Below are 288358 nucleotides of genomic sequence, written 5' to 3'. Positions count from 1 at the left end.
GTTCTTTGAAAAATCGTTACCTGCAACTGTTTTCTCATATGTGGAGTGACGCTATGTACCTTGTTGTCCTGAAAGAAACGATTTTTAAACTGCGGTCTGTCAATTCAGGGTACTTGTTGGTCCCTGCCTGGCGCTCGGCATTAATGGGTACAACAAGGACTGGTCGGCTCAGAGTCAGTATAATGTGTCTGAGTGGGGTATTCATGCTTCACTGCGGCATGGTATCTCAGTGGGCTAGCACTATAAAACCAGCTTAAGTCTGGGCTAGTACAAGCAGCCACACATACACATACACACACATGCACGTCGTCATATGAGCGAATATTCTCAAGCACGACGTTAAACCCACTTTCACCTCACCTCACCTCACCAATTCAGGGCTCGACCGCCTCCGTGAACGAGGCCCTCTGGTCAGAGAGTTTGTTTGTTTGTTTGTTTGTTGTTTAACGCCGCATTCAGCAAAATCCAAGTTTATATCGATTGTCTCGAAACAATTGATTTGGACCAGATAATCCGGTGATCACCAGCATGAGCACCGATCTATGCAATTCGAATACGATGACAGCAAACCTGATCACCTGATCCCATTAATCGCCTCTCACGGGTTGCTGAAGACCAATTCGAACCCGGATCTTCACGGGTGGCGCCCGCTGAGCTGGTCGCTGAGACCTGTTTAGATTGATAGTGGCATAATATTTTCTCACTTTAACGTTGTATATATGCGGTTTCCTATTTCTCTTCCCTTGTGAAATACAGTGTTTCCACCCTGTGCCATTGATAAATTCCGCTGTAAGAATGGAAAATGCATCCCCGCAAAATACGTGTGTGATCTCTTTAACGACTGCCAGGACTGGTCAGATGAAAAAAACTGTGAAGGTGAGTTAGTTGACGCCTGAAGCTCTTGTCAATTAGCCTAAAATTCTTACAATCATGGTATAATGCACGATACAACAGTAGGCTCACCTGTTGTGAGATGCACTTTTGGAGTCGTATAATAGAGAAGGTAGAATTATTTAAGACATTCTCAATACTGTCTCATGTTTAAAAAAACGGTAGTAATGCATAAAGGACTTAACTAACATCTAAAATTCTGAATTAGATTCTTTGACACGGCAACAAGTCTCCTCATACCAATCGTGATTGAACCATTTATAATTTGCCAGATTCCCTCCACTAAGTGATACTCGCAACATCAGTTTAACCCGGGCATGATCAAAGTGCATACAATGTTCATGTATTCATATGTAGATAACGTTTGAACTTTTTCAAATGTTAATATATTAAACAATGTTTTATATAAAACAGTGGTTTCATGACTCAAACACTATGTAGCTCGCAAATGGTACGCTTTTTGCCAGTACACCAGTATCGCATATATACTGAGGAAAAAAATAAGGGATCACATGAAAGCACAAATGTTCCTAAGACCTTTATTTTTTTTCAGGTTTCTTCACAAGTTTTGTATCGTATAGCTTGTGAAGAAACCTGGAAACAAATAAAGGAACACTTGTGCTTTCGTTTCATCCCTTATTTTTTTCCCTCAGTATATGTTAATGTTTATGAACTGATAACCGGCCACAATAAACTCTTCAACAGGGTTGTGCCAGCAGTTTCAGTGCTATGATGGCACCTGTCTGCCCAAGCACTGGGTGAAGGACGGAGTGGTGGATTGTCCTGGGGTCTATAAGGAAGATGAGCTGGTAGAGAAGAGGAAAGCTGTCTGTTCTTTTAAGAAATCGAGCCCAATATACTGGTGGTGTATGTTGTCTTATAACCAATCCCAAGCTTGTCTGTTATACAGTTTCTTTGATGATGTTATCAGAAAATGACTTTGGTATATGTGTTTATGTAGTGATGACATCCATCGAGTAGTTTCTGATAAACATTGTCCTGAACAGAGCTATGGCCATTTGGGGTATCTTGCTCTATAGTTTTTGTTTGTTTGTTTTTTTACGCCGCACTCAGCAATATTCCAGCTATATGGCGGCGGTCTGTAAATATTCGAGTCTGGACCAGACAATCCAGTGATTATTACCATGAGTATCGATCTTGGTAAATGCGATAGGATGACATGTGTAACCAAGTCAGCGAGCCTGACCACCTGATCCCGCTAGTTGCGTCATACGACAAGCATAGTTTGCCGAAGATCAGTTCTAACTCAGATCTTCACGGACTCTTGCTCTATATAATAGGTTTCTAATGATTTAACATTTGTAAACCGAACACTTATACCATTATATCATGCTCTTAGTCACTGCTGATGATTCTGGGAAACACTGCAAGAGAGTTCCTGACGGTTTCGGCAAATACCTCCCAACCTCAACTAGCTCAGTGTCATGTCGTAAGTATGTATAATGTCTGTACCGTTAAGGGCGGTGGGATAGCCTTGTGGTTAAAGCTTTCGCTCGTCACGCCGAACACACGGATTTGATTCCCCAAATTAGTACAATGTATGAAGCCCATTTTCTGGTGTCCCCCGCTGATATTGCTGGAATATTGGTAAAACCTTAAAAGTAGACTTAACTCACTCACTGTAACATAAACATATATGACATATTACGTAACTATACCATTCGAAAAAAGTAGGGGATATTCCATTGTGCGAGCATACCACTAGCCACTGCCAATGCATATGAGAAAAAGTAAATATATATGAATACAGATGAAACATTTCCAAAGGAATGGAATAAATTGTCACATTTTCCCTTACTTTCTCTTCATCATCTGTTTCCTCCATGGCTTCATCATTTGCATTTTATCAATCTTGTAACTCCAATATCCCCTACCCTAGGAGTGCATTTTCTATGCATGCAACATGCATGATGTCTACGTTAAGCCCTATTAATCAATCTAGATTCACATTGATTGTGGCTCTACAGGCATGGTACCGTTCTTGTGGGTGTTCGCCATTGTGTCTCCACACTCCGTACGCTCTTATTTCTGGGTGCCGTTGTACAAAGCGATCTTAGCACTAAGGTGACCGTAACTCCCATACCTCCACATAGGCTTAAGGTAGCCTTAGCGCTAAGGTTGTTTAATACAACGGCACCCTGGTGTCCCCAGCTGTGATATTGTTGGAATAATTGCCAAAGGCGGCTTAAAACCAAACTCACCCACTCACCGTTCTTTCAAATGTCTGGCATCAAAATAACAACGTGATGTAAACATACAATTCAGTTGCACTCCTTAACAGAACAGGCGAAATCTTCGTTGCGGTATTAGTGTTTCTTACACGTGGCAGCCTGGACTGTCGTATTAAGGACATGTCTCTTGAACATTGTTTTGGGTGAAAATATTGCAAATCTTATCAAAGCGTTCCTACGTTGCCGAAACACTGCTAACTTAGAGTGATACTCGTATCAAATATATCACTATCGAATAACGATTTCTTGTTCGTTATATTTCTGGCCATCATCAAACTGAGGTGTATACTTTCTTTAGTTCGCCAGTTTATGATAACCTTCTACAATTCATGCCTGCTTCAGTCGGGGTAGTGTGATGTTCTAACCATACATAATGTATACTTGTCCCCGAATCATATACAGTCAACTTCGCTTACACCGAACACGCTTTTAACAAACTGATGGATATAGCAAACTGATTTTTGTCTCGGCAACATGCTGCATGTTTTATTCGAAATACCTACAACAAACTTACATTAGTACTCCCCTTGAGTTCGTTATAACCGTAGTTTACTGTCTGCAACATTTTGTAAATTTTATCTTATTTCATTGTTCACAATTCATGTAGAAATATACTGAGAGGCAAAAAACAACAACAAAAAACAACCACCAAAAAAACCCGCATAACAGGAATAAATGTTTCTCATTTGTCCAACAATTACATATGACGGTACAGGAAATTGCATTATGATGACATGTTAACAGTACTGCAGTGTTTACAGAGGATTACGTATGCAACGTCCTTCTTGGGCAGCCATACAAGCCCGGAGTCTGCCAGGCATTGATAAGCACAATCTCCGAATCAAAGTTTGTAGAACGGCTCTCCAGTGAAACTGCAAAGCTTGTGACAACGCAGCTTCAGTTTGGGCAGGATTCAACTGACGTCTCAAACGGCGCCCAAGTTCATCCCACAAATGTTCTGATGCAAAAAGTCCTGTGTTATCCTAGCCGTATGTGGTCTTGCATTGTCGTGTTGGAACACGAGACGAGGTCGTCCATGTGTTCCCATCAATGGCAGAAACACTGGTTACAACACGTTGTCAATGTAACGTCGGGCGTTGAGATTCCCTTGAAGAACAACCAAGTCAGAGCGGAAGTTGACATTAATTGCTCAACATACCATAACTCCACCTCCACCAAAGCGATCACGCTCGATGACTGAGCAAAACGTTACGGCGATAGACACGTAGCCGACCATCAGGGAAACTGACGTTGAAACGTGATTCATCTGTAAGGATGACATCTCAACACTGTCTGGCACGAAGATAGCCTCCAACAGCTGCCCAACGTTGACGATTTCGTCGATGTGCATGGGTGAGGATCTGTCCACTATTGGGTCGACGACATCGGATGTGACGTGCAGCAAGGCGGCGGCGTACTGTCCGGTCTCTGATGGGCCTCGTCTCGTTCCTATCGTGGCATTTGCATTCTCTCGTGCAGATCTGAAGCAATTCTTGCCTTTGTGACCGCACACGAGGCGCTCCCGGACTTGGATGGTCTTGGACACTTCCTGTTGCCCTATGACGTTGCTGCAGCCTCGAAACGGTCGTCTGGTGGACGTGGAAGTGATTAGCAATATCTCTCTGTGTTTGACAAGCATGCAGCATTCCAATCGTTTGGTTCCTTTGGGCGTTGGTCAACCGTGCCATCGTGAATGTGAATGATAGCCATTTCTCAACCTGTGCTTTTATGGGAGCTGAGTGTGCACATTGCACGTGCACCATGGTTTTCTGTTCATCCAACTGCATGGTCATCACACATGCTCTTGGGTGCGTTTGAGATGTCACGTGCCTGTGATTTGAAAACGTGAGATTCGAACCTAAACATCAGAGCTATGTATTTCTTAACCATATGTTTTCACCATATTGTAGTTTTGCAAGCCGCAACATCTCTAAAACGGACTTAGTGAAAAAAGCCCAATGTGCATTTTTAACACGTCAGTGTATATATGTAAGCAACTCTATGCAACTTATCACTGTTCTTGTCTCATAAGAACTATATATCTCATATTCACGTTCCGTTGTTTGTTTTAAATTTGGTTTCAGATCAACATAAGTGCCAAGTAGATGAGTTTCAATGTGGTGATGGCGCATGCATATTTGCAGAGAACGTTTGTGATGGGACAAGGGATTGTAAAGAGGGCGAAGATGAACATCACTGTGGTATATGTTTGTTTGTTGTTTACCGACGCACTCAGCAATATTCCAGCTATATATATCCGAGTTTGGACCAGACAATCATGTGATAAACAACGTGTGGTATATGTAAAACATCTTCTAAGACTGACATGTCACCTTTTGTTATTCGTTGGCCACAAATTAAACGTTTGATAAAAATGAAGTAAAACTAATATATTTCGATCTATTGAATCTTTATCCATGTTACTATGTCATAACTGACATTGTCTAGTTGCTATTTATCGGAGAAGGCTGGATGGTAAGTATACCAAACAGAACAAGTTAAGGCACATCTACTATTGGAAGGTTACGTGTGGAAATAACAATCATCCAGGACAGATTAGCAGTAGCCATATCAAGACTTAGCTTCGTTTAGAAGGATAATGTCTTATGTACCATTTATTTCTTTTTCAGATGCATATTCCTGCCCATTCTTCTTCAGATGTAGTCAGTCCAAAGTCTGTCTCAGTCCAGAGAGAATTTGTGATGGTCACTCACAATGTCCGTTCGGTGATGATGAACGTGACTGTCACATGACATGTCCATCCACTGCAGAGTGTAGCGGAACATCCGTGAAGATGAATGACTTTGACATGACTTTGGTTCATTACCACACCAGGGAATTAGATGTATCTGGAGTATTCCTACCACAACTAACTGCTTTTCCAACAATGCCCTTTCTAATGAGGCTTAGCTTATCACAGTGTGGCGTGACAGATATTCCGGACGTATTCAGTACATTAACTAATCTTTTATACCTTGATATCAGTCAAAATTTATTAGCATCATTACCTGGGATGGTGTTTCGGTCGCTTGACCATCTGAAAGAACTGAATCTATCCGGCAACGCTTTTGATATGATTAATCAGGACAGTTTCAAAGGACTGGGCGGTCTGATTTCTCTTGATATTTCGGAATGTAGAATAGCCAAATTGACTCACAAGACATTTCTGTACACCAAAGCGTTACAGAAATTATATTTGCATGATAATGTCATTGACGTTATTGAAAACGGTGCATTTTATGGCTTGACTGATTTGATGCATCTGGATATTTCTAGTAATCCTGTAGTGCAATTTAGAGAGCAAGTGTTCAAAGGATTGAACTCATTAACTTACCTTTCTACAGATAATTACCTACTTTGCTGCTCAAAAGTTCGACCTTCAACAATAGAGGACAAGAAATGTGAAGCACCTGTTAATTCTCTGTCATCATGCAGCGACCTTATGCATCGAGACATTCTTCGAATCTTTCTTTGGATTCTTGGAAGTGTTGCTTTATTGGGAAATGTTTGTGTCGTCGGTTATAGAATTGTTGTAGACAGAAAATCAAGGACCAATGGGTGTGACTTCTTTGTTGCTAATCTTGGTGTCTCCGATCTGCTGATGGGCATGTACATGATGATCATGGCATGTGTCGATGTTCGATATAGAGGTGTATACATATGGCATGATTATGAATGGCGTAACTCGACACTTTGTAGTGTAGCCGGTGTGCTGGCTACACTGTCGTCAGAAGCGTCTGTAATATTTGTCTGTCTGATAACGCTCGATCGGTTCTTGGTCATTAAGTTCCCCTTTCGACAGGTTCATTTGAATAGAACTTGTATCTGGATTCTTTCAGTCTGTACCTGGGTCTTAGCACTGTCTTTGTCTGTTATCCCATTGTTGAAAGGCTGGAACTTCTATGGGAGGAACGGGGCGTGTCTTGCTTTGCCTCTGAGTGAAGAAAAACTTCCTGGGTGGGAATATTCTGTATGTATCTTCATTGGGGTCAACTTTGTCACGTTTGTATTGATCGTTGTCGGTCAGTGGATTATCTACAATTCTGTCAAAGAAGGATCTTTCCTAAAGGGAAAGGAAAGGCGGCAGCAAGATTTGACTATTGCAAAAAAGCTCTTCTTCGTTGCAATGACGGACTTCCTGTGTTGGTTTCCCGTATGCATTATGGGTAAGTAAATCAAAGAAACTGCCGTTATTTATGGTCACCACACATACCAATCTTTAAGACATGATATTGATTTCAGATGTAAAGGAACCTCAGTTTCAAGTACTACGCATGTCAAACTGTCTAATAAGGAAAACATTATTGTTGCATAAAACATCGTTTACACTTCAAGACTACATTGAAGATAAACAGTCCACATGTAATGAACAGGATAGCTTAGTTCGCTCGCCACACCGAAGACCCGGGTTCGATTCCCACCATGGGTACAATGTGTGAAGCACATTTGTGGTGTCCCCTGCTAAAAGCGGCGTAAAACTGAACTCACTCACTCACATGTAATGAACATTATTTGCACTGTGACTCTATGTAAAGTACTCTATTCTTACATGAACGTACAATGCTACCAGGATTAAGATCGCTTCCAGAAAGTGGGTCCAAATTAAAGGATTTTAACCATAATCCTTTAGAAGGTTTTCCAGGGGCTTTTATTTCTATATTTAAGATAGCCTTAGATAATTTCTCACTGATTGGTTGGTTTCGTTGCACATACACCGCATATTGCATGTTGTGTTCGGGAGTACACGTGTGGGTGCGCTCTTCACAGTACAGGGAACCTTTCTCCCCTAGTGAAGAACGGTATAGAGCGGTCACGTGTTCAACAGTAACCAATGCGTGTTGTTAAACGCGACTAATGGGATCGGTGATCATGCTCTCGGACTTGTTTGATACATGTATCCCAGTTATAGATCGATGCCCATTACGTCAATGAATGAATTGTTTATAGCAGAAATAGTCCGGCTCAAGCAACAAACGGGAAACGGATTTTCTGCCCCCGCTATGTAAATATAAAAAATCTGTCCCTAAGTACGTTTTAAGTGGAACGAACCCTGTGACATATGTACTTCGAAGCGTTTAAATTACATTTGTGACGGCCGCCATTTAGCTGCAACATTGCTGGGTGCGGCGTTAAACAACAAACAAAACAACAAAACAACAAGCACTCACTTATTGAATGGGGAGTTACTGCAGTAGTTGTAGTTGTAGTTGTGGTAGCTGTTTCAGTGCACATACAATATGTTTTGTACACGTTAAGCAGGTACAAACAAGAACGTGATTCGCCTTATGAGGGGCTGCTTCGCCTTAAACCTTTATTATTTTTAAATGACGGGGCTGCGATTCTAAACCATTATTATTTTTAAATGTATACGTTTTCGCGATCTCCTTGTATGTAGTACTAAGACCCCGTCAGTGACAGTATATGCCTTGATGGCAGTTTTTAGCGTTACAAGCCCCTGTGTGTATGACGACACGTTATAGGAAGTAACATCAAATATAATTTAAGTGGGGGAATATCCTCGTAACTCTCCCATCCTTAACATTAAATTAATGGACGTGCCCTCTACATACAGGAATAGTGGCACAGAGTGGAACCGATATACAGGGGGAGGTGTATGCATGGACGGCAGTGTTCATTCTCCCCATCAACTCGGCACTCAACCCGATACTCTACACATTACCGTCCATCACGAGAAAGGTATGTAGAACATTCAGTAAATGGGGGCGGTGGGGTAGCCTAGCAGTTAAAGCGTTCGCTCGTCACGCCGAAGATCCGATTTCGATTCCCCACATGGGAACAATGTGTGAAGCCTATTTACGGTGTCCCCCGTCGTGATATTGCTGGAATATTGCTAAAACGGCGTAAACCAAACTCACTCATTCATTGAATGATTTAGTGAGCATACCTTTACTATTTTCCGTGTACTCAAGGCGATGGAGGGGCGGTGGGGTAGCCTAGTGGTTAAAGCGTTAACTCGTCATGCCGAAGGCCCGGGTTCGATTCCCCACATGGGTACAATGTGTGAAGCCCATTTCTTGTGTCCCTCGCCGTGATATTTCTGGAATATTGCTAAAAGCGGCGTAAAACTAAACTTACTCACTCAAGGCGATGGACGCCACATACGGGCTTCACGCGTTGTATCCCTTAGTTTCAATTAGTGTCACTATGAATGAACCAATTAGATTGGGTTACAATTGATCTTCAGCAACCCTTGCTTGTCGGATGAGGCGACTAACGGGATCAGGTGGTAAGGCTCGCTGACGCAGTCGACACATTTCAACGTATCCCAATTGCGTGGATCGATGCATAGGGGCGTGTCTCGCTTAACAGCATTAAAAGACATATATCCTTTTATATAGTAATAGGGTAGGGTCTATACACCTATATGTCTTTCTAACGCTGTTTCTAAGCGAGACACGTCCCTATGGATCGATGCTCATGCGGTTGATCACTGAATTGCCTGGTCCAGACTCAATTATTGACAAACTGTCGCCACAGAGCTGGAATATTATAGAGTGCAGCGTTGAACAACAACCAAACACTATGAATGATTATTTTATTGGCTCTCACGCCTATTGTTTCTCTGTTTGAATAATTGCATAATAGTATTTATAATCCTTGCAAAGCCACAAAAAGTGTTCAAAACTAAGTTCTTCATCATCATGAAGTTAAAGAGCATTTAAGGTGAGGTGAGGTGAAATTGGGTTTAACGTTGTGCTTGAGAATATTTCGCTCATATGACGACGTGCATGCGTGTGTATGTGTATATGTGCGGCTGCTTGTACTAGCCCAGACTGAAGCTGGTTTTATAGTGCTAGCCCACTGAGTTACCATGCCGCAGTGAAGCATGAATACCCCACTCAGACACATTATACTGACTCTGAGCCGACCAGTCCTTGTTGTACCCATTAATGCCGAGCGCCAGGCAGGGACCAACAAGTACCATATTTTAACGTCTTTTGGTATGACGCGGTCGGGGATCGAACCCGCGACCTTCCGCTCTGCGGGCGGACGCTCTGTCCACTACACCACGGAGGCGGCCCAAAGAGCATTTAAGCGAGATGATTACCGTGCTAATGTAAATCTCACGCTTCCCTTAAAGTGATTTCTGTGACAGGCATTATGTATACATGAGCAAAATCAGCAGTTTTAACGCAAAGTGCTGTTCTTGTAACATAAGCGCTTATACGCATTAACGTCCTTGCAAATGATAGAATATATCGATATTTCCCCAGTGATAAGTACTGTTAATAATGAGGAATTCCTAATGATTTACATCATTTGCAAATATGATTTTGTTGAGTGATCTGGTATATTTGACCTTTCAGCGAGCTGCGGGAACAATGAAGACTGGAAGTAGACCTCGGACTGTTGTTTATGGTAAAGGGTTTAAATGGCACTAGTAATAGCAATGGCAACGTCATTACTAATGCTCGTCTTGTAGAATCCCCGCGGGTCAAAATTCTAGCTGCGACAAATGTTTCCTTTTACAAAATAATTAGTTTGTAATGTAGTCCATTATTGATCAAACCGTTGTTGAAAGAATCCCTGGTACACGTGTATTGGTCTGTTGGATATATTTGCCAAGCAGTTAGATTATATTTTTGTAGCACACCGTAAAGAGCCTGGTTAGAATTGGTCCTTCAGCAACCCATGCTTCTAAGAGTCGACTAACGGGATCGGGCGGTCAGGCTCGCTGACTTGATTGACACATGACGGACTGAGTTTGGTTTTACGCCGCGCTTTTAGCAATATTCGAGCAACATCACGGCGGGGGACACCAGAAATGGGCTTCACACATTGTACCCATGTGGGGTTGACACATGAAATCGTATCCCCACTGCGTAGATCGAAGCTCATGATGTTGATCATTCTGGTCCAGACTCCATTATGTACCGATCACGCCATATAGCTGGAATATTGCTGAGCGAAACGTTAAACAAATAATATATTTGTAGCGCTCTTTAGCCTAGGTGGCGCAGTTATATGAGGCTCTGCAATTCCTCGCAATGAATTTCATTCCTTTGTCATGCAAGTTGAATCTTATGGTCATGGGTTCGAATCCCACTTGCCTCTGATACTGGTTGTTTGTCTGGGTTAACGTCAAGGAACTACTGCAGTCAGCTTTCGAGTGATTCTGTGGCATGTGTTTGGGTAAATGCTTCCAGAAACCGAACCGACAAAGGCCACACCTTTTGTGTTCCGATTGGTCTGATAATAGAATGGGCGGGACTTGTCTTACATTGTGGTGCTGAATGCTGTCGCTGATTGGACGTGCCCTCGACAGTTTCACTGTTGGTGGTGTGTTAATAACTAATTAAATAAACAGTTTGTAAAGTTGTTAATGTTGATAAAGAGTGTCATCTAGTTTCTGAAAACAACTCATATTTTACACACACACAAAAAACCCCCAAACAACGGCAACAAAAAACCTGGTTTCTAAATAATATAATATTAAGTGGTAATCTAGACTTGCCACATATTCTAGACTTGCATGGGCTTACTTGGCTATAGTTGCTTCAGGATCTGTATGAGAGACTATTGCATATATATTTTACTTCAACGTGCTTTTGGTTTTGCATCCTGGGTAAATTTACATTTAATGAGCACATCGTTTTTATGTATATATTGCCATGAGGCAAAGAAGAGAAGTGAACACATAATTACCTTATGCACTTGGGCACCTCGTTTGTTTCAGATGTCAGCACCAGAACGTCAATCCCCGACGTCACAGAAATGAGAACAGCATCTAAAAATCTGTGAATACAGAAACTCGTTGAAATAATGATTACGGTGACGTGTAACTGTCACAATATTATTATATATTATCGACTATGTTATGTTTTTCAAGCAAGGCTCTAAAAATCTTTGTTGTTGATCAAAATACAAATGAAGCAGACTATGCCTATTTCAAGATATGTTCATTCTTGGGCACTTGTTTTATTGATGTTTTCTAACGATCTATCAGTATGAAATATTAATCTTGAAGAATAATGTACATAAGAAAACAAAAAGGGTTTACGGCTGCGTCGAGAAGAACTGTTTTCTTAAGATTCTCCTTCCACACTTATACATATTTAAAATCATCTGTGTAATATCAGCAATATGGAATAAAGCATGCTGAATAGCTGGTTCATTTCAACATCAATACCTCACGCGACCACAGTAGGGTGTGTTTGTACATTAGTACCCTGAGTGCTGTCAGTATAGGTCTCCAAACAAATAATATTGAGATTAAGTGCAAATGAGATCCATATTTGCTTACATTGTCTTGTCACGTGTTTTCTTGTGGGAAACAATTGTTATGTGAATAAAGCTCAAGGCAACAGATAGTGCGTTGTTATTGTCACCGTCGATATTATTACAAAACTTTATATGAGTAGTATTCATGTGGTGGTGGATGGACGTTTTGTTTGAGAAAGAATTGTTTTCAGTTGGTGTTTTAAATCAGCATGAAAAATGCCGGACTCTCTTCACGGATTTACACAGTTTACAGTTTACACAATTTGCAGCTTACACATTTTAAACACATGCTATTTTAAAATACAAATTTGTGATCCTGTCAATTATCGTCAGTTTTTATAATCTAAATTGATATTGCATAATGTATGCATTTTCCCGTCACAATATGACTTAAATATTTCCGATATGACGTTAAATGTTAACTCAATCACCGTGTATACATCCATAACCAAAATATTGAAATTAAATTTTAATGGTAATAATATCTTAATAGTACTACCCTTCTCGCGAATCTTGATGTAATCGTTCAGACAGCCGTAGCTGCCGTTACATGTTTAACAGTTTTATTTTTCCCCGAGTTATCGCTGCACTTTAGGTCTACTCGTCACAATAAGAAGTACTCAAACGAATTTACTTGATAATCTACTTCTTTGCAGTGAACACAAGGCCCACCCTCTGCCAACAGCAACCACCCCCTCCGTGGTGTAGTGGCTAGAGCGTCCGCCCGCAGAGCGGAAGGTAGCGGGTTCGATGCCCGTCATACCAAAAGACGTTAAAATATTGTACATGTTGGTCCCTGCCTGGCGCTCGGCATTAATGGGTAGAACAAGGACTGGTTGGCTCGGAGTCAGTATAATGTGTCTGATTGGTGTATTCATGCTTCACTGCGGCCTGGTATCTCAGTGGGCTAGCACTATAAAACCAGCTTAAGTCTGGGCTAGTACAAGCAGCCGCACATACACACACACACGCATGCACGTCGTCATATGAGCGAAATATTCTCAAGCACGACGTTAAACCCAATTTCACCTCACCTCACCCCAACAGCAACCACACATACATGAATTCAATAACCCGTTTTGGAAACTCACATATTCAATTAAAAACTAAAACACAATTACGTTTGAAATTTACAAACTGTTACTTAAGACAGCATTTGTTACGGGATGTTTTCATTTTCAGAACTTGAGTGTCGTTTTACGACATAACAACAAACAAAAAATTGCAGTTCTTACAAATGACCGACACACACAATGAGCCGTGTGGGCATCTGCATATGAACCAGCCGTTACACTTGAGTGCACACCCACCCGCTCTGACTGGGTTCGGTATCCCGGCTGCTTCGTTTCTTGGGAAGTAAACCCAAATACAAAATATTGCACTTTTGATTTGCGATTGTACGCTTATAATTTTGTTTTTATGTTTTTTCATAACCAGCAATGTATATTATATGTCATGAATAAGTGGTAATTGTGTTTTAATTATGTTTGATTTTTTGGTTGCATGTGACCTTTAAATGAGAGTTATCTATAGTACAATATTGCAATGGGCGACCTACGCTGGGTGGATGGTGGGTCATTATTAATTGATAGACTGAGGAACAAAGGAAACTACATGTATATCTCTCAGTTGATTAAGGATGTTTGGTTTTCGCTTATTACCACCATATAGCTGGAATATTGATGAGTGTGGCGTTAAACAACAAATACTTACGAGACACTGTTAATATACACTTCGTACTACGTGTCGATTACGCACACACAGACATTATTTTCAATAAAGAATAGAAAACACTCAGTCGGTTAGAAGCTGTTGATGCAGTGATGGATCGATGAGGGTTTAGCTAGTGGTTAAATGGCCTGACACGGCGAGTTGCCATATGTTTACCCGCTTAACGATACGATGCACTGATCTGACTTAGAAGTTTCGTATATTTTACAGGCGCTTTAAAGTAGTGAAAGGAAACCCACACGTTCTGCCCGTATGTTTGAATGTGAATTGAAGAAATTACCGTATTATATCCGAACAACAGTTCTTTATCAAACGATGATCTAAAATCCATAATTATATTTTTTATTCACATGAATTTTTACAATTTGGGTCATAATTTTGAAGTTTTAAGAAGATTGTCTTCTAATTGATTGCTTTGCACCAGATGATGACTGTTTTCAAAATAATATAAGCGAGAAGCAAAAAAAACGTACCGGTAATCAGATATCATCTTATGTATCTGGTTCTGGATATGGAAGAATGACTGGAAGTACTCTGCCACAAAAATATTGTATCAACACTGAGTCTCGAACCGGCAACATGACTCCTAGAAGTATAATCCCTGACAAACCTAACAGTTACCTCCCTTGGATTATCTGCGCAACAACTTCCGTGTTTACATGGAACACATGTAACCAGCTAATTGGATTTTTCAACGTGTCCGTGCAACATGTTCTGGAACATTCAGCGCCATACGTGGCCTGGAACACAGCATGTGAGTTATTACTCTTAGCACAGATGAAAACGAAGACCCGCGAATTACGCGCAACACGGAGTACCGAACAGTGAAGGAACGCGACTAACTAGTCAAAATGGGTCAGTGTCTACGTCACACAGATTACCTTGCGCGAAATGAGGTCACACTATACAATCTCAGGACTTTGACACATATTATACACGAAGGAGATGTTGACACCATCATATCCTATATCAAGGAGAACCGCATTTCAGAGAAGTCTTATAAACAACTACCTATGTATCGAATAGGACCTCTGGAGACGGCCTGCAGTAAAGGCTGTGTGGATTTAATAAATGCATTGATAGAGGAGGGATTTTCTCCCCGGGGTATGCTGAGTGTATCCCCCATGAACATCGCATGTCAATACAATAACTTAGATGTGGTGAGAACTCTTGCAGACAAGTATCGTGTAAGTTTAAAGAAACCTGACAGAAACGGAAACACTCCATTAAAGAGAGCAATACAGTTTAATTCTGTGTGTGTCTTTAAGTATTTAAGGCAGAAGGGCATATCCTTGTCAGTGTTGAATCGAGGAAGTGAAGTCTTCTTCCCTCTTCATGATGCAGCAAACAAAGGACATTCTGACATGTGCCGGCTTCTTATAGATGAAGGTTGTGATGTCAAAGAGATCTGTACTGATGGAACCACTCCTTTACATCTTGCTGCGATGAATCTCCGAGCAGATACTTGCCGTGTGTTGTTGGAAGCCGGAGCAGACATTAATACCATATCCATTTGTGATGTAACAAAAACATTCATCGAAGGCAATTTAAAAGGTATTTTGAAAAATAGAGCCTATCTGGATACAGTGAGGCTCCTTGTGTCCTATGGGGCTGACCCCGAGGTTCAAGATAACAGTGGCAATACTCCAGTCCATCTGGTTTTAGGGAACACTTCGGCCCTCCGGTGTTTGACCTTTGGTTTAAATGTAGCATTAGATAAGGTCAACAATAACAACCAAACTCCGTATTCTTTGGCCCTTCAAAGTGAAGATCTGGCAGCTGCTGCAGGTAATCTGTTAAGGGCTGGGTACTTCCCTGTCTTGAAGGAAAGTTTGGTGAAAGTGGCGGAGGACCATCCGTATCTGAAGACAAGGCATGGTCAATACATGCTGGGTAATCTCAGAACAATCACATCCAATCCCAGGAGTCTTCAGGACATGTCTTGTTTCGTGCTTCGACGGCTGTTAGGTGTTAGACTTCATCATGTTGTCCATCTTTTACCTCTTCCAGAGAAGCTCAAGGACATCCTGCAGCTGAAACATCTACTTCCACCAGCGGTAAGCCTGTGTTTACATTGGGCTCTTTGTCTATATGAGGATGGACTATATTATTTTAAGGAGATTGGTGTATTTTAACAAGATGACACGAATAGCCTGGTTGGGTTATTTGTGTCAGTTTTCTGTTGAAACGATTTCTCTTTACTTTGGGGCACCACCATTGGTGATTTCTGGTTTGAGTCCCAGATGCGCCCTGAGATGAACCCAGGGTTGTCAGCTCCATAACCTTGTCTTCAACTTGTTTTCTTTATAACAACTGACTTTAAACAACTTCCTCTCTCTCTCACACACGTCTCTCTTACATGTCTCTCTTACATGTCTCACTGTACTGATGTCTCATACCATCATGTGTTTCAGGTGGTGCGGTCGTATGTCTACATAAACCAGCCTGATATTAGAAGCCCATTAACTGTACATGGAAAAGAACCAATTTGTTCGTGATTTACTGTATGTTTGCCTTGTATTTCCATGCTGAGAATGTATGTTTGTGAGAATGTAAGTGTATTGCTGAGAATGTAAATGTAATGCTGAGAATGTAATGAGAATGTAAATGTAATGCTGAGAATGTGTCATGCTGAGAATGTAAGTGTAATGCTGAGAATGTAAATGTAATGCTGAGAACGTAAGTGTAATGCTCAGAATGTAAATGTAATGCTGAGAAAGTGTCATGCTGAGAATGTAAGGCTAATGCTGAGAATGATAATGTAATGCTGAGAATGTAAATGTAATGCTGAGAATGTCTCATGCTGAGAATGTAAGTGTAATGCTGAAAATGTAAGTGTAATGCTGAGAATGTAAATGTAATGCTGAGAATGTGTCATGCTGAGAATGTAAGTGTAATGCTGAGAACGTAAGTGTAATACTGAGAATGTGTCATGCTGAGAATGTAAGTGTAATGCTGAGAATATGTGTGTATTACTGAGAATGTACATGTATTGCTGCGAATGTAAGTGTAATGCTGAGAATGTAAGTGTAATACTGAGAATGTGTCATGCTGAGAATGTAAGTGTAATACTGACAATGTATGTGTAATGCTGCGAATGTAAGTGTAATGCTGAGAATGTAAGTGTAATGCTGAGAATGTAAGTGTAATGCTGAGAATGTGTCAAAATGTAATGCTGAGAATGTAAGTGTAATGCTGAGAATGTGTCATGCTGAGAATACTGAGAATGTGTCATGCTTGAGGAATGTAATACTGTATGTGTATTGCTGTGAATGTAAGTGTGAAGTAAATTACACTGAATGAATGTAATGTGTTAAATGCTATTAATACTGAGAATGTCATCATGCTGATAATGTAAGTATAAGTGCTGAGAATGTAAATGTGAGAATGTGTCATGCTGAGAATGTAATGCTGAAGAGCATATGTAAATGATCATGCTGAGAATGTAATTGTGTTGGTGAGAGCATACATGCTGAGAATGTGTCATGCTGAGAATGTAAGTGTGAGAATGTAAATGTAATGCTGAGAATGTGTCTTGGCTGAGAATGTAATGTAATACATGTGCTGAGAATGTAAGTGTCATGCTGAGAATGTAAATGTCATGCTGAGAATGTAATTGTAATGCTGAGAAATGTAATGTAATGCTGAGAATGTAAGTGTAATGCTGAGAATGTAAGTGTAATGCTGAGAATGTAAGTGTAATGCTGAGAATGTAAATGTAATGCTGAGAATATAAATGTAATGCTGAGAATGTGTCATGCTGAGAATGTAAGTGTCATGCTGAGAATGTGTGTGTATTGCTGTGAATGTAAGTGTAAGTTTACGCTGTGAAAGTAAGTGTTAAATCTGAGCTTGTAGGTCATCATGCTGATAATGAAAATATAAGTGTTGACACTGAAGGTGAAGGTGATCATGTTCATTATGTAAGTGTTGGCACAGAGCATATGGGTGATCATGCTGAGAATGTAAGTGTTGGTAAGAGCATATTGGTGACCATGCTGAGAATGTAAGTGTTGGCACATAGCATATTGGTGATCATGCTGAGAATGTAAGTATTGGCACAGAGCATATGGGTGATCATGCTGAGAATGTAGTTGTTGGCACAGAGCATATGGGTGATCATGCTGAGAATGTAGGTGTTGGCACAGAGCATATGGGTGATCATGCTGAGAATGTAGTTGTTGGCACAGAGCATATGGGTGATCATGCTGAGAATGTAGTTGTTGGCACAGAGCATATGGGTGATCATGCTGAGAATGTAAGTGTTGGCACAGAGCATATGGGTGATCATGCTGAGAATGTAAATGTTGACACAGAGCATATGAATGTACATGTTCATTATGTAAGTGTAACACCAATCATGTGGGTGATCATACTGAATATGTAGTTGTTAACACTGAACATGGAGGTGATCAGGCTTAGAATGTAAGTGTTGATGCTGAACATTTAGGTGATCATACTGATAATGTAAGTGTTGACACTGAGGTGAGGTGAAATGGAGTTTAACGTCTTACTTGAGAATATTTCGCTCACATGCATGTGTATGTGTGGCTGCTTGTACTAGCCCAGATTTAAGCTGGTTTTGTAGTGCTAGCCCATATATAGTGCTGAGATACCATGCCGCAGTTAAGCATAAATACCCCACTCAGACACAGTATACTGCCTCCGAGCCGACCAGTCCTTGCACCCATTAATGCCAAGCGCCAGGCAGAGACCAACAAGTGCCACATTTTAACGGCTTTTGGTATAACGCGGCTGGGGATCAAACCCTGTGACCTTCCGCTCTCCTGGCGGATGCTCAAACCACTACACCACAGAGACGGTCTTGACACTGAAGGTGAAGGTGATCATGTTGATAATGTAAGTGTTCACACTGAACTTGCAGGTGATCATTCTGAGTATGTAAGTGTTATGTGATCATGCTGAGAATGAGAATTTTTATTTTGTAAGTAGTGACACTGAAGCTGTAGGTGATCGTGCTCAGAATGTCAGTGTTGACACTGACAGGTAGGTTTTCATGCTGAGAATGTAAGTGTTGGTACTGAACATGTGAGTGATCATGCTGAGAATGTAAGTGTTGACTCTGAATGTGTAGGTGATCATGTTGAGAATGTAAGTGTTGACACTGAACATGTGGCTGATCATGCTGAGAATGTAAGTGTTGACTCTGAATGTGTAGGTGATCATTCTGAGAATGTAAGTGTTGACTCTGAATGTGTAGGTGATCATGCTGAGAATGTAAGTGTTGACTCTGAATGTGTAGGTGATCATGCTGAGAATGTAAGTGTTGACTCTGAATGTGTAGATGATCATGTTGAGAATGTAAGTGTTGACACTGAACATGTGGGTGATCATGCTGAGAATGTAAGTGTTGACTCTGAATGTGTAGGTGATCATGTTGAGAATGTAAGTGTTGACACTGAACATGTGGCTGATCATGCTGAGAATGTAAGTGTTAACTCTGAATGTGTAGGTGATCATTCTGAGAATGTAAGTGTTGACTCTGAATGTGTAGATGATCATGCTGAGAATGTAAGTGTTGACTCTGAATGTGTAGATGATCATGCTGAGAATGTAAGTGTTGACTCTGAATGTGTAGGTGATCATGCTGAAAATGTAAGTGTTGACACCGAACATGTGGGTGATCATGCTGAGAATGTAAGTGTTGACTCTGAATGTGCAGGTGATCATGTATAGAATGTAAGTGTTGACTCTGAATGTGTAGGTGATCATGCTGAGAATGTAAGTGTTGACTCTGAATGTGTAGGTGATCATTCTGAGAATGTAAGTGTTGACTCTGAATGTGTAGGTGATCATGCTGAGAATGTAAGTGTTGACTCTGAACATGTGGGTGATCATGCTGAGAATGTAAGTGCTGACTCTGAATGTGTAGGTGATCATGCTGAGAATGTAAGTGTTGACTCTGAACATGTGGGTGATCATGCTGAGAATGTAAGTGTTGACTCTGAACATGGGGGTGATCATACTGAGAATGTAAGTGTTGACTCTGAATGTGTAGGTGATCATGCTGAGAATGTAAGTGCTGACTCTGAATGTGTAGGTGATCATACTTAGAATGTAAGTGTTGACTCTGAATGTGTAGGTGATCATACTTAGAATGTAAGTGTTGACTCTGAATGTGTAGGTGATCATACTGAGAATGTAAGTGCTGACTCTGAATGTGTAGGTGATCATGCTGAGAATGTAAGTGTTGACACTGACGGGTAGGTTATGCTGAGAATGTAAGTGTTGACTCTGAACGTGTAGGTGATTATACTGAGAATGTAAGTGTTGACTCTGAATGTGTAGGTGATCATGCTGAGAATGTAAGTGTTGACCTCTGAGAAGTGTTCACACATGCATGTAGGTGTTCATGCTGACAATGCAATAAAGTTGTATAAGTGAACACATTATGCCTTGAATCTTTTTTGATAAAAACGCTTTACTTTTAAAAGAATGTCTCACAGGTTTTAAACAGATGTCTATTTAAAGTTTAACTGACATATTTAGGGGAAAAGGAAAATCGTACTTGTCAGAATGTTGGGTGAAGAAACCTATTACAGAACACAATGATGACAGATAACTTAGCTGCCGAGGGAAACATTCAAATAAAGAGATGAGTGAAACGTCTCATGACTTCATTACGGCTGGCAACCCGCTGAGTTCCCGGATGTAGTTCGAGTTGTGTGCAGAACGAAATGACACTTTAGAGTTGTGTGCATTACTTTTCTGTGGTGAGTATTTAACACTCTGGTGGTGACATTTGATAGTCTTTTGTCGATTTCTCATCACATCCGATTTAGACACATCAATAATGAAATTATGCGTTTATCGTTTGTGGTAGAACCACATTGCTCACAGCTACTCACTGATAAATGGGACAAGCCCACGTGTGATGATGCGAACACGAAATAGCAATCGTGTATTTTACGGACGCTTCACGGAGAAAGGTGAAGTTTCTTATATCATCACAACAACCCACTGTTACATGTATTCGTAAGAAATGCCAGGGATGATATTAACATTTTTTAAAATAAAATAAATATAGAGATCACAGATGACAAACGTAACTTTCTTTATTTGCCCTCTGTTGTAATAGAAACGATTGCCTAAGTGAGGTGAGGCGAAATTGGGTTTAACGTCGTGCTTGAGAATATTTCGCTCATATGACGACGTGCATGCGTGTGTATGTGTATGTGTATGTAAATTCCACGCCGCAGTGAAGCATGAATACCCCACTCAGACACATTATACTGACTCCGAGCCGACCAGTCCTTGTTCCCATTAATGCCGAGCGCCAGGCAGGGACCGCTCTCCGGGCGGACGCTCTAACCACTACACCACGGAGGCGGTACGATTGCCTAAGTGTATAGTGCTTTAATTGTTATGTAAATCCAGATTCAGGCTGTATTACCTCCCTTTTATTTGGTCTCTTTTTGTTGTGGGTATTTTGGTGCTTGGGTGGGTGGTGGAGGAATGGGCCTCGTAGTAGAGATAGGAAAGTAGTAGTGATGGTAGCCGTAGTAGTCGTCGAAGAAGCAATAGCAACAGGAGTGGAAGCAGAAATAGCAGGAAAAGTAGAAGCTGTAACTGGAATAGGAGTATTAGCAATAGCAGCGGTAATATTGTAAATTTTACTTAATATTTAGCACCCTTTCCAAACACAAAACTTTTACTTTGGACAGATTGGTGTTTTACTTTCAAAATACAATACACAAGAGTTATTTCCCTTTCTACACACCAGACCGAAGCTCCATTTAAGTGTTTTGTTATTCTCCATGCACCATAGTGGTAATATCAATTACAGGCCATCATTTCTCTCAAGCTGCAACCTGGCAAAACATTTGCCGCCTTCTCTGAAATCGATTGTAAGAAAAGATACGTAGCTGCTGCATTTCCTGCAAGATTTTCGTAACAGCAAACAGACAATCGTCATCGATTCATGAAATCATGTCATGTGTGGATTCATTAAAGTCAGCAGACTGCTTATCTGTTACGAGCTGGATTGTGTTTAACATTAGGAAACACCCTTTGGGCTATTGCAAGGCATCAAAGATTCACGACGCGAGACTGTATCAGTTCACACGATTTCTAAAACTTCTAACGACTCACCACAAGGTGAGCCCTACCCTTATCTGCAACACAAAGTTCAAGGTCCTCTGTAGAAGGGTTGGTTGGTTTGTTGTTTAACGCCGCACACAACGATATTCCAGCTATATGGCGGCGGTCTGTAAATAATCAACCAAGTCAGCGAGTCTGACCACCCGATCCCGTTAGTCGCTCTTACGACAAGCGTGGGTTGCTGAAGACCAATTCTAACCCGGATCTTCACGGGTCCGTATGTAGAAGGGAATTTGGGCGCGGTGGGCGAGCTTGCTAAGGCGCCAGGCTAATGATCCAGAGGGCATGAGCTGCCGGGATCGAGCCCACCTGTGACCGGGTGTAAAAACTTTGGAGTCAACTTTGTGTGCAGACTCTTTCAGTGTTGTTACAACCCCTAGTGTACAGTACACTTGGTGGCCACATGAATACGTACAAACACCTAGTTGTGGGTACCGCAACGTGCTGCAAACTTGGACAAAGTACTGTGACAATGTGTCCCAGTCCACCCAGCTGGTACCTCGTAAGGATGGGAAAACCGCCTTGTGGCAGCAAGATTTGTATCATCCCCAGGTAGTTGAGATTGATAATAAGATGTGCCGTTGAGATTGATATCCAATGATCGAGGAAAAAAATGCCAGTGCCTTGAGCATGCACTAGTGCATGGATATGTGCGCTATATAAATATCCAATAATAAATTAAAATAATAATAAATAATGATGCTTTAAATCCCGCGAAGATACAGGTTAGAACAATAGGGCGACAGAAACCCCTGCTTGTCGCATCAGGCTACAAACGGAACCAAACAGTCAGGCTCGCAGACTTGGATGATCCATGTCATGGTATCAAGATTCCTTAGATCAATGCTCATGATGTAAATCACGGACTATTTTCAGACCACCGTCAAGTGGCTGATGTTTTGTATAGCAATCAGCGGTGTCCGTTAATAATGCTCTCAGCCTATATAATGGAGCTATGCTTGCATTACATAAATACAAAAGTGAGGTGAGGTGAGGTGAAATTGAGACGTCGTGCTTGAGAATATTTCGCTCATATGACGACGTGCATGCGTGTGTATGTGTATGTGCGGCTGCTTGTACTAGCCCAGACTTAAGCTGGTTTTATAGTGCTAGCCCACTGAGATACCATGCCGCAGTGAAGCATGAATACCCCACTCAGACACATTATACTGACTCCGAGCCGACCAGTCCTTGTTGTACCCATTAATGCCGAGCGCCAGGCAGGGACCAACAAGTACCATATTTTAACGTCTTGTGGTATGACGCAAATACAAAAGTGAGCTCAATATAGACCAGTGATCAATATAGTCATCTGCAAATATCTCATCCATGATTAAACTGCATGCACACTGTGTTCAATGCATCTATGGTGTTTCATGAAAAATCTGTCTATCGTGAGAGATTATCCGTTTTGGATTAGTAGCATTATTTTACTCACTGCATCAACACCGACGTCCTAAAATGAATGACCAGTAAAATGCTTCTGTGTTTTATGAAACAATGATATCCCCTCAGCATAATGACATGTTGGGCGGTGGGGTAGCCTGGTGGTTAAAGCGTTCGCTCGTCACGCCGAAGACCCGAGTTCGATTCCCCACATGAGACAATGCTTGAAGCCCATTAGTTGTGTCCCCCGCCATGATAGTGCTGGAATATTGCCAAAAGCGGCGTAAAACTAAATTCACTCACTCATTCAATATGGAGTCAAACCCGGTCGGTCGGAGAGACAAACCGATTCCTCAACCACAAGGCTACCCAGCTGCGCTCTGACTGATCAGACTGGTTTTGATTGTGCGCATATGTTTTCAAACTGGAAGCTTTATTCAGCCTTGGTACGCATATGCATAAGCGTTCCCTCACTGACAGCAGACTATCGTAATTACATGTAAAACATGACTAATATTTGATCAGGAGACAATGTAACATGAACGTTAATATGTGCTGAAATATTTTTGAGTGGTTACAAAAGTTGTTAAGTAGTGCATTTTGATTATTTGGTATAATGAAATTTTCTTTGGCGAAATGGTTATCGCGTTATATAAATGTGATACTTGATTAATATTAATCAAAAGACCTTTAGTTTTTCCTTTCTGACAACCCGGATGCTTATGACGTTTTCCATCATATTTCAGTATTGCAACATATTGCTGACACAGTTTCAATTCAATTTCTTTTATTCAGGGTACTGAAGAGGCCACAGGCCTATAGTACAATACAAGTGTGTACAGTCACATGGTATTTAAAACAAAGTTTCTATTGTTGAACCCATGATAGATGTGCATTGATAGATATTTTACAATTTGTAGATTTGTTGCTTTCAACAATAACCTTAATATTTATTCACAGCGATTGATGCGGTAAAATGGGGTGGGGGTAGGGGTGGGTATATAACATTCTTAAATTGTGAAAATACGGACAGACTAATATAAAATGATACTCATCTTTTATAGAAGACACAGTTTCCATTTTACAATGTCGGTAACATTTTGTGCCTTCATATTTGCTAACGTCGGTTACAAATGGAATTTCGGAGAATCGGAATCTCAACGGAAATCCCTAATCAGAAAACGCAGACCGTTTATCCCAATACACTTAGACACTGACATGTCCTAGATGAACTACATGCGAAGACAGTGACCAATAACACAGGTCAATTGCAATGTTGGGATGATGGTGTGTATTATGTTGGCATTGATCTGTATGCCTCCACAAGGAATGGGAACAATAAAATAGTTAACAAAAAGAGTTCATATAACGGTAATGCTATTTTTGAGGGCATTATGATTTGCAGAAGCCCTAGGTCTTCCATTAACAGCCCGACGAAGGAGGACAGTTGAAAATGACCGAGGGCTTCTGCAAATGATAATGCCCTCAAAAATAGCATTACCGTTATTATTGCTAAAATACATGGAATTTGTGTTGAAAAGAAAAAGAAAACAATGAAGGAATTTGACTGTAAGTTTACTCAAAACCAACTTCTGACGGGGTTGACTGCCCGAATGCAATTTCATCGAACAATTCAAGTAACGTCACAACAGAACGTGACGATATTCGACCTTGGCCTTTGACAAAACCATAGCCTGCAACCTGTCAAACTATGTCAGACACAACGTCAGTTTTCAGTGTTTGGTTTTGGTCCAACAACAACGTTAATAGTGCAATTGTTAAGGTCAGCACCTGCAAGAAAGCCCATATTACCGCTATTTAAAGCGGGAATTCGGGTTGCTTTGACTTGTTTGCCCCAGAATATCTGCCAGTCCAAAGCCAATGTCGAATGAACCGTAAGCCCACGCACCCACTATGACGTCACGTGACAACAGAACTGATAGTGGCCCGTCGGTAAGGTTGAGCGGTCCAATATCATTTGCAGCGGCCCACAAATTTCTGAAAATAGGAGGGCCGTTTCATGATAATTCCATGTATTGTAGCGATAACATGACCAAGATACAATGGATATATTGATATAGGTGGTCATGTTTGAAAAAGTAAGTCATTGAGATTTACAGTACACATCCCAACCCGAGACCTTGACTTGTCAATATTATGTAACTGTAACAAGCCTTCTCCATTCCAATGTGCCCACACAGAGTTAGAATAGTAACGAATCCTCGATAAGCGCGATGGTACTGTTACCATTGAAATCAGGTAAGAGGTGACACCCTTTTAAAAGCATATAGAGTTCAAGTCTTTAATTGGGGTTTCTAGGTTAACGGGTTTCAAGATTAACGGAGTTTGGAATAACAAGATGTCTATTGAGATATCGATTAGTGTCGTTCCAACCGTATACAGAAATATTGTCTCTCTCAGAAACTAGGTTAACAATGGGCCGCATTATCAATAATTTATAGAATTTATATGAATTATTAATGTTTTTATTTTGGTATGATTGAACTGCTGAAATAAATTTTTTGGTATGATTGCAAAACGGTAACAATTTTGCCATTACTGTCATTTGAATTAAGGACTTGTGAAACATTCAATAATAACATCGAGTACAATGTGTTGTTAAATTCATACATATCTATTTAATGACTAAACTACCTTCTTTAAAACTGGTTACTCTCATGAATGAGGGAGATATAACATTATGACATGAACAGCCATTTAATGTCAACGAATGTCCATTCGGTTGTCTAATTATCTATCAGTCTCGCTGCTGCAGTATATATCTATTTATTACTCACCCGTTGATGATATCACTGTTTAATAATTTTACAATGTTATTACACGTTGTGTAATAAAATCACGTGGTGCCGTACGTATGACGTAAAACTGGTTTACAGTTAAGACGTCACAATGCTAATACCTCTGTCACAATAGTATTAGACCTTGCTTGACTCGCGGAAACCTGAGAGTCATCACACTCATTGAATTCTTAGGAAAGAAGTACTTTGGTCGATATTATTTTGCTAATGTTGGGTGAGTTATAAATACAATACTAAACTATGTCCCGTGTAATACCATATTTATGAAACCCGTGAAAGGTATACCAAACCATTCACTCGTTTCATAAATATGGTATTACCCGGGACATCGTTTAGTCCCGTCTATGTCCCGTGTAATACCATATTTATGAAACCCGTGAATGGTATACCAAACCATTCACTCGTTTCATAAATATGGTATTACCCGGGACATCGTTTAGTATTCTCTATATTCAAACACAAACAGAATCAGCATTAACCTTTTTTCTGCCGCAAATGGAATGTCATTACATGGAATGACAAGTGATTCAAGGTATGGAAATGGTCAATAGTCTATAAGAATAGGACGTTGGCGTATGCACATGAAATAGAATACAAGAGGGGGTTCTCAAACAAGATTGTGCATTGATGCAGGCCTGACGCATTCATTTCATTGAATCCATTAAATGTCGATGAATGTCCTGTAGGAGATCATTCCATATCAGAGGAAAGATTGGACGGAGCTCCTGAAGTGTTATTGGAGGATTCGGATGACGTCGTAAACGTCTCTCCCATTTTATCCCAGACATATTCAGTCCGTGACACATCTAGGGGTCGTGCGGGCCAGGGTAACATAGTAACATAGTATATATTTATAGTGCAAATGTAGGCAGCATGTGTTTCTATAAAGAGTATTAATGAATAATAATAATTAATAAGATATTATATAAGTAATAACATCCTTATCGGCGTCATCGAAAATCACATAGGAACCATCATAATTTAGACATAACAGTAGCACCAAATCGACCATGAATCGTTTAAACATAAGCGACCAAATCCTCTTCCAAGCCACTAGAAATCTCTGCTTACAGCAAGGCCAGTTGTATGATTCCGACTACATAATGTACCTGTTTCCACAAATCAGTTCAGCACAGCGAAGACACCAGCAAAAAGATGAACGTATCCTGTTCACAGCTGGTATCCGTCACAAACACACGCAAAGACACGTCAACCGTTACTTTGAAAAAAAAAAATCACAAAAAACGGCACTCATTGTACAAGTCAAAATAGGAAATAGTATCGACTTCTTTTTCCCGCTACACGTCAAATCTGGAAACGTCCTTGACATGCCTACCATAAAACGTTTTGAAAGCTGAGACATTCAGTGTTGTAACCTTATTCAAACAACCTTTGTGCAAGAGTCGGGTGACGCTCTGGCAGAATCTGTCAGAAACACCGCGATCGATTGTGCATACAAAATGTGAACTGTTGGCAGTTAAGACTGAAACCGCTGGAAGATTCTACAAAAGAAAGGGAACGATGACTATTTGGAAAATGGCATTGAAGTCAGTCCATATCGTAGCGATCTAAAGTCACACAGTGAGTGAGTTTAGTTTTACGCCGCTTTTAGCAAAATTCAAGCACGGCGAGGGACACCAGAAGTGGGCTTCACACATTGTACCTAAATTCCTCAGTAATGATATGACTAAATTGTATTTATAAAATTGGCCTCTTACTGCCTGTCAATAAAACCTCATGACTGACCAATCGGGAAATTCGAAGTGATGCAGACTTCAAACCTGTTTGACAACATGATACTTGATGGTCACTCATGTAGTGCAAACACCAATCCTTCCGTTCACTATGCCATAGAACATAATGTCACTAGTTCTACACAGAGCCGAGGCGTGGGGGTTGAGGAGATCTTGTTGCTATATATCTGGGTATAGCAGGGGGAGTGAGTTTAGTTTTACGCTGCTTTTAGCAATATTCCAGCAATACCACGGCGGGAGACACCAGAAATAGGCTTCGCATATTGTACCAATAGATGGCCATGGTCACATCATAATTATCTCTAGAAAAACACCTTAGGGACATTCCAGATTGTATATATTCGGTATCAAACTAAGGCTGCAGATCCACCTCTACATTAAACAAGACAGAGGTTTGGCAAACGAATAGACTGACAAATGTTTTGTATCTCAAAATATTTATTTTGCATCGAACGAGAGATTTTGTTTCGAATATACAACAATACATTTTATGAGCTCAAATTCGTTCTTCCTAAAAGTTATTTTTTTCGTGATGGTCACATGCAGTAGTAACTTTGGGTGTTCAGTCAAATAATTAGCCATGAACTTCACATCATACAAGTTTTGGACGCCGGAGAATATTCAATCTCGATCATTTAACAAAACCCATGCTTTAGAAAAAGCTTTAAAAGTATGTGATGACACCGGGTGTTTGCGAAAAGGGTATTGGTAGGCTTGTAGCACATCAAAGTAGAATATATTTATCATGTCACTGTGACCAAAGAGGCAGTCATCATTATCAGTCATATCACTCTTATCATACCTAACAAAACAACAAACTAAGGATGGGAAACCGCCCCTTGAGAAGTCATTTAATAGTGTCCAGTAGCTGGACATTACTGTAACGGTCAATTGTTAACACCATGACCTATTGTTAGTAGTTTCATTTTGGACCCATTATCCTCGAGTTAAATCAATTTTCAGGTGATCTTTGGGCCCTGGTGTACGTCATTGGTAGATTGGGGCATCGGTGACGACAGTGACGATCCTGGATGTTCAGGACAATTTTCATGGTGACGATGTACAGGGCTACCGGTGTCAGATGATACGTGGGACTGGTATTCCATCACCTAGAAGCCAAAACCGCACCACTATAACCCTGCAAGAACAGAGAAAACCAATCGGCACTCTAGTTACCTTTATTCAAGGGGAACATGGATGATTCTAATGACAACAAATGTTTGTTCTGTTGAAAGTATATTCCATAGTTTGTTTCAAGTTCATTTGTAAGATGATAAATGCTACTATCCCTTTATCTGCCCTGTTTTGTGTCCTGAATACTCATTTTATTAGTAAACTGACCAACATTCTTGCTAAACATATGAGGTGTGGTGGGGTAGACAAGTGGTTAAAGCATTCGCTCGTCAAGCCGAAGACCTGGATTGGATTTCCGTATGGGTATAATGTGTAAAGGCCATTTCTGATGTCCCCAGCTTTGATGTTACTAAAATAGTTCTAAAAGCGACCAAAACACATACTCACTCACAGCTCAAAAGTGAAGAGAAATTGTTCGTTCTTCCATGGTAATGGTTTCCAAACAACCATCACAATGATAACACCACGAGAGATAGGATTCCCACAGAAATAGGACGGAAATTCACGACAAATAATAGCAAACATATAGAAAATTATTATTATAATATATTATTATTTCCTGCTTTGGTGTGGGGCGGTGGGGTAGCCTTGTGGTTAAAGCGTTCGCTCGTCACCCCGAAGACCTGGATTCGATTCCCCATGGGTACAATGTGTGAAACTCTTTCTGGTGCCCCCCGCCGTGATATTGCTGGAATATTGCTAAAAGCAGCGTAAAACTAAATTCACTCACTCACTCCTGCTTTGGTGACACTGTCACGACTATATATTGGTTTTCTGATGAGGCACAGAACGAGAAACGTCCATAAAGGTTATCCATATTTTCATTCTATCATTGTTTCCCACTATGCACCTCCATACTGTTGCTCCCACTATTAATCTTATTGCATCTCGGCGATACACGGGTCTGGTCCTGCGCATTACGAATAAGCAAAATAAAAAAACCCCAGCATATTTGAAGAAGGTTGCTTGGGAGAAATAACTCCTGATAAAGATTACACCATGCTTTAGTTTGTCGAATAATCCCACCTGCTCGAGTCGTATGCTTGCATTGTACATATCATAATTCAAATTAACGTCGAACCTTTGCAGTGAAGAACTTTCACTGGGTAAGAATTCTGGGAATTCAGATGGGCTGCTTCTAAGGAATGTGTCATTATTAATCTAAAGTGTTTCTCGTGCGCCTCGTGATCTGTTTTAGAAGGCGATGTTCCTGCTTGCGGCCAATAGCAATATCTCAGCATTGCCTTGGTCATAGGCTTGGATCTTTAGATCTCCAATTACATTTGGTAAACTGTCCCAATCCATTTGTGTTATGAAGAAATACAACCGTAGGATTTTCTACTACATGTAATTGAGCACTAGGACCCAGCAAGGGGGTAATGAATTCTCACCACAAAGCTTGCCGGAAGAAAGCTTTATTTCAATAAACGCAGATGTCCCCTAAAATTGCAAGGCTTCGTCAATGTTTGCCATTTTATATCTGCCCCAACATGGTGAGCAAAGGCTTTTAGGGGTCGTTACCGGGGACACAATTAGATGTTTCAGCCGACACGATGTACAGCTATGTTAGTACGAGATTTCACCTAGTCTGATGTACAACTGATGTACAAGTCCAGGATGTTCACATACAGATGGCGCTAACGACAAACACAGATCGAGGCGATTGTAAATTTGGTTGGCAGTGTATGTTTGTACACAAGACAAACTCAGTTTCAGTTAACAATTCCCTGTAAATCACAGGTACCATATAAATCTACCACGATCAGTGCATGTGGAAGCGACAATCGGATATGTCTGACAAATATAAAAATCAGTAGAAAATATATTTCATGCGGGCCAATATTAAGGTTTCTGTTATCAAACATTTAAGCCAGTAGTCAAAGATAAGATACATAACATTTTGAAATATGATGGGAATAGTCAGGATGAGGTTATCAGATTCGCAATGCATCACTACGAAAGTAATAATATATATTCAAGCATTCTGTCTAAATGTTGAATATATTTCGGTATCAAGATCAAGTAGCGGTATCAGCAAAATGCCATCTGGGGGTGATGAGCTTTTGTTTCTAAATTATTCAAATAAAGCGACTAAATAGAGATATTCCTTGTACACATCCGGCTATATCTTAAACACATGTCCATGAATAACATCTAATAGTACTGATATCAGCACTTAGTTCCTCAATCTCTTCCCTTGCTGTATACACTGTATACTACATCGACCTTCTTTGTTCCTCACCCTCTTCCCTTGCAACACTGTATACTACATCGACCCTCTTTGTTCTCCAATCTCTTCCCTTGCAACACTGTATACTACATCGACCCTCTTTGTTCTCAATCTCTTCCCTTGCAACACTGTATACTACGTCGACCCTCTTTGTTCCCCAATCTCTTCCCTTGCAACACTGTATACTACGTCGACCCTCTTTGTTCCTCAATCTCTTCCCTTGCAACACTGTATACAACATCGACCCTCTTTGTTCCCCAATCTCTTCCCTTTGCAACACTGTATACAACATCGACCCTCTTTGTTCCTCAATCTCTTCCCTTGCAACACTGTATACTACATCGACCCTCTTTGTTCCTCAATCTCTTCCCTTGCAACACGTCGACCCTTTGTTCCTCAATCTCTTCCCTTGCAACACTGTATACAACATCGACCCTCTTTTGTTCCCCAATCTCTTCCCTTGCAACACTGTATACAACATCGACCCTCTTTTGTTCCCCAATCTCTTCCCTTGCAACACTGTATATACAACATCGATCGACCCTCTTTCTTCCCTTGCAACACTGTATACTACATCGACCCTCTTTGTTCCCCAATCTCTTCCCTTGCAACACTGTATACAACATCGACCCTCTTTGTTCCCCAATCTCTTCCCTTGCAACACTGTATACTACATCGACCCTCTTTGTTCCCCAATCTCTTCCCTTGCAACACTGTATACTACATCGACCCTCTTTGTTCCTCAATCTCTTCCCTTGCAACACTGTATACTACGTCGACCCTCTTTGTTCCTCAATCTCTTCCCTTGCAACACTGTATACTACGTCGACCCTCTTTGTTCCCCAATCTCTTCCCTTGCAACACTGTATACAACATCGACCTCTTTGTTCTTCCTTGCAATGTATACAACATTCCCTTGCAACACTGCAATACATACATCGACCCTCTTTGTTCCTCAATCTCTTCCCTTGCAACACTGTATACAACATCGACCCTCTTTGTTCCCCAATCTCTTCCCTTGCAACACTGTATACTACATCGACCCTCTTTGTTCCTCAATCTCTTCCCTTGCAACACTGTATACAACATCGACCCTCTTTGTTCCTCAATCTCTTCCCTTGCAACACTGTATACTACATCGACCCTCTTTGTTCCTCAATCTCTTCCCTTGCAACACTGTATACAACATCGACCCTCTTTGTTCCCCAATCTCTTCCCTTGCAACACTGTATACAACATCGACCCTCTTTGTTCCTCAATCTCTTCCCTTGCAACACTGTATACAACATCGACCCTCTTTGTTCCCCAATCTCTTCCCAATCATCGACCCTCTTTGTTCCCCCCTTTTGCAACACTGTATACAACATCGACCCTCTTTGTTCCCAATCTCTTCCCTTGCAACACTGTATACAACATCGACCCTCTTTGCAACCCCAATCTCTTCCCAATCTCTTGCAACACTGTATACTACATCGACCCTCTTTGTTCCCCAATCTCTTCCCTTGCAACACTGTATACAACATCGACCCTCTTTGTTCCTCAATCTCTTCCCTTGCAACACTGTATACAACATCGACCCTCTTTGTTTCCCAATCTCTTCCCTTGCAACACTGTATACAACATCGACCCTCTTTGTTCCCCAATCTCTTCCCCTTGCAACACCTTGCAATACAACATCGACCCTCTTTTGTTCCCCAATCTCTTCCCTTGCAACACTGTATACTACATCGACCCTCTTTGTCCTCAATCTCTTCCCTTGCAACACTGTATACAACATCGACCCTCTTTTTGTTCCCAATCTCTTCCCTTGCAACACTGTATACAACATCGACCCTCTTTGTTCCCAATCTCTTCCCTTGCAACACTGTATACAACATCGACCCCCTCTTTGTTCCCCAATCTCTTCCCTTGCAACACTGTATACTAACATCGACCCTCTTTGTTCCCAATCTCTTCCCTTGCAACACTGTATACAACATCGACCCTCTTTTTGTTCCTCAATCTCTTCCCTTTGCAACACTGTATACAACATCGACCCTCTTTGTTCCCCAATCTCTTGTATACAACATCGACCCCTTGCAACACTGTATACAACATCGACCCTCTTTGTTCCCCAATCTCTTCCCTTGCAACACTGTATACAACATCGACCTCTTTGTTCCCCAATCTCTTCCCTTGCAACACTGTATACTACATCGACCCTCTTTGTTCCCCAATCTCTTCCCCTTGCAACACTGTATACAACATCGACCCTCTTTTGTCCCCCAATCTCTTCCCTTGCAACACTGTATACACGTCGACATCGACCCTCTTGTTGTATACCATCAATCTTTTGTTTCTTCCCTTGCAACACTGTATACAACATCGACCCTCTTTGTTCTCCAATCTCTTCCCTTGCAACACTGTATACAACATCGACCCTCTTTGTTCCTCAATCTCTTCCCTTGCAACACTGTATACAACATCGACCCTCTTTGTTCCCCAATCTCTTCCCTTGCAACACTGTATACAACATCGACCCTCTTTGTTCCTCAATCTCTTCCCTTGCAACACTGTATACAACATCGACCCTCTTTGTTCCCCAATCTCTTCCCTTGCAACACTGTATACAACATCGACCCTCTTTGTTCCCCAATCTCTTCCCTTGCAACACTGTATACAACATCGACCCTCTTTTGTTCCCCAATCTCTTCCCTTGCAACACTGTATACAACATCGACCCCTCTTTGTTCCTCAATCTCTTCCCTTGCAACACTGTATACAACATCGACCCTCTTTGTTTCTCTTTCAATCTCTTTCCCTTGCAACACTGTATACTACATCGACCCTCTTTGTTCCCCAATCTCTTCCCTTGCAACACTGTATACAACATCGACCTCTTTGTTCCCTCCCTTGCAATCTCTTCCCTTGCAACACTGTATACAACATCGACCCCTCTTTGTTCCCCAATCTCTTCCCTTGCAACACTGTATACAACATCGACCCTCTTTTCCCCAATCTCTTCCCTTGCAACACTGTATACTACGTCGACCCTCTTTGTTCCCTCAATCTCTTCCCTTGCAACACTGTATACAACATCGACCCTCGACCCTTCTGTTTACAACATTCCTCAGTCTTTATGATCTACTTCCCTAAAGGATGCAACACAAGATTTGAGATATGTGACGTACGGAGTGGAGATGATCATTTTCTAAGCTCCATATGTTACTAAATGCACATTTAGAACAGTGTGAAAGTGGACATGCAAGGCAGAATCCAGAATTGCACTTTAAACCGAGTGTGTGCTCTCATTTCATACACAGCCAGTTCAGTGAGTTCAATATCCTCACGGCGTGGCAGAGCATGGCGATAAAGATAATATGCTTTTATATTTATTCATTTGAATAAATACAGCAAGACCAATATTACAATCATAGCATTCCTCACACACCTCGTTACTTTGATAAGAATATTTTTCATTTCCCTAAATTTGAAATATCTGGGAGTCTTTTCAGGTACGAAATATAAACACTTGCGGTGTATTACACGTTAATGTTGATACAAATGAAAACATATTGTCCCAATGCATCACAAATGGGGACATTTTATAGTCTGAAACGAGTCGTGCATGTTTTAAAAGAAACCAAAGATCGATTTCTGCTGTTAATTCGAATTTGTTTCCATGGCAATATACAATCGAAATATCCGGTCTGTTCATGTTTGAATGGTTGCAAATCCTGAAACATACGGGAGGAAAGAAGTGAAAGTAGAACCCCATACTACGAAGGAAATGAATTCTGTATTTAAATACAAGTTACGATGAGTGAACGAACGAATGGACGAACGAATAATAGATGAATACATGTATTTTGCTTGTATGTAATGATAATTTCGTATTCAAAGACTAGTGCTTTCACGTTTTGCTCTAAACTGACGACCGCCCCCGTGGTGTAGTGGTTAGAGCGTCCGCCCGGAGAGCGGAAGGTCGCGGGTTCGATCCCCGACCGCGTCAAACCAAAAGACGTTAAAATATGGTACGTGTTGGTCTCTTGCCTGGCGCTCGGCATTAATGGGTACAACAAGGACTGGGCGGCTCGGAGTCAGTATAATGTGTCTGAGTGGGGTATTCATGCTTCACTGCGGCATGGTATCTCAGTGGGCTAGCACTATAAAACCAGCTTAAGTCTGGGCTAGTACAAGCAGCCGCACATACACACGCATGCACGTCGTCATATGAGCGAAACATTCTCAAGCACGACGTAAAACCCAGTTTCACCTCACCTCACCTCACCTCTGACTTTAATTCACACAGTTGTTCCTGGAGAAAACACGAATAAATACACTGCAGTTCCCAAGAGTTTCAAACTAATTGCAAAACCTTCAACTTGTAAACAGTTTTCCAGTGCGTGTGACAGTTTGACATATTTTCCTTCAAATAAGGATCGTTATTTTTTAACAAATGAACCCAAAATTGCCATATGCGCTTTCCCACTGAAAGATACGAAACATCCAAGCTATTTTCATAACTTAATAAATGGGTGATTACATAAATTACAGAGCATGAATTGTTTCTTCCAAATTGTTGTGCGCAATATGTGTATACTATGTGGCAAAGTGGATATATGAACGTGATACAAGATATTCCGGTGACGTATAATACTGGAAGTAAGCTCTCAGAGTTCAACTACTCATTTAGCTATTCACATGTCCACCTTGTTAAGAATGATTTACGACAAAGCGTGTAAAAAATTCATTATCGTTATTGAAACTGCTTAGGTTACACGTTCGCATTGTGAAATGCCTCAGTTTGATCGTCGGTCAAAGCGTCAGGTTTCAGAGTGTTGTCGAAATAATGAAAATACAATCTCTACGCAGCCCTTATCCACGCTCCAAAACCCAGTCACCTTTAACAGACATGCATTATTTAACATCGACAGACCCAACGGTCATTGACATTCTGCAAAAAGGCAAAGTTGAACAGGGTGTTTTCATACAGGTGAGTTATTTGCGTGTTTTATCTGAGACCCTTGTTACTTTGATATATGTTTTATTCCTTTACTGACGTAACCATTTCACAGATAAAACTATGATACTTTTTCAAAGTCATGTAATCAAATTACTCATTTCGTTTTCTTTCCGTTCAACTTTTCGCACATAATGAGATCAATCACAAAGGAGTATAAAAAAAATCAATCACAACGTAAAGGCTTTGAATATAACATGGAACAGGACGAAAGTATAGGATAAATCTTAACAAAAAGACCACTAATCACGATTATAAACCACACGTTGTAAGAATAGTAGCATACCATGTTCTTAAAGTATTGTTGTTTCGTTCTGAGGCACAAATGGCCGAGCCATCTAAGCCGCCGAAATTCAAACTCAGTTGGTCCATAGATGTTCCTGAATCCGGATCGTGGTTCCGAATATCAGATTCGTCTTGATAGTGGTTATCTGTATTTCATCTGTATACTCTTGTTCGAGTGTTTCAGAAAACGTCTTAAATTTGAATCAATTTCTGCTTTCAACGCACATTATTCCAAAGCTGATATAACAGACATACTTTTAAAAGCATCGTCACGGCTTACACATTCTATCACAGTTCTGCACAAACTCATTAAACAGGCCAGTGGCCAGATCCCCTTACAGATTTCTGTTGTGACAATTATCTGTGGGAAAAAAAGATTTGCCCGTGCTAAACATTTTTTATTTGAATATTTATAATTTCAATTTTTTTCATTTAAACCGAACTATACATACCGACACAACGTCCCTAGATATAATAATAACGATTAATTCAAAATTATTTTTGACCTGTATGTATAATAGTTAACTATTACTCGGTAAATGACAAACACCTCTCTCGAGTACATGTGTATGAAGATTGTTTATTCTGAAAAATCTTTCACAGTTGCAGGGATTACTAGTAATGAGGTCGGTTTATGTACATGTATATTATATATTATGTTTTTATAAAATGTTTACATACACGTTTGTTTATGCATCTATCTATCTATCTATCTATCTATCTATCTATCTATCTATCTATCTATCTATCTATCTATCTATCTATCTATCTATATCGTCGGTTTATTTAAATTATATGTAATGTATTTTTACAATGTTATAGTTATATAAACGTTTGTTTATGCAAATATATATCTATATCAATATATATCGTTGGTTTATTTAAATTACATGTATTTATAAAATGGTAACATACACGTTTGTTTATGCAAATATATACCTATATATATTTCTATATATATATATCGTCGGTTTATTTAAATTATAAATGTAATGTATTTATAAAATGTTTATACAAATGTATTTACATGTATCATCGGTTTATTTAAATCATATATTAATTATTTATAAAATGTTCATATACACTTTTATTTATGCAAATGTATTTATACATAGCACCGGGCTATGGTTACCAAAATCCAGTACAATCAGGTTAGAATTATTTTATTTTTTTATACCTTTTCTCATTTTTAAGCATCTAGTACCATGATATACCAGCTTTCGGGGAAGATTTATATCCATATCCAATACTATTGAATGTATTTCATCCACAACTGAATATCGATAAATCAGGATACTTTTAAAAACATTTTTGGTTTAATTTAATCTTTCTTGCAGCTTCTGGTTTATTAATTGTTCGAATGGTATTAGATTGTTATTCACATTAATGATGTATCAACACTATAAACTATGTAAAGAAACTCCACTGTTCTCATTGAAGTACCCCAATGCTGTCGATCCCTGTTATGGCTAAAGGGTTAACATTGTCATCCAAAAAGGAGGATTGTGTCTCCGTTGCGGTTTCTGATTTGTCATTTATGTTGTTTGACTAATTAGAAGGTTAGTTTCGTTTGAGATATTGTACTTAGCTGAAAAGACAAGGGTTCACAGTAGGACGGATGGTTCACTGGTGGTTTTGTAGTGTAAGGCACCGATCCAGAATTATTTGATAGTGTACAGTAGTGCTCGATTCACCCTAATATCAATGACTAGTCCGTGAGAAACATATTCGGGCTTGTGGGTTCACCAAAGAGGCAAATGTCACAGACATCTACACTTTCCTCCTATCGTCGACTGATACACCGGGAAATACAAGTTAGATGCTCCCAAACCCCACGCTCTAAGAATGAACCAATTGCCAAAGTACAGCTAAACAATGACCAATATTTGCGATATGATTATTTGTGAAAACATATTTTCATTTATACTGGACCAAATGAACCAACACAATGCCCCCTCTATACCAGGGGCGGTGGGGTAGCCTAGTGGATAAAGAGTTCGCATTGGGTTCGATTCCCCAAATGGGTACAATTTGTGAAGCCCATTTCTGGTGTCCCCCACCGTGATATTGCTGGAATATTGCTAAAAGCGGCGTAAAACTAAGCTCAGTCGCCCCTGCTATAGCCAGCTAAACTGACGTCCCAAAAAAACTTTACAACTGTCAAACCTAAAAATATCGAATTCTCAAAAACCAGGCGAAACAAATTTAATGTGAAATACATAGCCCAAAGGCAACAATGTTGTATGCAGAATATGGTCACCGTGCAAGGCATGTTTGTTGAATAAAACGCGAATTGAATTGGAAAACACGTGCTGTAGCTGCAGCCGTAACCGCAAGTGCAATAAGGGAAAAAAAGTCACACCGAGAGTACGTCAGACACCCACCATTAAAAAAGAACACCAAAGAAATGATACGATGGGAGCCACCCATGCCCACGTTGCAAGAACGTTTGGTTGTTCGCGTGTCGCTGTTTCCAACCTTATGCATCGTTACGGACAGACAGGGCAGACATCAGACAGGTCAAGAACAGGAAGACTGAGGTCAACAACGCCCCATGAAGACCGGTACCTACGCACCCTGCACCTCCGTAACCGCTTCCTGACAGTGACGTCATCAGCGAGGAATACCTTGGGGCACGTGGTCAGTCGACAGACAGTTGCCAGACGATTGAGGGCTCAAGGAATCAGAGCGTACAGACCGGCACGTTCCCCAGACATGTCACCGATTGAACACCTCTGGGATGCCATGGATCGGCGTGTTCGACAGCGACCACACCCACCAGCTAACAGACAGAGTTCACCAAGGCCCTTCAAGAAGAATGGCAACGTATACCACGTGACGTCATCAGATGACTGACATTTTCTGTGCGTCGGAGGGTTCTTGCGTGTATTGAGGCACGGGGAGGTCACACATGTTACTAATGGTCCGTGTTGTAGAACTTTAGGGATTTCCGTGTTCTCTAGCTCTTGTGCAGTTTTTGAACATTCGTTTTTGACACCCCACCTCAATATGAGCTGCTGTGACAACATTATTAGACAGTGTATGATTGTCATTTCCAGTGCTCTTTAGGTTGACATTGTGATCTTTTCAATAAATTTTATTTCATGCGTCTATCTGATGTAGTTTTTACTCCAGGTCGATTTCAATCTGTTGTAAAGTTGTTTTTGGACGTCAGTTTATATACCAACAAGATTTCCTCAACCCCCAAGCCTCGGCTCTGTATAGAACTAGTAACGTTATGTTCTATGGCATAGTGACCGGAAGGATTGATGTTTGCACACCCTGAGTGACCTCCACCTTTAAATTGACCTAAATATATGTTGTCAATTAGGATTTGGAATTTCCCAATTGGTCAATCATGTAGGTTTATTGATATTCGGTAAGAGGCCAGTTTGATTGATACAAGCTTAGTCATATCATTACTGAGTAATTTCGGTATCTTGGCCACATTCCTTTAAATGCGTGTTCCAGCGACAGGGTTGGATGTAGATTCCATTTTATCGGTGCCAGAAAGGTACGCTGTATCACCGGACAGGTGTACTGATTGGTGTACTGATTGACTGTAACATTACTCCAACAAGAATAACAGACAGACAGTACCGGCGATCGCCTAGCAACTCTTGTCTACACTTGTGAGAACATTGACATGACAGCTCCTTATCTCCCGTCATGATAATTGCTTATATGTAGTCACTTGGGAAAGGTTAACAGTATTTCAATACGAGCTTTAGAGTATTCAAAGTCACAGGACATGATGGTGAAATATTTTCCTATTATCCTAAGTCATTCTTCCAACATTTTGATTCTGTAAACAGTAAAATATCAAATGTTTGGAGAGTCAAAGGTACAGCTGACTAGCTCCAGTTGCAGAGAGATAAGTGATGCCATTTGATTGTGACGTTGTGAGAACGACGACGTTACAAAGACGTTATGGTGGATTTCATTTCAGCGATATGTCCTTGATATCATCCAAGCGATATCTATTGTTGAGGCTAGTAATTGATGAGCAATCAAGCACAGTTGTGATAAACACTGCTGCGTTGGCCCTACAGTTATCTCAGTGTAAAAGCTTGGTTCTTGTATATTCCCTTTTCAGTCATCAGGAGGCAATCCTTGTACGGATGTATCAAAGCTGGGATAACTCGAAGTATTTTCGTAGGTCCCTTTAGCTTCGACACGAAGGTGCTTGTTTGTATCCAAAAGTGTCTTGTTTTATCTTGTGCAAAATGGTGGCCCGGCCTTGCGTTGACAGTGTTGTACATAACCACTTCATGTATGATGACACACAATACGGGTCATTGATTTTGTACAAGACGTGCAGGGGGGTCACTTACTTTGTACATAAAACTAATGGGGGGTGTGGGGGGTGGTAGTAGTGTGTGTGTGTGTGTTGTCATTCACATTGTACACGTTTCGCCATAAAAATCCTCATCACCTCCTCCTCCGCACCACCCCCCACCCACACAAACAAAACAAACAAAAACACACACCAACCATATATCATGAACGGTCCCTTAACGACAAGTTGTATGGCACATGCTGCCTTGGTTTTCTACAGATAACTCGGTTATGAATATTGTATTGTGTTTCATTGGAATTCAGACTACACCCTAGAGTTGTAAATATTACAGTCGAAAGCATTCCTATAATCACAAAGATCTTCTGCTACAAGCAAAGTCGTGCGGTTCCGGCACATATTGTTTGCATGTATTTCTGAATCAGTGGGTGTTCTCGAAATGGTGCGCGTATTCAGTCCCTACAGTGGTACGTCACAAACATATACAGGGGCAGTCTTCACCTGACTAATCCCGGGTGAGACCACTTATTCTAAGAGTATATAATGCACCCACCATGATCAGGGACGGCGAGGTAGCCTGGTGGTTAGAGTGTTCGCTGGTCACATCGAAGGCTCTTTGTTGCGCTTCTTTCTGTTGTAACACGCCGTTATATTAAATATTGCTAATACCGACACAAAACACCACTTGCTCTCGCGTACAGCGTGAAATCGATGTTGCATTGGTCCCATCAGCTTGCTCCCTTTACAGGAAGTACAATATACCATTATGGAACAAAGTAAGTTACATCTGATACTGATTCTGTATTCCAGTGGTAGGAACAACGGATTAATTATATATAATAGGAGCGAACACCTCGATAGCCCATTAAATGAGTGAGTACGTGGGGTTTCGACAACTTGGAACAATATTCAATTTGTATCAGCAGCCAAAAATGACCAGAATCTTTGGTTGCTTAATGTCATATACTAGACGGTTGTAGCCTACTTTCGTGAAACCCAGAAAAACTCCGGTATCTATGAACGGATAGATCAGGGATTTCAAACCCCTATGACTGATGCTTCGATCCTACACTTTTTATGAATCAGTTAAATTATAATAATATCAAAATAAGTATTTTTTGAATAAATAGATTTCCGTTAAATATTTTGATCGTATTTTATATATAGCTGAAATAAACATATACGAATATCGAATCAAGCAGAATTTGTAAGCATAGTTCTATTTCGATAAATTGCAATCTGTTATTGAAATACAAATAATTACATTGACTGTGACATACTCAGTTGACATATTCTTTACTTATACATATACATAAATAAACAAAACACATACATATGGTACTATAGATCAATTGAAATTCCCGACAGCTTGACAAAAGAAAACAATCATTTAAAATAAAGTAGTTTTGCCCAAGCAGTAGGAGGATATTGACATAACTGTTTTCCAGGCAAGTAAGTAGGCACTCGAAAATTCCTTAAAAACAAAACATGCTTGCATTGTTCGCAATTACCGTGTGTCATCACTGATGTTAAGCGATCCATTCACGCGAATAATATTATTTGGAACGTATTTGTCCTTTCACGCTTGGAGGAATCTGTTTTGCTTTCGTAATTAATATATTATTTTTTTCTGGCGTTAATGTTTTATATTCAACCAAAGCATCTGACAAATACAAATTGAAATAAATGAGCCTTTGAAATTATTAAACCATATAGTGTTCAAAAGACGTTAATTCAGTCCTACCTACCAACGAGTGAACTTCTAATTGACATGAGGATCAGATGTTCTGTTCTAATCAGGAAGGCCTTCTCAGCTACCGTCATCTTGATGAGCCTAATGACTTAAACGTATTACGAATAACGAAATAGAATTGGTAGATTCACGTCTCCCAGGGACTTTTGATGGACCGGGAGTATCCAAACAGCATTAAGTAAGAAAACCTGTGTCCTGTGTCATATCAAAGCTAAGGCAAATAAGCACTTGAACCGCCCTGTACAAAGTTCAGTAGCCCAGCTCGTGATCTCTACAGCTAATTTAGAACCACATTTCAGTCAGCATTCTTTGAAATGTCATGCAAACAAGTTTGTATGGACAAACTCGTGAACTGTCACCCAAACACAGCAGTGGGAGCACTATCGCAGACCTTAGTCACTAAGTGGTCACGATTTCGTGCTCATTGAAACGCAGTTTAGTAATTCCACAGCAAGACAATGTATTCAATTTGTGCGCGGTTTCTTCTAACAAGAAATTGTCCTATTGATTTTCCTCATTATTTACGATGCTGTTAAATCTCGGATTTCAGAACTATAGATATAGCGTTTTAGAAATCGTTGCTAGTATCAATGTGGTAGGTGGATTTGATATACGCAAGTCATTCAACATGCTCAGACTAATACGTTACATCTTGGTGAAAGTGGGGTTTCTTATTAAAGCATTTTAGCTTAATATCGAGCAGAACATTTATCGGTAAAGCAGAAATAGTTTTGGTTTACACGCGTACTATAGACTCTTGGAGTGCTAACTGACAAACGGCCACTGCACACAACAGGGAACGGCTGCTCATTCTCTTGACAAATAAGGTCATCGATAAACCGCTGGATAATGTTTACTTGTCCAAGGCAAATGTCCAAATCTATTTCGTCTGCAATTAAAACATTTAGGGTTAATCACCACATTCGACAAAGCAGATCTCTTGAGAAATTAAGTTTAAAGATTTTTCCTGTTTGGTGTCTGCTGAAATGTTGGGTGAATCTCAGAAGAAAGGTTCGGTGTCAGTTTGTTAAGGGAACAGATTTAGCAAATTACCATCTCACCCAGACTAATGGATGCAAATGAGTAGTGGCCACTGACGTTGGGGAAATCACCCCAATGTTACAAAGACTTGTAGACTTCCTTTTCACTGGCATCACTCTATGGACATAGGGTATATTAAGTAGCAACATAACGGCCATAACGCTCAAGGCCTCTTTTAGGCTCCCTGCTAACACAAAGCTTGACAAGGCTCAGCAACAAACTGTCCGTCTGTTGGGTCCCACGGCAGTCGTATATTCTTGCTTCTAAAAGTTGTTCTAAATCCTGCCCTTTCGGATCGATTTACGATAATGAAGTAATCTCGCGATGGTTTCTGCTTCCTGAACATTTAACAGTTCACGTAACTAAAGCATGTGACATACATAAATAATATATCGGGGAGCCCACACAGCTCGGTGACTGTATTCAGTTACCTGAGATAAAAAGACTTTTTTAACAATATTTAGGAACATTTCAAGTAAATTTTGGATAGGTGTATTAACTCTGACAGTTTTCACATCCTAAAGACGCTGCGATAGCGTCACATTTGATGATGATTTGTTTTTGAAATGTAAAAAAAGTTTTTTTCAATCGAGATTAGAGGTAAATTCGTGACATTTCGTTTTGCAGTATAGACAGACTTAACATTATAGTTTCTTATGAAAATGATAAAAGTTTCAAGAGAAGTCTTTCCAAATGACAAATTCTTCGAATGTATGTGCAGTGAGTTGAGAATAGCACGCTTGCAGTTCTTCACCTGGATGAAGTCGGTTGAGGCTTTCTGTTTGCTTACCAGGACCAATCGTTCCCCATTCGAAACCGTCAATGTGTGATTTTGCATCCAGATGTAAATATAATATGTAGATTATACAGTAAATTTAACAAGACTGTCCAACATCTTGTTTGTGGAACTTGATGGCTTTGCGCAATGCTGTTATTACCGACTTCGGCATGCCTGTGGGATTGACTCGGAGATCCATCGATGGTACGACCCATAATAAGGAGGAGGCGTCATTAGAAAGATAATTCGGAAAATTCTGCAGAATAGTTATGCCTCAGACATTTCCAGGCCAACAAACCTGATCTTGTCGTTTTTGGTAAATCCATTGAAATGATACAAATCATTACATTTTCTGTTCCCTTTGATAATAATGTGAATGACAAGATTCAAGAGGAACCTCGCTTACGAAATTCACGCTCCTGGTACACAGCTGTCGGGTCAGTGTACGACGGGGCAAAAGCCCTAAGCTGATGATATGTCTAACCAGAATGACTGTGCTAAGATAATAAGATAATCCGAACCCTCTTTGCTACGTGGACATAATTTAATCTATAACATAATAATAAAAATATTTTATGATGCGGCTAATATTCAGTCACCAAAATTAATGGTACCTCATGACACTGCATATCATTATAACGGAACAATGGAGTCTGAGTCAGAGGCACCAGAAGGTTAAAAGTCATATTACCATATCATCCCACCTGGTACCCTGCGCGTACCAACCGTCACAATCATTTGATAAATACATGCAATCCAGGTAAATAACAAAGAAACGGAAACACAGTTCACGAGTGATTGGACTCGTAAACGTCTAACATTAACACAACATTTCCTAACGACAAACACTCAGCTTCTACAAAAGAGAACCCCGGAATTACTTAACGTGAGCTCTACCGAACACAAGAGACTGCTTTTAACATCATATTTCTAAAAACATACAATTGCAAAGTATCAGCATATAACGATATAAAGACATGTTTGGAACCTTAAACCACATATCAGTTTAACATCATTAACGTTCTGACAGAAAACACGATGTCATCTACTTTGATATTTTTACAGGGGTTTAAGAGTTTTCGGGCATAAGATATTTTGGTTTCGTTTCATATTTCCTGAAGAGCTGTTTTCATTATTTTCATTTTCGATGTACTTTGGCAAAGGCGGATTTGAACTTTGGAAACAACATTTAATAGCTGTATGTACACCCGAAGGGCATTGCGAAAAGCTGGAACTGGAGTTTGAGGTTGAGCTGGAGGTGGAGGTGGAGCTGGAACTGGAGCTGGAGCTAGAGCTTGAGCTGGAGCTGGGGCCGGAGCTGGAGTTGGAGTTGGAGTTGGAGTTGGGGCTGATGATGGTGTTAGAGCTGTAGATGCTGAGTTTTATCTTCATTAAAGGGATATTTCTTTTACAAGTCGCTGTGTATGCTTGAATAATTGGAAAAAGAACATTTAGCAGAGAGTGCACTTATGACCTAGCGTTGGCGAACATCTGTTTTTCATTGCAACCGCGTATCAAACCAACAGTTGAGTGGTCACTTGCTTTTCACTGTCTCGACAGATAATATTCGTTCTGTCAGAACAATCATCTTCTAGTCATCACTTAAATAACCCAATTGACAAAAGGGACAAGAGAGTTTAATATAAAACATAGCTCCACTTCCCAAGGGCCAAAACTGCCGGCATTTCTGCATTTAAAAATAATTCATACCGCCATTGTGACATTTATGCTGAAGAGTAACCCTTGAAGTTGTGTCCTTACATAATTCATAGTCTCTTAATGTCCGCTCCCTGAAACTATTGAGAATAACGGGAATCTAAATACCCCCACTCACAGGTAATCAAATTGCTCGGTACGAGACAGGAATATGCTGACAACGATCGTGTGTACATTTTCAAGAAAGGCTATTTAATACCCTTCACATTTTACCCCGAAGAAGTAGAATTAAGAAAATAAGTGACAAACAAACTGTTTGTGACACAGTTGCTATTGGGGAAAAATGGTAGTTTCCATAGACCTTTGAGAAAAAGCATAGCCCATGCGCAGTTAATGCGGCCTGTTCATGATCACACGTCTCGTTTCTATTGCCGCTCATTACTCAAGTGTCGTTGGTTTTTGTCACATTTTAACCAGTGCTATCAGAGGTGTGGTAAAACCAGGAGGTGTCCTCCAAGAGTGCATGTTGGCAATGTGGAGGAAGCTTATGGTCCTATTAGTTCGGTACCAGACAGATATATTTAGTTTGGTTTCGTACGGTTTGAACTTGGATATCCAGCGGTCGATAATCCCGCCCCTGTGTTGGTGACGTACTGCCATACGTTGTTCACGGAGCGCTGTCTCTATTCTTTATATTTGGGATTATAAATGTTTGCATAAAGCATGAATTTTGAAACATTTGTGCTGACACTTGTAATAATCCCGTTGAACTGACAACTAACTGTAAATTGCTCAGGGCAGTATCTACTCAGACAAAAATCGATCAGTTGATTTAAACATTGTTATTCGCTGCAGTTGGCATCCCATGTCAGTTTGAAAATACTGGCGTCTAAATAAGACAACGGTGGATGCCGGCTCATTGATGATGACCAACAATCAACACATTGTACGATTGATTACACGTAGTCTGTATTAAGGTGTGGGGACCGTTTCCCCTTGGAATCGTGGTAAGACCTGGCAGACAACGATGTTTCTAGCTGTTCAGGATAACGTTCAAATATCTTGAATTTTGTTTGAAATAGATGACCGCTAGCTAGATGGGATCATAATTTGTAACGAATATCCAGTTACGCGTGCGTTAGATGATTTAAAATACGCCATCAAAAGTAACAAAATACTGCGTAACCAGATTCAAAATACAGCCTGGAGGTTAAAATAAATCCATAAATAAATGACAATCAACACAACTCAAACAATCTGGACATAAATATATTGCAATACATTCCTAATACTGGGGATTTTTTAACTTCGTGCTTCGAACTAGCTCGAGGATGCACGTGCATTTTAATGTGATGTGATCGTTGTAGGCTGTACGTTCGCCATGCACGTGAATTTATAATTTATGCATGAACTTATACTTTAATGCAATGTAGAAAGTAGGTCAGTAAACCTTTACAACTATTCCAACTTTGCAATCTGCTATGAATAACCATTGCCATATTTTGAATAGAATCAACTGTTTTGTACAGTCACAATGACGGTAATATTTCTGTTACCTGCTTTGTTAGATTGGATAAACCGTAACGTTAAGGGATGTCTCAACCTGCCTCTTTCTTAGAACGCGGTTCTATTCCTTATTTTCTGAATTTAGGCTAGTTGCGACTGTGAATTGCATGGAATGGAATGGTGAGACAAGATGTATGTGAAGAACACCATATTAGGAACTTGTGATCCTGATGCATCCAGCACGTGTTTGTCATCAGTTCTATATACATCTGTATATTGGGCAGATAATTTATGCATGAACTGAACTGAGAAATACGCAATTTTGCTTTTCATATCAAATATACTTCACGTTATCCTAATTCGCCATATGCTGAGGTTACTACGAGAATTTGTACATGAAATAAGACATGTGCTCATGTTTATGACAAGTGACAAGTTTATTAGTATTTTGGGCCACGTGACCCATATTACTAATACAGGCATAACTGCACACAGTGCACATACCGGTGTATCATTCACAACGATATCAAATTGGCAAGCTTCTTTTTAAATACAACGGCAAAGATTTAATAAGTTTTGTGTTAGTGGATGCTAGCAGTTGATACATATTTGAGGCAGACGGATTATTATGATAATATTCAGGTATAAACAGTTGTCTGCTTGTCTTAAGTTTATGTACCCAGTAGACAGAGATATGGAAATCCATTTAGGAGTTATCTATGTGGCTTCAAAGATTCGTCTGTACTTTAAATAGTTGCTTCCCCTAGGCCTGCCAGAATCCGGTGATCACGCACTTACTCTGATAATGATTCGGTAGTACTTTATATATGCGCGTGTATTTTTCGAATTGTTTTAGAGAATATGTTATAGATTATGGATAACTGAAAGTATAATGTGATATTGTCATGAACTGATACCAGTGTTTGTAACTGGTGGATCCAAATACCCAGCAACTGTTTCACCCACCTGCACTAGAAACAGCAGAGAGCAATGAAACCACCGCAACCGTCTCAGATTAAGATATACGTGTACAGATTCAGTGTGACAAAAATACTATCAACAATTTAGATGACGTGAACTTTCAAGAAAATCAACTTTCCCTTTTTGTCGAGCAATATTCCAACAGCTTAGGTGTCTACATTTCCCAACCTTTGTGGTGCGATCGATCGAGGATTGCAAAGAAGCATCGCTTGAGTCTTGAACATAAGGAATTAGTTAAAGGCTACAACATTGTCAGGAGAGTTTTCGAAAATGTGGAGGCCAATTGAAAATTGTGATTGGTATCATATGTTCTCGTATTTCTTGTGGCGAAAAACTTACAGTGTATGTGTTTGCCACCAGCAGGGAATCATAGGCTCACTGTTTCGCTGGTGTCTTGGTATTAGTTGTATTGGACAGCGAATCAGGTTCACAACCACGTCCTTGTGAGAATCGTACAATGCACTCTGAATAAAGTACAGATATCCTGTGACTATGGATTTGTTTTCATGTATAACAACGTATACACAACTGACTAAGCACACACTACTCACTATAGTAACGCTACTTACTGAGGTTACACTTCTTAATGAGGTTACACTTCTTACTGAGGTTGCACTACTTAATGAGGTTGCACTACTTACTGAGATTGCATTCTCACTATGGTTACACTACTTAATGAAGTTAGACTTTTTACTGTCGTTACACTTCTTACAGACACAATTAACTAAACATGTATTACCTACTGAACACACACTATTTACAGAACATTTACTACCTTCTGAATACACTATTTACAGAACATGTACTACCTACTGAAGCATACACTATTTACAGAACATGTACTACCTACTGAATACACTATTTACAGAACATGTACTACCTACTGAATACACTATTTACAGAACATGTACTACCTACTGAATACACTATTTACAGAACATGTACTACCTACTGAATACACTATTTACAGAACATGTACTACCTACTGAGCATACACTATTTACAGAACATGTAAAACCTGCTGTGCATACACTATTTACAGAACATGTACTACCTACTGAATACACTATTTACAGAACATGTACTACCTACTGAGCATACACTATTTACAGAACATGTACTACCTACTGAATACACTATTTACAGAACATGTACTACCTACTGAGCATACACTATTTACAGAACATGTACTACCTACTGAATACACTATTTACAGAACATGTACTACCTACTGAGCATACACTATTTACAGAACATGTACTACCTACTGAGCATACACTATTTACAGAACATGTACTACCTACTGAACATAATATACCATTTACAGAACATGTACTACCTACTGAGCATACACTATTTACAGAACATGTACTACCTACTGAATACACTATTTACAGAACATTTACTACCTACTGAGCATACACTATTTACAGAACATTTACTACCTACTGAGCATACACTATTTACAGAACATGTACTACCTACTGGCATACACATTTACAGAACATGTACTACCTACTGAACATACACACTATTTTACAGAACATGTACTACCCACTGAGCATACATACACTATTTACAGAACATGTACTACCTACTGAGCATACACTATTTACAGAACATGTACTACCTACTGAATACACTATTTACAGAACATGTACTACCTACTGAGCATACACTATTTACAGAACATGTACTACCTACTGAATACACTATTTACAGAACATGTGTACTGAATACACCTACAGAACTGAACATACACTATTTACAGAACATGTACTACCTACTGAACATACACTATTTACAGAACATGTACTACCTACTGAACACACACTATTTACTGAACATGTACTACCTACTGAATACACTATTTACAGAACATGTACTACCTACTGAATACACTATTTACAGAACATGTACTACCTACTGAACATACACTACTACTACTGAACATACACTACTTACAGAACATGTACTACCTACTGAATACACTATTTACAGAACATGTACTACCTACTTACTGAACATACACTATTTACAGAATGTGTACTACCTACCTGAACATACACTATTTACAGAACATGTACTACCTACTGAAGCATACACTATTTACAGAACATGTACTACCTACTGAATACACTATTTACAGAACATGTACTACCTACTGAATACACTATTTACAGAACATGTACTACCTACTGAGCATACACTATTTACAGAACATGTACTACCTACTGAATACACTATTTACAGAACATGTACTACCTACTGAATACACTATTTACTGAACATGTACTACCTACTGAGCATACACTATTTACAGAACATGTAAAACCTGCTGTGCATACACTATTTACAGAACATGTACTACCTACTGAACATACTCTATTTACAGAACATGTACAAGCTACTGAACATACACTATTTACAGAACATGTAGTACCTACTGAACATAAACTATTTACAGAACATTTACTACCGACTGAGCATACACTATTTACAGAACATTTACTACCTACTGAACATACACTATTTACAGAACATTTACTACCTACTGAACATAAACTATTTACAGAACATTTACTACCTACTGAGCATACACTATTTACAGAACATTTACTACCGACTGAGCATACACTATTTACAGAACATTTACTACCTACTGAGCATACACTATTTACAGAACATTTTACTGAACATACACTATTTACAGAACGACCTTCTGAACATAAACTATTTACAGAACATTTACTACCTACTGAACATACACTATTTACAGAACATGTACTACCTTCTGAACATAAACTATTTACAGAACATTTACTACCTACTGAGCATACACTGTTTACAGAACATTTACTACCTACTGAACATACACACTTACAGAACATATACTACCTACTGAACATACACTATTTACAAAACATTCACTACCTACTGAACATACACTATTACACAACATGCACTACATTATCACCTACTGAGCATACATTTCTTACTATGCAGACACTACTTATCATACACTGTATACTGAACATACACTACGCATATGTACAATTAGTAGCAGTCTCTTTACTCTGCTAGGCAGAATTTAGTTTCATTTTCCATCTCCTCAAATTAGAAATTCTCCCTGGGGTTACGCATCGGAATTGTCTAACATTTCATGTCTTACGTTTCTTGTAATGTCCCTATACCACAAACAACATACGAATTAATACATATATATTTGCACTCGTATGTATAATGGTCAATTTTAGCCACATTTGGAAAATTCTTTATGATTTACATGCTATTTACAAAAGGTTATTTGCTTGAGATTCCTACCCAGATTTCATTGGTGCCACGTCACATAACGTCTGATTACCTATCTCTCACCCTCAAACCAGGGCATACCATTGCTATAGCAACGGTGATTCCAGGCATTAAAATCCGCAACCATATATCCTCATACGTAGGGCGAGGTGACAACGTATAAGTTAGTACAGCCGATACGGACAAATTCAAGAATTCTTGTCTTGTACGTGGGCAAGAATAAATATGGCTTGTTTCCATTACGTTATATTTTCCAGCATGGCATCTGCGTCACGTGACCACCTACAGCGAGCCGGGGCTTGCTAGACAAATTGAATCACAATATGTCATTAGTCCTCCACTGTAATCAATTATTATTTTGAAAGCGCAACAGTGTAGATAAACGTATATGCGAATATGTTGTTGCCATACACCATAACTCGAAAACTGGATTATTCTAATATGGTGGACATTTCCCATTGGATTTTAAAATGATAAGTACACGTCTATATTGCCCTCCTAAACTGATTTACCAACACATCTACACGAACGTAATATAAGGATAGGTAGAAGCGGAACTGATTTACAATGTAAGTGTTATGAATGCACGCGAGAACCCGAATGGGTCATAGAGGGGAAGAGGGCGGATAGGGATGACGGCGAGAGGAGAAAGAGTGGTAGATATTGGGCTGCGACGTTTTGTTTGAGATAGAATATTTTTCATTGTCAGTTCTTTAATTGAAATACTAGTATGTTTTTGTTGTTTAACGCCGCAATATTCCAGCTATATGGCGGCGGTCTGTAAATAATCCAGTTTGGACCATACGATCCAGTGATCAACAGCATGAGCATCAATCTACACATGTGTCAAGTCAGAGAGCCTGACTACCTGAATCCATTAGTCGCCTCTTACGACAACATTTCCGGTATCCCCCGCCGTGATATTGCTGGAATATTGCTAACAGCGGCGTAAAACCATACTCACTCACTGACTCACTTACGACAAACATAGGTTGTTGAAGACCAAAGCTAACTCGGGTCTTCACGGGTGTTTAAATGAAAGAAACACAAACCCCTTTGTATAATCATGAGGAATATATAGAACCCAGCGAATGTTGCTACCTTCATGACTAGCATCGTCGATTATGCTGTTGTGGTAGGGTCAGCGTTCGAAATTGACGTCGGTCCTTAGGCCCGAAGCCGACTGAAAACCACTCGGACCCACATCTTTTGTTTTCGGCAGGTCCTTATGACCGACACCTTTTTCATCCCCAGAATCTAAGAGTATTATTATCAGAAAATATCAATCAGTAATTTCTATCTCGATCAGCAGCTGTTCTCCGTAAGTGTAACGTCTGTCATTTTCGAGGAAGCAATTTGTTGTAAATGAAGATTAGTCAGTCACTAGAGTTAAACTAAACTCTTAAACCCAGTTTGTTCGTTGTCACATTTTATGTTTGCTGTGAATTACTTATATTGAAGCTAAAATATAGGACCTACACATTCTAATCAGGACCCATAACCTTTTATGGTTCTGGGTCCTTAGGCCTGCAGCTTTTCAGAGTTAAGGGCACCCAGTTCCATGAAGGTAGGAAGCATTGAACAATTCCGATCATATTATAAACGTGTGTTTATGAATTTCTATGAAATAATTATGTTACCAGGTGTCCGCGAACAGTGTTCAGAACCTGCAACATAATCAGTGAATAATTTAAGGACAAATGATTTGGCTCCGTCATATTCGGGAACAAGTCATGATTTTCCTTTGAGAAATATTCCCAATCCTGTACAGATCAGTCGGACATAAAAAAACGTCTCAATAACACTGTGATTCCAGCGCCTAAATTGTTCTTTTTTCAGCTGACATGTCTATATCAGCGTGTAATTATTTTCAAATTTACCAAATAGACCCTTTCATTGTGAAAAGTTAAACAGTAAATATGTTTTTCAGAAAAATTCCCCTAAAGTTTAACACGTACCTGATGACAACGGACAGGGGATGACTCAGCTAACTACAATTCCAGCGCCATTCATCAAAAGCAATTCAATAAGAGATGTAAAGGATGGACTGGACCTACTGAAATGCTGGCCTAACGTTGTTCCGACTATACAGATTGGCGGGTATACATCACTTTGCTTGGCAACACAACGTACATTTTAGTTAATTATTTTGGAAGTGTTCTACATAGACCCGGATTAAATGATATGTCATTGTCACTGCATCTTAGCTGTCGTTGAACATGTTGGTCTGAAGCAAGGTTCCTCGCTGTAGCCAGAAGCTACATGTTCGCAACTGAGAACCTGATATCACGACAATGACTATTACAATAATAATAACTACAGCTGAATTACAACAATACATATCTATATCTTTCTTGTGCCCTAATCATGTTAAAAGTGCAGTAACAGCATGAAAATATAATTGGCATACTTTATTCAGGATGTGTTTTTTAAATGGATAATATTTCAGCTGTGTCTCAGCCTCGCATATATGTATGTATGTATGTGTGTGTGTGTGTGTGTGTGTGTGTGTGTGTGTGTGTGTGTGTGTGTGTGTGTGTGTGTGTGTGTACGTACAAAAGTGGCATAACTAATCATGATGACAGAGCCGCCTCTGCTCCTCATCAAAACCAATTGTTCCGAAATAGGGGGCAGATGTTGTGTGTAATATATTTCCATAAATGGCAAAATCAGGCATCAAACCGCTGCCCCAGTTACATGTTAATGATCTCAAGATGACATCAGTATATTTATTTTGCAAGATTTTTGCAAACATCTTGTGTGCATCTGGTTCAATGTGGCCGCTGCCTGATTAACTGTTATCAAAGTTAACACGTTGGTCTCAATGCCTAACGTACCGACAGCTTTGTGAAATGAAGTAATTAGAGTAGTTAGTTCAGGTAGGTATCTTCCAGATCTCTATATATACAGAAAATATGTATCCAAATAGTTGCATTCTTGACAACAAAATTTGCCGAGGACTGAATATTGTATCTAAAGTAAGAGCTAATGGAAATAGACGACGTGTCACCCAGCTGATTGACAGTTATGATTAATAACATCCAGGGACGAGGCAAAGCATCTCTTGTAGCCCCCTGTAGGACCGGGTAACAGCTGTATCCGTGCTCCTCATCCCTCGTGCACATCTGATGTGTGCACAATGGTTAAACAACTGCACTATGTGATCAGTGCAGGGAGTTCACAAAGTGTACGAAGAAAATAAACAATGCATTTCTGAACATTCTATATTTTGAAATATAACTTCCAGGCGAACTTACCGTTTGTACTGTTAAATGAAATGCTAGAACTTAACACTTCATAAAAATACTAGGCTTCATGTTAACAGAAATACTTCCGGAATATAACAAACGTGGAGTGAAAACAATTACACTGTTACAGAACATATTGAGTGTGCTAAAACATTGACTTAAAACATATACAGTCCTACCCGAGACACAGAGGTGGGTAAACGATGTGACTGGACTTTCTGCTTTGGCATACAATGTGACATTATGTGCGTATTATCATTATATCTCTGTGGCCATTTGTGAGTGAGTAGGCAACATTTCAGCAATATCAAGGCGGTTGACACCAGGGCCCACTTACACAGAACAATCTTCGTTCAAAGTGCGTATAGCATGCTGGTCCCTGCACACAATACATACCTCCCTCAATCGCACCTTGCAGCATTTTCATGTTAAACATTCCCAGAAATCTTTGAAGAAACGATTACGTGGACGATAGCATATATTTGTCTACATTCTAACTGTCTTGATTTATGAACTAATAATGATATTGCAAACACAGAAATACCTACCCATGTTTTATGAAAATACTGAAATTCGAAAAAATACATTCATAAATTTGGGTCTAGATTTAGTGACTTAATAATTATGAAAATTATCAAATATAAACAATATTTCCCTGTGATATAGCACCTAAAATGTATGGTTGTCAATGAAACATTGTTTAATTAATACGTAGTTTTTGTTCGGGGGATATTTGGAGTAAAATCCCAAATATATCCCACAAGTATTGGTTTTGTTACAGTAAAACAATGCCATATGGCTACGTGAGTGTTGTGGAAAATGCATGACAGGGTAATATGAATAATAAAATAAAATTTCGTGTATGCAGGACGTGTTGTTAAATACTTATTCACAGTATGTTAATTATTTAACCTTATTGAGTTGATAATTATTTTTTTCTTATTGTGAATTCCTTTTTACACAAATTCGAAATGCCTCAGCAAGTGTATTTTCCTGTTTGATGAATACTTGTATTATATTTGGAATGCATAGATTAAAACCCTCATCTCTTATCCGATTCAAATTTTAGATTTAAGAATGAGAAAGAAGCATGATTTTGCACATTATGTGTTTGTAGATTATTTTAATGATAAAGACAAAATCACTGACACGAATATGAGCGAAAAGACATATATGCGGATGTCACAACATAAAATACATTGGGCATGGCAGACTCTACGGCAACGGCATAATATGCCAAGGGAAACCACTCTCACCTTGTGTATAAACTAAGATTAGCTGCCCTTGAGTTATTGAAAAGGTCACGGCCATTGCTAATCGCTTGATTATCAAAAAGGAGTCTTTTTTTCACACGTCTTCCAACACCGAATCGGGTGAGAATAGTACTTTATGATATCGACTCGATAGTTATGTGGTTCACTAGCGCAAACAACAATCTTTCTAACGTTAAATCGGAGGTGCTTTCTCCGTGTTGTTGAAGTGTGGAGCAACATCATACAGTTTTATGCAATATGAAAACAATCTCCAAACGTAAAGCTGAATACTTGCGTGACACAGACACTGACTTAAACGCCATTTTGTCACAGACTTCAATGATCTTAGCTCCTCACAATTGGTCCGGACCAACTGTAAGTTTCGATTGTAGCTTACAATGATCTTAGCCTACAATCGCTTTGTGCAAGTGGATGGCGATTGTAGCAGAAGCCTAAGATCAGAGTCTTAAGGATTTACAATAATTGTAGCGCAAAGATTGCTCAGTGCAAGTGGGCCTAGAAATTGGCTTCGCACATTGTACCTATGTGGAGAATCGAACTCGGATCTGCCAATGAAAGTATCACCTTGACCTTGATTTTCAGCAACCCGGGCTTGTCGTGAGAAGCGACTAACGGGATCGGGTGGTCAGACTCGCTGACTTCGTATCGTATCCCAATTAGATGCTCTTGATGCTGATCACTGGCTTGTCTGGTCCAGACTCGATTATTTACAGACCGCCATATAGTTTGAATATTAAACGACCAAGCAAGCAACCAAACAACCAGCCATCAATATTCTATAATCCGTATTTCAGAGTTATGAGCAGATCCTTAAGATCGCGATCTTAGGCTTCGGCTTCCATCGCCATCCACTTGCAAAAAGTGATTGTAGGCTAAGATCATTGTAAGTTACAATCCAAACTTACAATTTGTCCGGACCAATTGTAAGGAGCTAAGATCATTGAAGTCTGTGACAAAATGACGTTCAAGTTAGTGTTTCTTTCACGCAAATATTCAGTTTTACGTTTGGAGATTGCTTTAATGTTGCATGTATGATTCGCCGCGACACTTCAACAACACGGAGAATGCACCACCGATTTAACGTCAGAAACATAGTTATTTGCGGTAGTGAACCATATAACTATCGAGTCGATATAAGTACTATTTCCATCCGGTTCAGTTTTGGAAGAAGTGTGAAACAACATACCTTTTAGATAATCAACAATATAAGTAGCGAAAAGTGTCTGCATGCGATTTGAAATGGCCGTGACCTTTTCAATAACACAAGGGCAGCTAATCTTAGTTTTTCCCTTAGAGTGGTTTCCCTTGGCATATTATGCCGTTACCGTAGAGTCTGCCATGCCCAATGTATTTAATGTTTTGACATCGCAGAGCTCCACATTTATGTTCTTCGGTCACGTTCATGTCATTGATTTTGTATTAGTTTATCATTAAAATAATCTACAATTAGATAACGTGCAAAAACAAGTTTCTTTCGCATTTTTTAATCTACAACTGAGTCGGACAAGAGGCAAGGGTTTTTAATCTATACATTTTAGATATAATACACGTATTCATCAAGCAGGAAAATGCTAAAGCACCACGACACTCTCGTAGTCACGTCACCTTTTTATATCTTTACAGAACTAATACTTGTGGGATATATTTGGGTTTTTACACCGAATCCCCCAAACAGAGGCGTATTAAATAATGTCTCATTCGCACCCACTGGCAAATCATACATCTAGGTGCTATATCATAAGGCAATTTTGTTTATATTTTTGTTTTAATTTTCATAATTATAAATCTAGACCCGAATTTATTCATGTATTTTTTTCGTATACACCAATATTTTCATAAAACTTGGGTAGGTATTTCTGTGGTTGCAATATCACATTTTTAGTTCATAAATCAAGACAGTTAGACTGTAGAAATATAGTTGCAGGCAACGATGAGGTCTCCTTGGCTTTACTTTCTATCTATTGTATCTGAGGGCTAGATATCATCGTCCAAAACGGAGCCAGAACACATGTTTTGACAGGCGATCGGATCTTCCAAATACAGCCGGGGTCACTGGGGTCATGTACCTCTTAAGAAGTTCCGGAGAAGAAACGGTTCCTTCTTTAAAAGGCTGTATCTCAGTTGTTCTTGGGTCTACGTTCAAAACAATTAGTGTTCTGGAATCACCAGGCCATCATCTACCGTACTGGCGCAAAGTTTGGGAGCAAACTAGTCAGAAAAGTTCTGAAAAACATGGCCAAAAACTGAAAACAAAAATAACTGCCAAACGGTACGTTTTAGCGACTTGACCCCTCCAGGCAAAATTGTTGGGAATTCAAATGTGCATCTGTACAAGAAATTTGGAAGTGTTGGGAATTCTGTCAAACGTTGCATCTGAATTAAGAAATATTGGAAGAGCCTGATTTTGGAATACACACTTATTTCTGTGTGATTTTTGTTGAGAGCATATTTGTTATGTTTGTCAAACGTTGAAAATTTTGGAATTAATTTCCAGCCAATTATCTCTTGTCCCTTTGCTATTGAATTTATTTATAAGAGCCTGACACCAATGTGAGAGATTTTTAAGTCTCGGAATATCTACATTGTTCTCGGTGCCCGCATCTCTGGCGCAGATCAAGAGAGTGCCTTTTTGTAAGTGACTTGGGGATGCATAGTGTGGTTTAGGAGTTCGACTGTTTGGGAGAAGTCCCATTCAAAATGGGCTGCGTGTAGAGGGGAATGAGCTGATGAATACCAGCCTGATGCCAGGATAATAATAATAAAACATAATAATAATCCGAACGATTACAATAGGTCTCCTGCCTAGAGGCAAGGAGCCCTAAAAATACATGTTATCTTCCACGTAATCGTTTCCTTTAAAGATTTGTGGGATTTTTTTAATGCAAGGTGCGATTGAGGGAGGTATGTGTTGTGTGCAGTAACCAGTTCCACTTTTTATTTGCGCAGCATGCTATGCGCACTTGCAGACAACTGTATGCAGGAGTCGAGTTTAAGAAATTCGTATCTCCACCGTTGAAGAGTTCGAACTAAGCTAACATCGCGATCTTAAATCCATGCCGTCTTACAATCGCACTAAGATCGTGCAAGTGGATTAGGGCAATTGTATAGTGATTGTAAAGTTGATTGTAGGGGCCTAAGATTGATTGTAACTAAGATTGTTCTGTGCAAGTGGGCCCAGGTCATTTTATGCAATGAGCTTAATAAATTTATGCAAGACCCTGACGAAATGTGATATTAACTTATGTCACAGACCACACATCGCCCAAGTCATATACGCACCCTTGCTCTGAGAATGTCACAGGAAGTGTGTCCTGCACCATATTGCTGATTGTTTAGGGCAACGAAAATGGGTTAGGAGGTATATTACTTCTGGTTGTGACTGACATTCTTCACTACATCAACCACTTGTTTGTCTGGCTAACTCGCAATAAGTCAAACTCCGCCGTCATATACCTGGAATACATGTAAATCCACTGTTTTGATGGCAGGCTGTTTAAACAAGGGGCTGTTCGACAGGCCTGAATGAACAAATTGCAATCGCAAAGAAGGAAATAGTGTTCCTAATACCTGTGTCACCAATATCGTGTTTTATGTACCATCAGTGCAGAGTGCAAGGTAATCACGATCGTACCGTGGCGCATGTATTGGCCGAAGATAATTAATTGATCATTCCGATCACTGTTTGATTATTTAATGAATAGTAAACAATAGAATATCGTGACAGGTGTGGTGGTGTTCTTGTGGGCACAATTGCAATTATAGAGTTGTATTTACCTTTGTATTTTAGTCAATGGCATACCCACACACAGCACTTTAGGCAGACATTAAACCTCGCTTGTCCAAAATAACAAATAACGTTTGCATAATATGGTGTCACTAATTTACCATAAGTGATGTAAAAGGTTTCTTAATTTTCCACAATGAGGACGAAATGACAGTTTGCTCCAGTGATGACAAAAGACATATATTGTGTCAAAGACATATCGGGCACTATGCTAGAGGTACCATTTGGTCTTGTCTTGGAACCAATCGAAACTCAATAATTACCAAATTTATTACTGTAATCGATTTCTGCAAGGAAAGGGTTTCTCCAACATGAAAAAGAGGCATTAACACACTGCAACAAATTATCCCATTCTTTTGGACGTTTGGAATCGATAATGATTAGTTGGAAAATCCTCCGGAAGGAAACGGAATCCGCGACCTCCGTTTGTAAAGTAATTTTATTTCCTTATCGCTGGAGAAACACGCAAACTCAAAGGGTGCATGGAATGTCAGAGAACCTGTGGAAGATAGCGGTACAATTCATCAGGAATGACAGATCATGGCTGGAAGAACACGTATCTGAGACGAAACTAGAGGACACTAAGAGATATTTTCATACTTCTAATGAAAACTTAATACAGCATAACAAGGAGATAATATTTTCATTGACACTTGGTAAGAACGTCTGTCAATAGGATTTCTGTCAATGATTTGTAGATCTAGTATTGGGAGCGACTTCTAGCCGAAATAATGAATGTAGATATTCTGGCACGACCTGGTTGGTCCTTCAGGAAATGATTATAATAATTATTGAAACATACTTTTTCCGATATTTTTGGGGAGGGGGGTATTGACATGTACCTATTTTGTGACGTTGGATAACGAACAATGTGTTATAACACATACACACTAATGCAATGTCCATATAGTGGTTATAGTATAACTCGCCTTTATACAATCAGTCATCAGTGCTGCTGTAGACAACGGTACTCCTTATCGTTAAACTTTAATATAATTATGATACATGCATTAATTCAATTTTCAGCAATACAATCACCCAAATCGTACATTTGTACATATATATCAAGTCCGGTTAATTTCCCCTTCTTTTTGTTCAAATGACAATAAAAAGTGGAAGCTCTCAGAATAGGAATTGCATGCCAAGTTAAAGAAAAGTCCAATTCCACTTAGTGCATGTTAGTTGGGAAAGAGCTCTGATCAGTCAGAAAGCTGGTAGACAGGCAATCCATTATGTGGACCCAAGAAGGAATTAGAGAAAAATTCCAAGAGTGTTTCGCTGACTTTCGATGTATCTTGTCGGTCCCAACGGCTCCCTCCCCGGCCACCTATAGCAAGATCTGTGATGCCTACGGTGAAAGGTTGGTTCTTCAGAATGAAGATTGGTAATTGTTCCAACAGAAGCCCAATTACACTAAGTAACCATGTGATCACCTCAGCGTCTTACGAGAGATCTGGCCAATTAATCACGTGTATAATTGGAGAGAAATGTTCCTGAGAGCAAGGGACGGACAGACACTGTTCAAAGACTGTATAATCTGGTACACATGTCTTTTGTGTCTGTTAGACACCGGCAAGGTGGTACGTAATGTTTTAAATGTAATGAAACCCTGATCGTAAATATTCATTTACTTTGTGAAAGTGTATTTCCTTGGACTGAAAGTCACTGTAAACGTACAAATATATCTTATCTTATTTACATTACCGACGTGTTAGCTTATCACGATCCTCAATCTCCCCGTCACCTTGGCCTTTCAGAGCAAACCGTATTTAAGCCAGCTATCCCAGAAACAAATTGATCATTTCGTCCCACAGATTTGAATTTTTAAAGGAATGTCTGTATGTTGGCCCATAAGTTATATTGACTGGCATATAACTTATTTGACATATTACAGGCTTAACGTTCTTGGAGCCATCTCGGCAGTGGTTCAGGTTGTATGTACAATAGAAATCTCTTTTGATCATCAAATTGAAAATCTGACACGCTTATAAACATACGCATATTACTCCCTCATGTTAGCAAACATGTCATTCGAATCCACACGGGGAATAGGACATTGAAAAATGTTTTTCGTTTTCGTGAACTAAAGATATCGGTTGCATCCGATGACCGGATAAGGCATCCATGAAGGGAAATGTCAACGGTCCTTGTCATGAGAACAGATGAAATTATATCTAACAAGACAAGACACATGTTCTTTTACCATGGATTTTCCTACTGATCTTCATTATCTCAGTGTGACCTTGAATCAAACTGAGCCATTTAGGTAGTTTTCCTCTCCCGTGAAATCTCGGTTCAGTACTATTATATACATAACCATGCACGATATTTACTGAATGCATACTAAAACTGAGTACATTATTTTCGATAGAGCATAAAAACAGGTACGGCACTGCGGTTGTGATGATACTTTATTTCACAAAAATAACTAATTCCTAGTTGCGTAATATTTTCAGGAACTGCTAGTGAAATGTACATTCTATAGTGGACCGAGTTAATCGAAGCACGGAAAATCGTGGCCTTGAAACGCCACGCTGAATAAGGACAGTTAACATCGATAACGTTTGCTGGCATTTGTATCTTTATTAGTCGAAATGAACGAGACATAATTCAATTACGTTCCACACGAAATACTGCAATGATATTAGAATTCGCAAAATTTCATTTGTATTAAATACATTTAAATGATGTTTTAAAATGATTGAAAAAACCCAAAGTAATCACGTAAGCGATCATCGTATTCTCATAAACCATCTATAACATGTAAATTCAATAAGATCAAGACAAAATAATATTTAACTCAATAGCCAGTGTATTAAAGCAAACACGGAGCCAACATCATGCACACGGATATCCTTGGAGTTACGAGGAGGAAAATCGTTGTGAATTTATTCAAATTTCTGAAGTCAAGAAAACTGTTTTGTGAAATCTTGGCTGTTTCATGCACTGTCTCCTTGTAAACGAACGATCAGATCTAAATCTATAATATTCTGTAATGTACGTTACAGGGAGGTTGTTAAAATACATGGTCTAATTATGTTTGTTTTTAAATAAGGACCATAAAAGGGACACATCTGTTCTTGAAACTTGTGTCAACGTCATAAGATAATGAAGAAATTAGGGATCGAAGGATCAGGAGATCATGTCAAAAGTGAACGAAACAGAAGGTAATTCATGCTTAATTACCTCTACTGGGAGAACGACGATCAGTCACAATTACGGTCTCATACATCGTTGTTGACGATGAAGTGCAATTCCCGTCCATTAACTTCACAGAGAGTTTTTCAACAGACTCGTCTTGTTACGAAACACTGGTATCTGGAAACAGTCCTTTGTCCCATACAGAATATGCATTTATTTGAAATAAAATTTGCTCATACTTTGTTTTGAACATAACATATACTGTATATATTACATTCGTGTCCTTCGTGTCAAACAAATAATATGCCTCACCTGTACTAACAGGAGTTTCACGTGTGTGTTCCTGACAGGTGTTTGTGAGGTGTGATGTGTATATTATGACTGTCACCAGAGGATTCTGTGGTAGAAACACAATCAGTATTGCTTAATATGATTTGGGTGCGGGGCATATGAAAAATTGTCAGATTGCAATAATTAATGACAATTATATTCCGAAACAGGAATATTCGACAAATATACAACTTCAAAGCCAGAGTGTTCCAATTATGCATTGGGCGTGAAAGGTAAAATAGCGATGACAATTATATGAATGGATCACTGAAAATCAGAAATGACACCAGGTGTTCAAGAAAAGAGTAACCGTGTCTTGCTCTACACATGTCCACCTGCAACACACAATCTGCATAAAATGTTTTTGATGATTGTTATGTGAGAAAATACACCTAATGAAACTGTTATGAAGTCGATACGTTTACGAAATTTCCAAGCACTGAGCGTGATCGATAAATGGTAAAAGACTTAAATCTAGTCTGTATGTTACCACAGTCAAAGTCCGACCACGCAGAATTATTATGAACTATGCTAATGTTTACTTGAAAATGTTCATGGCACCTTTATATTGGTGATGAAGTCATAATTCCAAACTAATGTACGACATTAAACAGAAACCTAATGACAAGGAGTAATGCTTTGAAGTATTTACCGCATAATTAGTGCTAACTCGCCTTGATAATAAAGTTGCCTTATATACCACAGCAATTAAACTGCTCGAAAAAGAAACATTTCCAAGATTTCATGGCTCATGCTGTAATTCTAGGTATTGATTGGCTACTGCGTAGTACCGGTATATTACAATGCCTGAGTTATGTATCATACATAATGGTGAACGATGAAAAACTAGGGAGAAAAAATGTAAACTGCATCTTCGAACGTCAACCTGTTAGTAACATAATATGTCTTGGTATTCAATTATTTACATCATCTGGCAAAATTATGTACACTTTAGTGTCATTATCACATGCATAGAGAACCGCTTGTCCTGAATGTTTTGTGAAAACTAAACTTCGAAAGAGGCTGTTGGAAAATTGAAATCGATCTTCCTGTCTGCACATGGCACAAGTGAAATAGACGCTTAAAACCTCCTATAAATACCATTTATTTGAATTCATAAATCATACAAGAAGAACCACCTGTCATTGCAAATGTAATAGCATAAAAATGATTCATCTAGCATGCTGATTATTAAAACCTATTCGTCTGTAGTGTGATGCAGTATGCAAGTAGCCAGGCTAGAGTCTTGTCGATTTCTGTCCTAACAAGGTTTTCGATCAACTGTCTTCACTGGGCGAGTGTTAGAGCAGAGATACCATATCAATCTATTAAACATTTCAAACAAGTAAATGACATCCCTAGAATCATAGGGCCTTAGCTCTTGTCGTGCGAAGAATACGGCTCCAGAGATTGTGCTCGGCAAGCCTGCTTTGAGGATTACTATATTTTGATTAACCAGGCGCATGGATGTACGGTAATTAATACGTGCATAGGCGTGCTGGACAGTCAGTTGGCCCTGCTCACTGACCAAAGAAACATTCTCAAGACCTGGCCGGACAAGTGAGAAAAGCCAAAACCGTTTCCTGATGTTTTGGACGATAATTTCATTCAGTTAGCATTTCTTCTCAAGAGACTTCCACCGCTTGAGAACTTTTCGAGGATCGTGAATGAGATTTACCTATCAATAAATCGGCATTTTATACCTCTTGTGGGCCTAAATCTTCCTGAATCGAAACACGGATTTGATGCAAGGATTCTCAGCAGTGATCACTGACAGTTCTCTTTAATTGTCTCACTTAAGTGCCTTTGATCTATGTTCATTTAGAGTAAAGGTGTTGGCCGCCGTCAGGAGACTTGTTTCGGAAGGTTGTCAGACATTTCAAAAGTTGCATGAAAGGAGATCATGCGTTCCGTGTAGTGATACTATCCACAGCAGAATCGTTTAATGGAATTTCTTTAATTGTTATCGACGGAGTAGGGAGTAGTTGGTGTTAACGACACAAGTGGCCCGCGTGAGTCAGGAAGGATGGTCCAGCGCTATTATTTGCCAATATTGCTCGTCTGAACTTCTCACTGTGAAAGTCGCCCAACGAGGGCACACCTTTCTATGGAAGTACACCCAACTGTTGTCAGTGTGGAATCGGCCCACGTGGAACTGTCTCCCTCGGTAGTCACAGACACCTACAGGTCTCACCATCAGAAATTGCTCCTCACCTTCACCCATCTGTTTAAGAACAAGGAACCCGTTGTGTTTAAACTTCTCGATACAGACGGTGCATAATATGAAAATGATTGCTTTGTGTGTTTAGTTTCTCACGCCTATCATCCTGTGTTACATCCCGAATGCCTACTCTTAAGTGTAATGTTTAATGTTATAATGGTTGTCAGTGTAATGACAGAGTTGCATTCCGGTGGGAGTTGTGACAACGTGCAATGTAGGTCATTGCTTTCGCACAACAATGGATATATTTCCTAACAAAATTGAACCATCATATTTTCCTTGTTTGCATACGGCTCCTCTATCTCCTACGCATATATAAAACTATTCCAAGCTCCGAGGAAATAATACCCCTCGTCTAATGACTGTATGAAATATGCAGCATATGTCAACATCTGAATAGAAGTGACGTCAAATTCATTTGGTTGAAATAAGCATTATTTGATTCTTTTCATTCGGATTTTTTCACTTGTTCATAATTATGTCAAACGAAATTGATTGCAATACGACCCAGACAGCTGTGAATGGTATCAGCACGTTGGCGATACAAGAGTGTTACATTACATGGCAATAACAAGGCTAAGTGTTGTAGACAAGTCACATGCATGGACGCAAGGATAAAGACAATGGCCGTCAACGTGCAAGAGACTCCTTGGCGAATTCACATACGCCTGTTGTATTTCACAACTGTGTGTTTGACATTGCTTATGGCCACTGTCATGTGGTATGGCTATACAGAACTTAGGAAACTTCGAAGTGATATGCACAACAAAATATCGAACAAAGATGTCGCGGAATTTCGTATATGGCACAGGCCTTTCGAAGATGTGGAATCACCTCCTGAATGGACTTACAGCGAAGATTTTGATAAAACAGAATTTGAAAATAGAAAAGACGAGAGTACCCGGTCAAAACGCCACGCAGATCCCGAGGGATCTGGCCTTCCCGACGACTATGTACTCATGAACACCTATTCAAGAATACCGGTAAGTTTATTTACAAATCATCAAAAACCTCCCATGAATAAGTTTCGATTACAAACAAAATATTACAGTAATTAATGTCACATTGCAATGGATTCAAAGCTTACAAATCGCCAGTGGAATCGTACAAGGCTTTATTCCCCATTTAGACGTTAAATGTATCGTTTACTAAACAACTTCCCTCCCCAACAAGTCACCTCGTTGCTGTAATGATTTCTCGAGGAGTATTGATTTTCGCTCGTGGTGTGTTTCTGTGTTGTGTAAAGTGACTAGTTCCGTATGCTAAATGTAATATAAACAAAGTAAGGATTAAACACGAACCTTGATTCATACAATTAAAGGAATAATGCGTTTTGTTGACATAAACCGTGTGTCTCTTTGGTAAAGGATCACGTATATGATAAAACATGATGTTCCCTTATGATAATATACATTATCCCGACTCTGTTAATGCTGTAAACATATTTTCTTGCTAAGTATATATTAACGAAATTTCTTTTTCTGAAAATATATGACAGTGTACAAATAACATTGTATGCCCGGAGTTCCTCTGGCTGCTCCATTTGCAGCTATTTGATACTATGGGTTTCAGTCTTGCAATCACTTTTGTTGTTGAACAAGATGTTTATTTCATGCATGGATCTGTAAAATATGCCATCCCATGTAAGTTGTGCGTTTAAACATGACTTTTCTCACGTTAAGCGCTGAGACAAAAAAAAATTCAATTTCGTCTCCCATGTCTATCTCTCACTGACGGCAAAGATTGAACTGACTGACTGACTGAGTTTGGTTTTACGCCGCTTTTAGCAATATTCCAGCAACATCACGGCGGGGGACTCCAGAAATGGGCTTCACACAATGTACCCATGTGGGGATTCGAACCCTGGTCTTCATCGTGACGAACCAACGCTTTAACCACTAGGCTACCCCACCGCCCCGCAAAGATTGAACACATCTTTTTATGGAAACTAGGCATTATGGTAACTTACAACTATCCCTGAAGTACATTCTCGCTTGAATAATATATGCAATTATTTTAGCATTCTAATACACCATTTACAACATAAAACCACTCTGTGGTCACAACTCGTTTGATTATAACACGTCTGCCCCTTAATCTGCAATTCATATTGTTCTTTTGAATTACACGCACCACAAAAAGTATGTTATTCAATTTCGCTTGTGAAAATACAGACAGAAATTAAATTAACAAATAAAAATAATCATAAAAAGTTTTCCTTTCAAGTTTTCCCTCTTTTTCCTTGTTATGTAATGTCAAGTGTGTCTTTGACGTCCCTGGACATAAACCCTTATAGAGTTTACATAGTGTGCGTGCAAAATAAACGTAAACTGATAACACCACATCTTGCCTGCCAAACTTAACTTAAGCGGTGTGAATAACGTCTACCGGAAGAGCGCCTTCCGACCTCACCGCTGTTTTCCCATAGGACCGCCGTGGAGACTCAGTTCATTGTTCGACAATGAGGGCTTCCGTGACTCGTCCTTTCCGCTTTCCGCCTCTTTATCGATCAAATTGGGTCGAAAATCAGCCTTTTATTCTTCTCAAATGCATCTGAAGCCTTGAAAAGGCAACGCAATGTAAACGAGAGCAAATATATTGCGTGATCTGGCCTTATTTAATTGTCAGAGGTAATGTGCTAATAGTTGTGAATTAGTCGACAGGGCATTTGTCGTTTGTCCTCAGACAAGTTGTGTTTAGGAAATCATTGCTTACACTTCTTAATCTATTTTGTTAACAAAAGCAAGAAAAGAGGAAAATAAACATTTTGGTGTTATAAAATTGTCCTTTCGAAACGCTTGTTATTAAACAGGGTAAAGGTTCATTTTATTTCTTTTTCACTTTTTTATCATTTTTTATGAATTATATATTTCTTATTTGCATGCTGTCTTTTTGCATTAAGTTCATGTATTTTAACTTAATTTAAATTTAGGAAATATGAAGGCCGGATGGTCTCAAATAATTTACCTATTATCTTCCAATGTGAATAAAATAATGATGAAAAATATAACATTGTTTTATATGTTTTATGCTGATATCTTTAAAGGGGCGGTGGGGTAGCCTAGTGGTTAAAGCGTTGGCTCGTCAAGCCGAAGACCCGGGTTCGAATCCCCACATGGGTACAATGTGTGAAGCCCATTTCTGGTGTTCCCCGCCGTGATGTTGCTGGAATATTGCTAAAAGCGGCGTAAAACCAAACTCAGTCAGTCAGTCAGTGATATCTTTAAAACAGCCATGGTAAGCATAATGCCTTGTGGTATTAAGATGTCATGGCTGAAACACTCAAGGGATGCTAAAGGATTTCATATGACATTATATTAAACCACACTATCCTTAGATAACAAACACGTTCGTTGCTTACCGTTTAAGTTTGTTGACTTTTCATACTTCAAAATACGTTCCACGATATCTATTAAGTATAGCAGTATCAAATTTGAGGCACACCAAAAGCATTATTTGGTAGTGATCACCGCTGAACGATTATCCTATTGTCTTTATAATAATAATTTCAAATATATCGTTTCTTTTGATCTAATTCCAAATAGTTTTTGCATCTAATTCAATTCTTTTATAATAATTTTTATATTTACTTTATTTTATATTCACAAGAAAGATGATGTTTCTTGGCATTTGTCAACAGTGGAGAAACAAAGATTAGATTATACTGACTACATATTTTGGCTTTTTTTCTGATGAAATTTTAAGATGTCCTGTGGCCGGTCATAATATTTTTCCAGCCATCTTATAATGCCCATGTTCTGATTATAAGCTTATTAGATTATTAGAAATTCATTTCAGTGATATTTTGTCCTTACATGGGTTTTATGCTGCATACTATTTACATCACACACATCGACATCATGTCTGTGTACACATTGTGAGCCCTGATATTCTCACATGGATATTATGTTGAATTTTTGGAGGACACACGGCAATGGTTTTGCATCAGCTCAGATACAAAATCAGGAATATTATCACCGAAATATATACACAATAAATTATTGTATCAGTTATCAGTGAGTTCGTAAAATCGATATTTCACAATACTCGAGTAAGTATATTTTAAATATTTTGTTATGAATTGTTTACGTTTTATTTAATAATTATTACGTCTTTCACAGCTGTCATGTAAGTACTGTCGTTATTGAATCAAAATACGTGTACAGCCCTACAACTACTTTGTTAACACAACGACAGAATTCATAACAAGAAGAAATATGGTCCCATGAAGTCTTTATGTGAAACACGTGTGGTTCCGTTTAACTGCATGTACATGTAAAACATGTAAATAACCAACATCATTGCCTCGGGTGTACAGGTTCGAATCTATCACATAAAGCCCGGCAACCGAATATATGGAACAAATGCAATCGCAAAATTCATAGATGTGATTTTACTTTCATATAAATACAGTCTTCACAGGTCAACCCATTGTTTGCAAATATAGATGTAGTTATCGTGATTAATGATTGGGGAACATAGAAAGGTAGAACGGTAGAAAGCAAACATATTAGATTATGTCCTGTATGTATTTTACCAAGACAGGAAAATGAATATTATTTTATGTTTGAATATCCATTTGATGATAATTTAAAATGTGTAAAATCATCTCAATACTTCTGTAAAAATCATTCATCAGGTAAATTATCATTATTATTCATGTCAGAAAATCCTTGCCAAATACACATCACTTAGTCCAAAGAAGCGTGCTAAATTTTTGAATTCTCACAATACGTTTACACCTCCGATATAACTATTGATGATCAAGTACTGGTTTCTTGTACTTGGAATATGCACCGGTGGCCTAATTACGGATATAAACTGAATTGAAGTGGACTGAATGAACTAGGGCAGCTGATAAAGTATTAACCCATAAAATACACATTGCGGAGGGGTGGGGGTGGGGGTGGAGGAGATAAGACAGGTTCTGTCGTGTCACACGTAAACATTAGGACACAAGAGTAGTTGGCTGCGAGAAGGTCCACATCGCCTGCTTCTTCGATATTCGTATATTTCCACATTGAACATCATTGAGAAAGATATTACACCCACAGCACATGCCTTCAATTAGATGACATTTCCATTTTCCATCTTTATTTCACAACGAATGTTACTAGTTACCGAACCGTTGCAGATGCATCCAAAGTCATAATATTATACTATCAACAGATCAACGTTGGTGGTAGTAAGATTTTCTATCTGGATATAGTAGTGATAACTTTCTGTTAGCTTTCATTAAAAGATTAGAAGATGTGATAGAGTTTTCTTTTATCTGTTGGTAGTTTGGAGATGTGTCACAATGCAAAATTTACTTAAGATTTCTTGGAGAGACAGTTTTGTGTGAGTGTTTGCGTTCCTCTCTGTCTCTCCTGTCACACCATCTCTGTGTTTATCTCGCTCTGTTTTCCTGTCACACCATCTCGGTGTGTTTATCTCACCCTGTCGCTTTGTGTGTGTCTCACTCCCTCGCTCTCCGTACATAGCATCTAGTTGAACTGTTATCGATACTGAACACTCATGTATCTTTCATGATTATCATGTCTTCTAATCGTGGTTCGACATATGTATGTCCCTCTTAAACAAAATATAATTATCAAATGCATAAGTGTTTCTATGCAGGGTATTTAATTTGAATTGAGCCAAGGTTATTAACACACATATTAGATAAATTGGTAGCATCATGTAATCCTGTATTTCTATATGGTATATGATAATATTCTTACTGTAAACGATGAATATTAACCAAGCCATATGTCAAGTCATATTTGCTATAGGTATCCTACAGATTAAGAGATTACCTTCTCTTATGCCTGTCAAAAGAGTTTTTCAAATACACTCATGCCAATAATGGTTGTCACCCCCTTCAATTATTGTTTTGGGGAGGGGGTGGGGGTTTGGGGTGGGGAGGATGGTGACAACCTTTATTGGCATGAGTATAATATTACAGTGCAAAGAAATACGTGATATAAGAAAAGAGTAAGTGAGTATGGTTTTACGCCGCTTTTAGCAATATCCCAGCAATACCGCGGCGAGGGACACTAGAAATGGGCTTCACACATTATGAAGAAGGAAACGTTTATATTTTACATAGGGTTTGTATACATGTATATGTAACCTGAAACGGACCTTGTGGGTGGTTTTATTATTCTTATAGATTTATGTAACCCCGTGACGTTTACTGACTATTATATACTAACTATCATACGTATGCAAAGACATATGTATATTGAAGGCATTGTTTTGTATGCAGTGGCAATAACATTGAGGTCAGTTACAATCTTTGAAAATAATAACTTTATGTTATCTACTTTGCTTGGTCTATGGATGGATAGTTGGGAAGCTGAAAGATTCTTATCCACAACAAACAAACAAAATGAAACAAAACAAAAACGAAAGCCAAATAAACAAAATTCAATATATAAAACACCCAGGAAGCTGTTGTCTTATGCAAATGACTCTTCGATGCATTATCATACCATATGTGTGTATTGATGTGAACATATTGGACAAACATATTTATAGACAAAGAAAAAATATAAGGACACATAGAACTACAGCTATATCATAATAGTTACACATCAATGGTATTTTCAACACGTCGAAACACTTTACATCGTCACATTAAGTTGCTTTCACTTGTACGTGGGCCGAACCTGTTTGTTGCCATTTTATATATATGTGCATGTTGCGCAAATAGAGACATATGGAAAATTTGTATTAATAAAAGGAAAATGTGATAAATGAACATTAGAAAAAAGAAGGCACTAATTCCAAGCTGTGCTTTTCTTATTAAATCCGGACTTTCAGATAAATGAATTGGGTGGCATTTCCCCTTGTCATAAACTGTGAATGGAAGCCAAGTCGCTTCAATTTCATCTTCTATGCTCCAGGCCAAACACAATTTTCAGTTATGTAATCAAATTTGCCTCTGACAGCAGCAGGGAAGGACGGAAAACAGCAAAATTAGTCGGACAGAAAGTCTTCAATTCAGATTACAATTACAAAATTTAAGAGGCAATGAAACTACGCAGACTCTTGCTTCGGCGATGATTTGGTGCGAATTCGCGATAGAATTCGGTATGATATTACCCCGGGAGTGATAATTCGGTTTCCCAAAGCCAAGGCTCCCTTCTATCTGGCATCTTCATACCCAATTAAAAGACAATAAATTAAACAGGCCATTGTCCTATATGTTTGCCAACTGGGGTCTCCAATATATTTCCATTATCATCTTAACGTGTCGGAGCAGATTGGGTTGCCAGCGGTCGACGGTTGGCCGTAACGTTAGCAATTAGCTTTAGCCGTGCCGTTAACTGTCTCAACAATTGGAGAGGGAAGTCTGGGAACACATGTGTTAAAAACGAGCATGTGTTTTAGCAGATTGCTGTCTTCCATCGTAAATTTGATCAAGTAAAGAACAAAAAAGCCAGCAGACATCCTTACTTTTTGCGAGTGACAGCCTATTTTGGCGAATTGCACAAACAGCTTAGCCAGCAAAATGACACATGTAGCAATGAGACAAGAGACGTTGTCGTGAAATCTATGAATATCATTGCATAAATACACATGTTTGAAATACACATTCTTGCCCGTGCAGGTATAAGTAAGGTTGCGAGTGTTTGTGAACGTGAGAACCTTTTGTGAACCCGGCAGTTGTCTGTCTGCCTGGACGTTCAGCATCTGAACTCTATGTCGGAACGATTGGTTGTGATGAGGAGCAGAGGAGGTTTTGCCAGTATGATTAGTGTTCCATTTTTTCACGAAAGGCGCGCACACGTGTACGCACGCACGTACGCAAACACGCAGATACACATACACGGACACAGACAGATAACGACACACAGAGACACCAAGCACACCGATTCACACACATACACACACACAAACACACACACTGATGTGCACACATACGGGCACACATTCGTCATTTCAAAGTGTGAAGAGATTTGGAAGTTTGAATTTTGAAATTAGACACTAACGCGTGTTATATCCAGAGCTCAAACTTAGTACGAAACTATACTGACACACTGCAAAGTGAAACTTCTGTAGCTAAATGAGACACTCTTCTTTTACTCCAAATATATGCATGTAAGATATCAGGAGTTACCAGATTGTTATGATAACATGGGCAATAGACCAATTAATGTTCAAGTTAACAATCTATCAACTACGTATTCCATCAGCAGCTGCACCGATACTTTGTTTTCCCTTATCACGAGTAACCTTTCTTATATTGCTTATATTTCTAGCATCATACACATATTATCACATTGTTTCCACACAAATGCTAATGTTCAAATGTAAGTGTCTGTATTTCCTCTTCGTGAAGGTTAATTAAAATAAACTAAATGAAAGGTAAACTATTTATCGATCACCTCTAATCATGCATGTAAACTGATGCACATGATTTCCTGAGTTTCGTCTATCAAGTGATTCTTTATTCTGTATTTATGTCGCGAACCCTGTAAACCCAATAAACGAAATGTCGTTATCTATTCAAGGATGGTTGTATTCTCATATGTAATAAAGGTTCAATAGAGATGCTGCATATAAATATGTCTAATATTGAATAAAAAGCACCTTTAAAGCGTGCTTTTAAATGCCCGAAGGGTTTATCCTAGCAAAATATTATTCAAACTACATTAGCTTTTTTCTTGATTTCTAATGGCAGAGGCCCTCGGTTGATAACCAGGATGGTGTTGAATTTCTGAAAGGCGTTGAACCTGTTACAGCGGAACAAAATCAATTGTCAGGAATTATTGAAATTCCGTCCTCGGGGCTATAGAAAAGCTCTCTGAAGACCCCTAGTCGTCCTGCGTACAACATCGATTCGACATGTGTAAATTCTTCGAATTAACGCCATAGAAATGATAACTGACACCTCGCCAAGCTTGAAAAGATGGTTTAACCATAATCTAAATATTACATCGCAATCAGAATGAGATAGTATTGGATATCACTGCCCTGCCTTAACTGTGTTTGAAAAAGCATTGGTTACATAACCGAGATAGTTTATATAGTGAATGTCATTACCGTGATCCTCGAGACATTCGACTGTAATAGTTGACTTCTTATTGATGAAATGTGGCGCCTTTTGCCAATGACATTTGTCTCGTCTTGGGTAGCCATTGATGTCTATCTAACTCAAGCATTCAAACCATCTTATATATACTAGAAACAGTATTGACTTCATTTTGAGTCCTATAGAATATGTCACCGTGCCTGTCGCGTGTAATATCTAGACAAAGGGTATAAGATAACATCAATGAAGTACATGTATGATTGAGGATGTCATGAACCAGTTCATTTGAGGATGGTGAGGATGGGCATATGTGTGATTCAGCTTAACATTTCATAATGTTTCGATGGCACGGGTGACAGGTTCTCCATAGCACAAATATTCGCCTCTTATCGCACCAGGATCCGATGATGATGATGATGATTGAAGGTTTGCGGATGTCATGAACCTGCTCACTTGATACCGGCGCGGTTGTGTGATTCATCTTAATGTTTCATAATGTTTCGATGGCACGGGTGACAGGTTCTCCATGGCACCAATATCCGCCCCTTATCGCGCCAGGATCCGATGATGATGATGCTGATGATTGAAGGTTTGCGGATGTCATGAACCTGCTCACTTGATACCGGTGCGGTTGTGTGATTCATCTTAATGTTTCATAATGTTTCGATGGCACGGGTGACAGGTTCTCCATGGCACCAATATTCGCCCCTTATCGCGCCAGGATCCAAATATGATGATACCAGATTCGCCCTAATTATGTTAACGTGTCAGTACTATCTATACCCATGCCCTTACTGCATTTCATTGACGTTTACAGTGAGTAAGTAAGTGCGGCGTAAAACTAAACTCACTCACTGTTAACGTCAACGAAATGCATCGTGTTCCTCATCTTCCAAAGGGTTAAATGTGTCACACACGCAATGTATTTTAAAGGGTGATCTGTTATTTCAGGGATGACTCTTCTTAAAGAACGTTTGATCATACACGTGGACACGCCAGTATTCCTTAGAGAAGTTTTGTTATAGTACATAGCGCTTATCTGTCGTATATGAAATTGATAAATAATGAACTTCTGTAATAACAACAAAAAGCACTCATTTATATGGATATCTATCAGATTTATCTGCAATTCAACCTTTCCTTTGGCATCATTTTTGGCATGTCAGAAACATAACCCATGCCCTTACTAATCAAGCTGTAACCGTCCACTAAATGCATCATGTTCCTCATCTTGCGATGGCAAGCAATGATGTAACTAAAGAACACGCCAAACAGGCGATAAATCCAACTACATGTAATGTATTCACTGTCTTATGTACGAGTAAATAATGAACCAAGAAGATGGCAGCTTTAAGGTCTTTACTCGTATGTTAATGACAAAGTATAACACACCAGCGCCACTGTAATTCGGTATTAACGTTCTCTTCTATCAATCTTCAAATGCATTATGCAAGAATACTGTTGTTTTACCACGTCAGGCATGAATCTGTCATGAGTGATAAGCGGTCACGTTTTTACTCTCCAGTTTCAATGTAATGAACCCACTATGTAACGCGTGCCAGTTTGGCCTTCAAGTCAAAACTATTTGTATCAAACGTATCGTTTCTCGTGACATCTTGACAGCGAGCCCTGGCACGTCTTCGTCACCGGGTTGGAAATACTAGGTGTAGATTGACGTGACACCATGTTAATTGTACCTCAGGGCTTTGGATTATACGTCTCTAGATATTGGCTTAAATGTGTCACACACGCAATGTTTTTTTTTTCGAAGGTGACCTGTCGTTATTTCAGGAATGAGTTTTCTGAAAATCGTTTGATCATACACATAGACACGCCAGTATTCCTAAGAGAACCAATGTTCTAGTTCATAACGCCTATCTGTCGTTTATGAACAATAAAGTCAAGTTCAACTGTGAAATTGATAAATGACAACAACAACAAAAATCAATCGGTTGTATGGACATCTATCAGTTATATTTACAATTAATACCCTTCCCTTGACTTCAAAGGGTGTCTTCCCAATGTGCCTACACCCCGATGTGCCTACACCCCAATGTGCCTACACCCCCGATGTGCCTACAGGAGGATAATGAGATCATGTAGTGAGAAGCAGGTACATAATGTACCAAAGGAACCCGTACCTGTTTCACGGCATTGGACAAAACAATGCATCCACAACAGAGCATACTTCTGAAACGATTAAAAAAACTGCACAAAACGGCAATCGCGGATTTATTGTGTTTTAAATTACCACACAAAAACTGTTAACGGCAATCTTCCCTTATTCAAAGGCGAATCACAGCAAGTTATTTTTTCTAATTTGATTAAGAGACAAGGAAACGGTGAAACGGCGTCTTACTTCCGGGTCGAGATGGTCCGTCGGGCTCAACCTCTTGTCCAATTTTAGGTCCAATGTTTAAACTGATAACAGATTTAGAGAGAAGTCGACAACAATACTGACTGGGAAACATATTGTTTTAAACTTTTATTCTGACGCAGACGGTAGTTACGGGCAGAGCTACGGGCAAATTGGGATGCGGGCACACTGGGTTTGATTCCTGCATTTACCAATTCTGTATATTATGTTATTAAATATATGAAATGAAGCCTTTCGCATTGTTTCTCTTTTCCCTTGTTTCCCAACTCAACGTTATAAAATAACACCGAGAAAACCGTTTCCACATCCACAAGAAATCTCTGCTAAAAGCAGAGTCGATTGTACAACTATATGAGCATGCGTTTTAATGAATCACTATCACATGTGACATTATGTTTATTATTTTTTTTATTTACCATTTTTTCACTTGTTTATAGGTACAGTACATGTGGTCAATGTATGACATTGATAGGTACAATTGTGTAGATATAAAAGAATACAAAAGCAATCAATGATATTTCTATAGAAAAAAAGCTGCAAATGCCATCAGATACACCATAACTTCATAGTGTGAGTGTGTGTGTGCGCGCGCGCGCATGCATACATATATGTATGTACGTATGTGTGTGTATGTATGTATGTATGTATGTATGTATGTATATGTGTGTACGTATGTAGATACGTATGTATCTACATGGGGATATGCATTCAATTGGTATGAAATAAGGATGACATAGACAAAATTATTCATCTAACAAATATTTAATTATCTCCCTTTTCACATGACTGATAAAGGGTACAGTTGAATTTCTGTTGTTTCTAAAACTAACTTGCTTTACAACAAGTATTATGGCATTAATTGGATTATTATTTTTTCCTTTACTTCCAAGTAAAACGTTCTGTTTTGTGAAATATAACGGAATATTCAAGTCAGTTAAGAGCTAGCCATGACTGGAGGTTTTTCCAGATATCTTGAACAATTTCACAGTCCCAAAATAGATGGGTAACTGATTCAATGTTATATTTACAGAAACTGCAAATGGGAGAGTCTGTATACTTGATCTTAAAGAAAAACTGTTTTGTAGGTAGAATATTATGGATAATTCTGTATTGTAACCATCTTTGATCAGTGCTATAGGTGCACTTCCATGGGATAATATTAAATATTTCCCAGTCCTTTGGTAGGAGATTTAGATTCAAGCTATCCCAGTTTATATGATAGTCTTCTGTTTTAAGTTTAGAGCATAGGAGTGTTTTATAGAAATATTTGCTACCTTTTTCACTAAACTTTAGTTTAGACAAATTAAAAGGGTATGTCGGTTTAATGCTCAAAGTTGTAAAATGTGAAAAATTTATCTTTAACATGCTTGTTTGACCCCTTCAAAAGTCAGGAAATTTGTTCTGAGTTTATATAAATCTATAAAGTCATCAAAGGATAGAAATTTCCCTTCTGCTGTCAACATGTCAGATACAAACATAACTACATTGTTATACCAATATTTATACAGAATAGGTTTGTTATCAACCAATATGTCATCATTACACCAGATAGACTGTGACTGGATTTCAAATTCACTTGTAATAGTATCTTTTTGCTTAGATGTGAACCAAGCCCAAGCAAGTAACACATCCTTCCAAAACTGATTGGTTAAGGTTGGAGTAACAACATTTTTAATATAATTGCTGTCTGCAGACCATAGGTAAATTGCACATGTTATCTTTCAAAGAAAAAGATAGTCCCACCTATTTGATTTTGTAATTGTTTTCTTACCCATCCAAGCTTTTGGGCCGCAATTGTCTCTTTGATTTTTGGTACCTTTAATCCACCATGTTTAGGGAGAGATGTAACAATGTCCCTTTTAACTTTGTCTAGTTTTCCTTTCCAAATACATCTGAAAAATAGCTTTTGATACTTATCTAATACATGATCTGGAGGATTTGGGGTGAAGCAAATAGGTGATGTAATTTTGGAAGCAGGAGTGAAAACTGTGTTTCTCCCAAAGGGAGTGAGTGTTCGTGCTGACCAGGTATTCATTTCTTTCGTAATTTGAAACAGGTTATCAGAATAACATGTGACATTATGATTTGTACATGCCACTACTTCAAGGTTCAAGTACCTAGCGTCATAGTCATGTGTTGATGTGTTGTGAACAACGACCTACATACACTGACACCAGTGGTTCGGTTTTGACAATATTCAGGACAACCCGTTCACGAGAACCGTATCATTTATTCATTTTGTATAATTCTATCCCATCTAGGTCCCGGTGACAATCGATTACCTGTATGTCGTGTAGGTGGAAGTGGTAGATGAACGCCAATGAGATACTTGGTTGGATAGGTTGCATGACCACATTGTCCCTTTCTTTGCCTTGTGATATTTCTGGGTAAGTGCGTAAGTCCACTCACTCACTGACTCACTGACTGACTCACTTACTCACTCATAGATGCTCATATTTCTGATGTTGATGATGTGCCTATTTCCGGATACCATTCTTTGCAACTTTGGAGCTGTGTACTTTCAGGTACCGGCCTAATTTGTTTGCATAATTTGCAGCTCCCTTAGCCAGCTCCGAGGTTTCCAGCTCTTTGACACGTCTCCATGTTCCTGCAAACGAGCAGTATTACAAGCATATCGAAGAAACTATGGCTTCATAATGGATGCACATGTCATTGTCTCTATATTACAGGAGCTATACCTCCATGCAAATTGCCTTTATACGGCAACGTTAACTGGAAGGAAAATACCGCCGGGTTATGGTACTACATTCTTCCGTCAGTTCCCCCCGTCTACAGACGAGCTTTCCCAGTTCGTTTATTGTGTGCCAATGAAAAAATCAATAGAAAACGATTACCAGTTTGATTTGATATCGGGACAACTGCTTATTATGACGCCGTCTAGAGCAATCTTCCTTGGAAGTATAATACTGATTATAAACACTGATAAAAACCCGGTAATGAAACCATCCCTTACAAAGCAGATGCCCTGGTTAGCATGATGACGGCAGAGTATAGACCTTCCACGCAGCCTGCTTGACCAGATATACCGAGGTAATTTAAGCTCAATAGCTTATTAAATGTCAAAGCAAGCATGTGATTTTGTTACCGTATTATCTCTAATCAGGAAGTATGTACTTAGCCTGACAGGAGATATCATCCAATTTGAGTAATTTCCTAACCTTCACATGCCGTTAGGCAGCCGTGTAATATCACAGATTTGTCCAACTGGTATAAATCAATAGGTTGTCTTTAACCATTTGTTTGCGTGCAAAGTGAATTGTCATGTATGCAGGTCATACTGTAATGAATACTGTGCACCCATAGTGTCAATGAGCCTATTGGAATCTCTCTGCTTCCCTTGTATACCCGGGACAGCTTGTTCTTATTGTTAGTCTTTACTATCTCCGAAGATTAGACAAAACCATATAGAGCCCCCATCCCCCACCCCTCAACCCAGCCCCCAAAAAACACACGAAAAACCCAAACAACCAAAATACAACCCCCCAACAACAACAACAAAAAAACACACAAAAAAACCCAACAACAACAAAACCCAAACAAACCAAAATTAACAAAGATAACAATAAAAAATAAAGGATGAAAAGGGGCCAAAGAAAAGAAACAAATTGAACATCATCGCCATTAACAACAACAGACACAAGAACACATGCGTATCCATGCTAAGACAATGATCCAAATCAGAAATACTCGGGAGTTTTTGTATTTGCAATCTTAAAATAAATTCAGATTCTGGCTCAGCTATCGCCCGTAATTCCCCAGCGATATCGGTGCGGTAGTTAATTATTTCATCTCAAACAAATCGCCTCTATGTATGTCTTAATGCTGCTTGCCGTCTCATCTAATCGACCCTGGATTTCTACATTCGAGCTGTTTTTATCTGTTTTGAATATTGAACCGTTTTTTTCTAATTGTTGTTACTATGGTAACATGAAGTATCTCTTTACACTTTAAGCATAAAATAGGCGACATTTTACACTATTTTAAAGAATCACCGAATGGTGGAAATTAATTGCAAAAGTATCACAGCATTCTGAATATTTTGCACTACAGAGACATAGCATAAACATGTAAACTATGGCGTAGTGAACACTCCGGACTATAATAGCAAGACAGCAAATCCAACTGTAGCAACAGAATATAGCAACATAATTCCAAACTAAAGTAACAGCATGGCAGCCATTCCAAACTGTGGCAACAGAGTATGAACATTCCAAACTAAAGTAACACAGCATGGCGACCATTCCAAATTGTGGCAACAGAGTATGAACATTCCAAACTAAAGTAACATAGCATGGCAGCCAATCCAAACTGTGGCAACAGAGTATGAACATTCAAAACGTACATTGCCACAGCATGGCACCCATAAGATTCCAGACTGTAGCAACACACGTACCGTGCTGACATTTGAAACTACAGCAACACAGGATATAACAAAACATGGTGTTATTGTATTCAATGCTAGTGACCCATATTACACGAGAATAGATAAATGTAACACGCTACATATAATATGTCAACTCTAGGTTGGAATACAACCAATGTCCCCAAATTAAGGCATTTCGTCTGATCCATATTTCATGAACAAATAGACAATACGTTCACTGAGTGTTCACTGAGAATGGTAGGTGCATTTTGATGTCGACGTTCTCGTCAGCAAATGGCTTCTCAGACCCGCTGTCTGATATCGGTAATGGAACACTGATTTTAGCTAAAAAAAGGACTCATACTCTGAAAGAAACGTTAAAGAGGAACAGAATAAAACACTTAATTGGTAACTAAAAACTGCCAATCCTTGGACGAAGAATCTTCATCTCCTTTTTAAATAACATTTAGAGGAGCCTTATGATCACCAACGTCTTTTGACAAACTAATGTCAAAACCATACCTGGACAGTGAGCACACCAGTTGGGGTACTTCTCTCACGACACTAAATAACACTGAAAAGGACATCTAGCACATTTCACATTTCAAGTTGCAAGTTTTCTATCAAATATATCATGGCAACTTCATTGAATCATTGTAACGCTTTATTAGTGACCTTATACATATAGGGCTGGTATATTTGCTGCTTCAGATATGACTTTACATATCTTTGACCACACACTCTTTGCAGTAACCACCAATCCTGAATACTTCTAAGCATTTACAATATCGGGTACAACAGCATGCTAAGTCCAAAGATCTTACCTTTACAGGTCCACACAATAATTTGGGATTTTTTAGTATATCCTATATCTCCTTCAAATCGTGCACAAATGCAAGAAATCAAGTAGCTTCTGTAACGTGGAAATATATGCTACAAGGGGAGACCAGCAAAAAATAATAAAGTATTTGCTGAGAGAAACAGAATAACATCATCTAACCTGTATATGACATTTATTGAGCAAGTTGTTTGGTATCAGTTCGACAGCCACCAACCGTTAATGACATAATGATAGTAAAATAATTTACTCATTTTGTAACGGATCATAAATCAATTTATTTTTGATACACAATATCCAAAGCTTTTCTAAACTAAAGACTGCACAATAGAGTTTACCATGCTTAGAATGAAAAGCGTACTCATTTCTCCTTCAATCAACCATATTGGGTCATGGTTCGATGTTTTACTTCCGGGTCACAGCCACTTCCGCATGTCACGGTCATCTCACCAGGGCAGGAATTGCTGCTCACGAACACAGAAACACGTCTTCAGAGACACGTAGAACCTTGCTGTTCTTGACTGTGATTTAGGTGCCTTAAGAACATTGACTTTCTCATCTGCAAAGATATCTTTGCAATTATTGATGGATGGGTTTACTTGAACCTCAATCTGTGGATATTGTCAAACTGTCAAAGCCTTAACATGGTAGAAGTTCCATTTCCATCGCCAGGACTTCCGGAAACAAGATTAGTTCTTCTTGAATTGTTTCCTTTTCTTCCTCCAGATTTTTCATTTTGGTCGACTTATCAGATGTCGTATTTTTCCCGTATCTTCGCTTTTAGGTCATCATGCTGCCCCTCCGTGTATCCACTCTGTCAGCAAATGCCGTAATCGCCAGTATAGATTAAACTCTAGGTAGTTTCATTGATAATCTTTTCCTATTTGTGAGTCGTCAGCAGCTGTTAATTACTTATTCATGATACCTTTTGACCTTGGTTGCTCTCCACGTGTCCCATCAACGGCAGTGCATTTGTCAACATAAACTGGGTTACGATTGTTCGAATGACAGGATGTACGTGCAGCCGGTTGTGTCATGCTTGGAGTGAAAGCTGAAATTGTCAGCGGCGAGAAAATGTAGTTATATTCATTCCGCACAAGCCATGCACAAGTGTTTAAATCCTCCCATTGGTCACCCAGACCCACACAATGCAGAAATGATCCACACCATGCAGAAGAAGAAGGTACGTGATCAAAGGGACGGAAAACAATCCGAAGACATGTCTCATCAATAAGGACTCCCCTTTGTATGCGTCGACATGGCTAATTTGTCTTTTTCAGTTTGGCATGGTAAAACAGCCGTTTTAGGCTCTTCATTGTTCAACAGTTATTCCAGGGACATTTGCTGATGAGTGCATTATAATTAAGTGACCCACAAACTGCTTCCAGATATCTATTTCAAACTAGCTTCTTTAGCTGACGGAAACCGTGTAACCTGACACTCATGAATGCGCCATGTCCTCAAACGAATTTCAAAGTGGTTTACGATGGCTTTAAAACATAGCAAACAATCGTTGTAAAACATTGTAACATAACTTGCAGACATTCAAAACATTATAACACAGCTGGCAGATATTCAAAACATTGAAACACAGTTGGCGGACATTCAAAACATTGTAACACAGCTTGCGGACATTCTGAACATTGTAACATAACTTGCAGACATTTGGAACATTATGACATAACTTGCAGACATTGTGAACATTGTAACACAGCTGGCAGAAATTCAAAACATTGCAACACAATTTGCAGACATTCAAAACATTATAAATCAGCTTGCGGACATTCCAAATATTGTAACACAGCTTGCAGACATTCAGAACATTGTAATACAGCTTGCTGACATTCAAAACATTATAACACAGCTGGCAGACATTCAAAACATTGTAACACAGCTGGCGAACATTCAAAACATTATAACACAGCTGGCGAACATTCAAAACATTATAATACAGCTGGCTGATATTCAAAACATTGTAACACAGCTGGCGGAAATTCTAAACATTGTAACACAACTTGCAGACATTCCAAACATTATAGCCCATGTTGCAGACATTCCAAACATTGTAACCCAACTGACGGACATTCAAAACATTGCTACACAAATTGCACACATTCAAAAAATTGTAACACAGCTGGCTGACATTTTAAACATTATAACACAACAGGCACACATTCCAAATATTGTAACACAGCTGGCAGACATTCAAAACATTGTGTCACAGCTGGCAGACATTCTAAACATTGTAACACAGCTGGTAGACATTCAAAACATTGGTGCACAACTTGCAGACATTCAAAACATTGTAATACAACTTGCAGACATTCAAAACATTGTAACACAGCTGGCGAACATTCAAAGCATTATAACACAGCTGGCAGATATTCAAAACTTTGTAACACAGCTGGCGGACATTCTAAACCTTGTAGCACAACTTGCAGACATTCAAAACATTATAACCCATGTTGAGGACATTCAAAACATTGTAACACAAATTGCAAACATATTAAAGATTGTAACACAACTTGAAGACATTCTAAACATTATAACACAACAGGCAGACATGCCAAATATTGTAACACAGCTGGCAGACATTCAAAACATTGTAGTACAGCTGGCAGATATTCTAAATATTGTGACACAGCTGACGGACATTCAAAACATTGCAACACAACTTGCAGACATTCAAAACATTGTAACACAGCTGGAAGACATTTTAAACATTATAACACAACAGGCAGACATTCCAAATCTTTTAACACAGCTGGCAGACATTCAAAACGTTGTAACACAGCTGGCAGACATTCAAAACATTGCTACACAACTTGCAGACATTCAAAACATTGTAATACAGATGGCAGACATTCAAAACATTGTAATACAGCTGGCAGACATTCAAAACATTATAACACAACAGGCAGATATTCCAACTATTGTAACACAGCTGGCTGACATTCAAAACTTGTAACACAGCTTGCAGACATTCAAAACATTGTAACACAGCCGGCGAACATTCAAAACATTATAACACAGCTGGCTGATATTCAAAACATTGTAACACAACTTGCAGACATTTAAAACATTTGAATAAAGCTGGCAGACATTTCAAACTTTGTAATACAGCTGGCAGGTATTCCAAATATTGTAACACAGCTGGCGGACATTCAAAACATTGTAACACAGCTTACAGACATTCAAAACATTGTAGTACAGCTTGCTGACATTCTAAACATTGTAATACAGCTTGCAGACATTCCAAATATTGTAACACAGCTGGCAGACATTCTAAACATTGTAACACAACTTGCAGACATTCAAAACATTGTAACACCAGACATTCAAAACATTGTAACACAACTTGCTTCAAAGACATTCAAAACATTGTAACACAGCTGGCAGACATTCAAAACATTGTAACACAGCTGGCTGACATTTAAAAAAAGACATTTCACAAACATTTGTAACACAGCTGGCAAACATTCAAAACATTGTAACACAGCTGGCAGACATTCAAAACATTGTAATACAGCTGGCAGACATTTCTAAACATTGCTAACACAGCTGGCAGACATTCAAAACATTGTAAACACAACTTGCAGACATTCAAAACATTTGTAACACAGCATTGGCAGACATTCAAAACATTGTAACACAGCTTGCAGACATTCAAAACATTGTAACACAGCTGGCAGACATTCACAAACATTGTAACACAGCTGGCAGACATTCAAAACATTGCTACACAACTTGCAGACATTCAAAACATTGTAATACAGCTGGCAGACATTCAAAACATTGTAACACAGCTTGCAGACATTCAAAACATTGTAATACAGCTGGCAGACATTCAAAACATTGTAACACAGCAAACATTCAAAACTTTGGCAGACATTCAAAACATTGCTACACAACTTACACAACTTGCAGACATTGAAAAAAACTTTGTAATACAGCTGGCAGATTCAAAACAATTCCAACTATTGTAACACAGCTGGCGGACATTCAAAACATTATAACACAGCTTGCAGACATTCAAAACATTGTAATACAGCTTGCTGACATTCAAAACATTGTAATACAGCTTGCAGACATTCAAAACATTGTAATACAGCTGGCGAACATTCAAAACATTATAACACAGCTGGCTGATATTCAAAACATTGTAACACAACTTGCAGACATTCAAAACATTGTAATACAGCTGGCAGACATTCAAAACTTTGTAACACAGCTGGCAGACATTCAAAACATTGCTACACAACTTGCAGACATTGAAAACTTTGTAATACAGCTGGCAGATATTCCAACTATTGTAACACAGCTGGCGGACATTCAAAACATTGTAACACAGCTTGCAGACATTCAAAACATTGTAATACAGCTTGCTGACATTCAAAACATTGTAATACAGCTGGCAGACATTCAAAACATTGTAACACAGCTTGCAGACATTCAAAACATTGTAATACAGCTGGCAGACATTCAAAACATTGTAACACAGCTTGCAGACATTCAAAACATTGTAATACAGCTGGCAGACATTCAAAACATTGTAATACAGCTTGCAGACATTCAAACACATTGTAATACAGCTGGCAGACATTTCAAAATATTGTAACACAGCTGGCAGACATTTAAAACATTGTAATACAGCTGGCAGACATTCAAAACATTGTAATACAGCTTGCAGACATTAAAACATTGTAATACAGCTGGCAGACATTCCAAACATTGTAACACAGCTTGCAGACATTCAAAACATTGTAATACAGCTGGCAGACATTCAAAACATTGTAATACAGCTGGCAGACATTCCAAATATTGTAACACAGCTGGCAGACATTCAAAACATTTTAATACACAGCTGGCAGACATTCAAAACATTGTAATACAGCTTGCAGACATTCAAAACATTGTAATACAGCTGGCAGACATTCAAAACATTGTAATACAGCTGGCAGACATTCAACATTCAAAACATTGTAATACAGCTGGCAGACATTCAAAACATTGTAATACAGCTGGCAGACATTCAAAACATTGTAATACAGCTGGCAGACATTCCAAATATTGTAACACAGCTTGCAGACATTCAAAACATTTTAATACAGCTGGCAGACATTTGAAACATTGTAATACAGCTTGCAGACATTTTAAACATTATAACACAACAGGCAGATATTCCAAATATTGTAACACAGCTGGCAGACATTTAAAACATTGTAATACAGTTGGCAGACATTTTAAACATTATAACACAACAGGCAGACATTCCAAATATTGTAACACAGCTGGCAGACATTTAAAACATTGTAATACAGCTGGCAGACATTCTACAACTTGGAGACATAACATATATAGTTAAAAGTTTAGGAAAGATATAAGTATGGACATGCAGCCATGGGAAGTCTGTCTTCCACATGCACTAGGCTGTTGTCTTTGGGCGTTTGAGTCAAACATGGTGCTGGTGTGTTTCAGCACCCTTGTTTTTCGCTGTTTTTAACAATGTTTCATTTCACCCAAACTCAACGAATATTGAATCAGTTGCCCCACTGCATGTTCCAACATGTAGTTAAAAGTGCCCATTAAGCACACAAAAAGTCGCATTTACCTTAGAGTATAAATGACCTCACCGAGTTTCAGTTTATATATGACTATCAAATTTAAGGGTGTTCCCATATTTTTGGTTTGTAGTATATATCCCAGCCGGTGTTGATACTTTGGGTGGTAACATGTCATGTAACTACGATGGAATACGCTTTGGAATGTGATTATCGTTAGTGTAGAGTAAAATGGGGATCGGTTGGACAACCTATGACTTGGCTGATTGTGTGACATCATCCCCCGTCGGTGTGGCTAATCGTACACCAAACAATTCCTATGTCTGTCCAAACCGTGTGCTCTTTGAAGTAATATTGCTTTTCAAAATACAACCATAATTCTAAGAGTTAAATACATCCCATCCGACACCCCACAGTGGTTTCAAAGTGAATAAATAGCATTTAAATGCCCTCTTAGTGAGTAAGTGAGTTTAGTTTTACGCCGCTTTTAGCAATATACCAGAAAGTCACGGCGGAGGGACACCAGAAATGGGCTTCACACATTGTACCCATGTGGGGAATACACCACACATTGAACCTATGTGCGGAATCGAACCCGGGTCATTGGCGTGACGAGCCAACGCTTTAACCACTAGGACACCCCATCGCTCCCAAATGCCCACTGAGAACAGAACAATGGACAAAAGATTGTTGTATATATACAGTGGTACTGACTATCATCCTTTGGTACAGAAACTGTCACGTTTAACGAAAATTGTATTATCCCTGTTTTAGTTATACATTTATATTATATCCATATGCATATAAGCCAAAATGGCACTTTGTATTTATCAAAATATATGTATGTTCTCGATACCATTTTGTATGATTTATTAGAATAAAATCCTGAGTCTGAGTCTGAGTCTGGTACTGAGAATGTCAATTCTGAACAGAGCTGATTTTACAATCGGTGTCCACATTAGGAAGTGCACCATTGTAAATACTTAACAAATGTGCTGGTGTTAAAGCAGGAATGGCTTCAGCAGAAAGTTCTTATGAATATTGAAAAGGGTTTGTCTGTTTTAGTTTTTTCTTTATTGAGATTAACTCTGTTTCCATGAATGGATGTTTCTTCAGTTATAGTTTTAAGAAATTCAAATATTGGCTTTTGTAAGCAAGAAAGTATGCAAATGTTCTTTTACGTCAGACTTGTCATACGTTGGTCCCATGACAAATTAAAAGGCTCTATCTCTGCACTATGAAGCATTGATGTCAAAATCCTTGGTTGTGTGATGAGTACTTTTTGTGCAGTAACTTGATTCAATATCTAGGATAAGGCAACCAGCTACTACATAAGACAGCTGTAGCATATGTAATAGGAAGACAGTTTATCAACAGCCACCATGGCTCATGTGCACCACTTTCCAATGTACTGGCTATTATTTGTGTTTGAAACTTGAAACTTGTAACATGATATCTCTATCTATATTGTGATAAATGTTGCCGCAATGGTAATCATTTCCGAAACTTTCAGTTAAATGCGTCTTGATTACCTTAGCTGAATGAGTTCTTTACTTATCAGAGAAACTATTATGATTACAATACAAAAACAAAATACATGGAAACGCATAAGAATCGAGAAGATGAATATGTTTTATATAATGTGCAGATCCTATCTGTAAAAGCCATGCAACCAAAAACTAAACTCTCCCATTTTCGTATGACATGGGACTAGGATACCTACAGTATCACATTAATAAAATATCAGGAGAAAATCATATATTATTACTTTAAATGGGTAGCTGAAATCTTCTGTGCCTAATCACGAAGCATTTATAATACAATGTACACCAGTAATAATTTGCAGGCATAATGCACCATATACTTTAATGTTTAGATGGTGTAAATGAACCAAACACACGACCACGCAGCATAGTTCTGCATGCATTAAAGTGACGATGAGAATGGAAAATTGACTGTCGCATTGTCATCACGTAACTCTGATTGAAACTCAAACAACCATCCATACAGGCATGACGTCACCTGGAGGATTAGAGAATGGTACTTCTTCTTTTGTCACTGTTCGGAGTTGAGCAGAGGAGTGCAAGAGTGATCCAAAACCAGGAAAACCTTAAAGTGCCACCACTTAAGGAAGCTGTCAATATAATATGAGTGGTCGACGATAATACACATACCAATACCAAAGACATCTCACTTGATAGAGTCGAGAACATTCGAAATGAGCTTGACATACGTTTCTGCTAGTTTGGTTCCAGCTACTGACAACTTAGCAGAAACGCTTCAGGTGCACCATCTCAGGAATAGGAACCTGACATGCGGAATACCTCCCGAATGGTCAGCCCACTGGATACCATCATCATGCTAATGTGCGTGATCAAATGAATGAGATTATCCTAAGTTGTGCTGTTCCACAAGGACAATGCACTAGGGCACAAACCTGCATCAATGCATGAACTCCCGATGTAGAGGACGTTTTATACCGCCAGGGAGAAGCCTCTTACATCTGTCGGGTTCAGGCTCTCCATCATCGCTGGCACAGATGTGTGGCCACAGAGTTGATTATGTTGAAAACTAATTAACAAGCTGGAACATTTCAGCTACAGCCTGTACAAACTTTGACCTTGACTTTGAATGAGAGATTTAAACGTCGGTACAGCCATATCATCAACGAAGATTGGAAAGACAGGTCATGATACTCACGCTTTTAGTAAAACGTGCAAACATGGCTACTTGAACCTGACATTTAAACTTGAACCATCTGCGTCTTTATCTCCGAGGTAAAGCATCTGTTTTAGTCAAAGTCTCATAAGAGCTGTGAAGTTAATTTTACGTTTTATTAAGGTGCACTTTGGCCGCTCAAATCAGGTGTGGTTCAATGCAACATGCAGTATTGCATTTATCTCTTCACCTAAAAATATCAAAGAGAAATATTTCTGTAATTCTTGTATCATATTAACACTGTCACATCTGAATAATATGAACGAAGTATTTAATGGTCCAGAAATGTTCTCGGAACGAACTGGTGCGGTTTTGTCATATGACACTTTGTGATCGATTAAAGTTATAGTTGGGTCAAGGTGTTGGGCGTACATAGGCCATTTGTTGACGCGAGTGGCCACCATCACCTATAGAACATTGGTGGAAACGTGGACATTACCTAGAATTGGTACGAGAATGAATCGTGAAATCTGAAGCGTTATCGCCTGATACTTATAAAAATACTTATGTGAACGTCGATGGACAATATGAACAGTAACACCGAATACCGTTCAAAGAGCAGGAAGCTTCGTACAAAAAACTGCTTTTTGTTTGTGCCTGCAAAATACATACGTCTACATATAAACTGCTGGTTGCAGTTACTAAGCGAACATGTATTGTGTCTTTAAAGCGATAACTGAAGTACCAGAAAGTGTTTAACATGCAACGTTTCGATTAATAATTTCACAAAACAAAAGTTTTGATACTAGTCAACATACATGGGCATGAGATCAAAATATAAAGATGGAAATGACATATGGTATTATTTTAAATGAAGTTTTGAAGTGTATGTAGCAGCTAAGGTTGTAATCCATTTCAGGTCTGCTCTTGAAATACATACTGTACTAAATGTAAATCCATAGACATGTGGCCTCTGTGTTTTGTACCATAATTTAATTTGTAATGAGGCCATAGGGTAAATACAACCAGACTCACTAATATCGCCTGTCACCTGAATAATATATACAGTCGAGCTCAATATTTCATTGTACGTATACTCGGAATCGTGCAGAACATTGCTTTTGACACAGAAGATGTATTTCTTTTTCTGGAGTAAAGCCCGTCTCTCAAATTATTATTAAAACGTCGTTGTAAGGGTGTGGTATCTGTAAAATAGCACCACAACGTCTCCATTTTCTGAAGGTATGAAAAGTAATAATGATAAGGTGGTCAATAATGAATCGAATTTATATTATTTATAGTAAATGTTCCTGGTGTTTCATCTCTTTAGCGTCTCATTTTAATGTTAATTAAAGTGAAAGTGTTATATTTAACAATTAAGCTGCCCATTTCAATAGAAGAGAAACAAGGTTGGTTTTAGGAGTTGATGGAAGTACATGTATAACTAATGGGAGTTAATACAGCCTTCATTAAAAATCTACCAGAGGATGCATCTCATAAAGTATGCTCAAGAATTGGTTAAACAACATTAAACTCTAAATATTTATAAGACTTGTTGTGAACATTTTATCACGTAGGACTCTCATCTCGACCTTTGGAATTTTAAGGTGTCACTTTTGTACTCTCTACCTGCCACAGGGATTTGGCTCCATTTTAACAATAGTAAATAATATTTGGTCTGAGTGGTTTACAACATCTGCATTCTTTAGTATTAAAATCCGACAGTAACAATGAATAACGGATCGATAAAGTCTTATGCTTTCAAACTGCATTTGACATTTTGAACTACTAAATGTATAATCAAATGAGCTATAGTACCTTGGCAACACTTTGAAAACGTTATTGATTATCGTCATCAATCTGAGAAAATGATTAGATATTCACCTGCTTTAAAACTTGAGAAACGTTCCAAGGATCATTACATGTTTTCCCAATCACATTTGTGTACTCATGTGTGTAACCATATGTCATGATTATGATGCTATGGGATTATGATGCTGTGGGATTATGATGCTGTGGGATTATGATGCTGTGGGATGCCATATTGTATTTGTTCTTTAATCTCATCAATAACATCCATCTATGTGATTCAAGAAGTTGCATGTAGGCATTGTACTAATTTCAACTCGAATATGAAATGTTTTCAATAAGATGACGTGACAGAATCCCATTCCACTGCACTGATGTCCCAAGAATGGTCAGTTCTGGAGAAATACTCATTTTGCAACAAATTGATCAGAACAAATGTTCACAGACGTTCCACCAGACAGTTGTTAGGGAAGACACAGACTGAAGAAAATATTAGAACATCCCTTAAGACCCAATTAAGAAGGACATTTAGGGCCATCATTCCGTCTTTGTGACACCTGGAGTGATATGGGACCTAAATTTCCAACACTGGCCGATGTGCCCAGGTGAAAAAATACTGCTGGGATGTAATGGCCTCTCCTAATGAGCATGCAGATGCTCTAATGATGTAGAAGTCTTTCCGTGCACTGTCAGAGAAGCGTAAACTGCATTGAAGGACCGAAATATTATAGCCTAGACAACATAGGCAGTTTGCACTCCTTGGTTCAGATATAATTAAATCATGTCAGTCTTGTATCGAGGGAGCTGGTGGCGCTGCAATCGAAAATATTTCAATACGTTGTGCAGAGTTGCGTCCCTTGGACGTGCCAGAATTCAAAATGCCGGTTATCTTTATGTTGTCAGCATCATAGCATAACTCCTGAGTTTCAGTAAAAAGGAAACGAATTTCTACCTGCATCACTTCCAGTGTTTCTTCGACTTTAAGATGGCGTGTGGTGATAGAATTGAAATACTTTTCAAAGCGGTTTTACACTCACTCACTCACTGTAGTACAGGGTGCATACCCAGTGTTTGCCCTTAACCCTGAATAGCTGCAGGCCCTAAGGACCCAGAACCATAAAAAGGTGTGGGCCCTGATCAGAATGGATAGGCGCTATATTTTAGCAACAATATTAATAATTCATGACAAAAAATGTGACAACGAACAAACTGAGTAAAACAGTTTCATTTCGAAAACTAGAAATTACGGAATGATATTTTCTGAAAAATAATACTCTTAGTTATTGGGGATGAAAACGTCGTCGGCCATAAGGACCTGCAGAAAACAAAAGCTGGATCCGAGTGGTTTTCAGTCGCCTTCGGGCCTAAGGACCGACGTTAATTTCGAACGCTGTGCATACTATTTGTGCTTGGTTATCTCAATCGTCAAACTGACGAAAAATAATCCATTTAGGTCATTTCAGTTAAAGCATCAAAATCGGATCGCATGGTGATCAATTAGATTAATTTTCAAACTGTGCGAACACTCCATAACAATTACTTAACTTTGAAAGATCAAAGGAAATTGTTGATGATGCGAGTGAAGTTTTACGTCATTTATTGCAGTGGTATTGCGCATGACCTCATCAAGATCGCCTTGACACAGTTCACAAATGTAGTTAATGTGTTTGACATGAGAGAGCAACATAAGTTCCAAAAGTAAATACAAAAAACCAATGCGTTAAATTAGAATACATTCTGCACGTACACGGAAAATGAATCAAATGAATTCATTACAACCAGTGCAGTGCTACACAGATCAACATGTCAATGATGCTGTGGCTGTTCAGATTAATCTTCCTTCAAGGATAGAGACCCGTGACACTGATAGTTCAGTGCCGCTATCATGTTATCTACTTAGAGTCATGTTGTTTACCAAGAGAGCCGGGTTTCCATCAGCTGTTATAAAGGGTTTCTTCCATCTTGTCGCTGATAATTATCAGCGAGCACGTGATGCTTCCAAATTAAACGAGGTTATATTCACAAAGCCGTTATATCATATGACAAAACAATATTAAAAAAATGAATGAATTTTTCTTTATCAACAATGAGTGTTGGAATCGGAAGACATTGGCTGTGAATCATCATGACGCATGTGTTAACTTAAATTTTATTTACAATTATCTGAGTGAACACCTGTGGAGAGTGTGAGTTTAATTTTCAATTAGCAATTCTAACTAAAAGGTTTAGACATGCTTGTAATTATTACAGGATTACTAATTGTGATTTGAAAAATGTATTTTTACATGCAACATACTTCTTCTCTGGATATTAAAATATCCTTACAAAAGATGCGAATGTCTGCACAAGATGTCAGCTTGTTCGGAGTTATTGTGACTGACAACAAAATATATTTGGAAAAATATTTGTTCATAAACATAAAACATATGATGATAATTGGGTGAAAGTTTAGTATATTATTAACACAAGACTGGATTTTTAGATTTTTCCAAGCATACATGTAGTGAGTGAGTGAGTTCAGTTTTACGCCCCTTTTGATAATATTCCAGCTATATCACGGCGGGGGACACCAGAAATGGGCTTCACACATAGGAATACATGTAATGGAAAGCCAATGTCTCTCTCCATATTAACCCGGGTTAGAACTGATCTTCAGTAACCCATGCTTGTCGTAAGAGGCGACTAACAGGATCGGGTGGTGAGGCTCGCTGACTTTGTTGACCCATGTCATCGTATTCCAGCTGCGTAGATCGATGCTCATGCTGTTGATCAGTGGATTGTCTGGTCCAGACTGGATTATTTACAGACCGCCGCCATATAGCTGGATATATATATTGCTGAGTGCGGCGTAAAGCTAAACTCACTCACTCTCCATATTACATGGAGTATGGGTATGTGGGTCGTAAATCAAAGACCAAGACCTTGTCAGCTAGAGTCAAGTATTTTTTCCTCCGGCAATAAATGATGAACTAGAGAAATGAACAACGAATTTTATGACTCTTTGTATGACTGACTCCTCTTTCTCTTCACATGCACTCTCAGAGGGCTAAGGATCCGGTATGTATCACACAGCTTTTATGAAACAAATGTGTTTTCATTTATGCCATTATTCTAATGTTGGTGACTCCATTCAATGTGATGTTCTATGACGTTGCTATTTGCAAATCTGTCATATTTGTGAAGGTTTTATTGCAACGACTAACCCTAAGCTGCTGATTGCTGTTTTTTTCATTTTGGGATTAGCTACAAATTGTATCCAGGTTGGTTTAGACGGTAACCCAATGTGTGAGGGTATTATGGTGTGCTGGAGCCCTCGGTCTGATCCATTGCCCCGCTTTGTCAGGCAGTTAAACCACATCTCAGGCTTCTGTTAATGAATGCTCTGAAGCATAACGTTATCCTCGAATTACATACCTTGTGTACATTGCTTAAGCATCCAAGGTGTTGCATACATATACATTCATATTTCATTTTACACATGACTCCGTTATTTTAACAAAGAGTTTAACAAAGGATGAACCACCTCATGCATTATGAGAAGCTGTTACCAATACAAAACATACATCCCACGCGGCAATGGTTGCCATCACTTATGGCATCATTATCTCATCCTGTGCACACCAGTAGCTTAATGCATATGTAACTATCTACCCTGCTGAGGAGGAGAGGCTCCAGTGTATCAATTATAGATATAATGCATATCAGTGTCTACATGTAGACCAATTTGTTTATTTTTATCTTCCAGTTGGTGGCCTTACATTCTTACTGCCGCGATGCGAAGGAGTATTGCTCTGCACAGGGACAACCAGGTATATGTTATATTACTTGATGTTTTTTAAAGTAACTGCATTGCCAGGAGAATGTGTGCCTAACATTCTGTCAATAGATGACAATTTTATGACCATTTCAAATGTATATTACTATAGACTAGGCAAAAACATGTAATTCAATTTTTAATTTCAAGATTAAAATAGTAATCGATATTGGTTTCCTTTGTTTGCTCATTGCACGTGTGACGTATAGAATGTAAACCATGATTCATAATGGAGTACAGTAAACTACGTTTTTGTCGAACACACTTATAACGAACTGATAAAACAAACTGATTTTTTTAGTCTAGGCCACAGTCCGTCTGTATATTGTAGTCGAAATGCTTGTAACGAATCACGATTTTACGAAAATACTGCAGTAGTTTTTCGATGTAGGCGAAGATGTGAATTAAAGGTAATTTAGTCAGTTAAGATACATATTTTTGGTTGGTGTTTTTTCATACTTTTTACATAATTTGGAAATCATTGCGTGCGATTCCGTGGCAATTTAAAGGCTAGAAATTCTTTCGCGTTTAAGTTAATAATTAATAACATAAGCCACGCCTGGAAAAAAGCTGCTGTTTCCTGATTGGCTGGTGGCCTTGGCGGGGCCTGTTGCACGTTATTGTGTGTAACGATGTCACCGATTTCATTTTGTTGTCTGCAGTTCTTCTTGTGTTTATGATAAAATACGTAGTGTGGAAGTTATAAAGCTGATATATATATGTTTTTAAAAATCGACTTCATTATGTGTTTCGGTTTACTGCTATATAAATAAAAAATATATCCATAAACGCAAATCGTGAATAAAAAGTCAGATATTTAGTTAAAAGTGACCTCCCGGTGACCTTTTCACACATTCAAAGTGATTTATGTGAACACGCAGTATTCTGCTAATGTTAACAATATTACAACTAATGTCTGAGATGGAAAAAACCCAACAACAATACGTTGAGAATATGTAAAGACAGGCCAAAAATCTAGGGCACTTCCGAGTAGATGTCGTGTACAAAATATGAACAATGGAAGATTAGAGACAATGAAGATATGCGAAACCATTGATGTTGATGCATAAAGATACGGACTATATAATGCTTGTATCTATTTCCAGGTCCGCCCGGCGTTCCTGGATCCAGAGGCGAAAAGGGGGATTCGGGGGCTCCAGGTGCAAGTCACATGCATTTATTAAAAAATATATTAATTTATGTTAGATATTATCTGTGTACATTATCATCTTCGAGATCAGGCACTACAGGGCAAAAGAAAGCGTACGCCACTATTTAATGGTTGCTAAAAATGACACAAACAGGAATTGAGTATTCGATGTGATGGATGCATTTGATAACTGTCAATGATTATTTCATGACAGGTGACATGCACATGATGTCTAAGGTAACATAGGATTCGTATTTCCACAGTACACAGTATTCAGAAGGGCGAAGTGTGAATTGTCCACCCGTTCTCACTAATAAGGTGCAAACGCATTCTAAAAAAAAGTGCAAAATTTACTTTTCAGTTGACTTGAATTGGTTTGGATTTCTGATAAAGGACCATATGAAGTATGATTTCCCAAAGTTTGCACCACACCAGTTCTACGTTGAAGATGCTGTGATGTTGTGAATAAAGGACCCATCTGGCTGAAACAATCTCTCAGATACCTACGTTACAGGTTTTCAATGGCGCCTTCATCAAATATATTATGTTTGCTATGTGCTTAAACCCGACTGGCGTTGAAACTGTTTATATGTACTCACGGAAGTAATGGTTATATTGTCTTTAAAAAATCAAATCAATTAATTTTGGTAGATCACTAAAGCGACTTAATATACTTTCCCTGACATTTCATTCAATTCACACAACAGAAGAGTGTTGTCTCTGATTACAATTACAGACATATCGACAGATTAATGTTTTATTGCCAGAAACAAAATGTAACATTACACTTTAGACATTGTGGTCTTTACAGACTATATCAAAAGGTAGGTAAGTTTAAATTTTAAGCAACATAAATAAATTATCAATTTTAAACAGTAATATGGCCTTTACAAATGGCATTTAAGAAGACACTTTGACTTAAATACAGTGGTGGCACTACCCTTATCAGTCACTTTACCATACATTTAGCAATGACTATCATTTTTCACTTGCTTTTAAGTGTGAATAAAAACAAAACTCGAATTTTATCAGAAACAGAAGTAATTATGAAAATGTAAAAACAATTAAATTAATCACTGTCCCTGACAAGAGATTAGTTCAGATAACAAAATATACATGCCGCATTGGATATGCTTTCAGACATAGTACCGTAGGTATCACTTGCAAACATCTTAACAGAAGGCATAATGCACAATCAGCTTACTTTAACACCGCATGTTCAACAAAATGCTGTGAGGAAAATGGGAACTAGGGTAGTTCTGAAACCTTTAAACCAGTTCACACCACTGTATCAATAAAATATAACCTCAACCATCACATTATATCCCGGAGTAACGTATGTATCGTTTACGAAAAGCTACAGCTGAGTCCTCCTGAAACATATCTTCTCGTAAACTAGTTTATGCGTAAACTGAAACTTCAGCCCATACTATTAACTCAGTTAAGTTTGACTGTACCCTGTTAAAATATGGTAACTTATCCAATCAACTTTCATAAGTATTTGATCTGATCAGGGCGGACAGCAATTTTATTAGTGAGAACGAGTGTGTTGTATTCAGTCTTTCGCCCAGCAGTTCAGTGCCACTCACCCTGCCTTGAAGTAAACGTCAATGCCATTCTTAATGGACATTTGTCTAACGGCCCAGATAAGATGGAGGTGACATTTACATTCATTGTAACCATATCGTCGTCTCTTTAACAAAAGTCAAAAGTCTGGAATAAAAAATGTGAAGTCCTTTGTTTCATGTTTGGTTGAAACAGTGGTATCTCATAATATGAAAGCTCTAATTGTTTGAGGTTTATTGCGAGTCAGGAATTGGTAGGTATTTTATACATTCTTGTTTGGTAGGAGCATTTTCAGTTTGTGTCAGAGACAAACTGTACTTATTTCAAATTTGAGAATAAGTAGTGCTGTAGATTTTATATTGTCGGTATCGATTCTTTTTGGGAAGAGACATGACTGGTCATGTCGGTCATAAAACTGTACATGTTCAGGGTTATGGACAATTGCGGTAAATGCTTTCCCTTGCTTTAACATAGATCCGTGCTGAGTATGGACATTGTCAAATCATCTTGGTAATAGAACGAAGCAGTTTCAATGTGTGGAATCACTTTTGTTGTCGTGGAGTACTGTGAAACCCCATAATTGGTCTAAACCCTGTTATTCCGGGAATATTTGGATATTTCCGTAAGAATATATTCAGCAGCGATTCCATATCCATAATATGCACAACTACACAGAGTAATTAAGTCTTTTGATTCATTCACAATAAATATTATGTAAACTGCAGTCTATATTATTATTCATCTTTTGCATCTGTACCCATTGCTGTACTAATCCCATGCATGTGTCGTGTTGTTGGACCAGTGGCTGAACTTCAACTGTAATGATTGAAATATGCATACATGTAAATATTCGGTTTGGGGCAACGAAATGTTAGATTCAAGTTGGATGGATATTTCGACTGATTGTGTCGATAACAAACCTATAAGCCAACAAAGATAGAAGAACGTAATTACTGGGTTTCGCAGTCTCAGGCTTACACTCATACCACCTGAATAAAATCGATGCTTAGATGTAGTACATTTGCACTTTGAAGGACAAACCTTTGTTCATGCATTACTGATGTTTGATGGTTTATTGATAGCTGCTGTGACGACAGACACTTGTATATGTACATATTATAATGCACATTGTAATATTGGACACCACTCACTCTGCCATTGATTATGTTTGCACGTAGGTCTCCCTGGCAGGAAGGGCGACCCCGGGGTCAAAGGCGACACTCCTGACCCAGGATTAGTGGCAGAAAATCTCCGGAGTTACAACAGCATGCGAGGTCCCCCCGGCCCTAAAGGTAACGAGATTATACATGGTCGAGTTAGTGGATGAAACGATGAATAGTTTTTTTGTAGTCAACTTCGTGGACTCTGCTCTGGGCAGGGATTTCTTAACTGTTGAAAGCGTGTTGTCGCTTTTATGTATTGAAGAGTTAAACGGCTCTGATCCATCAACAGCCCAATCAAATATTGGATTCAAACAATTAAAAAGTATTTGTATGCCAGATTGTGACATGCATACATAGATATTTCAGGATTACCCAATTACACAAAGAAAAACCAGAGTTATATGTTGCGCAGTATATGTACGCATGCAATCCAGGTGGGACATTGACCACATGTTCTTGAACGTAAACATTGCCATCATAGAAATGATCTTTTAGAAATGGAACAGTAGACCATAATGCAAAGAAACATGCATTATTGAACAATGGTTTCTTTAGTAACAGATAAGCCTGTATTGATACTTAATGTGCAATATGGAGATTTGTTTTCCAAATTCTATAGTATCATTACTGTTTATAAATTTACACTGGTTTATACTCGTGACTACATATATGTGTCAAAATGAACACATTCCAGAGTATAAATCGTATATTATGAGCAGTAACTTGATAAGCACATAACCGACCAAATGGGAATCATGGTGATGGTAACTGTAAGCGACAAAGTTCATTCTCTCACATACATTCATACCAGAGAGGAACTGGAGACGTAACGATATATCATTGTCTGGTATGTCAACCAAATATAAAGAACAATGTCTTCAACGGCTGGATGTATTTAGGTCAACGATGATACTTTATGTTAATAGCTTGAATTTAAAATTGAAATATTGCTGAAATTGACAGTGACGATTTGTAGAGTAGTAAATATAATTAGATCAAGATACAATTTCATGGAAAAAAAGTGCGACTTTTTTATTTTCTATATGTGAAGCTCAAGGAGTGAATATAGTTTCACGCCGCTTTGAGCAATATTCCAGGAACTTAACGGAGGGGACATTAGAAATGGTTGTTGACAGTGGCTAATCTAACACGGACCTTCGTGTTGACGAGCGATCTCTGTAGGCTATCCAACGGCCCCAAGACCCACAGCTTATAATGAGAAATCCCTGATCCGGGCATTACAGATTTACTAGGGTCGAGAAACTCATGAGGACCTTATTACAACTTTGAATGAAGTCTTGCATAAACCGATTATCAGAAACCAGACAGCCTTTAAAACCAAACTGCTTTTAACTTTCAAACGATCCCCCCACCCCCACCCCCACCCCAGCCCCCAAAAAAAAGAAAAAGAAAAAGAAAAAAGTTTTGTCTATTGCAGTGGAATATTCTTCTTGCGAAAATACGTTCACAAAACTGTTCAAATAGTGGAAAAATGACACCATTAAATGTAAAACCATGATGATGATGATAATGGGAGATGTGAATTTAATGCAGCGTAGAGAGTTGTGACGAAGGACACTCTGATTGACCACAGCGTACCATATTTGGAATTTGATGGCTTTATATATCGACTACACATACAAGAGATTGCTAACCGGGTCAGTGTGAATAGCCAGTGAGTTATGAATCATGCATTGCTGTAATCATGGATGATCTTACGACAGTGATATAACAGTATGTATGACGTCTATGATCGATTTGTTTTGTGTTTAGTCATCTCTGTCTACGAAGGTCTGTTGAAATTACAGACATATGTGATGAGGTCTGGGGTGTATGTCACAGAATATGAATAAGTGGATGTGTAATATGGTATTGGTGAGAACAGGTGTTGTCTGTGTATCGTGGGTCGGACATGTGAATATCTGCATCATGGGAAGCCGATGCTCTACTGATTTACCAGTTCAAGGAGAAAAATTAGACCATTGGTACAAACTGTGTGTCAACCTATGCACAAAAAATCTTGGACACAATTGTATGTTAAGTGGGATGACAAAATTTGATACATCAGTGACAAAGTGATGTCCGGTGCAATTCTCTATTTGACTTGTACCAAACGTTCTCTGTCGTTTCAAGTGAACAGTAGAAACCTTATGATTATGTTTATGACAGGTGCAATAGCTGGAGCAGGACATGCTCACATTTTCGCGAACATCTGGTATCATCACTATTTGATATTGATTCATAAACACATGTTCTGTCATTATATCTCGTGGTGGCAATCCACGGATGGTCTGTTCCAGACCCGTTTGTTAACAGACCGCGACGTAGAGCTGTAATACTGCTGAAACAAACACATACTCACAATAAAGTTGTACAATCGACTATGCATTTTAGCAGAGATTTCTTAGGAAAGTGGAAAAAGGTTTTGTTGTTTCTACTGCAAGATTCCTATAGTCGATGTGCAAAATTCCAACAGTTCAAACCTTTACGTCAACATTGCACAACTTTTCACAACAAAGGTATTATCATACTTCTTAGCTGTCTAAAAATTGAAATTTCGAAATTATATCCCATCAGTAACAATACCAATTCTCTATTTGTACTTGCCGTTGCGTGTGTGACGAGCGCTATCACTGGGGCAGGAATTTTCTCGAACACCTGGTATCCCCACTATGTTACAGCGACATGTTCATGACAGTCTGAATTTTACAGTTAACTGCCTTTAGATACAATGTTTATGATTATGGATAGGCTTTGCTGCTTATTCATAACGACTGTCCATGGTTTTGCGTGTGTTTAGGACAAGTAGCATTTTGTGTGACTTGAATCATTGAACGTGATCTGTAATTAATACCTATGCCAGTGTCCGTGATTAGTGTTGGGACTGACGGCATTGTCTGTGACTACTGTCATTGTCTGTGAGTGGTGATCAATACCGGTGTCACTGTTCTTTACTTGTATTTCGGACTATGATTTATGTCAGTGATTTGGTTTTCTGTGTATAGTGTTTAGGACCAGTGCTATTGTCTGTGTATAGTGTTTAGGACCAGTGCTATTGCCTGTGTATAGTGTTTAGGACCAGTGCTATTGGCTGTGTATAGTGTTTAGGACCAGTGCTATTGCCTGTGTATAGTGTTTAGGACCAGTGCTATTGTCTGTGTATAAGTGTTTAGGACCAGTGCTATTGTTTGTGTATAGTGTTTAGGACCAGTGCTATTGTCTGTGTATAGTGTTTAGGACCAGTGCTATTGTCTGTGTATAGTGTTTAGGACCAGTGCTATTGTCTGTGTATAAGTGTTTAGGACCAGTGCTATTGTTTGTGTATAGTGTTTAGGACCAGTGCTATTGCCTGTGTATAGTGTTTAGGACCAGTGCTATTGTCTGTGTATTAAGTGTTTAGGTTTAGGACCAGTGCTATTGTCTGTGTGTAGGACCAGTGTATTGGCTGTGTATAGTGTTTAGGACCAGTGCTATTGCCTGTGTATAGTGTTTAGGACCAGTGCTATTATCTGTGTATAAGTGTGTTTAGGACCAGTGCTATTGTTTGTGTATAGTGTTTAGGACCAGTGCTATTATTGTTTGTGTATAGTGTTTAGGACCAGTGCTATTGTTTGTGTATAGTGCTAGTGTGTGTTAGGACCAGTGCTATTGTTTGTGTATAGTGTTTAGGACCAGTGCTATTGTTTGTGTATAGTGTTTAGGACCAGTGCTATTGTCTGTGTATAGTGTTTAGGACCAGTGCTATTGTCTGTGTATAGTGTTTAGGACCAGTGCTATTGTCTGTGTATAGTGTTTAGGACCAGTGCTATTGGCTGTGTATAGTGTTTAGGACCAGTGCTATTGTCTGTGTATAGTGTTTAGGACCAGTGCTATTGGCTGTGTATAGTGTTTAGGACCAGTGCTATTGTCTGTGTTGTCTGTGTATAGTGTTTAGGACCAGTGCTATTGTTTGTGTATAAGTGTTTAGGACCAGTGCTATTGGACCAGTGCTATTTGTGTATAGTGTTTAGGACCAGTGCTATTGTTTGTGTATAGTGTTTAGGACCATAGTGTATAGTGTTTAGGACCAGTGCTATTGTTTGTGTATAGTGTTTAGGACCAGTGCTATCTGTGTATTGTGCTATTGCCTGTGTATAGTGTTTAGGACCAGTGCTATTGTCTGTGTATAGTATTCAGGACCAGTGCTATTGTCTGTGTATAGTGTTTAGGACCAGTGCTGTTATCTGTGTATAGTCTTTCAGATACAGTGCTATTGCCTGTGTACAGTGTTTAGGACCAGTGCTATTGCCTGTGTATAGTATTCAGGAACAGTGCTATTGTCTGTGTATAGTGTTTAGGACCAGTGCTATTGTCTGTGTATAGTGTTTAGGACCAGTGCTATTGTCTGTGTATAGTATTCAGGACCAGTGCTATTGTCTGTGTATAGTGTTTAGGACCAGTGCTATTATCTGTGTATAGTATTCAGAAACAGTGCTATTGCCTGTGTATAGTGTTTAGGACCAGTGCTATTGTCTGTGTATAGTATTCAGAAACAGTGCTATTGCCTGTGTATAGTGTTTAGGACCAGTGCTATTGTTTGTGTATAAGTGTTTAGGACCAGTGCTATCTAACACAACATGTATAGGGACGTCCCTTTCAATTATCACTGTCACAGTAGGTGTCCAGAAACTATTGTCTGTATCAGGAGCTTAACTCAAATGTTCCTGTGCCTGTCCAGTACCAGTGTCACTGTCTGTCACCACCAATAGTGTCCCTGTGTGTGGACCGTGTCTATTGTCAATTATGCCTCTAACTGTCTAATTCCAGTACCAGTGTCACTGTCCGTCAACACCAATAGTGTCCCTGTGTGTGGACCTTGTCCATTGTCAATTATGCCTCTAACTGTCTAATTCCAGTACCAGTGTCACTGTCCGTCAACACCAATAGTGTCCCTGTGTGTGGACCTTGTCCATTGTCAATTATGCCTCTAACTGTCTAATTCCAGTATCGGTTTCACTGTCTGAATCCTGACTTCTGAGTCCTGGCGTTACTAACATGTTAGTTCAAAATCATCGATTCTGTCGTGAATGATTTACTACATGAAATGGATTCGCACGTTTAGCTTTCCACTTTCAATCTTCGGCCTACTGTCTAGTCCATTCGGAGGTTTCACTGGGTCTTTGTGTTCTGGAAACTTAGACTTGCTTGTATGTTGAATGTGGCAAAATACACATTTTCTTCATTTCATGTCTTACAACCTGTGGAGAGATCTGTGCATGACTATTTTCTGTTAAGTAACATCATGGGTGCACCCAGCTGAAGGTTTATAGAGCCTACGCTCCATCCCGGAATATCAACATTTTTTCTTTCATATTTGTCTTTGAGTTTTCAGAGACGTCCATAGCCCCACGAAGGGTTTACTAACTGTAATAATGTCAGTGTCATAGTCATGTTCGTATACGTATCCTACCAACTACGTATCCTACCCAAACAAATGAATAGCTGTCATGTGATAAATGAACCTTGCTTAAATTCATCGTAGTATTTTAAACTGATGATAAAACCGAGCCAAGCGATTCTATTGTTTAACATGCAGTTACATGCTAGGACGACTTGTGCCCAGCAGTTACTGAATCCACTGGATGTTAGTTTGAATCCAAGAGTCGCTGTTTATCAGTTAACCTATGCTCGTATTGTCTCAAATGTTATTTTTGGCTGCAAGGGTGGCCAAGTCGTCTAAGGCGCGGCAATTTGATCTGCAGAATTGCGTCCGTTGAGTATCCAAGGACAGTTCGAATCCCAGTTAGCATCTGTTGTGTTTCCTCCATTGTCAGCACCATTCAGTTGAGTGGTATACGTATATGTTGGAGATATGCACTTTGAACTTGCCTCCTACATGACAAATGAATTTCTAGCTGACTCAAAGTTCCGTATCAACAAGACTGGCATTCTGCACTAATAAAGGCATAAACACATTTGGATACTCGTTGTTTAAACCTATGTTCGGTGTTGAATCTTATATCTTCACAGTCAGCTATTTTAAACATAGACGTGCTCTTGCTCAGTTTAGATCGGGGTATCATAAACTATGAATAGAACGACAGAATACATATATGTATGTAACATCTGTAAACTGCCATATGTAGAAGATGAATAACATTTCTGACTTATTTGTAATAAATATGAAGCATTGCGGCCTTTACAATTTTATGAATACCCAACAATCCAAACATTTAATACGCATATAATTAAGCTATCTTACTGAGACAGTGTTCATTATAACATACTTTCTCACTCTGTAACTCTCAATGTGTAACCTGGGCCTATGGCCTATACATATTTTTTTTCTGAAATACACCACCAGGCACAGACACGCCGTTATATAACACACGCACACAGACTCAAATACACACGCACGTACACGCACGCGCGCGCGCGCTCACACACACACACACACACACACACACAAAACCAACACCCCATACACAGGCATTCACACACACGCTCACACACATATAATAAACCCTTCCACACAGACACTCACTTGCAGACAGACACACAGACACACACACACACAGACACACACACACACACACACACACACACACACACACACACACACACACACACACACGCACACGCACTCACATACACACATAGACCACACCACCACCTCGGCATTTCACCGCCAGGGCAACTGCTCCCCCTGATCAATACAGCATGGAACAACATATGAGGAGACAAGATTCGTTGACAATCATGCTTCTTGCGAAAGAGCGCACCTTAAGTTCCTGTTATACATTGTTGATTATCACGTTAGACATGCATTACAACTTGTCAGTGCTCGCACGACCATTAAGTCATTCATCATCTATCACTAATGAGTTATTGCAAGGGCACGTGCTAGGGTCGATGCTAAGATTCATTAAACAATGACACACGCGGTCAACAACAGATAACACAATCAAACACCACGACCCTTATTTTTGTTTACAAACTGTTTAAAATAAACTGAACACACTTAACAGTTTATTTAAGTGGGGAAGAGGCATTGATCATTTCACAAGAGCGATAATTGCAATGGTAGAAATTAATGTAATAAGTTGCCAAGAACACACCACCAGACACTGTCAGAACAGGAACACCAGAACAGATCTATAGAGGATGTGTACTGACTGACTGACTGAGTTTAGATTTACGCCGCTTTTAGCACAATTCCAGCAATATCACGGCGGGGGACACCAGTAATGGGCTTAACACATTGTGCCCATGTGGGGAATCGAACCCGGGTCTTCGGCGTGACGAGCCAACGCTTTAACCACTAGGCTACCCCACCGCCCCAGGATGTGTACTGTAAGACCGGTGTCCAATAGTAGTCAAGATCTAGGAGTTGTTATTGGTGGCATTTATAAGGCCGCCGTCATGTAGCTGGAGTTTTAGTGAGTGAGTGAGTTAGTTTTGCGCCGCACTCAGCAATATCCCAGCTATATGGCGGTAATGTAGCTGGAATAGAGCTGAGTACCACTTCAAGCAAACTCAACAAATCGTAAACTGACGGATAGGCGTACATCATTATATTTGATATTCAATAACTAAAGATTCCTCGGACAAGTTACTGTGTGTCCTGGGGCGGTAGGGTAGCCAAGCGGTTAAAGCGTTTGCTCATCACACCGAAGACCCGGGTTCGATTCCCCTCATGCGTACAATGAAGCCGATTTCAGGTGTCCCTCTTCGTGATATTGCTGGAATATTGCTAAATGCGGTGTAAAACCTCACTCACGCACTCACTCCAGTGTGTCCATTCTGCAATCAACATATTGAAAGATCCCTGACAGGGGATTCGGGCTCTTCTCCCACTTGAACTGAATTGTAATGTTGTTACAAGTTAGACCCACTCACTTACTCACTCATGCACCAATGTGAAGCGTGTACATGATGTAAAAATTCGTTCTTGGTGTATCCGCCTGGTATTGTTCTTATACACATCATAATCATAACCGCCCTCTTATGCACATCACCTAGTTTTACCTGAAACGGCCTTGAAACTTTAAAATGAAATTATTCACAGCTTTGCAAGATATCAACTGACAAAACTATTTAATTAATTCTTAGTTAACTTGTATTGATGTTGTGTTGAAATGTAAGTACAATTTGTGAGATCCTCTGGTCTCATTGCTCTTTTGTGTGAGATCACTGGCACAACAGTGAGAGATAACCATAAATAGGGTAGAAACCCATCGTTGTTGAAAGAAGAACTCGTCTAATTAGCTTATTGACAACGCTTTATCCACTCGACTACCTTCCAATGCATATGTATTCCAAGACGTGAAGCTGTCCAGGGTATAATCAGGGATACAGCATCTTCTATTCTCCCTGGTATAACTGACTAAATATGAACCGCATCGGCAGTGTTGCACCTATGAAGCACATGTGACACATGTTGTCTCACCTTAGGCAAGTGAGTTTGTTCAAAATTGTCTCTGTTCACCCAGCAGGAAAATGGGTACCCGGTGGAAAGTCATATGACTATAACCTTCTAGCGCCTAACAGGCAGCTTGGGTTATCCGGGGTAATAATGTGTTGTGCCTTGATTGTTAGCGCTATGAACATACCTAATGTGGAGTTTGGCGCTATATAAATGGACACATTATTATTATTATTTAAGATGAACCTGCAGTCTTCTGCGGGTAATGTTTGTTTGTAAAAGGAAGTTCATCTGCAGAATGCACACGTTAAAAACAGGAAACAGACTTAGATTAAAATCATTCTATCCAGCCCGCTGTTATTCAAAGCAATGTAAAGCTTGTTGTTTTTCCTTCTCAGAGGGTTTCATATACCATATTCACTGTTTTAGTATCACTACATTACTTATTTGAGAAGTTGGTACTCGTGACATATCAAATAATGCCACTGTGATTCATGAACAAATACGCTAAGGGCGGAATCAAATAGTAGACTTTGGAAGTAGCACACATTCATTTATCATGGAAAGGAAAATATTGCTTGTATTTACAGAAAGTTTTGCTGAGTCCTGTGAGATATCCTGCGATATCACACATTCGTATGTAAATCAATTATTTGAAGCATACATATCCGGTGAAATACAGAATAAAACCAAAAATAAATTATGAATAGTTTCTATGACAACAGGAATATATTTCTATATTTGTAACGATCATAGTATTGTTACACAATATCGTCACTCGAGAGAAAATGTTTTCCTCAAGGTCATCTGTGATGTAGGTACATGGTTGGAGTTATCTGATAATACTTTGCCTAGAAATGTGCCAAGATAAAGTTATGGGCTGTTACGATCAATGGACTGTTTGCTTTCTCAAATGATAACTGCTGACTATAATAAACGACTCCAATTTGTCAGGGAGGATTATGCGCCCCTTGTGGCCGGGGTTCTTGGCCATGAATATTCATACGGTCGAGACAGGTAATCACGGCAGTAATTCCTCATGGCTGGATAAGTATTGTCCTAATATATAGACATTGTATAATGCGATTGTTCCGATTGAGCGCAGAGACTTGGTAGCTGGACCTAAGTAGCTAAAGTAGCTTAAACCCTGTTGTGGCGTAAATTGAAGCGGTAAATATGTATCCAGTATTTACATTCGGACGTTCAGAACAAAGTCAGCGTGTGAACTGATGAAATTTCATTACAGTGGAACCTTTTATATCCGGATCCCTTCTGTTCCATCCATGGAGATCCGGGTTAGAATTGGTCTTCAGTAACCCATGCTTGTCGTAAGAGGCGACTAACAGGATCGGTTGACTTGGTTGACACATGTCATCGTATTCCAATTGCGTAGATCGATGCTCATGCTGTTGATCCCTGGATTGGCTGGTCCATACTCAGTTATTTACAGACCGCCGCCGTATGGCTGAAACATTGCTGAGTACGGCGTTAAACAACAATCCACCCCAACCCTTCTATTTCGACAACGCCCGTTCCGGAAAACTCTTCAAGTGTCTAAACATTGGAATGTATGATCTATATGGTTGGATATTGTGTTAAACCGTACGATGTCATTGTGATCTATTAAAAGGAGGTTTCTCTGTATGAAATGCAAGGGCTGTTGTACATCCTATACATACACCTCATCAGATTCAATAGTTTTAGTGTGAAGAAAATCTAAACCTTACCTCCAAATTGGGCCACTCCATTGCAGTTCCACCACCGGTTGGACCTGTGAAGGTCCGGGTTAGAATATTGATCTTCAGTAACCCATGCTTGTCGTAAGAGGCGACTAACGGGATCCGGTGGTCAGGCTCGCTGACTTGGTTGACACATGCCATCGGATTCCAGTTCCGTAGATCGATGTTCATGCTGTTGACCACTGGTTTGTCTGGTCCAGACTCGATTATTTACAGACCGCCGCCATATAGCTGGAATATTGCTGAGTGTGGTATTAAACAATAAAGAATCAATCAATCCAACACTGGTTCGATAAGAAAGAAATGCATTTCTGTATTGATCTGAAACTGTTTATTAGTGTTAATTAAATAACGACGGTGACAACATGTAGACATGTTAACCAATGTCACTCTTCGAGCATCAGAGGACGGTCTGCCTTACAAATCCTTACATGCAAATAACCAACCTTTTAACCAACGGTCCCCCATCACATATACCTACGCAGGCGATTTAATACGTAATATATGCATATACTCATAAGGGAAAATACATAGTCGTCAATGAATAATAATAAGCCCAGCGATCAACTGACGGACCGTGCATTAAATATTCCAGGTGGGATATTTTTCCCTGAAGCGTTTTTTAATTATTTAAAAAAAAAATGACGCCACAATGTTCCTTAGACAAGTTCGTCGTCTTTAATTATTGTCTTCTGAGTTTAAATAGTATAAATCGTATATTTTTCACAGAAACAATGTTTTATAACAGTGAACTGAAAATAGCACCGCATTTCCAACAGAACCCCCATAGGCGGATCCAGACGGGGGTGCAGACCCCCCTTTTGCCCTGAAAGTGTATTAAAAGGCCATTGAAACTCTGGTAAAATTGAAATGTGCACCCCTCCTTTTCTCAAAAGTGTGACCCCCCCCCCCCTTCAAATGACAAAAGGCTGGTGGAACAGCGCCGGCTGTTTTTCCTGACAAGTGGCTGAAGTAAAACCGTCAGATTTCAGATCCTGTAGGGTACAGAGGTTTCAGGACCATGTGTCTTATTTATGTTTTGGGCACTGATCCCTATTTCGAGTTATGTAATCATTCATCGTTCTCATTTGAACCCAAACAGCCTGACAGCAAGTTGTTTTGGATGATTGAAATATCCTGTGAGTTGTCATACAAAATGTTAACATCTCAACACGAATGTAACCAATGACTTATTGTTGATTTTAGATTTAGCCCTTATTACTTGTTACACATCCAATGCAGATGGTTTGTATTGCATATACGAGGTAGAGTGTTTATATTACAAATCCAATATTACATATCTGAAACAGAAAGTTTATATTACACGCGAAGGCACGGACTTTATATCACTTAGCCCAGGTAGAGAGTTTATACTACACACCCAATGCAGAGTTTATACTACACAACCGATACAGTGAGTTTATACTACATATCCGATACATAGAGAATACTACACGAGGTCTCATTACATACGAATTATACGAAACGAGTGTCCTTCCTATGGTATCTGACCGAGCGAAATAATTCGTATGTAATGAGACCGAGTGTGGTATTTTATTTATTACCCACGTCTTACATGCATTAAATTGACAAAATAGCGTATTTTGGTTATGTTTTTGGTTTCAAACCGAAACCGGTTTCATAAAGAGGTTGCGGAAGAGTTTTGTACTGTAGTACAATATTTGCATGACGTCACACTGTAATGACGTCACTGCCTTGGTAACCGACGTCACGATGCATGTCAGTTGTCATCGCCTCGTACAGCCTCCTACAATAAACTACTCCGTAGCACCTCGTTTCTTGGTTTCCAGTTGCTTCACTCGGCTAACATCACTGGTGGAAACATTGCGTTTATGTTTTTCGACGGATATAATGTCTCAGTTCGACTCCCAAATAAACAGCGACACGGCAACGTTCGCAATGTTTTCATTCCCACAATGCATTTAAGTTGTAGAATGAATGAATTCACGTGTTTGTTATGAATGAAAAAATTGTTACGTCAGAATGTGACCTAACTGAGAGGCCATCGGTTATCAAATCAAATCGTTAGAATCTCAGGTCAAGTCGTTACGACACAGGTCAACGCGATACGACACTCGTGTGACGTACGAGATTAGTATGCAACTACCCATACGTTGACCTCGTGGGTAATAAAGAGAGTTTATATTACATAGCCGAGGCAGAGAGTGTAGATCACATAGCCCAGGCCCTAGTGTTTATATATACTATCAATCTTTGGGCAAGAATATAATTATGTAGCTAAATATAGTGCGTTACCGATAAGAATACCACTCTGGAGAGATAATAGTCATGTTCACAGGGGCTTGTAACGCTAAAAACTGCCATCAAGGTATATACTGTCACTGACGGTGTCTTAGTACTATATAAAAGTAGTACGAAGAACCCGTCAGTACAGTATTTATCTTGATGGTTTGATGGTTATGTTGACGACTTTCTAAATGGCTTTGTGTATCCCGTTATGGTAGTTGGTGCCCCGCTAAGAGCCCTCCAGCCCCAACACAACGTTGGTCCACTCTTGCTGAATTAGAGTCGAATATATCTGACGGTTGGTGATAGGCTTCATATCGGGTCAATGTCTCACTATGTTACACTCGTTGATATAACATATGGTTTTGTTCCTTGCACAGGGTCGCTGTCATCCGGCTGTAAGACGACAGCTTATAAAAGAATAAGCCTTTGGTAGATATTTCAGAACTATGGAATTCTGGAAGGGGCATTGTCGCGTTGTCGCATTGTCGCGTTGTCGCCCTCTCGAAAACAAGCAAAATGAGGCAAAATTAACCAAAGCGCGACAATGAGACAACGCGACTTTTCGGCCATTTGTCGCATGTCGCGTTTTGAATAATATTTTGCTATTCCTCCAAAGGGCGACAATGCGACATAGCGACAATGTCCCTTCTCGGATTCCATACAGAACTGATGTTATAAGTAAAGATTCGTTTCGTCAGGGTACAATGACAAGCAATTAACCTTGTCACTAAGCCTGACCACCCCATTCCTTCAGGTGCCTCTTACGGCAAATTAACGTTGCTTCACATTTCTTTTAACCATTTTAACCATAATAATCTGTTTTGACGAACGCCTGTTGATGCCATTTTGTCTGTCTTCAGGGGATCATGGGGACCCAGGGGACATGGGGCCAATGGGACCGCCTGGGCCGCAAGGAATGAAGGGAACACGTGGTCAATCCGGAACACAAGGGAGAGATGGGAAGGATGGACTTCCGGGTAAGTTATACGTGTTACTGAAGAACAATGGCCATGGTTAAATAGACTCAATACACACCGGTGATGGGTGGTCCCGTTTAGATTACTTGGAGACCGATGAAGATCAAGATGAGAGTTTGTATTCTGCAACCCATGCTTAATTGTTGTAAGCCACGACTAACGGGATCTGATGATCAGGCTCGCTGACTTAGTTGATGCATTTCATGGGAGCCCAATTGTTTAGGGGGCGGTGGGGTAGCCTAGTGGTTAAAACGTTAACTCGTCACGCCGAAGGCCCGGGTTCGATTCCCCACATGGGTACAACTTGTGAAGCCCATTTCTGGTGTCCCCCGCCGTGATATTGCTGGAATATTGCTAAAAACGGCGTAAAACCATACTCAACCAGCCGATGCTCATAATGTCAATCATTCGATTATCTACTGACCTCCGTCATATAGCTGGAATATTGCTGAGTGCGGCGTAAAACAACAAACCAATGAATCAACCAACCAATATATTCAAGTAACTCTCATTGCATCTCTTCTCACTCACTTGCATGAATGTATTCAAAACATCACGTTTTCTCTGTATGTCCACAGTATATGCTTGCAACGACATGAACTAACCCTTCCTATCCCTGCACCACTAACATCTGTTCCAGGAAAAACTGGTATTCCTGGTAATGACGGAGTGAAAGGGGAACGAGGACTCCTGGGATTTCCTGGCAAGATAGGTCCCTCAGGTGCATGTTACTCTCGTCATACGTCACGCAGTACTAACAATACTTTGATAACATGCAATACTTCAATAACACGGATTGACAAGGCATACAACGATCAATTTACCCCTATTCACATGTATCACACAGCGAAGATCCAAATCCCCAACTGCTTTGTAATTCAAATTAATCTCATGTCATTGTATATAACCCAACATAACTTAATATCTAATGCATTTTGTATGATCCGTGTTTTTCACAATAATCAATATTCGAAACTTGAAACGTCTCCTTTTATATTGTATAGCTGATGATAATTTACGTTCACTCATCATGAAAGAAATTGCTTTCAAGAGTGTAGACTTCAGTTAAAAAAAAGACAACGTATGATTGTTTTATAAAGCCCTTTTCTGCAGTTCCTTAGGGAAACAGCATACGAAGCTAAATTAATATCTCCTTTTAAAGAGGTATTTAACTGCAATATAACATTACAAGACTGAACGTATTCTATATTTGACAGAATGTAGAACAACCCTCGAAGGATCACGTTGACCTAGACCGAGGATAATGTGAATTATATTCGTGTCGTGTTACATTGCGCTCGTGTCCACATCATTGAAGTGAGTTGTATGCAGTTATCTCCCTTTACTGTGAAGTCCTCACATGGCGGCCTCAAACACTGATGTTAAATGAAGACATACATCAAAAGACTGGTCAACTGAAGGACGTATGGTTAATGACGAGAACATGATATGTTCTAGGCGATAAGGCGTTGATAGCATGGATCAGGTTCTGAGCTTGGTTACTTGTTATATTCGCTTTGTTAAATTCCAAGGCAGTCATCCAATAACGGTCTTGTTTACTATTTAAAATAGCATCTTTGATTAGTCGAACAACCGAAAACTAGGCCAGTCGACAACAACGAAAGAACACTTGGCCCGTTTCCAAGCCTAGTACCTCGTTAGTTTTTAATAACCTTTACCGAACCGATTAAAGGGCTCTGTTAAACAGGGCATGAAATCAAGGTAGGCAGAGTTGATTACGCTGACAACAGTGAATGCTATCGGCTGGACACAGATGACTTTGGCTGAATTCTTTATGTCATACTGTCACGCATGATAAGAACAAATATAACAAGCATGTTTTCTTACAACTCTGTATTATCGCTATTACACAACTAACAAACACCTACATAAACTGACAGTGAAAAGAAAGTATACACATATCTTTCTTTCTTGGTGGCTCAAAGTAAAACAAAAAGGAAGGGTTCTCTCCCGTGATGTATACTCTCCCAAAAAAGAAACGCATATAGGAATTTCAACTGTATTTTTATGTTTATTTTGAAACATCTTGTACTTGTTATGAGTCAATGAAATATAGCGACATTGCACACTGGGAATGCAGACTTATCCGTCTTTGGCACCAACTCAAGGAAAGTCAGTTTGAGTGTCACATGGAGACGTGAGGTGGCGCTGAAGTCAATACCTCGTGTGACCACCGTGGGCATCCAGAACTGCACGGCATCGCCTCGGCATCGAACGAATAAGTCCCAGAATCTCGTGTTGCCCAATCGCAGCCAACTCTGCCTGTAGTGCCTGTGCGAGTTGCTGAAGTGTCTGGGGCTGAGGGTTACGGCGTCGCACCTGTCTGTCCAGGGCATCCCACAGATGTTCGATCGGGTTTAAGTCCAGGGGAGCACATTGATGTTGTGGTTCTGGAGGAAGTCTCTAGTTTGACGTGCTGTGTGGGGCCTGGCATTGTCCTGTTGAAACAACTCCCTCTGGCGATCAATGATTGGAAGGAGGTGTGGGCGTAGGATTTCGTCACAGTACCGTTGAGCTGTCAGGTTGCCCTGGATCATCACCAAATCACTTCTCCTACGGCAGGTGATCGCTCCCCACATCATAACACTGCCCCGGCCGAATCTGTCCACCTGGGGAAACGTTGACGTCGACGTCTGTACACACGCATTCTTCCATCGCGTCGTTCCAATAGAAATCGTGATTCATCACTGAACCAGATTCTACGCCAATTCGGTAGGTTCCAGGCCTGAACGTTGGTGCACCATTGAACTCGATGTCGACGATGTTGTTGTCGAAGCACAGGGCCAAAATAAGGTCTTCTGGCACGTAAACCTGCCTCTCTCAACCTGTTACTGACGGTCTGTGCAGAAAGCCTCCTCAATCAGGGTATTTGTCGAGCGGTACTGGTCGCCGTAGCTGTTCGATGACGCAGGTGATGTACCCGGATGTAGCGATCCTGCGCCGAAGTGGTCGCTCGAGGTCGCCCACTCCGAGGGGCATCTGCTACCGCATTCTGCCGGCGATATCTCTCCCAGAGCCGTGAAATGGTGCTTTGGTGAACATTCATGCGTCGGGCAACTGCACGTTGAGACCAGCTTCAAGCAAACTAATGGCGATGTGACGGTTGGCTTCACTTAGACTTGGCATTTTGCGTTCGTCAACAATATTCCAAATACAGTGAATAATCGACAGACAGCGATCAACCTTTTATACCCATCATTGAGACTATCTGATCCCCAACTTTCACGTGCATTGCATGTGAATTGTGTATTCTGTGTTACTACACGCCGAAATTGAAAATCATGCTGTTAAATACGGATATTTTACGGATGGTGCGTTTTGTTGTGCAAAACCTTTTGTAAAATGAATCACGTTTTAATTCATTGCTACATGAAATTGCTATTTTCATGATGCGTTTCTTTTTGGGAGAGTATATTTCTTACCGATATCAATTTTATGTTTTGGATATTAAGTTTTCATATATGTAACGTTTGAAAAAGTTTTTCTAGTTTACGGTTTCTTTTGCCTGGCTGATTAGGGAACAGTGAAACCTCAGTAATACGAACCCTTTCAGTTGAGCCCGTTTTCCGGACGGACATATATGGAACGCACATGCAATACACATTGGAACAGTATTTGGCAACAAGGTGTCCATAATCCGAATATTTATTAATCCTGACAATTTCATCGAAACGGTAGTCTCCGGAATAACGGGGTTTTGTTGTACATGCACATAATCAACCAAATAATATATAAGTGTTTAAACGCGCATTGCAACACAAGCAGTCAAAGATATACCTGTTATATTGGTGAACGATTTCTGTAAACTTTCAGTTAGAGTTGATCATGTGCACTACAATACGGAACGGATGTATATTACCTTTTCCTGTTTTCCCAGGTAAAGTCGGTGCACTAGGTCCTTCTGGACCCAGGGGCTTAACAGCGAAGGATGGTACAGACGGAATACCTGGGATACCTGGTGAGTTGGAATAACATGTAATTACATAAGAAGGTATTACACTCCCCATTTAGCAGTCTTCCAAGAACACCTTTTTGTTCCCGGTCATCCGTTCATTTATTTTCACGTCTGTTTTGCCTTTAAGAGTAATGGTTCTGTGCAGTATCCGAAACCCAGGTTAGGGCCTATGGCTGCAGTCGAAGGAAGCAATTCTATGTGCAGATCTTTGGTTCGAAACTTGGATTCACATTCATGACGTTTCTACCTTTGTCAGCACCATAGCTATGCTCGTTTGATTAACCAATGCCAAGATTTGCATCATGGCGGGTCTCCCCCTTCCCCTATGAAGCTGACACACAGTTGTTTAACTGAAATTCAGTTCAAGGAGGCATTAAACAAACACTCACTAAGCAAGGTGAGATTAGCGACAATAACATGTTATACAGAGTGAGTGAGTATGGTTTTACGCCGCTGTTAGCAGTATTCCAGCAATATTACGGCACATATGTAAGGAACCTCACACACTGTACCCATGTGGCGAATCGAACCCGGGTTTTCCGCGTGACGAGCGAACGCTTTAACCACTAGGCTACCCCACCGCTCCATTATACAGAATATGATTATTCTGCATGTATACGTGCTTGTATGGAGGCATCCTCCAGCTGTTTGGATGATGAGATTCCTGGCTTGTTGAGTTGCTGGAATCTCACGTTTCTCATTGCGGTCATTCTGCATTTACAAAGTACCTACAGCAATACCCGGCTTGATATGTCAGCTAGTAATTCAATTACATTCATGTTCATGCTCCTGTTGCGTGTCTTATATTCGCTTCAAGGTATCACATTCATAAACCAGCAGATGTAAAAGATTTGGATGTATGGACGTGTTTGGTGACAAGTATCAGCTGTCATCTTTAATTTGTGCAACCATATAGACCGTTGACATTTAGCCAGAAAATGTTACATTTGACAACAGAATCAGCAGTAACATAAAAGGTCTTTGACTTGTGCAATACTTAAGTTACCACTCTCAAGTTATAGGCCTACGTTAATGAGTAATTCAAAATGAGATAAATTTATTTATGTATTTAATTTATGTACTATAAACAATTAATGAAACATATTTCTTACTTTATATTAGTCTTGTATATTGATTTATTGATTATCTACTATATGTTTGCGTATAGGTGAGCCAGGTGTGAATGGTACTGACGGAGTCCCTGGGAGGCGGGGTAAAAAGGGGGATAAAGGAGAGCCGGGAAAGGATGGGGAGAGGGGGAGCAGTGGCGTCCCTGGAGTCCCCGGCCTGAAGGGAACAAAGGGGGACCAGGGCGTCAGAGGATGGACTGGCGTGTCGGCATCATGCGCATGTGAGTAAAGAAACTGTATAAACTCTTTACTTCTACTTCACATATTAGAGGTTTTCAATACGGCTTCAACCCTCTTCTTTGACTGCCGCTTTAGTTCAGCAAATACCTTGATAATTTTCATTATACTTTCTCATTACTTCTACAATATTGTCACTCTAATTTTACTCTAATTGTGTTTTCTATTCCTTCTGAATTTCTATAACATGTGCCAAAAGTTCCTAACCCTTTATAACATATGTCATATTTGGGATTACACTTTCTCAGTAAAGTACAGATTCTAGTTCTTTTTGTTAGGTTGAGTCCTATCGGGATTCGAACCCACACTCTCAGTGTCAGGCACCTGATCGCCAGCACACAAAGTCATCCGTATAACCCGCTCAACTTCTACTATGAAAATGTAATCCCAAATATAACATATGTTACATTTGACCACTTTCTAAATGGCATTGTGTAATCATAACCCTTTGCCTGACCTGCATGTTAGACCTAGTTCTGGTTAAACCATTATACTCGTGTCTCCGTAGTCTATCTACCTATTATACCCTTGTTCTACCCTAAAACGCATGTTTTCCCTATCGGCATGTGTGCTTGCATGAATGCATGTTTGCAGGTCGGAGAGGTCGCCCTGGCCGTCAGGGCGAAGCTGGACAGCCCGGAAGCAAGGGGATGCCAGGTATTCTAAGGAAGACATGCCTCTAACATGTATAGAACCTACACATTCCAATGGTAGCTAGTTCACGTGTTGGTGACTTTCACCGACCATACACTCACTAATACTGGAATCGAGTCCCTGTAACATGGGCGAATGCTTAGGCTTTCAAAATTTATAAGACTGACTTATATGATTTTGATATTTATTGTCATCGTGAATCGTGCTGCAAGTGTTTTAAACAACATTCATTGAATGTCTGTGAATATATAGGAACTCTCTGCATGCCAGCATCTTACGGTTTGGACAAATAAGTTGCACAGATGAGATATAGATACCAAATACCCGCAGAACCAACACCCATTGGAATTACGATACCTGTTAAATATTGGCAGTTAGAACATCTGAAGTGATACGATTGCTGCAAGCAAGATGCAACACCTGTCATATAAGTACTAGTACGTAATATCTCCAAATGGTTGTCAATTCGTCATAAATATCATGCTAATGTATGTTACCACATAGACATGGAAACATCCTTAAAATAAGAAAAAAAGTAACTCAGTCACATCAGGTGACCCACTCCAGGTTTATGCATGATAGTGCCTGCAATGCATAATAAATAACCAAAACATGCCACTCATTCTGATGACTACCCATTGTCTACCTCGAAGCGTGTACCTTTACCAACGATCTGTACTGTCAGTTGCGAAGTCGTGCTACGCCTTTAAATGAGCTTAAGCTTGTGTCACTTGTTTGAATAGGCGACTCTGAGCGTTCCTTACAGAATACACGTTAATCAGACTCGGATGTCATAATGATTCATTTTAAGGATATTCCAAAATGAATTATAGATACCTTAATTTCCAGGTCACATTCAAGGTCTCTGAGAGAGACACAATTGTTAGAATATAAATGCATAACCTTTATTGATCTTATATAAGACGCTAATCCTATTTACATGTGCAGCATTCGCGGTGGAGTTGGTCACTTGAAACTGCATTCTTGTCGTGAAAGCCGATTAAATGCTTTGAATTAGGTTCCAGTTTGAATGGTTGATTGGGTGTAATCCCCAGTGGTTTGCCCAGACTTAATTATTTACAGACCACTGTGGTATTGACATTCACTTCAAACGTTTGTAAAATGAAGGTCACCATTTATAAAGTGCAGATAAGTAAAGTGAAGGTCACCATTTATAAAGTGCAGATAGGTAAAGTGAAGGTCACCATTTATAAGTGCTGTTACGTAAAGATACTAACAGCATGACACCGTTACTGGACACGTTTTCTGTTGAAGGTCAAGGCCAACGGAGACTACAGCGTATGGTATTATCTTTACCCCTATTGATTTCAGTTTACCGATAACAGGACACACGTCAGTCGGTCGCCTCAATCATCAATTGTGGCACATCCAGTCACATTTGCTATTCCGTTCGATCCCCCAAATCAAGGTGTTTGGTCAGAGTGGTATATTTCTGTAATTTAGATGTCGACAGTGACCAAATATTCATTTTTTATCCCTCATTTGATCCCCCAAAATATGACGTTAACAATGTCGAGCTTTAATACAAACAACAGTGTCCCTCGGGCTTTAATACATACACTTTATACAACAGTGTCCCTCGAACTTTAATAAATGCACATTATACAACAGTGTCCCTCGAGCTGTAATAAATAAACTTTATACAACAGTGTCCCTCGAGCTTAAAAATATACACTTTATACAACATTGTCCCTCGAACTTTAATAAAATACACTTTATACAACATTGTCCCTCGAACTGTAATAAATACACTTTATACAACATTGTCCCTCGAACTTTAATAAATACACTTTATACAACACTGTCCCTCGAACTTTAATAAATATACTTTATACAACACTGTCCCTCGAGCTTAAAAATACACACTTTATACAACAGTGTCCCTCGAACTTTAATAAATACACTTTGTACAACATTGTCCCTCGAGCATTAATAAATACACTTTATACAACAGTGTCCCTCGATCTTCTTGCACCTCGAGTTCTAATTAATCCTCTTCACAAAAAAGAGCTTCTCAAATTCCAAGTACCCAGATATTTATAACGAAGCTCTAATCCTGACAGTTGCATAAACCACAGGCTTCTTATGGCCAATTCTCCCAGGTTCACTGTCACTCGAAACCTATTACCACGAGGAGTTTGGATTCACAAGGTTGCATTGTACTGACCTCACTGCCAGAAGTAAGATTGCATTTTATGAAGAATGGTTAAATGAGCAACACAATACGATAGTAACAGCACAAAACCAGCATGTGAGTTACTACCTGCCAATGACATTTATGCAAGTATGAAACATGAGAACATGTGATTCATTTTTTTTCAGTCTGAAGACATGTTATGCAAGACTTTGGAAAGATACAATTATTATCAACGAAGCAAGCAAAAACACATCTAATGTCAGTGTGCTATCAAAATCTGCGTACCGGTGTTCCTTAGATAAAACAGAATGGTATTTGATAAAGTGTTGCAAGGCTCTTCCTGAATAACGCCATCGACTCAGCGCTGTATTAATAAAGGTCAAGGTCACCGTTCAACTGACCTGTTTAATTTGCTGGATGGTTGCATTTTGTTTATTTTTCTTGTGCAGTATTTTCGTCGTTTTAATAAATCTCCTCACACATTAGTATTATTTTTGTGTCCTCAGACCCGAATGATACGCCGTCCATACAGGTTATTCCCTTTTTGTATCTTTTCAGGTGAGAAGGGGAGTGCCGGTCAGATGGGTTAGTTATTTCATTGACAACAAATATTTTATCAGTCGACCTTCAAAGAACGTCTAAGATGAGAACAATCTACTGTTTTAATGACAGAGATTGATCGTAGTATTTACAATGTAGCCACAGTAAACAACTCAGTAACAATATGTGACAGAAACAATTATTGCTGTTTGCAATTTAACAAAAAAGTATTTTTCAGTTTTGTTTGATAATGTTTTTTTGTGTTGACAATGTTTGGATGTTGAATACAATTTTACCTCGCAGGACCAATGGGCCCGAAGGGTATTAAAGGAAACCGTGGCGATGATGGTATATGTCCAGGTGAGATGCTTAATTATGTACTTCATTAGCATCATTAGAACATAATGTGCAGCCCTCTAAAAGGACACGCCTTTAAGGTTTTTGACATAATATATAATGGCGACTACACAATTATTTACAGAACGCCGCCATGTAGCTGGAATATTGCTGAGTGCGGCGTAAAACTAAACTCACTCACTAACTCTATAATTCATATCCAATAAATGCCTGTGTACCCTGAAACAAATCCCCCCACTTCCACCCACCCGTAGTAACCTCCCCCACCCCCACCCCAACTCCCCACAATAAATAATCTAAAAAGTACATTTGTGGTTACACTTTCTGAAAACGTAGGGTTTGCAGATACCACTACACCTACTGATACGTTCTCTAGGGAGGTCCTCACCTTTGACAAGATAAGTCCTAGATCAGCGTTCAGTCTTGCTGCTGGTGTATGATTACATTCATCAAACGTGGTTGTATTGGCCGTGCTAGCTGTACATGTACAACCTTTAGAGTTGGTAACTGTTGCACTACAACCTAGAAATTGACATATGTTATATTTGGTTTCGAATCCCATGTGCAACTCAACCAAAACATAAGACGAGATTCTGTACTCTACCGCGAAAGTGTTATCCCGCATAAATCATATGTTACGTTTGACCACTTTCTGAAATGCACTGTGTTTACAGACCTGGAAGCTTCAGACTGGAAGTACATGGTTCTGTGTTGAGGTTAATGATACTTAGTTGGCATGGTGATGACTGGGCTGTTTCTCCGATTGGAAGCACTCACTTCCAACTCATTTTGACACTGCGGCATGCGAGTCCGCATTGAGTTTAGATATTTCCTGTTTGCACTTATGAAAGCTAACGCTACACATGGTTGTCCCTATAACCAATACTTGTAACCAATACCAATGCAGTTACTGTAAAGTTATACCACCTCGTTATCTGTTTCAGTTCGATGTAGTGGCAAATCAACTACAGTGGCGACAACGTTAGGTGAGAACCATTCCATGACACTATAAATACACGGCTTTTGTTTTATAGTGTGTAAAGGTTGATAACGGAAATAGGAACGAAAGGAAGAATGGAACGTTTTCATTAGTGTTAGCAAAGGTCTGTTAGACTGCAGAGGGGAATCGGTTTCAGATAATGAAATTATTCGAAGTGGTTATTCTCAAGCGTTGGCGGTTGTGTGATTCGGGTTTAAAGAGAACTCAGTGACGTCATTGCATGTCATATCTATGTGGGATGAAGCCACTGTAACACATATTACCGTGGAAAACTCAGTGCATCAATGGCAAATTGCGACCTCAGCGCTACGACGATCGTAACTCCCATTCTTAAACGTAGACTTACGACAGTCGTAGCTCTAAGATTACTTCATGCCAGAGGGCCGTGGTATATATGGTTCTTACAAACGGGGATTAAATGGGGTGGTTCTGCGAACACACGATCTGCTCATTAAGTCATGACTGCTGAAATGAACACTGAACGGCGTGTTAAGGCAATTGTAACGTTTTGATACCGATGTCGATATTTCCTATAGGAATACTTCACAATGTCATTCTACCCACACAGTACCAACGACAATAAAATATTAACTCCTTTTATTATTTTATCAACTGGCTTATGTTCATCGGCACCCGTGAAAATCCTTATTAGAATTGGTCTTCAGTAATCCATGACTTGTCGTAAGAAGCGACTAACGGGATCGGGTGGTCAGGCATGTCATCGGTTCCCAATTGCTGAGATCGATGCTCATTACAGACCGACGCCATATAGCTTGAATATTGCTGAGTGCGGTGTTAAAGCAACAAACCAACCAACAATTATGTTCCTCGGGTACGTAATTAAAGAAGAAGAAATGTTTACAGCCATTAGCTACTTTTGATCTTAATCTACTTTTTCACATGTAATCCTTTCACGAATACGTGCTATGTATCAAAATGCCACCCAACTATCATGTTGATAGTGTGCTACGGCATACACACCATCGTATCTATTTCCGTTTGGAATGTCCGTATTAAACCTGTGTCAATCATATGTGTTAGCCACAACAACGACCACAACGCCTATCCCAGTGTTGCCACCACGGAAAAGTAGTGAGTACTCCTATATATGCCTGGTAGCATGTGTGGCTACAAACTAACAGCATCCAGATTCAGTACAAACTCCACACTGAGTTTCCAGAGTTAAAGGTCATCAGGAAACGTTCTGCTCTGTATATAAAATGTATGTATGTATTAGTGTTGGGAATTGGTTAAAATCTCATAATTGATGATTGGTTCATTACCACCGATCAATCATCGAAATAATTGGTTAGCGTCATTTATGAAATTTGTTAATGCACAAAAAAATAAGGAAAAAATACATGTAGTTATTTTGGGGATTTGGGCAAAATTTCACATCTCTAAAGGATGACTAGTATGTTAGGAACATACATTTCTTGGTGTCTTTAAGATAAATTCAATCATGACTTGGAACGAGCTTATAATGCTTATGAAATGTAACAGACAAAACCAACCTTGTGAAAAATATTGTTGATGAAAACAAGTGTTCCAGAATTGTTTGTGTTCGATTATGAGACAACGGGATCGATTGCTTGGTCGTTTAGTCACTGCGACCAATCTTCGATTATTTCAATTAATCGGATCACCACTAGTATGTATGTATGTATGTATGTATGTATGTATGTATGTATGTATGTATGTATGTATGTATGTATGTATGTATGTATGTATGTATGTATGTATGTATGTATGTATGTATGTATGTATGTATGTATGTATGTATGTATGTATATATGCATGGATGCATACATGCATGTGCGCGCGCTTGTGTTTCACATTATACCTACACGACTTGACAAGATTCGTCTAAACAATTGTTGATATGTGTAACCCAGACACAAACAAATGGAACCATAGTTTAAGAACACACCCTCATTGTGTCTGTGACACTATCCGGAACAATCAATCAATACAAGAGTCATTCGATCACCATCTTCGTCGCGGAAAGGTCAAAAACATTTCAGTTAAACAGACAACTGTGTTCTTGAGACTGTGCATAAATAATTCCAAGGCACAAGTATGTCTCAGAAAGTATCCGTGTCACAGTGCATGTATCTGTGATGATTCTTAATGCATGATGTTGAACATCATCTAGCGGAAACCGGAATGTGAGAAAGTCAAATGTCTCCACAATTCCGTGAGCAAATCTTATTGAGCAACTAGCACTCCATTTAGCAAGACATGACGTTTGTGGAAGTATGTACACTATAAAGTTAAACTGCTAATTGTATATATACTCATGACAATAATTTGCCAGCCCCCTCCCCACCCCAACCCACCCTCAAACCCTCTCCAATTTTGACAACCTTATCGTCATGATATGTTACAATTTGAAGAAGTAATTTTGTCCATTGTCTTTGTAGTCTTATTTTGATGGACTAACTTGGCTAAGTTGATATAGTTCCTGTCTTGTACGCCCAAGTAGACAGGTGCCTATAATCGGTCCATTCAGCACAAATAACATCAACTTTTGCGGTTCCGTCATGTTTTGTATAATGATCGCAACACACTATGTTATGGACTTTGTAACAGCATGGTTATCTCCCTTGGGTATGCCCTATCCATTACAATATTTATGACCAGTTTCTGGTTCGCCCGCGTCCGGCATGTCGTAGTCACTATAAATCAGCAAATATCAGCAAGTTATATCTTTTTTTCTGTGATCACTAAGAAGACTTGAAAGCATTTCTGTACATTTAAAATGTATTGCATTTTTTTGCAACCGTACTTTATAGCGTTCACTGACTTTGCAACAGCGGGGAATTTCGAAGGCCTAATTGGTAAAGCGTTTGCTCGCCACGGGTTCGATTCCCCCTGATAGCGCATTTCTGGTGTCCCCGCCGTGATGTTGCTGGAATATTGCTAATAGCGGCGTAAAACCATTGTCATTTCTTGATGCATGTAAGACGCAGTTTGTGGTCGTCGTAGTCCATGCACACGATGGTACCACACGATGAAGGCGACGACAACAAAGTAGGTGAAGTAAGTCCTCGTCACGTTGGTCAGACGTTAATCCTGTGTGAAGATAAGGCGAGCGAGAGCTGTCACCAGGACAAGAGGAACCTGACCACGAACGCTATCCACATAGCGGAAACAAACACGGCTTAGCGGAAGAACTAGAATAGCGTACATGATAGAGTTGACTAGAATTCACTATACAACAGCATCTTCCGAACCAGCATCACCCATCCCTGATAGCAAATCTGTCACTGCTAATGGCTCGTATGACACATAATTCACATTCACAAGTACTATTGGGATCACATAGTATTCTATTACTTTTGTACTCCTAAAGATACGTGAACGGTGTAGGAAGTATATGATGGGAGATATTGTGAGTTACGTTAGTGATAGAAAATATTTTCGAAATGAAAATTGTATAATCCCGACAGGTGAGTAACGCGACAGTTTGAAAACGTAGCCCTTTATACAACGTTTGGGCCGTGTCTCGCCCTACAAATTACCGTGGTTGCTTTTTACCAAATACGTAAGTCCAGCATGGATTGGATACACTACGGTAACCTCAACACAACTGATAATGAATGTGTATGTGGTAATATTTTCAGGTGCTAGATCCTCCAGAAACTCCGGTGCTACATTACATTTATCAAGCCACCACGTGCTTCCCCACCTGCTGAGTACAATGACGTAGGACATAAGTGTTGTATTTGTCGTAGCCTACGTCGCGTTCCTGTAACCTTTCAGTTTGTTTTTGCTTTGATTGAAAAAAAAAACTCACTACGGAGTGGGCGTAGAAAAAAACCGGGACAATGAAGAATGGGATTGCTGTGAAAGTCTTTTGAAAACTGGGAAAATAATGTCAGACGGGTTACGCATAAATGTCCGTGTATAGAAGAAATACAAGGACAAATTCACTTAGTGATGGGAGGGTACGATTCATCACTGCATGCCAAACTCCTCACAGTTTAATATCAACATTATTAATATACACAATATGCATGTATATGCATTGTATTCGCCTTTGCTGTTGTATCATTGTAGTGCCGTACAATATGTTTTATTTATTTCATGTATGTTATTTAATAACATGTTTTTTATATATGTGTACAGTGAACCCTCATTAATCCGAACCGAGTGGGGATTTTGGAAATGCTGGTCAGAGTTGGTGGGGACGTGGATGGGGTGGTCAGGATCGGTGAATATATTAATGGGTTGACAGCTACTCACAATATCATTCACTGGATTGTCTGGTCCACGCATACCAATGACCACCTGAGTTGGATATTAGTTTCGTCGGGGTCTTACGTCTCTGCATATCGACTAATGAGATTTCACTGTATACTGCTTCCATTTCAATACAACATGCTCGTCAGTTACGAAATACTGTAATACTGTTTTGTAGCGATGTGATGTTAATTAAATTTGATCAACGTGTTTTATTAGAGAGTGCGTTTACACACGCTTTTTGCTAAGCAGAAACATATTTTACAATAAGATAAATAAGCTAAGATGTGAAATAATATCTTGACATCCTATATTGACTATCATACGTAAAGGTGTATATATACTTCGATTCAAACGTTTAGACTTACTAGTTTAAATATATTTACTTACTTCAGGCAACTGTTCTAAACTAAACTTTGCAAAATATTCCATACTGTTTAAAGGTACTGCTTACACATGAACTGATGTATTATAAAACAAATTCGTAACGTTGAAAAGATTATTGTCATGAAAAGATTATATAACGTATAGTTAGGGTTTTAAGTGAGTCTAAACTGTTGAAACGAAGTATATTTGGGCATGTAAGCAACATACTGAAGTATTGATTTAAAGAAAGTCTTCTTTTCTGTCTTTCAGTTTGTTCATTGCGAGTAATTGGTAAACCCTTGTTTAAAACAATCAAAGACCAGGAATGGGGTGCTTGGATGTATGACACCGACCCGACTACTCCGGCTAATGCTAAAGCCGTTTGGGTTACGTACAATTATACCGGAAACAAAGTCTACAAATACCAGGATGATCGCGAATTTCGGAATAACAATCCAATGGAAATCGCCGACTTGGGAATCACGAGGTACTATGGCACCGGTCACGTGGTGTATCGGGGCTTCTTGTACTACCACGTCAGAGGAGGAGACCAAATCGTCAAGTTTGACCTTGGACAGAAAATTATCAAAGAAGTCGGGTCAATTAAATTCTCAGCACACTCGCATGAAATGTTTTTATATTCTTCTAAACGTAATTATTATGATTTTGCTGTTGACAAGAATGGACTGTGGGTAGTGTATGGAAAAGATGCAGATGAGTCTATGGTTCATATTGCAATGCTTAACCCTGACTCACTGAAAATAATCAAGTCAATTGATGCGGGTGTGCGGTCGGGTTACTATGGTAACAGTTTTGTGATATGTGGCGTTTTATACTTTATACAAGATACAAGCGTATCCATCACTAAGATTGTGTACGCTTTTGACATGTACAAAGAAAGGGGGAAAAACGCCAATATTCGTTTTATAAATCCATACAGCCACAATAACATGGTGTCTTTCAACCCTCGACGCCAACGAATTTACGGCTGGGACAACGGCAAACAGGTTGAATACCCTATGCTGCTGAGATGAACCATGGTAATGTCACTGCAGCCGGTGATGGGATCGTTGAAAAAGACACCTTGCAGACAACATCACATATCTGTGAACATGTCCCCAGTCACATGTAGATGACCCTTTCATTTTATGAAAGCTTATTATTAATATTAACAATAACAATAACACATGAGGCATGATGTGTGTGCTTCATAGATGTGTGTGTATGTGTGGGTTCATTTGTCGCCAAAGACCATTCTCTGATCGCATAATTGTGACGTATTGAAGAGAATGAATCAGACATTTGGCTGTTATACATGCCTGCATGGCTAAATATTCTGCATAGGTCTTGTTGACCCGTTATGTGTAAATTAAATGCCTTCATATTTTCATCGTAATATGTGAAACATTTAGCCGAGGCAGAATGGGAAAGATTCTCTGCTTGTTGGCTAGGTCATGATGGTGCGCAGCATTGGTGTTCGCAGCATGTACTTCTGGTGTGTTACACATATGTTGAGCGTTGTGTCGAACACTGATAACACACATTTATAGACCGTTGTAGTGTACTTTCGAAGTTTCTTTTCAGCTATAATATTTTTTCATCATTTTAGTGGACAATCATTCTTTGTACCTGGCTTGGAAAATGTACGACTTAAGTCCGTGTTAAGCGTGTTATGTGTGATAATCTTGAAGTATCAGCATATGCAAGTTGTGTCTTATCTCAGTGCAATCCATTATCGTATTGTCAGATTACCACTCCATAATGCTCAGATTCAATAGGATTATTACAATGACGTTATGTCCATGTCAATATCATTTGAGGTACTTTTGTTTGTTTCACTTTGTGCGTGGATTGCATTGATTGTTGTGATGGAGTTGAAAAACATATTTATGTACATACACTGAAGCCCCACTAATCCGGACTGTATGGGTTCTAGTGTCCTGTTCTGGTTAACGAACTATATACATTGAGCCTTTTTCTTATATGAGCTAAGGTGCGGTGTTACGTAAGGGGCTAACGTCGAGTTAAATATTCTTTCCTCTCTCTACCCCTCTCTCTCTCTCTCTCTCTCTCTGTTTCGTCTCTCTCTCTCTCTCTCTCTCTCTCTCTCTGTGGTGTGTATAATCCGGACTAATACCGGTTATATAACACCAGCCCACATGTTGGGGTGTAACGTGGTGTATAACCCAAGTCGGACTCATTATACGTTGACTTTGAACCGTATATTTCTGGTTTTATCCCCTTAATACCGAAAACCTGGAAGGGTAACCAGTATCATTTCATGTATTCTAATATCAACCGGAATGGATACACCCATACACATAGAAACTAAATGGCCGTAATATGAGATGTTCGGATTAGAGAGGCTTCAGTGTATACCTAAGGACGAAATAGCCATAACAATCATGTTTTGAATAACTGATATACTTGCAACATACATACCCTTGTTGTGTTCATTCCCAGTCAACATACGTGGTTCTTTTCTACCAAATCCTTGTTCGTTTGTATGTATAAGAATTTATAATTGATGTTTATAGCATGCAGGTTTCTTTATATACCCTCGTGGTATGTTAGAACAACGATTTATTTCTGTCCCCGAGTTAGACGTATGTGCGTTAAAGTTGTTTTCAGTATCCCACGTTAGTTGTTACATGTTAACAAACTGATTGAAACAATGTGATAATTAAAATTGTTGGTTGTGATGCATAAGCGTAGATTGAAATTTAGTAGTGTTTTGATGTTGGAAGCCCTGTGTATGTGTATAGGTATTGTAGATTGTGTATGATAATCTAAACTGCAAATGTATGGCAAACGTCACATCGGCACTTCCGTGTATAGCTACTTCTTATGAATAAAGTTTCTATTTGTGAAGTTTGTTGATCTGGCGGAGATAAATTACATCTGGACGTGAACGCCTCAGCTGAGCAGTTGAAATTGAATTTTTCGTTTTGGTTTTAGTTTAGTAGTGCCCCCAATTGCTTTGGGTTTTGTTATTGATTAAGAGACATTCTTGCTAGGGTTAAGTGTTGTACGTATGTTTCCCTACGCTGGTTTAGTTATGGACCGGGATTTCCACTTTCAAGGGTTGTAGATATGGACAATGTCCTAAGTTCATTCTTGCTAGAGTTTAGTTATGGACTAAGGGTTGGTGTCGCTCTGATTCAGCAACGATCAAATGGTCCCTCTTGCTCGGCTGCAGGTTTGGACCAGGTTCAATATTGTTAGTGTTTAGTAATGCATCAAGGGTTAGTGTTGCTGGGGTTTATTGTTGTTTAGTTGTTGATCAGGGGTATTTGTAGGGTTTACTTATGGACTAAGGGTTGGTTGCTGGGGTTTAGTTATGAGCTGAGGGTACCTCTTGCTTGGGTGTAGTTTTGAACCAGGATCCTTTCTTGTTAGCGTTTAGTTATGGACTAATGGTCGGTGTTGCTGGGGTTAAGTCATGAACTTAGGGTCTCCCTTGTTAGCGTTTAGTTATGGACTAATGGTCAGTGTTGCTGGGGTTAAGTCATGAACTAAGGGTCTCCCTTGTTAGCGTTTAGTTATGGACTAATGGTCGGTGTTGCTTTGGGTTAAGTCATGAACTAAGGGTCTCCCTTGTTACTGTTTAGTTATGGACCAGAGTTCCCTTCATGCAAGTGTTTAGTTACGAACTACTGTTCCATCTTGCTGTGGTTAAGTTTCCAGTCAGGGTTCCCAGGCATAATAATGTGGTAGGGTTCGCTGTTGCTATTGACGCATGCACTTGGTGGTGATTGATATTCTGTTACTTGTTGTGCTATTTATTCCACCTTTATACTGGTTGTGAGATGTACAATGTATAGCGATAGCATGGTAGGGGGATTAACATTTTCATGCCTTACTGATATGAACATATGTTTATTTTACCTTCATGTTGTAATTCCCCGAGGCTTGCAACGTTGCACTGCAGCTTTGTTCATGAGAGACAATGACAATGAGTTTGTGATAAGTGAGGCCAGACTTCTAGAACATGCAGTTCAGCTTTGTAAACAGATACTTACACTCAGTGTGTGTGCCAAGTTCGCACGCTTGCCGGAAATTAGGCGCGAACACTTGATTAATGTAAACTGTAGGAATATAGCTGATGTCGACTGTTTTGCTTGTTTAGTTCACGCAGTTGACAGAAGCTTGAAATTTAACTGATATATCCATGCCAGTGATTCGTAAACAGGGTATGACAACATGATCGAACAATGTCATGGAAATTAGGTTCGGCTATGGTACTATAAGCAAACCAGTAACCACTGGTGTAAAATCACTTGTTAGATTCTGTCACAGAAGCTCAGTATAGTAGACGTACCGATATGGGTTTGTTAACGTATATTACCAAGGCTGAGACATATACATTCAGTGACTTGTAAAGGACAGTGTATGTGAAGAGTTCCTGTAGCAGTATCCGATTATCATACCAATGTGTTCATCACGTTTCACATGCCGTGCTCATAGTTGACAGTTATTGTAAACACTCTGTTGTATAAATAATATGCAGTTGAAATCGTTTAATAAAACTTTTAGAATTTGGGTGTTTATGGTGTTTTTTTTCTACTTCATCGCTCCTCTGAATCTGCGCCAATGTAGTGAGTGAGTAAGGTTTTATGCCGTTTTTAAGCAATATTCCAGCAATGTCATAGCAGCGGACGCCAGGAAGAGGCTTCACACATTGTACCCATGTGGGGATCGAACCCGGGTCTTTGGTGTGTCGAACGAACACTTCAACCATTAAGCTGTAACCCTTTTGGCCTTCATTTTTCAGAGGAATGTGCAGTATTGATTTTACTTGACAGAAGCTAGGACGTTATCGGTTTTACTTGTCAGAAGTGACATGCATCATTATGTTGCTGTCAGATTGTACACACATAATCATTGTACTTGTTCATCCTTTCCAAAGAAAGTTTACTTCAGCCAATGTAGTTGTCAGAACAAATGCAATGACACGTTTCTATTCTTTGTGTCCTAAGGTACATAAACCAACTAAATGTGATATCAACGGGCAAAACAGTATTGTGAAACGTTACAATTATCCCAAGTCTTAATGTTTGCTTCCCTACAATTACAGTTAAGGGTCAGATATTAAGAAATAAAAATAAATAAAGTTACATTTCCCTATGAATGAAGCAATATGATTATCCATGTCCGCCTTTCACGGTGTGTTGTTGACCGTGCTTGTTAGATGTGTGAACATGTAAAGATTCGTCTCTTCCTTGAAGCACGCAATTGTGTAGTGAGTGAGTTTAGTTTACGCCGCTGTTAGCAATATTCCAGTATTCACGGCGGGGTACACCAGTAATAAGCCTCACACTGTACCCATGTGGGGAATCGAACCCGGGTCTTCAGCGTGACGAGCGAACGCTTGAACTACTGGGCTACCCAACCGTCCCCGCAATTGTGTAAGTGATTGATATATTGTACGTTTATTGCATTGAACTCATTATGATGTTAAGATAAGAACTCTGCCACCTTATAGGAGTCCTTTATTCAAATAAAAAAGTAAACATCAATTGAACAGTAAGGCATATGAACAATGAGTTACAGCCATTGACACGGTGTTCCGTTGCGAGTCACAACCTTTCACACAACCTCCCAATGTTTATACAAAAATATACAAACTCTCTTCATGAAAGGTAGCATTTCTACAAGATCTCGCCCGTGGAAGCCATCGGTCTTTGCAATTCTGACATTCTGTCTACCGGTCTAAACATAAAACTATTCAGAAACATAATTCACAGTAAATGCCACACATTTGTGATAAACAGTAGTGAAATGAATATATACATTGACGCATATAGCAGACCAAACTGTAACACTGATTGACAAGGGTAAAAAAGAAACTATTAATCTATGTGGGGAATAATTTGATTCAGACCTCCAGATTAACGTTATTTATGTAACTTAACTACCTTGAAGTGCCCTTTGAAACGAGGAAAGAGCATGTTATCGCAGGAACACAGAACTGCTATCTCAGTATTGGCGCATTCAATTAATATTTGACAAAGTGTATCTAAGCATTGTTACAAATTGTTCTTTTGAGCATCAATATGTATATTCACCACAATACGTCTAGAATACTTAAGTTTAAACACTGAGACAGCTTGACAACCAATACATCTTGAGACCATTAACAAGTGCTCACATTCAAAATATTCACCTCAATTCCACCTAATGAATATATTTACACGTTGTATCACATGGCTACCTCTATGCAGACTTTAATACACAATACTTCATACGTTGATATTTATACACAGAAGTATTTTGATCAGTTACGGAGTCCTACTTCTTTTACTGTGTGTTTCATTTGAGAAAGAGAAAGGACTCAGCGAGAACAGGTCAAGATGAAACTCAATGACTTTCATTTGCAGAGCAAATTTGTGTAACTCTGTTGATCCTAATGTATTGCCATGTCATTTCAGACACTATATGTATATATCAAGTGAAGTTCTTCAATTGTATATAAAAAAGTATAAGAAGTCATATCATGTGTCATCTATCATTCCATATTAAATAGAGATATACGTCACGCCAAATGTCAAACACTTGATAAATGTCAGGGTATCATTTTAAGTGAACTATGTGTCAGTTCCTAATACTTTCATCTGCTATTCTTATAATAATCAATATACACTTGTTAATCGTATGATCATCATATGCCGAATAACAACGAAATCGGAACCATGTCATACACATGACATGACTATGTGTTTAATGACTTTGGAGCGAAACAAAATTGGAGAACGTCTTCATAAATATATGTAACAAATCATAACAAATTCAGATATAACATACTAATATACAAACAATAGGATATGCATTTAAAACTAACGTTAACAGGAACAAAATTCATTATTACCAGGAACTTGAATTACTTAAAATCCTTATTCCCGAATAGAATTGTCAATAAGGACTAGATAAAGTAAGATTTCCAGGATGCTAGTTCAACTTATGAAATGTATATTCACAGCTATGTACAAAACACTCAACAAAATGACATTGATGAGAATGACCCCACTGTAGCAAATGTAAGTCATGCATTATCAACATAATACATCCACCGTTAGACACCATATGAAATCAGATTAGTTATTTAATAAAATTTGTTTTTATTTTATCCTTGTTTAAAATGACGTAAACCTTCGTAATACAGATTGATTATTTCTGTAATACAAAAGCAACAAGATGTAATTATACAAAGTTAGCTTGTAGTTTAATCCAACACACGTAAAATTGATTTAATGTATATCAACATGGCTATTCACATACTGTTGAAATTGTTAACGGAGACACAATATCGACAGTGACACGGAATATGGTACGTTTCATCACAGTTACACTGGAACGAGAAGAAGTTGAGCTTACTCTCTTTCGGTGATTCCCCAACACAACATATTCCTGTCAATGTGACATTTGGTCAGAAGAATACACTTTGTTTCATGCATTTCATATCCTTCTTGAAGCAGAATCTGTCTATGTGTTGCATCTTCTTGACATAAACAGGTCATTCGTATGGAAGTGTTCCTCCGGCCACGCGTCAGCCTACGGCGTCACGGACTGCTCTTGTGTCAGTCCACTACATATTCTATGTTGCATAGAATGCTCATACCTGTCATTTCTAAAACTAAATGACACGTACCTGAAAAACACGTGTTATAGGCACCCTAATGTCTACACTTTGTCTTTCTCTAGTTCAGTTCATTACATTCTTTATCAACAATTTGGTCCTGACAGTCATCCGAGGTCGTGATGGGTGTTGAATGGTACTGTTACAAGTGCCGCTATTGTTGTCAGTGCCTGGAAGAAAGATGGACAAATGTGAACAATTCACAACATCAGGCATCAGAAAATAAATTCATTTTCGCTTGTTATTTTTAAGTGAGTCCGTATTTTGAATTAATTCTTACTCCTTCCTGAAATTCACGTCAAAGAAAGTGAAAAATCGAATGGCAAGCCCATTTCAATAATCGTAAGAAATCTCCATTAAATCAACGTTCTGACTATATCGTGAGCATGTGTGTATGAAGTACTGTCAAACAGTGATGATACTAAGTGTTCACGAACAGGTGAGTGGACGTTTCTTCTTCACCAGTTGCACACCTCACAAACACACGTGCTGGCAGTACATTTGTTCAGTTGAAACTCGGGGGTTACTTTGCTTTACATCATGATTGGCTGTATCAAAAAGTGGAACTTGCGAACGGAAAAGGCAGAACCGGAACCAGATGCAGAATGTAAATACAATTTAAGAAACCATTACGGCCTGAGTCGACATTTTAGGTTGGCTGGTGATGAAACCATTACGGTCTGAGTCGACATTTTTGGTTGGTTGGTGATGAAACTCTTACGGTCTGAGTCGACATTTTGGGTTGATTGGTGATGAAAAACAAGCTTTGTGGCATTTGTTAAGAAGATAGAGAGGACAACAGACATAGTAAATACAAAGTATGGTGCCCATGTGCAGAAGCAGAGGTCCGTGTTTACAAAGCAAAACTTCCGCTATCTCCCGATCAATTTACAAATGACCGATTCTTGGACAAACAACTAGGTCATTCGAAAATGAGAAAATAGAATATGGCATTATATGGTCAACCCTGACGTTACCGTTAGTCGCTCCACGTCTTTGACTTTCAGATGTGCCAGACAGCCTCAACCGTAGCAAATACCCGCCGTCATCATTGTGAATTCAGACATGGCCTACGAAGGTCTTATTTAAAATTATCACATATTCATATGTTGTCAATGGTTTGATTCTAATGACATTTTGGGTGGAAAGTGAACCATGTTGTTTTGTACAACTTATAAAGGGCATCCGGCATACGTAGATATGTTTTGTCACGACTGTTATTATTAAGTCCTAATAGAAGCGCAATGGTCCTAATTTGATATTCACATTTTATTAGTTACAAGATGTCACTGATATTCAGTGTTTTGTTTAAAGAATCCAATAAACGACGGATGACATTAAATATATTTGCATAAATTGTAAATAATAACCGTACAAATATAAAATTTTAATATAAATGCATTCCTTTTACATAATACATGGTACCATGCACTCCAATAAAGCCGAACGCTGTTTTGTCATATTTTGATATGTGGATTGAAAGTTGAGTTGAAGTATAGGCTTGGCCCTTGTTGATTCAATATTAAGTCAGTTGTATTCAGTGCCGAACCTCGGATAACTCGAAGTAGGTTCTTTCAACGTCGACACAACAGTTGTTGGCTGAAATGTGTAAACGGTATAACCACAACGGCGGGTCAGGGGTTAATACTTACAAATACGTATGCTATGCTCATGATGAACACATTCAGTCGTGGTCTGTGACCGACGCTGCTGGACACACTTGAGGTTCTGGCCCCTGCAAGAAAAGATGGTAGTTTACATTTAACTCCCCAGAAATTCTCCCCGGGTGCTTTGCACATCGTTCATCAACAGGTTGCCACGAAACGGTAAACTGCAGTACTGTTGTAGAAAAGCGTGTACATGAGATCCTTTAGGATATGTGCTACCAACGTTCGGTGATACATAGTTCAAATTATCGACCTGTACAACAGTAAATCCGACGGAAAACTTAATAAAAAAAAGCGTCAGAAAAAAACATTTTCTATTGAAACATATTGTCTCATATAGTTGTGTGTTTTGATCACGTCGCGGAAATGATTCGAATTCCAAATTACTCAATCAGCGTCATTATTCCAGTAATGTTAAAAGTTCCATTTCATCATCAACGTGGCACCTACGAAACACAGGGTTTGCAAGCAGGAATTATAATGATAATCCGAACAAACAACAATCAGTTTAGGGATCTGAAAGAATCGTGTTAATCAAAAGAGATTGATTGAAACAGTGAGAGAGGACAAAACAAACTCGTCTAAAACATGGATATGTACGACTATTAGTTGTCTACAGAAATACGCATACGTTCAGACCGAATTGATGGCGACAGATTTGGCAATGTCTAGCTACACCACCTACTAACACTATCAGTGAAAGGAAACAAAAGTGGCAGAGAAAGGTATAAGCAGTACAGAATCACAGGAAGACCAATCTTTGATGGACCATATCGTCTAGCTGGTCTACTGAACAGGACATTGATCACGTCAGGGATATGTGCCATCAAATGTTGGTCAGATTGTAGGCCATGCTTGTGAGGGTGGCGAAGGGTGAGGGAAGACGGGATGCTGGAAGCAATGATTCATAGTGTCATGCAATAGATGCAAGTATACCTTTAATAAATATAGCCGTCGTTCTAGGTCGTCTAGCGTTTTCATTGCAGTGAGCTATAATGTAAAGGCAATGTCTAAATGACTTGTCAGTGAGTGAGGTCGAACAATTTGGGAAATAACCTAGCAGCTACTCGTTGTCAGCAACTACTTGTGATGGCACCGATCCTTTAACAATTTTCAAAATAACCATCCAAATTAAAATAATGATTTTATTCATGTTCGTAAGCGTAAGGACGAACACTCACTACAACGAGTTTACAGTATAGTATGTTAAATTTAAAAAATCCTTTATTGAAAAGTTTTTGTTGATATCTTCGCCCAAGCCACTGAAAGACTTTTTTATGATATGTTATGTATAATGCATGAAACCCATGACAGCGGTTAATCGTCATGTAGGGGGGCTTACCCTCACAACTCCCTGATTCACCTTTGCTTCCTTTCTGTCCAGGAGGACCCCTTGGGCCCGATAACACATTCTCTGTGAACAATTCATGGAATACGTAAAGCCGACGCTCAACACAGGCATAAAGGGAAACGAGATGCATCCCCAGAGAGTCGTATTTTACGACAAGGTGTTGTTACGATGATTAACCTACGATGAGCATTCGCTTGAAGGATTGAGTTCACGGGGGACAATAGTGCATTGTGATCTGTAGATTACCCAAATTTAATACAATTAATGGGTTGCTTAACATTGTTTTATTTTCCTCCGATGAGTTGAACATATTCTCTGTGTTTATCAAATTGGTTTTTACAACTTTGTTTTTTGCAGTGACTGTAATCGATCGTCATGGTCTGAACTCGACAATGTTTCCATACAATTTTACTGATACACAAACAGACATTGCTGTGGGAATATATGATATTTTACTCATGCCTCGATATGTTGGGTAGCCAAGCCTTTGCAGTCGGTCGGAGTTCTCTTCGGGTAAACCTAGACGGAAAGAAGCAAGAGTTTTAATGTCAACCTATAAAGACCGTGCTTTGAATCAGCAAAATTTAACGCTGATTATATTTTAAAAAATAATGATAAGGGCAGATTATTTTACAAACTAGAGACTCATAAATTGCTTCTTTGATATTGGACTTGTAAGGTATTACAATAGATTTAATATGGAAGTTTGTCGACAAACGACGAAGATATAAAAACTTTACAGACTGTATCAACATCAAAACAAGCATTTCTTTAATTAATATCGAATACATTAAGGTTTCACGGTGCGTTAGTAGTGTACATGATATCAGCATTATTCAAACAATATCGTGACTAATATGTCATTTCAAGTGAGCACAAACATTTAATTACACATTTTAATGTAATGTGTGCCTCTGAATACATCGATCTTAAAGTTGATTTTTTAAAAGTGTTGGTTTTGACACTCACAGGTACACACTCCGGGAGGGCCTTGCCAACCCATCTGTCCCTGGTCTCCTTTCGTTCCTTTCAGTCCTGGCACCCCAGGGACTCCACTCATTCCTCTAGTGCCGGGAGTTCCGTTCAAGCCATCATCACCCTTCCTTCCCTTCCTGCCTGGCTTACCATCTGTTCCGTTCCGACCAGGAAACCCTGATAAATGTACAATGTCATTAGTATATCATTCATTTTAAGTATTTGTATATATGATCATACATTCCTTACTGATTTTCAGATTTGGCTTGTAAGATGACCACTTAATGTCTAGAACGATAATGTCTTGTCAGTTATAGTACCATGCTTTTGTGTTAATACGATAATGGTATCCCCAATGGCATCACCAGCCTCAGCACCAGCATCATGGCACATACAATGTATATTACAATGCAGCAAACATGAAACGGTTTAGATACACAAAAGAAACAAGTCGTAATTGCATTCAATAAAAAAACAAAGGTATTGTCAAACAATTTAAATGTTACCCGCCATTGATATATTATGTCTCTGTGACACAAGCAAAACTGAAACTAATTTTCTATATATACATTGTTACATGTATTAACGATGCTCATGTATCTTGGTCTTTGTACTACAGCGACAATGGAACTGGTAGGAACAACATCGAATCCTGGATGCCCTCAACAGAGTTTTCCTTCATGTGAGGCTCCACACAAAAAGTACAATGGTGAATGATATAAAACAAACTGTTGGATGGACATACCATTTTGTTCAAACAGATATATTTGTAAGCTCTTCTAAAAATATCAATATGATATATTGGATTTTTTTTTAAATTCATGAAAACTTACTAGTATTCAATACAAAAGGATTAAAACAATTAGAGTGTTGAAGCCAGATTCATTTTACCATGAAACATGTCTAACAGCATCATTAAATATTCGTGTATGATAACAGCTATTGCACACACAGATGAACATGCATTTTACATTCATTTTAACACAAGTATTTAATAAAAAGCTTATAAGAAAAAAGATATAAACTGGATAAATTTTACATTGCCACGAACAAGGTAATATCTAGAAAATACTTGCAAGTTAACGCATCAATCTTCTCTTGATTACAATTACAATTTTCAGCCCACATAGCTCAGCGCCATACAATAACACGTACTGCACGTTGCTGTTACCTTGTAAAAAACTTCATATGGCATAGGTTTAGGCATTGCTAGACGTCTTGAAATGCCATATATTGCCGTTTTGGATTTCAAAGTACATGTAGCCTTATTAATTGATGAAAAAACTTCTTCCAAGACACTATTCTCGCGAACGTTAAGCCTAAATATTTGCAAGAAAGTACAAAAGCATCTATGTTATTTGTTGGGATGACGTTAAATGTACAACATGACAATGTTTCTTAACTGCTTGCAAGAGTTATGACAGAAAACAAAGCTTTCTGTTCTATTTTAATTTCCATCTTTTCATGTCTACTGACGATCCGTGATCCGGGTTAGAATTGGTCTTCAGTAACCCATGCTTGACGTAAGAGGTGACTGGCGGGATCGGGTGGTCAGGCTCGCAGACCTGGATGACACATGTCATCGTATCCCAATTTTGTAGATCGATATGCTCATAATGTCAATCAATGCATTGTCTGATCCAGACTCGATTGTTTACAGACAACCATCAACTAGCTGGAATACTGCTGAGTGCGGCGTGAAACAATAACCATTCAGACAAATCATATCTACTGATAAATCGCACAAAAGCATACCAATCTAAATGTTTCATTTTGTTTGAAGAAATCAATATGCACGTAAAATGGATTGCAAAACGTCCTGGGTGCATGGTATTTCAATAATGGGAGAAACCTAAGCAGACTGTTGGAATCAGAGTCTAGTCCAATATTGACTGAACAATTACTAACGAGATGTTTTAATAAGAAATTCGCTTGTCTGGAGTCTGACCATTCTTTATGAAGTACAAGCGTTCAAGCCTAAAACGTAGGCACAAATCCAAACTGTTGCTAGGAGACAAACAGTTCAAGGCATCAAGAGATCAATATATTTAGCGATTGAGTTTTTTTTGTGTGAAAGATTTTTTTAAAATAAATATATCATGAACATTAAAATGGGAAACTGGTTTTTGACCGATATATAAATTTGTACAATACCAAACATTATGGAACAGTGTCAGGATAATACTTTAACGGTTCTTAAACGATTTGAAATATATTATGTTTCTCTTGTGGTCACAGAGCAGTGTCTTTTTGAAACACCCACGAACTGATGTGCAAAGACTAAATGTGCCTTTATGTTGTTGCCATTTTTTCCATGTATTAATTTTTTCTTTAGTGCCCGACTTCATAATGGGTACCGTGTTGGATTAGGAAACCAAGCAAGTTCGATGAAAAACATTCACGTTGAAAGAAGGCAATCTCAGTTCTTAATGTGTACATCCATTGGTTCATTAGACAATGTCACTGATTTTGACACGATTCACTAATTACTAGCCGGAAAGTAACTACAGACTGTGATGCATCGTCCCCCTTAAAATGTCTTTTCCAAATGTGTTATGTGTTTTGAGGGAAGTATTATTTTTACCGTAGGTATACCGACTCAACATTAACGCTGAATAAACATACAATCAACAGGCCACAAACTTCCAAATAACAAACCAATTACTTGTATTATTATAAGCGAATGGTCTTGACATTTGCTTTGCAAACACTGAAAATCAATATTTCGTCTAGCCTCCTATGTAAAAATGAACTTAAGAGCCAATTTCTGGAGTTTGTTTAAAGTTATATTAGCACTCCACTTTCTCAGGGAATCCACATAAATGAACAAAAACTGCTTGAGGCTCGGGTTTTCTCATGGCAAGTCACTCCAGTGCAGCCTACTTCAAACGATAAAAGCACCATCAGGTTCAGTATTCTCAGAAGGGTTTAAGGCCGCGGTGGAAAGACGGTGTTCATCACCATCGCTGTTTCAATGTATGTACTGGATTATTCAGTACTCAGTACAAAGTCTAATCGATATCGGACCGGAATAATCCTGTATTGACTAAGGAATGAATGAAGTTTAAAGTTGATAACTGACAAATGCACAAGTGATTTCTGTGTCTTTGTTAACGGTAAATGATATCCCCACACCTGCCTACACAAAGGTTTGATGTAAGAAGCTACTAATAGCCTGTCTGCTATTCAGCCCAGTTCCTCAAGAAGGCACTGCATGTTCCGTCTATCAGATCAATGTCTTCACATTGTATAAATGATGTTGTGTACTATAGACACACAGAAATATCGTAGACTAAATACAGGATAGGGGACATTTTGACAGGCAGACACATGTGTCCACGTGTAAACGATCCATAAGGAAATAGAGAAACAAGGAGATGAAAACACGAATATTTTTTAAAATGTACAAAACAGAAATGTTATTACCCATGTTATTACACAAATTTCATCACGATATTTAGAACATAAGCAGAAAAGTATTGACACAAAAGGGAAGATCCATTTAACAGGGAATATGCATCGAGTTATGCTTGGTCCGAGACAAGCGGAGCGTAGACTTTCGACCGAAGGAATCGTCCAGGACCATAAAGTTAAAACAACAAAGCTACATCCTTCATTTCTTGAAGAATACTTGTATAATACATAATGCTTATGTGCAGCAATACGTGTACATAGATTTCCAGGGTGCTGTTTTACAATAGCGATAGGACTCTCGTAAGTCTATGTTAAGGTATGTAGATTATGCTCACCTTAGTCCTGGGCCCACTCGCACAAAGCGATCTCAGCACTAAGAATGTCTTAAGTCTGTGTTAGAGTATGGAAGTTACGACCATGAGAACGCTGAGAGCGCCTTGTGTAAGTGGGCTATGGCCTATTGGTAGTGTATTATGTGTATGCAGTGCTCCCTCACCTGGTTGTCCGGGGTATCCATCCAATCCATCCTTTCCAAGTGGCCCCATGGGACCTGGTGGTCCTTTGGGCCCATCCAAACCTACATGGACAGTAACGACACCATTACCAATTACCTAATACATCTTTACAGATAGACACGCATATATGCAACCAATTACCTAATTACCTAATGTTGATGATATGTGACCTCAAAATTAGTGTATTACTACAAAGCAATTCCTGATTAAGCGGGTTGTTAACTTTATAGGATGGGTGGGTTAACTAAGTGGGTAAAGCGTTCGCTCGTCACGCTGAAGATCCGTGTTTGATTCCCCACATGGGTACAGTATGTGTAGCCCCCCATAATATTGCTGTTATATTGCTAAAAGCGGCGTAAAACTAAACTCACTCACTCTAAACTATATAACGAACTGGTCACTAGATCGTAATGATCACATTATAACTATCGTGCGAAAAGTTAAAAGGGCATATAAATACGCGTGATGCTCGGATTACGGAAAGCTCCCCGCCGAGATGACTGCTCCCTGTCAGGCTCATGTTTTATTCAAATCCCAAATCGGCCAAAAACATATTTCCTTTTTCAAATCTAGCAGGTGTGGAGCGTTTTTTCCCTTGTGCTTCATTTGTACTGGCGGGTTACAGTTAACATTCTCTTTGATGAAATACTTCTTCACAAGGGTACTTACAAAAGTGGTTAAATAATTAAGTAAATATCACACATCAATATAACATTTTTTTCAGAAGCAGCGTGACCCGTGAAACTTGGATGAATGGTAGAACAGCGGTGTTTCCATCCCTGATTTCCTCCAAGCACTTCAAACACAAGAAGATTACATTCCTCTAAGACAAATAGTTGTTATTTCCTTTCATGTTACTGGCGACCATTAGCGTTCTGTGTGAATATTTACCCCAAGACTTATCATATGATGGGCGCATTCAGTTTGAATTTGAGATCTGAACAAAGCATAAGATATTTTATATGAATTTGGAACTATAGGTATGGCAAAGATATTTATATATATCTTAATCGTACAATGGGTTTTAAAGTTCGGATTTAACAGGGTTATGGAAAGGGTTTGGTTGCTCATATTTTCAGCACGGATGGGTTGTATTGTACTGTTTCAATTAATGAGTTCTTCACTATATCACAAGATTATTTACAAGAGGTCAAGAGGAGATTGTATTGATTGTATTAATTGTATTGATTGGTGGCTCACCCATTGGTCCCTTTTTCCCAGGGAATCCCAGCAGTCCTCGAGCTCCTTTATTCCCCTTCATTCCTTTAGTGCCTGGAACACCTGATAAAATAATCGATACAAACGTTGTAAGTGTAGAACAAATTATACAGAATGACCATTTGGCCTTGATATATCTGCTGACATCGGCAATTAAAACAACCGATTATTTCATTATTTACATTTTATGGGTATTGTTATAAAATAATGTCACATCCGGGAAAAAAACTCTTTCTCGAAGAGCTCACTTTTGCTTTAAAGTTTTACCTCTGTTCAAAACATCAGCTTGTAGAACACACTGATGAGAATTTAGTCGCTTGCGATATGCCATCTATCTATCAATGATGCATGAGGACATTTTTATGAGCTTGTTAGGGGAATGATTTATAGTATGGTCCTGAAATTCTATCCGACATATCTGTGACTATTTCAGCAGCCATGACCTGATAATGGACGCAAAAGAATAAATTTACCTATAACACAAATTTAAAAATAGATTTTCAAACATTGCAACATCAGATCACGTTTCCACGTACGGCGACGTTGTACCTGCTACCCTTGCTTACAAAACCTTTCCACATCAAGTACCCTTTGGAACAGATGCCTTAACAAAGGATGACTTTGAATGAAAATCGATGCAATAGATGCCAGGATAAGGCAGTGTATAAAGATATATGTCCAGACAAACGGCCACGGTGCTTCACGACGCCATTGTGGGAACTGCATGGCTACTGTAGGAATCTGTTGCGTGTCGAAGCATCCACTGAGGTAATAAAAACATAGCCCCAACGTGCAGCACTGGAAATTAAATTTTGTATTTCGTCATCAGCGACCAGTTGATCAATAGTTGGCCCTAGCTCTACGACATGATACAAAAAGTCCAGCGTACGAGGAGCACACACGCCAAGAATATCGTGTTTCAAATTTTCTATCACATACGTCAAATTGAAAAGAAGAAAAACAAATCGGTTCCTGATATGAATTTTCTGATGAAAGTGTTAGTCTTGACAGCGGTGTTGGTGAGGGACTATATCCTAGTCTCTCGGCCTTTGGGATAGAGTAATGGCTCTTGAGGGTGTTTTTAGGTAACAGGGTTATGAATGTAATCATATGCTCCCACAGTGTCCATCAAGCTGTTCTTTTGTCTATAGATGATGGCATAGATTCATATGGATGTCTTAAACGTGAATCGTATTGCAGTGAAACTTCCTTTTGCATCACGAGAGATGCCAACAGTCTTTAACCATCACCAAAAAGCATCAATGCCAAACGTAACATGTAAAGATTTCTTCCAACACGATGGTTACATAACGTTTAATAGCTAACACTGTTTTGTGCTCGGTGAGACATAATCTTATCACAGCTCATTGTATTCCCATCGTTACTATTGAATGAGCATTATCATTTTAAGGGTGAAGAAGTTGTTCGCTCTGAAGCAAATTACCACCCCACTCTATCCGTGTTTCAGTTTATCCCGCCCCTTCCCCCTACAAAAGGTATGTTGTGCAGCCAGCAGTAGTAAACCCGAAGGAGAAGCATTAGGTGATTAAGTGACATACCAGGCAATCCATCAATCCCCGACATGCCATCCAGACCAGGAGACCCGGGGGGTCCTGGCACACCTGTGTTACCTGGGGGACCTTTTGGGCCAAGTAAGCCGGGTTCACCTTTGTCACCTGTAGAGAAGAAATGACAATGTAACCGTAAATAGAATATGAAATATGTTTATGGTTTACGTTTTATAACGGCATGGTAAGGGGCCTGGGATTTTGTCGAAGAACTTGTCCATGAAAATGTTTGATAAAAGTGCTTAAGACTGTACCGTGGACAATATATCTGACACAAAATTACTGCTACACTCAGCAATACTACAGCTATATGAAGTCCATCAGCAAATAATCGATTACAGCACCGACAATCCAGTGATAGAAATGAAGAGCATCGATTTAAACACTCAGTGTACGACATCATCCAGCGAGCCTGATCTCCCGATCGCGTCTTACGACAAGCATGGGTTGCTGAGACACTATATAATAGGAATGACAAGTCTTTATGGATGATCAACTTCTCGGTTTAGATCCTTATACCATTTTCAAGCATTAGGCTATATGATGCTGTTGGTATTAAAAAGATCCTTTGAAAATTGCCTTGCTTCCCGTCTTCCCATTTAGAGGATACTACCAATGAGTAACATAAATAGTATCAATGAGTCTTACAACAAGTTGCCCATTTCTGTATAACTGTATTATAGCATTCATTTCTCTGCTTTCATGGGTTCATATCATCCTCGATAATCTCCAGGGTATACGTTACGATCAAACTCCACTATACCCTGGATGCATCCACGGCTTGGCCCGATGATTTTATTACCTCCCTTGGCTGGCTTTTTATCCAATCAAGTGTCTACGCTGGGAAGTTGAGCGAACCAATCACAACTCACTTTCGTTTCTTAAATTATCTAACCGTTTAAACTTGGCAACACAATTGATGCAGTGGTACTCTGAAAGTGGTAGAAGGAGTTCTTTTATATAGTTTTTGAAAATTTCAGATCTGTCAATTTGTCTGTATTATTTCCTAAAATATCTGAGTGGCACTGCGAACGCTATCATTGTTGACACTGGCAAGCTCGGATGTAACGGCGGCTTAGCTGATTGGCTACTGTGAGAATGCGGAGCCAGCAAAGGGAGATAATGTAATTATCGGGCCAAGCCGTGGATGCATCTAAGGTATAGTGGAGAGTGATCGTAACGTATACCCTGGAGATTATCGAGGATGGGGTTCATATTTGACATTGCTTCCTTGATAAACGTTACTTGATTGGAACAACTTGCCAGGCGATCTCTGGTGCTGGTTTCTGCTATGAAACATTGCTTCCTGTAGCTCTGCCACATTCAACTGGCTGGGCGTTCGAATCCCAGAATCTTCCTTATAACGTCATTAGTTTGCTCCACAGTGTATAAAGGTCTACAGACTGCGTTAGGTTGGGCCCTCCTCCCACACACACCTGACACGTGATATGATTGCACAAACTGTTCAAAGCAGTTCAGACGCAGCTCACTCAAATACAGCATTTTGCAACAAGCGCCTCTAAAAATAGTCCCTGGTGGTTAATTATGTAAATTGCACAAACCTTTAGGCCCTGGGGGCCCTCTCAGATTTCCAAGAGTCCGAAGGTTTTCAACAGGAAGACCGGAATATAAAGACAGCGCAGCCACCCCTGGTTCACCTTTCTGTCCTGGTAGACCTTGACGACAGAATAGTGAAACATTGTTATATATGCAAGTATATCATACTGTTAAACCTCATTGACCGGTGAAGCCCATTTCTGGTGTCACCCGCCGTGATGTTGCTGGAATATTGCTAAAAGCGGCGTAAAACCAAAACTCAGTCAGTCAGTCACTGACCGGACTTATTGGAATACTGGGTTAAAGTCTGTTTTATTAAAGACTACCTGTATTAAGACTGTATTTCTATCTATTTTCATATGAGATACTTACGTAAAACTACATATACTCCATCTTGTAATTGAGTCATTCTTTTGTATAGTCAGTCTCCTCAGATAAGGACAGAATGTATGGATGAACAACTTCTTTATTCAGGTGATGCAACGTTTCGGTACAGATTCTTGTATCGTTGTCAAGCAGATTCTGCACCGTAACGTCGCATTCCAGGATAAAGAAGTTGTTCATCCATAAAGTGTGTCCTTATCTGACTCTCCAACTTTACAAAATGCCACTCAATGTCTCCTCTATATCTCACTTAAACGTGCGCGTATTTGAATGATCATTTGAAATTTAAAAGAATTCAGCTGAGTCCTTCTGAAAAGAGTTAAACTTTGGAATGAAGTTCTTAAAAAGGGGGAAGTTCTTGAACATTAGTTTTGAGAACAATAGCGTGTGCTGTCTGACAATTCACTATGCCGGCAGTGAAGTAATATCAGTCTCTAGATGCTGCTGCGTGCTATTGTCATAGTTTTGTGGTTGAAAACATCACGTGACACATGTGGTCTCACTATAAGCAAATGAATTTGTTTATAAATTGTCTCTGTTCACCAGCAGTGAATGGGTACCCGGTGGGATAAGTCATAGTGCTGTTAAGCTTAAAGCGCCTAACAGGCATCTTGGGTTATCCGGGGTAATAATGTGTGTTAGCGCCTTGAGCATGCAAACGTGCGTGGAAACAGGAGCTTTATAAATATATATTATTATTATGTATGAATTGACATGCTATCATGCTCCATACAAAACATGGGACCGCATTCATGGTGTAGTGGTTAGAGCGTCCCCCCCGGAGAACGGAAGGTCGCGGGTTCGAACCCCGACCGCGTGATACCAAAAGACGTTAAAATATGGTACTTGTTGGTCCTTGCCTGGCGCTCGGCATTAATGGGTACAACAAAGACTGGTCGGCTCGGAGTCAGTATAATGTGTCTGCGTGGGGTATTCATGCTTCACTGCGGCATGGTATCTCAGTGGGCTAACACTGTGAAACCAGCTTAAGTCTGGGCTAGTACAAGCAGCCGCACATACACACGCATGCACGTCGTCATATGAGCGAAATATTCTCAAGCACGACGTTAAACCCAATTTCACCTCACCTCACGTCACAAAGCATGGGGACGTCATTGTGTAATGCAAATAAGTAGCAGTAATCCTTTACGTTGTTTACGCAGCACGTATTCTTTAAATAGATTCTCTATCATAGTGCTAAATTGATACACTCGAAAATCGACATGACATTAATCTTTCTTTCTGGTGCCTGTGCAGTGTGAACAAATGGCGGGTTATCAAATGCATATATGGATAAAGTATCAACGTATCAGTCATGTACTATCTGACACCTTATACCTCGTAAACACACACTCATTTAGAATGTGTATGTAGTGCATGATCTATTCAATGTTTCATTGAATGTGACATCACTTAATAATAGACCACATCCAGTTCTCTTCCGTCACGTTTTTCTGTCGCTTGTGTTTCAACATCCTGGCCTGCTGCTTCAGCCAAAAGAACATTGCACGCAATAGGCGGATGTGGCGTTTTTAAAGACAGAAACGAGAAAACATTTCTCATTCTGCAGCCTAGTAGCAAGATAAAGTAATCTAAGCAAATCCAATATTATCGACTGGCATCAGGAAATTAGACTGGAAGGTTAATGTGGTTTCAATTAGGATAATACGTTGACAGTGCTGGTGGGTCAACGCTCCAATACACTGTCTGAGTCTCGCGTCGAGGGACTTAACACTCTACCATTACACACTGACTAGAACCCGATTATAAAGGTATAAGATGAACTTTAATACAAAAGGAATGTCTTTGGGATGTGTAAGTTGATAAAAAGTGAAGATGTCGTTTCATTGAGTTCAATGTGAGGTGAGGTGAGGTGGCTTGGGGTTTGACGTCGCGTTCAATATAGCGGCATTCAGCTAGGAAGTCAGTGAGTATAGCATATAGCAATACCCCAGCACCAGAAGTGGTCTTCACACATTTTACCCATCTGTAGATTCGAACCCCTGTCCCCTCGTGAAGAGCGAACGCTTTAACCACTAGGTTATCTTGGAGCATGTACGTACGTTGCTTGTACTCGTCCGGACTAATGATGGTTTTATAGCGCTAGCTAAGTGAGATATCATTGCAATTCACATGGATACCCCACTCAGACAAAGAACCAAACCGATATTGTGACTGTCATTCCCTGAATTCCGAGGGCATGGCAGGGAGACATCAAACATTATCAAGCAAAGACAAAACATTATTTTGGCAATTCTGGTGAACAATTGGCTAGCATTTGCATGTGTTTGTGATGGTGCGACTGACAACTGCTACTAGGGCTGAGCAATATAACCGGTTTACCGATATGATGGTGAATATTACATTTAACAGTATTGTTAAGTTCGGTTTGAAGTTGTGTTCTTTTGTTCAAGTGATTCGTAAGGATTTGGATCTGAATGTTTTAAATATTTACTCATTAATGACCACGGATCTCTGATATGTCCTGACCAGGTCAAGTTGCTGTCTAAAATCTCAGGGCTTTTTTTGAGAGTGGAGAAACGAGTTCAAACTAGTCACCTCTGTGTGGATGTTAAATTGTTCTTTTCCTTGTTTCGTTAGTGCCAAATATTGTTTACACTTTTATTTTGTTATAATTAAAAGTTTAATCCTGCATGGTGTTTTTGTTGTGTTTTTGCTTATAAATCAAGCTTTAACTCGATTATAACTAGGTATTTTTTGTTAAAAACATTCTTGCAATACATTTCAATAATACATATCGCAATATATTGCAATCTGAAAATTCTCTGGAATACCCACCCCTACCTGCTAGCTTCACTTCTTGCTTTTGATACATGAACCCATGTTCATCATATAGTCAGAATGATACAATCAGTTTGACTTTTAGCTTTGTGTATCCGCTTCCCCCGAAATACGGCTCAAAGCAATGTAAAACAATGCTCGTTCTTATTTCAGTCATTTCATCCAGGATATAAGTAATAATCACATTCATGTTTCTTTAAAAATGTTTAAAATTGAAATCTTCAACTAAGAAATCATAATTTATTCAAACTATCATATTCAAGTTCAGATGATCAATGATTTCGTGATGCATACTGTATAATATTCTGATCTATTTCCAATCTAATTCTTTCAGAAAAAATCTACATTTCTAAAATTAATAACGTATTTTAGAAAATAATCATCGAAGATCACATTTTTCCAGAATATTTCGCATTATTTAAAATAAATCAGTACACAAGCACTAGATCATCAGATTGATCACAATCACAACTGCGACAAGGACAAGTTAAAAGCTAAACACATAGGTTCCGGAATGGTTCGCCATGCTTTCCAAATATAAATGTGTCTACGTTATCTTGTTACCAAGTCTTTTCGGTGAAAGTTGCTTATGGCTTGCCCGGTTCAGTGTGTTGCCAGCGCCCCGAGGGAGACCGTCACAGTGACTTTGGAAGCTAATGACGGCAGTAACACAGCTAAAGAAAACGCTCAAGTGCTCCTAAAACACTTCATGTGTTATAAAAGCTTACCCTCTTCCATTTGGGTATGAGATAATGGTGTACCTAATGGGCACAAGGTCGCGTCCACATCAGCGTAAAAATAAATTGAGTTGTCCCCAGAGCTGTCGGATTAATGTTTTTTTAAGATGGCGTGTATGGATACCGGCACAGATCTTCACAGATAGTCGTGTTCAGACCAGTGACTTTTTGACTAATGTATATCTTTTTTTGTTCAACGGGTTTGAAACCGATTACCATTCAAATATAATATACAATTTATCACCGATTGGTCGAATTTTCAGGGACTGCGTAAATACTACGGGTTATCCGGGGTTCGACACAAACGAAATATGATGACTTTAGGAGGGATATCCAGGATCCAATTGCAAGGACTTCGAGATATCGTAAGTTCGACTCAAGGATGGTAGACAGTATAACGTTAACGCCATACAACAACCAATCTAAATCATCACCTTGAACAGTGTTAAGACATGTATCAGTTGTAACGCCTCTTTGGGCAAAACGGGTAAGCTTGGCTGGTACCTTGAAACGTGTCGGTTTAACCTTTTGATGAAACTTTGCATCATGTTAAATAATCATTATGCTATGAATGGGTAGCATTTATCGTTACACAAAACTATGCACTTACTAGATTCTGGATAGGTTGTGATATCTGAGAGACAAGAATAAAAAGTGTTGGGGTGAGTGGGGTTGCTGTCTCTAAAGTGTTCGCTTGCCACACGAAAGAGTCGATTTCCTACATTTATAAAATGTGTTAAGCTCATTTTTTAATATCCCCGCCCTGATATTGCTGGGAGACTGCTAAAAGCGAGGCACAACCATACTCACTCACTTAAAGGTACAGAATGCATTTATTAAGCCCATTTCTGGTGTCCCCCGCCCTAATATTGCTGGGAGACTGCTAAAAGTGAGGCACAACCATACTCACTCGCTTAAAGGTACAGAATGCATTTATTAAGCCCATTTCTGGTGTCCCCCGCCCTAATATTGCTGGGAGACTGCTAAAAGTGAGGCACAACCATACGCACTCACTTAAAGGTACAGAATGCATTTATTAAGCCCATTTCTGGTGTCCCCCGCCCTAATATTGCTGGGAGACTGCTAAAAGTGAGGCACAACCATACTCACTCACTTAAAGGTACAGAATGCATTTATTAAGCCCATTTCTGGTGTCCCCCGACCTATTATTGCTGGGAGACTGCTAAAAGTGAGGCACAACCATACTCACTCACTTAAAGGTACAGAATGCATTTATTAAGCCCATTTCTGGTGTCCCCCGCCCTAATATTGCTGGGAGACTGCTAAAAGTGAGGCACAACCATACGCACTCACTTAAAGGTACAGAATGCATTTATTAAGCCCATTTCTGGTGTCCCCCACCCTAATATTGCTGGGAGACTGCTAAAAGTGAGGCACAACCATACGCACTCACTTAAAGGTACAGAATGCATTTATTAAGCCCATTTCTGGTGTCCCCCGCCCTAATATTGCTGGGAGACTGCTAAAAGTGAGGCACAACCATACTCACTCACTTAAAGGTACAGAATACATTTATTAAGCCCATTTCTGGTGTCCCCGCCCTAATATTGCTGGGAGACTGCTAAAAGTGAGGCACAACCATACTCACTCACTTAAAGGTACAGAATGCATTTATTAAGCCCATTTCTGGTGTCCCCCGCCCTAATATTGCTGGGAGACTGCTAAAAGTGAGGCACAACCATACTCACTCGCTTAAAGGTACAGAATGCATTTATTAAGCCCATTTCTGGTGTCCCCCGCCCTAATATTGCTGGGAGACTGCTAAAAGTGAGGCACAACCATACTCACTCGCTTAAAGGTACAGAATGCATTTATTAAGCCCATTTCTGGTGTCCCCCGCCCTAATATTGCTGGGAGACTGCTAAAAGTGAGGCACAACCATACGCACTCACTTAAAGGTACAGAATGCATTTATTAAGCCCATTTCTGAAGTCCCCCGTCCTATTATTGCTGGGAGACTGCTAAAAGTGAGGCACAACCATACTCACTCGCTTAAAGGTACAGAATGCATTTATTAAGCCCATTTCTGGTGTCCCCCGCCCTAATATTGCTGGGAGACTGCTAAATGTGAGGCACAACCATACTCACTCACTTAAAGGTACAGAATGCATTTATTAAGCCCATTTCTGGTGTCCCCCGCCCTAATATTGCTGGGAGACTGCTTAAAGTGAGGCACAACCACACTCACTCACTTAAAGGTACAGGATGCATTTATTAAGCCCATTTCTGGTGTTCCCCGCCCTAATATTGCTGGGAGACTGCTAAAAGTGAGGCACAACCATACGCACTCACTTAAAGGTACAGAATGCATTTATTAAGCCCATTTCTGGTGTCCCCCGCCCTAATATTGCTGGGAGACTGCTAAAAGTGAGGCACAACCATACGCACTCACTTAAAGGTACAGAATGCATTTATTAAGCCCATTTCTGGTGTCCCCCGCCCTAATATTGCTGGGAGACTGCTAAAAGTGAGGCACAACCATACTCACTCACTTAAAGGTACAGAATGCATTTATTAAGCCCATTTCTGGTGTCCCCGCCCTAATATTGCTGGGAGACTGCTAAAAGTGAGGCACAACCATACTCACTCACTTAAAGGTACAGAATGCATTTATTAAGCCCATTTCTGGTGTCCCCGCCCTAATTTATTGCTGGGAGACTGCTAAAAGTGAGGGGCACAACCATACTCACTCACTTAAAGGTACAGAATGCATTTATTAAGCCCATTTCTGGTGTCCCCGCCCTAATATTGCTGGGAGACTGCTAAAAGTGAGGCACAACCATACTCACTCGCTTAAAGGTACAGAATGCATTTATTAAGCCCATTTCTGGTGTCCCCGCCCTAATATTGCTGGGAGACTGCTAAAAGTGAGGCACAACCATACTCACTCACTTAAAGGTACAGAATGCATTTATTAAGCCCATTTCTGGTGTCCCCCGCCCTAATATTGCTGGGAGACTGCTAAAAGTGAGGCACAACCATACTCACTCACTTAAAGGTACAGAATGCATTTATTAAGCCCATTTCTGGTGTCCCCCGCCCTAATATTGCTGGGAGACTGCTAAAAGTGAGGCACAACCATACTCACTCACTTAAAGGTACAGAATGCATTTATTAAGCCCATTTCTGGTGTCCCCCGCCCTAATATTGCTGGGAGACTGCTTAAAGTGAGGCACAACCACACTCACTCACTTAAAGGTACAGGATGCATTTATTAAGCCCATTTCTGGTGTCCCCCACCCTAATATTGCTGGGAGAGTGCTAAAAGCGGAGCAAAACCACAGTCTCCTCACTCGCTTAAAGGTACAGAATGTATTTCTGATGTCCCCCGCCCTCATATTGCTTGGAGACTGGGACAAGCGACGCAAAACCATAGGTACAGAATGTATTTTTACCTCTTGCATGAGTATATGACCAAGCAATTAACTCAGCACAAGTAATAGCAGCTGTAGTTCCCTGATGGTAGTGATGTCTCTGTCAGCGTTCAATATCAAACCATAAGGTGACGTGCATGAGCAAGTGCGTATGTATCTACGTGCGCGCGTGCGAGCGCTTGCGTGGTCGTATGGCTGCTTTTTGAACTCCCGCAATCAACACTTCTGTGTGTGTCAGGAACACATCTCGTCCCGATGATGCAAATAAAAAACGTCCTAGCGTCCTTTGTTTTGATATCATGGAGTAAACAAGCAGAAAATCTAAACTGAAGCAAACTCTACATTAGTCAGTTGCTTTCTGGAAATTCAATGTGTTTATATTTATCTATATCTAGTACCCACCTGATGCGCCAATTCCTCCTTTAGACCCCTTACCTCCTGGTCTTCCAGGCGGACCTGAAAATATATGTTACAATCATAAAACGTACTGATCACACCAATCATCCATTCTTTAATATCGGTTTTTGCTCTTTAATAAACAATAATAATTGTGGCATTCCAATTGATATTTGAGTATATTCATTCAGGTGAAAGCGTGTTATCGCCATTCTTAATGGGTCTGCTAAAAATAGATTGAAATATATTGCGCCAGTGTCCAAGACAGTAGACAATCTATCTTATTTAAATTTACAAAGTCAACATAACCAGACTCGACTGTCCACTGAAAAGATTTTATTATGCATAAAATGCAAAATAGAGGCGAAAACAACATACATTTAGCACTGAAATTGTAACATATTTGTTATCCATAACAAATGTCAAATGTAATATTTGATACCGAATAGTTACTATATTATCTGCCTTCCGCTATCCTGTAGTACGATTGTGCCAACAACAGATTCTGACAATAATTGTTTAGTGATGTAATTCTATTCAGAATGACAATATAACAATTATATGTATCCGTATAAAAAGTGAGTGAGTGAGTATGGTTTTACCCCGCTTTTAGCAATATTCCAGCAATATCACGGCGAGGGACACCAGAAATGGGCTTCACAGATTGTACCCATGTGGGGAATCGAACCCGGGTCTTCGAATGCCGAGCGACGCTTTAACCACAAGGCTACCCCACCGCCCGTATAAAAAGAAAAGAGACACTTCATGTTGAGGCGCCCGTATTCCTTTTGAAGGGTTCATCACAGACCCTTAGCTTCCAGAAACAGAAGGCTGTGGAGTGGCCAATAGTACTTGAAGCGTTAACTTAGCTCGCCACAAGGAAGACTATGATTCCTCACATGGGTACAATCTGTGAACCACATTTTTCGTGTTCCCACGACCAGCAATTGCTTGGCTATTGCAAAAGGGGTTTAAAACTATACTCACTCGCACCAAAATCAGATGATCGTTAGTACGACTACCTGTCATCCAGATTAGGATTTTTACTTTGTCAACGTCACATGCCCCTGTTCGTTTTAACAGATTGATAAACGTAAAAGAACGGGACTATATAGTGTTTCCTACTCCATTACGCTGGCATGCCGCGGTAAAAATGATATATTTTCAGATCGGCCTATGGATTTATGGCAATTTGTATGCCTAGAAACCTATCTGTCATCATGCCCCGACCTCTAGCAATGTCTATTTTCGAGTAGATTTGACGTCAAAAACATTGACGAATGCCACACCTGAATTCAGCACGCAACAATATATCCACTATTTCAACAGTTTACACCGGGATCGATGCAAACAGTATCACAGGCAGTGGTATGATTAGTTTGGCGCCATGATCTGGGAATGTCTGTGTTATTTTGAAATATAGAACTCTAAAAATAGGCGAGACAAGAATCAGTATTAGAGGAAGGAGACAGAACTACGTTCGGTAATAAAGTATTTCATAAGTATTGTGTTATTCGGTCATGGCTTACCTTCTGATTACTTGGTGTATCTTCAGGTAAAGGATGTGGCATATGTCTCGTTCATCATTCTATATTCGGATTTTTCACAAGCCTTGGCACTAATACATCCCCGTTTGATCACTGTGCTCGCCTTTTGGACGCCGTATCATACTTGGATTATTTTTGTAAAATTAATGTAAAAACTCACTCACTCACTCTTGTCCATGAAACCTGAAGAATTGGTCTGCAGAACCCATATTTGTCGTAAGAGGCGACTAACGGGATTGGGGGGTCAGGGTCGCTGACTTGGTTGACACATGTCATCGTATCCCAATTACGTAGATCGATGTTGATCACTGGATTGTCTGGTCCAGTCTACAGATATTGCTGAGTACGGCGTTAAAGAACAAACCGACCAACCAGCCACATCACGCCTGTCCGGAGAGATGAAGGTCAGCGGATCGATCCCCATCTACTGATCTGTCTGTGCTTACATTTCGGTAGTTACACGTTTGATAATAAAATATAAGTGCATTGTGAATGTCAATACAGTTATTACATATTCATACCTGTCTATGTCGCGTTACCTCCCTGGATGTACTTTATGGGTTTCTATAGCAACGCGTGACCTTTATTATATTTAACCATTTTACTTATATGCAAATTCGATAATATAACGAGAAATGAATACTTTTATCGAAAAATGTAATCATATGACACCCAGTGCTTTCAGAAAGCTTTATCTACCGAACGTATCAATAATGCAAAATAGATTTGCCTGTCTGCAACTTAAAAGACACCTTGAAAAGCAGACAGGGTACAAAATGTCCAGCAGTGTTGTTGGTTGTGTCTCCATGCCGAGCAGAGCAAGCAGAAGCCTTATGTGTGCCCAACAAATTGATTTAACTTTAACAGAATCACAAAGTATTAGGTTACAACAAACAACCGACACCGCATCGTTTCAGTAATGTAACCGAGATACAGCGTAAGAAATATTCATTTGGTTTCAGGTATACCTTGCACAGGAAAATGAAGGAAAATGAGACAGCAGAAATATGCTCTGCTTCATGATATGGGTTAAAACCTTAGCAGGCAAATCTTCGGAGTAAATCTAAATTTGAGAATGTTTCTAAACTACATAATATTTTCTAGATGAAGAGACCTAGTCTGAAACATTCCATTGCATGAAGCCACGTATGATGTTGAGGAAATGTTAAGCAAGGTATGCAAAGTAACGTCCCTTAGACGAACCAGGACCCGCTGACGTTCACAGTTGTGTAAATGAAACGAACAATAACCTTCAAATCAAATCATACACTAAAATATAGTTGCAAGCAACGATGGAGGCTCCTTGGCTTTAGTTCTATCTATTGTATTTGAGGGCTAGAAATCATCGTCCAAAACGGAGCCAGAACACGTTTTTGACAGGCGAGCGGATTTTCCAAATACAGCCGGGGTCGCGGGGGTGATGTACCTTTTAAGAAGTTCTGGAGAAGAAATAGTTTCCCCTTTATAAGGCTGTATCTCAGTTGTTCTTGGATCTACTGTCAAAACAATTAGTGTTCTGGAATCACCAAGACTTCGTCTACCATACTGGCACTCTTTTGTGCAGAATGTGCACAATGGTTACTGGACATCAGTTATGGAAAGTTTGGAATGTCTAGAGCTGGTGGTTTAAGCTCAGCACATTTCGGGAGCAAACTACTCAGAAAACTGCTGAAAAACACGGCCAAAAACTGAAAACAAAAATAACTGCCAAACGGTACGTTTTAGCGACTTGACCAATCCAGGCAAAATTGTTGGGAATTCGATTGTGCATCTGTACAAGAGATGTGGAAGTGTTGGAACAATTAGTTCTTGAGATATTTGCTGTCAAACTGTAAGCTATTCGGAGCATTGGTTAGGGAGTTATGTTTGGTACAAACATCGGCGGAATAATAATTAATAATAATAATAATAATCCGAACGATTACAATAGGTCTCCTGCCTAAAGGCAAGGAGCCCTAATTATAACGATGCCCGGTCTTAGAATTATTTTAAAGACATTTGTTCTGTACATGTGATACCCACAGCTATCTGTTACAAACGATACATTTTTTCATTTAGTGAGAATGTTGGTACTGACAGTAAATCCAGGTGTCGTCTTTCTCAGTTATAAATCTTCAAAATAAGCAATCAAAGCCATTGGAAATTTTAATCTACTGCACTAGTTTCGAAGTGCTGCTCAGAGGGATGATTGGTATTATTTTGCCAATTTGTTTGATAAGACGTACATCATCAATCGGATAGTTGTGGAAACTTTATCGTGCAATTAACTGTGCTTCCGGGCAGTGGTTGTTATGCTACAACAAGACCAATCATTCTCTGTAATCAGTAAAGGTAATAAAATGTAAATAGGAAACCGAATGCTAAGATGATAGCTTTACTCATCTGGCTGCAAGCATTCTGTCCTACTTTAAATTCGAATTGTATATTGCTGAACCTTTCTTGTGCTACAAAGTATGTACAATGTCTGTAGGACCCGAGGAACTTTGGTAGTTTCTCTTTGACGCATTTTTTATCTCCCAATTTGAAAATATACTATTATTCTTGCAAAGTGAATGGCCCACATCTGACATCGCTGTCGGATAGAGGATGTGCACCTAAAATGATCACCAGATGTAAAGATAGATATTCGCGAGTCCTTTTGAATGCCGATACTGGACCTTTTTTATTGACCCCTTTAAAATACCGTTACTAGAAATGTTCTATTGGTCCTCTGGGATCCCTATACTGGAAGTATTCTATTCATCCCTTGGAATACCGTTCCTGGAAGTGTTCTATGATCCCGTAGAATACCGTTACTAGAAGTGTTCTGTTGGTCCCTTTGATTAACGTTACTAGAAGTGTTCTGTTGGACCCTTTGAATAGCGTTACTGGAAGTGTTCTGTTGGTCCCTGTGAATATTTGAGTGTCCTGTGGGCCCTTTGAATAGCGTTACTGGAAGTGTTCTGTTGGTCCTTTTCAATACCGTTACTGGAAGTGTTCGATTGGTCCCTGTGAATATTTGAGTGTCCTGTGGGCCCTTTGAATACCGTTGCTTGAAGTGGTCTATTGGTCCTCTTGGATCCCTATACTGGAAGTATTCTATTCATCCCTTTGAATACCGTTACTGAAAGTGTTCTGCTGGTCCCTTTGAATACCGTTACTAGAAGTGTAATATTGGTCCCGGTCAATAACTGAGTGTCCTGTGGAACCTTTGAATACCGTTACTGGAAGTGTTCTGTGGACCCTTTGAATACCGTTACTGGAAGTGTTCTGTTGGTCCCTTTGGATACCGTTACGAGAAGTGTTCTATTGGTTCCTATTTCAATTTGGCCCTTTACATGCCCTGCCTGAAATTGTTTTACTTGGTGTTTGTCGTTGCATATACATAAACACACACGCGCGCGGATCTGTGTTTGCTTGTTCTAGCCTGGAATAGCTAACGATTAATGGAGGTGCTAACCTCACGCCTCGGGAGAACAAAGACCCCTGTTCAGACACAACATACTTGCTTCGAAATGACCAGTCCTTGGTTATCCCCTTAACGCCGAGACCCAGGCAGAGTAACAACAAGCATCATCTTTCAAACGTCTTTTGGTATGACGCCAGTGAGGATCGAACCAACGACCTTCATCTCTCACGGTTGACACTCGATCCACTACAGCACGGAGGCGGCCATTACTGGAAGGGTACTATTGAACCCTTTGAGTCCAGTGGTTATGGCTATTTGAGGATAGTATTGCACGAAATCACCCAGCAACAAGTAGAATGTCAAATTAGCAAAATGATCAACCAATCAGGTCGGAACCAGGCACTTAATGACACCCTGAGCCGGAGTGGTAGTGGAAATTAAGGTAAACTATACTCCAATGCAAACAGAAAAGGTTATGTATTGTGTGTTTATGCAAGAACAACGTATCTGTGTACGAAACCCCGATTGCCTCTGTACAACTTATTGTGTGTTTGAAAATCGATTGCTGTATCGCGATCTTCGCTTCATGTTACTTCGCAAAGGTTAATGTACCGCAAACTATTCTCCTACCTACAGCTTACAAATCAATTATTTTTCTGCTTGCGGTGAGAAACTCAAGTTGAAATCTTTCGGTACAATCGGATTATTCTCGTAGATGGCTTCAATGCAAGGAAACAAAACCAGCATTTAAAAACACATGATGAGATATTTATACTCGGCTAGATTAATTGTTGTTGAAGTTATTCAGGCATGGATTATAAGCCCACAGTACCCGATGCATGTCGTGTAAGCCAACCAAAATAGGCGGTTCTGTATGTAACATGGTTGATGGTATGTCATTGATTGGTTGCCTCGCACTCTTGGACAGCAATTCTGACTGCCGCGTCACACACACGCAAAAACCTCAACAACAATATCCCTTCAACACACAATGACCTTCAGAAAGAGGTCAAATGTAACGTATCTGGAATTACACTTCCTCAGTAAAGTACATATTAAAGCACTTTCCGGGGTTCGAACCTATAGAGTGATCACGTAATCGCGGGCACACAAAAGCAACGATCTGACCCAGTCAGCCACCGCCGTGTCCACGAAATAATGGAAGTATGAAAACTGGTTGTCTAGATCACGAATTCTGTGGGACGGTGGGGCAGCCTAGAAGTTAAAGCATTCGCTCGTCACGCCCGGGTTCGATTCCCCACGTGGGTACAATGTGTGAAGCCCATTTCTGGTGTGCCCCGGCGTGATATTGCTGGAACATTGCTAAAAGCGGAGTAAAACCATACTCACTCACTCCAATTCTAAATAGGGGTCAACCCATTAAGTACTAGAATTTGTTCTTTACTGAGGAAGTGTAATCCCAAAGATAACATGTTACACTTGACCACTTCCTAAAAGCTATTTTGTGTGCATTGTCTTCATCCATGGGAGCCATGTCAATTTACAATCTTCAGTTGGGTTATCCTTGTAAATTCAAAACATCACCGCCAGAGACAAACCAGTCTGGATTATCTGCCAAAACCGATTCCGTTGGGCATAACAGTGATGTTAATTATTTTACCTGGGCAAGGAACCAGTTATACAAACGAATGTGTATTTGTCCCTTGCGTTCGTTGTATGTGTTTCTGTCGGGCATCAACGTACGACGGCTTGATCAAATAGGAACCACAATATACTCCTTTGCATTAATTCCTGCTTGGGAAAAGCATATGTCAGATTATATCACTCCACTTCTTCAGAACAAAAGACTCTTCTGAACCGCGATCTTAAAGCTACACGCGTTTCATATAAAGGAATTGAGCTGACTAATGAAACTCCCGGGAGATGAACATTAACAGAAAAGACCACTGCGTATTCTGCTTACAATTCGATGCATGTCTTATGTTTTCTTGGCATATCTGTTACCAAAACGCCTGAAATCACAGGGGACGAGATGACAGGGCTCTAACAGCTCACCAATATTGCATTTCGGGCCGTCTACGTTCGCTCATCAGAGGTCAATGGTTATCTCTGGGGAATTTTACTCTTTCATTAGAGGAGTCATTGAAATATAAGGCGGATAAGTACTTTTGACACTTAGTCTCACTCTTCCAGAGACAATTTTACCGCAAATGGCATTTCCGGATTGCCGTTTTTGTTGCCAGAGAACGCCACCGAGCCGGCGACTGTCTCCAAAGAGATTTGCATGCCAGTGCTTACGAGCTGGTCTCTAACTGAAGCTGCGGTGAAAATTGGTTCAAGCCGACACACCAATAGTCAGCTAATGGACTCCTTTTACAGTTCTAACAGTGTTATTTGTTTGTTCCATATGCCGCACATTTCCAACACAATGAACGATCATTCTGGGAGCCCCAGGCGAGGTAAATACACAAATGACACGCGACAAAAGGTCCATCGCTGACCCACTAAATTCTAAAGGGTGGTTTGTACTAATGGCACAGATACCCGTCCCTCGTTTGCTCCCATTACCAACGGTTCTATTTTACTTGTAATAGTATATTTATTTTCTGATTTTAACACAAACATACCAAGTGCTTCTTCAAAGCGTATTCCGCATTAAATGTCACGTTTATAGAAAGTTCCATTATGTAATCACACAAAGCGTCTGACTCTGTTTGTCTTGCTAGTTTGAAGCTCAGATGCCGATTGAAAACATCAACATGGTCAAAATTGCTTCTACAACGATAATATTGAAAGTGTTATTTACACACGATGATATATCACATCTCTTTTGTGAAATGAACCTCAGTTTGGCGTCAGTGAGGACAATACGATCCAATATTTCTTAAGATGTACATTGTAAAAAGAAACCATGGTTTCAGAATAAAATAGAGAAGAAAATATTAAATCGTGAGTTCTAGCCTTCGAACCATACTTAGCGCTGCACTTAGTCTCTGTTACATTGTGTGTGAAGTAAATGAATGCTACTGTAAATTGATCTGTCTAATATCTAGCTATAAGCGATGTAGTGCTCTATAGTGCTCTAAAGTGTCCAACTTTTGCTTCCTTTACTTAAACGCTATATCCTCTGGGGAACCAGTATCGAATAGACGACAAAAAGAAAGCAATTACATTGCAATTTCCCGTCAGTATTGTAATACTAATATGAGATTTAGCTAGAACCTTTTTGCTAATCTTTACTGGAAACTTGCCAAGTTTGCAGTACTTTATTTGTAAAGTTTGTTACACGTTCGTGTATACTTAGAGAGATCTTAGATGTTTATTGTGGCAGAGATACGGACGTTTTCAGTGGGTGAAAATATAATATGTACATAATGTATTAAGAAAGACATAGGTCTTTTGGAAACTCTATACGCCGATTTCAAGCACTGGATAAAATTGTTTTTGTCAAGAACGAATGCAGAAGTAATTACCCTGTGCATGTTAAAAAACGGCTTCGTTTTTGGCAACAAGAGAAGGATTGTCAATTTTCACGACGCTGAACTGGTATATTGAGAAACGACAAATGATATTAAGCAATTATTTCATGATGAATGTAAAATCAGTTGTACAGTTGCGATCCTGGCTACCAAAGCTTCAAAAGCTGTTGATTATATCATAAATATCTCAAAAGCAATTGGCTTTCAGGAAACATAATTTTCAGTAGCCTAGCACTTAATCAGTTTATAACCATATTAGTTTGAGATAGCAAATTGAAAATGTTTTGGGTCTATCAATAGAATCACAATCTAGGGGAAGTGTTTCAGTCCTATCTATCAGCAGACACTTCGTACACATTCATTGAAACCACGTTAATCCGGGCCATTGCGTTCTAAGGCCTTATGATGCGTATACACGAATAGAAATGGACTTGTTTATATACACTAGACGCCAAAAGAAACGTTACCCTCCTACCTTTATGAATTACTGAAAAAGTATCAAAGATATTTCAGAAAGTTTAAGTTTACAAGAAAGCTTAACAACACAGCTTCATGCAAATCACGAAAAAATTCTCAAATGCATTCATATTTACGTGAAATGCATCTTTTTCAGAAGAGTTAAATTGTCCTTTATTCGTCCATGCCGAAATTAACCAATAATAGTGATTTTGATGACCAAAAGAAATTTTGAAATAAAATTCTGCTTTGGGACAATGATAAACCATTTAAAGTCACCATTTTTCAACTATTAAAACAAGAAACAACTGTTGTAGAGTGTGTAGAATTGTAAAATAATCATTGTGATGAGTTATGAGTCTTTTTAAACATTTTCTGCTGATTTGCATCAGTGAAAACAAGTAAAATGTGTCTTTGATATTGTGAAAAAATTATCTTTGTTAACATTTTTGCTTGCAAAGTAACATTTTTCCATTTTCTGTTTACACATAGCAATATCAATCGCCAAAACGCAGCAATATTCAAGCAGTGTATACATCCATTTCACATGTAGAATGGTTCTATAGGGTATAAAGAGAGACTAGAAGACATGATCTGATACACAAGTACGAGAAATATGCCACGATTAACAGCTGAACGAAGAAGAAGAGCCATTGGGATGGTGCAGATGGGGTCGACATACAATGCTGTTGCCAACGCCCTCGGATGCCACCGTATCACGGTTATAAGACTTATTCAGGGCTTCAGACAGACTGGGATCACCGTAGACAGACCAAGAAGTAGACGTCACAACGCCAGCTGAAGATAGGTACCTCCGTCATTAAGGACGGAGGGTAACGTTTCTTTTGGCGTTTAATGTATATAAGAACCTTAGCGCCACGATTGTCATGAATGTACGTTACGGTATGGCAGATTGGATACAGAATCACCTTAGGGATAAAATCACACCATTTACAACTTTGTCCTGAATACGAACCCGTTAATACGAATTTTGCTTAAACGGGGACGATTTTGAATTAACGAGGTTGCTGTAATTTCTCATTGCCTCTCACAAACTTTCTCTCTTTCTCTTTCTATGTCTCTCTCTTTCACACACACACACACGCACATATATTAGATTAGATTAGCTCACCTTGCTTTCCCTCAGCTGCACAATACAGCTGCGCCTGTCTGCAGTATGTGTGTATGAAGGCTTCCTGGAAGAGAAAAAAATATAATGTACGTCTCCGTCTCCATGACAACTCCTGGGGGAATGCGTGGAGATCGATTTCAATATACTCTTAAACTGTATGTAGAATGAGACAATCGACTCAGTGTCCTGAAAAAAAGATATACCAGCCAGGTTCTGACGAAAACATTAAATTCAATTACATATATAATATATATCTGAAAATGTCATTCTGAATTTTACATAAAACTAATTCTTAAAATGGTCCAATGACCATGACGATCACCTTCACGGGGAAAATAGGTTGAACAAGGCCACTCGTATAAATGAACACCCGGTGTTACCTATGCATATATATAACTCGTTTGACATTATCAATCAGTTCGTCCTAATAGACTGCGAACTCGTTCATTGCACATTACATGTATCTCATTCAAACAATCTTCTTTCTTTTGCTGAATTCATAAGGTAACTTGACATTATTTATAAATCTAGATCACTTTCGGATCAAATGTTCAACTTGTCAATGAGTGGTTTGTACTGTTTCTTTTCATGTTACCAAGGTGCCCGAATGAATACACCTAGGATTACCTAGGATTAAGTGGCGTTGTGAGTGAGTGAGTGAGTGAATCTGTCGCTTCTTCGGACAATATTTCAATTATAGCACGGTATGTCAATATATTCTGAAAAGAAAGTGTCCCGTTGTGTAGACATTCACCTCTCCATTGAAAGCAAATTACGCAGCTATGATGCTTGAAATCAAATGATCATTATTTAGTCGAATTTGGAACTCGAACTCATGATCCAAAGATTTCATGACTGCTACCACGAAAGATGATATTTATTTCCCCCATTTCGAAATTTCATCAACGTTCCATTTAGATAATTCCAACAGGTAAATTCAGACAGTCATTTGCAGCAAGTCTTACATTTCTCTGCAAACGCCAGCTACAAGAGATACATTATAATGTGGTATTTAATTCGTGAAACGCCAAACATCAGTCAGTGATTCTCACAATCGCTTCACATCAACAATAGATTGGATCATGTTAACTTGGAATATGTCGTGAAAACATTTCCGCAGGTTGCGCACTGAACACAAAAAAGTACTTTCAGACATCTTCAAGCGAACATTCATGGCATGTGGTAGCTTTTGTCCTGATAATCGATCGGCGCTACGATAACGGATGTGCACACAGACACGCCCTGTTGCTGAGACAATCGTCCACGTGACAATGTATATAGGTTGGGTAGAGAAACTACTGAATGATATGTTGTGTTTGTCCATTATCATGACGTTCACTCTATCAGCATCGTATCCTTATTTTACTCGGTCCTGCTATCTGTTCCTATAATTAAATACCATAAATACGTACATGCCTTGACGTAAGAGATTATATTTGTCATGCGAGTGACAGATGATGGGTTTTGGTATTGTGTTTATTTCTTTCGCAGGGTATATCAGGTAATATAGATTATTAATTATGAGTTTCTATTATTGATCTTGGTATCGAATCACGTTTCTCATCAGTCATGTGCTGAAATAAACCTTACCTGACATCATATGTATTATCACAGTGCTTGCATCAAAGAAGTCAAGGTGGATTTGATTGTGTGTTTGGAAATATATTATATCACGTGACGGTTGGAGTGAGTGATTTGCATGTAGCTGTAAAATTAGATGAAATATACCTTGTCGATAGTTATCAAATTGAACATTAGCTGATGAGCATGACTTGTCGATAGTTATCAAGATGAGCGAGTGAGTGAGTTTGCTTTGGTTACTCATGCCGGGAAACTCCCATAGTGATGCAGGGATCAGGTTAGCGTAACTCCTATACCACAACACAGACGTACGACTGTCTTAACACTAAGGTTGTTTTGTCCACCCTGGGCGTTTGGAGTGCATAAGGGAGGCAACTGTGCAAACAGCAGGGTCACCCGTGTATCCTTCAAATACTTGTATCAAGTATAATACATAAACAAATTGCTAATCTTCATTCCGTATTATATTATTCTGAGGAATATTTAACAGTTAACGAGTGAGATGAGTTTACTGCTGCTTTGCACACTGTTCTAGCTTCACCACGCTGGCCCAAACAGACGAAGGGCATCGATGTTTAGCACATTTAAGGAACCTAAGAGTATAAGAATAGGAACCAACATCAAGTGAGTCTAGATCGTGGTGCGTCTAAGAACGAATCTCTGCAAAATATTGTACGGACATTGCGAAAGTAGTGCGACTAAGGATTGATCTCTGCACAATATTGTACGTACATTATGACAGAGGTCCGACTAAAGATGAATCTCTGCACAATATTGTACGTACATTATGACAGAGGTCCGACTAAAGATGAATCTCTGCACAATATTGTACGGACATTATGACAGAGGTCCGTCTGATGAATCTCTGCACAATATTGTACTGACATTATGACAGATGTCCGACTATAGATGGATCTCTGCACAATATTGTACTGACATTATGACAGAGGTCCGACTAAAGATGAATCTCTGCACAATATTGTACGTACATTATGACAGAGGTCCGACTAAAGATGAATATCTGCACAATATATATGTACATTATGACAGAGGTCCGACTAAAGATGAGTCTGCACAATATTGTACTGACATTATGACAGAGGTCCGACTAAAGATGAATCTCTGCACAATATTGCACGGGCATTATGACAGTGGTGCGTCTAAAGATGAATCTCTGCACAATAGTGCGTCTACAATATCTCTCACACAATATTGCAAACAGTCACAGAGGTCCGACTACGGACGAATCTCTGCACAATATTGAACGAAATAGGGAACTGCGGTTGACTTTTGTCACATTCCTCGCAGATGCGACAAATATGGAAACATAATTAACGAAAACATGCCCATGCCAATGTAATTAACCAGGACAGTACAACAAATACTGAACTCTTAACACGGAACTGGGTCTACAAATATAATCAATATCATCTTTAAAGACCTTCTTCCATCCTCACTGATCGATGTGTTAGAGTTTAACTCGGTGTCTAAGCCTCAATCACAGATGGCTAATGTGTTTCTGTACACATTGGGAAATTTGAAACTGTTAACGGTTAGAATCTACCGTCTTGTTACCAAGCAACCAATTTTATTCATCGGAATATTTGATTTCCCTCAGGTGACAAGATTTAAAAGTTTTAAAACGTCTTTACAATACTACAGTACGTCTTGTAATTCAACACGATATTTAGGGACACTAATTACGTTTTTGTGCACTTGTCGAACCGCAATGTCGGTAATTTTTAATTCCGTATAATTTTAAGCATTGTTTTAATGCCAGTTGTTTTGCCTGGGATTGTGAAATATATTTTGCTAACTGCAATGAGCACCTGCCAAGACATCAACAGTGACTATTTCAATTTACCCTCCGGTCTCACATTCAGTCATGATTGAATCTGTTGATATTAGTAAAAATATTTAGTTTCTCCTCATATTCATAGCTATCTCGTTTTCCATTATGCTCATCAAAATAACTCTCGGAACGTACTGCATACACATTAAGTAATCTGAAACATGATGGAAGTATGTTGGTTTGAAATGCCTGTGAATCCTTTGCTGTTCAAATGAGATCAGAACATGTTCAAGTACGCCCCCAGTTGCAGTGAAAACGTAACCGATTACGTGAAAATGCGACCATGTAGAACACGGTGCCGAATGCACATTTAAATCGACGAATGAATTGTTTTATCACTATAGGTAGTGGTTTATGTAACAGGGAATAACATAGAAGACTTCCCAACTGTGACCTTATATACTAATCAGAGGTATTCAGTTAGATAAGAACAAGTGAGCGTTGAACAATGCCGGTTCGAACTTTAGGTCAAAATGATGATGGTCTTAGATGTTGACAGCTTTGCTGAAACATTCACAAACATGGGTAAAGTGTTAGAAAACCTGGAAACATGTTTAGCATGAATCTGGGCTCAGTGATCACTGATTACTGGTGCGTCAAAGGCACGCAACTCTGTACGAAAACCGTGCTACCCTGGAACTCTTGGCAACTCGTGCGATAGAAGGTAATCATCGTTTCGGCTACTGTTGTTGGCAAAGATAGCAACTTTGTTGTTTGTTTCGGCACTCTGTACGTCCGCCGCCATGTTGTTCATGGTCTTTATGCAAACTGCCCATGGTAACCATATATATGTATTCAATTTCTAACGGAAACTTCCTTTCAACAAGACTATCCAAACATGACCAGCTCAATGCAGCTTTCAGATAACTGACCAGATTCGATTTTTGCGTGTAAACAGAAGACAAGAAAGACAGATGAATTATTGCAGTGTATGTGTGCTGGACCTTAATTATGTATTCAGTCTGGACCGTGTTTTGTCTGATCTATTCCTTGGAGTTCAGTTTATGACACATATAGATTTAGTCATTATGTTTTTATGACGTTTATATTGTTATGTTCTTAGGTTTACGGACGTGAAGAAAGGCTTTTGATAATTCCAAACTGTTCCCATGACGCGGGCTCATGTTGCTGTAACTGTTTGATTCAAGCCATCGCCTCTCCGTTTGACATACTGCCAGTCACTGTTTGGTTTCAACGCACATAAAAAACAAACAAAACAGAACGCTGAGGAATTGTTTGAGGAAAAACATTGATTTTGCCCTGATTGTAAAATACTTTGTTTTCTTGTGTAACGATGGCTCGATATGGGAGAAAATAAAGAATCCACCGCTCTTGTAATACATTTAAATTGATTGATTGTTAGATTACGTCACATACCACTGGGCGACATCCCGAACTTCATCAGCAGGATACGTACACACACTACAGCAACAGCGGCTTTAATGTGACGTTCACAGGCAACACGTCTTGTATATGTGTGGAGGTATTAGTGCTCTGTTTGTCGGTGGACATGATTAAAGCTTGAGCCTAAATGAGCTCCTGCATGTGTAAACCGCATCCCAAAAATTAACGTCTAGCTGTTGGTTCTATCTACACATGCAATTGCCTCAGTTATAGCAGGAGTTAAGAACTAATACCGCACCATGAGATAATCAATAATGCTTGCTAATAGTGATATCTTTCTCAGACATGGGCAAGATTTCCCTCCCTACATCAAGTTATTACCACTTTACACGAACGAGTCTAACGTCTTTAACAACGGGTTTTACACGTAGGCGGGTCATGTTATCACGGTATGTTTTTAGAACTGCTGTTCTTGTTCTTATTGAATTAGCTGTAACCAGTTATCACTCAGCACACGAATGATCACATTAACCAGAGCTGATATTTACCAAGGGATTTATATATACCATTAAAAAAGTAGGGATATTCCATTTTGCGAGCATACGACAAGCCACTGCCAATGCATGTGAGAAAAAGTAACATATATCCATACAGATGAAACATTTCCAAAGGAATGGAATATATTGTCACATTTTTCCTTAATTTCTCTCCATCATCTGTTTCCTCCTTGGCTTCATCATATGCATTTTATGAATCTTTTCAATCCAATATCCCCTACTTTTTTTTAATTGTATATATAGTCTTCCTATAACCACTTCAAATAACCGCCATTGTTCACAACGACCGCATCCTGCCAGTTTCGTACAAGTTTGTTATGAACAATATTTTTACAGCATGAAACATTTCATGCCAGTATTTTCAATTATAGTAAACCTAAAGTGAACTTGTTATAACAGTATGACGTGCATTATACAGAATCTGCTGACGTGGCCATTGTATCTTAGCGCTTTCGCCCACGTGACAAACTTAACCTACTTCATCATTCAATGAAAATGGAACTCGAAGAATAAAAACGAACCCTAATCTAGAATGATTACACGTACATGTTCATGTATGTAACTTTTTGCTTTCGACATATAGATCGAGCATACAGTGGAAGATATTGGGGACTATTTTGAGCAGCTGAAACAAGATACGGCTGGAAATGCCACGACTAAGTCAACCTTGTTTGAAACATGAACACGTCACTGTATAAGTCCAACATCGATCAACGTAGTTGGCTTCATGTTACCAACTCATTGGCAGTTCGCTTTGCTTAAGAATGACAATGATACAGATTCTCCTGAAACAAAACAATACTCTTAGAGAGTCTGAGCGTGTACACGACTCATCAATAACTTGCTGATATACTTTCACCTTGGCTGACCTTCAAAAGGACAGGCAATTATCTTGTCAAATTTACATCCTCTAAACCTGACGAAATCTGGCACTGTTGAATAACTCTCACGTTAGGAGGCACTGTTGACACTAACGGAATGTCAGAAAGCATAACGCTATCTTGAAAATGATCTATAGTCGATCAGTGAGGGTATTGATTGCCCATAAGAAAGCCATTCTGGCCCATCAGGGCGTGTGAACTCGCCTTCCATGTCAAACTAGATGCTTCCTCCAACAGAGGCATGGAGGCAATAGCGTCCTACGTTACCTCCATTGATCCAGATCTGTTTCCGATGCTCTTAACGTCTTTATCTAATTACACTTTTGTATTTCATGTGCATTGAAAGACACTTTATAGAGTTTCTGTGACTGCTTACCACATCGTAAGTGTGTCCAAGTTACCAACCTCTGTCAAGTAATTGGTAATACAATTAATTGGTAAATTTAACATACTCCCTCGAGTTAAACTGGGTAATATAAGGCGAATTCTTAATCAATGCGAAAATACATGATATTGATGGAAAATATTGTATGACTTCAAATAGAAATAAGCAGTGTCAAGAGGTGCTAGAGGCATTAATTCTACCATATTCTGCAATGGTAGTCAATTTAATTAAGACAATCAAGCCCGCCTGTTTGTGAGGTAAGTTACAGCTGAAACAATGTCACTCAGTCTTATATATACATTTGGAAAGTTCATCTGGTGAAATGGCAAGACTCAATCTTATCAAGCAATAAAGAACTGATTATCGAAAAGACTCGTGTCTTCCATGTCCCTGTCTACATGATATAAACAACTGAAAACATTACAATTTTGTCGTTTCACACAAAGAACTAACTAAAACCCCGAATTTACTCCCTGGGCTGTTTAGTAAAGACAGTCTTTAAGGATACAATTATTTGACTGTGGATGTGGACCCTGTGTGGCAGCTTGCCTCCTGAACGTTTCTCGGACTTCAGTCCTGCCCCACAACGAAGCTCACGAGACATGTGGTCTCACCTTAGGCAAGTGAGTTTGTTCAAAATTGCCTCTGTTCACCCAGCAGTAAATGGGTACCCGGTGGGATAAGTCATGTAACCACTAACCTTCTAGCGCCTCACAGGCACCTTGGGTTATCCGGGGTAATAATATTCAGATTGTTTGGGCGCTTCGAGCATGCATTGTGCATGGAGAAATGCGCATGATATTATTGTTATTATTATCATTATTACTATTTGTTGCAAGTAATCTCAGGTAGCTGTTCTCTTCAGCCGAGCTACACATCTCTGATTCCAGTGATCCACTATGTGTCACCTCTATGTGTCAAATGGAAACTGTTTTGGCAGACAGAGTGTTTTCATAAGCGTTGTTCCATAGTTGAACTTCAAATGTACTTCAGGCGTCAATGGCTCAATGTTTCAGCTGTTGTGTTTAAAGTAACACTATTGAATCGATACTGGATACAGTCTGGACTGGCTGATTCATACTGAGGGAAATGCCATCAGACAAATAATTCTGAATGCATATGTTCCTATATATTTCAACCCACTGGTTTGAATGTACAATGCATGAGCCTTAATACGTGTTCATTTACACAATCCCAAGGCAATTAAGACGCCGTATTTACTTACACAACGTATTGTAGATGTACGATTTAATTTAACATGACACAATAACCTTTTGTAATCTCTGTATGCAATTAATCTCCCAGCGACAATACAACGCTGTATATATTCAACACACAAGAGTTCAAACGCATTTATTTCTGTCAGTGCAGCCCAGATAACTGCATTATCAACATGACGTATGACATTTCTCAGAATACACTTTCTTTTGTAAAGGGCATCAAATAATCTCGGTGCCGCATTGCAGGTAAACAAAAAGGGCTAACAAAGAGACATTGTGGTGCAATTTCACTTCGCAAACAGAGAGTGTTAAGGATATCCCCAACGGTGGAACACGGCATACGCTCGAACAAAACTTGTTGTTACCACACCCGGCATTGGTGGCAGCGTACCGTCCCTCGTCAGCCTCAGAGACGTGATGAGAATTGAAAATCGACAATGGTGAAGACTTCCTTCATTTTGATGTGGATCTTTCGTTATCCAGTTAGGGGCTATGTTTACTCATCTTTAAAGGCAAACCAAGGCCATGGATCAGTCTACTTGTTCCATCAATATCTTCTAAATGAAATTTCCATTACCATGTCCTTGCAGGTTTTACCCATAGAAGGCAGATCAACTGCCAATATTGTGATTGTGTCTCTAGCACCTATTGTGAAAATGGACAAAGTCAATTGTCAGCCAGGCCAATTTCGGTTCTTTGCCGTCACACATGTAATTATTGATCCAGCGCTATGGGGTTCTCTTGTATGGTATCTTCTGGTACTTGCGGCAAAGACGATATCTACGGTGTCTCTCTAAGCTCGTCAAATACGCAAAGGAGCGAACATCTAAAATTCATCAATTGGCACGCTTTTGGTTCCATAAAGGAAACAGTACTGGCTGCGGTACACCGGTTGCAACGACGTTAATAGAAATACTATTTGTTTTTTAATTGCTTTAAATAGTCTTTATTGACTGCTATGATGATAAATGTATCAATATGTATAAAAAGACCATATTTAATGTGATGTATACACATGGAAATAATTTAAGTATCACGGCTTAGTTTTAATATATGATTATCTTTTACACATATTCTCATATGTATGTTGCTAACACTGATTGGTTTAATGTTATGTAGGGCTGCGCAATATAACCGGTTTACCGGTATTTACCGGTTCAGACATGAAAACGATACGTATTGCGATACGCTGATCGAAAACCGGTATTTTGACATGCATTCGGAAAACTTCGTAATAGTCGGAAATCTGCGGATATTTCCGTTTTTTTAATTGTTCTTTCCCTGTTTCATTAGTGCCAAATGTTACTTACATTTTTATTTTGTCATGATTAAAAGTTTTTATAAAAGGTTAATCAAGCATAGTGATTTTTTGTGTCTTTGCTTTATAATCAAGCATTAACTCGATTATAAGAAGTTTTTGTTAAAAAAATAATCCTTGCAATATATTGCAATACATATCGCAATATATGCTTCCGCATCGCAATATATTACAATATGAAACTTCTCTGCAATACCCACCCCTAATGTTATGCCAAGAAGGAGGTAATGCAACAGAAAGGTTCATTTAAGATAAGTACATAGTCAGAGGTATCAGACAACATATGACAGCAAACAAACTGCAATCTGTAATTGGTAGTTGTGTCATCATTAGATGACGTTGTGGTGGCTAATTTGAAAATGGTGGATTGCTACCTGAAGGGCAGAACATTCTTAACCTTCCCAGGAAGACTTGTTGTCATCATGATGCCATTGATGCCTCCATACAAGTATATACATAGTGTCGATGGCGTTTAGTGTATCTACATTTTGTCTGTTAAAACGTTTGTATATATACCAACCTTTAAAATGCTTTTCAAAAGATCGAACCCCTGCACCACTTGGATGTCAAGCCTGAAAATTGACATGCTTGTGATCTTTGTCAGATCGCTATTATTTAGTGGGAGAAATGCACATATTAGTTAAGTCACACTTAGCTTAAACACAATATCAGTAGACATCGGTGACAATCATCATACGATTCCAACTATATCATGGGCATGTTTATAAGGCTGATTATCAAATAGCCATGGAACATATACCAGGTGTTCGTGACAAGGTGTGCGTTTCCTGCCCCACTGATAGCATCCGTCTATAATCACGCAAACGCAAGGTAATCTTCAAACCAAAGATGGTTCAAGACAGTACTCTACAAAATTGTATAGTTACCCATGCGACACATTTAGAAATGTTCTCATATCTAGCACAAAGCGTTATGAAGGCTTTACGGAGGTCTTGAATGTTGTAGCCCTCAAACAACCTTTCAGCAAGAGCGGTATTGCGCTCACTGACGCCTCCATATCCGTTGCTCCTCAAACTTTGTGACATATAAACGCGAATGGAAAGAGCTGCTGTATGTCATGATTCAGTGAATGTTGAAAACTGAAGCAACGTCTTGTTATACAGACCTGGTGAGGTCCGAATCTTTTCGCATTGATCTATGTATGAAACAGATAAGGGGATTGGTTTCCATATTTATAAAGTTCATCCGTGAATCAGTGAAAGGGAATTGGCTATTTTAATGTTAATATCCTATATCAGATCATTAATTTGACAAAATTTCCTTTTTATATTTTGTCAGTACAAGCAGACGTTCCTCTTCATAAGCATTAAGACACAGATCAGCAAGAAGTGGAGCCAATGGTACCAATAGTGACCTAAATCTTGCCAAAATGTTTTATCCTCAAATTTCGCATTGCCGTTATCAGTGAGGTAGCCATTTCTCTGATAAGCTAGACAATCAGGTTCCCATCAAAGTAGATAAAGAGGACATGGCATCAAGGAATCTTCATCGCCTTTATCATCATCTGGCAGAGAGCCAACGGTCCTGATGAGGTGCAACATTTGCGATGGGGCAGGCCAACCCTGGTTGTTGATGTGTGCTGCTATGTGTGATTGTATACGTACGATCACACATTAAAACAGACACGTCAGAGGTTGAATGTCCATGTACTACCCTCCGCTATACTGAAGCTTATTGATCACCTGAGCCTGAGTCAAATCGGCTTTTACAACACTCAAGTGGTATTGGGGCTAATTCTACTCTTGAACCCCCGTGGGATGAAGGTGAAGAGATGCTTCTGGTGATAAACACACGACCATAAACATAGGGGCGAGGACTAAAGTCTCAGGTCAGCATTTGAAGAGGGCCTTTATCGCTATAGAGTAAAGCGTGTCCTTTGATAAAACCCATTTTGCAGCTAAATGTAAGACTTTTGAACATATTGAAATTATTTTATCGTTGTGTTTGCTTTGTGAATTAGGACCATTTCAAACAGTTACAGTTGAAAGAAACTTTCGCAATCACTAGCATATGGTGAGTTAATTCTCTACAGATAAGCCTTTTGACCTCATGGTCGCGTTCACTGTAATTCAATTGGTGAATATTGTTGTCAGTATATTGTTGTCGCAGTATACAGTGAGTGAGCTTACGCCGCACTCAGCAATATTCCAGCTAAATGCGGTGGTCTGTAAATAATCGAGACAATCCAGAGATCAACAACATGAACATCGATCTACGCATTTGGGATACAATGACGTGCGTCAACCAAATCAGCGAACATCACCACCCGAACCGGCTAGTAGTCTCTTGCGACAAACATTGGATCCGGTTTAGATCCATTATAACCCGGATCTTCACGGGTCGGTAGTATACAAGATTCGAACAATGGGACACGACCTCGGTTGTTACACAGGCAAACCAATGGTTGATGGCTTAAGCTTCAGATACAGTACCAGGTCGCACATGATGACCCACCTAACCGTCGTGGTATTCTATTCTCTTCGGTCATGACAGAATTTGAGACTCTACGACGTCAAACCAACTGCATGCATTTGACATTTTCAAGAGTAGTAATCCAATAGGTGAATCAACTTTGCTTTAAGTGACAGCAATAGCATGTCCATGTATTTTCCAGTACATTTAAAGCATTACTGTTACTGGTTTGCCAAATCCTATTGCGTATACGTGCACGTGCATTTGTACGTAATGGGCTGTTTTGATAGTTAATGATAGCCGTTGAAGCATAATAATTGATTACTGAATGCAATTATTAATATATTTAGCCGCGAGATGCATCTGCGATAAAATGGCCATAATAATTATATCATATGCATGTTTGGGCTGCGATGGGGTATAATGTGAATGTCAAATAACGCAGCAGTGTATTGTCAGTAGCGTTAACCAACATACTGCCTAGATGTACGCCTGAATAATGGGTGGCATATAAGCACCCATTACCAGCGCTTATGACAGAAGATATGCATTAATCGTTTGGAATGAATGTATATATCATATGATATGTTATATATAATCTACATAACGTACCCTTGTATATGGCTAAGGAACGGAGTCTAAAAGGTGAAATATTCTGATCACGCTGGCCCAAAAATGCAACTAGATCCAGTTTTTGCCAGCATTTATTGCAACCCTTCTGTCGCACATGTACTAGTGACATAAGAGCGTGTAGAGGGGTTACCTGTAATAATATTGAGGCACTGCATGGATATTGAGTAATTACTTGAATACAGACTGATACACTGTTTGTATTCATATTGATTCATTGTGTGAATGAGTTAAAATTTAACGTCATCTCGGCAATATTTCAGCCATATCGTGACGAGGTAAGTTTTGCATACATAATATATACAAGGTGTTAAAGATGAAGTCATCAAAGGACTGTAAAATAACTAGAGTATCACAGATGATGCTTGAAACTAGCATGTGAATCTAAAGCTATTTCACTATTGAAGACAATACACTTGTAAAAAAACAACTATAGGTCGCTTACATCTGAAGGTAGATCACCAGACTAGGGACCATGGGGACTTACAGTGCTTTTGTTACCTGCATGGACCCTAGCTGGGTTTACATCGTCCTTTCAGATGTTGATTCATTGTATACTTAGTGGGACACTGTATACATATTGAGTGATTACTTCTATACAGATTGATACCCTGTATACAGTTTGATACAATGTGTACACGTTGAGGCATTGTATAATAATTAGTTATTATTTGTATACATATTGACACACTGTTTGTATACAGATTGATACACTGTGTACATATTGAGGCACTATACATACTGAGTAATTATTTGTAAATACAGATTTATACGCTGTATACACATTGATACATTGTGTACATATTGATGCATTGTAAACATATTAAGTAATTATTTGTTTACAGATTGATAGCCTGTTTGCATATAGGTAGATACATTGTGTACATATTGATGTGTGACTTGTATTCAGATGGATACATTTTTTGTATACACATTGATATTTTGAGTTCCTTGTATACAGGCTGGTACACTGCTTGTATACAGACTGATGCATTACATATTGATTTATTACATACATGTTGATGGGTTGCATGCATACAGATTGATACGGGGCTACCGCACAAGTTAGAAATGGTTTCTGTTATCACTGTTATATACAAGCAGTGACGGATATTCTCCTTAAGCCGGGCCTCTCCATCAGAGGTATTTGGTTATAAATGATAATGGTTTTGACCTATTAGTGGTACAGTCTAACACAAGCTTACCATTAAATACTAGCACGAGTATTACAGTAACGACCATGCCCCATGATCCATGATGAAAGATAAATGATATAGTAATCCCCTACGACAACCAACGTCCTTATTGAAAGCGAACAAAATGAGGACAGGAACAGCGCACCAAGAGGCAGCATGGTCAAGCCAGCAAATCAAATACCTCATAGTCGCGTATATAGGTGAAGGTTGATATTCTTAGAGCTTCAGCAAATAGGGGCCACGTTACTGTACATGCATGTAAGCCTAATGACAGATATATTGAGCATGTACTAACGTACTAATGCAATGGACGGACACATGACCCGGACTAGCTATCGACCCCGCCACCGCTCTCAGACAATTGATATTTGGACCCAGCAGTACAACAGGGACGTCAGAACGTTACGTGAACCACGGTAAACCTTCAGTCGTGTAAAGTCTTAATTTAGAGTGAAGGCAATGTGCTTGTGAATTGAATTTACCACTTTTTGATAACTCCAGTGTCGGCAGGGTGGAAAGGTAAACATATCGGTTGAAATTTATATTGACTTTTAAAGGCATTGTCGTAGATCAGATGGTGCGACTGCGGTCCGTTAATTCCACAGTGCAATTTCGCTGTTCACGCAACATCGTGCGAAACAGAGATCTGGCGTCGAGGATCGTAAATTGGGTCCCTAGCCCAAGAAAAATCATTATTCTTCACAAGGAACTTTTTAGTTTACTCTGTAGAATTAACTAACAATTTTCACAATGACTGTTGGCTGTTGTCGATGGTGTCTAATTTCAGTACCGCGGTTACGATAATCCAATGCATTTGTCTGGAATAGCATGCCACTTTAAACAATAACAGTTATTTTCGATGGCATCTTATTGCAGGATTGAACGATGAACAAAAGCTTTTATTAGCATTAACACTGCTGTGGCATGAAAAAGAGCTGTAAAACCCAACATACTCACTCTCAAAAGAATTGTCTTAATGTTTCACAATACCTATCATCCTTATTAAGAATTGGAAATACATAAAAACATTAACTTAACCCCTTGCCCTGAAAGACACATCAGTTTTAATTATGAAATCCATCTGATTTAGGGGGCGGTGGGGTAGCCTAGTGGTTAAAGCGTCCACCCGTCACGTCGAAGACCCGGGTTTGAATCCCCACATGGGTACAATATGTGAAGCCCATTTGTGGTGTCACCCGCCGTGATATTGCAGGAATAGGGGCGGTGGGGTAGCCTAGTGGTTAAAGCGTTCGCCCGTCACGCCTAAGACCCGGGTTCGATTACCCACATGGGTACAATGTGTGAAACCCATTTCTGGTGTCCCCCGCCGTGATATTGCTGGAATATTGCTAAAAGCGGCGTAAAACCATACTCACTCACTCACTATTGCTGGAATATTGCTAAAAGCGACGTGAAACCAAACTCACTCACTCCATCTGATTACGATTGTAGCTTATTGTTAATTTTAAACCAGACACAGGAACGTGATATAACAGTTTGTCAATACAATAACAGGTTAGTCATACTGTTAACCTTTGACGGGGCTAATAAAACCAGCATGTTCTTCAGAGTTGTTCACACACAGTGTTTCAGTGTGTGCACCACATGCCAGCTTTCATTAAAGGCCACTACACTGGGCTGTCGAGGCCCAATCAACTTTGGACATAACAAGCGGAGTGAAAGGAAACGTCAACTAAAACGAGGCAATCCTGTCTGTAATCCCTCAGCAAATGTAATTAACGTTACAGTTATCACCAAGTCTCCTCAGCATTGCCTGAAACTCACTGGTACCTGCTGTGCTGGAACGGTAGTTCAGGCACTGAAGGTCAGGCTGACCAGGCCTTCACAGAGAATTGAGGGGTACGTGGGTTTCCCTCAGCCATCTCTGAAACCAATGGCCGTGGGTTCCAGTGCCAGTTTCACCCTGTGGTCCAAGTCGTAGTTTACGTGAAGATGTAAACGACTTAGGACATTACAAAAGATGATGATGTTGATGAACAACAATTATCATCATGGTCAATTTATGAATGGTGCAAACACCATTATTGTCACCATTGTGAATAGATACATGGTACAAACGCCGCCAATGGCATCATTGTAAATAATATCATGTACTTGTTGCAAACACCGTCATTGTCATCATTGTAAATAATAGTATGTACTTGTTGCAAAATCATTATTATTAATAAAAATGATATATAGAGATTTATATAGCGCCAATATCCAGATGAGTCCTGCTCAAAGGCGCTTTCGTATGAGTCTGACAAGGAAAGAGTCACTCGGAACTGTAACATGATTTGAAAAAGAATCATTGTCATCATTGTGAATATATATATGGTGCAAACAACCGTCATTATCATTAATGTAAATATTTTATACACTTGTTGCAAAACCATCATTGTCATATAACATATGTTATTTGGGGGATTACACCTTCAAAGATTCTACTACTTTTGCTGGGTTGAGTCCCATCCGAGATTCGAACCCACACCCTCAGAGTGAGGTATCCAATCGCCAGCACACAAAGTCAGATGCCTAGACCCTCTCAGCCACCGCGGCTTCCACAAAATTGGAAGTCGGATAACTGGCAGTCTGGACCACGGACTTTATGTACCCCTCTGATACGTGTAAATTGGCACGGCTCCCACGGCCGAATGCTATGAATACACAATGCCATTTAGAAATGGCATTGTGTATTCACATCATTGTCATCATTGTAAGTATATACATGGTGCAAACACCGTCATTGTCATCATTGTAGGTATATACATGGTGCGAACACCGTCATTGTCATCATTGTAAATATATTCATGGTGCGAACACCGTCATTGTCATCATTGTAAGTATATACATGGTGCAAACAAAGTCATTGTCATCATTGTAAATATATACTTGTTGTAAAACACGACCATTGTCATCATTGTAAGTATATACATGGTGCAAACAAAGTCATTGTCATCATTGTAAATATATACTTGTTGTAAAACACGACCATTGTCATCATTGTAAATATATTCATGGTGCAAAGACCGTCATTGTCATCATTTTAAATATATACTTGTTGCAAATAGAAGCGACAAAAATACTTGCCACATTCATAAGAAATCTCTGTCAAAAGCACAGTCGGTTGTACAGTTGTGACTATATATATCATGAGCATATATTTGTTTCAGCAGTATTACAACTGTATGATGTTGTTACCATTATTGCTATCATTGTAAATATATTCATGGTGCAAAACAACCATTGCCATCATTGTAAATATATAAAGTTTGGTCAAGATAAAGGTCAAAAGACTGTAGGAAGTTGGAGCTCTATTTTAATTTGAGAAACGTATATGAGTGCCTGGGGTGAATTTCCAGATACGCGTTGCTATATATTAGCAGTAAAGCCATAAATGTTCAAATGAATCGAAGCCAGGTCATCGACAGTACGAATCTATGCTTCAACCAAGGTGTTTTGAAGTTAAGACTTTCATGTGAATGTCAAATCCTATTTTTCTACGCAGCTGTTTAATTGCCTCAAGGGATCCGTTGTGTCCAGTTAAGTCTTTCACGAAAGGTTATATAAAACTTGAAATGCACAGCGGCGTCTTTGAACTTTTTAAACGCGACCCAGCGCTCTACAACAGAAAAACAGCTGACTCTAACTACTTGCTTGACGACAGAATAATCCGTAAACAACCTTACGTGACCTGGTTAGGTGTCCCCAGCGTTCAACCTCGCCATAGGAGCTGAAAACATTCCCGTTTGGCAGGAATCCAATAACCCCTGGAGCTTCTCTGAATAGTGGATGCAGAAAAATGCAGAGATGATGGGATTAAAGACCATGCATTTGTCTTTCCATTTTTCGGAGGCATCACTAGCGTCTTTAAATCAGATAAAGACATGTGTCTGGATTCAATCTGCGAAACCCTCCAGAATATGTTGTAAACTATAGATGTGACTACACGGCTGTGCAAACCTGACTATAGCTTATTAATAACAGTACTGTACAAATAGTAGTTTGATATTTTAGCTTCAGTGTCTTCCTTTAGCATATGTATATATATAGAGAGAGATGTACTCTTGAAGGTTGCTTAATTAGCTCTACTGTTACAAGCTCTACTGTTCGCTGTTGAAGGTTGCTGAATAAGCTCTACTGTTAAAAGCTCTACTGTTACCTTCAGTCTTCGTGTATAAAACTGAAGCCACAGACCACAATATCTGCGGAAACGTAAGTGTATGCTTTGGTTACTTCAAACCAAACATTGCCCTTCTCGTTTCAGTGGTTAAATCTGTATTGTGATTATAGGTGTGTGAGAGAGTTGCCTTGAGTGGAATTTAACTCTCTTGGTTGAGCAAAAGATCACTGGTATGGAAGAAATTCTGTATCATGTCGCCGAATTTAGGATTGTAACCCATGGTCATAAGATTCGTGGTTATCAGATTCAGGCACGATGGACTACTAGGCCACCCGTGTCCTTGTTTTTGTCAAAGATCATCCCACTTATTCAGGGACAGGAAGATGTCATATTGTCTTCAGCTAATGGCAGACATGTTAGGTGAATTCTGATGTAGCACTTGGGCCACAATTCCGATGATTTCCTTTTGGTTTTGTAATTATTGTGTGTGTTAAACGCAGTTGTCCGGCGAGGTGACGGCGGTGTGTGACTAATCGAGTCCGGAACAGATAATCCACAGGTTGACGTCATGAGCACCGATCTACACAATTGGTATGCAATGACATGCCTCAAGTCAGCGAGGCTGACAACCCAATCCCGTTCAATACTCGCCCGGATCTTCACTGGTAGAATCCAATAATTAAAAAATGTGGACGTGATGTTTTGGTCAACACATTGTATCATCACACATCGAAGGAGTAAATCTTTGTTCATGCTATCGTACACGAGTATGTCTGAAATATTCGATTACCAGCATACATCGTTAGTGTAGCTGTTAAATTGCCACTGACGCATTTACGCACTTAACCGGATGTTAAAAGTTTCCATGAGATTGCAACATACCTACTCCAAACGTAAAGTTGTGGAGGATTCTTTTCTTTTCCCTTCAAAAACATATATATGTAAGCTCGAGATCTGACAAAATTGCTCTTTACATGCGCAACATAGTCACGAGGGATCATGTCAAGATTCTAGGTAACGATATGAGACATACATATTGTTCGACAAAAAACCACAAATGCTCTATTTATCAGTATTTGTTCTGAACTTCATACTCTTACACTGAAAACCATTGAGTCAATGAGGCGAAGTGACGTATTTCCAACATAACTTTTTTCATCCTAGTGATACATCTTTTTATGTCTGTTCTTTATTTTCATATACATATAATATCTTCTCTACAAACGTTATAAAGGACAACATGACGAAACTTGCAGCCTGTATGCCAATCACGAACTGTAGAAACCGTCTACTGTTAAAGTTATCATCTTCGATTATCTGTTGAAACAAATTCCACTTGTCATGAAATGTAAAACAACGGAGAAAATTATATAATCACTGATATATTCAGTATGTTCAATGTTCAGGAAAGGTATAAACATGTCCACAACTCCTGGTACTATTCACACAAATTGTGTCCGTTCGTTCCCGACGTCGAACAGCGGTTCTCCTGACGGCAGACTGTAAACAACCATCTTGACCAGACACTCAAGTGATGGACCAGGCAATCCAGTTCCACGATAATGCATTTACTAATCTTGTTAATGTTAATTTCGAATTCTGTCTGCTGTCTACACATCCAGAGATTCTACTGCTTATACGTAGACTGAAAGGTTGAAACCCGTTGCACAAAAATAGCATATAGTTTGAAATATGTCGCTAATATTATCCATACATTCCATACATTTATAGCACTTTGCCCCAAGGGAAGCTTCAGTATTTGTAGTGATTGACCACGTCGGTATAGACCGATGGGCGCATACCATCAGACATGGATATGAATGTTGTATTAAGGGACATAGCTCCCGGCTGGAGTATTAGTACCGAAGTACGGATTTCAGCTGATAGGGCACGAGGTAGCAGATGCAGGCTAGAACTCCGGGATCAACAGTAATGGCTTGCGACATGCAAACGAACAGATTTCTCGATTTCTAACAGACGATGGACACTGGGGGAATACTATAAGCTTTCAACTATTAAGAATTCGATTTCAGCTCTGTTGAGATTTAACCGCCACGGACAGATTCGTGGGCCTATCCCCGCCAGTTGCACGAGTCAGGCAAGGGCGGAAGTGACACAACGTGATATGCCAATCACAGAGAAACAAAGATACCATGGGCTGATCTGGTCATTCATTAAAGACAAACAACGCGGCACTGTCTGGATCACCTTTCTTGTTCAGATCAAGCTGATACAATCAGCGTCCCCTTCCTTTAAAAACAGAGTAATTGTTAACGTTGGATTTGATTCATGTCTTAGATTTCGGAAATCAGACAGATGAAGGAGATTTTGAAAACAAATGTCAAATTCGAACTGGAAGTAACAAAATTGAAAGTTCTTCATCGGAAATTACACACCAAGCGGGCATTAGCTCATTATGGATCACGTGATGTGTATAAACAGGATGCCATTATCAATCCTCATCCAAAGGTGTTTGAAGGAACCCTCCACAGATAGGGAGGGAGGAGCCATGGGTCTGATCGTTACACCATCACACACGTCAAACGTCATATCGATGGACCAGGAGCATAGATACCAGACTGCAATGTAAATGGTTCCAGCACATATGGTGTCACATCTTCCCTATTCCCCAAGTATAACAGTAACTATAACTGAAGGTCATGCCCACAAGATCCAATTCTCCTGTTCACAACTCCAGCACCAGACTTGACCGGTATTTTGCGAGGGAATTTACTGACAGACTGTCAGTGATACCGTGTTAATGTCTAGTCTCTACTACCCACCTGATATAAAACTAGCCATTCATAATAAGCCGAGATGATCTAATTGCGTTTTACTACCTCTGTATATAACATTAGATTATGTGGGTCGCCACATGGACGTGCTTATGAGCTACTCAACGTATTTATGTAGCTTACAGAAAAAAGGCAAATATAGCATTAGGGTGCATGAGGTGTGTTTCGCCACTGAAATACATGCTCTCTTTTATGACAATCGTGTACATTAACTGTTGTGATAAAGCGTAATTAATTATCAGTGTACACATGAACAACAATAGCAGGCTTTTATAACCTTCATAACGTTATTTCCTGTACCAGGCCTACGCGTTTGTACATCCAGTGAGATCAATACCGTTAACACACATGAACAAGTACTGATCGTTATTAACTTCAAAAGGTACCCAGTGTACACAACATATACACCTGGGAAAAGCCTACGCACTGTTGTGGTATTTCCTATCTTATGTCCTGAAAAACATTCAATGTTCAGAAACATCTACATAGGACATTGATTTCATGGAAATACCATTAATACCTTATGAAAAAATAGCTCAAACCATTTCGTTAATTTAAGGGAATATCACTAAAAGCAGAGTCGTCGAACGTTTCGAAATGCCGTAAGTATGTACAAGTACTATACCATATGAATCACTGTGAAATCACTGTGAAACACTGGTGTTCGAGAACATAGTTCTCCAAGGACATGAGTACTGGTTCGCATTACATTAAAGTAAAAGGCAGTGGAGTGAATGAGTGAGTGAGTGAGTGAGTGAGTGAATGAGTGAGTACATTTTACGCCACTTTAAGCACTCATTGCAACCATTTCGGGAATCGAACCCGTGTTGAGCGAACTTTAAGCACTAGGCTACCCTACTGCTCCTACAAGTGTTCTCACGGAATATTAACAATAAAGGCAAAACATCCCCAAACAAGAGAATCAAGTTCAGTTTGAAGGTTAGCTTGTCAGAATGTGCACAAAAACAAATGTGTACACAAAAAATCAATGTTTCATATGCTTAACCTTTCGGTAGGTATACATATCAACAGAGTTGAAAGGTATATGCAACAGTGTGAACATAGGGAAGGCAACAAACAACTTGTACCTGGGACAGGGGGATTTTAAAACAATACCCATACGTGCCAATAAGCAGTTTAACCATTGGCTGGATTAGACTCTAAAGCATATTAAATACTTTTTTAATAATTTGAAAGTCATACCTGTCCATGTTCAAGAAATTTAGTGATGTAACAATTTATCATCTTAACTCTTAATTTGTATGATCTGATTACTGTTCCTAGTTACTCTCTTCACACAGTGAACCCTCAGCTTGCTATATCCCATTTCCGGTTTACAACGTGGATGAAATATTCCTAACTTTAAAGGATCTCGCCTCTTGTCTATATGTTCATTGACCTTCACCCTGTTGCAGGGAGACAAGATGCTCCATCGATGTCCGTTTCCAGTCCAGGTCTTGGCGATGTAATTAGTTCAAAGTGTGAAACTGAGATGTCGTCTCTTTCTAACCAGGGTAATCTTAAACTGCGTGATTGATCTACATTATTTCAGTCGTCTTACAGGGAGCGCTTTTAAGGATTAGAATCAATCTTGCCGGGATTGGTATTTTGCCGTAGTTTCCCCACCTTGAAACCTTAGACTTTAGTAGTTCACTGTAAGGCAAGGGCAGGGCAAGGGCAGGGCAATAGCAGAACGGGCGATAATATTACACCATCAGTAATATCGCCTTATAGGATCATAAAGTCTCAACGTTAGGAACATGATCGTGGATATTTTATGAAGCTGAAATGATGTTTTGCAAGAAATTACAGAAGTTAATGTGAAATCAGGAAAATGGCATCATATATAATTCAAACTAAGTACATGTGTTTTTTAATCGACATTAATATATTTTAGGTTAAATATGTTATATTTTAGATTAAATGTACAAAGAACGTACAGATGGACAAAAGGCAGAATAACAGGTGCCTACCCTTTGTCCATCTGCCTTCATAGTCATTATCAATAATCAGTATCAGTAACGTCATCATGCTGTACATCAACCTCTTCAAATGTATAAACTCAAATATCCTTCATGCATAAGTATATTCTCCTTGTCCATACTGTTGTGCATCACTAGCTTGATAACGGAGGACCGCCTCCGTGGTATAGTGGTTAGAGCGTCCGCCCGGAGAGCGGAAGCTCGCGGGTTCGATCCCCGACCGCGTCTTACCAAAAAGACGTTAAAATATGGTACTTGTTGGTCCCTGCCTGACGCTCGGCATTAATGGGTACAACAAGGACTGGTCGGCTCGGAGTCAGTATAATGTGTCTGAGTGGGGTATTCATGCTTCACTGCGGCATGGTATCTCAGTGGGCTAGCACTATAAAACCAGCTTACGTCTGGGCTAGTACAAGCAGCTGCACATACACATACACAAGCATGCACGTCGTCATATGAGCGAAATATTCTCAAGCGCGACGTTAAACCCAATTTCACCTCACCTAACCTTGGTAACGGAGCATCTTTACCAAAACGTCGCATGTATAAAGAAGTTGTTCCTCTTCAAAGTCAACAAGACAACACTGATTCCTCTATACACGTCACTAGCACATGTCATCCAAAATATAACATTAGCCATGTCGATTTACACTTTTAAGAGAGTTAAACAAAACATGTGGTCCGCGCCACAGACATTTTTGTGAAGGCAGCGATTTCGTGCCTCACTCTGACAGTGACGGTTCGAATATCGAATAAGACTCAAACCCCAGTACCAGAATTTGTACTTTACCAAGTAAGCGTCATCCCAAAAATAACGCATGTTACATTGTCCAATCGAAAGATGGTGGGGGTAGCTAAGTGGTTAAAGCATTCGCTCGTCACGCCGAAGGCCCGGGTTCGATTTCCCACATGGACACAATGTGTGAAGCTCATTTCTTGTGCCCCCCCGCCGTGATATTGCTGGAAAAGTGCTAAAAGCGGCGCAAAAACCCAACTCACTCACTCACTCTTGTTTCATTTTCAGCCATCAAATACGAGTGCACACGTCCTTAAATTATAATTAACAATGTTGTCGTGCCAGATTGATCTTTTACTAAAGACACTACAGAGCAAAATACTCTATGGAGTATCAAAGGTATCTTTAAATATTATCTCCTCCAGGGCATTGCTTCTTACATAATGTTCATCTAATCAACAGATTGTTTTCTTCTCCTCGAAAAAGTCTAATCAGTGACCCATATATCCTTTACTGCTTTACAATACCTTTTTCTACCGGAACCTTCATTACTTTAATTCTTATGCTGGGTAGACCAAGCTTCAAATTGTCTTGAACATCAAATGTTCGCAAAGCGCCTACAGCGCACTCTTGGTCTTGATTAGAAACAAACCGTGGTATTTCTGTACGCGCTTCATTAGTTTTACCCTCTGAGAAAATTAATTCGCAGTCGAGGTTTCCTCTGCGCGGAGCTCTATCATGTCGGAACAAGGCTTAACACCTATTGTTGGAAATCAATGCTTCTCGGGGTGATTAGCCTGTCCATACAGCGTTTGTCCTCTTTGTGTTAATATGTTTCCTTCATATCGTTGCAAAACGATGTCTTGGGTTAACCTTGCAGTCAACTCGGTCTCGTCTCCTTTGTAATTGCATAAGCTTTATTAAAATAACAAATCATATTTGCTGTTCAACCGTATATAACTACAAATATGCTGAAAATAAAATATCTTTTCCGGATGTAGTTACACCCATGTTTGCAGTGGGCTTGACCTTGCTTGGAATTATTGTATTACGCCTTGTAAGAAAATAGCAGTATCCAATTTGCTGTTCAAGCATTGTCATTGCAAATATGCGAAAATAGCAACGAAAAGATTATATTGGAGGGGTTTAAATGGTTGAATTTCAAACTCTGCTTTGTCAATCGTGGCCACTTTTGTCTTTTGAATATCAAGTGCTAACGAAGAAGCTGGGCAACAGATTTGACCTTCTTTATTTTTAAATGTCACGTTTCTGTACAGATGCTCTAAGCTTCATCAATAATTTACTACAGCCTTTTTAAAGTCACAAAAAATGTTTGTATATCACGAGTTGACATATGGATTCGAACTTCTGTATTCCTTAAAACCACATTTCGAAATATATACAGGTACATGTTCTAAACCTTATATAATAATTACACTAAAGTGTACCAAGAGGTACTTTATTTAACCAAATTCCACATATCCTGTAATGTCATTTGAAGATATGTGTGTGTAGTATGTATACAAGGAGATCCCAAATATTTTAAAAAAAATAGATCCTCCACGACCTAATGATAAGCAGTTTTAGCAAACATTTCTATGATGCCTTATGTTGTCTAACCGTAATTGAAATACCTCCTCCAAAGTACATTCACGAGAGACGTAAAACAGATTGAACTGCACTATAACCCAATGTATTAATTCCCACTTTATTTGAAAATGGGCCCTAAGACCTACGGCTGTTTCCACAGTCTTTCGGGGATTAAAACTGCTAATTCCTATTTGCTCCTGTCATGCTTAAACCATTTGTAAACTGTCGTAGGGGCAAGGTACTTTACCTAGAAATCCACTGCATGATACTACTGTTTGAGACACCCCAAATACCGAGTCTCAGACAAGGCATCAATCTACAGCCCAACCGCAGTAGAGCGACTGTATTGGTATTAATTGTACTTGCGGAGTCTGGGCATCCAGAGATGCTCCCGGAAGCTCTCTAGCTCCCGGTATCGATTTTCTTTGCAGACTGTCTTTTTCAGCAGCCGCTTCGTATGTTTATTGAGCACTCTCCCTCATTTAGGATATAACATTGAATTGAGCATTTTATTTGTTTCCTCTGCCGGTTTTATTTTCCAGGACTAAAAAGCAAATGGCCTTTGCGGAGCTGTCTTTGGGCCTCTCGGTAGACGGAAACCATGAATACTATGTGTCAGGATGTCCAAGTAATGATAATGCTAGATTGTGTCGTGTTATTGTGTGGATGATGACAACACTACAAATGTCTACTGCAGGAATATCAGTAGGAAACTGTCGTGTAACATCGAGGGGTTGGCACCAGTGTTTACACGCACTCGTATGTAAACATCAGTGCACACACCGAGATTTGGATACAGGGCTAGGACGAGTTTAATGATTTTTAATATATCTAGGGAAGAGTGTATTGACGTGATTACTCAAGTGATGAAGCTGGCGGAATGGCATGTCCAACAACTGCGACCATTAGAAATAAGTGCATAACAATAAATGACAATGTTAATTCTGGCGTGAAAAGCCACACTCTGGAACGAGAAAACAAGGCAATGTCTAATGAAATAATTCGATTGTTAATATGTTGTAATGGTGAACTACAATTCTTGTTTTGAATGTTTTATACAGGTTTTATACACAGTTGTCAACAATAAAAGAAAAGTGCAGTCATGTCTGTTTCAGTCTGAGACGGGTTGATGATGAAAGCATGCCAGCTTGCATGAACCCCTTCACCTTTGAAGTACTATCAGCAGTCAAACATTGAAATAGCTGTCATCATCATTTCTGTCAGAACTTGCAAATTTAGCGAATTACTATCGGACCATGGAACGTTCTGTAGTTCCAGACACAAATATTGCTGATATTAATGATCCATACTTTCAATATTATTTCTTTACAATATAAAAACCAGGAAATCATCTTAAACGATATCTAGAAAACGATTTGAGACAACAAGGTTTCATTTTCATTCCGGAACCCGAACCCATTCTGACCCGAAATCCCTGTGATGAATTCACTTACTGGAAAGCCGAAACAGCACAAAATGTAATGAATTGAATCAAGCATTGATTAATTGAATCATTTTTAATATATTTTCCCTAGAGCAAGGTATATTGCAATATGCTCAGCCATGCCGGCACCGGCACACATTACATAAGCAATATGTGATTTAATCTACCAACCTCAAACACAACAATCTGTTCCAGACAATCTGTTCTTTCAAACCGAATTAACTAAAGTGTGATGTTTGTTGAAAACAACAATGCATGGGGTGGACAAAAAACAATGACCCAGGTGTTCGCGGATGCGATGTGCTGAGATGACTTGACCTCAACAAACGCAATTTGCTTCGGGAACGTTAATTTAAACACAGGGAACACCCGAGCTAAATCTGATTAGACAACTTATTGAGTTCTCGCATACTTCAATTACCACAGGGGATAATGCGAGTGTATTTTCCATTTTCACTATATTCTCATTTAGCAATCAAATGCAAACGCTTAAATCCGCCTTCTCTGGATCTGGGTTCCATCAGGGGTGGACGCTGTCTTGAGGGAGCCAAACCATGAGGATAATTACCATGGTTAAAGCCAACCTCAGGTGGCCATTTTCATCTCCGTTCATTTTCATTAGGCCACATCGGCTCAATCTCACCACAACCAAAGTAAGTATGTTATTTCTATCTGTCGATATTCCAGTTCTGATAATTGTGTGATCAAACGCCAATGCCCTATAGGTGCAGTTTGTTTTTGTGGCGTACACTGTCTGAACAACGTCTCCAAACGCGCCACGTCACTGGGTAAATTGATTGTGTCATATTTACTGGTTTGCCTTACAGTGTTCGTGTAGTTCGTCAGTGAGATTGAACACAGTCGCTGCCACAGATTGCTACAATCAGTTTTAGTGCAGTACGATACATATTTCATTCATATTGGAACTTGAAGACAAGCGTGTTTGGACGGTTGCCATGGTGAACAGACGTTGGTGGTACGTCGTACCCACGCGACTTGTAATTTGTAGCAATTGTGTTGGGATATCCAGAAATACCAGAACAACGTTGTCACGCAACTCATTGATATACACAGACGTGATGGGTGGATTTCATTTCCTATCTCACGAATCTCTGTACATGCGATGAATATATTTATCGAATGGCTACACAAATGAAAGCATTAAGAACATGATTATGATAAAGCTGACGTACACATGGGTATCGTTACTCTGCATAAAGAGTATGAGTGTTGGTCACCCCACAAAACGCAGTATTCTACAGACACCACGGTGTTCGAATTGTGAATACAAGAATCTTGACGAAACGAAATATTGAGTGGAAACACCGCTGTGTCGAGTCTTGATGAGTCGAAGTTACGCTTGTCCCGAAGTAAAATTGTTACTTTTCTCATTTAGTCATCATGTTCCGGTTCTGTCGAACATCGGATAATTCGAGGTACTTACGCAGGACCCTTCAACTTCGACAAAACTGTTTTTGACTATTTGTCACAGATCCTAACCAATTTTGTCGAACAGTGTAGTGCCTGGGACATATTCCATCCCAGGTACCTAATGCGTTCTCTGCAAACAGACATATTTTCCATTAATTACTACAGCTACCCCACTTTCACAAAGATTCTGGACCAAAGGTTGATATTACGAACAAAGTCCAGCTTCCTTGGCTGTCAGAGTACGATGACAAGCATGTGAACCATGTCACCGAGTCTCGCCACCTGAACCGATTTAGTCGCCTCTTGTGACTGTATCTTAACTTAACCTGAGAGCTCACAGGGTGATTGCATAGAGATCGGCATAATTATTAACAGATCAAAATACATACATGCAGCTTAGCCCATTAGTGTGATCTTGCTACAGTCAGATTATTTAGGTTCGTCATCAGCTCACGACCCTTGTCTCCTTCACACGCAGCCCAGACTGCGATTGGGACTTCTACCTAGCCGAACCAACCAAGAACCTTTCGGGGATCTGAAGCCTCCCAAAGACTGCGGGCCTCGTTATTACTACAAATGGCTGTGTTCCTAGCAGCAAAACCCTAACTCTCCCAATGCCAGTCTGCAGATTCCAAACCTAATGGGAAGTCGGACAACATGGTACTTGGAATACAAGCGTGACATTTCGTAAGCGAGGTCTGAATATTTTGTCACGTTTTTCCCCAATCTTGTCAATTACATTAGTGTCAAAAGGGACAGTGAATTGAATAATATAAATAATTCCATTGGGCTTAGCAAAACGGCTAAAATCGGCCTTGCTGGTGTGGAACATCTGAAGCTGTAAACAAGCCTGTTGCATGAAACCCTCCACCCTCGGGGTCTTACAATGAACAGACGTCGGAGTCGAAACCATAACCTTTGCGAAGATCTTTATAAATGCGTTCGAACCATTTATGTCTCTTTAAATACTGCGTTTTTACCAAAGCTGGCCATGGGAATCCACTGGGACAATCTACATTTCTTAGTTCAACTTGTATTTTGATACAGAATCACTCATAATGGGTTGGAATGGAAAGTGAGCAAGAAGCAGAAAGTTTCATGTTTTACTTTTCAGGCCAGGCGACGTCGTCCAAGGTGAGGTGAGGTGAAATTGGGTTTAAAGTCGTGATTGAGAATATTTCGCTCATATGACGACGTGCATGCGTGTGTATGTGTATGTGCGGCTGTTTGTACTAGCCCAGACTGAAGCTGGTTTTATAGTGCTAGCCCACTGAGATACCATGCTGCAGTGAAGCATGAATACCCCACTCAGACACATTATACTGACTCCGAGCCGACCAGTCCTTGTTGTACCCATTAATGCCGAGCGCCAGGCAGAGACATACAAGCACCATATTTTAACGTCTTTTGATATGACGCGGTCGGGGATCGAACCCGCGAGCTTCCGCTCTCCGGGCGGACGCTCTAACCACTACACCACGGAGGCGGTCCGTCATCCAAGTAATTCGCCCAGAGTCTGTTCTCAAAAAGCTGCATATAACCCGGAGACAGTGGCCGATTAGAGAAGCTATCCTTGTAAATCGGAGCCTTTGATGATTCAATATGTCTCTTCTCTTGGCTATACCTCGTTGCCTGATGTTTGTCTTGATGAAATATAGATGTAAACATACGTACGCGTCTTCATTATAAGTAGTGTTTTTCATTATGTATTTATACTATCTTTCCTTATCTCTCTGCAGCAGGGTACGTTATGAATCTGATCCTGTTCAACAGTATTAATCTCGTGGTATTTAATCAATCCCGACATCCTGTACGGCTAATAATACTACTCACTGGAAATTCATCAATCATTTGGTATACGTCCGTCGCGTCCAACCAGAGAATTTAATTCAAGCAATTATGTTTCCGACAGTGAGTAATCATGGGTTCCATAACCTGTTGTAGGGATGGAACACGTACTTTGACGGGTCCAACTCGCTTCCCATAACAAAGTTAATACAACAGTTATCAGTTGAGTGAGTGAGTGAGTGAGTGAGTGAGTCAGTGAGTGCTGAATGTGCCGTGTAACGCTCCATACATATCAATACCTAATAGACATTAAGTTGAATTGGGTCGGTAGAGTAGCCTAGTGGTTAAAGCGTTCGCTCGTCAGGCTGAAGGCCTGTTTTCGATTCCCCACATGGGCACAATGTGTGAAGTCCATTTCTGGTGTCCCCGGCCTTGATATTGCTGGAATATTGCTAAAAGCGGCGTAAAACCCAACTCACTAACTAACACTAATTAAGTTGAAAGCAAATAAAATTGTAAGATTTATTGCCACACAATATATTCACATGTCAGTTGTATGTGACCACAATTAACCTTAATATTCATACAAATACAGTCAGTCTTCCTGGAACTTTAACTTACTACAAATACCAGGCTTCATGACAGCCAATGATAAAACATAATCTCGGATATGGAACAACATTCACCCACCCCTAAACCGACCATTCATCGCCTTACAACATGTGTTTGTCTTCGATTCAGCTTCAAAGCAACACATAGTCTAAGTTTGTGTAATTTCATGATTTTGTATAAATGAAATAAAAAAGATCAAAAGAAAGTATAGAAAATTTGACCTTTCCAATTACGAACGTTGTCAAAACAACGTGCCAGGGTACACACGAGCGCACAATACCAGTACATTGAAGGTCGCCAAGGAAGCTGTCCACAACCCTTCTCAAATTCAACATCACCGATCAAGCTATTATCTTTTTTTTTTTCTTTTTTTTCAATAAAACGGCGGTGTATACTTTCTTAAAGTTTTTGGAGTTTAGTTTTTATACCATTTTCAAATGCAGAAAGTGTTTTCCTGGAATATGTTTTGTGGCATGACAAGTGGGATTGTTCTCAGAGATTCTTCTAGAACAACCATTGGTGTTATATATATATGGTTTTCTTTCTCAATAATTCATTGTCTAGTAAATCAGATAATCATGTTTCGCATTCTGTATCATTTAAGTTGAAAAGAAGACAACATCCAGGGACCCTATCCACAAGGCGTTCGCAGCATTATGTCATTCGTAGGCCAATGGTGTAGTGTAGAGGTACGACAGGTCGTAAAGTTTCGACCGCTTTGTGGATCGGAACGAAGTAATTTACTCCTCCATCCAGACACCGCGGTCAACTAACACATGTCAGTAAGCACTCATTACATTCACTTGGCTGGTTTCATAGGTGGCTTTATTGTACTAGAGGAATTAATCTCCATCATCTGGTTGCTTACATCACTTTAATGTGACGAGTGGGTGGATTTACAGTGAGTGGGGATGGGGGTGTCTGTGGATGAGTGCGTACGTGCGTGCGTGCGAGAATATGCTTCTAGCACTATTCCAGACACCAGAAGAGTGGATTTATCAGAATGTTTGAAAGTTTACGCGACCAAACTACACGAGGTGAGGTGAGGTGAAATTGGGTTTATCGTCGTGCTTGAGAATATTTCGTGCGACGTGCATGCGTGTGTATGTGTATGTGCGGCTGCTTGTACTAGCCCAGACTTAAGCTGGTTTTATAGTGCTAGCCAACTGAGATACCATGCTGCAGTGAAGCATGAATACCCCACTCAGACACATTATACGCACTCCGAGCCGACCAGTCCTTGTTGCACCCATTAATGCCGAGCGCCAGGCAAGGACCAACAAGTACCATATTTTAACGTCTTTTGGTATGACGCGGTCGGGGATCGAACCCGCGAGCTTCCGCTCTCCGGGCGGACGCTCTAACCACTACACCACGGAGGCGGTTCCAAACTACACGAATTAAGGGAACAATAAGGTTCATTTACAGTCACCGATCGAGTATTATCGTTACTGTATGATATGTTTCCACGCCGGACCAGTCATACCTGCTGGATTTTCCACTACAGTCATACCGTCGGAGACCCTGACACCAACCAACTTTTCTATCCATTTAAATGAGAACTGGGGACGAGACATGGGAAATCTTAATTTTAGTTAGCTGCCTTAAAGCAGTCACTTAGTTATGTATTCAGCTGAATTCAGCTGAACATAGGTATTATTATTGGATCCATATATCCCCGGGCCCCTCCGAAGTATGCGTGATATAGCCAAGGAGGGGCTCTGTGCAGAGTGTGATCTCGTTACACTGGATAATGTCTGGATGCGCCGCAATCCGTCAGATAACTGTTGTCTATCTCACGTAATTAAAGGGGCATTGCTAGGTACTCATGATTTGTTATCCGGGCATTTATACTGGGGATGACAGTGATAATTGGTCTTTACGCCGCTTTTACTGAATCCAGCTATACCACGGCGGGGAACACAAGCAACTTTCACATAATGCTTTGTATCCATAATGTATGGAATAGAGCCCATAATTTAGCTCCGTCAGAGCTGCAGCTTTATCTGCTAGACTATCCAACAGTCCCTAATTATCATTGGTTCGTGCAGATCCGGGTTAGAAATGGTTTTCGGCAACCATTGCTGATCGTAAGAGGTTATTAACGGCACCGGGTGGCCAGGCTCGCTGAAGTGGTTGATTATATAAAGTCATTGTATTCCATTTGCGCAGATCGATGCTTATGACATTGATCACTGGATTGTATGGTCCAGAATAGATTATTTACAGACCACCACAAAGAAGCTGGAATATTGCTGAGTGCGGCTTAAAACTAAACTCACTCACTCACTGTAAGACCGCCTCTGCAAGGACAGCAACTGGAATATTTCTGAGTGTGGCGTTAAACAACAAACACACTTTCAACTGATATTGGTTTATCGTCAGTTAATCTGTCTGTAAAACAATGTCTTCAGAGTTCGATAGTTCAGATAAATAATACTTTTACTCAACCTGGAAACAGAAGTAACAAAACGAAACGTTGTAGTTGGAATTCTTCTACATCTGTGCAATGGCCTTTCCGTAATGTAAGAATAGTACGTGTTTCATATTGCAGGAAACAGCAGCCACTGACCATCTCCAACTAGAACCAAGGCTAATCTACAGCGTCTTCTATTCTCCCTGCTAGAACCAAACGTGTTCGATTGCGTGCCAAAAAAGGTAAAGCAAAAACATTAACACCCATGGTTAAGAGAGACATCCAGGTATGTTTTTCAGCAGTCGTATATATATGGCATGCGTATACGGTGAATATTGATTTCTTGGTGCCTGTGTGGAAATATAGTGGATATATCACGGATGAATAGAGTACCTCTTTCATTCTTTTTTGTTTGTTACACATTTCAGAATTGGAGGCCACATGGCCAAGATTACAATTCATAAAAGACAATCTTTCCTTATGCTAAATTTGACAGAAAAGCTTTCTGTTTACGTGTAAAACATTTGATATACGTCGGCGATACATCTCTAGAAAATATATCACATATCCGAATTTGATGAAATGCCATAAGTTTATGTCTTCTAAACAAATATCGGTATATATATTTCATGCAATAAAGCTAGGTTACTTTTTTTTAACAACAACTATTATCTTGCACTTCTCTCATCAATCTCAAGCCTGTTAACAGTTTAGAGAAACTATTGTACTGTGGATCAAGTCTTTACCAAAGCCCGTTGGTCCACACAAATTATAAATAAAGGTCCACTGAAATAAAGACTTGAATATAGGTACGCCAGGATGATTTACATAATGTTCCACGTATACTTGGGGTAAACGTTCACCGGAAATTCACATAATATGCTTTGTGAAATTGGGACTGAAAATAGTCTGGACGGTTACGACAGATCATCAAAGTTTTATTTGATTCAAAGGATTCACTTTTCAAATCTCAGAACATTTTTGCATACCAATATACTTCCTCCGTGTCTCCAAGCCCTACATTCGAATAATCGATTGACAAAAATCAATACTCATGAAATATTCAACTTTAACATAATTTAATTTCAACCACTATCGTAGGCTTGATGGTTTATGTATTTGCGGAATATCGACTGTGGCGGAAACTGATGTATTTTAAGTGATAATCTTACTTACAAAGAGTTCTTACAGGAAGTTTATTTTCCCCAATTTTGTTGATGGTGCCATTAATCCTTTCAGTCTTCTCTTACCAAGAAGCCATGCTTAAATCTATTTTATGAGTTTTCTAAACTATGTTCCTTCAATCTTAGGGCGGTGTATCAAAATGTCGGCATGGTGGTCAGCCAGTCTCAACTTTTGCAATTTACTCGGAAGAGTTGTTTGTCTTATAGCTGCCAGGAACCACGGACCCTTTTGACTTTCAGTTTCACACATGCTTAAATCTATTTAAAGAGTTTTCTAAACTATGTTCCTTCAGTCTTAGGGAGGAGTAATGGGGGCATGGTGGTCAGCCAGTCTTAACTGTTGCAATTTACACGAAAGAGTTGCCTCCCTTAGAGCTACCAGGAACCACGGACCCGTTTGACTTTCAGTTTCACACAGTAGCTATATCCGTGTCCACGAGTTTCACAAAACTGATTCACGACTGCGAAATAAGTAGACAGGGTTCTTGCTGACACGCTAAGAATGTTTAAAACGGTCGTTTGCCCAACCTACTCATTTGTGACAAAAACTGCACCAGCTTATAGCAATCACGTTTTCATATTTTGAAAGTGATAATATTCCTTACAGCAAATGATATAATTCATTGTTCCTAATATCAATAATGCTACGTTAAATAACGCCAGGCGCCGAATATGCTACGAAGTATCATCAATGAATATTCAGCAGGTGCTAAGATACTTTTAACGATAAATGGCAAACATCTAGATGTGTTTGTTAGCTATTTTCCATTGACAGAGTTTGTGATCCCGCATTCACCACCTCTTAATACCAGTAATGCATCACAGGATGAAACACTTCATTATCCCTCGACCAAAACCTCAACCAACAACATTGACACTGCAGCAATCCACATCGTTTCAACAGGTTCTGTTTAAAAGAAATCCCCCAATGAGGAGCGATAATCATTTAAACATCGCCAGTAAACGTTCTGAAATTTTCTCAAAGCAATTTCAAGAAGCCAATTTAATGATCAATTCTCGTTTGAAAAAATGCTAAAACACTATTGGTAACATCAAACTGGCCATGTGGTATGAGGCAGACACTTCTCGCGCCGAGGCCCCTATTTCAGGCCGGGTGAGAAGAGAACACAATAAGTTGATAAAAACAACAAATAGCTTTCAGAGCTGGCCTGCAATTATTTGTAGAGCTACGCGACCTTTCGACGCCCGGCTGCTAGGAAGAACCTCTTACTGCAGGGAGGAAAGTTGAGATGGTAGCGATAATTTCTACTTTGACATGACTAAATCAATAGTTTTAAGGAGAAGATATTCTTGTGAGTGTCCGACATTTATTTCACTGCAGGCACAAGTCACCAGACTGATATATTCCGATGGTAGGATTGTATGGAAATGGACGGCAACCATACGTGTTCTCTCCCAGTGTTAACTACAGTCATATTCGACACCACACCACATATTCCTGTCCAAAAAGCCGATTGTATTTTCAGCACTTTACCAGTCGTATTATCAAAAGGTGCTTGGAACGTAATTGTCTTTATTTGGCATAGCGTTAGATCTATTTTGTGCCATGTAACACGTCACCAAATTGAACATCAGCAGGCTGTAGGTGTATGCTGTGAAACTGTTCACCGTGACAACTTTTATCCGATGATACTCCCTGACAATTCCCCGGTGTATAGCTCTGGGTAGGAACTGAAACAAAGCTATTAAGGATAATGGAGTGACCTTTTTATTATTTCTCCCCTTTATTTTCCCTTATACAACGAAATTCCATTTGACCAATATTCCTCTATCCGGAATCTTTGTTATTCGGCCAGTACTACTGGAAACGTTTATGTACAGTTAAGCAGGGCTTCACAACCCAGTGTTGTCTATTTTGGGTAGAAATGACATGATTACCTTCTGTGGAAAGGACACATTGTCTCTGTAAAACATATAGATCAGATCTTGCTGACTTAGTTGACAAGGAAAGTGGTTTCATCAACCTGAATCAATTGTTTTTAGTACTAATTTCACCGAGGGTAGTCGTCCTTTAAAGTGGCTTTACCATATAAAACAGGTTCGTGAATCCAGTGGATTCCTTTAGTATGCTCCTTCTTAAAGATTTTTTTTATGTTATACTAACGGTATTTCGATATTCGCATTTTAATAGCATCCACGTTCTCCAAATGTCCGAATTTCCAAAGATATTAATTCCGTGATTTATACAGATATCAAATGGACGAAAGATAATCTTATATAACGAGAGTTTTTTTACAAGAACCCACAGGCAATGCATTACCGTTTGTCCATGTACATTATATCACTGACTTTAGGTAATACAGCTTTCTGTATGAATGGACAACACTGCGCCAAGTCAATATCCCACGAAAACGTATAGCTGAGACATTCAGGAAATAATACCAGTTGAAGGATATTACATGTTAAAAATGTTCAGCTTTTAAGACTTGTTTGATATCGTCTTTCATCTTGTGAAAAAATGTAACATTAAATCGTTAAAGTTGAAATTTGGATGTGTTATTTTTGTAAGCTAAAATACTCTTGTACGTCAGGAATCGATATTCTAAGAGAAAAGTGTTGATTCAGGGCATTTACACATCAACACGTTTTACCATCATCAGTTTTATAGTCTTTCATGTCACTAGGAGAGCACACAAGTGTGAATATTGCTCTACATGTCTCCTACCGCGAAGTACTCAAGCCCGCTACAAGGAGTAGCAAAGCCATTCCCTAATTCTCTTAACAACGAATCCGCCAGATTCCCACAGTCTGACAAGCTCGGGAAAAGAAGCGAGAACTCACGATGGATCCAATGTAAATAGCACAATTCATAACGGGATATCATATACGCAGTATCAGCTCTGTGTCTACGGGCCACGCAAAGAACGCTTGTTTAACACGCTGAGCGTGGTCGTGGATTGACGTCGTCCATGGTAACGTTGCAACAATCAAGGCGGGACAAACGTGTGTCAGGAAAGCATTTGACACGTGTACCACAGTAGGGATCGATCCCCGGACATCTACACGACAAGCAAATGCACTATCCAATCAGCTGGCGCACAGCCACCGAATCTTAATGCAGTGTGAATGTTAAGATGTAATAACGCCTTACAATGTAGGGGCGGTGGGGTAGCCTAATGGTTAAAGCGTCCGCTCGTCACGCTGAAGACCCGGGTTCGATTCCCTCCATGGGTACAATGTGTGAAGTCCATTTCGTGTGTCCGCCGCCACGATATTGCTGGAATATTGGTAAAAGCTTTCATATAGCTGGAATTATGCTCTCTTCACCAAAACATTCTGTGTATAGTTCCTGAATTTACTTGAGTGTATTTTTTAATTTATCCTGATGGAAACAAAAAGGGAACACAAGTGTTAGATTTTCTTTTCCAGAATTCTTCGCATGCTTTGTATCGTACTGTTAGTGAAAAGCTGAACATAACTTCGTGTGTTCCCTTATGTGTTTTCATTAGTATATGTATGGTTAAGTCTTCATCGTTTGGCTTTGAATTATATACCATTTCGAGTTTATAAAATATGTAAAAAAATGTCATAATCCAAAAATGTACAGTGCAAACAGTCATGACTTCTCTTTATGAACATTAAAACAGCCTCTCCTTATATGCACTGTATATACCGTCTCGACTTCTCTTTATCGAAATGTCACAAATGTTGTCTCTCCGATTTCAATTAAGTAAAATGTGCGTATGATGGTGTGTCAGAGAGTGTAAACTATTGTTGACAAGAACTTACATAAATATATCACGAAGTAAACAACGTTAAACGTTACACTTACCGCTACTATTGTTTACTCGTTCATAGCCTAATCCTTACAGATGTCTTTACCATTAATAATAATAATAATAATAAATGCATATCTATAATGCGCACCTTCCACACCCTAAGGCATGCTCAAAGCGCTACAGAATATTTACACTGGAGTATTTACAGATGAAGTTATACATAATATACTGAGAAAAGGTGAGTTTTAAGTCTGGACTTAAAAATGCCAATTGTGTCAGAGCTTTTAAGGGCACATGGGAGAGAGTTCCAAAGCACAGGCGCAGAGTAAGAGAATGACCGGTGTCCGAAGGATTTCAGTTTGTAGGATGGGATGACCATGTGTTTGAGCGCAAGTTGCGTGCGGGGACATACGGATGTAGGAGTTCAGACAAGTAGGAGGGAGCCAAACCATGGAGGCACTTGTATGTCAGACAGAGGATCTTAAAGTCAATTCTGGCCCTAACTGGTAGCCAATGCAGTTCTTTCAACACTGGTGTTATATGGGAACGTTTTGAAGTCTTGCTGACCATTATCTATGTATCTTGGTAACTGGTTTCTATGTATGTTATATAAAACATAAAATATCTGTCAGTTTTATAATAGGATGGAGGGGGAGTTGGATTTTATGCCACCATGATCTTTTCAAAAGTATTAACTTGTCAGAGCAAAGCCCGAAATGATATAAATCGTATGCGTTTACCACTTGGATGGAGGTGAGGTGAGGTGAAATTGGGTTTGACGTCGCGCTGGAGAATATTTCGCTCATATGACGACGTGCATGCGTGTGTATGTGTATGTGCGGCTGCTTGTACTAGCCCAGACTGTAGCTGGTTTTATAGTGCTAGCCCACTGAGATACCATGCCGCAGTGAAGCATGAATACCCCACTCAGACACATTATACTGACTCCGAGCCGACCAGTCCTTGATGTACCCATTAATGCCGAGCGCCAGGCAGGGACCAGCAAGTACCATATTTTAACGTCTTTTGATATGACGCGGTCGGGGATCGAACCCGCGACCTTCCGCTCTCCGGGCGGACGCTCTAACCACTACACCACGGAGGCGGTCACCACTTGGATGGAACCTATGATCATGTTGCTGGCGGTCATTTTAGCAAGTTCAATAAACGACCTCTTCGGGTCACCATAACTTGGAACGTTCCCCGTAATCCTATATCACGTTTTAATCGACTCAATTGGACGTTTTCTGATTTCACTTGCTATTTCAAATACAGAATCCAATTACGACTTCATTTTCAGGATAACACTAGCCAAACGCGCAACACGCCCTTTTCCAATATAATTGTTTATCTAGTCACTCGTGAAAAATGATAGCTGACGACACAAGAAAAACACACATCTTGTCCTTTTTTTCTGTAATTGATTTTCGTGACTTGAAAATTTGAAGATTCGAGGGTTTATGGTTCTATTCTAACTACGTCACATCGATTTCAGATCACGCTTGTGATGAGGCAATAGATGCAAAACACAGAGTGACATAGATAGCTTTCAGCAGCAGAGCGTGTGGGTGTTACGGCACGAGGACACGGAGAGCTTTATTGCGCACGAAAGATGATGAAGTTTCGTTTTATTATTATAGGGCATGTAAATAGAACAAAATTCACACAGAAGTGCGTCTATTACAGGATACATAAATTCAAAAGTACATAAAATGACACATCATGTCAGTTTTGTTATAAATCTTTGAATAAACAATTCATTGTTAGTATACAACACTGTTTTCAAATATTAACAACAACATTCTGGCAGATCTACTTTTGTAAGTTGATAGCAAATAGGTCTTTGAATACATTTAGAAGTGCATAAGGAAGAGTTTTGAGTCGCGCACTTTTCATTGAGAATGAGTGTTTTCACCTGATGAAGGAGTAAGGATATACACCGAAACGTTGTGTTCCTCATAATAAAGAAGTTGACATCCACAAATACTCTCTTCCTCAGATAGTACATCTAAGTAAATAAAGTGGAATCCACCTCTGTCCCGTAATAATGGGCAGACGCTAAAATATAAGTGTGAACAGCAAAGGTAATGCGTCTACAAAACGTAAAAGAGTCAGTAAGTGAGTTTTACGCCGCTCTTAGTAATGCCAAGCCTTAGCACCTCGGGTACCCCGGTACCCACACATAAATGTGGGTATCGAACCCGGGCTTTCGGCGTGCACAGCAATTGCTCTAATCACTAGGCTACCCAAAAGCTCCAAAAGACTCCACATAATGTTTGGTAATGTCAACATACCACAGCCGTTAAATAGCAAATTACAGAGAGGACACACAGTATGTATCTGGAGACTGTGTATTATGACAAAGAGGACATGTCATGTTTGGTAATGTAAATTCAGAGGGGTTTGAACGAACATCGAACATGCATATCCACGATGACACTACCACTCTAAAGAGGATTGGCATATTATTATTATTTTTATTATTATAGGATATTTATACAGCGCACATATCCACGCACTAGTGCATGCTCAAGGCGCTGGTATTTTTTCCCTCGATCATTGGATGTCAATCTCAACGGCACATCGCATTATCAATCTCAACTCCCTGGGGAGTATACGACTCTTGCAGCCACTAGGCGCACCGAGTTATTGTGGCTTTCTATTGTCTTGCCATTATGTTTATCTCAAGTCGTGCAGCACAAAACCATATCACCACATGTACTGATATACAAGGTCCGTCATGACAGATCTTGGAATAGGGTGGTCCAGTCTTCTTTGTCCCGCATTTGGCTGACCAGAGACGCGTCCTTTGGTCGCAAGGAATCTATAATCGCTAGTTGTAGTCACAGTTATATCGGATTCTTTAGGCTTGTCAGAACCATCACTGTACTCGTGGGTTTCATGTGATAAACTAAAAGACTTTCCGCATGAAACGTATACGTCATGATAAAACAGAATACCTTTCAAATCACAGAGTTAAGTTCTGGTCTTGAACTGCGCTGTTTGTTGCTCGTAGTACCGTCTGAACCTCAAAGCCAGAACATAATCAGGGTGAAACGAAATTCGAGCCCATGATCTTTGGGTCAAGACAATCCTACCTCTGCACAGGGAATTGCGATGCGATGCCTTAGGGGATGACGAGGGATCATGGTGTGATGAATCTTGTTCAGAATCTCTCATTGGGGAGTATATGTCACGATGTTTGGTGTTTCCAGTCGTATCATGGTCGAAACATCGCGAGTTTGATTCGCACATTGCACTCTGTTAGAAAGTTCGACCCGACGCCTCACGGCTTTAACAACGTGGCTACCAAACCAGCATTCTCATGACAGAAGACTATATAAAAGTCAATTCTCACAATTTGCCAAATGTTACTGCATTGTGTATATTTCATCGAGTGAGAGCAGAACGTCATTTGTCAGACTACATGAAATGAAACCTACAATGCTATTGTAATTGAGATAGTACGTGACATATATACATTACACCTTAACGTCTATGCCTCTCATAATTTCATATTCATAACACCAAACTTCACCCGGCAATTCGCACGAATAGGCAACTATCACGATAATATTGCCAATGTGTTTACCTATGATTAAGATCGAACCCATCATGCAGCTGTAACCAGCTAATTTGATTCTTGAAGTTCTTGAACATGTATTCATCATTTGATTCTTGATTCCAGATCGTATAAAAGTAGTTTCACTGTTGCCGGCAAATAGTATCTAGATAGTATACAGATAATGTGTTCCAGACACCTTTCCAAAACACTCATACTTCAGTATCAACCCTTCCGCATCATGCACAGTCCAAAATCATTCAATAACAGTCAAGGGCCAGAATAAATCTCCATGATTTTTGCAACCAGTATTGGAAATCAAAGGAACAATTTAGTCAAGCTTATTCCTTTCATACCTCGACCTATGCATAGAAATGCAAGAAAGAGGATCTATCTGCAATAAATGTCAAAATGACTTCAATTTTTCAGTCGGCAATTGGTTCTTCATGTTATACAATACAGTATTTGGTGTTTACTTCTTATGCTGATTGAGGTACTTGACAGGAAGATCCTTTCATGTTGCCTTGGACAAATGTCACGTCGTGGTGTTTGAGAAGCATTTGATCCTGGATATAACATTATAGGACTTTTATAAAAGCGTCACCAACGTTTATGGTAAATACACTGAGACATTCGGCAGATATGGCAGGTCTTTGACAAGTGTGATGGTGGACCCCATTCCCAATCTCATTAAATGATAGCTTTTATTTCCATTCGATACCTCTCTGAGTAAAGATCTGACAACCCCTCCATTGAAGGTCACCTTAAGTGATCCTTCAGCGAACTTTGACTGCCCAATCAAACTGAAAGATCAGTGGCTTCATGGGCTATTTACATGGCAGCTTTTGAAACGATCCAACTTCATTGTTTTGGCCTCGATACGGACATTTTGGTGTACACAATATAATATAACGCTCTGTAACGTTCATTTTCGAGACACATCCTCGAGAATCGCCCGTATGGAGAATTAAGAAGCCTCTACCTGATTAAACAGTTCTGCTGACGTGAACATCAATAGACAGTTTTTCAGATCTTGATGCCGAAGGCATCGAATCGAAGAACCAAGTCTAATCTTAATGAAATTGACCCTATTTTGAACCCATGATGTAATTTCCTTGTCCATTCACGTATATTGTGCAAATTGCTAATTATTTTAGCCACTGTAATCTTTCTTAGAGCATCTGGTGTCATCACTGATTTGCACTTATTCGTTCAAGTAATATTCGTCTTTCACATAAACGGAATCTATTCTAGCAGCTAACCGAGATAACCTTTTCTCTGTTTTTTCTAATTTTGTTAGATGAGACTTACAGGCAGCATCTCCTCTTCCACCTGCTGTTACCGCCATAGGTACCAACATTTATACACTCTCTCAAAAAAGAAACGCAACCCCTGTTTTTTTTGGTAATGTTTATATCAATTTTAACTGGTTATTACATTTGTATTTTTAAAGATAATGCCATGAAATTTGACATGGTGAACCTTAGGTCAGCACGGTATAAGGTAACAGTTAATGCAGGTCAGTATCGAACTCTCAATTTACGCTAGGGGGCGTTGTCTTCAGTATCTCGTTGTAGAGCCACGAGCTCTAATCACAGCTGTGCACCTCCTCGGAACAGAACGAATCAGACGGCGGATGTTTTCCTGGGGGATTGCTCTCCACTCTTCCTGGAGTGCTGCGGCCAGTTCAACCAACGTGTGCGGTTGTGGTGTACGTGCACGAACACGACGATCCAGCTGGTCCCACAGATGTTCGATAGGATTGATGTCTGGCGATCTGGAGGGCCACGGCATCACGTTGACGTTTGAATTCTGTAGGAATGCCACTGTTGCACGAGCTGTATGAGGGCGGGCATTGTCATGTTGAAACAACTCCCTCTGTTGGTCGATTATCGGCAGAAGATGTGGCTGTAAGACGTCATCAATGTACCGCTGTGCCGTCAAATTGCCACGAATGATGACCAAGTCTGACCGTTGGTTGTAAGACATGGCTCCCCATACCATGATGCTTCCTCCTCCAAATCTGTCGACCTGTCGAACGCAGTTCGGTGCAAAACGTTCATTTGTCTCGTCTATAGACACGTTGTCTACCGTCACGTCGTTGAAGAAGAAAACGAGACTCGTCACTAAACCAGACTCTTCTCCAGTTTCTTAGGTCCATCTCCTTACGTTAGTACACCACCTGAGACGTTGGCGTCGATGTTGGCGTTTCAAGACGGGCCCAACAACTGGTCTTCTTGCACGTAAATTTGCCTCATGTAAACGGTTCCTGATGGTTTGGGCCGATACTCTCCTCAAACCTGGCACCTGTGTTGCAGTGATGGTGGGTGTGGCATGCCGATTACGTAGGTGGCTGAGTCGAATAAAGCGATCCTGAGCCGGTGTGGTGATCCTAGGTCTACCGCCCTGGACGATCTTCAATTGCATGGAACTGTGTGTAACGATTCCAAAGTCGTGAGATTGTTGTTTTGTGTACGTTTAGATGACGGGCAACTGTTCCAAAGCTTTCCCCGGCCTCAATGCGACCAATGGCAATATTTCGATTTGCTGTACTCAAACGGGGCATTTTCGAACTTGATTTGCAGAGCAAATTATGAGAGAAAAATTACAAACTACGCGTGCTTTTAAAACCCTCTACATGAACTGTGTTTTCAACGATTTGCACGTGCAACAGGCTTTTAGCATTTTGTACATGACAATTTCGCACTTTCTCAAATAACACGGATACAAAGGTCATCATGTGTGAAAATGGTTCCGTTTGGGAGCTTATACTGATCAGATGGGAACGTATTAACAGTATTTTGAAGAAAATTCTAATTTACATTCACCATCTTTATTCTAGAAATGATGTCAGATATTTAGATAGGGGTTGCGTTTCTTTTTTGAGAGAGTGTACATACTAAGCCAATGACATATGCCACAGCTTCCTGGTATTGGGAACTACCTTTCTGTCACTACATGAGTTCCTCGTGACATTTCATCCCGCTGTTTACTTGACTTGCAAATGAAATTAGCTCTTTCTGCGAATACCTGCTGCCTTTGAATAATTATTGCCGATGTTTCGATTTGGGGGTCATAACGATCATAAGTTTTTCCTCTCTCTCTCTCTCTCATGTGTCTCGCAAGGCGGTGGGGTAGCCTTGCTAAAGCGCTCACTCACATGTGTATAATGTGTGAAGCCCATTTCCGTACTTCCAAGCCGTGATATTGCTGGAATATTGCAAAAAGCGAGGTAAAACCATACTCTCTCACTCACTCACTCTCTCTCTCTCTCTCTCTCTGTCTCTCTCTCCTTCTCTGTCTCTGTGATGACAATTCCCTAACACTAACACACACCAGCTGCATGCACCACTTAGAAACAGTCCATCGACTACTCGCTACTGACATCAATCACTCAAAAAGCTTTGATTTCACCTAATGAGCGCACTAATCATCACAGATACGTGATAGTGTGCTGATAATGACACCCAGTAACACCAGCCAATCGCGGTAAGTAAACACCACTCGGGCTTTTGAGGAAGTCGTATTTTATTTTATGAGTTTATCAACAGAAGTCTGATTTCTTATTGGCTAATCAATGTCAGAGAGCTCAAAGCTCTTCACACATTGGGCAAATAGCCTTTATATGGAGCTGAAAAGAGTGGGAGATCTCTTTTTCACACACTGCTGCACAAATAAGAGGCCATTTAGTGACTTCAGACGCGATGAGGGACGGTAATTCATTGACTTGAGATGTTGGAAAGCATGAAGCAGGAATTCCAAGTGAATTGTATCATTAGTTCAGTCCTAGTTATCTTCGTTCTGCATCTCCACAAGCTCGATGTGTGAAACAGAAGCATTGATTGAAAGGTCTCACACTTGACATTCTGATGGCGTACCGAAGGCACACGCCATGTAACAGATGCTCATGAAGGTGTTTCCCTATCGGGCATAATACACAACGTTAACCTTTCATCATTTAGTTATACGTAGAATTATAGTCAGATAAAAACTATTCCAAGAAGCCCTGGTGTTTAACCGTTAAGGTATTGACATTTATGTATTAGGTAGTTTAGGGATTGTTTCTTATTGCTATTGGTTGGACTAGATAGGGCCGCCATATTGCTGGGTGCGGATTTAAACAACAAACAAACTAAATACGACCTATCCTTCTGACATTGCTACTGAAATATAGCATGAGACTAAATCCATTAATAATGACCTACTCTATCGGCTTTACCGGTACAGTTGTCACTTAGAATAATGCTATAACTCTTGAATACTATTACTATCAATATTGCACATGTCCAGCGATTATTGCCACTAAAGACAGGTTATGCTCCAAACACTCGTTACATGTACTTAGTTGTGTTAGGAATAACGAGACTTTAAGGCCCACTGAGTAGAACACGCTTTCAAAGTATAAAGCATTCACATTTGTGAGCTGAAATCGTTTTATGTTATACCCGTGAAGATCCGGGTTAGAATTGGTCTTCAGCAACCCTGTGCTTGTCGTAAGAGGCGACTAACGGGATCGGGTGGTCAGGCTCGCTGACTTAGTTGATACATGTTATCGTATCCAAATTGAGTAGAACGATGCTCATGCCCTTGATCACCGAATTGTCTGGTCCAGACTCCATTATTTACAGACCGCCGCCATATAGCTGGATTATTGCTGAGTGCCGGCGTCAAACAACCAACAAACCAACCAATCGGTTTATGTTATTAAAATACATAATATATTCTGGAACAGAAATTAATATGTACACAACACAGATATTAGTATCAGGCGCAGTATAGGACGATGTATTTGTCTATAGGGGATTACAACAACGATCATTGTTTCCTTGTACAACTAAGGTACGTACCTGTGCTCATCGAATGTTAGCTTTAGACCATGAAGGGGGCTGTGGGGTAGCCTAGTGGTTAAAGCGTTCGCTCGTCACGCTGAAGACCCGGGTTCGATTCCCCACATGGGCGCAATGTGTGAAGCCCATTTCTGGTGTCCCCCGCCTGTGATATTGCTGGAATATTGCTAAAAGCGGCGTAAAACCCAATTCACTCAATCACTTAGACCATGAGGACATTGGGAACACATTGGTAAACATATGCACAGACTTAGCCAGAAGGTTGCATTGAACATCGCACACGATCTATATAAGGCAAGGAACAAGAGGCCAATGATTGCACTCTTCGCATACAAAATCATTTCTGTTTCCGGTTAACAAATAAACCAGAACATCATTATCAGCATATATTCAATTCAAGCGATAAAAACACATTGCTAATTCTGAATAAAGGAATCGACAATGTCGACAGACACGCTACGGTGTCAATTCAGAAAGTTGGTTGGAATATGGAGATACATTCAATTTGGCCGCTCTCTTAGCAAACTCATTGTAAATAATGATCCAATTTTATAAATCGAAATGGGGATTTTCTTTTCCGTTCTAGTGAAACCATGAAAAGGTTCCCTCTATGCTGATGTATTAGTAAACGGCTTAACACCGATGGGCGCTGTTGGAGATGAAATTGATTAGTGCTTTTGACCGAGTCCAATTCGGAGCAAGGAAGCATGAAGAGGTTTACAACGAAATTGACAGGTTGTCAAATAATCGTCTCAGACAATCTACTACACCCTCCTTTTAGAATAAATGGAATAAGCTTATGAGTATTAATAAAGCACTGAACTGGGTGCTATCTTTTATGACACAAATAATATTCCTATTCCGCAAGACCTGTGTACTGTAACATCCATGCTTGTCGTAAAAGGCGATTAACGTGATCAAGCTCGTCATCGTATCGCAATTGCGTAAATCGAAGCTCATGCTGTCGATCACTGGATTGTCTGGTCCGGACTCGATTATTTACAGACGGTCGCCATATAGCTGGAATATTCCCGAGTGCGGAGTAAAACTAAACTCACTCACTCACTGTAAGACGGCGTCTGCAAGGACAGCATCAGGTGGGTGGTTCGATCCCCGACCCTAACATATCAAAGCACGTTAAACATGGTAATTGTTGTTGCCCTGGCGCTGGACATTCAGGAGATGAAAGAAAGACGGGTGAGATGGGAATCAGTGCGTGGATTGAGTCACAATGGCAGTATTTCTGCCATATCGACACCATATCAGTGTACTGTGTCTGAGTGTGCCTAAGGTGGTATTGCAGGGGGTTAGCATAACAAACCGGAAGCCAAGAAGCCAAAAATGCACACCGCTACATAACAGTAATGTTAACGCGACGTTTGAATCCATTTAACTTCACCGCAACATCAAACTGTACTATGATTGGTTGCTTGGTCATATGTTTTCAGGTGAATATATTGTGATCCTCAAACGACGAGTTTAATGCTTCCGTGCCTGACTTATTAGGAACAACAGACACATACACACACAAAGCCACACACGCATACAGACACACACACACACAGACACACACACGGCATGTGTCTACATTCTACTTTAAACTTTTAATCACGATTTTCTATGAATTGCATTTTTATGAACAAAAAATCATTTGAAAACTATTAAATAAACAGTGAGTGAGTGAGTTTAGTTTTACGCCGCACAGCTATATGGCGTCGGTCTGTAAATAATCGAGTCTGGACCAGACAATCCAGTGATCAACAGCATGAGCATCAATCTGCGCAACTGGGAACCGATGACATGTGTCAACCAAGCCAGCGAGCCTGACCACCCCATCCCGTTAGTCGCCTCTTACGTCAAGCATGGGTTACTGAAGGCTCATTCTAACCCGGACCTTCACGGATCTATTAAATAAACAGAGGCCACCTGATCAATAAGAACACAACTAGAATAAATGGTCAACACATATGTAGATTTCGGTGATGAATGTCTTGGGCTTCTGTTTAAAGGATGCAAGTAGTGTCCATTTGTCATCTTGGGGTTAAAACGCCAATAATATGTCACTTATCATCACTCACCCGTGGTATTTTCTCAGATGAACACTTGACTTGTCTGTGCATGTGTTTGTGTCAGGTGGTGCAGGATACACTAACCATTTCCTGAATTCCTGGTATCAGCACAATTGGATACTACGACACAGACGCAATAGTACACTGGGCTCCGTATTTTGCAGACATTTCTTATGATTATGAAAAGGGTTGTATAGTGCTGTTTGTGGCATCCGCTCAGATTTACCCTTTCCATAATGGCACCGATAACGGAGCGATCGACCTTTAAGTAAATAGTCTTTATATATGACATGGTCTTATGTGTGATGTATATATCCGTGCTCAGCTGATATTAACCGACTCAATCCAATCACATCATTTGCGTATGAACAATGACTGGTTAAAATAGGTTCAGCGGATTCAAGGTACCCGGCTTGGAAGTCGGTCAATGAACATTTAACATAGTCTGGGGCACAGTGAGCCGGCTATTCTGGACATCTGTCTTCAACATGATGAGTGTTGACTGACTAGAACATGAGCACACATTACCATTCCATAGAGGCCAGGAGTGATTTCGAAGAAAGTATGAGTTTGGACTTCTAACGAGTGAGAGTGAGTGAGGGAGGGAGGGAGGGAATGGGTAACGGAGTATGTGACTGAGTGACTCACTGAGTGAATGAGTGTAGTTTTACGCCGCGTTTAGCAATATTCTAGTCATATTCTGATAGCAGCAATGGGCTTCACACATTGTACCCATGTGGGGAATCGAACACGGGCCTTCGGCGTGACGAACGAACGCTGTAACCACTAGACTACCCCACCGCCCCGGTGTCTGACTGAATGACTGAGTGACTCCGTCGACTGAATGAGCAACGGAGTATGTGACTGACTGAGTGACTGACTGACTGACTGACTGACTGACTGACTGAGTCATGAGTGACTGAGTAACAGAGTATGTGACTGACTAAGTGACTGAGTGTGACTGAGTGTGTGACCGAGTAGGTGACTGAAGGAGTGACTGGTTCACTGACCAACTGAGGTAAAATTTTACATCACATTGAAAATATTTCAGCCACATAGCTATGAGAACAAACATTTAGACAGAATTACACTTTTGGAATCAAACACAACATGACACAACCATTACCATTCCATTCCATCATTATTCCATACTTCGTGTCTTATCACATAAAAACAAGCACATTGATCACATGCAACAAGTTAGAACAATTTAGTGGGGATCGGGGACTCACAGGACCTCTGCTCCTTGCACGATTCCCCCATCCTGATTTCAGTACAACAGCAAGGATGGGACACATTCTTGTGGCAGATCATCAACAGCCACTACAAGCATTATATTCTGCACTGTTGACCCATATTGCTATCTACTCGGATTCTTCTTATCTCAGAGCATCACTATTAAAAATGTATACAAGGCTTGTGGCATGTTAACACAGAAATACATTATCCAGCTTGTAGTTGATATCACGTTACCATGGTAATCTTGTCATTTCAGGTGTCAGTATACCACGCTGTAGTCACAACGACACCACCTACCATTTTATCGTTATAAAATCGATGGAGGCCAGTTTAATGATCTGAAGAAAATCCAATTGAAATGCCATTAAGAAGTTAAAAAACGATGAGGAGCTCTGTAGAACGCTGTTGCTGTTAATGTTATTATTTTACGGAAACGTCCTTAATGGCTCTTAGTAAAAGGCCCTTTCCTTATCAGGCTGTAAAAGTCATTTTATAAACATATTTGATAAAATCTTTTAAATTCTCATTAGCTTAAAACAAATCCTATTTTACTTTGCATCGTTTAACATATGCACTTCCATTTTCACATACATGTATGTTAGGTGTATGAACCTTCCATTAGCGTTGCATTGGTTGCATGTCATTAAAAGACCGATATCGATTTTTCTAACCGTTTTGATACTTTTGATAATTTTAAAAGCATTTGAAGATGTTACCCAGATCCTACCACAATGGTTAAGGGGTCACTTATACTCTTTTATCCACTGGCATCAGAGCAGCAAGACGTTTATCTAACAAAACACTTTGAACAGTTCAGTATCCGCTGTACTTCACTCGATGTGGAGGTTAATAGGACTAGATACATGAATCACATCATTTCCGCATGGTATTTAGAACACCTTTAAGCATCACTCTTGATCATATTCATTTGATATTCATTTCATAAAGATTTATATCTCTAGTCATTGCCTATACCATCCCCCATAGGTATCTTAGCATGACGTGTTTGCCAGGGGACAATCTCTTGCAGACATCAGATCATTTTGGTAATACCCTCCGTGTTTCATAAGGGAGAGAATGTATATATCACATCTTCATTCGACATCGCTTCATTTAAGTCGTGTATACAGTGTTATTTAAAAAGGATTTATAATGAAACGGTGCTGACATTGTGATTCTGCAGCCTTTATGCAAAGTCTGTCATGGCTTGGGTTGTTTAAACTGTAATTACAACGCGTTTGGCCTACATACTCATACGCTTGAGAGTTGTCAGCAGAAAAATAATGACCAGTTTCACAGGACAAACGATGTTCACATATTGCATAAAACCTCTATTGATCAGTTAAGGCATTCACGCATGTTGAATGACATCACCAGCAACTCATTCGGGACAATGACTTTAGCACTCACAAAACCGCCGCTGAATTTACAAAATAAGTTGCCTACTTTCCACAATCCCTCAAAGTTGAGGCATCGGGTCTGTTTCTATTATACAGGTGCACTGGGAATACAAATCAATAAGGTTATATGAGACAACCATGGAATAATTATCCTGTGGTGTGCCTACATTATAGTGTTTACAGTCTAAACACACATTGTATGAAGAATGTGTGGTACGCTGAAACAATTGTGCTCTTTGATGTGGTAAAATATTATGTCAATAATGCCCATGATTGCCTTTTTAACTACACAAAGCTTCACCTTTTACACTGATGGCATTGTCCTGGCTATTGTTTGCGATGGCAAATTGATGCATTATATCAGCATAGACGTAATTTTAACTGGTAGCTGACATTTTAAAATGTCAGAGTTAATATTGGCTTATAACGATGCTATTGGATTTTAATATATGAACAGCACTGAAATGTAATTAACTCTGTAAAGTGGGTCTTAATAATGAGATACCAAATGCAGGACTTAAACAAAATACATGGTTTCATCATACAAAAGAAACCCTCTTACAATTAGGAGAGTAATGTTTGGACTGAACAATATGGTACGGTAACAAAGAATGTATAGATGTAGCCTCACTAAAACGTGTATAAACTAATTCTAGAGTTGACAACATATAAACACGTTAATTAACGTCTTCACGCAAGCATGATATACTATTTCAAACCTTGCAGATCAAACAGAACGAATGACTTAACGGTTACAAAAAACAACGGTAAATTAGCCAGAGAAACATCGACATCATCAACACAAGGGCGTATAATACTAAACCTTTCACTTTGACATGATCACCAAAGCCGAGATGTGCAATAAAATCGCGGTTGTATAAAACTAAAAGCACTCACCGAATTGTGGGGCTTTCTCTTCCACCATTCAAATGTATCATACTGGTAGCTCCCGTCTGAAGATGAACGCTTTTCTCGTCTATCCTTCGAGCTAATACTTGATTTAGGGGACACATCACGGCTTGATTCTGATAATGGTCCTAACAAGTTTAATACATCGTCCTGATGCAAAATACTATTGAGCTTCCTCCATGAGTCAAAATTCCGCTGGTATGCTTTACTTCTCAACTCCTCCTCGAGCCGTTTAAGTTCTGTGTAACCAAACCAGATTGAAATTCCAAAAAGAGTGGTTAATATAAGTGTAAGAATATATAACAAACGAATATGAACAATGATGTTCAGAGGTTCCTTGAGAATCTTCTCCTTGATAACTGTCTCCGTCTTTGTATGTGACATGTTGGACGACTGATGGATTATGCCCCCGTATTTAATGGAAACTTGATATCAGGCGTATCGTGTGATTAGTAGCTGCTGCTGAAACCTAATAAGGTGTCAAACATCTGTACAATCCAAGATCTTCAAATTAAACTCACCGATCCGATGTTGGCGCTGTCAGGAGCGCTTTCAAATTTCAATTAAATACCAAGCCATCCTCACTGTGTTCAAATTTCAAGTGCTGAGCGAGCAGTGGCTGAGATCAACCTTATCGTTTAGCTGTCGGAAGGACTAAGGACGGAAAGGAAATAAAGCTACTTGCAAATTTACCTGACTGTATAATACCTGTCCGAGTGGAATAAGATCTTGTAAAATGATTTCCACAAACCTACTCAGATCCATTCAGAGTAAGCTGTCTATGAAACACTTCACCTCCTCGTTGTAGACACCTCCAGTCCACCCCCGCGCTTAACACACTTTCACCCAAGATAATTATCTGTGGGTGAGTATTAGGTAAAAACGTAGACGTCTCCCTTAAGGACTGAAATAGGATACAGATTCAGGTTGTAGGAAATGAGCATCCATGAAGGAATTCGTGTCACGTAGATCGTAACAACAGTTCCACATAGGGCTTCTGTCACAATGTTATACAGCGGAGGTCTGCCACATCACTGGTCGGTAGAGCGATGTTCCTCAAATCCTGATCAGCGGGTTTACTAACGATTCGACAACACAACACTGACACTGACTATCTGTCAACAGGCACTCATGGATGACGGAACGGATAAATTGACAATCAGTCCCAGGCGCGGTAGTCAAGACAGAGCTTTTATCTGCAGTAGGGTGCTAGTGGGCTCGCTGTTATGACGGGTTTGGATCTAGTGCATTGATCTTCGGAGACGCAATTTCATTACGCGGGGGCACTTAAGCCACCAGTCTTGCCGTGTGTCCTCAGAACCGCTAGACTAAGGAAAGCTCAAATCGTGTGCATGATCCAAATAATCTTGAACATATGGGTTCAGCAGTGAAAGATAGCGTCTGTCTGTGTCAAAGATGAAGGTGCCTCTTCGACCCCCATCAATAATTTAATCCTCTACAATTTGTTGATAAAGAGAATCAATAAATCAGTTTAACCACAGAATCGCTTCCAACCCGTCCAACTTCAATGGTGTGGAGACCCTGTAGGCACGACTGTATCATTAGAGGTCCCTTACCATACAGTAATTCCCGTCCTTGACACCGTCTTTAGACACGTCAAAGGTTGAAAATGGAACCTATAGCTTGAGAGTTAATATTTAATATCCCCAAATGTCATCTGGGAAAATAAATGAGCTTCTTCAATACAGAATATGTCCATTTGCCTTTTGGAACTGTGTTTTCCCGCTTGTTGCGACAAGGCTGTATTTCAGATGATATAATTCCTCTGACACCGCTGTGACATCTTTATCGCAGAGGCCATGCCACACAACTGATAGAGGAGGCACCAAGACCCTGGTTCATAAGTATCTCAGACACCGCAACACTCGACACAATATTGAAGTGCAATCAAATTCCTTTAAGCTAGTGTATCGTAATCCTAGAGAGCTCCTCGCGAACGTACTGCTTTGCAATTTGATAAGGAGATAAGGACCACAACCTGTTTCCGCAACGTATCAATATTTCGTCTTCTTCGTCACTGCCTCAAATTAGACGAGTCGGCAAATACCGCGAACCATGGAGCCAACGACAATACGAAGAAGAACGTGGGTATGATCTTAATTCTCACACACGAAGCGGAGTCCACCTTGTCAACTCTCTCCCGCTGACGCCCGCTTCCAGGATTATCTTATAAAATCATGCACAGTGGGTGTCAATGTTCAGCGACACGGAATAACGCAATGTTTGATTGAAAGCTTTGTAGCTGTGAATAGGGCTCCTGTGTTTCATATGAAGCGGGTCTCTATTTTCTTGTCCTCCAGGAACATGAAACCAGTGTAGCAGGGATTGCGAGCTGATTTATTTCTCATTCTCGCTTTCCGTTTTCGAGCCCATAAAACACGCTACAGTAATTGGTAACATATCATAGCCAAGCTCTCTACTGAGGGTTATCTGTTAAAAAATATTTTGGCAAAAATCTATTTGTTAATGTAACGTGAATAATCCTATTGCTGTAATTGTGTTTATTACATATTAGATTTACATTATTGCGAGAAGAAAAAGCGACAAATGTCATCGCACAGCGTATTTCTATCGCCATGTTATGTGTTCCTGAGAAAAATTCAAATATCGATCTCTCCTAATGTAATTTGTTCACTAATTCAGAAAACAGAATGAAGTGATATCCTGGATTTGTTCAGATGCTAGTGACGACTCGCCTCTCTCGTTAAGCTGTACTTGTAAAACATTGATAATTGTTTAACTATTCCCGGGTAATCTGCCTCTTAGCAACTCTGTGTCTGTCTATTTGAACAGAATGTTTATCGATTAGTTGTTCGAAATCAGGTCTCGTTGAGACTATGGTCGCTACGTATATACAATGTATAAATAATGAATCGGAAATCGCATTGCTGTGACATATTTCATCCGTTGTATGACAGTCACATATGTAATCTCTCTATGAAGATAAAACATGTTTTGCAAATGGATAAGCAAATATATTTGCAATGAATCATGGTTAGCTTAAACTATGCAGATGAATTCAAGAGCTCAAGACTCAACGCAAAACAGTTGGTTCTTCTATAAATCTTATTTTCCCTCGTAGGCGCAAAGATGAAGACTTTCAATTCATCATATCTTAGGCACCTCGTGCTATTTTCTTTTCAGCGGGAACCCAATCGTTATTGATCGCGCTGGAAGAAATAAGTTCTGTCACTACTAGTGACAATCAACCGCTCGCAAGCCCATTGTAGATTTTTTAATTTTTGTATTAACGTAATGTCATAGGTTCCATTGAGGAATGTTTTTTATCTGCACGGTCTTGGTCGCATGTTGTTGCCAAGTGTTTAGTCTGTGCGTCATCCAATAATGATGGAGCGAATGAGAAAAACAATTGAGTATGTCAGCATCTTTTCTGCCTCTTTGTTGTTTTGTACTTATTTTTTTCCGCGTTATTGATTCGAGTTACTCATACGCCGTATATGACGAATGTTTCGCAACACGATTGGAGAGCGGAAATTAGTTAAGTTTTGCTGAACCATTAAATATTTGTTGTTGGTACTGAATTTCAAACTATGTTCTATTCAAATGTCCCCAGTGTTTTATCATTGTAGTGGAGTATGACATGAGTTTCTCATTGATTGATCATTCAGCTGCCCCATCTCTCTAACCTAAAGATCTTCCCATCGTTCAGCCTGGCTACCCCATCCTTCCACCAACAAGTAGGCCACCCAGTCGTTGTACAAGTCAACGTATTGAATCGCATCGTGTCTGTTATATCTCTTCTTGAAAGCTTTGGGTTTGATAATTGTAACAATTGCTGAGTATGGGATGTATGATGTCCTTTGAAATATTTTAGGAAAATTCACCTAAAAGTGTCAAAATATTAATATTGACATCAAAAACAGGAGCAGCTAAGTTCTTGCTGGACACAAACTATACTTTGGACAAATGACATACTGCAGTGTGTGCAGGCTTGTTTTCTCACTCAATGTTCATGCATACATGATTTATGTAAGACAAGTCTCAAATATTGATTTAGTATAAACTTGGAATATCATATTACATGTATATGCCGTGCATATGCCGTACTGTCATATGTATAAACAACCCAAATGCTCAATTTTTGTTTCAGTCATGTTCCGGTTGTGGATTTTGGGGTTCTTAAGCGTGAGTGAGTGAGGTTGTGAGTATGGTTTTACGCCAGTATTTGGTGATTTATGCCAGCAACATCACTGATGGGATACCAGAAAGGGGATTAACGCATCTCACTCATAACTCATAATTGATCGAACCTGGACCTTAATGGCGACACTTTTTCCGATAGGCTACAGCCAGACATCACACGAGAACCAGATTTGCACATGCTCCAACCATCCTACAGCTTCGATTTAATGGTTGGTTTGTTGTTTGACGCCGCACTCAGCAATATTCCGACTATAAATAATTGTAAATAATTGAGTCTGGACCAGACAATCCAGTCATCAACATCGTGAGCATCAATCTACACAGTTGGGACACGATGACATGTGTCAACCAAATCAGCGAGCCTGACCTTCCCGTCCTGTTAGTCGCCTATTACGACAAACATGGATTACTGAAGACCAATTCTAACCCGGATCTTCACGGGTTTCGATCTGATGGACATGTATTTATGCTCTTAATCTTGCTTACCGTCTGGACTTTAACACCTAACATACAAGGACCGCGGGCGCGAAACAAGACGTGACCAGACACAATTACCGTAACGGCGGCTGAAGTATTTCACCATTCTTTTTTTTCAAATTGTTGTAGTTACCCCCACCCATCATTACCTAAATTAAATGACAGGGCCTGTAAATATTCTAATCGGGACCAGACAAGCCAGTGGCTAATATCAAGAACATTCTAGGAAATTAGGATACGATGACATGCATCAACCGCGTCAGCAGCCCTGATCAGCCGATCCCGTTAGTCGCCTCTTACGACAAGCACCTTCACCCGGCTTGTTTCTGTGGCATTTCCAAGGCATTCTAAACTGTGATTTATCACATTAAATACAAATTAGGATCTTGCGTATCGGAATGACGTATGAGTAAAACTATACTCTAATTAGATTTGTCATGTATATGTTAATAATTGCGAATAAAATGGTTTAGTAAATGTTACGAATCGATGTAACCTTTCAAATGCCTTCTGAGCAAGAACAAATAATTAAAACTTCTGTTATCAATAAAGGACGAATCTTTAAGAAACGACTTCTGATATTTGTTTATCATAATTGACAAAGAAGGATAGTATTAATAATACACCTTGTTTCGTTGTAGTGTCGACCCGTGAAGGTCCGGGTTAGAATATTAATCTTCAGTAACACATGCCTGTCGTAAGAGGCGACTAACGGGATCGGGTGGTCAGGCTGGCTGGCTTGGTTGACACATGTCATCGGTTCCCAATACGCAAATCGATGCTCATGCTGTTGATCACTGGATTGTCTGGTCCAGACTCCATTATTTACAGACTGCCGCCATATAGCTGGATTATTGCTGAGTGCAGCGTAAAACTAAACTCACTCACTCACTCGTTGTAGTGTCATGCCGCTCTAAGAAGAATCCAAGCTATAGGACAGCGGTTGGTAAATATTTGTAATATTTGACCAGACAATATAGGTTCAATATAATGCCAAACGACCCACGCCTTCGGTTGCAATGTTACGTATACAACAGGTTACCGAAAATAACAATGCGATCCATTTCAACGCAAGCATAGGTTGTTATAAACCAATTCTAAGTCCTGACTCCCACTGGAGTAGTTATAAAGTAATCTGTCCCAGAAGATGAGAGATGATATTGTAAAAGCAGGATACAATCAAACAGTGTTATCCGAGGTTGAAGGAACCTTCATAAATACTTCGAGTTATCGAGGGTTTGAAACAACTTCGAAATGGAAACGAAAGTATGCTTAGACCATGCTTTTACTTCGAGACAACCTAAGTTCACACATCAACACATCAAAGTGTGACTGTACTTGTAAATATATACACGAAGCCCGCAATACAGGCGACGTGTAAAGGACAGATATCAGTGGATGTTTCTTAAAAGTGTTTACGCTTAGTTCAACAAATAATTCATAGGCACTGTGACATGTTGACGTGCCATTACATCGTCCCAGCTCCTGTGGGGACCCAGGTTCCAGGAAGTCCTAAGGACTCCCATGCTGATCGTTATCGCCAACTAAATCGGATTGGATGGTCCGGCACTTTAACTTGTCTGATTCCATGTTGCCATGACCAATGACACAGTTGGACGCTCATGCTTTCTGTCGGCAATTTCACTAATCCAGACTCAATTATGTATATGCGGCCTTGACACAGCTGGAATATTGCTGACTGCGGCGGCAATAAACATTCACTTACAATCGTTACAATCTTGGGGTAAGAATTTCAATTCCACAGCATACGCTTTCCATCACAGCTGTTCACTTCATTTCATCGATGCATTACAACGTCCTCATGATGGATTGAGCGCTCATCGTGAATGTAGACGATGAGAATTGATCACCGGTTTCACTTTACCCGGTATCGTGAGTGAACAAATTTATTAATGTGTCTTTTTTTCTTTTGTTTGGAATATGCTTATTCAAAGTGACAGAAAGTTGAAAAGTAGCACGTTGGGATATTGAGGATTTGCTGATATTAATAATAATAATAATAAATGGATATTTCTTATGCGCCATAATCCATCCAGAGCATGCTCAAAGCGCTACATATAAAAAGAGTCACTAGAGTTCATGAGGAAAATATGACAGTTCGTCAAAATGACCATGAGAATATTTCGCAGTTATAGGTTGTAGAAATTTTTCGTAGAGGAAGGTTTTGAGTCCCGATTTGAATGCTTCTAACGATGAAGCATTTTTGATGGGAGTAGGAAGACTGTTTGAGGAATTTTGGACTTATCCTTTATCTGTGTTTTATGATTTTCCCACGGATTAGTTGCATGTATACGAAACGTGTACCACTTCAGTGAATTGACAACATAGCATCTGAAGCATATTAACTCCGGGTGCCTTATCAGCAAGTCATCACCTGGTTGCTATGGTAATGTTTAGCAGTGGTGACTTTTATTGATTGACAGGTAATACAAGACTTTTGTCACAAATAATTCATACTAAGGAAGGTCATTTTGTTTAACATGTGTATTATGATAGGATAATTCTGTATTTGGAAACAAATAGTCCACAAATTTGGTTAAATTGGAAGTATATATTTGCTTCAAAAGAGATAAATGTGTGATATCAATTTATACTGAAAGTTCATATGCATGTAATATTAATGCTCAGTATGTCATGGGTTGAAATGTATTATTGTATTCATGAATATCGGTGAGTGGGTGAGTGAACTGGGTTTAACGCCTCTTTGAACAGTATTGCCGTTTCATTATAGCTTGTCACCATAATGGGGACGGACTTTGGCGAATCCTGCAAGCATGGGTGTTGTGCTAGAAATAGATGCGAACAGGGATTCGAAGCCTCCCTGCCCTAAGGGACGCAACTCTGCACCCTCTCATGAATATCAAGTTTTCCCCAAACCAAACTTTCTTATGTTAATTCACATCACATTTTCTAATATTTACATGCATAACACATAAATTCCTTATGTTGAAATGCATTCGAATGCAACTTTGAGCTGAAACAATCTGTCCCATCATCTGATTCCAATACCACCATCTACTTTTTAATCCACAAACATTATTATGGGTATATAAGACTGAAATTTATGACATATAACATGGCTAATCTGATGACTATTCAACATCAATGCAGAGCAGAACCAGCCCGTGTGGGGTGTCATGTGACCGCACTGGCAGCATGTCTTGCTCATAATCTTAACAGCTATAAATATGCACCGATCTGTCAAATAACGCACATGCAATCCTGTCCATTTAACTACACTCTTCCAGTCAATCTTTGACGGTTCGTTAGTAACTGATTTATGATATAATTAATCGTACGGTCATCGGAACTCCCTGACAGATTTGTGACGATATGTCTCATTAATGGGTAAAGCGATACGCCTCGAATATACTCTGCCTAATGGACGCAGGCATTAAACTAATGCATCGGAAGAACAAAGCATTTAACAATCAGGCTGATCATACTGGCCTCCGGGTATTTTATGAAAATGGCTGCACAGTGCGCAAATCGGTAGCCCCAGTGCATCTATGTACACGTAGTCAAAGCTAAATTGTTCATTTACAGCTTCAGTAATCTTTCTAACCAAATCACGGTTTTGATGTAGATTGATGTGTTGACGCCATGACATGCATGTCTCTGGAGACGGGCATATGATGGTGGGTATGGACATCAACTCGTTCAACAAGAGCATGTCTCCCTTTTCACCACACACAAAGACAACGTTTATTTTATATTACAACGAATGTTAATGTTGATTTAACAAAATTAAGTGCATATCTTTTATCAACAGTTAGCATGATTTTACGACCTACAGAAATTCTGCGACTGGATCAATAAGAGTTCTTGAATCTCCTAAGGGTCCAAACAGTGACCACAATGTTATCGAAGGTACGTGTATCACAAAAGTGACAGCTATACTCACATGACGTAATATGTTGTCGCAGTGTTTTTACGGAGCTCCTGGTACTGGAAGAACAAACGATCAGAACAAACATTAAATAGACGTAGATTATACAAAACTCCCCCAAAACAGCCATACAATATTAAAAGACTAAAGATTCATGTTTTATTTCAACAAATTATATTTTACACCAGACAATTGGTACAATATTTGACGAGGGGAAAATAACTGAACTTAAAAATCACGAGGTTTAAAATTTATTGTCAGTATAATTGTCTTTTATACAAGTCAGTGACATTATAAATCGAACTACACAGAAATACAATTGGAATGATGCCTATCGCATACGCATGATGCGTGATGTCCATTTGTTTTCTTGTAACGTGATGGAACGCAGATATGCTTGACATAAGGAATCTCTATTAAAAGTATCGCCTACTGTACGATTTCCATCATATCATGAGCATGTGTTAAGCTGTTTTTTTAGCAGCTTGTCAGTAATCAACTCTGGATCAGACAATCCGGTGACTGACATCATGACCGTCGATGGACATAACTGAAATACGATTACATGTATCAACCAAGTCAGCGATCCTGATCATCTTATCCCGTTAGTCGACTTTCACATGTATAGTTTATACGTTAATGAACTGCAGTATTTTTATAGTAGAAAGATAATTTATAAATACTATCCTCGCACTGGGAACAGACATAAAAGCATAAATGTAAGTCTTAATTTAGTCCATGTAAATAATAGGTGCACTGTATTCCGAAAACATTAACCCTTTGTTGTTCCAATCAGCCATGTCTGCACTGCTTCTTCTCCAATTACCAATGGCCAGTTCTAGTGCATGTTAAGATCAAAGATTGCATGCCACCTAAAGGTAGGCGAATAAGTATGTTCCCGTCAGGCATTCCCCATATGACTAATGTTCCTGAACGCTTCATGGGACAAGCACATGGCCTGTAGAACAATTACGACCGTTCGAATTGAGTTAACCTTTACCACGGCAATGTGTCCGGCAATGGTATACTTATTTGATGTTGTAATTGGTCTGCTGTCGTGACATTTTATCTATCATGTTGATCATTAATTCCGAATTTTCCTCTCACAACGTGGCCAGCATTACGGGAATAAAACAAATGGGCAAGATCATCTTATTGGTACTCATCTTAGGCTGCATGAAATATTCAATGTTTCTTGGGTATACTTTTTTGAAAGTTGACGAAGGTGGTAGGACGTGATCTTTAAATGACTTGAAGAAGCAAACACAGCTGGGCTTACATCAAACATGCTCCTTCATTACATTGGAGTTGCTTTAATTTAGCGTTGACTACGTGTGCATATCTGTACATAGATGCACTGGTGCTACCGATTTGCACACTGTGCAGGGGCGGCGGGGTAGCCTAGTGGTTAAAGCGTTCGCTCGTCACGCCAAAGACCCGGGTTCGATTACCCACATGGGTACAATGTGTGAAGCCCATTTCTGGTGTCCCCCGCTGTGCTATTGCTGGAATATTGCTAAAAGCGGCGTAAAACTAAACTCACTCACTCACTCACTCACACTGTGCAGCCATTTTCATAAAATACCCGGAGGCCAGTATGATCAGCCTGATTGTTAAATGCTTTGTTCTTCCGATGTCCATTAGACAGAATATATTCCAGGCGTATCGCTTTACCTATTACCTATTACCTATTAATGAGATATATCGTCACAAATCTCTCAGGGAGTTCCGATGACCGTACGATTAATTATATCATAAATCAGTTACTAATAAGATTGACTTGTAGAGTGTAGTTAAATGGACAGGATTGTATGTGCGTTATTTGACAATCGGTGCATATTTATAGCTGTTCAAATTATGAGTGAGTGAGTTTAGTTTTACGCTGCACTCAGCAATATTCCAGCTATATGGCGGCGGTCTGTAAATAATCGAGTCTGGATCAGACAATCCAGTGATCAACAGCATTAGCATCGATCTGCGCAATTGGGAACCGATGACATGTGTCAACCAAGCCAGCGAGCCTGACCACCCAATCCCGTTAGTCGCCTTACGACAAGCATGAGTTACTGAAGGTTCATTCTAACACGGACCTTCACGGGTTGTTTAAATTATGAGCAAGACATGCTGGTTGAACGGTCACATGACACCCCACACGGCCTGGTTCTGCTCTGCAATGATGTTAAATAGTCATCAGATTAGCCATGTTCTATATCATAAATATCAGCCTTATATACCCATAATAATATTTTGGATTTAAAAGTAGATGGTGGTATTGTATTCAGACTGTGGAACAGATCATTCAAGCCCCCAGTTGAAGTCGAATGCATTTGAACACAAGGAAACAAATAAATGTCCAAACATGCTTGTAAATAATTGAAAATATGATGTGAATTGACATGAAAATGTTTGGGGGGTTAGGAAGTTAGATATTCATGAGAAGAATCCCGTGCCAAGTGGTCCAAGGCGTCGAAAGTCCGTGTGCAGAGTTAGGTTGTGCCGAAAATGATGACTCTGGCTTCGAATCCCTGATCGCATCGATTTCATCTCTAGCTGTGTCAGCACAACGCCCATTGGTGTGGGTTTCACCAAGGGAGGTCACTCTAAATCAGGCTCACTACCCCAACTTAACACTGAAACGTACTATCATGAAAACACAAAAGCAGTATACACAGCAACAACACAATATAGTTTTCCTGTTAACAATACTGCATAATGCCACAAAACCCTTTCCACAAGTCTCTGCTAAGGTTGGAGTCGAGTGTGTCATTCCATCTCTATCACGAGCATATGTGTTGATGAATCGCTATCAAAATAGCGTTGACACCATGTGTTCGTGAGACACGGCACATGAGATGCTCGAAGTTGAAATTACGATAACGTGTTTACGCCGTATTACCGTTGTTCGGGGACATTCCTGGATTCACATTCCACTGATTAACCGGAGATCAAATATATCGACATTGCATACAACTGACTAAAATGAACTCGGAACCATGTACAATTAAGTTCTAAGCTATGAGTTTGCAGACAGGGAAAAGTGTTCATATATGAAATCGTTTCCTTTATATTTATCATAGTTCTGTCTTAAATTCTGTAAATTTTGTAAACATGAAAATGGCTAGTATATGAATTAATATGTATGTTCTCCAGGCAAGCTTTTGTAAAGTAGAGCGTTATTATCTGGAGATATGGCAGCGCTAAATTGAATTTGGAAACAAACGGCCAGCGTTATCTGAAAAAGTCTGATAATTTTCATACATATATTTCAAACTTTCCGTAACTTAATAAATTGACGGCAGACGATGAAGGGCCTACGTGCGATACAGTCGTTTAATCTCTCTGGAATTCGTAAAATTTGAAATACATAGTCTCAATCGATTTCAATCTTATTTTCAGCCCAAATTGAATTGCAACACATGGTGCCTTCTTCTCCAAACGTGTTCAACAAATGGTACTTTTGAATAACTACAACTCGGCATTTCTAACACCTTCAACTGAACTTTTCTATAAATATGTTACCTTCCACGGTAATGCGTGATGCAGTGATGTGGTCGTCAAATCAGCCATTTCTATCAGAGGTGGGTATTGTGTTAGTGAGTGAGTGAGTGACAGTCAGTCATCTGATAATCAATGAGAAAAGGATATTCATCAACTTCATTTTGCTTAACCACTAATGTTAGATAGTCGTGAAAATATTTGATTAATAATAATGAGGAGGTTGTATTTTTAAGGCATGACATTTAGCTTACTGAGATTATCACAAGAATTTATCACTTACTGACCATATATCATTCAGGACTGATAATCTAGCTATTATTTCGGTCTATTCATTTCCATTTTTAACTGATAGTAATGTTTATTGATGTACTTGTACTTTTAATTTTATACTTCATACAAATTATTGATCAATTCCCATTAAACCGCCTCCGTGGTGTAGTGGTTATAGGGTCCGCCCGGAGAGCGGAAGGTCGCGGGTTCGATCCCCGACCGCGTCATACCAAAAGACGTTAAAATATGGTACTTGTTGGTCCCTGCCTGGCGCTCGGCATTAATGGGTACAACAAGGACTGGTCGGCTCGGAGTCAGTATAATGTGTCTGAGTGGGGTATTCATGCTTCACTGCGGCATGGTATCTCAGTGAGCTAGCACTATAAAACCAGCTTAAGTCTGGGCTAGTACAAGCAGCCGCACATACACACGCATGCACGTCGTCATATGAGCGAAATATTCTCAATTTCACCTCACCTCAATTCCCATTATCAAATACCATTGAAAACATCGTGTCTAAGCATCATGTTTTGAGAGAAATATATTAAACAACGTTAAAAATGGTTATCATAAAGTTGTCACCAAATAACTTCGTCTATATTTGGCCAAATGGAACAATCCTTATGAAAAGTACTTAGCAGTTTTTTTAAATTACCTCGAATATCATATGCATTTTTATTTCATTGCATGAAGAAACTGCTATTTCCATTAGTTGAAAATGTGGCTATTGTCAAGTGGCTATACTTGAGAAGGAAAAGGCAAATGTTTTATTTATCATGTGTTTTCTTCCTGAGCTTCACAATAATGTTACCGAGGCATACTGAAAATAATTCCAGAATAAAATGTTATATTTCGCGGTCGAGATATCGATTTAATATCCTGAGATAAATACGCCCAATATTTCAACACTAAATACATAATAACGTCTTTATATATCGCCAGTGAGGTGCTTTTATCATCTCGTCTCATGGATGGGCAATGAGAAATGTTCTCACCCAGGAACAGAGTTTTCATTTCTTAAAACTATTATGCCTCATTATTGACACGTTGTTTGGGATTACATTCGATTAGTCCTATGTGCTTGTAAACATTTTCCTGTACACATTGCCCTGGGGGTAGAACTGACGTATAACAGTACATATAAAGAAACGGCGGTAGTGTCTCATCATATAAACTGACGACCATGATAAAAGTACCATTTTAGGCCTGGCGACTAGCAAAGCAGTGTGCCCCGTCAATATATTATGTCCTGTAATGAATCCCTGAAGAATGTATCCATTGTGCGTCCATATCGCTATCTACACGCAAAACAGAGACATTAATATTGACCCCGAATGTGTTGCAAACGAACGCATTGAATTTCCTCAAGTGTTTCTCTCGTTTGTAAGCTGCAGAATATCTATATTTGTACAGAGTAATTCAAAGTAATAACCTATCGTTTCAATTTCAACAAAATCAGAAAATGGTCTCACGGGATATTATGGTCCACACTCGAAGCCTAATGACATCGTGTGTTTACCAACTAACCCCAATAATTTTGGTTTTTGGTGGAAATGGTACGCATTGGAAATTAGTTTCAAATTTATTATTTTGTGTGGTTTCATTTTCATGAGATACTTGATTTTATCTTGAAAAAGTAAACGAAAAATAGGTCCATTTTCGTTTGAACGTATGATTTGAATTGCCACCCCGAATCCCTTAAACAGTTCTATATTTTGGCCTTATATACAGGAGGCGCATGTATTGCGATCGTGGGAGTAGCACCTCGCTGTGCAATATTCCACCTCTGTCTTAGGGGACTGTAAAATGTCATGGTCAACCACACCAGTAGTGCAAGCAAGGCCCAAAGCAGTCGCCACCGTCTGTCGTCGGCTCTACTAACATGGGTCAAGGAGGACACCTTTAGTACAAGAATCCCAACTCGCCCACAATGTGGATTATTGTGGGTGACTTCTTGACAATCTCTCAGTAACTGGAGTGAGTGAGTTTAGTTTTACGCTGCTTTCTTTAAGCAATATTCCAGCAATATCACGTCGGGGGAGACCAGAAATGGGCTTCACACATTGTACCCATGTGGGGACTCAAACCCGGGTCTTCGGCGTGAAGAACAAACGCTTTAATCACTAGGCTACCCCAACACCCCCTTAGTAAGTGGAACCCCATCATGACCATTCGATAGGGTTGCGGTGATCTTTGTGTGCCAGTGTATAATCTTGACATGAACCTATGTAGTAGGCAGGCTCACGCACAGACAGACGCTCACGCACAAGCACACGCACATATGAATACACTCACATATATATTCTGCAGAAAAACACGGCTCTTCCATGTCTAGTCTGTCGTTTTTTAACACATTACCGCCGTTTCGGTATATGTACTCTTAGATGTCTCTTCTACCCCGAGAACAATGTGTAGAGGAAAATATTTACAAGCACAGACTACCAAATCGAATAATTTAATCCCAAACAATGTGTCAATAATGAGGCATAACAAGTTTAAGAAAACTCTGTTCCTGGGTGAGAACAGTTCTCATTGCCCATCCATGAGACGAGCTGATAAAAGCACATCACTGGCGACATGTAAAGACGTTATTATGTATTTAGTGGTGAAATATTGGGCGTATTTATCTCAGGATATTAAATCGATATCTCGACCGCGAAAATAACATTTTATTCCGGAACTACTTTCAGTATGCCTCAATAACAGTGTTGTGAAGCTCAGGAAGAAAACACATGATAAATAAAACATTTGCCTTTTTCTTCTCAAGTAATATGTTAATCTCATTCCAATAGCCACATTTTCAACTAATGGAAATAGCAGTTTTTTCAAGCAATGAAATACAAATGCATATGATATTCGAGGTAATTAAGAAACTGCTACGGATTGTTTCCTTGGGCCAAATATAAGACAAACGTATTTGGTGACAAATTTATGATAAATGTTTTTAACGTCGTTTGATATACAAGAACTTCCTATCTTTATGAATTACTTCAAATCTATCAAAGCTATATTAGAAGGTATAACTTGACAAGAAAGCTTAAGAACATAGCTTTATGCAAATCACGAAAAAAAACATTCTCAAATCCATTTATAATATTTAGGTGAAATTTCCTTTTTCAGAGGAGTTAAATTGTCCTATTTTCGTCCATGCCGAAATAAACCAATAACAGTGATCTAGATGTCCAAAAGAAAGGTTGAAATAAAATTCTGCTTTGAGACAAAGATAAACCATTATCGTCAACATTTTTCAACTATTAAAACAAGAAACATCTGTTGTAGAGTGTGTAAAATTGTAAAATAATCACTCCTATGATTTCAGTCTTTCAAAACATTTTCTGCTAATTTGCATTAGTGAAAACAAGCAAAACGTGTCTTTGATATTGTGAAAAAATGTTTAGGAACATCTCAAATTATCTTTGTTAACATTTTTGCTTGCAAAGTAACATTTTTCCATTTTCTGTTTACATATAGGGGGTGGTGGGGTAGCCTAGTGGTTAAAGCGTTGGCTCGTCACGCCGAAGACCCGGGTTCGAATCCCCACATGGGTACAAAGAGTGAAGCCCATTTCTGGTGTTCCTCGCCGTGATGTTGCTGGAATATTGCTAAAGGCGGCGTAAAACCAAACTCAGTCAGTCAGTCAGTTTACATATAGCAATATCAATCGCCAAAACGCAGCAATATTCAAGCAGTATTTGCATCCATTTCACATGTAGAATGATTGTATAGGGTATAGAGAGGGACTAGAATGCATGATATGATACACAAGTACGATAAATATGCCACGATTAACAGCTGAAGAGAGAGAAAGAACCATTGGGATGGTGCAGGTGGGATCGACATACAATGCTGTTGCCAACGCCCTCGGATGCCACCGTATCACGGTTATAAGACTTATTCAGGGCTTCAGAGAGACTGGGGTCACCGTAGACAGACCAAGAAACGGACGTCCACGCATCACAACGCTAGCTGTAGATGGGTACATCCGTCATTAAGGAAGGAGGGTAAAGTTTCTTTTGGCGTTTAGTGTATATCCCCCAAAACATGATGCTTATACACGACGTTTTCAAAGGTATTTGATAATGTGATTTGACCAATAATTTGTAGGAAGTATAAAATTTTAAAGTACAAGTACATCAATAAACATTACTGGCAGTTAAAAGTAGAACTGAATAGACCGAAATACATGAAATAATGTAATAGATTATCAATCCTGAATGATATATGGTCGGTAATTGATACATTTTTGTGATAATCTCAGTAAGCTAAATGTCATGCCTTAAAATGCAACCTCCTCATTATTATTTATCAAATATTTTCAGAACTATCTAACATTGAGAAGATAAAGCTACTCGGTTTTCAATTATGCGGTCCTTTATCGTTGATTTAAGACCGCTAAATGTAATTTAAAAACCGAACGCGTTAGCTTGAGGTTTTAAATTAAACCTTTAGCGTTCTTAAATCAACGATCAAGGACCGCAAAATTGAAAACAGAGTAGCTTTATCTTCATTCTAGCACGACTGATAAGCGTTCTAAAACCGAACTGTTTGGCGCGCAAGAACACAAGGCGTGAAGGGGCCTTTTTCCTTGAAATCGCTTGGAATCGTCCCGTTGAGGGACAGGTTGTGTAATTAACAAAATAAGACATTTTCAACAACGTTAATGCTTTATTTCAGGAACCAGTATACTTGTATTTGTAAGACTGACTGACTGAGTTTAGTTTTACGCCGCTTTTAGCAATATTCCAGCAATATCACGGCGGGGGACACCAGAAATGAGCTTAACACATTGTGCCCATGTGGGGAATCGAACCCGGGTCTTCGGCGTGACGAGCCAACGCTTTAACGACGAGCCAACGCTTTAACCACTAGGCTACCCCACCGCCCCTGTATTTGTAAGAAGTAACATACACAAATAAAAACAAATACAGTTTATACTGTAAGCAAGTACAATTATTTGATTTTTCTAAAGCGAATTATTGATCTCCCCTACTGTAAGACAATCGACTCGCCCCAATTCAAGCCGTGAACTCGCTAAGTTTAGTCGCCGCTAACTTTATTCACGGAAATAATTGTTGATAACCACCCAACTATTCCCAATTTGGAAACGACCTGACATGCCACGTTTTATGTGGGATACATGGACAGTGGAAGTGGAAGGACTGGGCATTACGGCCGGGACGGAAGCGGTCAGGTTAGGACGTATGGGCCGACGTGTGTTGTCGACGTCATGCCCGCTAGATCTAGACCCGGTTTGAATATACTGCCGCTTTTGCGCTGCTGACGGATTTTCCAGCTTCGTAGTTTCTTAGGGTCAAGAAATTCTTCTTCAAACCATTCGCTTTTTACTTCAAAAATACCAAAGATGCTGCCGAGGTAGAAATTGCCGATGTTCGACATGTTTGTTTACAAACAATTGGGTCAACGAGTTCGTTGTATTCATACGCGTTGAATCGGTCACTTTCATTAGCGGTCTTAAACTGCCATTTAAGTACGGTTTTGATGCACTCTCAGCCAATCAGAATCGAGTATCACACCATGTCGTGCTAGAATAATGATTAAAGAATGTTTAGCAAGATGAAGTTGATGAATATCTTTTTCTCATTGATTATCAGATGACTGACTGTCACTCACTCACTCACTCACTCGCTAACTCAATACCCACCTCTGATAGAAATGGCTGATTTGACGACCACATCACTGCATCACCGCATTACCGCGGAAGGTAATATATTTATAGAAAAGTTCAGTTGAAGGTGTTAGAAATGTCGAGTTGTAGTTATTCAAAAGTACCATGTGTTGAACAACTATGCAATTCAATTTGGGCTGAAAACACGATTGAAATCGATTGTATTTCAAATTTTACGAATTCCAGAGAGATAAAACGGCTGTATCGCACGAAGGCCCTTCGTGGTCCGCCATCAATTTATAAAGTTCCGGAAAGTTTGAAATATATGTATGGAAATTATCAGACATGTTCAGATAACGCTGGCCGTTTGTTTCCAAATTCAATTTAGCGCTGTCAGATCTCCAGATAATAACGCTCTACTTTACAAAAGCTTGCCTGGAGAACATACATATTAATTCATATACTAGCTATTTTCATGATTACAAAATTTACAGAATTTAAGACATAACTATGATAAGTATTAAGGTAATGATTTTATATCTGAACACTTTTCCCTGTCTGTGACCCCATAGCTTAGAACTTAATTGTACATGGTTCCGAGTTCATTTTAGTCAGTTGTATGCAATGTCGATATATTTGATCTCCGGTTAATCAGTGGAATGTGAATCCAGGAATGTCCCCGAACAACGGTAATATGGCGTAAAACATGTCGTCATTATCGCCATTTGAACTTCGAGAATCTCATGATGTTGTTGCTAAGTATTTGTATGAGTACTGTATTTGTGATTTCATGACAGTGCGTTTCAATGGTAAGTTGTGGTTGTGAGCCTGATCTAAAGTGACCTCCCTTAAAGGTTTACATTCCAAACCCCGGCCCAACGCCTAATAGAGTTTCTCTGTGAAGAGCTGGCTTTTTTCAGTTATCAACTGCCCGTAAACGTTGTTAGATGCGCTTCGAGACAACATTAGAGAGCTGCAGTTCCCGAATACGTGCAAGACGACGATGATTTGAGGCCTTCCGTCTACGTCCTGACCTGCACCTTACATGTTTGCCCAATAGGGCCTGTAAGTCTCACGAGGCTCTACTTCCGGTACTAAGCTGGTTCCCGGCTCCCTTTGCGCGCAACAACTTGTGATATGCGAGACGGGGCACATCTTACTTCCGGTACCAGATGTCCGGTGGCAAGTGTATATTCAAGAACCAGTTCTGGTTCCAAAAGGCGCGACCGCCAAATATGACTTAACTTGACCGAACCACTTGGCTGTTGACAGTCGTAATACTTGGTTAATTTGGGGATGGTTAGATCGGAAATTTGTTATTTCTGCAAGGGTTATCGGTTCCTTACTGTCAACTCAGAACCATAAGAACCATAAGATAGATAAAGAGCAATTCTAACCCGGATCTTCACGGGTCAAATATTGAAAAAGGTACGCAAATAAAGTATTTTGATCGGTATTTTATTCAGTCTGAATCTTGTGGGCGAAACTAGTGGTTATTATCCCTGTTCTTGTTTCAACAAGCCAGAACCTAACGTAAAACAAAACAACTAATGTTGGCATACTTGAGTGTATCTATGATGACTGTATTTTATCTGAAACTTCTCGTTTGCACATACAAATTATCTTTTTCGCACCATTTTAAAATCTTAAGCTTGGAACATGCAAACTAATCATATTCTGGTCTTGTAGATTAGAACGGTGGGATGACAAGATTATACATTAATACATATGGTGGGTATCCCATTTTGCTTTTGAATTACAAATATAATCCAATACCAGTAACTCTAAACGTTGAATTCCTTTCGATGTGTGGTGAATCTTTTAAGGTTAATGAGGCCTTTAACATCACACACTATACAAATATCTCTAAATATTGAATTCCTTTCTTGTATTCCTATTAACCATCTCAACTAACGACCTCTTGAAATGAAACGTGTACAATACAAAAAAATTAAATGTTGGAGGGCTGTTTGCTTTTAATTATAATATCCCCAAATATCCGTTGCATTCTTTGAAATTCCAATGATTTGTGAATTTTATTAATACAATCACAATCACGCCTTATTTGGTCATATCTTGAGCCAACCCTTTCCCTTTGAATGTAAGGCAACTCTCTTGGCATATTTCCAATAAAGTTTTCCTCTTCAGATTATTTTAGTTCCTTTGTATTGTCTTTCTAGTTTGTTACATGGTATCTGTATTTTTAATTTTTCTCACTAACAAATATAATTTTGCGTTTATCTAACGTGAAAATACCATATGTAAAAAGTTTGCATCGCTCAAAAATTAATCTACGTTAATTACACTCAGTGTATAGTGAAAAAATACGATCCCAGTGTATCGGGCAGCGAGATGCGCCCTGAGTGACCTAGGGTTGCAAACAAAGCCTTTGAAGAAGATACTTTGCTTTTCCGTTTTTGTCTGGCTTCGATTTTGACTTCTCAGCTGATTAGATTTCCCCACACGAACACACATTTTCTCTGAATGGTTTCATATATATTAAGAAATACCATCCCCGGTTACGTAATTCGAAATAACGTATGTCAATGAAGATGAAAACTTAATGCACATTCGCTCTGAATTACTGGTTTCCCTGTTGTAGTTTCCACTTACAACAAAACAACATCTAGACCAATCTTTAAGAAAGCTCTGTATGTTATTAACAACGGCAGGTCTATTCAAACCAAAATCAGATATACAGCTAAGCGAACTGACAAACAGCCAACGGAATCTCAACTGCGCCAAGATAACCTCCACGCGGTGGTTGTAGAATGTTCCATTACTATTGTGAAGACATGTAACGAGCAGGCTGTCGACTCCCCCGGCGCTCGTTATCAAAGATATCATGACGGCACATCACTAACATCTCTTCCAAGCTGGAATCTACATTCCCTAGCCGATCGCATCTGGAAATTAATCCCTTTCTCATAAACTATTGATAGGAAAAAAATCCGTTGGACATCTCGTACTCTGCGATGTCAGCTCATGCTAAAGAGGACCTTCATGTAGATATATGTGATGGAATAATATAGATATTCTCACACTGGGGATCTTCGGCCATAGGAGAACCTCAGCTTTAGTGTGTTAGCCATTTGACGCTGCACAGAAATAGATAGTATTGATTCATGTTACATCCCCAAAACGCTTATCGTCAAAACGGATAAAGGGGGATGTACGCTGGCGCCTAACTGATGAATTATGAAAAAAAATATGTTTCTTCTTGTCCATAGAGATGTGCAGCAAATGTCGTTTCTTTCTAACAATTTGAATATCCTTGATCCCAAACATATCGATATTTGTTCCAAGCTAACTTTGAACTATAGAACCTCAGTAGGCACATTATCTGTTACAAGTTATCACCGTTCTGAAGACGTGGTTTTCTCCCTCTCGCCGTATCATCTAACTGGGTTATTTTCAGAAACTACCTTCACACTTTAGCAAGGTCACTTACATAAATGGTTCATCATTAAAGTATATATAAGGGTAACGAAACTCGCTTCACTTTCTTTGTTCAATGGTTTTCAGAGGAGTTTAATAACTCTTCAGTGTGCATTTCGACGTTTCATTGCGTCAGATGTAAAATGGCAGGTATATTGTGCAGAGTAATGGTTGTGTAAGAAAAGGAAGCTGAAATGTAGAAAAATCATTGCCTTCACGAATGAATATATTCTTGCTGGTCTGTCTGGTTAAATGAATAATAATTTGACCCTTGAAGAGAATGTGTGTACCACTAAAAGGGTGTTCCTTTTAAGAAGGTGTCATGTGGTCATTTCACCTGAAGACTGACATATAATATATAATCTGGTACGTCATAATAATCAAGAATAGGCTACTTTCATCAAATATTGCCACGCAATATTACCAAAGCTCCAACCCTTAGTGTACCTCTAGGTATAACCGAGCATGCTCTTTCACAAAGATTTCAAAGATCCTTGTTTTACGATGAAGGTTACAACATTTCATGAAGGACAGGTGGGGTATTTACAAAATCGGCGCATAAGGTGCCAGTAATGATAGACATGTGGAGGAAGTTTGCCAAAAACTATTTGCCTATTTTAATTTGTGTGGATATGACGGACATGATTTTGCGAACACCTATAATCATCAATATTTGACAGTCATTCATGCTTACGATATAGTAGACCGTGAATCCGACTTTGCCTTTAGGAGATTAATTTTGGATCTGCCTAGACAGCGCATGGGACTACTCCGAGGAACCGCTGAATAATCAGCCCCATCAGGAACATTACCATCCTGAACTGCAGCCTTCTGACTGACTGACTGACTGAGTTTGGTTTTACGCCGCTTTTAGCAATATTCCAGAAACATCACGGCGGGGAACACCAGAAATGGGCTTCACACATTGTACCCATGTGGGGATTCTAACCCGGGTCTTCGGCGTGACGAGCCAACGCTTTAACCACTAGGCTACCCCACCGCCCCAAATCAAGTTAGAGTCAAAAGGGCCCGACAATTCAATCATCTAAACAATTTCATCACTTTTATAACAGGGTGAGTGAGTGAGTGAGTGAGTTTAGTTTTCGCCGCACTCAGCAGTATTCCAGTTACATGGCGGTGGTCTGTAAATAATCGAGTCTGGACCACACAATCCAGTGATCAACAGCATGAGCATCGATCTGCGCATTTGGCAACCGATGACATGTGTCAACCAAGTCAGTGAGCCTGATCACCGGATCCTGTTAGTTGCCTCTTACGACAAGCATGGGTTACTGAAGGTTCATTCTAACCCGGAAATTCACGGGTTATAAAACAGGGACAAAGTCAGGTTTGTTGGCTTGGGTAAATCTGAGGCTGTATACAGACGTATTCCAGAGAATTGTATAATTGTCATTTTCCGTGACGCACATATATTCTGCGTCATTAATGAAGGGTCAAGCTATTGGTAACACCATTTCTTAAATAGTTGTAAAATCTTCGTTTTTGTTTCAAATGGATACAACGGAATGTCATTATTACGTTATTTAACGTCCGACACATTCTGTTACAAATGACACATTTTTATTCAAATTGTCAATATGGAAATCCATCTGCCACTTAATGTCAATGATGTTCACGTGCAAGTTGCTCTATCAATGGTTCGGGCAGGGATAACTCCTACTGCACGTACTCAACTGCACGTGGTTGACAGTAATCTCACCGGACAGCGTTATCGGGACGAGATTCCGTCTCCTATAGCAGTACCATTCTTGCAAGCTATGCATGGCTTTTATGGTCGACCCTCTTTACTGCAAGACGACAACACTAGGCCTCATAGGGCTAGGATTGTCACGGATTACTAAAGCAGCATTGTGGCCAGCATGCTCGCCAGACCTCAACCCAATTGAGCATGCCTGGGATGAACTCGGCCGACGTGTGTACACACGTCACCCAGCACCAGTGGATCTCCCAGGACTCCGCAGAGCTCTAGTAGAGGAATGGAATGCGATTCCGCAAGCTTTCTTTATGAGCATGCTTTCGATAAGGAGCATGAAAACAAGGTGCAAATGTGTCTTGGACGCGCGAGGAGGGTACACAAGATATTGAATGACCGAGTGCTTCATGTTTGTCATTTTCATTTCGGGGGGTTGGTCTATACAACTGATGTTTGCTAGTGCTGTTTGAACTTATTGTCTGTATGTCACGATGTGTCACGTTTGTCAGCACATTAAACATTACAATGACACTCTTTGTTCTATTATTTCTGAGAAACCTTTCTTTACATGTGCTATATATCATTTGACCCTTTATCAATGTCACCTAGCATATTTTGTTTCGTACCATTGATGGATTGAGTCAAATCAAATGTCAAAGACGGTAATAAAATAGAAGCTACAACACCCTTTTCACATCCATAGGAAATCTCTGCAGTATTTTGAAATATCATGAGTATTTTGTTTATGAATTTCTATCAAATAGTGATGGTACCAGGTACTCGAAATAAGGTGAGCGGATCCTGGACACCTGTGCCACACGTCATAAACATATGCAATACCCCCTTCCCTAAGTAAACTGACTGATCCTCCCCCCTCTACCATGCCAGATGAAGAATGCTGCATTTGTCGAGGCCAAAGGACTTACCAGCTTCATTGGAGAAAAACCTGACAAGGACATTCTGGTTTTCCATCGGCAATAACTTCAAGGTCATCCATGCAAAGGAGGTGAATAAAAGGTGTTGGGACCTATGCTGAGGAGGTTTCGGGTGATAACCTTCCTCTTTGTTAACCACAACATTTATAGGATTGAGTGACTAACAGAACCGCAAAGGACTAAATGAATCGCCCTAAACTATTCCTAGTGTAATCAAAATGTGTTCAGAGGTCAGAACCTTCTCCTGCGAATACATCTCAAGTTGAGTTGACACCTAATCATTGATGACTTGAGTAAAACATATAAGTTCAGGGTGGTCAATTCATTCTACTGACCTCAGAATCTATTCTTAATGTTCAGTCTATCAAACACATTCAGATGTTACAATGCTAAGTTTTGCCACTTTCAAGACAATTATTTCAACGACAATTGATCAATGGAAGACCCAACATCCCTTTCTGGCACTTTCTGCTCCATGTAAATAATATCACTGGAGTATGATGACACAAGCTCTGCAACACACCCTGTAAGTGTACATATTATTATCGTTCATATTATACATGTCAGCTGACATCAGGCCGTCAGTTCATAACCGTTATTTACAATATTCTGAATATTATATCATAATACTGAATATAAGTCCGCGCCATGACAATCCCGGGCTGAAGATATATATAGTGACGATAAAATCTGATCAAACGTTTGATCGAAATCACGCTCAACGATGGTATTTACAATAATGCTGCACTCCTATTACCAAATGATAACCATAGGGCTATTTCAACAAACCAAATCAATATATAGCATCTCTGAAGATATAACGAAGCAATCAAATAATACTTCATGTTCAATGGCGTAAACGTTTGGTCGGAGACAGCGTCTCCGTTTGTTATTCTCATCGGTTTGTTGTCTTATTATCTTGTATGTGAGTCAGTCGGATTTGGTCATTAAATTTGGTCAGCAGGAAGACGTAGGCTTTCTATTCAAGTCCTCTTGCACAAATTGCGACGATGTCTGCGTGTCTGGGCAATTAGACGTGTGTTAAGAATGAGACTTGTATAGTCTGTATGTATCGTAAATGTCACAGTTTCCGGTGTGAACTAATGAATTGACCTTGCATGTGCTACCACTCAGGCAGGATAAGTTCACCTTCGCTCAACGGAGATTGAGTGAGTGGGTTTAGTTTTACGCCGCACTCAGCAATATTCCAGCTATATGACTGCGGTCTGTAAGTAATCGAGTCTGGACCAGACAACCCACTGATCAACAGCATGAGCATCGATCTCCGCAAGTGGGAACCGATGACATGTGTCAACCACGTCAGCGAGCCTGACCACCCGATCCCGGCAACTGAGATTGACATGGCATGGCATGGCATGGCATGGCATGGCATGACATGACATGACATGACATGACATGACATGACATGACATGACATGACATGACATGACATGACATGACATGACATGACATGACTCAAAGAATGTTTATGATTAACTGTCAAACGTCATGACATGACATGACATGACATGACGTTTGACAGTTAATCATAAACATTCTTTGAGTGGCATCTTAGAAGTTGGGAAGTACAATATTGACAACTTCAGTTCAAACGTTTGCTCTTCACACAAACCCATCAGTCTTCCGTTCCCAATTCCAACAACAAATCAGCCATCGCTGATAACATCAAATCAAACCCGACTCACCAAATAAACTGGAATGACATCACCCTTCTTGCGAACAATCAAACGCAAACTCACCGAAGCCATTCACATCAAATGCCAAAAGCCCTACATCAAATGAGATCAAAGAAATCTCATTCCACCCGCTTATGATGCACTCCTCTACCAAGCCCAGTCAACTGTAGAAACATCCCTCCTTCATAAACTACCCCTTTGATTTGTACATCTCTGACTCCCATTAACTTTCTTTTGTTAACTCACTGGCTTTATCAGCTAACCACCTAGCCATTTATGTTAATCATGTTGTTTTCTTTGTGACATTAACTATACATACACTAAACGCCAAAAGAAACGTTACCCTCCTTCCTTAATGACGGAGGTACCTATCAGCTGGCGTTGTGATGCGTGGACGTGCACTTCTTGGTCTGTCTACGGTGATCCCAGTCTGTCTGAAGCCCTGAATAAGTCTTATAACCGTGATACGGTGGCATCCGAGGGCGTTGGCAACAGCATTGTATGTCGACCCCATCTGCACCATCCCAATGGTTCTTTTTCTTTCTTCAGCTGTTAATCGTGGCATATTTATCGTACTTGTGTATCATATCATGCATTCTAGTCCCTCTCTATACCCTATACAATCATTCTACATGTGAAATGGATGCAAATACTGCTTGAATATTGCTGTGTTTTGGCGATTGATATTGCTATGTGCACACAGAAAATGGAAAAATGTTACTTTGCAAGCAAACATGTTAACAAAGATAATATTAGATGTTCCTAAACATTATTTCACAATGTCAAAGACACGTTTTACTTGTTTTCACTAATGCAAGTCTGCAGAAAATGTTATAAAAGACTGAAATCATAGGAATGATTATTTTACAATTTTACACACCCTACAACAGTTGTTTCTTGTTTTAATAGTTAAAAAATAGTGACTTTAAATGGTTTATCTTTGTACCAAAGCAGAATTTTATTTCAACTTTTCTTCTGGACATCTAAATCACTGTAATTTGTTTTTTCTTTCGGCATGGACGAAAATAGGACAATTTAATTCTTCTGAAAAAGATGCATTTCACCTAAATATGAATGCATTTGAGAATTTTCCTTCGTGATTTGCATAAAGCTGTGCTATTAGGCTTGCTCGTAAACTAATATCTTCTAACATATCTTTGATAGTTTTGAAGTAATCCATAAAGGTAGGAGGGTAACGTTTCTTTTGGCATTTAGTGTACATCCCCTCCACCTTATCTTACACTCATGTGCGAAATACGCATTGTGGTTTAAACATATTTATTTCATTAAAAAGCAACGACAGAATTTCCATGAACTGGATTGGTCAACAAGCTCAAAAGAACTTATATGAAGACCGCTCCAGTATACATAGATATATGAAACAGTATCATGACAAGAAATGATGATATCTAAAATGAAAGTAGATGGTATGACATGTAGTCGGAAAATTAAAATCATGATGGTTGTATACATTTATGGCATCTGCAGTCGGGATCCATAGTAGTATAGCTTTGAGAATTATGGGTTTTAGTATATGACTTGCTCAGTTAAAGCGCCTTGTTTCAATTATAAATAGATGGACTGATTTTAAGATATGTGATTGAATATGTGAGTCCATGGAAGACGTTCCGTATGAGATTGTTTCTAATGAAAAGCCATTGGTATAATAAAATGTATTTACTCTTACAGCATCAAATCTGGGACATACAAAGAAATAATGACGTGCATCTTCAGTAGGGTGGCCACACAAATAATCTGCTCTCTCTGATATATGTATGTTGTGTTTGTCAGCGTTGAGATCGCTACATCCTAACCTTAAGCGACAGTGGAGGATTTGACAAACTCTTGAACCTATATTTGGATCGAAATGAATGTCTTTAGCTCTGGGACTTAAGGTAGATTAAAAATCGTTGATGTCTGTAAGAGATTTTATATTTTGCGGTAAAGCATTCCATAAACTTACAGCGTCCGGTAGAAATGAATTGTCATATAGAGCAGGCAATAGTTTGCAAATGCAATGCGTTACGTAACGGATAGTTACTGACTTGAGAGACGAAGGGAGGGACGAGTTCGTTTAGATAGTGGGGTAATCTGTTATGATACATTTGAAAAATGTGATTAGTTTAGCTATTCTTCTTTCGCAAAGAGAAACAGAGGATGTTTCAGCGTAGATTTGATCGTGACTGGTGCCGCGAACAGCTCCACATATCGTACGTAACGCGTCTAAGTGCATGTTTTCCAAGATTGTTGCTTGAGTTTTGGTACAATTGTCATAAATATGGCTACAGTTTTCAAGATCGGAAGTATAAACGACGTATACATACGTTTAAAGGTGTTTCTCGTTAGTCGATATTTAAGACTTCTTAAGCAATTCATCATGGGGCTGACTCTCTTAACGATATCGTTTATATGTATATCCCATGTACAATCGTTTTGAAGAGTTATACCTAAATGTTTATGGCTCGTAGTTTCTTCAATTCGAACGTCGTTGAAAAACAAGCTTGGATGAGGATTTGAATTTGATTTCCTACTGAATAAGACTGTTTTAGTTTTAGACGGGTTGAAATCGATTTTCCAGGTTTTTGCCCAGTTTGCTATTTTTAGTAGATCATTATTCAGACTAAACGCCGCTACGTAAGGGTCATCTATTATTGCATAGATGGAAGTATCATCGGCAAATAATCGTATATTACTGTCAATGCCTTCAACAATATCATTTATGTAGACCAAAAACAGAAGTGGTCCTAGAACAGAACCCTGCGGGACGCCAGCTTTTACCGGTTTAATATTAGAACTATAACCATTTATGACTACACGCTGGGATCGATATTCTAAATACTTTTAAACCATTGTAATAGTGAACCATCGATTCCACAAGATTTTAACTTATGCACGAGACTTTTGTGCCATACTCGATCAAAAGCTTTGCTGATATCGCAAAATACTGCACGTATTTCCTTACCTTCGTCCATTGCCTTGGCTATGATATTATACAAATATGTCAACTGATTCACGCAAGAGTCCCCTGGGATGAAACCTGACTGTAAATTGGATAAGATGTTATTGCCTCTGAGATAGTTGAAAACATGTTTGAATAGACATCGCTCAAATATTTTAGATACACAACTAGTTAAGGCTACTGGTCTGTAATTTGTACAATCATTTACACTTCCCTTTTTGTGAATCGGTATAACGCTTGCTTCTTTCCAAACTGTCGGGAATACGCGTTGTTGAAGTGATAGGTTAAAAAGTCCCTTTAAAAGGGGTGAAATACTGACATCGATTAATTTAAGAATTATATTTCCAATGCCGTCGGGGCCGGTTGCTTTCGCAGTATTAACACTCATTAAGATATCATATACTTCACTGTTAATAAGATTAATTTCTTATAGACTATTGATTGTCTTTATATTGATATTGGGGGGTGTTGAATCCGGATTTTCTACTCGCGATTGCCGAGGGAAATAATCATTTAGAGAATCAGTTATACCTTGTAAATCATCGCTTACGACATCATTCAAAATCAAGGGGGGAAAATTAGAGTTGTTTTTATTTCTCTTCACGTAATTATTGACTAATTTCCAACAACATTTGTCCATAGTGGATCGATTTATCGTTTCATCTAGTTTATTTGCATACGCTCTTTTCACTTTTCGGATAGCCGAGATTACTCTATTTCTACTTTGTCTGAATCGAGCCCAGCGGGTAACAGAATTTTTCCTCTTAGCGAGCTGATGATGTCTATTGCGCCTACGTATTAGCGATCTAATTTCGTTATTCATCCAAAGTGGATCCGATGGTTGAATAGTAACAATTTTATTTGGGATCTTCTTGTCACAAGTATTCCTTATTATAGTCGTTAATTTATTTGGTATGTCATCCACATGGTTGTTTAAGAATAAGTCATTAATGTCAAGATTATTGATGTCAGAAATCATACCATTAACGTCCATATGTTGATAATCATATATTTTACGTTTAAATGTATCACACCTGGGTCTAACAGATTTGATATCAACATATATCGGACAATGGTCACTGCAAATAGGGTCTAACACCCCTCGATCCTGCACAATTTGCATAGAGGATATAAATATGAGATCAATTAAAGTACTGGATTGCGGGGTGATTCGAGTTGGTTTGTCAATAATTTGGGTTAGTCCGTGTAAGGATTCCAATGATTGAAATTAACGATTGCTTTCATTTAAAATATCTTCATTAAAGTATCCAGTAATAACGGTAAATAAGTTAACATCGACAGCGTTTCCAATTGACTGATCAATTAGTTTCCGGTACGCAATGCTCCGGTCAGCTCTGTAGGAGGTAATAATGAGGTAGGTACGATGTTTACATTTAACACGAACCCATACAGCTTCAAGTCCAGCAATGTCTAGCTGGTGCATATGCTACGCATACAAATTGTCTTTAACATATATAGCCACACCGCCCCCGCGACTCCCTCGATCTTGCGGAATGGAGGTTGAAATCCCGGTATAAGAATATCATCGTTCGGAATGTCTTTATGCAACCACGTTTCAGTTATGCAAATGATATCAAAAGAATTATATTCAACTTCTATAACATCCAAGATGTCTTTGAGACTGCAAACATTTAGGTGGACTATCTTTAAAGTATTTAGTACTGGGCCAGGGTTAGGATGTACGTCTCCATAACAGAGTTTTAGAAGAGATGCGATAATACTAACAGATTTGCTGAAAACGCAAAGATGTCGTGATAGAAAAGTGAAAATATTTAGTTTACAAGCTGCATATGAGTGTAGCCCGACTGCAGATGTCCCCACTGCCTGTCTGTACTGACTGATGTCAACCGACATCTATACATTCAAACATTCTATTGTAGGCAGCGGGTAGATGCACATCAAAACCACATGTACTTGTTTTAAATACACACAAAATGTCATTTCTTTCAACATATCGGTTTGCAAATAGATATCAGAGTCAACTGAGAAAGAGTAAAAGCATCCAGTAAAGTAATATGCATTATGTCGGAATGTGCACGTCAAGTCTCTAAATCAACATCATAATGTTACATTACTGCTTGACAACGGTACAAGGATACGTAGTACTCAGGAAATATAAGACGTTGCTATCAATCCATCTTTTCTATATAATCATAATATAGAACAAACTTTACGGATAACAACTTATTTTATTCGTGAGTGCGACGTTTCGATACAGATTCTTGTACCCTTTTCAAGCAGGAATGGAACATGAAGAAGGTGTGTGTGTGTGTGTGTGTGTGTGTGTGTGTGTGTGTGTGTGTGTACACTGAATGTATCATTGCTGCTGGTTGTTAACGGAAACAGTTTTTTCAGAAGTGTAGTTATTTTTTAAAACAGACTGATAACATATTTGCATTCATCTCCCGTACAAGGTCTAAAATTCATTTGACTGCACAATGTTCCAATATGTATTCGCGTTGGAACCGTCGTTATCATTATACGAAAATATGTATCTTGTTAAATTAAGGCCAATATTTCATAAACTGACAGAGGTTAGAGACCGCCAAATAGACCGGAGAATATATTAGGCATTATGTTTATGTATGTTATGTAAGAGAGCAAATGTGGTAGACGAGTGCTATTTCTTTTAAATGTGAACTTAATTCATACAAATGTTGTATATTCCAGCTCAACTGAAAGTGAGCCGTAACTCTGTAATTATCATAATTACCAAGAAATGTCATTAAAGCAATATCAATAACGATACTATATTTCCCACTCAAGATGTGAATTTTTTAGCTGGAGAAGTAGCCTATATTACGTGATGGAGAAACATTTATTAATTAAAATAATGAATGCATTGCTGAGCTTTGGGCATTGATTAAATTACAATGGATATTGTCAACGTAGCAGCAATATGAGATCATAGCAGCATAATGAAGAATTATTGTGGATGTTTTACATCTAAATCGAGAATATTGCCCTCCACTTCAATTAACGTATCGCCACCTGTCAATCAAACAAATGACATGACCAATGAGAAACGTCAAATTATTCAATCCGCATCGCGTTGCCGTCAGCTGACAGCTGACCACCATTTTGTCCGACATCAGCGGTCTGGCGGACTATTCAAAAATAAATCGACGTTTACAGTCAACTTTTTGATCATGGTGAAAAGGTGTAGCTGGGGTACCTGCAACTCGGACACGCGGTACCCGGAACGACTTGCTGGTGGTATCACCTTTATTCCATTTCCCAAGCCTGCCAGAAATTTTGACAAATGTCAACGATGGATACGTTTGTGTGGTCGCCCCAAGTATCAACTGAACATGGACATACTTCGTGACCACAGCCGAGGAAAACATTTCTTCGTATGTACAAAGGTATGGAAACTAAAATTGAATAACACCTTAACCAATGTTGAAGTTAATGTAAATTTAGAAATCTTTCACTTGGTAGACTTTCAGTGCTTTTTAGTTGTTATATAACCAGTTTACACCGATTTTCATTGATTTAGTTACTAATGTTTCACCGCGTGGTATGTCAAGGACAGACGATGTCTGTGTTTGAGCATACGATTTCAGATACATCCATGTTGTTTTTCGTCGTTTCTATCGACTAATAAATGCGAGCTTATTTACAGCACTTTGTTGATGGAAAACCCTCCAAGACATTTCCGGACCCTGCGTCTGCACTACCTCATGAACAAAATGAAAATCCAAAGACAGTAAGACCACGACCCAAACCACGCTTGCCATTTATGGGGGACGTAAAAAGGAAAGTTCTTCTTGAAACACACAGGTAAAACATTGTTGCCTTTATACTTACTGCTCACAAAACACGACAAACCATTGAAATATAAAAATCAAACAAATCCTTGTTTATTCTGAGAGTATCACTGAAAGTTAGTAAAGGTAATGTCACACATTTAGATCCTTTGTAGTTACGAAAAGACAGAAGTATCACATGCATCACAAGATCACAATCATACTCAAGTTCTATTCATATAAGCATGATGAAGGGACTGATATCACCTGCAGCAGGTGCATATTGACATAAAATCTAATTGCTCCAGACAAAACTGTGTTTCACCCAGGGCCCATAATTAATATTGAGTGATAATACACAATAACTCTGAAGGATTCAAAGTATTCATTACAATCCATCATGAATATTAATACATCAACATGGACATTTGCTGTAACCACTGAGATCAGCCACGACAGTGGTTCTTTTAAATATGTTTAAATACAACATTAATTTACATGTACATTTGCTGTAACCACTGAGATCAGCAATGACAGTGGTTTTTTAAAATATGTTTAAATACAACATTAATTTACATATTTATAGATGTTTTTTTACATGGCATGGCCAGACACAGCCATTAGTCCCCTATCCAGAGATTGCTAATATTTCATACAGAAAAGATGACTTCTCAAATAAACAGATAATGTATGAATCAGATGGTCCAATATCCACATACAACTAGTCCATTCATACTTGTCATTTCTCTGACGGGCACAGTGTTTCAGAATATATTCTTACTCCTTCATCCGCTGGGAGACGAATAAAACTAGGAAGCAGATGGCAATATTACTTGTGAAACAACAACAGTGATATGATGTCAACTGTGGGCACTTAACAAGTGAAGACAAAAGTTATTTATCGCTGAATTGTAATAGCAATAAACACATATATTGGAAAAGTTAATCCAGGCATAAGTAGTCCTGATAGGTAATCAAGAAGTTATAGGAAATCGACAAAGATGGTAACCATTTAAAGGCTGTAACACATTTGAGGTTCAGGTATAAGATAATTTGGTCTTCATCTTCTTTTTCAGATGTAATCATGATACAGATATTTCTGATTCACCAAATCAGATGGATATGGAACATCCAGAGCCTAAAACCATGCAGCAGGAATCTGATATTCTTGTCCAACAAAGTGACACCATGGGTAATATTTTATGAAGTTTGTTTCCCTGCAAAGTATGGTTTGATGTGATTGACATATGTTTGTGACAGAGTTTCAAGCAGAGTATTGAAGGTATTCCTATCTGGATATATCCGTTCAATGTTAAAGTCTTGCCTGGTGTAGGCTACAAAGTCACAAAATGGTGCCCCAGTTACAAGTAGTTGGCCATGTACCTGGTACCAATGCTTATCACCTCTCTTCAAGTTGTAATATTTTCCTTCTTTTTCAAAAAGAAACCAGTCATACAGGAGGCTTCATTAATGGTCAAGTCCCTTACAGCATAAGGACACTTAATTTCCACAATACCAGAAACAGAAGTGTCACACACTATAGCATCAGGGGTGGCTCCTATAAATGGAATAGATGGGTTTACAACAAAGCCAATGTCATGAAGATGATTTTGAGGTTTTTCATGTACATTTGTTTAGCTATTTTCTCATTAGAATTCCCATAAGTTGTTGGATTGGAGGAAAATTTCTTTTTGTCAAAGGTATTTCTGACAAATGTGTCATTGATTTGTTTTTTGCGAGTCATAAGCAGACCAAAGTTTGAAGCAGTAATTCGCCCTTTCCTCGTTTTGTACCACAAATCAGACTTGCTTTGAGATCTTGTATTTTTTTCTAAATTATGAAACTCGTCAACTGAAAGTTCTAAATCTTTCCACTGATGTTTTAAAGTTGCAATTGAATCCAGTTCGGGTAAGTTGTCATCTTTTGGAAATGTGACATCTCCGCACCTGTCCTCCATCTTTGGAACCACTATTGGTCTAATTAAGGGTGCCTGTAAAGAGACGAAGCCAGTTTATTCACACTTAGTTTCATACAAGGGAGGTAATAAGGCTGTTTTACTTCTTAAATCTCAAATTTAAACAAGTATGTTGTGGGTGCTATGTGTTCATTCTTAACTTATTCTTTTGTGTGCAAAGCATTTTTTAAACATTACAACAAGTCAGATTGATAATAAGTAAGTCTGTTTCAGGCCTAATAATGAGTTTGGTGCCCTAAACTAGCCAGATCATTTCTTCTCTGTAGAATGTATTATTGCTTGAAACAGCTGTAATTGCTTTTACAGGTCCTCTGCCACTGGATATGCTGGCTCTAGCTGCAGAGAACAAGCAACTCAAAGAAGATATGGCCAAACTGATCCTAGAAAAGGAGGAGCTCATGCGTGCCCAGCAGATCAATACCAAAATTAGTGCTAAAAATGTTAAGCATGATGTGTATTCTTTTTGTAAAAATATAGAGAAAAAAGATATTACACAGGATTTCCCTACGAACAGTTTCAGAAAATATTTAAATTTGTTGTCCCTGGCAATGCTGATGATGAACCTTTTCAATTTACCAGAACAGTTAGCAGTTTGAAGTGTATGGGTCTTGAAGACCAGCTTTTGCTTGTTCTGATTAAACTTAGACAGAATTTTGATTTTAAACATCTCTCAAAGTTGTTTCTGATATCACCCCAAGATTGCAGTTCTGCGTTTTCAAATTGGATAAATTACTTATATTACAGGTTTGGCTCTGTGTCAATTTGGCCTCACCGTGATGTTTTGCAGCAACATATGCCTTCAAAATTTCGCCAGGACTTTCCAAACACTTTCGGTATCATTGATGGAACAGAAATAAAAATTCAGAGACCCTCTTCACTGACAAGGCAAAGTCAAGCATATTCAGATTACAAATCAAGTACTACCCTGAAAGGTCTCATTGGTGTGGACCCAAGAGGTTTAATTACATTCATATCAATGCTGTTTTCTGGGGCGATATCAGACAAAGAATTAACTGAAAAAAGTGGTTATCTGTCCCTCAGAGAAATGGTTAAGTGTGGGAAACTTAAAGTGGGAGATGGTCTGATGGCAGACAAGGGCTTTAATATTGAAAAGGAAATAAGGGCCACTGGATTACGCCTCAACATTCCCCCTTTGGCACCAGGTATAGGTCAGATGTGTGTGTCTGATGTGGCAGAAACAGTGAAAATTGCAACACACAGAGTGGTGGTAGAAAATGCCATTGGAAGGGTAAAAAAAATCAAAATTGTTGGTAAAAAATTGCATTTAAGTTTGTTTTCCTCAGTAAATCAAATTTGGTTTGTGTGCTGTTTCTTGACCAATTTTAAGCCATATATAATTCAAGATAAAGATTAATTACTCGATGTCCAAGAGTTGATCCAACAACCTGAGGACCTATTGGTGTGTCAACTGTCTGACTGGTGCTGGTACATGTATCTGTCAGGTATGAAATAGGGAATCTCTTCATACTGTGCACCAGAGACATGTCCGACTCCTGTATTTGAACTTTCCTGCAAGTACAAAAAGTATTAGTCACAAATATTGTATTTGTGTATGTTAAAAACTTGCAATGTCAATGAATATTTTGTACGTGCTCTTGTTCCTTGTTTATTTAACTGAACTGTAATATTTATGCAAACAACTGCTCAATAGTCATCTGATATTGCTTTCTAAACTGTGATGAGTATTTTCTACCTTGGAAATATCTGATGATCATGGAGTAAAAATGTCATATAGGTATTGTTTGCATTATGATACATCATTTTCATAAAACAAGTTCAGAATCTGAAATAAAACTTTAAGTATATAATAACATCACCTGTTGTCATTGAATGTGGCCATCACAGGTCTCCTTTTCCTATTAAGATTTCCAGGCCTGGCAATAATTATCTGTGACACTGCTTCGGATTCAATCTTTGGTCCCCTTGGTTTATCCCACTGCTGAGGCAGGCTAGTGGAAGAGGGCTGTGAAGGAATGGCTTGATAGCCTGATATCTTCCAGCCTTCCAGTATCAGGACAAGTGCCAAAACATGGGAACACTTTCCACTTGCACTGAAGAGAATAGGGTGAATAAATTTGTTACAGAACTGTGATTGACAGCAGGAATATATAATATATAATATAATTGAGAAGAAAATACATTTACATGGTTTTATTCCAGCAATGCCTAATAACAGATATTACATTTACCTCTTACATTTATTACAGAATCTGTTTCTTTCACGATGATAGAAATTTAACGTAATTATATGGGATAACATGGGTTTCATTGTCAACAACTGAAACGACCAGCACACAGACGTGTAATTGATTGGATATCTATACATGCCGCTTATAAAACCCCAACAGATTTATGCCATAAATTGGAAAGGCACCCGAAGTTATTTCGTGTACTACTCACCCACATTTGCAGCTACAATAGGCGTCAGTGAACGATTTGTGAATTCTGTCAAGGGACAAGTTGATTACATGAGGAGCTTCGGTTTTCCGTTGACTTCTATAAATCCTCCCGCAAATCGACACGATATTATCACAACATGAATGGAAAGTAACGGAATGAAGGTATGAGGCCGAACTAAAAGCCACTCCACGCTGTTTTTGCCGCAAAGTAGGTTCATAAGGCAAATATTTCGGGCCAATATCATCGGGAATGTCTCTAAACGATATCACGACTGCCATTTTGACAGTTGGTTTTGACAGCTATGTTGTCGGACCTTTTGAGAGTTATCTCCCTTTCTTTTGGGGGCGTGGTTAACTCTCCACTGGCGATCCGTTAATTAGGGCAAGAATGGTGATGTCAAATTCCATCCTTTACCAAGTCATGCCTTTTAGTGCAACTCTCTTCAGAGAGACGTTATGGTATCTGCAAGGTTCACCATGTGACCTACGAAACCGACATCTGTAGTGAAAGAACCTAGTTTTGTTCAAAGACGTCAGCAAATATCTCTGGTGTACGTGACATTTGTCTCATCCTTTCAAAGATCAGCGACCTTAATCCCTGACATGACATAGTATTTATCTTAGCAATTCATCGACCAAGGATGCTCATACTCAGACAAAGAAAGAACCTTCAATTATCACCAAGTGACGTGAGACAAGAGGTGAACCTTAAAATACTGTCGATCATAGTTAATGCCTCGATACTGTAACCATATCTCCCCCAAAATGATAGAATTATAAAATACCTATGCGCTACCTATACCTCGATACTCTCCCATATAGGATAACATTATACAATACCTAATGTACGCTATACAATGGCACTAACCAAGATGACCGATAACCTTACAAACACACCCTACTTATAAACCATGAGCCATGATATAGTAACTGAACTTTCACGTTCAATCAACCAAGGATGATTACATTTTGATCTGTTAGGCCCTTCAAATATCAGTTCGATGTTCAACGCAGTTATCCAAACAAAAATTGAACGCTAGAGTTTGTCCTGATCACTGCTACCGGACAAACTTGCCCTTTTCAGTGAAGGCATTGTGTCGTCCCTCGGGTAGCCAACGACATTAACAATCTACTGACGTGTCAATAGGTTTAACTCTTAATTTAAAGAGACACGTTGGAATCTAATAAATGTGCTATTGTGTCTGGGTGACAAGTGTCGTCCATGTATGTAACACAAACGCCATCAACGTGTGAAATGGGGTGACAAGAGAAGGCGTTTATTACAAATGTCTGACAATCAGTTGTCCGACATTACAACAACTCCTTTCAATTAGGCTTGTAGCTGATATACATGACCTAGAAGACGTAGGATTGTAAGACCCAAAACAAAACTCATACTAAAGAATCTAGGATACAGTCAATGAATATTCTAACAACGTAGTATTGCCTTAGTTTCGCATTAAGCATTAATTACATTAGCATTAGCACTAATGTCCGGACCTACAGTGAAACAGACTATGGACCATCCCTCAGTAATCCCAGATGACCCTAATGATTGTTTGCAAGCTACATTCAGCGTGAAAGTATGTTATCCACACGGAAGGATCGAGGTGGTCATAAACTGGCCATGATCGAAGAAAGATGTAGTATCATCGCTGTGTTTCAATTGGTATCAGTACATCATTTGGCATGAAAATTGGTTTAAAACCATCTCAGTAAACCTTTGTTACAAAACGCAAGACTTTCATTGGTCACTTACAATTTAGTCCTGGTTTTGACAGTAAGTGTCAGTCTTCAGGGACAACGAGAACTTCCGCCTACGAGTAAGTGCATGGTAATTTAAAATAATCATCACCATTAACACGGGAGATCATGGAAACGATAAGACGAAATTACAGTTGTTTTCGGTTAGCTTCTATTTCGTACAGATCAATACAGGGAATCGATCATATCTGCTCATTAATTGAAGTTTTGATACACTGCAAATTTTAAAACATTAAAAAAAAGCATTCTTGAATGGTTTTGGATCTGTTTCTTTTCTTGGTTCTTTCTTTGCCTTCCCTACTTAGTAATTCCTCGGACAATTGATTGGTAGTGTTCAGGTAACTGGTAGATAGCCTTGCAGTAAAGGTTCCCACCTGTCACGCCTAAGCACTCTGGTTCTGTTCCCACAAAGGTATATCCGTGAAGCCATTTTGCGTGTCTCTATAATGGCATTTCTGCAATGTAGCTGAAGGCGACGTAAAACCATACTCATTCATATTATGTCATCGGTGGTAGAATAATGGGACTAATAAACTAACAAAAATGTTCACCAGAATCACTTATATGAGAAGCGTTTCATTTAATGCCACATAACGATAATTAATGGCAGCGTTAATCTCAATGAAGAATGATTTGTTAAACTTACTTTGGGGAAAGTTCCAAACACGTTACATTTCAGTGCGTGCTGGAATTCGGTGAATCCGATTCTTTTCCCATTGTTAAGTCTATCTGATTAAGATTTTATGCTGATAGCACCGGCCAACAGACCCAGATGCAACCATCTTTCGCGCCCGCGCACGAACAGGAAATCAAATAGATGCATGAATGACCAGTCAGTGTTATCCCCATGCCACCCAGGTATATTGTCCACCCGATCTGGAATACAATACCTTCACGCATGCAAGGAAGTGCTCATTCAAGTAATTGATTAGTAATTAATTACTTTCAAGAGCCTTGACGAATTGAGATACACTAACCGTATAGAGGTTTGTGTTTGGTTTGAGGGCTTTTAATGACTTTCAGACAAATCCTAATGATTTCAATGTATGTTTGTGTACATACCGTCATCGAAGCGGTTTAGATGACAGTTACTACCTCCCCTTTGTTTACATACTGTGAACGACTGCGTGCGTGTCAATCATCTTTCGAGCTAGGTTGCCTCTGTATTTTTCTTTTTCGTGTGTGTAATAAAATAAAGCCACTGACTTAATTGTTATTCAGTTTGTTGCTTTGCTATTAAATGGCATCATTTCTGTACAAAGTGGATCAGTACTTGGAAGGTAGTCGATCTGGACAAGTGTCCTGTCTTAATTGATGCAGGTTTTCAACCAAAAACAGTTATAGCAGAATCTTGTAACACAACTTGAAAGATGTAATCACACCTGGTTCTTTGTTCCATTGAATCAAGTCCTGTCAAATACTACAGGTTTAATTAATTCACAACTGATAATTATTTATTTAATCGGTTCTGTTTTTCAGACGTTCTATTAAATTTGCTTCAAGCAATGGATAACACTCTTTATCTGTCTGCGATTGTAATCCCCCTTTCTGTGATATGTATCATCTAGAAATTGATGATAACACTAATTAATGTACACACTGACGGTGTCGTTTCGTACAATTTCATGACCTTTGCCGAAAAAGGGAACATGCTCATGCAGCACTGTAAATACAGGGAAATATTACAAAATCAGGATCCACTGTTTTGATGGTTATTAATAAGACGAACCCGGGAAGATCCGGGCTAGAATTGGTCTGCAGCAATCAAGGCGACTGACGGGATAGGGTGGGCAGGTTCGTTGACTTGTTGACACTGTCATCGTATCCAAATTGGGTAGATCAATGCTCATGCTGTTGATCACTGGTTTGTTTGGTCCAGACTCGATTGCCGTCTTACAGCTGGAATACTGCTGAGTGCGGCGTCAACAACAAACAAACAGAGACATTTCTTCACATCACTCTGAAAACATGGCAAAATCAAAGTTTGATGCATCACACTTTCTTCTGTCTTCATCTTTCGATAGTAGCCATCGGGCATTACATACCAACTACAGGATAATTACAGATCCCCTTCCATTTTGTTTTCCTATGAACAGGCAGTTTTCTCAAATTGCTGTTCAGTGATTCATTTTCCCTCACGTAACTAGAACAAAGGACTGCCATATTGAAGCAGCTGAATTTGTTCGCTGTGGCATTGCTGGCTAATTAACTTTGACACTTTCAGGGAAGAACGCTCTATGACCTTCGTTCAAAGATGACTCTAACACGATATTGTACTTAAAACCTTCAAAGATCAGCAACCTAACATGCTCACAAGACAAATTAGGTGTTAGCAAACAGCTCACTTGACCTCACTGGAGCAGCGACCTTGAACATATTCATTGTGTCAGTTTAAACAGATCGTATTTTAAGAGCTGTACATATATCATATATTATGTTATAATTATTAGCTGATAATTCAATATCTAGATACAGACTTGCATTAAAAAGAGGTCAGCAGATAAAAGAGTGTAGGAAAATATCTTATTACTATTCGTTGATAATTCAATATCTGAAGACTCGTGTTTAAAGAAATTGCTTCTCGGAATATGATTCAATAACGTGATACACATTTTCATTGGTCATTTTAGTTCGGACTTTGCAATGATTGTGACCTTGATAAAAGATTAGACAATATACAGTGTTTATGCAGGATTCTGGGCAAACGAGTTTCCTGAGTCGGATTTTCTTCCCTGATCTTGACAAATATGCTAAGGGTGCATACGCTGTATTTTCAACTTCGTGTCATGCCTCTTTGGCTTACCAACATAAAGTATGTAAACATACGAGCGACAATACCTTTTGTAGATCCATGCATTCATTTATGAATTAATGTCACACTTAGAAAGTTCCAACCGTTTCGTTAATGTATGTTTTTGTACTAAATGAAGTCATGTATAAATAAGGTTACAAAACAGCTCGCTTGCAGAACATGAACTTATCTCTAGCAGCAGGTAGCATATGACATCATTTACGGTATCCTGATACTGTTAAAACTTTTCAGAACCATCCACATTTAAAGGATCTCAAATGTAAAACTGGGTTAAGTTAACTAACGAAAGTCAAGTAACGGTATGTCTCCGTGTAAATAAGATGAATAGCAATATATTATTATAACATTGTTAATAAGATGTGATAGAATAAAAATAACGAAACGTGTCCCTAACCAAGGTAAGTCACAGATGCGAAGATGGTCAGTTATGTCCGATATTTTATCAGAATTGTGTCCTGATTATATCCCTTTATACCACACGTTTCCGCGTGAAGGTGAACACTTGCCTTGCCTGTGTATGTATTTATGACGGCAGTCTTTCGTTCACTCCCGGAATAGTCAATAGATGATAGTGATCCATAATAAAACATGCTTTACGTTTTGTCGGAATAGCGCTACATGATAAGAAGCTAATGGATTGGGTTTCGGGTTATTTACTTACCAATACATGGCGCCCCCGACTTTGTGTAGTATAGGCACTAGAATTTACAACACATGCAGTTGTGTCGTTGTAAAAGAGCCATCCCCGTTACAAGCACATGTTAAGACCTACCATGAAGAGTTGTCACAACTTTTGACATGTTGTTGTCTTACAACAAGGGCAGGAGTAAACACGTCCAATTGCATAGAGAATACCTTGCGAGCCATAGAGAATTATTATCATCCGTCACGAGTGAATCTAGAATCTTGAGGGACCAACAACGTTGATTTGGGAGGGACATTAACTCTCTATATTTGTTGGTTATTTTGTTCTTCTGTGGTTTGAGGGAGAACGTGAAAACGTCCACAATATCAATCCTAAAGAGATACTTCACAGAGGACAGCCTGTTGTTCAGATGACATAATGTATTCAGTTCGTGACGTCACAAACCATGACGCACTGTAACGACATAGGGCTTTAACTTACCAATCAGCATTCATAATCGCTAAACTGCACAGGTGTAAATGTAGGTAAGGTATTACATAATAATAATATACTTTTTTATTTAGCGCATGTATCCATGTCAGTGACATGTTCAAAGCGCATATTCCAGCAATATCACGACGCGACACCAAAAATGGGATTCACACATTGTACACATGTGGGGAATGGTTAACCCGGATCTTCAACACGACGAGCGAACGCTTAACCACTAGGTCACACACACACTCACACACATGCATGTGCTACCACTGAGGCAGGATAAGTTCACCTTGGAGCAACTGAGACATGACATGACATGACATGACATATAAATAAATGACATGCTATGTAAATAAATGACATATCACCAAATAAACAGGAATGACATCACCATTCTTGCGAACAATGAAACGAATTTCACCAAACGCAAGCTCACCGAAGCTGTTCACATCAAATGCCAAACATTTTCTTGCTTGAGAAAGTAAGACTATTTATCTTGATAATGAAGGTCATATCAAGCCCTTCAAGAAGATTTTTCTTTTCATTTAATCTTTTATTTCTGCTTCATATCACTAGTTCCATTGAATTATTGTATTGTGCTTTCACGCTGTATGCAATATTGATTGGTTTGATTGTACTGATACACCTGAAGGTAGGAACATGTATGTTATATATCAACATACAAGAAGATTTTCATAATGATTTTATTTTTATGTTTTGAGATCTTGTTTCCCATAACTCGTTCCTATTGTGTTGAATTATTGTAGTGTGCATTCAATTTCTATGGATTATGCATTAGGTTTTTGATATGGATGCATCAGACAGATGATTCTAACCTTGCTAATCGCTACAGAGGGTAATCTGTAACATATATTTTAAATGAACTACATATACAAAATGTATACAAGAATCTGCCTTTTGGGTGTGATGATTATAAAATATTAGCTCAAACGGCAATTCGTAAAATGTATAGTACTGTTGACAGTGTTTTTTTGTTAAGCGCAATCCAGTGTCCAGTGTCAAGGGCTGACACATGTTTTACAAACTTATCGAGATTTCATTACCCGGACCAAAAACATCTGTCTAAACAAATGGATTGTTAAATTCGGAGACCACATCTATTTTAATTGTGTAAAATCATTCGTACAAGGTGTTAACATGGTACATTTGTCGACTGTCCAGTTCACTCGGTTTACAAAAGAGAATTATAATATATATTATATAATTATAATATTAAATCCTTTATTATTTCCAAGTCTTATTCAGAAATGTCTTTGCAGATCAAAATACCTGGAGTGCCAGTCATCCAACTTCATCGAGAAAACCCCTCACTGAATTTAAGATGGGAAGATTGTTTTTTATGTGCCAGTTAAGACAAAATATAAGTTATCATAGTTTTAGGAATCGAGGGATGATGTCGACCTATGATGAAATAATGATCTATTTTGGTGTAATATCAGATTGTGTTTTGTCATATAATTATTTTTGGATTGTGTTTTCATCATTATATGGAAAACAGACAGCTAATACAGTGGAAGCTGTCTAAACCGGCACTCTTCGGGACTGAAGAAATAAACCGGTTCAGACAGCGTGCCGGATTGTAAAACTGACTCGGTTACCTACTACTAGAACTGAGCTCATATTCAGTTTTATTCACTGTATTTATATATATACATAGTCATCAAGTATTTTTCATTTGAATAAAACGCTTGCCGAAGCCCATGACATGGTCTTTGAAACATCGTAAATAAAACTTCAGTTCTACATTATTCAGCCTGTAAGTCGTCCTCAGTATCATTCATTTCAAGGGACGAATGTGACGGCTGTGTTTAAACAGACCATAAGACAGTGGTGCAAAATGGTGTGCATGCAAGACCATAGGTAGAAACAATAATTCAGTAATTTTCATAACGTGTATATCAAGCAATGTCATTAAAGCAATGTCAATAAAGATACTATATTTCCCACTCATGACTGGACACGTAGCCTATATTACGTGATGGAGAAACATTTCTTAATTAAAATGATGAATGCATTGTTGAGCTTTGGACATTGAATATTTACCAAAGGGATATGTTTATGACGTAGCAGCAATAGGAGAGCATAGAAATATAATGAAGAGTTATTTAGGAGGTTTACATTATGATCTAGAATTTTACCCTCCACAACAAAGGTTTCTACTTCACCAAGTCATGCTTTTTAGTGCAACTCTTGTCAAAGTGAGTGAGTTTAGGTTTACGCCGCAGTCAGCAATATTCCAGCTATATTGCGGGGGCTCTTCAGAGACGGAAAGGTATCTACAAGGTTCATGTGACCTACAAAACCGACATCTATATTGAAAGAACCTAGTTTTGTTAAAATACGTTCAGCAAATGTCTCTGGTGTATGTGATATTTGCTTCATCATTTTAAAGATCAGTGACCTTGAACCCTGACATGACATAGTACCAAGGATGCTCATACTCAGACAACGTTAACATCTTCAGTCATCACCAAGTAACGTGACACAAGAGGTGAACCTTAAAATACTGTCGATCATAACTAATACCTCGATACTCTCCCAAATAAGAAAACATTAAACAATACCTAATGCACGCTATATAATGTCACTAACCAAAGATGATCGATAACCTTACAAACACACCCAACTTTTAAAATATCACTAGCCATGATATAGTAACTGAACTTTCACGTTCAGTCAACCAACAATGATTAGATTTTGATCTGTTAGGCCTTTTAAATATCAGTTCGATGTTCAACGCAGTTATCCAAACAAAGATTGAACGCTGGAGTTTGTCCTGATCACTGCTACCGGACAAACTTGCCCTTTTCAGTGAAGAAGTTGTGTCGTCCCTCGGGTAGGGAACGACATTAACAATCTACTGACGTGTCCATAGGTTTAACTCTTAATTTAAAGGGACACGTTGGAATCTAATAAATATGCTATAGTGTCTTGGTGACAAGTGTCGTCCATGTATGTAACACAAACTCCATCAACGTGTGAAATGGGGTGACAAGAGAAGGCGTTAATTAAAAAATGTCTGTTAAGGAGACTAGGACTCGACACGACACAAAACTCATATTACCCCAATAAACAATCTAGGATACAATCAATGAATATTCTAACAACGTAGTAATGCCTTAGTTTTAGCATTAAGCATTAATTACATTAGCATTAGCACTAATGTCCGAACCTACAGTGAAACAGACTATGGACCATCCCTCAGTAATCCCAGGTGACCCTAATGATTTTTTGCAAGCTACATTCAGCCTGAGAGTATCTTATCCACACGGAAGGATCGAGGTGGTCATAAACTGGCCATGATCGAAGAAAGATGTAGTATCATCGCTGTGTTTCAATTGGTATCAGTACATCATTTGGCATGAGAAATGGTTTAAAAACCATATCAGTAAACCTTTGTTACAAAACTCACGACATTCATGGGTCACTTACAATTTAGTCCTGGTTTTGACAGTAAGTGTCAGTCTTCAGGGACAACGAGAACTTCCGCCTACGAGTAAGTGCATGGTAATTTAAAATAATCATCACCATTAACACGGGAGATCATGGAAACGATAAGACGAAATTACAGTTGTTTTCGGTTAGCTTCTATTTCGTACAGATCAATACAGGGAATCGATCACATCTGCTCATTAATCGAAGTTTTTATACACTGCAAATTTTAAAACATTAAAAAAGCATACTTGAATGGTTTTGGATCTGTTTCTTTTCTTGGTTCTTTCTATGCCTTCCCTACTGAGTTATTCCTCAGACAATTGATTGGTAGTGTTCAGGTAACTGGTAGGTAGCCTTGCAGTAAAGGTTCCCACCTGTCACGCCTAAGCCTCGGGTTCTGTTCCCACAAAGGTATATCCGTGAAGCCATTTTGCGTGTCCCCATAACTGCATTGCTTTAATGTAGCTGAAGGCAACGTAAAACCATACTCATTCATTTTTTATTATCGGTTGTAGAATAATGGGACTAATAAGCTAACACAAATGTTCACCAGAATCATTTCTATGACAAGAGTTTCATTTAATGCCACATAACGATAATTAATGGCAGACTTAATCTCAATGAAGAATGATTTGTTAACTTACTTTGGGGAAAGTTCCAAACACGTTACATTTCAGTGCGTGCTGGAATTCTGTGAATCCGATTCTTTTCCCATTGTTAAGTCTATCTGATTAAGATTTTATGCTGATAGCACCAGCGAACAGACCCAGATGCAACCATCTTTCGCGCCCGCGCACGAACAGGAAATCAAATAGATGCATGAATGACCAGTCAGTGTTATCCCCATGCCACCCAGGTATATTGTCCACCCGATCTGGAATACAATACCTTCACGCATGCAAGGAAGCACTCATTCAAGTGATTGATTAGTAATTAATTACTTTCATGAGCCTTGATGAATTGAGATACACCAACCGTATGGAGGTTTGTGTTGGATTTGAGGTTTTGATGACTTTCAGACAAATCCTAATGATTTCAATGTATGTTTGTGTACATACCGTCATCGAAGCGGTTTAGGTGACAGCTACTACCTCCCCTTTGTTTATATACTGTGAACGACTGCGTGCTTGTCAATTATCTTTCGAGCGATGTTGCCTCTGTATTTTTCTTTTTCGTGTGTGTAATAAAATAAAGCCACTGACTTAATTGTTATTCAGTCTGTTGCTTTGCTATTAAATGGCATCATTTCTGTTACAAATCTAGATGTACAAAGTGGATCAGTACTTGGAAGGTAGTCGATTTGGACAAGTGTCCAGTCTTAATTGATGCAGGTTTTTAACCAAAAACAGTTATAGCAAAATCTTGTAACACAACTTGAAAGATGTAATCACATCTGGTTCTTTGTTCCATTAAATGCAAGTCCTGTCAAATACTACAGGTTTAATTAATTCACAATTCATCAACATATATTTAATCGGTTCTGTTTTTCAGACGTTCTAATAAATTTGCTTCAAGCAATGGATAACACTCTTTATCTGTCTGCGATTGTAATCCCCCTTTCTGTGATATGTATCATCTAGAAATTGATGATAACACTAAATAATGTACACGCTGACGGTGTCGTTTCGTACAATTTCATGACCTTTGTCGAAAAGGGGAACATGCTCATGCAGCACTGTAATAACATGGAAACATTATGAAATCAGCTGGGTCCACTGTCTCAATGGTTATTACTATGGCGAACCCGTAAAGATCCACGTTAAAATTGGTCTGCAGCAATCAATGCGACTGACGGGATAGGGTGGGCAGGTTCGTTGACTTGGTTGACACTGTCATCGTATCCAAATTGGGTAGATCAATGCTCATGCTGTTGATCACTGGTTTGTTTGGTCCAGACTCGATTGCCGTCTTACAGTTGGAATACTGCTGAGTGCGGCGTCAACAACAAACAAACAAAGACATTTCTTCACATCACTCTGAAAACATGGCAAAATCAAAGTTTGATGCATCACACTTTCTTCTGTCTTCATCTTTCGATGGTAGCCATCGGGCACTATATACTAACTACAGTATAATTACAGATCCCCTTCCATTTTGTTTTCCTATGAACAGGCAGTTTTCTCAAATTGCTGTTCAGTGGTTCATTTTCCCTCACGTAACTAGAACAAAGGACTGCCATATTGAAGCAGCTGAATTTGTTCGCTGTGGCATCGCTGGATAATTAACTTTGACACTTTCAGGGAAGAACGCTCTATGACCTTCGTTCAAAGATGACTCTAACACGATATTGTACTTAAAACCTTCAAAGATCAGCAACCTAACATGCTCACAAGACAAATTAGGTGTTAGCAATCAGCTCACTTGACCTCACTGGAGCAGCGACCTTGAACATATTCATTGTGTCAGTTTAAACAGATCGTATTTTAAGAGCTGTACATATATCATATATTATGTTATAATTATTAGCTGATAATTCAATATCTAGATACAGACTTGCATTAAAAAGAGGTCAGCAGATAAAAGAGTGTAGGAAAATATCTTATTACTATTCGTTGATAATTCAATATCTGAAGACTCGTGTTTAAAGAAATTGATTCTCGGAATATGATTCAACGACGTGATACACATTTTCAACGGTCATTTTAGTTCGGACTTTGCAATGATTGTGACCTTGATAAAAGATTAGGCAATACACAGTGTTTATGCAGGATTCTGGGCAAACGCCTTTCTGTTTCCTGAGTCGGATTTTCTTCCCTGATCTTGACAAATATGCTAAGGGTGCATACGCTGTATTTTCAACTTCGTGTCATGCCTCTTTGGCTTACCAACATAAAGTATGTAAACATACGAGGGACAATACCTTTTGTAGATCCATCCATTCACGTATGAATTAATGTCACACTTAATGCATGTTTTTGTACTAAATGGAGTCATGTAATAAGTTTACAAAACAGCTCGCTTGCAGAACATGAACTTATCTGTAGCAGCAGGTAGCATATGACATCATCTACGGTATCCTGATACTGTTGGAACTTTTCAGAACCATCCACATTTAAAGGATCTCAAATGTAAAACTGGGTTAAGTTAACTAACGAAAGTCAAGTAATGGTATGTCTCCGTGTAAATATAATGAATAGCAATATATTATTATAACATTGTAAATAAGATGTGATAGAATAGAAATAACGAAACGTGTCCCTAACCAAGGTAAGTCACAGATGCGAAGATGGTCGGTTATGTCCGATATTTGATCAGAATTGTGTCCTGATTATATTCATTTATACCACACGTTTCCGCGTCATGGTAAACACTTGCCTTGCCTGTGTATGTATTTATGACTGGTGTCTGTCGTTCACTCCCGGAATAGACAATAGATGATAGTCATCCATAAAAACACGTTTTACGTTTACGTTTTACGTTTTGTCGGAATAGCGCTACATGATAAGAAGCTAATGGTTTTTGTTTTGGGTTATTTACTTACCAATACATGGCGCTCCGACTTTGTGTAGTATAGGCACTAGAATTTACAAGCACTTGTTAAGACCATCCATGTAGAGTTGTCACAACCTTTTTACATGTTGTTGTCTTACAACAAGGGCAGGAGTAAACACGTCCAATTGCATAGAGAATACCTTGCGAGCCTTAGAGAATTATTATCATTTGTCACGAGTGAATCTAGAATCTTCAGGGACCAACAACGTTGATTTGGGAGGGACAATTAACTCTCTATTTTTGTTGGTTATTTTGTTCTTCTGTGGTTTGAGGGAGAACGTGAAAACGTCCACAATATCAACCCTAAAGAGATACTTCACAGAGGACAGCCTGTTGTTCAGAGGACATAATGTATTCAGTTTGTGACGTCACAAACCATGACGCACTGTAACGACATAGGGCTTCAACGTACCAATTCGTAATCGCTAAACTGCACAGGTGTAAATGTAGGTAAGGTATTTCCATGTCAAATAAATGTTTTACCGCTACATGTATACAGATTACAGTGAGTAGGTAAGCTTTCACGCCGCTTGTAACAAAACTCCAGTAAAATCACGACGGGGGACAGCAGAAATTGGCTTCACACATTGTACCCATGTGGGACAGTCTGTTGTTCAGATGACATAATGTATTCAGTTCGTGACGTCACAAACCATGACGCGCTGTAACGACATAGGGCTTCAACTTACCAATCAGCATTCATAATCGCTAGACTGGGCGGGTGTAAATGTAGGTATGGTATTACATAATAATAAATTATACTATTGATATAGCGCTATGTAAATAAATGACATATCACCAAATAAACAGGAATGACATCACCATTCTTGCGAACAATGAAACGAGTTTCACCAAACGCAAGCTCACCGAAGCTGTTCACATCAAATGCCAAACATTTTTCTTGCTTGAGAAAGTAAGACTATTTATGTTGATAATGAAGGTCATATCAAGCCATACAAGAAGATTTTTCTTTTCATTTGATCTTTTATTTATGCTTCATATCACTAGTTCAATTGAATTATTGTATTGTACTTTCACGCTGTATGCGATATTGATTGGTTTGATTGATACACCTGAGGAAGGAAGGAACATGTATGTCATATATCAACATACAAGAAGATTTTCATAATGATTTTATATTTATGTTTTGAGAAATTGTTTCACATAACTAGTTCCTATTATGTTGAATTACTGTATGGTGCATTCAATTTTTATGGATTATGCATTAGGTTTTTAATATGGATGCATCAGACAGATGATTGTAACCTTGCTAATCGCTATAGAGGGTAATCTGTAACATATATTTTAAATGAACTACATATACAAAATGTATACAAGAATCTGCCTTTTGGGTGTGATGATAAAATATTAGCTCAAACGGCAATTCGTAAAATGTATAGTACTGTTGACAATGTTTTTTGGTTAAGCGCAATCCAGTGTCCAGTGTCAAGGGCTGACACATGTTTTACAAACTTATCGAGATTTCATTAACCGGGCAAAAAACATCTGTCTAAACAAATGGATTGTTAAATTCGTAGACTATATCTATTTTTAATTGTGTAAAACCATGCGTACAAGGTGTTAACATGGTACATTTGTCGACTGTCAAGTCCACTCGGTTTACAAAAGAGAACTATAATAGAATATTATATAATTATAGTATTAATTCCTTTATAATTTCCAAGTCTTATTCAGAAATGTCTTTGCAGATCAAAATACCTGGCGTGCCAGCCATTCAACTTCATCGAAAAAAAACCCTCACTGAACCTAAGATGGGAAGATTGTTTTTTATGTGCCAGTTAAGACAAAATATAAGTTATCATAGTTTTTAGGAATCGAGGGATGATGTTGACCTTTGATGAAAAATGATCTATTTTGGTGTAATATTAGAAAGTGTTTTGTCATATAATTATTTTTGGATTGTGTTTATTCAAGATCATCGTTATATGGGAAACAGACAGCTAATACAGTGGAAGCTGTCTAAACCGGCACTCTTCGGGACTGAAGAAATGATCCGGTTCAGACAGCGTGCCGGATTGTAAAACTGACTCGGTTACCTACTACTAGAACTGAGCTCATATTCAGTTTTATTCACTGTATTTATCTGTATACATAGTCACCAAGTATTTTTTTATATAAGCGCTTGCCGAAACCCATGACATGGTCTTTGAAATATCGTAAATAAAACTTAAATTCTACATTATTCAGCCTGTAAGTCGTCCTCAGTATCATTCATTTCAAGGGACGAATGTGACGGCTGTGTTTAAACAGACCATAAGACAGTGGTGCAAAATGGTGTGCATGCCAGACCATAGGTAAAAAAAATAATTCAGTAATTTTCATAACGTGTATATCAAGCAATGTCATTAAAGCAATATCAATAAAGATACTATATTTCCCACTCATGACTGGACACGTAGCCTATATTACGTGATGGAGAAACATTTTCTTAATTATAATGATGAATGCATTGTTGAGCTTTGGACATTGAATATTTACCAAAGGGATATGTTTATAACGTAGCAGCAATAGGAGAGCATAGAAATATAATGAAGAGTTATTTAGGAGGTTTACATTATAATCTAGAATTTTACCCTCCACAACAAAGGTTTCTACTTCACCAAGTCATGCTTTTTAGTGCAACTCTTGTCAAAGTGAGTGAGTTTAGGTTTACGCCGCAGTCAGCAATATTCCAGCCATATTGCGGGGGCTCTTCAGAGACGGAAAGGTATCTACAAGGTTCATGTGACCTACAAAACCGACATATTTATTGAAAGAACCTAGTTTTGTTAAAATACGTTCAGTAAATGTCTCTGGTGTATGTGATATTTGCTTCATCATTTTTGAACCCTGACATGGCATAGTACCAAGGATGCTCATACTCAGACAACGTTAACATCTTCAGTCATCACCAAGTAACGTGACACAAGAGGTGAACCTTAAAATACTGTCGATCATAACTAATACCTCGATACTCTCCGAAATAGGACAACATTATACGATACCTAATGCACGCTATACAATGTCACTAACCAAAGATGAATGATAACCTTACAAACACAGCCAACTTTTAAAATATCACTAGCCATGATATAGTAACTGAACTTTCACGTTCAATCAACAAAGGATGATTAGATTTTGATCTGTTAGGCCTTTTAAATATCAGTTCGATGTTCAACGCAGTTATCCAAACAAAGATTGAACGCTGGAGTTTGTCCTGATCACTGCTTTCGGACAAACTTGCCCTTTTCAGTGAAGAAATTGTGTCGTCCCTCGGGTAGGGAACGACATTAACAATCTACTGACGTGTCAATAGGTTTAACTCTTAATTTAAAGGGACACGTTGGAATCTAATAAATGTGCTATAGTGTCTGGGTGACAAGTGTCGTCCATGTATGTAACACAAACTCCATCACCGTGTGAAATGGGGTGACAAAAGAGAAGGCGTTTGTTAAAAAATGTCTGTTAAGGAGTCTAGGACTCGACACGACACGAAACTCATACTACTCCAATAAAGAATCTAGGATACAATCAATGAATATTCTAACAACGTAGTATTGCCTTAGTTTCGCATTAAGCATTAATTACCTAAGCATTAGCACTAATGTCCAGACCTACACTGAAACAGACTATGGACCATCCCTCAGTAATCCCAGATGACCCTAATGATTGTTTGCAAGCTGCATTCAGCCTGAGAGTATGTTATCCACACGGAAGGCAAAAGGTAGTCATAAACTGGCCATGATCGAAGAAAGATGTAGTATCATCATCATTGTTTTTCAATTGATATCAATATATCACTTGGCATGAAAATTGGTTTAAAAACCATCTCAGTAAACCTTTGTTACAAAACTCACGACATTCATGGGTCACTTACAATTTACCCCTGGTTTTGACAGTAAGTGTCAGTCTTCAGGGACAAGAACTTCCGCCTACGAGCAAGTGCATGGTAATTTAAAATAATCATCACCATTAAAACGAGAGATCATGGAAACGATAAGACGAAATTACAGTTGTTTTCGGTTAGCTTCTATTTCGTACAGATCAATACAGGGAATCGATCACATCTGCTCATTAATCGAAGTTTTTATACACTGCAAAATACATTTAAAAAAGCATACTTGAATGGTTTTGGATCTGTTTCTTTTCTTGGTTCTTTCTTTCCCTTTCCTATTTAGTTATTCCTCGAACAATTGGTTGGTAGTGTTCAGGTAACTGGTAGGTAGCCTTGCAGTAAAGGTTCCCACCTGTCATGCCTAAGCCTCGGGTTCTGTTCCCACAAGGGTATATCCGTGAAGCCATTTTGCGTGTCCCCATAACTGCATTGCTTTAATGTAGCTGAAGGCGACGTAAAACCATACTCATTCATTTTTTATTATCGGTTGTAGAATAATGGGACTAATAAGCTAACAAAAATGTTCACCAGAATCATTTCTATGACAAGAGTTTCATTTAATGCCACATAACGATAATTAATGGCAGACTTAATCTCAATGAAGAATGATTTTTGAAACTTACTTTGGGGAATGTTCCAATCACGTTACATTTCAGTGCGTGCTGGAATTCTGTGAATCCGATTGCGTTCTTTTCCCATTGTTAAGTCTATCTGATTAAGATTTTATGCTGATAGCACCAGCGAACAGACCCAGATGCAACCATCTTTTGCGCCCGCGCATGAACAGGAAATCAAATAGATGCATGAATGACCAGGCAGTGTTATCCCCATGCCACCCAGGTATATTGTCCACCCGATCTGGAATACAATACCTTCACGCATGCAAGGAAGCGCTCATTCAAGTGATTGATTAGTAATTAATTACTTCCAAGAGCCTTGCCGACTTGAGATACACTAACCGTATGGTGGTCTGTGTTTGGATTGAGGGCTTGATGACTTTCAGACAAATCCTAATGATTTCAATGTATGTTTGTGTACATACCGTCATCGAAGCGGATTAGATGACAGCAACTACCTCCCCTTTTGTTTATATACTGTGAACGACTGTGTGCTTGTCAATCATCTTTCGAGCTAGGTTGCCGTTGTATTATTCTTTTTCGTGTGTGTAATAAAACAATGTCACTGACTTAATTGTTATTCAGTTTGTTGCTTTGCTATTAAATGGCATCATTCCTGTTAGTAAATTAGATGTACAGAGCGTAACTGTACAGTTACGTGGACGGTAGTCGATCTGGACATGTGTCCAGCATTAACTGATGCAGGTTTTAAACCAAAAACAATTGTAGCAGAATATTTTAACACGGCTTGAAAGATATAATCACACCTGGTTCTTTGTTCCATAGACTGTCCTGTCAAATACTTCAGGTTTATTTAATTCATAATTATTTATTGAATCGGTTCTGTTTTTCAGACGTGCTATTAGATTTGATTCGAGCATGGATGACGCTCTTTATCTGTCTGTGACTATACCCTCCCTCTGTGTGATTTATATCATCTAGCAAATGATGATAACTCTAATTAATGTACACACTCACGGTGTCGTTATGTACAATTTCATGACCTTTGTCGAAAATGGGATCCGAACATGTTCATGCAGCATTGTAAATACATGGAAATATTACAAAATCAGGATCTACTGTCTTGATAGTTATTGATAAGGCGAACCCGTGAAGATCCGAGTTAGAATTGGTCTAAAGCAACCAATGCAACTAACGGGATAGGGTGGTCAGGCTCGCTGACTTGGTTTACCCATGTCATCGTATCCAATACGCATAGACCGATGCTCATGCAATTGAACACTTGATTGTCTGGTCCAGATTCGATTATTTACAAACCGCTTCTAACTGGAATACTGCTTAGTACAACAACATACAAACAAAACGATGACCATTCTTCACATCACACTGAAAACGTGGCATAGTCAAAGCATGATGCATCACACTTTCTTCTGTCTTCATCTTTCGATGGTAGCCATCGGGCATTACATACCAACTACAGGATAATTACAGATCCCCTTCCATTTTGTTTTCCTATGAACAGGCAGTTTTCTCAAATTGCTGTTCAGTGGTTCATTTTCCCTCACGTAACTAGAACAAAGGACTGCCATATTGAAACAGCTGAATTTGTTCGCTGTGGCATTGCTGGCTAATTAACTTTGACACTTTCAGGGAAGAACGCGCTCTATGACCTTCGTTCAAAGATGACTCTAACACGATATAGAACTTAAAACCTTCAAAGATCAGCAACCTAACATGCTCACAAGACAAATTAGGTGTTAGCAAACAGCTCACTTGACCTCACTGGGGCAGCGACCTTGAACATATTCATTATATTGTGTCAGTTTAAACAGATCGTATATGAAGAACTGTACGTATATCATATATTATGTTATAATTATTAGCTGATAATTCAATATCTAGATAGAGACTTGCATTAAAAAGAGATCAGCAGATAAAAGAGTGTAGGAAAATATCTGAAGACTCGTGTTTAAAGAAATTGATTCTCGGAATATGATTCAATAACGTGATACACATTTTCAACGGTCATTTTAGTTCGGACTTTGCAATGATTGTGACCTTGATAAAAGATTAGGCAATATACAGTGTTTATGCAGGATTCTGGGCAAACGCCTTTCTGTTTCCTGAGTCGGATTTTCTTCCCTGATCCTGACAAATATGGTAAGGATGCATACGCTGTATTTTCAACATCGTGTCATGCCTCTTTGGCTTACTTACATAAAGTATGTAAACATACGAGCGACAATACCTTTTCTACATCCATGCATTCACTTATGAATTAATGTCACACTTAGAAAGTTCCAACCGTCTCGTTAATGTATGTTTTTGTACTAAATGAAATCGTCAGTGGCGGAGTCTCAGCATGCTGGTTCAAGGGTTCGTTCATCGTTGACAATGCTGGTTCGACTCCATCATAGGTTATCTATCATACAATGCTTAAATCTCGTTCCTGGTGGCCTCAGGGTTGATATGGCTAGAATAAGGTTACAAAACAGCTCGCTTGCAGAACATGAACTGATCTGTAGCAGCAGGTAGCATATGACATCATCTACGGTATCCTGATACTGTTGGAACTTTTCAGAACCATCCACATTTAAAGGATCTCAAATGTAAAACTGGGTTAAGTTAACTAACGAAAGTCAAGTTACGGTATGTCTCCGTGTAAATAAGATGAAAAGCAATATATTATTATAACATTGTAAATAAGATGTGATAGAATAGAAATAACGAAACGTGTCCCTAACCAAGGTAAGTCACAGATGCGAAGATGGTCGGATATGTTTGATATTTGATCAAAATTGTGTCCTGATTATATTCATTTATACCACACGTTTCCGCGTGAAGGTGAACACTTGCCTTGCCTGTGTATGTATTTATGACTGGTGTCTGTCGTTCACTCCCGGAATAGTCAATAGATGATAGTGATCCATAATAAAACATGCTTTACGCTTTGTCAGAATAGCGCTACATGATAAGAAGCTAATGGGTTGGGTTTTGGGTTATTTACTTACCAATACATGGCGCCCCCGACTTTGTGTAGTATAAGCACTAGAATTTACAAGCACATGTTCAGACCTACCATGAAGAGTTGTCACAACTTTTCACATGTTGTTGTCTTACAAAAACGGCTGGAGTAAACACGTCCAATTGCATAGAGAATACCTTGCGAGCCATAGAGAATTGCTATCATCTGTCACGAGTGATTCTAGAATCTTGAGGGACCAACAACGTTGATTTGGGAGGGACAATTAACTCTTTATTTTTGTTGGTTATTTTGTTCTTCTGTGGTTTAAGGGGAGAACGTGAAAACGTCCACAATATCAGCCCTAAAGAGATACTTCACAGAGGACAGCCTGTTGTTTAGAGGACATAATGTATTCAGTTCGTGACGTCACAAACCATGACGCACTGTAACGACATAGGGCTTCAACGTACTAATTCATAATCGCTAAACTGCACAGGTGTAAATGTAGGTAAGGTATTTCCATATCAAATAAATGTTTTACCGCTACATGTATACAGATTACAGTGAGTGAGTAAGCTTTCACGCCGCTTGTAACAGAACTCCAGTAAAATCACGACAGGGGACAGCAGAAATTGGCTTCACACATTGTACCCATGTGGGACAGCCTGTTGTTCAGATGACATTATGTATTCAGTTCGTGACGTCACAAACCATGACGCGCTGTAACGACATAGGGCTTCAACTTACCAATCATCATTCATAATCGCTAAACTGGACAGGTGTAAATGTAGGTAAGGTATTACATGATAATAATATACTATTTATATAGCGCATGTAGCCATGTCAGTGACATGTTCAAAGCGCATTTTCCAGCAATATCACGACGGGGACACCAAAAATGGGATTCACACATTACACACATGTGGGGAATGGTTAACCCGGGTCTTCAACACGACGAGCGAACGCTTAACCACTAGGTCACACACACTCACACACACACACTCACACACACACACACACACACACACACACACACTCTCTCTCTCGCTCACACACACACACACACACCGCCCCTGTTGATTTCACCTTGCATGTGCTACCACTGAGGCAGGATAGGTTCACCTTGGAGCAACTGAGACATGACACGACATATAAATAAATGACATGCTATGTAAATAAATGACATATTACCAAATAAACAGGAATGACATCACCATTCTTGTGAACAATGAAACGAATTTCACCAAACGCAAGCTCACCGAAGCCGTTCGCATCAAATGCCAAACATTTTTCTTGCTTGAGAAAGTAAGACTATTTATGTTGATAATGAAGGTCATATCAAGCCATACAAGAAGATTTTTCTTTTCATTTAATCTTTTAATTTTGCTTCTTATCACTAGTTCCATTGAATTATTGTATTGTGCTTTCACGCTGTATGCAATATTGATTGGTTTGATTGTACTGATACACCTGAAGGTAGGAACATGTATGTTATATATCAACATACAAGAAGATTTTCATAATGATTCTATTTTTTTATGTTTTGAGATCTTGTTTCCCATAACTCGTTCCTATTGTGTTGAATTATTGTATTGTGCATACAATTTCTATGAATTATGCATTAGGTTTTTAATATGGATGCATCAGACAGATGATTGTAACCTTGCTAGTCGCTATAGAGGGTAATCTGTAACATATATTTCAAACGAACTACATATACAAAATGAATACAAGAATCTGACTTTTGCGTATGCTGATTATAAAATATTAGCTCAAGCGGCAATTCGTAAAAGGTATAGTACTGTTGACAGTGTTTTTTGTTAAGCGCAATCCAGTGTCCAGTGTCAAGGGCTGACACATGTTTTACAAACTTATCGAGATTTCATTAACCGGGCAAAAAACATCTGTCTAAACAAATGGATTGTTAAATTCGTATTTATTTGTGTAAAACCATGCGTACAAGGTGTTAACATGGTACATTTGTCGACTGTCAAGTCCACTCGGTTTACAAAAGAGAACTATAACATAATATTATATAATTATAATATTGAATCCTTTATTATTTCCAAGTCTTATTCAGAAATGTCTTTGCAGATCAAAATACCTGGCGTGCCAGACATCCAACTTCATCGAGAAAACCCCTCACTGAATTCAAGATGGGAAGATTGTTTTTTATGTGCCAGTTAAGACAAAATATAAGTTATCATAGTTTTTAGGAATCGAGGGATGATGTCGACCTATGATGAAATAATGATCTATTTTGGTGTAATATCAGATTGTGTTTTGTCATATAATTATTTTTGGATTGTGTTTTCATCGTTATATGGAAAACAGACAGCTAATACAGTGGAAGCTGTCTAAACCGGCACTCTTCGGGACTGAAGAAATAAACCGGTTCAGACAGCGTGCCGGATTGTAAAACTGACTCGGTTACCTACTACTAGAACTGAGCTCATATTCAGTTTTATTCACTGTATTTATATATATACATAGTCATCAAGTATTTTTCATTTGAATAAAACGCTTGCCGAAGCCCATGACATGGTCTTTGAAACATCGTAAATAAAACTTCAGTTCTACATTATTCAGCCTGTAAGTCGTCCTCAGTATCATTCATTTCAAGGGACGAATGTGACGGCTGTGTTTAAACAGACCATAAGACAGTGGTGCAAAATGGTGTGCATGCAAGACCATAGGTAGAAACAATAATTCAGTAATTTTCATAACGTGTATATCAAACAATGTCAGTAAGCAATATCAATAAAGATACTATATTTCCCACTCATGATGGTAGGTTTTCTTAGCTGGACACGTAGCCTATATTACGTGATGGAGAAACATTTCTTAATTATAATGATGAATGCATTGTTGAGCTTTGGACATTGAATATTTACCAAAGGGATATGTTTATAACGTAGCAGCAATAGGAGAGCATATAAATATAATGAAGAGTTACTAGGAGGTTTACATTATAATCTAGAATTTTACCCTCCACAACAAAGGTCTCTACTTCACCAAGTCATGCTTTTTAGTGCAACTCTCTTCTGAGTGAGTGAGTTTAGTTTTATGTCGCAGTCAGCAATATTCCAGCTAAAGTATATATGACCAGAAATTATTGAAAATTTTAGGAATATGTCTAATTGGATTTCTAGTATAAACAACCTTGACCAGCTATCAAGTGCTTGGTTTCATTCGAGAGAGACAACTCCGTTAATCCTTTTTCATTAGTTTGTGAAGAGTTATCCCCTTTTGTTTACTTGCTAGCAGACGACATTTTCAGTGATCCTCAGTATGGATGATTTAGAGAAGAGGAAGTTGATTTTAGAGTATTATGACAAGGACATCAGATCAGCTAAAGTGATTTCCAGTAGAACAGGCACCCCTTTGTCCACTGTTTATCGTGTTTTGAAAAATATTGCAAATGGATATGGCATTCAGCACCAGGGAGGTGCAGGTAGGCCCAGAAAATTGACTGTCGGTGACAGGAGGCGGCTTGGTATTCTTGTTTCTAAAAACAAACGAAAGAGTTTAAAAAACTTAAGTCTGGGTATCATTGATAGAGGAACTGTGGCTGTCTGTAAGGAGACAATTAGAACTGAGCTGCATGCAATGGGTTGGCAGAAAAGTCGAGGAATTCCATCACCGATCATGAAACCTGAACAAAAGGAGCGAAGGTTGAACTGGTGCTTACAGCATAGAAATTTTAACTGGGACAATGTGATTTTCTCAGATGCAAGTTCTGTGTGGCTGGTTCCTAATACACTGAAAGTCTGGACCAAACAAACTGAAAAAACTTTGTATCAACGTACAGTCCGAAATTTAACGTGTGGGGCGGCATACCTGTGTTAGGGGCAACGCCCCTCGGTGTATTTGAAGGGAATATGAACAGTGAGCGGTACACAGATATTCTCGAGGGACATTTACTTCCATCTGCTCACGTGGTCTATGTAAATTTTTGGATTTTCCAGCAGGATAACGACCCAAAACATCGTTCAAAGCATTCACAGGCCTGGTTTCGGACCCAAAATATGACATTATTAGATTGACCAAGCTATAGCCCTGACCTAAATCCAATAGAAAATGTTTGGGGACTTATGAAGGAAAGTGTCAATAAGAAAAATCTGACAAATATTGTTGAAAAGAAAGAAGAGGTGGTCCGATATTGGGACAGCATGGACCACGACTATCTAACTATTTTGATCAGTAGTATACCCCGCCGCATTGAAGCCTGCATTGCTGCCCATGGTGACTTGACAAAATACTAACTGTTCACCTGTCTTTGAATCTGGAGTTATGTTCTGCTAATATTCACATTTAATACGTGAGTAATGAGTGAAGAAAATAATTTTTTTACAATCTTTAAGGTATCTACAAGGTTCATGTGACCTACAAAACCGACATTTGTATTGAAAGAACCTAGTTTTGTTAAAATACGTTCAGCAAATGTCTCTGGTGTATGTGATATTTGCTTCATCATTTTAAAGATCAGCGACCTTGAACCCTGACATGGCATAGTACCAAGGATGCTCATACTCAGACAACGTTAACATCTTCAGTCATCACCAAGTAACGTGACACAAGAGGTGAACCTTAAAATACAGTCGATCATAACTAATACCTCGATACTCTCCCAAATAAGAAAACATTAAACAATACCTAATGCACGCCATACAATGTCACTAACCAAAGATGAATGATAACCTTACAAACACAGCCAACTTTTAAAATATCACCAGCCATGATATAGTAACTGAACTTTTATGTTCAATCAACCAAGGACAATTAGATTTTGATCTGTTAGGCCCTTCAAACATTAACAATCTACTGACGTGTCCCTCTTAATTTAAAGGGACATATTGGAATCTAATAAATATGCTATAGTGTCTGGGTGACAAGTGTCGTCCATGTATGTAACACAAACTCCATCAACGTGTGAAATGGGGAGACAAGAGAAGGCGTTTATTATAAATGTCTGTTATGGAGTCTAGGACTCGACACGACACAAAACTCATACTACCCCAATAAAGAATCTAGGGTACAGTCAATGAATATTCTAACAACGTAGTATTGCCTTAGTTTCGCATCAAGCATTAATTACATTAGCATTAGCACTAATGTCCGGACCTACACTGAAACAGACCATGGACCATCCTTCAGTAATCCCAGGTGACCCTAATGATTGTTTGCAAGCTACATTCAGCGTGAGAGTATGTTATCCACACGGAAGGATCGAGGTAGTCATAAACTGGCCATGATCGAAGAAAGATGTAGTATCATCATTGTGTTTCAATTGGTATCAGTACATCATTTGGCATGAGAAATTGTTTAAAAACCATCTCAGTAAACCTTTGTTACAAAACTCACGACATTCATGGGTCACTTACAATTTAGTCCTGGTTTTGACAGTAAGTGTCAGTCTTCAGGGACAACGAGAACTTCCACCAACGACCACGTGCATGGTAATATAAAATAATCATCACCATTAAAACGAGAGATCATGGAAACGATAAGACGAAATTACAGTTGTTTTCGGTTAGCTTCTATTTCGTACAGATCAATACAGGGAATCGATCACATCTGCTCATTAATCGAAGATTTTATACACTGCAAATTTTAATACATTAAAAAAAAGTACACTTGAATGGTTTTGGATCTGTTTCTTTTCTTGGTTCTTTCTTTGCCTTCCCTACTGAGTTATTCCTGGTTGGTAGTGTTCAGGTAACTGGTAGGTAGCCTAAGTATTCCAGCTATATGACGGCGGTCTATAAATAATCCAGTCTAGACCAGACAATCCAGTGATCAACAGCATGAGCATCGATCTGCGCCATTGGGATACGATGACATGTGTCAACCAAGCCAGCGAGCCTGACCACCCGATCCCGTTAGTTGCCTCTCACAATAAGCATGGGTTGCTGAAGATCAATTCTAACGCCTAAGCCTCTAGTTCTATTCCCATATAGGTATATCCGTGAAACCATTTTGCGTGTCTCCATAATGGCATTTCTGCAATGTAGCTGAAGGCGACGTAAGACCATACTCATTCATCTTATGTCATCGGTTGTAGAATAATGGGACTAATAAACTAACAAAAATGTTCACCAGAATCATTCCTATGACAAGCTTTTCATTTATTGCCACATAACGATAATTAATGGCAGCGTTAATCTCAACGAAGAATGATTTTTGAAACTTACTTTGGGGAATGTTCCAATCACGTTACATTTCAGTGCGTGCTGGAATTCGGTGAATCCGATTGTGTTCTTTTCCCATTGTTAAGTCTATCTGATTAAGATTTTATGCTGATAGCACCAGCAAACAGACCCAGATGCAACCATCTTTCGCGCCCGCGCATGAACAGGAAATCAAATAGATGCATGAATGACCAGGCAGTGTTATCCCCATGCCACCCAGCTATATTGTCCACCCGATCTGGAATACAATACCTTCACGCATGCAAGGAAGCGCTCATTCAAGCGATTGATTAGTAATGAATTACTTCCAAGAACCTTGCCGACTTGGGATACACTAACCGTATGGTGGCCTGTGTTTGGTTTGAGGACTTGATGACTTTCAGACAAATCCTAATGATTTCAATGTATGTTTGTGTACATACCGTCATCGAAGCGGATTAGATGACAGCAACTACCTCCCCTTTGTTTATATACTGTGAACGACTGTGTGCCTGTCAATCATCTTTCGAGCTAGGTTGCCGTTGTATTATTCTCTTTAGTGTGTGTAATAAAACAATGTCACTGACTTAATTGTTATTCAGTTTGTTGCTTTGCTATTAAATGGCATCATTCCTGTTAGTAAATTAGATGTACAGAGCGTAACTGTACAGTTACGTGGACGGAAGTCGATCTGGACATGTGTCCAGCATTAACTGATGCAGGTTTTAAACCAAAAACAATTGTAGCAGAATATTTTAACACAGCTTGAAAGATATAATCACACCTGGTTCTTTGTTCCATAGACTGTCCTGTCAAATACTTCAGGTTTATTTAATTCATAATCATTTATTGAATCGGTTCTGTTTTTCAGACGTGCTATTAGATTTGATTCGAGCAATGGATGACGCTCTTTATCTGTCTGTGACTATACCCTCCCTCTGTGTGATTTATATCATCTAGCAAATGATGATAACTCTAATTAATGTACACACTCACGGTGTCGTTATGTACAATTTCATGACCTTTGTCGAAAATGGGATCCGAACATGTTCATGCAGCATTGTAAATACATGGAAATATTACAAAATCAGGATCTACTGTCTTGATAGTTATTGATAAGGCGAACCCGTGAAGATCCGAGTTAGAATTGGTCTAAAGCAACCAATGCAACTAACGGGATAGGGTGGTCAGGCTCGCTGACCTGGTTTACCCATGTCATCGTATCCAATACGCATAGACCGATACTCATGCAATTGATCACTTGATTGTCTGGTCCAGATTCGATTATTTACAAACCGCTTCTAACTGAATACTGCTTAGTACAACAAAATACAAACAAAACGATGACCATTCTTCACATCACACACTGAAAACGTGGCATAGTCAAAGCATGATGCATCACACTTTCTTCTGTCTTCATCTTTCGATGGTAGCCATCGGGCATTACATACCAACTACAGGATAATTACAGATCCCCTTCCATTTTGTTTTCCTATGAACAGGCAGTTTTCTCAAATTGGTGTTCATTGGTTCATTTTCCCTCACGTAACTAGAACAAAGGACTGCCATATTGAAGTAGCTGAATTTGTTCGCTGTGGCATTGCTGGCTAATTAACTTTGACACTTTCAGGGAAGAGCGCTCTATGACCTTCGTTCAAAAATGACTCTAACACGATATAGTACTTAAAACCTTCAAAGATCAGCAGCCTAACATGCTCACAAGACAAATCAGGTGTTAGCAAACAGCTCACTCGACCTCACTGGGGCAGCGACCTTGAACATATTCATTGTGTCAGTTTATACAGATCGTATATGAAACGCCGTACGTATATCATATATTATGTTATAATTATTAGCTGATAATTCAATATCTAGATAGAGACTTGCATTAAAAAGAGGTCAGCAGATAAAAGAGTGTAGGAAAATATCTTATTACTACTCGTTGATAATTCAATATCTGGAGTATCGTGTTTAAAGAAATTGACCCGTGCAGGTTCGGGTTAGAATCGTGAGAGGCAACTAACGGGATCGGGTGGTCAGGCTCGCTGGCTTGGTTGACACATGTCATCGTATCCCAATGGCGCAGATCGATGCTCATGCTGTTGATCACTGGATTGTCTGGTCTAGACTGGATTATTTATAGACCGCCGTCATATAGCTGGAATACTGCTGAGTGCGGCGTAAAACTAAACTCACTCACTCACTTAAAGAAATTGCTTCTCGGAATTCAATAACATTTCCAACGGTTGTTTTAGTTCGGACTTTGCAATGATTGTTACCTTGATAAAAGATTAGGGAATATACAGTGTTTATGCAGGATTCTGGGCAAACGCGTTTCTGTTTCCTGAGCCGGATTCTCTTCTCTGGTCCTGACAAATATACTCGCAAGGCATGCGCTGTATGTTCCACATCGCTTCATGCCTGTTTGGCTTACCAACATAAAGTATGTAAACATACGAGCGACAATACCTTTTCTTCATCTATGCACTCACTTATGAATTCATGTCACATTTAGAAAGTTCCAACCGTCTCGTAAATGTATATTTTTTTACTAAATGGACTTAAATCATTATGGAAATCTTACCTAAATAAAGGCCCCATGTTAATAGGACTATACTTCTACGAGGAAGCCAAACAAAGAGCTTAGGTTTCTACATAGGCATTAATAAGGTAGTGAGTTAAAATTTATACGTCGAATCAGCATTATTTCAGCCATACACCGACGAGGGAATTAATAAAGATGAACATCAGTTTATCCCTAAATATTACAGCAATAAATAACCGATGCTTGCTGTAAAAGGCGACAATGATTCTGGTAAGAGACGAGTAACGGGATCGGCATGTCAGGTTCGCTGCCTTTGTTGTTTCACAGGTGCTCGGGGAGGTGGGGTAGCCTATTGGATAAAGCGTTCGCTCGTCACGCCGAAGACGCAGGTTCGACTCCCAAGATGTGTACAATGTGTGAAGAATATTCCTGGTGGTATTTCTGGAGTATTGGTAAACGCGGCGTAAAACCTCACTCACTCACTCATAGATGGTCATGGTGTCAGACACTGGATTGTAAGGTTCAGAATCGATTATTTGAAGACCGCCGTCGCATACTGAAATATAGCAGGACGCGAAACGAACAGCATCGTACTCGTGTTTGTTCTCGTGGACGCCATTTGCGGAGTTTCAGCATGCCGGTTCAAGTGTTCGCTCATCGTTGACAACGCTGGTTCGACTCCAACATAGGTTATCATACAATGCTGGTTGCCACAGGTTTGATATGGCTGGAATAAGGTTACAAACCAGCTCGCTCGCAGAACATGAACTTTATCCTGATATTTTGGGGACTTTTCAGAACCATCCACATTTAAAGCACCTCAATTGTCAACCATGGTTAACTAACAAAAGTCAAGTAACGGTATGTCTCCGTGTAAATAAAATAAATAGCAATATGTTATTATAACATTGTAAATAAGATGTGATAGAATAAAAATAATGAAACGTGTCCCTAACCAAGGTAAGTCACAGATGTGAAGATGGTCAGTTATGTTTGATATTTGATCAGAATTGTGTCCTGATTATATTCATTTATACCACACGTTTCTGCGTGAAGGTGAACACTTGCCTTTCCTTTGTATGTATTTATGACCGGGGTCTGTCGTTCACTCCCGATATAGACAATAGATGCTAGTCATCCATAAAAACACGTTTTACGTTTACGTTTTACGTTTTGTCGGAATAGCGCTACATGATAAGAAGCTAATGGGTTGGGTTTTGGGTTATTTACTTACCAATACATGGCGCCCCCGACTTTGTGTAGTATAGGCACTAGAATTTACAAGCACTTGTTAAGACCATCCATGTAGAGTTGTCACAACTTTTTTACATGTTGTTGTCTTACAACAAGGGCAGGAATAAACACGTCCAATTGCATAGAGAATACCTTGCGAGCCATAGACAATTACTATCATTTGTCACGAGTGATTCTAGAATCTTGAGGGACCATCAACGTTGATTTGGGAGGGACAATTAACTCTCCCTTGTTGGATATTTGTTCTTCTGTGGTTTGAGGGACAACGTGAAAACGTCCACAATATCAGCCCTAAAGAGATACTTCACAGAGGACAGCCTGTTGTTTAGAGGACATAATGTATTCAGTTTGTGACGTCACAAACCATGACGCGCTGTGACGACATAGGGCTTCAACGTACCAATTCATAATCGCTAAACTGCACAGGTGTAAATGTAGGTAAGGTATTTCCATGTCAAATAAATGTTTTACCGCTACATGTATACAGATTACAGTGAGTAGGTAAGCTTTCACGCCGCTTGTAACAAAACTCCAGTAAAATCACGACGGGGGACAGCAGAAATTGGCTTCACACATTGTACCCATGTGGGGAGTCGAACCAGGATCTTTGACGTGATGAGCGAACCCTTTAACCACAAGGCTAACCCACCTCCACATACAGTTTGCAAATATGAATATCAGTTTAAAGAGAATATTCACCCTGATTGCTATTTCTGTCGACACAGGGCACCGCGGGAACTATTTAGGTCAACTATAATGATCATGTTTAAGCCGTTCATATCGATCGTCGCCACACAACATGAGCAAGAAATGTTCAGTTCCGCCCGTAGAAAACATAGATGATGATCTGGAGTAATCGCTCGAGCTAAAAACTCTCATTCAAAGGATAGAATTACATTTGTTTCATGGAATTTCTACCGTGCATGTTAATTTGAGAATTGATTTGGAATGACCTTTTCTCCTAGTTAAATCTATTAAGGATTTGCATTATTGAAAGAACGGTGGGTAATTCGTGCCGAACATATCATGTTTATTCTTACGAGTCTGTTTTACGTTTAACCTTTTGTCTGGCCTCAAGGTGCGTAGGCGAATGAGGACTCTACGATCGTTTTTAGCGTTATTTCGAAAACCGAAAATGACTACTTCGTGAGACGGCAATTGCGAATCCAAGGCTGACAGAACAAGGGTAATGACCGGAAAGAAAATACAGTCCGAATCAACAACCAGCAAGGCGAGGAATGCACCCAAGGATACACTACACCAAATCAGAATCCGTATTTTAACAAGCACTTTTCGTCCAAACCTTCAGTGCGAATGAATCATCTGTGATTGGGTGATTTTGTTTTGTTTTTGTAAATGTGTATCCATCCAGTAATTAAAACTGACCATATTTTATATATATGTAGTGCTGTCTTTTTTACTGATGATTAACACTGAATGTGACCACAAGTATTTTCAAACAGTTGACATTTTGTGCGGAACTGTGGTTTTGTCTGTTTAGCTTCCTGTACTCGGAAAAAGAATTGCCTGAGGTGGTCATATTTCATATTTTTATTGCCTTTTAAGACCAGAATATGTACATGTAATAGTTGTTGATATCTTAGTTAGTTATAAAAAAAATATAACGTTACTATAGACGTCAATGGGACAATATTTGGTTCTGTGTAAACCCAACGCTCCTGCACAACCCGTTCCAGCAGCAATACATCGACAGGTGCAAAATAATATTTTTTTATTAACATTTCTACTCGGGGCACCGTCATCAACGTCAGTATGTTGATATTTGTTTGATAATTGGGACATAATCGTCTCCCCACTCACTCTGACACATGTAGCTCTCAGTTTCGGACCACATTATGTCATGTGCGCTAGTTATCGTCCTTCTCGACCCGATTAACGCCTGTCATCGACGTCATTTGTCTGTCGATATCGTGATTGTAATCTGCGTATTACTTACTGTGAAACGTTAAGCGTCGTGCCACAATGCTCTGTCGTATTCTAACTTCCAAAATGTCAAAACATTAATTGCGTCTTGATTTTATCACTAAAATGTTCAGCAACACAGTTACAGGTTTTCTGCTGTAAATTTTACTCCAACCATGTTCACGTGCACATCATGTATAACGATTGTTCGAAATGAGCAGGTTTTGGCATGAAATTTACAATACGTTGTGAATAGAATAACTGTTTTCTAAATCCAGATATAATTACACAAATGGATTCCCCAAAATATCACTTTAAAATCTAATATCCCCTATGTTTTAACAGTATACTATTTTACCATACATTGCCAACGACAGTGCCGTTTAATGAATGCTTAAATGCCAACTTATGCGTTGATCGCTTTAAACGCAGCTTTGAAATGAATAACTGCATATAAAGAAGGCGTATGATGATCTACCTATTCTAAATGTTGTAATATCCCAGAAAAAGGTAACGGTGTTTCTTTTAAGGTACGATAAAAACATCAATATTCTTAAATATATTCTTTAAATAGTTATTCATGAGGACTTGTGGCTCGTGACACAATTTTCATGTGCTTGTTAATTCATATTGCATAATTTAGATGTTTCCGTGTTACCTGGGAGCATGATACAGACGCACTTTTATGAACAACTTCAACAACAACAACAACAACAACACATAATAGTTGTTTAGCTACACATAGTGATTGTTTAGCTGTCAGGTGCCCATTGTGTACCTTAGCCACATGCTCGCTGAAATACTGAAATATCGCTGATTGACGAGCGAAGATGATTTCAACATGTTTTTGGACCTTTCAACGTTCAAAAGACAAAATCATATCTACTGAACTGTTATCTGCTGCAGAGCAGGACACGTATGGCGTCATGGCGAAGAGACAATCTTGAACAGTAACTGTTGGTATATCAACACCTAACTGCCACAATAACAGCTCGAACAATTCCTAGGTTGAGACCAAATAGTGGAGTGAGTGGGTTTAGTATTACGCCGCACACAGCAATATTCCAGCTATATGGCGGCGGTCTGTAAATAATCGGCTCTGGACCAAACAATCCAGTGATCAACAGCATGCTCATCGATCTACACAATTGGGAACCGATGACATGTGTCAACCAAGTCAGCGAGCCTGACCACCCGATCCCGTTAGTTGCCTCTTACGACAAGCATGGGTTACTGAAGATCAATTTTAACCCGGATCTTCACGGGATCAAATAGTGGAAACAACGTAGACGCTCAGTATGCGGTTCCGATGTCCCACGTTTCCACGACGCCGCCAGGTACACCAACCTTGCTGTGGACAGTATCTGTGGTTCAGAAGACATGACCTTATACTGTTTAAAGATGATTCTCGGGACGTGCCTTCTGTTGACAGGGGTGTATGTAGCAGGGCGTGGAGTCATCCCACAGATGACATACTTACCTTGTCAGCTTGCTGACGGGGTTAACCTCTTTGGTCATGTGGACAAGGCGTCCGACTTCTAATCAGAAGGTCCGTGGTTCGAATCCCAGCACGGGACTCGGAAATGTTATGGCGCTACAGTAATATCGCAACTCATGATAATTTGTTAATGGCAATTTGAATGGCGTATGCTACCGGGACGACATCGCTCTTCTCTTTGTCCAAATTCAGAACGACACGTTCCAGCAACAAACAATCCCGACCATATGTTGCAGCTGTTGTCACAGACATGTTAAGGTAGCAGAACACTGCTGTGCTGCCCTGGCCTGTTGTTTCTCCGGACCTCTCCAGCATGGAACATGTCTGGGGTGAGATGGAATGACATCCTCTACGATAGGACTTCAGTCAACCGTCACCACAAACTCAGTTGGACCAATCTTTGGTTGACATTTGAAACAACATCCCCAAGGGTGTTTTCAATTATCCGCTGTCTTGAAATCACCGCCGCTACCTCGTATGTATCAGCGCAAATGGTGGTCACACCCGATATTGACATTGCTAATCGAGCTGTTATTGCGCCGCCATTTATGGCGTGTCGCTCTGTCTCCTGTTACCACTATAGCTTTGTGAATGTTTTTTT

The 288358-nt window shown here is 39.3% G+C and overlaps 4 protein-coding genes and 1 long non-coding RNA gene across 6 annotated transcripts; 2 read left to right on the top strand and 3 right to left on the bottom strand.

Annotated features, from left to right (window-relative positions):
• The first annotated feature begins 14760 nt into the window (after nt 1–14760).
• Nucleotides 14761–19410, top strand: LOC124256508 (alpha-latrocrustotoxin-Lt1a-like). 2 transcript variants are annotated; one of them, XM_046690498.1, is made up of 5 exons: nt 14761–16174; nt 16532–16673; nt 17843–18044; nt 18254–18602; nt 19269–19410. In XM_046690498.1, exons 1-2 carry the CDS (start codon nt 14969–14971, stop codon nt 16613–16615), a joined length of 1290 nt encoding a protein of 429 aa, XP_046546454.1. In that variant the 5' UTR covers nt 14761–14968; the 3' UTR covers nt 16616–16673; nt 17843–18044; nt 18254–18602; nt 19269–19410. The 2 variants fall into 2 exon arrangements, with proteins under 2 accessions (XP_046546454.1, XP_046546453.1); XM_046690497.1 differs by having other exon boundaries at nt 19185–19410.
• A 47375-nt stretch (nt 19411–66785) lies between these two features.
• Nucleotides 66786–130454, top strand: LOC124256542 (gliomedin-like). The gene is made up of 12 exons (XM_046690530.1): nt 66786–67153; nt 96565–96628; nt 97740–97793; nt 100528–100641; nt 113787–113903; nt 117802–117882; nt 119048–119230; nt 122617–122643; nt 122902–122958; nt 123900–123941; nt 124997–125047; nt 128837–130454. Exons 1-12 carry the CDS (start codon nt 66794–66796, stop codon nt 129598–129600), a joined length of 1914 nt encoding a protein of 637 aa, XP_046546486.1. The 5' UTR covers nt 66786–66793; the 3' UTR covers nt 129601–130454.
• LOC124256543 lies at nt 108565–130634 on the bottom strand. Its single transcript, XR_006892949.1, has 3 exons — nt 130489–130634; nt 112368–112370; nt 108565–108575 (listed from the first exon to the last, which is right to left on the bottom strand). It is a non-coding gene; the product is annotated as an uncharacterized LOC124256543 (long non-coding RNA).
• Nucleotides 130635–135008: 4374 nt separating this feature from the next.
• Nucleotides 135009–219586, bottom strand: LOC124256558 (collagen alpha-1(X) chain-like). Its single transcript, XM_046690541.1, has 13 exons — nt 217397–219586; nt 166145–166208; nt 156188–156241; nt 148473–148586; nt 146902–147018; nt 145325–145405; nt 144106–144186; nt 140190–140372; nt 139683–139739; nt 139212–139283; nt 138806–138859; nt 137855–137937; nt 135009–136372 (listed from the first exon to the last, which is right to left on the bottom strand). The coding sequence occupies exons 1-13, from the start codon at nt 217790–217792 to the stop codon at nt 136310–136312; spliced, it is 1419 nt and encodes a 472-aa protein (XP_046546497.1). The 5' UTR covers nt 217793–219586; the 3' UTR covers nt 135009–136309.
• Nucleotides 219587–251466: 31880 nt separating this feature from the next.
• Nucleotides 251467–254039, bottom strand: LOC124256483. Its single transcript, XM_046690471.1, has 3 exons — nt 253701–254039; nt 253242–253392; nt 251467–251877 (listed from the first exon to the last, which is right to left on the bottom strand). The coding sequence occupies exons 1-3, from the start codon at nt 253721–253723 to the stop codon at nt 251467–251469; spliced, it is 585 nt and encodes a 194-aa protein (XP_046546427.1). The 5' UTR covers nt 253724–254039.
• Between the last annotated feature and the right edge of the window lie 34319 nt (nt 254040–288358).

Source organism: Haliotis rubra, unplaced genomic scaffold, assembly GCF_003918875.1.
Source record: "Haliotis rubra isolate DU_JTF1 unplaced genomic scaffold, ASM391887v1 Scf63, whole genome shotgun sequence".
Classification (NCBI taxonomy): Eukaryota; Metazoa; Mollusca; class Gastropoda; order Lepetellida; family Haliotidae; genus Haliotis; species Haliotis rubra.
This window is presented reverse-complemented; position numbering and strand designations above follow the sequence as displayed.

Excerpts from the sequence above, each read along its gene's own strand:
- LOC124256508 (XM_046690498.1), top strand. The coding sequence starts at position 14,969 with ATGGGTCAGTGTCTACGTCACACAGATTACCTTGCGCGAAATGAGGTC. Across the intron at positions 16,175-16,531 it reads AACATCTACTTCCACCAGCG|GTGGTGCGGTCGTATGTCTA; the intron begins GTAAGCCTGTGT and ends CATGTGTTTCAG.
- LOC124256542 (XM_046690530.1), top strand. The coding sequence starts at position 66,794 with ATGGCCGTCAACGTGCAAGAGACTCCTTGGCGAATTCACATACGCCTG. Across the intron at positions 97,794-100,527 it reads GGGGGATTCGGGGGCTCCAG|GTCTCCCTGGCAGGAAGGGC; the intron begins GTGCAAGTCACA and ends GTTTGCACGTAG. Across the intron at positions 119,231-122,616 it reads CGTGTCGGCATCATGCGCAT|GTGAGAAGGGGAGTGCCGGT; the intron begins GTGAGTAAAGAA and ends GTATCTTTTCAG.
- LOC124256558 (XM_046690541.1), bottom strand. The coding sequence starts at position 217,792 with ATGTCACATACAAAGACGGAGACAGTTATCAAGGAGAAGATTCTCAAG. Across the intron at positions 147,019-148,472 it reads AGGGCCCCCAGGGCCTAAAG|GTGACAAAGGTGAACCCGGC; the intron begins GTTTGTGCAATT and ends TCTTCTCTACAG. Across the intron at positions 138,860-139,211 it reads TGAATCAGGGAGTTGTGAGG|CTCACTGCAATGAAAACGCT; the intron begins GTAAGCCCCCCT and ends TTTACATTATAG.
- LOC124256483 (XM_046690471.1), bottom strand. The coding sequence starts at position 253,723 with ATGGCCACATTCAATGACAACAG. Across the intron at positions 253,393-253,700 it reads GCCACATTCAATGACAACAG|GAAAGTTCAAATACAGGAGT; the intron begins GTGATGTTATTA and ends TTGTACTTGCAG. Across the intron at positions 251,878-253,241 it reads GATCAACTCTTGGACATCGA|GCACCCTTAATTAGACCAAT; the intron begins GTAATTAATCTT and ends GTCTCTTTACAG.